This window comes from Canis lupus, chromosome 20 (genome assembly GCF_011100685.1).
Source record: "Canis lupus familiaris isolate Mischka breed German Shepherd chromosome 20, alternate assembly UU_Cfam_GSD_1.0, whole genome shotgun sequence".
In the NCBI taxonomy this organism is placed as follows: Eukaryota; Metazoa; Chordata; class Mammalia; order Carnivora; family Canidae; genus Canis; species Canis lupus.
The window spans coordinates 5,946,127-6,207,487 of NC_049241.1; the positions used below are offsets into that span (position 1 = coordinate 5,946,127).

General features: G+C 42.8%; 5 protein-coding genes, 1 long non-coding RNA gene and 1 pseudogene across 17 annotated transcripts; 3 read left to right on the top strand and 4 right to left on the bottom strand.

The window, feature by feature from the left end:
- The first annotated feature begins 20,752 nt into the window (after positions 1-20,752).
- Positions 20,753-99,874, top strand: RAF1 (Raf-1 proto-oncogene, serine/threonine kinase). 5 transcript variants are annotated; one of them, XM_038565606.1, is made up of 18 exons: positions 20,753-21,118; positions 70,635-70,867; positions 75,345-75,457; positions 77,450-77,552; positions 77,912-78,069; positions 79,354-79,452; positions 81,849-82,002; positions 82,599-82,658; positions 85,075-85,102; positions 85,211-85,338; positions 85,717-85,834; positions 93,903-93,987; positions 94,759-94,935; positions 96,310-96,356; positions 97,815-97,933; positions 98,280-98,411; positions 98,547-98,681; positions 98,853-99,874. In XM_038565606.1, the coding sequence occupies exons 2-18, from the start codon at positions 70,661-70,663 to the stop codon at positions 98,994-98,996; spliced, it is 2,007 nt and encodes a 668-aa protein (XP_038421534.1). In that variant the 5' UTR covers positions 20,753-21,118; positions 70,635-70,660; the 3' UTR covers positions 98,997-99,874. The 5 variants fall into 5 exon arrangements, with proteins under 5 accessions (XP_038421534.1, XP_038421536.1, XP_038421535.1 ...); XM_038565607.1 differs by lacking the exon at positions 20,753-21,118 and adding an exon at positions 22,926-23,133; XM_038565608.1 differs by lacking the exon at positions 82,599-82,658.
- MKRN2 (makorin ring finger protein 2) lies at positions 99,769-129,646 on the bottom strand. Of its 3 annotated transcripts, XM_038565612.1 has the most exons (9): positions 129,497-129,634; positions 128,598-128,828; positions 114,512-114,640; positions 112,875-113,056; positions 111,397-111,701; positions 109,566-109,780; positions 107,376-107,486; positions 101,461-101,605; positions 99,769-101,284 (listed from the first exon to the last, which is right to left on the bottom strand). In XM_038565612.1, the coding sequence occupies exons 2-9, from the start codon at positions 128,609-128,611 to the stop codon at positions 101,147-101,149; spliced, it is 1,239 nt and encodes a 412-aa protein (XP_038421540.1). In that variant the 5' UTR covers positions 128,612-128,828; positions 129,497-129,634; the 3' UTR covers positions 99,769-101,146. The 3 variants fall into 3 exon arrangements, with proteins under 3 accessions (XP_038421540.1, XP_038421539.1, XP_038421541.1); XM_038565611.1 differs by lacking the exon at positions 128,598-128,828 and having other exon boundaries at positions 129,497-129,646; XM_038565613.1 differs by lacking the exons at positions 128,598-128,828; positions 129,497-129,634 and adding an exon at positions 122,530-122,553.
- Positions 129,647-130,065: 419 nt separating this feature from the next.
- On the top strand, positions 130,066-148,825 carry LOC119877312. Its single transcript, XR_005374569.1, has 3 exons — positions 130,066-130,148; positions 135,734-135,853; positions 148,697-148,825. It is a non-coding gene; the product is annotated as an uncharacterized LOC119877312 (long non-coding RNA).
- On the bottom strand, positions 144,060-144,684 carry LOC102156038 (thymosin beta-4-like). Its single transcript, XM_038565618.1, has one exon. The coding sequence runs from the start codon at positions 144,614-144,616 to the stop codon at positions 144,482-144,484; it is 135 nt and encodes a 44-aa protein (XP_038421546.1). The 5' UTR covers positions 144,617-144,684; the 3' UTR covers positions 144,060-144,481.
- A 410-nt stretch (positions 148,826-149,235) lies between the features above and the next one.
- Positions 149,236-150,357, bottom strand: LOC100684343 (annotated as a pseudogene).
- A 4,333-nt stretch (positions 150,358-154,690) lies between these two features.
- On the top strand, positions 154,691-161,422 carry MKRN2OS (MKRN2 opposite strand). Its single transcript, XM_038565617.1, has 4 exons — positions 154,691-154,980; positions 158,497-158,546; positions 159,998-160,160; positions 160,959-161,422. Exons 1-4 carry the CDS (start codon positions 154,763-154,765, stop codon positions 161,197-161,199), a joined length of 672 nt encoding a protein of 223 aa, XP_038421545.1. The 5' UTR covers positions 154,691-154,762; the 3' UTR covers positions 161,200-161,422.
- TSEN2 (tRNA splicing endonuclease subunit 2) lies at positions 160,147-218,522 on the bottom strand. 6 transcript variants are annotated; one of them, XR_005374566.1, is made up of 13 exons: positions 217,291-217,436; positions 212,706-212,907; positions 211,328-211,409; positions 204,876-204,912; positions 198,659-199,196; positions 197,249-197,326; positions 191,197-191,247; positions 188,832-188,970; positions 181,053-181,089; positions 180,404-180,515; positions 178,960-179,049; positions 177,649-177,782; positions 160,147-160,281 (listed from the first exon to the last, which is right to left on the bottom strand). XR_005374566.1 is itself a non-coding variant. In XM_038565615.1 (12 exons), the coding sequence occupies exons 2-12, from the start codon at positions 212,892-212,894 to the stop codon at positions 177,723-177,725; spliced, it is 1,413 nt and encodes a 470-aa protein (XP_038421543.1). In that variant the 5' UTR covers positions 212,895-212,907; positions 218,414-218,522; the 3' UTR covers positions 176,950-177,722. The 6 variants fall into 6 exon arrangements, 3 of the variants coding, with proteins under 3 accessions (XP_038421543.1, XP_038421542.1, XP_038421544.1); XR_005374567.1 differs by lacking the exon at positions 160,147-160,281 and adding an exon at positions 170,085-170,219; XR_005374568.1 differs by lacking the exon at positions 160,147-160,281 and adding an exon at positions 172,583-173,815.
- Positions 218,523-261,361: the final 42,839 nt, after the last annotated feature.

Sequence of the window (261,361 nt, forward strand, 5' to 3'; positions counted from 1 at the left end):
CTTTTTTTTTTAGAGATGAAGTGGGGGAGGGGCAAAGGGTGAGGGAGAGAGAATCTCAAGCCGACTCCACTCCAGTATGGAGCCCGACTTGGGGCTCGATCTCACAACCCTGAGATCATAACCTGAGTTGAGATCAAGAGTTGGGACATTTAACTGACTAAGCCACCCAGATGCCCTTCTGATCAGTTTCTTTCTTTTTTGTTTTTTCATTTTCATTTTCAATTTTGTATTACCTTCTGATCAGTTTCTTAACAGCACAGTCCTTCCTGTAGTGGTGGGCATTGTATTGCCCAATGAGGAGCAGGCATTGCATTGCCCACTAAAAAACTATTGCTGAATTGTTCAGAGATGCTGAGTAGAAGCATGTGACTGCAAACCAGTGCCAGGATTGTGTGGCCAGCCACACCTTTAACTTAACCATTTGTGTGCCATGCAGAGAAAAACCTTTTAGATAAGATGTGGTAGTCAACAGTTTTTATTTCAAGACAAAAAAGAGATTGAGAAAGACCATGGGAGGACTTTTTTTTTCTTACTTAGCAGTCTCACCATGCTGAGGTTGAAAGAACTGAGGGAAAGTACTAGACTCATAGCCCTAGAAGCAATATGTTTGGAATTAGAAATTCCTGAGTTTGGGGAAGTCCGAGTAGCTCAGTGGTTTTAGCACCGCCTTTGGTCCGGGGTGTGATCCTGGGGACCCAGGATCGAGTCCCACGTCAGGCTCCCTGGTTGAAGCCTCCTTCTCCCTCTGCCTATGTCTCTGCCTCTCCCTCTCCCTCTGTGTCAATAAAATATTAAAAGAAAAAAAATTCCTGAGTTTAAATCCTGACTCCATCAGTCAGTATGCTGTATGACCTTGGGCAAATCACCACCTCGCTTTGAGCCTCAGTTACCTCACCTGTAAAATGAAGAGGATGATCCCTATCTGGTTCCTAGTGCCACTTCCCTCCAAAACAGGCATCTGTGACTCCTGACTTTCACCAGTCAGCTGCTGGATGTCAGGGTTCTTCTGGGGGAGCAGGCCACTGTGGCAGGAGGCCAGAGGGAGTCAGGCTGCAGGCTGGCAGCCTGGGGCCAAAGGGCTCTGCATCTTTTGTTGTTCAATTTGAGCCAACATTAAACCTTAAGGGACTTTTTTTTTTTTTTAGATTTTATTTATTTATTCGTGAGAGACACACAGAGGCAGGGACACAGGCAGTGGGAGAAGCAGGCTCCCCACAGGGACTCGATCCCAGGACCCAGGAATCACAACCTGAGCCGAAGGCAGACGCTCAACACTAAGCCACCAGATGTCCCACCTTAAGGGACTTCTACCATCCTAGAACAACAGCTCCTGCATTGGATCTAAAAATATTGCCACCAAAAAAAATAATAATAAAAAAATAAAAACATTGCCACCCCTTCCAGCCACAATTTTACAGTCTCCAGTTTGCTACAAGCCTTACTTATCCTTTCGAGTACGGACAGCTGTGGCTGCTCTACTGCCTGCCCACGCCTGCCTTTCCTCTACAGTCTGAGGTATCAGATGGTGGCAGATTCTCATGCAGTCCTGACTGTGAGTTAGGCATTGCCAAGAACACTTTTTACATGATAATCCTCATGCCCATGGGCTGAGGTAGATGCTATTATTAGCCTCCATTCCATGAGTGAGGAACAGAGGAGCAGAGATGCTAAATAAACCACCCAAGATCACACAGCTAGGAAGTGACAGTGCTAGGACTTAAATTCAGACAGCCTGCCTTCCAAGTAAGTGTGTGTGTTAACCACTACCCCACACTGCCTCTGCCAGAGCAGTTGAGTGCTTGCTTCAATTTATTTTTCTCAACTAGCATTTGTTTTTGTTGCTAATAAAACAGATATGTGTTCATAAAAATATACAGGAAGCTTTTAAAGAAGCAAGTGAGAAGAAAGGATCAAACTTTCACTCCCCATCCCTCCCCAGAACTGGCATTTGGAGGGCATCTCTGCAGATGTACATAAATATATGTTAAACAAAATTGGATGATATCCCTACAAAGCAAAAACTTATAATGATGAGATAATGATCCAGAACTCACACTTGGGACCCATTCAGCCACTGTTCAGCTGTCCCAGGTCATCCTCTGCCTGTGTGACCCTGGGCAGTTCATCTAAATTTCATTTTTCCTTCTGTAAAATGGGGCTGACCATAGTCCAATCTCATAGAACAATCCTTCAAATTCAATGATAATACACGAGAAATACTTAGCATGGTTCCTAAAATTCAGTGAGTGCTCAATTAAAATTTAGCTTCAATTATGATTATTCATGGCTGATGTAAGCTCCTTAGGTCAGGGAGCCTCCAGCCCAAGGAAGATCTAGATTCTGGTTACAGAGGGAAGCAAAAAGGGAAGGCTGGCTGCTGGCCTGGGGGCTAAGGTGAGGCATCAGCATGAAAGCCTGTGGTCAGGACCTGAAGGTCCAGGAGCAGTTTAGAAAGTGAGGTGCATGGGGGGAGGGGGGCGGTCAAGATAGGGATTATGTACTGCAAGTAGGAAGAAGGGCTGGAGATGCTTCTGGAGTAAAGGCCATAGCTGGACCCGCTCTCCCGGGTCTGGAATAATCACTCAGCACTGAAACTCGCCTGCAGCCTCTCCCTACAAGTAAATAGGTGTTGCTATTCCAGGCCAAGCCTGTGATAAAAATACTTGCTTTGCTTTGGAGGGATTTTTTTTTTTTTTTTTTTTTTTTTAAGCCATGAAAATAACAGGGCAGTAGGCTGTCTATTTTAGGTTGAGGCCTTTGGCTCGCTTTCAAAGTCATGGCCCAAATGAGATCTATTTAGAAACAGGTCACTGCACACTCTGCACGCGTTGATCGTCCGGTAGAACAAGCCTGGATGGATGCACCTAAGAGACTCTGGGGCCTGTACCCGAGGGGCAGAGTTGGAGCGAATTGCATTGCGAGCCATTGTTTCTGCCCCAGCGTAACAGCGAGGCCAGGCGTCTCCCCTGGGGGCCCCAGAGCGGTCCCCACGCCCGCCCCCGACTGGTCAGGAGGCGGAGCCGCCAGTCAGCCTCTCCTCCGCGGCAGACTCCTGGGTCAGGGTGCGGCTGGGATGTGGGAATGCTCTCCACCTTCTCTATAAATCTGCGGGGCATGCAGCAGCGCCCGAGCCAGGCAGGCTCTCCACTTGGGCCCGGCCATCTGGAAAGGGACTGAAAATTTTCCATCCTTTGTGGACCAAAGGGTGCCTTTGGGGACTGAGAAAGACACTCTGGAGGGGATGGCCTGAGGTGGGAGTGGAAAGACCTTGGGCAGATTTAAGTTTGAATCTTGGTCCTGGCCCTCACAAGCTGTGTGACTTTGGGGGGGGGGGGTAGAGTCACCTCTCTGATCCCTTGTTTTCTTAATAGTGAAACAGAGGTGATAAAGCAAACCTTACAAGACTGTTGGGAGGATTAAAAAAGATTAACGTATTTTAAGGCATGTAGTATGTATGGAGTGGCCATCAAGTCCGACAGCACAGAGGAATTTTCAGAATAACTGGTTTATTGGCACTACATAACAAAATTATCTGTATTTCCAGATTTTAGGGTTCCTTTTTGGCAATAATAATAATTGCTGGCACTGATACTGTACTTGTCATGTGCCAGGTACTGTACTAAATGCTTTCATATATCAACTAATAATGCTTTTTTATTTTTATTTATTTTTAAATTTTTATTTATTTATTCATGAGAGACACACAGAGAGAGGCAGAGACACAGGCAGAGGGAGAAGCAGGCTCCACGCAGGAAGCCCGATGTGGGACTCAATCCTAGGACTCCAGGATCACGCCCTGAGCCGAAGACAGAGGCTTAACTGCTGAGCCACTCAGGTGTCCCTAATTAATGTTTTTTTAATTAAAATTAAATTTAAACTCAAGTTAGCATCAACTCATTAATTCTTTTTTTTTTTTTAAGATTTATTTATTTGGAGGGAGAAGCAGAGGGAGAGGGAGAGAGAGTCTTAAGCAGACTCATTGAGGAGCCTCAGGCAGGGCTTGATCTCAAGACTCTGAGATCATGACCTGAGCCCAAATCAAGAGTCGGGTGCTGTACCACCCAGGTGCCCAACTCACTAATTCTTAATAGCCCTAGGAAATAGGCACTCATCTCCATTTTACAGGTGAGGAAACTGAGGCTCAACAGTCAAATGACTTACCCAAGGCCACACAACTAGCAAATGGCATAACCAAGAATCAAACCTGGGCAGTCAGCCATTGCACTACAGCTAACCATTATGCTGTACTTGCTTTTTCTACATCGATTAATGTCTTGACACTTAGATGATGCTAATAGGTAAAAATAATAACAGCAAGTTATGGGTTGCAGAGAGTTCGAGCAAAGAATCTTAAGAGGGGGGATCCCTGGGTGGCGCAGCGGTTTAGCGCCTGCCTTTGGCCCAGGGCGCGATCCTGGAGACACGGGATCGAGTCCCACATCGGGCTCCCGGTGCATGGAGCCTGCTTCTCCCTCTGCCTGTGTCTCTGCCTCTCTCTCTCTCTGTGTGTGACTATCATAAAAAAAAAAAAAAAAATCTTAAGAGGTCACCCAGTGGGGATGCCTGGGTAGCTCGGTCAGATGTGTGCCTGGCTCTTGGTTTTGGCTTTGGTAGTGGTCTCAGAGTCCTAGGATTGAACCCCATGGTCGGCTCCCTGGGGGTTCTGATTGAGGATTCTCTTCCTCTCTCTCTGCCTCTCTTCCTGCCACACTGGTGTGCCTACTCTCTCTCTTTCTCGAAGATGAATGGATAAATCTTAAAAAAAAAAAAAAAAAAAAGAGGGGTGCCTGGGTGGCTCAGTCTGTTGAGCCTCTACCTTTGGCTCAGGTGGTGACCCCGGAGTCCTGGGATGGAACCTTGCTCAGTAAGGAGTCTGCTTCTCCCTCTCTCTCTGCCCCTTCCCCCTACTTGTGCTCCCTCTTGCTCTCTCTCCCAAATAAATAAATAAAATATTTTTAAAAAGGGACGCCTGGGTGGCTCAGTGGTTGAGCATCTGCCTTTGGCCCTACGTGTGATCCTAGAGTTCTGGGATCGAGTCCTGCATCAGGCTCCCTGCGAGGAGCCTGCTTCTCCCTCTGCCTGTGTCTCTGCCTCTCTCTGAGGCTCTCATGAATAAATAAATAAAATCTTAAAAAAAAAATCTTAAAAAAAGAGGTCACCCAGTGATTGTGGTTTTAGCCTTCTGCTTTTCCAGTCAAAAATACACTGAAAATATTTGGGAGGTAATTAATAAATGATTTTTGGCTTTGCCCAATCTGATAGGTGAGAAATGATCTTTCAGTGTAGTTTCTCTTAGGGATGCCTGGGTGGCTCAGTGGTTGAGCATCTGCCTTTTGCTCAGGGCCTTATCCCGGATTCCTGGAATCAAGTCCCATATCAGGCTCCTTGCATGGAGCCTGCTTCTCCTTCTGCCTTTGTCTCTGCCTCTTTTTCTGTGTCTCTCATGAATAAATTTAAAAAAATCTTTTTTAAAAATGTAGTTTCTCTCATTATGATGGTCGCTATCTTTCTATGTTTGATTTATTTGCATGTTCCTTTTTGTGAATTGTCTGTTCATATCTTCTATTTTTCTTTTGGGTACTTGGCCTTTTCTTATTGATTTTTGGAAGCTCTTTTTATGGTAGAGAAACCAATTCGTTGTGAATTGAATTGCAAGTATTTTTTTCCCCAGTGTGCCGCTTGACCTTTGATCTTGCTTAAGTTATTTATTACCATGCAGAAAGTTGACTTTATTGTGGTTGGATTTATTAATCTTCTCCTTTACAGCTTCTGGCATCTGTATCATCCTTAGAAATATGTCTCCCCTATGCTGAAAAAAAATTGTGTGGTTTTTTTTTTTTTTTTAACTTACACATGTTTTCCTCTGGAATGTCTATGGTTTCATTTTTATATTTAAATCTTTCAGTCATTTTGAGTTTCATTTTGGTCTTTTTGTATTTTCCTAAGTTTGAGGAAAACAGCACTTTGGGTACCATTCTTCTCTACGCCTGGCACTTCCCTGTTCCGTGTGAGATCATTTCTATCCAATTCTCCTTGGTTCCAATTTTGATAGGAAAATTTGGCCTTAACTTGTTGTCTGTATTAGTTTCTAGGGTTGCCATAACAAAGTCCCACAAACTGGGTGGCTTAAACAATTAGACATTTATTCTCTCCCGGTTCTAGAGGCCAGAAGTATGTAATCAAGGTGTTGGCTGGCTTGTGCACCCTCTGGGACTCTCCGTGCAATCCATCCCTGCTTTTCTCTTAGCTCCTGGTGGTATTCAGCAGGACTGGGTGTTCCGTGGCTTGCTGCCTCCTCACTCCAGTGTCTGCCTCTGTCATCAGGTGGCCTTCTCCCTGTGTGTCTGTCTTCTTCTCTCCTAATGAGGACACCAGTCCTATTTGTCTAGTGCGCACCCTAGTGAAGTATGACTTCATTTCCCCTTGGTCACATCTGCAAAGACTCTATTTCCAAATAAGCCCACATTACCAGGTGCTGGGAATTAGGACCTCAACCTAGCCTTTGGGAGGACACAATTCAACCTATATACCATTTGTTTTTTTTTTTTTTTTTTTAAAGATTTTATTTATTTATTCATGATAGTCACAGAGAGAGAGAGAGGCAGAGAGACACAGGCAGAGGGAGAAGCAGGCTCCATGCACCGGGAGCCCGACGTGGGATTCGATCCCGGGTCTCCAGGATCGCGCCCTGGGCCAAAGGCAGGCGCCAAACCGCTGCGCCACCCAGGGATCCCAACCTATATACCATTTGGTTCCTCGATATAATCTAGCCTCCAGAAAGACAGCTTAAAAGTTATAGAATATTTTGTAAAGAAAAACATCAAAATAGAGATGAAAGACACCCATTGCTTAAAACCCTCCCAAACTGGCACAACAGTAATAACTATAACTACATAATCACTACAAATAAATGAAATAGCTCCAAAATAAAAAGGAAAGAAAAATAAAGACTAGGAACAAACATTTGCCATCAATAATTAAGATGTGAATAATTTACAGACGTTGATAAGAAAAAAAATGCCAATACCTCCACAGTCAAGGGTCATGAACATATAAGTCATATACATATATGTGGGAAAATATTCACCTGCATGATTAATGGAAGAGATGAAACTTAAAGCAGTGGTAAAGTACTTTTCTTTCTCTAATACCCAACAGAAAAAAATTATATTTTTGTGCTGGCAATGTGATGGTGAACCTGGCAATCTCACATGCTGCTAGTGGCAGCACCCTTTTAGAAAACAAGCTGGCAATATAGATCAAGGGCCATAAAAATGTTTATTCCAGTTGATCCAGTAATTCTACTTCTGGGACTCTATTCTAGAGAAATAATCTGAAGTGTGGAAGCTATTTGAAAAGGCAGAGCAAAGGGATGTTTATTGGATCACTGCTTGATGCCAAGCTCTTTACATATCTTATCTCAATTCTTTCAATAACTTTGTGAGGTCAGTATTATTTGCTCCATTTATAGATAAGGAAACTAAGTTTCTGTGAGGTTAGGCCCCTGTCCAAGGTCACACAGCTTTTTTTTTTTTTTTTTTTTTTTTTTTTAAGATTTATTTTAGAGAGAGACAGAGAATGAGAGCTTGCACTGGAGGGAGGAGCAGAAGGAGAGGGAGAGAGAATCTCAAGCAGACATCCCCGTTGAGCATGGAGCCTAAAGTGTGGCTTGATGTCATGACCCTGAGATCACGACCTGAGCTGAAATCAAGAGAGTAAGACACTTAACTGAGCCATCCAGGAGCCCCAGGGTCACACAGCTTTTAAGTGACACAGCCAGGCTTTGATTTGAATTCTTTTATTTTATTTTTTTAAGATTTTATTTTTAAGTGATCTCTGCACTCAACGTGGGGCTTGAGTTCACAATTCAAAAATCAAAGTCACATGTTCCATTGACTGAGCCAGCTGTGCTCCCCTGATTTGTTTTCTCTCTCTCTCTCTCTCTCTCTCTCTCTTTTTAAGATTTATTTATTCATGAGAGACAGAGAGAAGCAGAGGGGCAGGGCATGGGCAGAGGGAGAAGCAGGCGCCTCGTAGGGAGCCTGATGTGGGACTTGACATCAGGACTCCAGGATTACGCCCTGGGCCAAAGGCAGACGCTCAGCCACTGAGCAACCAGGCGTCCCCTGATTTGAGTTCTAAAGCCCCTCCAGGCTGATTGGGAGGAAGAGCACCTTGCTCCTCCTTCAGGTCAGCTCACTCACTCACCTGCCAAATAGAAGAGTCATGGAGGTTCAGAGGTTCATGCTGAGGGTCTCTAAGATTTCTCTGGGCTCTGAGGTTTTATGAATGTATTTATTGCTGTAAGAAAACCTCAGGAAGGATAAATACAGAAATGAGTAAGAATTATGCAGAAAATACTAGACACACTTTGTTTCCCCTTTCAGCTTTGGGACTTTCAGTCAAGATTGATCTTCATCTTGGATTTTCATCTTGGATATATTGATTTTTTTTTCATAATGAAGATTAATTACTTACTATCTTTGGGTGCCTGTTTTTTGAACAAATCTATTCTAGTGATTAGAAGTACAGATGCTATATATGTGAGTTCATTATAGTACTAATACAAATTTTCTTCCTTTTTTTTTTTTTTTTTAAGATTTTTTATTCCTGAGAGACAAAGAGAGAGAGAGGCAGAGACACAGGCAGAGGGAGAAGCTGGCTCCAATGCTGGGAACCCGACGTGGGACTTGATCCCAGGTCTCCAGGATCACACCCCAGGCTAAAGGCGACGCTAAACCGCTGAGCCACCTGGGCTGCCCCCTGAAATTATTTCTTAAAAAAAACCTTAATCTCTCTCTCTCAGATAAATAAATAAATAAGTAAGTAATTTTTTTTTTTAAAAAAGCTGGCTTTTTAAAGGCTGGCTTAGACTGAGTGGCTTAGTCAGTTATGTGTCTGACTCTTTTTTTTTTTAAAATATTTTGAGATTTATCCATGTTGTACCATGGTATCAGTAGTTTGGTTTTTTTTTTTTTACTTTATTTATTTACTTATTTTTTTAACTTATGATAGTCACAGATAGTCACAGAGAGAGAGAGAGAGAGAGAGAGGCAGAGACAAAGGCAGATGGAGAAGCAGGCTCCATGCACCGGGAGCCCGACATGGGATTCGATCCCGGGTCTCCAGGATCGCGCCCTGGGCCAAAGGCAGGCACCAAACCGCTGCGCCACCCAGGGATCCCTGTGTCTGACTCTTGATGTCAGGTCAGGTCATGATCTCAGAGTCTCAGGATCAGGCCCTGCATTGGGCTCCAAGTTGTGCTCCATGCTCAGCATGGAGTCTGCTTGGGATTCTCTCTCTCCAATAAATAAATGAATAAATAAAATAAATAAAATAAAATAAAAAGAAAAAAAGGGGATCCCTGGGTGGCTCAGAGGTTTAGTAACTGCCTTTGGCTCAGGGTGTGATCCTGGAGTTCTGGGATGGAGTCCCACATCAGGGTCCCTGCATGGAGCCTGCTTCTCCCTCTGCCTGTGTGTGTGTGTGTGTGTGTGTGTGTGTGTGTGTGTGTCTCATGAATAAATAAATAAAATCTTAAAAAAAAAAAGAAAACAATGACTTTCCTGATAGAGCGAATGTGGATAGTAGGACACCAACATTACTGAAAGGAATCTGAGGAGGAAGATAAAAACCAAAGTTACTCAGAACCATAATGAGGAAATGAACTAAGAGAAAACAATGTAGAATTTTAAATGTGCAATTCATATCCAAGGCTGAGAAAAAGGCTGTACAGATGGGCCTAATTTCTTTTAAACTGGTATCAGCAGACTGACCTCTTATATCATTCCTCTAAATTCTTCCCTTCTAGAGAGGTAGGTGAAGGGGTACAAATTTAAGCTGGTTACCAGAGGATCCACCCACACCTCCTGAACAAACAAAACTCCTCAGTTCTCATCCATTCAAAGCAATGGGGACTAATGTCTACTTGTAAAGGATGCAAATATTGCTAATAATATAATACCCAAATTCTCACAATGTGCTTATCCTAGTGTGGTGAAGGTGGAGAAGCCAATACCCAAAACTCTGAATCCACAGGAGCCTCAGAGTCTGGCAGGGTGAAGCAGGCCATTTGAGGGCACAGAGCAGCAGAAGGAAGGCTGCAAGGTGCAAGGTCCTTCAGTGGTCTTTGGGGCCTGGAACACTCGTCAGTTCAAAGATGTTCTTCTCTCTGGAAATGTGTGCAGAGCACCCCCACCCCCACCCCTAGTAATTTCCATGGTTTAGGAGCTCGCTTTTCAGAAGAAAAAGAAATGATCCTAACTAAATGTCACTATTGTCAGCAGAAATCAACAGGTAATCACTGGAGCATCTATGAGGACTCTGTTACAAGGGATAGAAAAACTAATTCAATGGTTTTAAGTTCAGAAAAGGGGAATGAATGTCATGCGCACAGTTTCTCTTTTCCCTCAGGGAATAGTAAAGTAAGTGTATATTAAGCACCAACTGTATGCTCAGTGGTACATGCCAGGGGATCAGGGTGGTAAAATATTACTAAAATGAATAATACGGCCCTCATTCCAGAGGCTGGGAGAGGCCTGAACCACTTCCATCTTTTGACGATCCTGGTATATTTTTTTTCACGTGCAAGTGCTAAAGCCGATATTACAAAGTGGTCATGGTGTATTTTAAATGCTTATATTCAACAATGTGTTTCAACCATAACCCCCCATTTCCATCATGACACAAGTTAATAATGCTCTTTACAAGGTAATGTCAACATTTATTTTGGAAACTTAATTCATAGTTGTGGCTGAAGGTACTTTTCACAGAAGGCTGTATCCCACATGAGTTTCTGTATCCTTGCCAGTCCCCAGGCAGTCCATCAAGAGATAGAGTCCATGTTCCCTGTACTCAAATCTGGGCAAGATTGTGACTGCTTCAACCAGCAGGATACACTGGCAAGTGACACTAGGTGACTGAGTCATAAGGGACTGTGCAGCTTCTGCATTGTTTACTGGTTCTCTGCAACGCCATGTAGGAATTCTGACTGCCCCGAGGCCACCATGCTGGAAAGGCCAGCTGGAGGTGCGTTGGCAGACGGGCTTGGCTAACCACTCCTCATTCCCCCACACATACCTTCCAGCCATCTCCACGGAGGTGCCAGACTCAGGAGTGAAAAACTGTCTTGGAAGTGGACCCTCCAGCCCTAGCTCTTTGGGTCACCTCTAGCCATCAGAGTCCTGACACCTGACACCAGAGTCCTGATGGCCCCAGACATCAGGGAGCAAGTCATCCCTGCCAGGCCCTGTCTGCATTCCTGACCCACAGGATCTGTGAGCATAACACAATGGTTACTGTTTTACATCCCTACGTTCAGAGTGGCTTGTTACGCAAGGGGCGACTGGAATCATAGTCTACCACAGACAATGTGGTCCACTGATCAGACTTCAGGCTCAGTTGCAGTGCTGTCTTTTGTTCTTGTCAGTGCAACTCTATGACTTTATTTAGGGGGGAGAACTGGCAAATTTTAACAAGCTTCCAGGGCTCTATGGCCCTCCTGGCCCCTCTCCAGTGTCATCTGGATAATTTGTGGGACCCAGCACAAAAATGAAAGTGCAGGGCACTTTGATCATAAAGTAGGAAAAAGTGACTTTAAAGGTATTAAAATGTAGAACTTTTTCCTTTCTCTGTCTCACTTTGTGCTATTTAATGTGGGGTTCCCTGGGCTCAGGGATACTCACAGGGTGAGTGTGGACTCAGAGAGCTGTGTGTGTTTTCTGGCTGCTGGACTGCTCTGGGCTGGCTGCCAGACTCAAAGGCTGGATCTGGGCTAGAGGCAGGAAAGTCAATCTCCCCTTCCCGTGGACCAACCATCTCAACTCCTAAGTGGATAGTGACCCTCAAGGGATTGCAACCTCTGTGCCAGGTTGGGCTCAGCACCTGGATCAGAGGTGAATGTGAGGCCCCCATGACGATGCCTGTCAAATGTACAGTGGTAACTGCCACACTGCAGCGAGCACATCAAAATCCAACATACCCTCTCCCTCACCTGCACCTAGGCCTCCCCAGGGCCACAGGACAGCAAAGGTTGCTGGGTGGAAGTAGAGTCAGTGAGGCTTGGTAGGACCTGGCTTAGGTTAGAGGTGGAGGGAAGTGCCAGAAAGAAAGGCAAACAAGCAACTGAAACACCCTCCCACCCCAGGCAGGAGGCAGGACCACTTGTGAGCAGAACTTCCAAGCCTCTGGGGTATATGTTCCATTGTCCCATCAGACTTCACTTAATAAAACACAATTTTAGGGCACCTGGGTGGCTCAGTGGTTGAGCATCTGCCTTTGGCTCACATCGTGATCCTTGGGTCCTGGGATCGAGTTCCAAATCAGGCTCCCCGTGGGGACCCTGCTTCTCCCTCTGCCTGTGTTTCTGCCTCTCTCTGTGTGACTCTCATGAATAAACAAATAAAAATTTAAACACACACACACACACACACACACACACACACACACACACACACAAATTCGAAGATAAAATTATGCATCCAAAACAGAGACCACAGAGCATAAACCCCAAGAGCTGGGCTGAGTGCAGGGACCCTGTGTGACTGCATTGATCTCATGCCCAGAAGCCCACTCTGGCTCTCCCCAACACAAGATGCTTTTTTATTTTTTTATTTTTATTTATTTTTATTTTTAAAGATTTTATATATTTATTCATGAGAGACACACAGAGAGAGAGGCAGAGACACAGGCAGAGGGAGAAGCAGGCTCCCTGCAGGGAGCCCAATGTGGGACTCCATCCTGGAACTCCAGGATCACACCTAGGGTTGAAGGCAGACACTCAACCGCTGAGCCACCCAGGCATCCCTCAAGATGCTTTTTTAAAAAAGATCTTTATTTTTAAGTAATTCCAAATCCAGTGTGGGGCTCAAACTCACAACCCTGAGATCAAGTGTCATGTATTTCACTGACTGAGCCAGCCAGGTGCTCCTCCCCAAACATGAAAGGATTGCTCTATGGTAGGGATGGGGAGGGAGGGAGGTAGGGAGGGAGGGAGGGAGGGAGGGAGGGAGGGAGGGAGAGGAGGGAGGGGAGGGAGGGAGGAGGGGGAGGGAGAGGACAGGGAGGGAGGGAGGGAGGGAGAGGGAGGGAGGGAGGGAGGAGGGAGGGAGGGGTGAGTACGGACAGGATTCAGTCCTGACTGGAATTACTGTAATTTCTTTCCTTCTTCGTTCCTTTCTTTCTTCCTTCCTTCCTTCCTTCCTTCCTTCCTTCCTTCCTTCCTTCCTTCCTTCCTTCTTTCCTTCCTTCCAAGATTTTATTTATTTACTCATGAGAGACACAGAGAGAGAGGCAGAGACACAGGCAGAGGGAGAACCAGGCTCCCCTCAGGGAGCCCGATGCAAGACTCGATCCCTGAACCCCAGGATCATACCCTGAGCTGAAAGCAGAGCTCAACTGCTGAGCCATCCAGGCGTCCCACGAAATGCTTTCATAAAGATCTCAGCTTCACCAAAGTCTTGTGAGGTGGGCGTATTATCCCCATGTCACAGATATGAAAGCCTCTCAGACAAATGTAGTAGCTTATTTGTCTGGCCTGGGGTTGCACAGCTAATAGAACCAGGAGATGGAAATTCAATGTCTGCTTCCAAAGATTGTACCTTGCCTGCCAGCTGAAGCAATGAGAGGCCAAGTAAAGGCTGCATAATAAGGTGTGGGTTAGAGCAGGAGATACATGGAAATTCAGAGAAAGGTCAGAACCCTGTAGGTTGCAGCTGCCAGAGGATACTCTGTGGAGACATAGCCGTTGGGCTGGAATTAAAAATAGGGAAGAGCATTTCCAGCAGAGGGAATAGCACGAGCTGCCTCACCTTGTGTGCCGGGTTCCACAGGCCTGAGAGGAGAATGGGTATCATTCCCGGGATGGGAGGAGTGAGACCAGTGAGATAGGAGAGAATTTCCACAGGAAGAAGATGCCCTTTACCAAATATCACGAAGGGCACTCAGTCCTGGGCTTGAGAAACTCTCCTGGAGGGATGTTTCAGGGAGGAGGGAGGCATTTTGAAGGCAGCTGTGGAAGGCAAGTGTTGGGGCTTAGTGGAGGGATGGGTGAGAGAATTGAGCCTGAGTCTAGACCATTTTTGGACAAATTTGGCCCTAAAAATTTAGAGGGGAAGGGAAGAAAGATTTAAGGTCATCACTGGAAGGAGGAAAAGGACATTTGAAAGTGCTGGTTTCTCTTCATCAAGATTGGCAGACTTGCCAAGTTAGAGCAGAAAGTAGGAAGTCAGGGAGAGGCACGGGAGAGGGAAAGGAGGAGAAGGAGTGCTCCCTCCCTGAGCACCTACCGCGTGCCAGGGCCTGTACTTTCCTGTTTCATTTCCTTCCAATAAGCTCTTATGGAGAGTCTTCCTACTCCTGCACCACCTGAGGAAGAGGCCAAGAACCCACCCCATGAGGGCAGGGCTGGGATATGATCTCCTACTTGCCTGACTTCAGAGCCCCGGCCCACCCCTCTGTGCAGGGGAGAGATGAAGGGTTGGGTTTATCAAGGAAAAAGTGTGTGTTCTCAGCAACTCTACAGTGGGAATCTGATGGAAGGAAGGCAGAAAACAGGGGCTCCTGTTGGGGGTGGGTGGTCAGCCCTGAGGTGTGCAGTCTGACACCAGGAGAAGGCCGGCAGAGGTTAGCCAAGGAAGTGGTGGGAAGGGCTGTGCACTGGGCATGCCCCAAGGCAGGTGGACCACCTCAGTTGCTGCATGTGAGGCTGCCTAGGCAGGGGCAGGGCGCCTTTTATTTCGGGGCTCTGTAGCTGAGGAGCTGGCCTAGGAAAGGGATGTGGTTCTGGACAGTGGGAAGAGGTGGTCCAGGTACCGGAGGCCATTGCCTGAGGCCTAGCCCTTAGAGTCCTGGGTGGCTAGTGTCCTGGTGAAGGTCACACTGAGTTGGGGACTGGGGTAGGTAAGTATATGTGGAGTGTGAAGGATGGAGAAGGTGGGAGGGCTGTGGGACAGAATGTTGAGCCTCCTCTCCTTCTGTCTTTTTTTTTTTTTTAATTTACTTGACAGAGTGATTGAGCACAGCAGGGGGAGAAGCAGGCTCCCCACTGAGTAGGGAGCCCCACGCCGGGATCGATGCTAGGACCTTGGGATTACAACCGAAACCAAAGGCAGATGCTTAACTGACTGAGCCACCCAGGCACCCCTCCTTTCTGTCTCTTATTTCCCCAGTCTGTCTGTCTGTCTCTCTCTCTCTTTTTTTTTTAAGATTTTATTTATTTATTCATGAGAGACACAGACAGAGAGAGAGAGAGAGAGAGAGAGAGGCAGAGACACAGGCAGAGGAAAAGCAAGCTCCCTGTGGGGAGCCTGATGCGGGACTTGATCCCAAGACTCCAGGATCACGACTGGTGCCAAAGGCAGACGCTCAACCACTGAGCCACCCGGGTGCCCCTATTCCCCATTCTCTTATTTATTTATTTCATTTAAATTCAATTTGCCAACCCAGTGCTCATGTCATCACTTGCCCTCCTTGGTTGCCTGTCACTTGGTTACCCTATCCCCCCTTCCACTTCTGCAACCCTTTGTTTCCTAGAGTTAGGAGTCTCTCATGGTTTGTCTCAACCTCCATTTCCAGTGTGGACCATTTCATTCCTCCTCCAGGCTTGTTTTTGTTTTGTTTTAATTAAATTTTTGGGGATGGCCAGGTAGCTCAGTGGTTGAGTGTCTGCCTTTGGTTCAGGTCATGATCCCAGGGTCCTGGGATTGAGTCCTGAATCTGGCTCCCTGCAGGGTGCCTGTTTCTCCCTCTGCCTGTGTCTCTACCTCTCTCTTGGTATCTCTCCTGAATAAATAAAATCTTTTAAAAAAAATAAAAATAAATTAAATCTTTGAGTGGGTAAGGCCTTCACATGGTTCTGCAACTAAAAATTATTAAATGTTTAGGAAAAGGAAAAAAGAAAAAAGCTAAATGAATACAAATAAGATATAAAAATGTTTAAAAATTAAAAAGGAAAGAAAACAAAAGAAACAGAAAAGAAAAAAGTAAATAAAAATTATAAAAGGTAAGGCAATGCAAACTATTTTCCCCTCCTATACTCCATATGCCCAGCTTCCACCTTCCCCTTTTCCTGTGATCACCATTAGTAACATTTTGTGTGTCCTTCAGACTTAATTTAAGCAAATGTTTTTCTTCCTTTTCCCAAAAAGTAGCATACTGTTCACACTGTTTTGTCCCTTGGTTGGTTTTCTTTTTTCCTTCAACAGTATTTCTTGGCTATCTTTCTGTATCAGTACAGAGAGAGTTCAGAAGAGTTCAGAGTACAGTAAGAGAGTTCATCTTTCACCTAACTGCATGACATTTCTTTGTTTAGATTGCAAGCAATGCAGCAAGGAATAACCTTGTACATACATCATCTCACACACAAGTGTATCTGGAGGATACATTCCCAGGAGACTTTCTTTGACAAAAAGTATACACATTTATAATTTTGATATTACGAACTTGACTTCCATAGAGATTGTTCCAGTGTGTAAGCCTTAAGTAATTTTTGAGAGAGCCCAGGTATTAATTTTGACTTAGTTTCCAAGATGACTGCACTAGTCTTTCCTGTATATGACACAACATGTATTCTGGTTGACACCCCACTAGCTAGCCCCTTAATCACTTCCCCACCTCCATTAAGGACTGCCTCATTATGGCTTAAGAGAGACTGACCCTACGGGAGGTGTCTTTTACCCCTCCAAACCTCCCCTTTACCATTCTCTTCTGCCTCCAACTGAGAACTGCTTGCTGTTTCCCAACTTTTCTGCAAAGTCACATCTCGATGCCTTTGCCCATGTTGTTCCCACCTCCTTCCCACCTTTCTCAGTCTGGAAAATTCTGACTCTTCCTTTAAGACTTAGCTGAAGTGTTGCCTCTGGGGAGGCCTCTGACAGACCAGTCACTCCCTCCCTTCTCTGGTGTGGTACCACATAACTCCGGTCAGCTTGCCCTTAGAGCACATTTGGATCACCAGGTGGGGTAACTGTTTGTTTACAAGGCTCTGTCTCTCCAAGCACCCAGCCCAGGTCAGGCCCACACTTCAAACTCCTCTGTAACTAAAATTAAACTCACTGGAGAGGCAGGGTGGCATGGAAAGACATGGAAGTTGTGGGAGTCAGACTGGGTATGACTCTGTCCTTTGTCCTCTTCCCACCTCGCCCTCCCTCATTCTCTGTGCTCTGACCACACTGGCCCACACTCCTTTCCCACTTGATGGTCTTTCACGTGCTCTTCCTCTGGTTTTCTCATCCTTTATTGCCTAGCTTAAGTCTTACTCCCTAAGAGAGGCCTTCCATGGCTGCTGAGCCTAAAAGCACACCCTTTTCCTATTCTATCATTCTCTAATCATTTCCTGTTTTATTTATGTATGTATTTATTTATTTATTTATTTATTTATTTATTTATTTATTTATTTATTATTATAGACACAGAGAGAGGCAGAGACACAGGCGGAGGGAGAAGCAGGCTCCATGCAGGGAGGCCGACATGGGACTCAATCCCGGGTCTCCAGGATCAGGTCCTGGGCTGAAGGTGGCGCTAAACCGCTGAGCCACCAGGGCTGCTCTGATCCTAGTTCTTAAGTCAGTTTATCAGTTTGCCACATGTCCTCTCCCTCTAGACCTTCAAGTCATTGAGGGCAAAGACCTTGGATTATTCACTGCCATAGGTCCAGGGCTAATACAGGACCTGGCACATGTTAGGCACAACAGAAATCTTTATCAACTGAATGATGAATGAATGAACCAACGAACAAGTCCAAATCCCTTCTCCATCACTTCCCAGCTTTGTCCTTGGATTAATTACTCTCTCAGAAGGGTTCCTCATTTGAAGATCAGACATTTCAGGTAGTAATGTTTACTGGCAATTGTATAAAATGCCTGATAAATGAAAAGCCTCCATAAATGGTAGCTATCACTTTTTTTTTTCTTCACCTGAAAAATTAATCTTTTTTTTGTCAGGTTTAAAGACTTATTATACATCTTTTGTTGTTGCTGTTTTTGTTTATTTTTTAAATGCATCTTTACAAAGAATTTTTTATTGAGGTGTAACAAATGTATAGAAAGAACACATATCAATTTCTACACACACACACACACACACACACATATACACACCCAGGTAACCACCTCCTAAATTAAGTAGAACATTCCAACACCCAGGTAAGTTTCCATATTAGCCTCCCCCAACCAATGACTCCTATTCTTTCCTCTTCTGTTTGAGATCACGGCATGACCATTCTTCCTTCAAACTATTTCCTCTTTCTTTTCTAAAAATCTAGCTCTTTTGATCTTTCCTACCACCAAACCAGAGGTTTTTAGAAGACATAAAAGCCAGTGGGGTGCAAGATGATGCCTGCAATTCTACTCTTAGGTATATGCCTGAAAGAAAATGGGTACTCCAACAGTCTATGTATATGCACGCTCTCAGCAATACTATTATTCACAATAGTCTAAAGATGGAAACAGCCCAAATGCCCATCAACCAATTGTGGTATATACTTATGGTGGAATATTATTTAGTCATAAAAATGAAGTACTGATACATGCTGCCACATGGATGAACCTTGAAGACCTAAGTAAAAAGAACTAGACACAAATGGTCATATCTTGTATGATTCCATTTATATCAAATATCCAGAAAAGATAAATCCTCAGTTATAGAATGCATCTTCATGGTTCTCAGGGACTGGGTGGGAATGGGATGGGAAGAAACTGCTTAATGGGTAGTCGGTTTTACTTCAGAGTGATGGAAATATTTTGTAATTGGAAGCGATTAAATGCTACTGATTTGTTCACTTTAAAATGGTTATGTTTGTGTTTTGCCTTGACAAACTATTTTTGAAAAAATTGAAATAGCTACTCTTGTCAGCTGAGAGGTGTGAATGAAGCACAGGCTCCCTAAGCTTTCTCAGCTGTGAAGTGTTGGGCAAACACCAGCTGGGGGCTACTGAAGGAAAAAATGGCCCCAGGGGTCAGCAAGTGTGTGTGGTTTTGCTGCTCTACTCTACATAGTAATATTATGAGAAGAGATAGCTATAATAATTACAGCTAACACTTCTATGTTTAATATAAGCCAGGCACTGTTCCAAATGCCTTATATCTTAAACTCACAAAATCCTTGTAACTCTTAAGAGGTGGATACTATTATACTTTCTTTACAGATGTGAAAACTGAGGAACCAAGGTTTATTTTTCTAAAAATTTTTAAAAGATTCTATTTATTCATTCATGAGAGACACACAGAGAGAGAGGCAGAGACACAGGCAGAGGGAGAAGCAGGCTCCATGCAGGGAGCCGGATGCAGGACTCGATCCCAGGACTCCAGGATCATGTCCTGAGCCAAAGGCAGAGGGTCAACCACTGAGTGCCGCAGGCGCCCCAGGAACCGAGGTTTAAATCTATCTGAGTCACAGATGGGGGAAGCAGCAGTCCAAATTCGAAACTAGGCAATCAGACTCCAGGTACTCAAGGTCTCATCCCCGTGGCTCTGGGCTCAGTGCTTTCCAAATTTTATTTCACTTAATCCTGTGAGGTAGACATATTACTCTTAAAAAAACAAAAAAAAAACAACCAACCAACCACTCTCATGGACCTTCTATATTCAATGCCCTCTGCTCTTTCCTCTGTATTTATTCTCCTGTCGGTCCTCACGGAGTTGTCTTTATCTCACATCGCTTCACCTTCATTTTTCTATACACTGCACGTTATTACTATTTGAATTTATTATTTTTACTTTCGGTCTCTGTTATAAACTAGAAGGTAGGGCTTCTGATTGTGGCTTTCCCAATACCCAGAACAATGTGTGGTATACAACAGGCTCTCATAGAACATTTAAACAAATGAACGTTGCACACGGCATTGGGTAGTTTCGTGTGCCTGTGTTGGAACGAGTAAGAACGTAGCATACAAAACGTTCTACTCACCAAAAAAAAAAAAAAAAAAGTAATGTTTTGGATTAAAAAAAAAAATCCGTGCATAGATCCTGCTCCTTCCTTTCTTTCATTTCTTTCTTTTTTCAGAGATTCATTTGAGAGAGAGCACAAGCTGGGGGAAGAGTCAGACTCCCGGCGGCGCAGGGCGCCCCAGGCGAGGCTCCATTCCGGGACTCCGGGATCCCGACCTGAGCCCGGGGCGGAGGGGGAGCGCCCCGCCCCACCCCACCCCCCGCCCCTGCCCCCCGCGCTGCGGACGTAGCGCTGCTTAGTTATTCCACTCAATTAACTCACATCTTTTCCAGTGTCGTGTCTAATGCAAACAATAGGGCAACACACATCTTAGCACATGCCTGCGTGTGCCATGGGTACACAGGTCTCTAAAATTAGCATCTTAGAAAAGCGAAGTTGCTAGAAACTGAGGCTCAGACAACTCCTCTGGTCGGGAGGCCTGGCGGGCTCCGAGCATGGGACTCCGGATCGCGGAGACTCGCGTTCGCCTCCCACGCAGGCTGTCGGGATTACTTACTTATATAAAGAAACTTAAAAAAAAAAAAAAAAAAAAAAAAAAAAAGGGGAGACGTTCCTCTCGCCACGACGCCTCTCGCCCTCCGGGGAGTCCAAACCCCGGCTCTTCCCGGCCTCCTACCCCCTCTCCCGGGCGCCGGCCACCACCGCTCCCACCGCCCCCACGGCCCCGAAATGGCGACGGGCGACAGCGCGAGGCCACGCCCCCCGGGAGGCGGGGCCCGCGTTCAGGCTAGAGTGATAGATGCCCGAGCCAAGTGTGCCGTCCGCGGCCAGGCCGGCTCGCGCAGAAGCAGAAAGCCGGTGGCGCCGCAGGTCGGGAGGAGGAGCGCCGAATGCAGGGCTTCTTTGCCGGGGCCGCCCGAGAGGCTCTTCGTCGCGGGCGTTGGGGCCGCCATCTTAGATGGCGGGAGTGAGACGAGGGCGAGCGTGAGACGGGAAGGCTCTCCTGCCGCTCTCCTTGGGCCCGGAAGAGGGCCAGCTGGCCCGGCTTTGGGGCGTGTGCCCCGAGGCGCGGAGCGCGAGTGCGACGATGCGGGGACTGCCCGGGGCCCCGTCCCCTGGGCTGGGGACGCGCCGAATGTGACCGCCTCCCGCTCCCTCACCCGCCGCGGGGAGGAGGAGCGGACCAGACGCCGCCGCCGGACGACGGGACACGGAGGCGGCTCGGCTCCTTCAGGTGGGCGGCAGGGCCGGGCCCTGGGTGCCGGGGGAGCCAGGCGGCGGGGCCGAGGGGGCAGAGTTCCGCGGCGTCCAGGCCTGGGCCGCGCTGATGGAGCTTCCCCGCGGCTGCCGGGGGAGCGCCGGGCCAGGCCGCTGTCACCCCGGGTGGCGCTGGGCGGGCGGGCGCCCTGGGGCCCGGTGTCATGGCCGGCGAGCCGACTTTCCACATCCCCACTCCAATTTCCTTGTGTTTCGGGGAGACGTGCTAGCGCCACCCTGTACTCGGTGCACATTCCTTATATTTTGGCCATGGGAGAAGTCCGCCCCAGAATTGCCCTGTTCTAGGTGTTGTCATTCGGAGGGACTAATTCCTTTTTCTTCTGGGCGCGGAGGGGGTCGCGGTCGCGCATCTGGTCCGAGGCCGTCCCTCAAGTGACACCCTTGCAGGGGGGACGAGAAGAATCGGGGACGAGAGGAGGTGGGTCAGTGCCCCACCAACAAAGGCATAGGGGGCTTTGCCCTGGGTTTGGGGACTCTGTGGGTCACTGATGAAAGGTTTGGAATGCGTATCTTGAGGTTTGGCCCTGGGATGCTTTGGAACGAAGATCCAGCGCTGTCTTTTGTGTAAAGTGAGATCCGCCAGGGCGCTTCGGTTCTGCAGCTGCAGAGGTTTTGCAGAGCTAGTCGATGCCCAGAAAGAGTTTGGACATCAGGAGCGGAGAGGCGGCTGTGTTCATTCATTGTTCTCCTTCCAGGGCCCTGGGTGTGCCCTCTGGTATTCATTTCTCCGGTGGGAAGCGTGTTAGAAGCCCCTCTGTCTGCTTGGGATGTGACCGGGTTCTAGAGGGTCTAATCCAAGGGACGAATTCAGCTCACGTTCATGGAGTATTTCTGCTTGCCTCGTCCTCTGTGGGCTGAGTGGAGGGAACCTGCTCGTCTTTCTTTCCCAAGGCGTGAAAACAATGCACTGTGATAAGGATGGACTTACCGAGCGTAGTGGGAATTTGGAACTGCTAGTTTTGCCTGGGGGAGTCGAGGAAGCCTGAACACTGGAGGGAACTTTTGCGGCCAGTTTTGGACTGACTGATGAGTAAATGCTTACCAGGTGAGGAGGCGGGGAGCGCAGTCTAAGGTGAGGGAGCCGCTGGTACAGAGGCACAGACACGCAAGAGTTGGGATGACTTTGGGGCGCAGCAAGTCATCTAGGGCTCAGGAAGGAAGCGGTGAGGGAGGAGGGTCTAAAAGAAAGGTTGTAAAGGGTCTTTGTTGGAGAGAGTGAACTAGTTGATTTAATTTGGATTATTTTAAATGAATATTCTAATTTTTTCATGGTGATGACTCATTTTCCTCTTGTCTTGATGATGTTGAAGCTGGTAGAAATTGAAAAGATTTACTTTGTTAAACTCATTTAAGAACATTTTTGATAAGCGCTTTATGTCAGATGTTTTGCGCTTACACAGCGGTGAATCAACTGATCTTCATATTCTTAGGTGTTCTAGTAAAAGATTTTTCTAAGGTTTTACTTGCTCACCAAAATGTTGACTTTATGCATGTAGTGCACGCTGCTAATACTGTATTTTAAATGGCCGTTGGCAATAAAAACCACACTCCCCAGTCATGTAGGAATTGGGAGATTATGTGAAACAGTCGAAAGTATTTTTAATTTATTAAGTATGTTGTATATAGTAAACTTGCTTTGCAATGATTCCGTGGTTTCCAATTTTGTTATAAAGTCATTAGCTCTATAAGCATAATTTACCCCAAATCGTTGTATTGTTGTGATTAATGCATATGCTAAAGTGCATTTATTTTGGTCTTAACAGACTTCAGTTAGCAGTTCCTGAGTTTTTCTTGGGTTGTGATGATTATATGCCACTGAAGAACGCTAAAATACTTTTGGCTTGTCTTCATCCTTATCACTTCATGGGCTGTGCTGTTTAAAATGCAACAGAAACATTTGACCCAATTGAACACTGGATACTTGGGAAAATAAACCTGTTAGTGTTTCTGCTGGAAAAGCTTATCTTTTAGGTATGTGGTGTTTGTGATTAAAAATTGTAATGGGGTTGCTTAGCCTTGTTAAAACTTTTGTCAGTAGTTGAAAAGTGTAAGCTTTCAAAGTAGGCTTGAGTGAAATACGTTTGAATATATTTTGTGGGATTTGGTTTAGCAGAAGAAAACAGGAAAACAGACTAAGCTGGTTATTTATGATGAAAAGTATCTAAAAGATGAAATGGAGAATGGAACATCACGTATTGTATTACAACTGCTCTGAAACTAGTTGTGTTTAGTTTAAAACATGCCATTTGTGAAATCCAAAGTAGATGGTTTGCTCAGAACATTAAACATCAACTTCTTGGAAGTTAAATTTGACTTTTCCAGAAGTACTAGGTTACTTATTAAATGGAAAATACAGTTAATAACTCTAAATTACTATTTCAGGTATTTTGTTAGTAGTAGATTATAGTATATTTTAATTTCAGATAAAACTGTTAGTAACCTGCCTAAAAATAGAAAAATGTTACATGAGGGAGGGCTTTTGTTTGCATGTTAGGAACATAATAGGCCATACATAATAATCCTGGTCTTGGGAGGAGCTTGTTAGCCAAACAGCATGCCTTAATGTTGACTTGCAGAAGAGAATTTTAAATATTGCTTTTGAAAGGCAGTGGACTGTGTGACAGTAGGGGGTTTATGAAACCACAAAATCAAGCTTGCAAAGGTTTTTTATTTTTCAGATTGTATAGGTCATGGAAGTCATTTCTTTAAAACTATAGTTGGAAAATTGTTCACCTTGACTAAATTAATTGGAAAACTAAGGAACAGTAGGTTTATTTAGGATAAAGTTATATAGAGTTTGAAGTTGTCATACTTTGTGTGTATGTGTTTATGTGTATGGACGGTTAAGAATTCCTATTTGCTAAACTGATTAGGTGCTAAATGTAACGCTGGATTTTTTTTTTTTTTTTAAAGATTTTATTTATTTATTCATGAGAGACACAGAGACAGAGACATAGGTAAAGACCTGCAGGGAACCTGATGTGGGACTGGATCCCAGGACCTGGGAGCCAAAGGCAGATGCTCAACCACTGAGCCACCCAGGTGTCCCAATACTAGATGTTTGTGTTACACTTTAGTTGGTATTTCTGGTGTAGGGCTTAACTACCTTGCCTGTCATCTCTCATTATGGTAATGGCTGGGTATTTTATCCTTGCCTTAAAAGGTGGAATAAAAATACCTTACTTTCATATTAAGATTTTCATCTTTTATTTTTCAATGGTTGAATCATTTCATCCCTCCATTTCTCCCAGAATACTTGTGTAGCTTTCAATGATTTTAGTGGGTAGCTTCAGATCTTTTAGCCTTTTTTCTAAAATTGCTTCTAAAATCTCAGTTTAACGGAGGAAAATGTCAAGTGGGTGTTGTTTCTTTGTTATTGGTTTTGGCCCAGGCTATCTGAAGTCTCTTTGGCAAATCACTCACAAAGTGTGTTAATTGCTTCACATTCCAATCAGTGTACATAGTTTTTCTTGAGGAACACTTGACACATAGTTTTATTTTTAGATCAGATTCTAAGGGATCTTAAGGGGTGAGGATTAACAATCCTAAAGCTAGTTTCGAATTTGAAAATCCTTGTGATTTTGAAATTGTTGGCATTTTTGGTTAATGAATGGGAAGCAGTAGGCAACAATAATCAATGTTTTAAGGGACCCAGTGTGTTTAAATGCTGGTGAGACCTTGTGGACTTTACTGGTGGACTTGCCTCACTTTTATCTGTTCCTCTTCTTTCTACCTGTTGGATTCCATTTATTGTCATATAGTAACAAGCATAAGTACATTTTTACTGTTGGAATCAAGGTCTTCTATTTTCTTCCATCCTGCTACAGAAAGCAAAAGTAGAAAAAAAAAAAAAAAGAAAGCAAAAATAGTCTGATTTCTTTGAAGCTACTAGGCAACACATTTGGACAGTTTAGTTTTTTCCATCCGTGTACATTGCTGATGGAAGAGTCAGGCTAGTTAACATTTAACTATGTTAATATGTCTGTAAAATTATGAGTTTTTATTTCTCATTTCTTTCTTTTTTTTTTTTTTTAAGATTTTATTTATTCATGAGAGACACAGAGAGAGAGAGAGAGGCAGAGACACAGGCAGAGGGAGAAGCAGGCTGCATGCAGGGAGCCCGATGTGGGACTCGATTCCAGAACTCCAGATCACGCCCTGAGCCAAAGACAAATCCTCAACCACTGAGCCACCCAGGTGTCCCGTGAGCAGGTTACTTAAAGACACTAGCTGTGTATCTTTCAGTAAAGTCTTAGATGGCAAGTAGGTTCAGGCTAGTATGCTTGGTACAGGGTGAACGAAGCAAGTTCCTGCCTTCAAAGACCTTATCTAATGAGGAGAAATTGACACAATTTCCTTACTTTTATCTGTTCCTCTTTTAAGAGCTGTTTTGAACACTATCTTCTAAATATCATCTGATCTTTTTCTCCTTTTCTCATTATTTTGTTTCCTCCCTCGAGCCCCACCTTAAAGCTTCACTTTGCATTTATTTTTCGTATAGCCTTTATCATGTAATCATTTGTGAGTTTACCATCCTGTTGATTGTAAACTGAAATTAATGCTTTCTACTCCATATGCAGTTCCTTCCTATTTATTGATATTTGTAAAATACTTTCCCTTTGAGAGGCTGAGGGACCAGGCTTGTGTGCGTCAGTGAAAGTGTTGAGTCTATATTCCAACACTTAGTATTAAGACTAAGTTTTATAAGACCTTTTATTTAAACTTAAATGTTTTCTTTTTTGGTACTATGCACTATAGATTTTATATGTATATATTGTGATGCCTATTAAAGTATTTGTTTACTCCTTTTCCTAGAAGATTGTATCTTAGTCACTTTTGACTACCCAGAGTTTAGCATAATGGCTTACACCTGATTGCAGCCAAGCTGTTGAATGTAAGATGCTAAAGAGTATTTATTGAATTTAATTTTTTGTGTAGGTACCCTACAATTCTGGCTAGTTCCTTAAAAGTAGGGCATATCTTATTCTTGTTTATAAATCTCCAATTCTTAAAACTTTGTCTTGATTATATAACAATTATTAACTAACTGAATGAGTGGAGATTCAGAGGTTAATCACCTGTGGACTTAGTTCCTTCCTACTGTTCATCACAAATACACAGATGCTTACTATTAAGAGGATATGCTTACTAACTTAGCACTTTGTTGTGTGTGTTTTTTAAAGATTTTATTTATTTATTCATGATAGACACACACAGAGGCAGAGACACAGGCAGAGGGAGAAGCAGGGTCCATGCAGGGAGCCTGATGCGGGACCCGATCCCGGGACCCCAGAATCATGCCCTGGGCCGAAGGCAGGTGTTAAACTGCTGAGCTACCCAGGGATACCCCAACTTAGAAGAACTTTGTAACTTAGGATATCTTTTGAACAAGTTATCTTGCTTAGCTTCCCCTTCTTTTTTTTTTTTTTTTTAAGATTTATTTATTCATTCATTCAGAGAGCAAAGAGAGAGGCAGAGACACAGGCAGAGGGAGAAGCAGGCTCCATGCAGGGAGCCCGATGCGGGACTCGATCCTGGGTCTCCAGGATCACACCCCGGGCTGCAGGTGGCGCTAAACTGCTGCGCCACCGGGGCTGCCCTTAGCTTCCCCTTCTATAGGGCATTATTTGTAGACTGCTCTGGGTTCTCACTGCTAGCTCCTTGAGGACTTTTGCCTTCTTTAACAGCTCCCTGCTTCATTGGCTCAAGCACTCTTGTCATGCTGGCTATTTCCTTCTGCATTCATAGGCTTTATACATGGAAGAGAATTTTAACCAGAGAGAATGTGAGGGGATATGTGATATTCTACCTTCCTTCAAGTTAGTCTGGACTGGAATTAGAGTGCAATTGTGAATTCTGAATCGTGAGAGTAGAGATCATGACCTTCATGATTCGTATTTAGCTGACCATATGAAATGGGCCCCTTAGGCTTTTTGGGGGGAGTGTGGGCAGGTAAACTATACATAAAATTTACCATTTTAACAATATTTGAGTATACTGTTCATTGGCAGTAAGTACATTCACGGCATTGTGCAACCATCACCACTCTATTTCCGTAATATTTTCATCATCCCAGGCAGAATCCTGTACCCCTTGAATGGAACTCCAATCCTTCTCATTTATTTCTGGTAAATTGGGATCCCTGGGTGGCGCAGCGGTTTGGCGCCTGCCTTTGGCCCAGGGCGCGATCCTGGAGACCCAGGATCGAATCCCACATCAGGCTCCCGGTGCATGGAGCCTGCTTCTCCCTCTGCCTATGTCTCTGCCTCTCTCTCTCTCTCTGTGACTATCATAAATAAATAAAAATTAAAAAAAAAATTTATTTCTGGTAAATTCTACTTTCTCTCTATGAATTTGCCTATTCCAAGTACCTCACATAAGGGAAAATCATACAGAATTTGTGATATTGCATCGGGCTTATTTTACTTAATGTGTTTCCAAGGTCCATCCATTTTGTAACATATATCAAAACTTAATTCCTTTTTATGAATGAATAATATTCCTGTGGGTGTGAGTGTGTGTAAAATATTTTGTTTATCCATTCATCTGATGGATTTTTGGGTTGCTTCTACCTTTGGCTGTTGTGAATAGTTCTATGAATATTGGTTTACAAGTATCTTTTTGAGTCTCTACATTCAATTCTTGAGTGTATGCCTTGGCGTAGAATTGGTGTATCATATAATAAATTGGTTTTAACTCTTTGAGGAACTGCCAAACTATTTTCCACAGCAACTGCATCATTTTACATTTCCACCAATAATACATGAGGGTTCTAGTTTTTTCACATTCTTTTTTTTTTTAATTTTTATTTATTTATGATAGTCACAGAGAGAGAGAGAGAGAAAGAGAGAGAGAGGCAGAGACACAGGCAGAGGGAGAAGCAGGCTCCATGATCCCGGGTCTCTAGGATCGTGCCCTGGGCCACGCCAAACCGCTGCGCCACCCAGGGATCCCGTTTTTTCACATTCTTGTCAACACTTGCTATTTTCCATATTTTGATAACTATCCTAATGGATGTGAAGTGGTGCTAGGCTTTTTTCTTACTGCTAATTAAATCTAATGAGCAAACAAGAGACTTAAAAGTTGGCTATATTTGCATCTTTTTTTTTTTACCCTTATAAATGTATTTGTACATAATGTTCTTTAAATAGATATCACACAACTAGTGACTCATCTTTTTTTGAAAAGAATAAACCTTTTTTTAAAGATTTTATTTATTTATTCACGAGAGACACAAGAGAGAAGCAGAGACATAGGCAGAGGGAGAAGCAGACTCCCTGTGGGTAGCCTGATGGAGGACTCACAATCCCAGGACCCTGAGATCCTGCCCTGAGCCGAATACAGACGTTTAACTGCTGAGCCAACCAGGCGTCCTAGTGCAGTTACCTTCTTAATACCTTATATCCTTTAATCTAAAATGTTTTCTGTGAATCAGTGAAAGATGATTTCAGTTAATCCTGTGTGAAAAGATCTATTAAGTGGAAGAAAAGAATGGATACATATGTCCACAAATGTTGGCAAGGGCCATCTATAGGTTGTTATTTTTTGTATTTTTTCATATTTTTCAGACCCTCCCCCCCATGAACATGTATTATGTAAATAGTGAGGGTTTTTTTTTTAATTTTTTTTTAGATTTATATATTTTTTAGAGCACTTATGTGTGAGCACAGGGTGGGAGGGGTAGAGGGAGAGAGAGAATCAGCAGCAGACTGCTTGCTGAGTACAGGGCCCCACGTGGCGCTCAATTCCAGGACTCTGAGATCATGACAGCCAAAAATCAGGGGTTGGCTGCTTAACAGACTGAGCCACGAGATGCCACTGTGATTAGTGTATCTTTTAAGAAACTAATTGGAAAATATAAATTGTCATTAAAAGAGTATGTATTATGTACATATGACATCTGTACAGGATTATAAGCATGAAGAAAATACCAATAATAATAGATTGTTAACATAGGTTACTTGGTGGGGTTAGATGGGGGAAGATAGGGAAGGGTAAAGCAAAGACGGGATTTTAAAAACATGTAGGTGCTATAGAAAAAAAAAAGAGTAAGAGTTTTAGAGGGTATTGAGAATGGGGAGGAGTGCTATTTATATAGTGTTTGCAAATCATTAAATATGAAGATTTAAAATAAAAAGAAAAGTTGTATAAAAAGTAAAAGACTAGGGGATCCCTGGGTGGCTCAGCGGTTTAGCACCTGCCTTTTTGGCCCAGGGTGTGATCCTGGAGTCCCGGGTTCAAGTCCCACGTCGGGCTCCTGGCATGGAGCCTGCTTCTCTCTCTCCTCCTGTGTCTCTGCCTCTCTCTCTCTCTCTCTCTCTCTCTCTATGTCTATCATAAATAAATAAATTAATTAAAAAAAAAAAAGTAAAAGACTACACTATTCTTCATCAGACTTGTTTCCAAGCTTTTCCTGTACTCTTATTCCCTGGATATGCTTTGGCTTTTGTTTTACCTCTGTATCCTCTGTTAAAATGTTACCCCTTCTAGTTCAAGTACTATAATGAAGTCATCCTTGACTGTCCACCTCTTTCTTCACTCAAGCTAGAAGTGACCTTTCCACACTTCAATTTCAGAATTTTCTTAAGGGGCACCTGGATAGCACAGTGGCTTGAGTGATCTGCTGTTGGTTTTGGCTTAGGTTGTGATCCTCAGGATCCTGAAATTGAGTTCAGAGAGGAGTCTGCTTCACATTCCCTCTCCCTCAGCCCCTCCTGCTCATGCTATCAAAGAAATCTTAAAAAAACAAAACAAAACAAGCTCACCCCCCTCCCAAAAGGCTGCCACATTTTGTTGTAGAGGAGTGCCTGTTACCCTGAAAGTTCTTAGCACAATGCCTAGCATATAGTCAGTCTTTGGTAAATGATGGTTCTTTTCTTCTACATTAAAAACTTCTGGAAGGCAAGGGGCAATGTCTTTCTGAATTTTATATTCTTCAAAGCTGCTAATAGTTGAAAGTAGATTCTTAGAAATTGTTGAATGAATAGTGCTCCTTATTCTTTTTTTTCTCTCAGTTCTGTACCTGGTTGCAGTATATAGAAGCATCTGATTCCTTCGATTATATATTAATATTTTTATTTGGTAGATGGTGATTTAGTAATCATGAAAAAGGGTTAGGATAAATATTGTAATTATATCTTTTCTCCATTAGTATTTTATTCAGATATTTGAACACCTAATTTTATGTAAGATGTACTATACTGGATGATGGAGTATGACAAGATGTAGCAAATACACATAGTTCTTTTCCTTAAGGCATTCATACTTTGGTATATAATTACATAGGTTACATTTTCACATTTTGTTTTTTTAATCCTTGTTTTCCAAGTAGTTGGGTATAATTTAGAGCTTTAATGAATTAATGGTCTAATTACGGGGGAAACTTGTGCGCATGTCCTTTTTTTTTTTTTTAAGATTTTGTTTATTTTTTCATAAGAGACACACACAGAGAGAGGCACAGACACAAGCAGAGGGAGAAGCAGCAGGACTCGATCCTGGGTCCCCAGGACCACACCCTGGGCTGAAGGTGGCGCTAAACCCCTGGGCCACCCGGACTGCCCACATATCCTTGTTTTAAGAAAATTATTCTTGAAAAGTTGGTTTAAAATATACTGAAAAAAAAATACTATCAATTTTTACAGGTGCCGCCTTATAATTCTTTTTTTTTTTAATTTTTTAAATTTTTTAATTTATTTATGACAGTCACACACACAGAGAGAGAGAGAGAGAGGCAGAGACACAGGCAGAGGGAGAAGCAGACTCCATGCACCGGGAGCCCGACATGGGATTCAATCCCGGGTCTCTAGGATCGCGCCCTGGGCCAAAGGCAGGCGCCAAACCGCTGCGCCACCCAGGGATCCCCCACCTTATAATTCTTAAAAGCTCTTCAAGCAAGGAAGGTGGATACCTTTGGCAGTACCACTGAAGACTAAGGAAATCTTTATTATATGAGAGCCATTGACTCTGGAAGGAATTATAGGAGATTTGACTGACTCAGATGGTTACTTCTTGAAATTGTTCTGCCAAGTTGTAAACCTAAAGGAATACCTCCCATCTCCAGGACAAATTCCAGTGTCTGCCTGTGCCAGTTTGCAGAATAGTGGATTTATTTATTTTTTGTTTCATGTCTCTTTTTGAAAGATTTTATTTATTCATGAGAGAGAGAGGCAGAGACATAGGCAGAGGTAGAAGGAGGCTTCCTGCAGGGAGCCTGATGCAGGACTTGATTCCATGACCCGGGGATCACGACCTGAGCCAAAGGCAGATGCTCAACCACTGAGCCACTGATGCGTCCCTATATTTTATATCTTTATTCTTGAGGAAGGCAAAATGCTATCTTTTCAGTTACCTGTTGATTATGCAAGATTTGCCACTAAAATTCATGCTTTTTATGTGGACTATAGGGTTGCCTGGCTGGCTTGGTTGGTAGAGCATGCAACACTTGACCTTGGGGTTGTGCGTTAAGCCCCACATTGGGCATAGAGCTTCAATTTCAAAAAAATTATAAATAAATAATTTAGTGGTACAAGGTTAATTAAGTCTGTGTGTCCAGGTATTAGGGTAAAATATCTGGGTGCTTTTTGTTTCCCTTCCTTTCCCTTTGACTATGCAGCCATCTTATTACCTCATTATTACATGGCCATCAGAATGATCATCCTTAAACCAGATTTTATTTGTGCATTGTATATTTTGGTACTTTTGTTAATGGTGTACTTTGTAAATGAGTGTGTTCATTTTAGAATTAGCAGTCACTGTCTAAAGAAAGTGACAGGTTTGGAGATGAGAAGTAAAACTTGGGCTTAAAAAGTGTTAAATACAAAGTGACTTAAATAAAAAATAATGAAAAACTGATTTGTAGCAAGAGTTAAAAATGAAATTGTTCCCAGAGGTCTTTTACTGTGGGGCTGATTGCTTTAACATATTGTTTTGAGCTAGCTGATTTTTAACTTGTATTTTTATCCCAATTACTTTTTAAAAAGTTAGAGTCCTTTCTAAATTTGGGCAGCCCTGGCTTGCTAACTTTTAGAAGGGTAAAGTGTCACATTTCCTCATGTGCCTTTATGCTGCCCAGTCATCTGATGAAGTTGCCAGTTTGTGGTCAGAAATTGAGAAAGAGGAGTGAGGAAACTCAAAATATTGACACACACACCACCTTGCAGTGCATCAAAGTGCCCTTTTGGACTGGTTGGAAAACTGTAACCTAAGCCTTTTCCAAACTAGACATATGATTATTTCCTAGCTTGGATGAGATGACATTTGAGTTTTTAAGTGTTTGAGCATGTCTGTCAGCAGAAACTTTGTGTGAGGGTGATTTTTTTTCAGCGTTGTGTGACCAATTGAATTAAAACAACACTCAAGGAAGCTTGGGGAAATCGTGAAAAAAAATTGATCACCTGATCTCTCAGGTGGAGCAAGACTGGACTGAAGAAAGGAGTGAACTTAAGGGAAAATGAATAGTGAAGTTGCGTTATAAGCACTTTAAAATATGAGTATTCAATTATGTTTTCACTCTGCCAAAAAAATTAAAAGTTTTTTTAATACTGCAGGCAATTTCAGCCACCATTACTCATACTGAGTATATGTTGTGAGATTTTGATTGCATTTGAAAAAAGTGTTCTATTCTTTTGTTATTTTCAATTCTCACAATCTTTTAGTTTGTGGTGCAGTAACTTTCTAAAGATACATTAAAAAAAAAAGCTATTATAAATAATAGCTTACCTTAGTAGGCTACTACCTGCTGTGTTCTTTTAAGAGCTGACCTTAATTCATTTAATCTTCCAACAGTCTGATGATATAGGTAAAATATGATCTTTATTTTAAAGAGGAAGAAAGACATGGAGTAAATACTCTAAATATAGGCCATCTACTTAAGGAGAGATTAAAGGGATTTTCTAGGGTAATTTTGATTCTATCCTAAACCCTCTTTTCACTCTAGAAATTAACCCCTATGTATGATGCAGACTTAGTGTTTTTGTTAGAATTCTGGGAATGCCTTCAACTTCATAATTTCCTTTATGATCCATGGTAGTTTTATTTCCTTCTTACAGGCCTTATACTATTGACCCCGCCTAATCCCCATATTTCTTTCTAAACTAAATTCTGAAGGTAACTGAAGGCAGGGATCCAAGTTTTTTGTTTTTTGTTTTTTTAATTTAAAGATCTTATTTATTTATTCATGAGAGACCTAGACAGAGACACACCCAGGCAGAGAGAGAACCAGGCTCCAGGCAGGGAGCCCGACAACAAGGCGGGACTCGATCCCAGGACTCCAGGACCACGCCCTGGGCTGAAGGCAGGCGCCAAACCGCTGAGCCACCCAGGGATCCCCTGGGATCCAAGTTTTAAACTGATTTGCCTCTCCCAAGCCCTCATTTTTCATAGAACCCTCAGAGATAGCCCCTTTGAAGAGTTTTTTTTTGATCAACTTTCAGTGACTTAAGTGGAAATACTTACTTCCATTATTTTTTTTTTCTCTGTAAGATGATAGTCATTTGGTGTAATACTTTATATGTGAGAACTTTTCTTCAATATTTGATTTAGGGATTTAGTTTAATACTAAATCAAAAAATTCTTTCTAAAATGTTTTCACTAATCAATGTTTCATAAACTTTTAAGAAACATCGTTATCACTTGTTTATGTGTAAAGTGTATCCAGTATATGCAAGCACTTCAGGTGAGGATTGTGAGCCTACATGGAAGCCTTTAAAACTTGGAGTGATTAGAGGTACTCCCTTGATGTTTTATCTTAAACATTTAACATTTAATGGAGGGACTTCTCTTTTTGAAAGTTTTCTCTGCAAATTTTGCTAATTCTTATGAGAGTGTTTAGAATGCTTGGAATTTTAGAAGTGTCTGGGTGGCTCAGTCAGTTGAGTTTCTGACTCTTGATTTTAGCTCAGGTCATGATCTGAGGGTCAGGAGATGAAGATTGAGCCCCAGGTCAGCTTCCATGCTGGATGTGCAGACTGCTTCAGATTCTTCTCTCTCTCCTCCTGCCCTTCCCCCTGCTCGTACTCTCTTTCTCTCAATAAATAAATAAATGTATAAAATCTTAAAAAAAAAAGATGCTTGGAATTTTATATGATAGATAATGCTATTAGTCTTTAAAAATTATGAACTACTTTATTTCTTTGTTACCGTTTTTCCTACTTTAAATTCCCAGTCTATTTTCTTTCTTTTTTTTTTTTTTAAAGATTTTATTTATTTATTCATAGACAGAGAGAGGCAGAGACACAGGCAGAGGGAGAAGCAGGCTCCATGCAGGAAGCCGGATGTGGGACTCCATCCCTGGTCTCCAGGATCACACCCCAGGCTGTAGGCGGCGCCAAACCGCTGCACCACTGGGGCTGCCCCCCCCAGTCTATTTTCTAATTTTATGATTTATCAGAAATGATACTTAAGTGTTAGATACTTGAATTAGTTTACTAGTTAAAATATAAACTGACACATAGTGTTAATAGAGCTACTGTTACCCATATTTTACTTAAAGAGCAGTGAGTTAGGATATTTTATATTTTTCTTAAGCATTAAGTCACTATAAGTTATGCATGGCATTTGGCTTATTTTCTCTTTGATATTAAATCTTATTTGTCGTATCCTGGCAAAGAAAAAATAACCTTTTGAGGAAATGATAAATCGAAGCAGAGACTATTTTCCAATAAGTGGTATTGGTTAATTGTAAGTAATTTAGCAGTGTGTTGATGTCATGTACAAGTCCAAGATAGACTAATGGGTAAAGTATCCAGAATTGCCCCATGCAAGCTCTACATAGGATTTCTGGGAATATAGAGACATGTTGCAAAGCACAAATGAATAAGATAGTGTATAGTTAATGTTTTTTTTTTTTTTTTAAGATTTTATTTATTTGAGAGAGTGATAGAGCAAGCATGAACAAGGTGTTTGGGGGATGGGCAGAGGGAGAGGGAGAAGCAGACTCCTCTTTGAGCAGGGAGGTGATGCAGGGCTTGATCCCAGGACCCTGGGATCATGACCTGAGCCAAAGGCAGATGCTTAACCACCTGAGCCACCCAGGCACCCCTATAGTTAATGTTATTCTAGTAACGTGAAAGCTAAACAAACCTTTCATAGTTAGTTGATCTGTACTTTGGACCTTGGGGTTTAATATTTGAGTACAGTATACCATAGTGGTTAAGAGCTTTAGGTTTTCAATTTAGAAAAACCTAGGCTGGAGGTTTAAAGGCTATTGGGCAGAGTTCTTGATTATTATAATCAGTAGAACCGCCATTGCTTGTATAATGAGTGATAATGGATAACATTTTCTATCTCAGGCTAACACTATGTGCTTCTCATATATTATTTAACATTAGCATGTTATAAAACATGCCAAGTAGAGGGGAAAGAAATACAAGTAAATCTTAAATTTAGATGTCAGTGAGTAACAGGCTATTTAAAAATATAGACATCTCAAAAAATAAATAAATAAATAAATAAATAAATAAATAAATAAATAAATAAATAAATAAAGGTGGGACGCCTGGGTGGCTTGGTGTTTGAGCATCTGCCTTTGGCTCAGGGCGTTAAATTCTTTCAAAAAACCAATAAATAAATTGTGTTATATAAGGCATGGTATGTATTTTCCTGTCTTCCACATACAGATCTGATGTATTCTTTTTTATTTATGTATTTAAAGATTTCATTTATTTATTCATGAGAGACACAGAGAGAGAGGGAGAGTGAGAAGCAGGCTCCATGCAAGGAGCCTGATGTGGGACTTGATCCCGGAACTCCGGGATCATGCCCTGAGCCGAAGGCAGGCACTCAACTGCTGAGCCACCCACGCGTCCCTGATGCGTTCTTTATAAACAATATTTATTTCAAAGTAGTAGTATAGTAACATCAAGTATTTTTTTGATTTTATTTTTTTAATTTTTTAGAGATTTTATTTATTTGAGGGGGGCGGGGTCTGCGTCAAGGGTGTGTGCACCAAGAGTGTGTGCACATGAGTCGAGGAGGGGCGGAGGGAGAAGAAGGAGAAGGAGAAGCAGACTCCCTGCTGAGCAGGGAGCCCAACACAACACAGGGCTCAATCCCAGGACCTTGAGATAATGACCTGAGCTGAAGGTGGACACTTAACAGACTGAGAGCCACCCAGGCACCCCTAAGTATTTTTTATTTTTTAAGTCAGTGTATTGTAATAGAGATGTAATTTACAATCTGAGGATTTGCAGTTTTGTTTTGCTTCTTTTAATTGTGACTAAACCTTTTGAATTTCACATTTTCTTCATCTAAAAAAGAGATAGGAATAGTACCTGCCTTAGCCTAATTCGAACAATCCTGTGAGGTAATGGAGAGGAGAGCTGAATAAACCGTGAAGCTTATAAAATTTTAAGTTCTCTTTACTGAAAGAGACTTTCTGAAATCAGTCTCAACCATGTAGAATGCATTGCTGTATTCTCAGAAATTAGCTTTTAGATAAATTGCTAAGTTCTTAAAACCTTATTTAACACCAGCATGCTGGCTGCCTTGAGTATATTTGCTTTACCAATTTAATATTTTTAAGTGAAATGTAAGATAGTATTTGAAGAACTCAAAAATGAGATTTTTTCAGAGTGTCTGATTATGGAAGAATATTTAAAAACCGGTGAAGTTTTTACATTGTTTGGGGGTGTGTATGTGTTCTTAGAAAGGCAATAGTAAGATTTATTTGTCACATTGTCTTGGCTGAGGTAGGGAAAAGGTAAAACAAAGTCAGCCTTAACCCCAAGTTTGCCCAACTGCTTCTTGACCCTTAGGGAGAAGTTTAGGACTTTTTGACTTTTTTTAAAAAAAGATTTTATTTGGGCAGCCCCGGTGGCTCAGAGATAGCTCAGAGGTTTAGCGTGCCTTCAGTCCAGGGTGTGATCCTGGAGACCTGGGATCAAGTCCCATGTCGGGCTCCCTGCACCTGCATGGAGCCTGCTTCTCCCTCTGCCTGTGTCTCTGCACCCCCCCCCCCTTTTCTCTCATGAATAAATAAATAAAATCTTTAAAAAAAAAAAAAAGATTTGAGATAGAGCAAGAAAGAGTGAGCTGGGGGAGGGGCAGTGGGAGAGGGAGAAGCGGACTCCCCGCTGAGCAGAGCCCTACTGGATCTCAGGACCCTGGAATCCTGATTTGAGCCAAAGGCAGATGCTTAACCACCTGAGCCACCCAGGCACCCTGTCTTTTTGATTCTTGTATGCTGAATTCCTCAAAAGCTTCCTGGTTTAATCAGGATTGTTAAAATTTATTTTTCTTAACCATGGTTCGAAGGAATGTAACCCAATCTTTCAGGAGAGGAATTGTGATAAGATAATCAATGAGAGGTGTTCAGTGAGTGCTCTAGTTTCTATCTCCAGAAGTTGGTAGAGTAGCATTTCCAGACAAACATTTATGCCTCAGATTAAGCTTTAAGGTGGGAGATGGACCTTGAAGCAGAAGACTCAAAACACAATTATACCTGAAGTACTGGTAGTTGCATTTTCATAATTGTAGTCTTTTCATACTTGACTGTCCTGAGGCTACTTAAAAGTACTTAGTATGTGTGCTGCTTTCTGATAATCTTGTGCCTTAAACATAGTCTTGTTTTCAGAACATTTTTTATACCATTTGCTATACTCAAAATGCAAAAATGAGACTTCCCAGGGCTTTTGAACAGTTTATTTTGTTTTCTAACTTATGTTTTATTAATCTTTCACAATTTATTCATTTTTGGAAAAGCCTCTGAATGCAGCAATTCACTGAAATTATTGCTGGAGCTGGGCCACAGGGTGAGAAAGCTGAAATGAATGTGTTGAGTTTAAAATGCCTTTATCACAACCTGGTGTTCTCCTGAATTATGAGCATCAGAATGTATTATACAAATAGTTTTTCTAAGATCACTTCTCAACAGCTTATTAGGAGTTGTACTAGGAAATAATTTGATGTCTTTAACATTTTTCACATAGGTGGCCCTTAGATTTACTACTCTCTTATATTTTGTTTGATCCTTAACATGTTTACATATCCAGAATGTTTGTTACCTGCTGTAACCGGTTTCTCAGCTACATGGTGCTTTGATAGATTGAGGCATGAGGATTGTGGGAACGTTTCTCAGAATTCTGCAGACTCTCGGGACGCCTGGGTGCCTCAGTGGTTGAGTGTCTGCCTTCAGCTCAGGTCGTGATCCCGGGGTCCTAGGATCAAGTCCTGCATCAGGCTCCCTTTTGGGAGACTGCTTCTCCCTCTGCCTGTGTCTCTGCCTCTCTCTGTGTATCTCTCATGAATAAATAAGTAAAATCTAAAAAAACAAACAAACAAACTTAAAAAAACTCTGCCGACTCTCTGGAAATATAGTACTGCTTTTTGCCTTCCCCAACAAAACTGAAGAAGAGTGGGGGTTGAGTGGTATGTACTATGCTCTTAGTACCCATTTGATTTGTTGCTTGAGGACAGAAGTGCATGGGGAGAATTTATACCTCACCTTACCATTTAGATATTTAAAAAGTTAATCTTACTTTTGGAAAGTGTCAAGATAAAAATCATTGGGCAACCAAGAGAGGTTTCTGCTTGGCATATAGTAGAAAACCTATTGGCTGTACTGGTGTGTGTTCATGGAAATCCTCAGGAATGTATTCCTGATTAAAAAAAAAAATATGAATTTATTGTAAGAGTTGAGTTGTTCTTAATATTCCTGTATTTTTTTTTAACCATTCAGGAAGGAGTTTGAGAAAGTTATGTTGAGCCATAGAAATCAACTAGTTAGTTCTGGCTGATCAAACTGTTGATATTCAACAGTCCCTTGTTTTTATTCATTGAAAAATTGGTTTATCCTTTTACTAAAATGGAGAAGAATTATTCTTAGGGCTCCTATTATGGCCTATGGTATTTGAGCCATAGCAAATACAGAGAAAATAATGACTACTATCCAATTATAGAATCATTTGCAAGCATAATGTGAAAATGTAGCAGCTTCCTCAAACTTTAGCTTTTGCATGTTTTGGAAATTGTTTTTTTCTCCTTAATTTTACTGACCATCTAGGGGGATCCCTGGGTGGCTCAGCGGTTTAGCACCTGCCTTTGGCCCAGGGCATGGTCCTGGAGTCTTGGGATCAAGTCCCATATCAGGCTCCCTGCATGGAGCCTGCTTCTCCCTCTGCCTGTGTCTCTGCCTCTCTCCCTCGCTTTCTGAATAAATAAATAAAATCTTAAAAAAAAAAAATGTTTTTTTACTGACCATCTGGTTGGATTTGTGGTTGATAACATATATGAAGAACATGTTAACATCCAAGAATGTAAACTTTAACTAGTATTGTATGATTATGCTTAAGAAAGCATTCTTGTTTTGGGATATATACTCGGTATACTTGGGGATTGTCATATTTTTTTTTTAAGCTGAACTCTTCCCATTCCCTCATATGAAACCCTTCTCTTTCTAGACATTGTTGCATTCTACGTGATCTTATGCATGTTTAAAAACACATTTCTACATTTCTTTAGTAGGGGCACTGTGGTTTAACACCACTTTTTATTTTCAGTGGTGTATATTTAGGACAAATTGGATATGTGTGTAGGTGGAAAATGTTTATAGTTTGTGTGACGGAGCAGGTGAACAAGAATGGTACTTGGTTTAATTTTTAAAATAAAACAGCTGTGAAGGGAAATGCCAAACAACACTAGTAAATCAAACTTTGTAAATAACTCCAGCATTGTAGAATTCCATAATGGCTTCCATTGGGTGTTAACAGCTGGTTTGTCTATTTGGAATCTGTATGCTGAACTCTTATATGACTTTAGCTGACTGCCAGTCAGCGGTTGTACTGCGCATATCCTGCAGTTGAAGAATTCCACAATTGCCAGTGTTCTAGTCCTAGAGTGTAGCCCCTCAGCATAGTGTGGTTCATAAATGACTGCACTGATGATTTCTTTGAGAACTCTGTACTTGGTTGGACTCAGTTGCCAGCATTTGTTACTCAGGAATTGAGGCCAGCAAAGTCTGTATAGGTCATCTCATTGTAGATGTAGAAACTTATTTATGGGCTGGGTTGCATAGTTTAGATTTAAACTCTGGTAAGGCAAAATTATGTAACTTATTTTATGGTTTTATCCTTAATTGAAACAAAGAACATCTTCCTTAGAACTATGTGGATTAAATGAAATAGTGGACACTTGTATACATGCTCGGGGCCTAATTCATAGTAGTTGCCTGGAGGATGCTGGATTTTGTTTTTCTTTATCAGCTCTTTTTTATGTCTCATATTACACTTTTTGGAAATTTTGTTTCCCTGGTCCTCATGACAGATGTGTTCCAGAGAAGCAGCTGAACAAGAAAACTTCTGGTATTATGTCCCCTGCCTGGTCATGAGGCTTTAGTCTTCCATATATCATCCCCTGAGATTTGCTAGAGTACAGAGCCAACAAGGATTTAAGAAGATCCATGTTGCTTGCTTGTTTGTCATGGGTGGATGTTATATGAACAGTGGCAATATTTGAGAAGCTTGAAGTTAAATGTATTACCTGAATTTTGATTGTACCTTTTTTGTTTTTAAGATTTTGTTCATTTATTTGAGAGAGAGAGCGCGTCGGTGCACGAGTGAGCTTGTGCAGGCTCATGCCAGAGCATCAGCAGGGGGAGCGGCAGGAGGAGAGGGAGAAGCAGACTCCCTGCTGAGTAGGGAGCCTGATGTGGGGCTCAATCCCAGGACCCTGAGATCACAACCTGAGCCGAAGACAGATGCTTAACTGGCTGAGCCACCCAGGTGCCTCTTGGTTGTACCATTTAAGAGTATGCCCAGTAGGCTAATTTAAGGATTATTTCTCTAAGTTCCCTCCTTTAATCCCTTGATTTCAGTAATTGTCACCTGTAAACTACAGAAGTAGACACCTATTCGTCTCTATCCCCCTCCCCCTTCATGGTAACTGTATCTCATATTTTTCTGTGAGGAAACCCTAATTCCTTGTTACATAGCCATTCAGTTTGTTTTTATTTATTTTTTATTTATTTATGATAGAGAGAGAGAGAGAGAGAGAGAGAGAGAGAGAGAGGCAGAGACATAGGCAGAGGGAGAAGCAGGCTCCATGCACCGGGAGCCCGACGTGGGATTCGATCCCGGGTCTCCAGGATCGCGCCCTGGGCCAAAGGCAGGCACTAAACCACTGCGCCACCCAGGGATCCCAGTTAGTTTGTTTTTAAAGATTTATTTATTCATTTGAGAAAGAGAGCACACTCATTGCAAGAGTGTGCAAGTGGGGGGGAGGAGCAGAGGGGAGAGAATCTTGAGCAGACTCTGTGGAGTCTGATGCAGGACTCATCACCAGATACCATGACCTGAGCTGAAACCAAGAGTCCGATGGATGCTTTAACTGACTGAGGCACTCAGGTGTCCCACAGCCATTCAGTTTTAATGACATTGACCTTATCCTTTGCTTTTTAGAGGAGAGTTTGATTAGCTTAAAGCAATCAGTAAAGCCCCGCTATTTGGACATAATGATTTGCTCACAGTGACTCACTGAAGGTCAGTGAGATGTGAAGTCACGTTTGGGGGTTGCTTAATCCTAAGGGTTTCCCTTTTTTTTTTTTTTTTTAAAGATTTTATTTATTCATGAGAGACACACAGAGAGGGAGAGAGAGAGAGAGAGAGAGAGGGGTGCAGAGACACAGGCAGAGGGAGAAGCAAGCTCCATGCAGAGAGCCTGACGTGAGACTCTATCCTGGATCTCCAGGATCACACTCTGGGCTGAAGGTGGCGCTAAACTGCTGAGCCACCTGGGCTGCTCCCCTAAGGGCTTCCTTGAGAAATGCTGTTTACCTCCCAGACTTAGATGAGAATGCATGTAGCTCTTAGAATCTGCTTGAAGTTACTAATACTTATGGCTTGGGTTGGGGGATTGCTAGCCTTAGAACAAAACAAACACCAAAGAAGGCAGAGAAGAGAAAGCAGAGGAAATCAGATCTTTAGTGTTATCATTGGGTCATTGGACCAAGCTTTCCTGAAGCCATTATACCTTTGGTCTTGTTATGTTAGTTAAATGACCCAGTAAGTTATTTTTATGTATCCAGTTTGAGTTAGTTTTCTATTACTTACAGCCTCAAAACTTTTATTTATTTTTTAAAGATTTTATTTATTCATGAGAGACAGAGAGAGAAAGAGAGGGAGAGGCAGAGACACAGGCAGAGGGAGAAGCAGGCTGATGTGGGACTTGATCCTGGGTCTCCAGGATCACACCCCGGGCTGAAGGCGGCGCTAAACTGCTAAGCCACCGGGGCTGCCCCCGCATCAAAACTTTTAAATAATAGCACCCAGCTTACTCCTAAACCACCTGTAATTCATTTCAAGTATCTGGGAGCCCATACTTAGGAAGGAGCATGGTGCCAGGTGAGTTAAATTTGTCAGCACATACTGGTTGAGCTGCTCATCCATTCATTCTGTTGTAAGTTTGAGTCCTACTCTGTGTCAGACCTCATGCAAGTTGAGGGAGCTGAAGATTCCCTGCCCTTAGGGAACTGGCAGTTTAGAAGAGGCAAGCCCTATAGGACATTCAGGTAATAAATGTCTTTTTCTTGAAATAAGCTTCTCCCAACCATTGTTTTAATTTTCTTTGTTTTAGATTATGCTACTTGGTCTCTTTTGTATCTCTTTATTGTAATATTTCTACCTTATAGTAGAGTGTATAGTTTTACTCCAGTTACTTAATAAATATGTATCCCCCATCTCATTTGTTAGTCTCCATAAAAATATAATGGGTAAATATACAAATGTACTTGAACTGTTAACGTGTTTACTGGCATATAAAACAGCAAATCAGAAATGAGCAAAGGAAGAGCTGGTCAGAGGGTTTCTAAATTGCTGCTAATCCTTATTCTGGTGATAACTCAGTTCCTTATGGATCATGCATTGCTTTCAAATGTCGATAGAAGCTAAGGATACTCCCTAGAAAGATGTAAATGCACACATGCACAAGATTCCGTATTCAGTTTTTGGGAGTTCTTGAATTCAATAAAACTCTCAGAAGTTGAAGGTCTCAGGTTAACCTCCATACCTGCCACTAAATGATGCTCTAGTTTTTTTGTTTTTTATTAAAGATTTTATTTATTCATTCGAGAGAGAGCGAGACAGAGAGGCTCCATGCAGGGAGCCCGATGTGGTACTCGATCCTGGGTCTCCAGGATCACACCCTGGGCCAAAGGCGGCGCTAAACTACTGAGCTGCCCGGGCTGCCCAGATGCTCTAGGTTTTTTTTTTGTTTTTTTTTTTAAAGATTTCACTTATTTATTCATGACAGGCAGAGAGGCAGAGACACAGGCAGAGGGAGAGAAGCAGGCTCCACCCAGGGAGCCTGACACGGGACTTGATCCCAGGTCCCCAGGATCACACCCCGGGCCAAAGGTGGCGCCAAACCGCTGGGTTACCAGGGCTGCCCAATGCTCTAGTTTTTAAGCTTGCTAGTGAGTATAATACATGAACTCCTTCCACCCCAACTAAGTTCAGCTTCCTACCTAAAAAATTTGTAATAGGAGAGTTCCACAATTTTTGCTCACTTTCAGAATTCTCTGTACTAGACACTAAGCTAGGTACTTTGCATACATTATCTTATTTATTCGTCACTGTGATTTGGTACTGTCTGTACTATTACTGTTTTAATTTTATAGCTGAGGAACTTGAGACCCAGGTAGTTTAAAAGTAAGTCGCTTAAGTTTAGACAAGCCTGTTAAGTAGTGAAGTTGGATTTCAAACCCAGTACCTTTCTTCTTTCCACTAACTGTACTGGTTCTTAAGTAATTGTTAGAAAGTGCTTAGTTTGGTCCCCAGAATGTAGTAAGCAATCAGGTGGTTGCTGCTGCTGCTGTTCATTTATTTAGCAAATATTTTTTTGGGTGACTGCTCTTCATATCTTTACTTCTTAAGGATAGAAATGGTTTTTTCTCAGGACTCTTAGATGCAAGGAACAGAAACCTTTTCAAATTAGATTAAATATAATAGTGAATCTTGTTGTGGGTGGATACTGATGTTTGGGGCAAGAAAAGTTGCAGGATGTGAGAGAGTGGAGTCAGGAAATAGAAAGTTCAGAAACCCATATGGTCCTTACTGAATTACTACAGACCTGCTTTTTTTGCTTTTTAGGTAACGGTTTTATTGAGGTATCATTCACTTACCATGTATTTCACCCATCTAAAGTATAAAATTGAGTGTTTTGGGGGGGTATATTAACAGAGTTGTACACTAATACCACAGTCAAATTTAGAACATTTCCATCACCCCCCAAAAAGAAAGTCCTTAGGTATAACCCTCCAAACCTTTCTATCTCAGCCAGCCCTAGACAACCACTAATCTACTTGGTATCTCTATAGGTTTACTTCTTCTGGGCATTCATAGGAGTGGAATTATGTATTATGGATTTTTGTGATTAGCGTATTTCATCATCCATGTTGAGACATGTATCAGTACTTCATTCCTTTTTATGACTAAGTGATATTGCATCATTTGGATATTCATTCCTCAGTTGATTGGGTGTTTTTGATATTAGGAATAATGCTTCTAATGAACGTTCTAGTATTCTAAGGTTCTAATAACCTACAAGTACAACCTAAAGGCCTGTAATACTAATCTGTAGAAAAGAGAGAAGCCTGATGTTTTTTATTGCTTTGGACAGTTTGGAAAGAATTTTATTAGGTTTTATTTGGAAATACTGAAAGTAACAGGATACTTTTTTTTTTTTTTTCTTTAAACATTGGAGTCCCCAGGGGTTGCGAGACTCTAAGCTAGGAGTAGAATTTACCTCATCTTAATATAAGATGAAATCACAAAGTCCAGGAAGTGTATGGGCTTCCCCAGTGCTTCCAGATTTAGTATCAGTGACTTTAATAGTTTTTTGATCTGTAATAATTAACATGCTATTTTTTTTTAAATGACAGTAGATTTAGGTAACTATAGACATTCTTTTCTTAAAAACAGTTTATCGTGAGGCACCTGGCTGGCTCAGTGGTTGAGCATCTGCCTTCGGTTCAGATCGTGATCCCACGGCTTTGGGATTGAGTAATGCATCAGACTCCTTGAGGAGAGCCTGCGTCTCCCTCTGCCTATGTCTCTGCTTCTCTCTGTCTCTTTCATGAATAAATAAAATCATAAAAAAACAAAAAACCTTTCTGTGGTAAAATATACGTTATGTAAATTTATTCCTTTAACCATTTTATGGCATTAAGTACTGTTTTGGACCTGCATGAACCAACATCATATCTTTTAGCTTCTGAGTTTACGTGTTTTCAGTTCAGAGGACCATTCATTCTATCTAGTCTCTCGATTTCATATCAACTCCCTAGCCTGGATTCTTGCTGCATTCAGTTGTAGTGTGGGATCTAGAGGGACAGGGTCATGAATATGAACATAGAAACATTGCTGCTCTGGGCTTATTCCTGTGGATGAAGGAAGTTCTCAAAAGAGGAGTGTGGGATTGTGAAACAACATGGAGTTGTCCAGCATGCTTTTCACTAATGGAGGCAGTAATTCAGGGTAGAAAAGCTGTGGAACACTTGTAAAATACAGTGAAATAGAGCCTTGCAGTATATCCATGGTTGAGGTAGGAGGAAGAATAGAAGCCAGCAAAACAGATGGAAGAGGTACAGTTGGAGACAGAAGAAATCCCTGGAAGTGCAGTATAATGGAAGTCTGTCTCTGCCTTTAAATTTTCTTTTTTTTATTGAAGTATAGTTGACATACAATCTTACCTTATTTTCAGGTGTACAGCATAGTGATTATATGTTTTGCTATGTTCAACACAAGTGTAGCTACCATCTGTCACCATACAATGCTATTAAAACACCATTGAGCATATTCCTGTGTTGTACCTTTTATCCTCATGACTTACTCATTTCACAACTGGAATGAAAGTCTCTTCAGGAGGAAGGCAGAAGGAGCATTAGGCTGAGAAAAACCTCCAGATGTGATTGCTAGGACTTTATTGATGATTAGACTTACTTAAAAGCCTGACAAAGGGGCACCTGAGTGGCTCAGTGGTTGAGCATCTGCCTTTGTCTCAGGTCTTGATCCCCAGGTTCTAGGATCGAGTCCCGTATCGGTCTCCCCGCAGGCAGCCTGCTTCTCCCTCTGCCTGTGTCTCCGCCTCTCTCTCTGTGTCTTTCATGAATAAATAAATAAAATCACTAAAAAAGCATGACAGATAAGTAATGGCAAAGTAAAGACTTGTTTATTTACAGAACACATTGCCTGTTTTAGACAAAGATGTTCAACAAAACTAATCAGAGAAATGTGAATCAAAACCACAATGAGATTATCACCCCACTGGCAGAATGGCTATTATCAAAAAGACATGAATTAACAAGTGTAGGTGAGGATCTGGAGAGAAGGGAGCCCTCATATATTGTTGGTGGGAATGTAAATTAGTACAGCCACTATGGAAACTAGTATGGAAGTTCTTTAAAAAAATTAAGATGGGGTGCCTGAGTGGCTCAGTCGATTGAGCATCTGCTTTTGGCTCAGGTCATGATCCTGGGGTCTTGGGATGAGTCCCTACCATAGAGTTCTCTGCTCAGTAGGGAGCTTTCTTTCTCTCTTCCTCTGCCCCTACCCACCTCCTCCCCTCCGTCGTTCTCTTTTGCTATCTCTCTCTCTCAAATAAGATCTTTAAAAAATTTTTTTAAAGTAAAGATAGAACTGCCAAATGATTCAGCAATACCTCTTCTGGGTATTTATCTGAAGAAAATGAAAACACTAATTTGAAAAGACCTGCTCTCCAATGTTTTAGCATTATTTACATAGTAGCTAAGATACGGAAGCAGTGTAAGTGTCCATCAGATTAATAGATAAAGATGTGGCAAATAGATGGAGGGGATTAAAAGGTACAAACTTCCAGTTATACATAAGACATGGGATATAATGTATGGCATAGGAAATATAGTTAGTGATATTGTAGAAACTATGGATGGTGACAGACTGTAAGTAGACTTACACAGTGATCATTTCATAATGTATATAAATAATTACTATGGTGTATACCTGAAATTAATATAATATTGTATGTCAAATATATTTCAATAAACAAAAAATGTATTGCCTTTGCTATTAGTGTTTTCACTGACTTCACTCAGGTACTACCTTCCTTTACTAGGACAGAGAATCACCTATTACTTAATATTTAAAAATATATATTTATTTATTCATGAGAGACAGAGGCTGAGGCAGAGACACAGGCAGAGGGAGAAGTAGGCTCCATGCAGGGAGCCCAATGTGGGACTGGATCCTGGGACCCTGGGCATATGCCCTGAGTAGAAGGCAGATGCTCAACTGCTGAGCCACCCAGGCGTCCCACTTATTTAATATTTTATTTTAAATAGTTTATGTTTAAAAATTAAGTACATTTATTTACTTATTTATTTTAAGAAGATTTAATTTATTTATTCATGAGAGAAAGAGAGTGGCAGACATAGGCAGAGGGAGAAGCAGGCTCCCTGCAGGGAGCCTGATGTGGGACTTGATCCCAGAGACCTGAGCAAAAGCAGACACTCAACCACTGAGCCACTCAGGCGTCCCAGTATATTTATTTTTTAAAGGAAACTTTATTTTTTTTTTAAGATTTTAAAATTTATTCATTTGAGAAAGAGAGACGAGAGCACAGGGAGAGGGAGAAACAGACCCTGCTAAGCAGGGAGCCCCATGTGAGGCTTGATCCTAGGATCTGGAGATCATGACCTGAGCCGAAGACAGATGCTGGCCACCTGAGCCACCCAGGTGCTGCATTAAAGGAAACTTTAAAACATTATCATATGTAGAAAACCTGTATAGGTATTTCTGTCACAATGCGATAAATGTTCCTGAAAATCCACACATTTTGTTGAATCATACAACAAAAATAACAGGGCTCATGAGTAAAATGAGGACAGACTACTTATACTTAACATCTGTTCAGTTTAAGACTCCTAATATAATGTAATATAAATTCTAACATAAATATTAGTATAGTTCAAAAGAGTTTAAATTCTTAATAAATATATAACATAGTAAATATAGAACTTTGAATTTTTTTAAAGATTTTATTAATTTATTCATGAGAGACACAGAGAGAGAAAGGCAGAGATGCAGGCAGAGCCGAGAAGCAGGCTCCAAGCAGGGAGCCTGACGCGATCCCGGGTCTCCAGGATCAGGCCATGGGCTGAAGGTGGCACTAAACCGCTGAGCCCCCCAGGCTGCCCTGAAAGTATTTTTAAAAGAACTTTAACTTTTAAAAAGGTGAAAGTAGTTTGATACTGTTGAGTTACAGAGTTAAGGGCAGAATAATAATGTTATCCTGAAATGCGGAAGAAAAGCAGGTGCCAGCTTCTTTGCTGGAAATGTAGCGATGTATTGAGGGTGGATGGATGTGACTCAGTATGGCATGTTATTTCTTTTTTGCAAAAATGGAGAGAACCATGCTAAAATTCATGATTCAGGGGCTCCTGGGTGGCTCAGTTGATTAAGCCTCTGCCTTCGGCTCAGGTCATGATGGCTCAGGTCATGATCCTGGGGTTCTGGGACCCATCCAGCCTAGCCTTGCTGGCTTCCTCAACAGGGAGTCTGCTGCTCCCTCTGCCCCTCCCCACTGCGCACACTCGCACTTCTCTTTCTCTCCTCCCTTTCTCTTGCTGTCTCAAATACAAACATACATAAATAAAATCTTAAAAAAAAATACACGGTTCAAAATACATAGTTAAGATGAACCCAGAAGGAGCTGCCTGGAGAATAGGAATTACATGTAGTACTAGATTGCTTTGCTGCTGTTTTCGTGAGACAACACTATTAATTTTTAGTTAGATATTATGGTCTGTCAATGGCTTTGAGTTGAAAATCTTCTTTTTTAAATTCCTTTTTATTAAAAAAAAAGATTAGGAAGAAGTATTAAAGATAGCAAACTGAGACTTCTCCCTTAACATGATCTTTATCTGTGTTATTTTATGTCCTGTCCACAAATTTCCTAAAATTATTTTGTAAGCCAAGAATAATATATAGGCCATGCCTTGGGAAACCCTATGCTGTTAAGACCTTTTCATTGATATTGTTTAACTATATAGAGTATCGCAAGATCCAGCACAGGTCTCACTACTTTCTCTATAAGAGTATACTTAAAGGGGCATAGGATCATGTAAAACTTTAAAAATGTGAGCTTTCCTGCTACCTTCTCTATAAATTCTCCAAAGAAAAGAAAAAGCCATCCTATGGATAAGTGCTGTTGGTGGTAGTTAGAGGTTGCTAATCATGTAGTTATGGCTTTTTTGTCTTTGATGCAAAATTGTTATCTAGGGATTTCCCTCTGGTGGCCTCCTGGCAATTCTGTTTGCTTCTTTCCTGTGTGGATGCCATTTCCTAAGATCTCAACTTTTTCTCTTTGTTGGTTTACTTTTATTCATCTAACATTCCTTTTTTTTTTTTTTAAACTTTATTTATTCATGAGAGACACACACAGAGAGAGAGAGGCAGAGACACAGCCAGAGGGAGAAGCAGGCTCCATGCAGGGAGCCTGATGTGGGACTGGATCCCCATCCTGGGTCTCCAGGATCAGGCCCTGGGCTGAAGGCGGTGCTAAACCGCTGAGCCACCTGGGCTGCGCCGCCCCCCCCCCCCCCCCCCCCCCCGCTTTTTTAAAAGTCATCTAACAAATTCCTTGAGAAAAAGATTGTGAAGAGTAAACATTTTGTAATTTTGAATGTCTGAAAATAGCTCTCTTCTACCTTTTATTGGTAGTTTGCTGATTATTCTATGTTGGAAATCATTTTCCTTTAGAATTTAGAAGACTTTGCTATGTTATGTCTAATAGTGTTGGGAAATTTGAAGCCATTCTTTTTTTTTTTTTTTTTTTTTTTTTTGAAAGATTTTATTTTTAGGGTGCTTTGGGTGGCTTTTTCTGTTAAGCATCTGCCTTCGGCTCAGGTCATGATCTTAGGGTCCTAGGATCCTGGGATTGGGGCCCCACATCAGGGAGCTTGCTTCTCCCTCTCCCTCTGCTGTTGCCCCTTCCTTTGCTGTCACACACTCTCTCTAGTAAATAAAGAAAATCTTTAAAAAAAAAAAAAAAGTTTTATTTTTAAGTCTGCACTCAATGTGGGGGTCGAACCCACGATCCAAAAGATCATGAGTCACAGGCTCCACTGACTGAGCCAGCCAGGTGCTCCTGAAGTCATTCTTACTCCTGGTTCTTTGTATTTTTTTTCTCTAGAAGTTTATAGAATTCTCTGGTCTCCTATTGTAAAATTTAATGTAGTAGGCATTTAATAGGCTCTCTTCTGATAGCTCAAGTCATTCAGTTGTGTTTTTTTTTCTCTGTTTTGGTCCTTTTCATCAGTGGTAGAGGCTTTCCTGAAATGTCTGGTAATCCTTAGTAGTCCGTATTTTTACTTTTAAAAGGATAGGATTAAAGAGCTGATTGGAATCTTTGAGTACAATGGGTGGGCTCAAGGCTTTTTGACTTTGGGCTTTATTGTAAGGTAGGGAAACTCCTATCACTTTCATTGAGCCTGGTTGCCCAGCTCTGAAGAAGCTGTTGGTCTCTGCATTCAGTTAGCATTGTTTTTAGAATGGTGTGCATGCTTTTTCACCTGCACCTGGCTTTCTGTTTTACCTTTTCCAGGAATGAAGACCTGGGCCATCTTATTAGAAGGGTTTCAGAGAGCTCTTTGGGGACTAGGCTTTTGAGTTCTACTTCTCTTTGAAGGAGTATAAAAATCACAAAATAATCTCACTCAAAACTTAACTTGTTGATGGAAAGCTGACCTAGAATGAAATTCTTACAAATTGTACGCCTACTGATGTTGGCCTTTATCAGTCTGGATCTTTACCCTTTCTAAACTTTTAGAAGCTATTGTCACTTCTAAGAACTTGAAGTAGCATCACAACCCCCCTTTTCTGGGTTAAACCTCCCCCTACCAAAAATAAAAAAGAAAACAGAGTGGCCAGTTACTTCAGAAAATGAACCTATCTTAAAAACAAAGTCACTCAAGGCCAATTTTAAAATATTAAAAATATAACAGTAGCACCCTCATACGTAATTTTTTTTTACTGAGTAATTCCATGCCTAGGGTGTTAGGCAAGATGCCTCTTATCTGAAGGTGTTTATTTCATGTTCTCTGTTAGGACAAATCACACTGTTGTTTGTAATTTTGTAAGATGGGTTCTGATTTCAGAGATTTTAAAATTTGAAAAAATATGTGACTTAATAATAGTAAGAATTACATCCACAATGGAGTATCATTACAGAAATAATGATGGAATATTTAAAATTAAGTTGGAAAGAGAATAATGTAGCACAGAATTTGGATCGAAAATGCAGTTGTGCATATGGATGGATGAGGATTAAGACCCAACTAGCGAAGGCAACATTGCTAAATAGCAAAAGGTTCATAGCTCAGATAGCAGGGCTGCTGCCTTCATATGAATTAGGAGAATCCCCTTCCTCTAGATTGATGCTGAGTATTGGGCACATTGCTTATCAAATGAAGCATGCGCAGAATTTCTACTTTCATTTCCTATGCTGGGTGTGCTTGTGTAAGGCAGAAGCTATAAACAGTTATCACTTACTATCTGTAAGGTACAATGCTTAGTGCTTACAAACATTGGACAATTTTCATAACAACTCTGTGAAGTAAGTGTTGTTATCTTCTTTCGCAGTTAATTCTTCAGGTCAGGCATCTTCTGAACTCCATAATTATGTACCTGCTGCTTGTGTAGCTAATTTGCAGTATAGCAGCTAGAGTTAGTCCTTTTATTAACATCTAAGACAGATTGTGTGTCTTCTCTGCTCCGAAGGCTTCCCATTTCACTCAGGAAAAGGTAAAGTCTTGACAGTGACACACAAGGCAATATGTTATCTGCTTTGTCCCCCTCCCCTCAACTGTACTTTGACTTCACTGAATTTTATGATCTCTTTGCTGTTCTTTGTGCACAGGACACTCCTGCATTAGAGTTTTCTCTGGCTGTTCCTTGTGTCTTGAATGTTCTCTGAGCTATCTGCAAGTCAAACTCCCTGACTTCCAAGTCTTGGCTCAGCTGTTACCTCCTCATTGAGGCCGCTCTGACAATATAAATTGCAACTTCCCTTTATTCCCCCAGCAGCGATTATAACCCATTATCATATAATTTACCATGTGTGTTTCTGCTGGAAGATGTACTTCTAATACCAGGGATCTTTGTCTCTCATTCATGAGGTAACCTAAGCATCTAGAACAGCACTCTAGTTAGTAGTGAGTGTTCAGTAATGTTTATTGCATGAATGATTGAGTGAAAATGGTGTGGGAGAAGTTAAGCATTTTGGCAAAAGTCTGCATAGCTAATAAAGGTGGAGGTAGATTTTTAAAAAATTATTTATTTGAGAGAGTGAGCATGAGAGAGCACAAGCCTGGGGGAGGGGCAGAAAAGGAGAAGGGGAAGCCAGCATGGGGCTTGATCCCAGGACTCTGGGACCATGACCTGAGCTGAAGGCAGACACCCAACTGACTGAGCCACCCAGGCACCCCAGTGGAGGTAGATTTTGAAGTGGTATTTGTGTGTTGTGTTTCTACTGTTAGAAGATAATATCCAGGGCAGCCCCGGTGGCGCAGCGGTTTAGCGCCGCCTGCAGCCCTGGGTGTGATCCTGGAGACCCAGGATCGAGTCCCATGTTGGGCTCCCTGCGTGCAGCCTGCTTCTCTCTCTGCCTGTGTCTCTGCCTCTCTTTCGCTCTCTCTGAATAAATAAATAAATAAATCTTAAAAAAAAATAGAAGATAATATCCAAAGAGTGTGTGTTAAGATGAATAAGATTATGGATAACTTTTTTCTTTTATCCTCCCTCCCCAAATTTAATTTCTATTATGTCCTATTTTAAATGAAAGTATAATTAAAAAATAAGTTACCTGAGTAGAAGGAAAAAGCCAGCTATCAGGAAGCTAAGAGCAGGCAGCCACAAAGTTGAAATCTGGTACCACATCTGAGGAAGAGCTTGTCTCACAAATCCACTGATCTTATCTGCCTTAAGAATAAAGAATGATGGTGTGATAAAGTCCTGGTAAAAGTTGTGAGTGCTTTTGACCTTAGATATTTTGTGAGTAACCATAGACAATTTCATTTAACCTTTTTGGCCCTTCAAAATCAGGATAATAGTCTTGCTTAGAAGAGTTGTTGGGAGGATTAAATATGGTATGTGAAGAACTGATACTTATGTACATATTGATATGTAAAGAGCTCAATATTATTATACATAATTTCTCAGTAGTGTTGTACACACTGAAATGTAAAGAACTCAATAGCTATTAGCCAGTGTCATTATTATTTCTATTGCTGCTACTTATTTGGTACAGGATTTTTAGAAATTTTAGAAATATTTGATGTGTGTATCTTGTTGTCTAGTGAGTTTTGGCACATGGTAGAGAGCAAACTAATATTGTTCAGACAGCTATACAGGCTTTGTTAAACTTGCTTTTTGTGGATACTTGTTTGGGGTTCTAATTCTATATCTTAAAATTAGCCATTGTTTCCTTAATAATTTACATAAATTTTAGATTCTATAACTACCATCCATTGGTTTTGAAGTCTTGGTTGAGTAACTCCAGTGGGTCAGGTGTCCTACTAAGTTCTAGGAGAGCAAAGTAGAATTAAGAAGGCATGTACTGTATCTTTAAGGAGCTTACAGGTAGGGAGCTTGGGTGGCTTAGGGTTTGAGCCTCTGCCTTCACGCTCGGGGCGTGATCCTGGGGTCCTGGGATTGAGTCCCGCATCGGGCTCCCTGCATGGAGCCTGCTTTTTCTTCTGCCTGTGTCTCTGCCTCTCTCTCTGTGTCTCTCATGAATAAATAAATAAAATCGTTTTTTTTTTTTTTTAAAGGAGCTTACAGGTAGATATGTAGGCAGATAATGTAAGTAAGTATGATACAAGGTGGGAAGTGCTCTTAATACATATGTACATAATATGACTATGAAAAAGTAGAGAGTAGTAAATGCTTTATGAATAGGGAGCCAAGAAGGGAGGCTTTATGAGGGAGAATTTCAGGTGCTTTGCCTAAAGAACATTATAGAGGACCCAAAGCCTCAATAGGAGCATACACAATTCTACTGAGGACTGCCTTCAAAGAGACCTCTGGAAACCAAGCAGGGAGCCTGATGTGGGGCTCGATCCCAGGACCCTGAGATCATGACCTGTGTTGTGTCAAAGGCAGATGGCTTAACCCACTGAGCCACCCAGGTGCCTCAAGACTGCAATCTCTGAAACCATCCAGAAGAGACTTTTTTTTTAATTAAACTTGCAAGACTAAATGAGTATAATCTTTTGTTGTGTGCACTTTGGAGAAGGATATAAACTGGGGAAGGAATCTAAGTAAGTTCATTGAAATAGTTAACACCACACTCTCATTTGGTATTTTCTTTGAAAGCAGAAAAGAACATCATCTCAGCAGGCAGGAAATAGAAGGCCTCGTGGCAACAAAGATCGTTATAAGAAATGATCAGCGAGAAAGAGGAAGGCCTATTTTTAGAGAGAGATGAATATTAGAAATTTAATACTTAATTTAGTAAATAAGACTATATATAGTGTAAGAACCATGGGTATATACTTTCCATGCCTTAAAGATGGTGTATTATTGGGGGGCCTGAGTGGCTCAGTTGGTTAAATGCCTGAGTTGGTTTCCACTCAGATCATGATCCTAGGGTTGTGAAATTGAAGCCTGCATTGGGCTCCACTCTCAGCATGGAATCTGTTTGAGATTCTCTCTCCCTCTGCCCCTCTCCCCTCTAAAAAATGGCATATTAATTAAAATCTAGTAAACCATGTAACCCAGTTAGCATTGGAGAAGTCTCAGATTATTCAGTGTATACATTATTAAAGTAGATATCTTCATAGTAAATTTGAATGATAAATAATGACACAAAATAACTGTACCTGAGGAAAGATTGAGAGTTACATTACATAGCAATGTAATACAGGAATATGGGAAGAATTACATAAAGTAGGAGATACTACTATTTCTAAATGTAATGAAAGGTAGAATTAGCACACATAGAGAGTTCATTGGAAGGGCTAAGAAAGACACTTTAGGACTAGATGGATCCTTAAAAAAGTGATCATTCAAGTGTAAGAAGATGTATTTTGTATGGGTTACTGCATTTGGAAAGATTGATGTAAGGTCTCCTAGGGATTCTGAACTTTCAGACTTAGTGGTTTACACTAAACAGTACTTAAATTTTTTTTATTAAAGTAATTGCTGCACCCCACATGGAGCTTGAATGCACAACCCTGAGATCAAGAGTCACCCACTCCTCCGACTGAGCCAGCCAGGCACCCCAAAATGTACATTTTTAGAATGTGTGTGTATCTGAATCAAAGATTCTCAAAAATGTAAAAAAAAATGTAATACATTCTGTTCTATCTTATTTTTGAAGAAAGCTGGTTAAACTCACCAAAATGATTTCCTGACAACTAATGGAATATATCCCATAGTTTGAAAAAGTACTAAGTTATACTCTTGAAAGAAACGGACTTGAGTTTATGAGGTCTCTTTTCTGAACAGTCTGGCTGTTAAAGTGCTGATTTTTGGGGTGCCTGTCTGGGTCAGTCAGAGCATGTGACTTTTGATCTTGGGGTTGTGAGTTGGCTGTAGAGATTAGAGATTACTTAAAAAGTTAAAAAAAAAACACGATACTGATTCTGTCCCTTTTTGAAACCATATTGGCACTATATTAGTTATACCCCAAAAGGGGCTCAGCCTGCTTCACTAAACAAGTGTTTAAGGTCAGGGAACTTTTGTGATAAAAAAACTTCTATTTTGGGGATCCCTGGGTGGCTCAGTGGTCTAGCGCCTGCCTTTGTTCCAGACGTGGTCCTGGAGTCCTGGGATCAAGTCCCACATGGAGCCTGCTTCTCCCTCTGTCTCTGTCTCTGTCTCTCTGTCTCTCATGAATGAATAAATAAAATATTTAAAAAAAGAAAAAAGCTTCTATTTTGTACATATGAAGAGAGTTATCTAAAAAAACTTATTTTAAAATTAGATTCCATATAAACTTGTTACCAAATGATCTTCAAATCGTGTACTTAACAACCCTCTTTTAAACAATATACTTTTATATAAGAGTTGAAAAGACTGGATAAATACCAAGAAATACATTATGAGCAATTTTAATTTATCTTTTTTTTTAAAAAAGATTTATTTATGTATTCATGATAGAGAAAGAGAGAGAGGCAGAGACACAGGAGGAGGAGAAGCAGGCTCCATGCTGGGAGCCTGACGTGGGACTTGATCCCGGGACTCCAGGACTGCGCCCTGGGCCAAAGGCAGGCGCCAAACTGCTGAGCCACCCAGGGATCCCCAATTTATCTTTTTTTTTTGATGTTTACTTTTGACACTACACAACATGTGTAGTCTTTTATTATTTTTTTAGTTAATTTATTTTAGAGGGAGGGAGGGAGAGAGAGGGAGAGAGAAGGAATCTCCCCAGACTCCCTGGTGAGTGAGGAGCCAGATGTGGAGCTTGATCTCACAACCCCGAGATCACGACCTAAGGCAAAATCAAGAGTCAGATGCTCAACCGACTGAACCTTCCAGGTGCCCTTATAGTTCTTTTTTTTTTTTTTTTTTCTTATCGTTCTTTAAAGTATTTTTTAAAAGATTTTATTCATTTATTCATGAGAGACACACAGAGAGAGAGGGGCAAAGAGGGAGAAGCAGACTCCTCATGGGGAGCCCGATGTGGGACTCGATCCCTGGACCTGGGATCATGCCCTGAGTCAAAAGCAGAGGTTCAACCACTGAGTGACCCAGGCGTCCCTTTTTAAAGTATTTAAAAAATTTATTGCTGGCAGACACATGACATTGGCTCTGTTCTTATTATGGAAAATAATTTACCATTTTAGCAGTGAAACCCAATAGTTTTTTCCCCCCTTTACGTGTGAAAGTGTATAAAATACTCCCTATTTAAAACTTCAAAAATTTCTTTTTAAAAAGTCTTCTCAGACAAAACAAAGTAGGATTTTTTAATAACTTTTTAAAAAATATTTATTTATTCATGAGAGACACAGAGGCAGAGACACAGGCAGAGGGAGAAGTAGGCTCCATGCAGGAAGCCCAATGTGGGATTCGATCCCTGGACTCCAGGATCACACCCTGAGCTGAAGGCAGACGCCCAACCGCTGAGCCACCCAGGCATCCCTTTTATAACTTTTCATAGTGTTTTTTCTTAGGGAAAAATAAGTCTGGTTAAATATTCTTTATTTTTAAAATTTAAAATTTTTTAGTTGACGTGTAATTGACTAATAGTTTCAGCTGTACAACATACTGAATGGGCATTTATATACATTACAAAATGTTTACCATGGTAAGTGTAGTTCTAATCTGTCACCATACAGTTATTACAGTATTATTGACTATATTCCCTAGTGCTGTACTTTTCATCCCTGTGACTTGTTTTATAACTGGAAGTTTGTACTTAATCTCTTTCACGTATTTGGCCCATTCTACCACTCCCCTCTCCTTTGGAAACCACCAGGTTGTTTTCTGTATGTAGAGTCTGTTTCTGTGTTTTGTTTTTTAGATTACACATTTAAGTGAAATCATACGGTATTTGTCTTTCTTTGATTTATTTCATTTAACCTACTACCCTCTAGGTCCATCCATGCATCCATGTTGTCATAAATGGCTGAGTGTAGTATTCATGTAGGGTGTGTGTGTGTTTGTACACCACATCTTGATCCTTTCATCTGTCGGTGGACACTTAGGTTGCTTCCATATCTTGGCTGCTGTAAATAATGCTACAGTGAATATAGGGGTGCAATATCTTTTTATATTCATCTTTTTGTTTTCTTTGGATAAATACCCAGAAGTGAAATTACTGGATCATGTGGATCATCATCTATTTTTACTTTTTTTAGGAACTCCCATATTGTTTTACATCGTGGCTGCACCAGTTTACATTTCCAACAACAGTTGCACAAGGGTTCTCTTTCCTCACAGTCTCACCAATATATGTAGATTTCCTCACAGTCTCACCTATATATATATAAATAATTAGAAATGTCTTCAAGTCCTCTGCCCATTTTTAAATCAGATTATTTGAGGCTTTTTTTTTTTTTTTTTTTGAGGCTTTTTTTGGTGTTGAGTTCTTTGAATTCTTTATGTATTTTGGGTATTGACCGCTTATTGGATATGTTATTTGCAAATATCTTCTCCCATTTAGTAGGTTGCCTTTCATTTTGTTGATAGTTTCCTTCGCTATGCAAACACTTTTTAGTTTTTTTTTTTTTATGGTGAAAAAATTTATATTTAGATTTATAGCCGGCTGGACTCAGTTTAGGTGATCCCAGTTTTGTTGGCAACATCCAAAGCATCATAGTCAGGAGCCAGTCGAACATATGCTTTCTTCTCTCCCTCAGGCCTGATCAAGGTGTTGACCTTGGCCACATCAGTGTTATAGAGCTTCTTCACAGCCTGTTTGATCTCGTGCTTATTGGCCTTGACGTCCACAATGAACACAAGTGTGTTGTTGTCTTCTATTTTCTTCATGGCTGACTCAGTAGTTAAGGGGAACTTGATGATGGCATAGTGATCAAGCTTGTTTCTTCTGGGGGCGCTCTTTCGAGGATATTTGGGCTGCCTTTGGAGACACAGGGTCTTGGGTCTTGGGTCCTTGGAATGTAGGTGACTGTGCACGCCTTTCAGCACCGCTTTCTTAGATTTCAAAGCCTTTGCTTTGGCTTCTGCTTTGGGAGGGGCAGGGGCTTCCTTCTACGCCTTCGGTGCTATCTTTGTGAAAGGGCAAACACTTTTTAGTTTGACGTGATCCCAATTGTTTAATTTTGCTTTTGTTGCCCTTGCCTAAGAAGACAGATCCAAAAAATATTGCTAAGACCAATGTCCAAGAATTTACTGCCTATGTTTTCTTTTAAGAATTTTATAGTTTCAGGGCTTATATTTAGGTCTTTAATCCAATTTGGGTTTGTGTGTGTGTGTTGTAAGAAAATTTCACTCCAGTTTTCCCACCACTACTTATTGAAAAGACTCTTCACTATTGTATATTCTTGCCTCCTTTGTCGTAGATTGATTGCCGGTATAACTGGGGGTTTATTTCTGGGTGTTCTATTCTGTTCCATTGGTGTCTGTTTTTGTGTTAGTTTCATACTGTTTTGATTATTATAGCTTTGTAGTATGATTTAAAATCCATCTTTTTCTTTCTCAAGATTGCTTTGGCTATTTGGAATCTTTTGTGGTTTTATATAAATTATAGGATTATTTGTTTTATTCTGTGAGAAATGCTGTTGATACTTTGTTAGGAATTGCATTGAATCTTTAGATTGTTTTGGGGAATATGGGCATTTTAACAATATTCTTCCAATTTATGAGCATGGTATATTTTTTCATTTATTAATTGGCTTCATTTTCTTTCTTCAGTGTCTTACAGTTTTTAGGGTACAGATCTTTCACCACCTTGATTAAATTTATTCCTTGATATTTTGTTCTTAAATTTTTTTTTTTTTTTTTTTTTTTAAGATTTATTCATTAGAGAGAGAGCAAGGGAGGGAGGGCGAGAATTCTATGGAGTCTCCCCTCTGGACATGGAGCCCAATGCAGGGCTTGATCCCAGTACCCTGAGACCATGATCTAATCTGAAACCAGAAATCAGATGCTCAGCCGACTGAACTACCTAGGTGCAACACTGGATATTTTATTCTTTTTAATGCAATTGTAAATGGGATTATTTTCCTAATTTCTCTTTCTGCTAGCTTGTTATTAACGTATTGAACAGCAGATTTTTGTATAATGATTTTGTACTGAATTCATTTTAAGTTTTTTTTTTTTTTGAGGGGGGGAGTGGTCTTCAGGGTTTTCTATATATAGTATCATGTCATTTGCAAATAGTGATAATTTCACTTCTTCCTTGACAATTTTGTCACTTTTATTTCTTGTCTGATTGGTGTGGCTAGGACTTGCAGTGCTATGTTGAATAAAAAGTGGTTATAGTGGACATCCTTGTCTTGTTCCTCATCTTACAGGAAAAACTTTTAGCTTTTTGCTGTTGAGTATCATCTTAGTGGTGGGTGTTATATATGGTCTTATTATGTTAAGGTTTATTTCCTCTGTATCCACTTTATCGAGAGTTTTTATTTTTAATCATGAATGGATGCTGAGTTTTGTTAAATGCCTTTTCTGTATATATTGACATGATTATATGATTTTTTCTTTTAAAGATTTTATTTATTCATGAGAGACACAGAGAGTAGAGAGAGAGAGACACAGGCAGAGGGAGAAGCAGGCTCCATGCAGGGAGCCCAACATGGAACTTGATTCCGGGTCTCCAAGATCACACCCTGGGCTGAAGGGGGCGCTAAACCACTGAGCCACCCAGGCTGCCCTGATTATATGATTTTTATCATTGACTTACTAATGTGGTGTATCAGATAGTTGCAGATATTGAACCATCCTTGTATCCCTAAAGTAAATTCCACTTGATCACTTGAATGATCCTTTTAATGTCTTGTTCAATTTGATTTGCTAATATTTTATTATTTTATAGCCATGTTTATTGGGGATATTGGCCTGTAGTTATCTTTTTTTTTTTTTTTTTTTTTTTTTTTTTTGGTAGTGACTTTGGTTTTGGTATCAGGGTATGCTGGCTTCATAGAATGAATTTCTTAAAAGCATTCCTTTCTCTTCAGTTTTTTGAAATAGTTTGAAAGGGATAGGTATTAAGCCTTCTTTAAATGTTTGGTAGAATCTGAGGCACCTGGGTGGTGCGGTTTGAGTGACTCTTGATTTTGGCTCAGGTTGTTATCTCAGGATTGTGAGACTAAGCTCTGCGTTGGGCTCGGAGCTGAACACAGAATCTGCTTTAGATTCTCTGTCCCTTTCCGTTTGCTCCTCTTTCTCATGTGTGCGAGCTCTCTCTCCCTCAAATAAATATATCTTTTTTTTTTTTTAAGAAAAAGATATATAGTAGAATTTACCTGTGAAGGCCTGGGTCCTGAACTTTTTGTTTTTTAGGAGTTTTTTAAATTATTGATTTCATTACTAGAAATGGTCTATTCAGATTTTCTGCTTCTTCCTGATTTGGTTTTCTAAGTTCATGTATTTCTAGGAATTTATCCATTTCTTCTAGGTTGTCAAATTTATTGGTATATAATTTTTCATAGTCTCTACATCTTTTCTATTTTTGGGGGGGAGTCTCAGTTTATTTCTGCTCTTTATTATTTCCTTCTTTCTACTAACTTTGGACTCTTATTTTTCTAGTTTCCTTAGGTGTGTGTAAGATAGGATTGTGATTTTTCTTGTTTCTTGAGATAAGCCTGTATTGCTATAAACATCCTGCTAGCACTGCTTTTGCTGTGTCCCATAGATTTTGGAACATTGGCTTTCTACTTTCATTTGTCAATTTTTTTTGTTGATTCATTGGTTTGTTGTGCCCAAGATTGTGAATCCGAGAAACCACCAAGGAGCCCGCACCGATGCAAGCGCACAAGGGTTTATTAGCAAGCTCGAGCTTGGGTCCAAGTATACCCGACACAGCGGAGCAGGGACTTGAACTCCAAAGTGGGTTACAGCTGGGTTTTTTATAGTCTGGTCTAGGGGATTTTCAGAAGGGGTGGAGGAATTTCTCAAGTTCTGTTTACATTCTGATATGGGGCTTAAGGGCATTGAGCTCTGTTCTCATTCTAATATGGGACTTTCTACCAGGGGCGTGGGCTCTGTTGTCTTTCTGATATGGGATTCTCTGCCCAGGGCAATTCTGAGCTCTGTTGTCTTTCTGATATGGGATTCCCTGCCAAGGACATTGAGGACATTCTGCAGTTTTTCCTGTAAAGTTCAGCTCTTATTCACAGGGGCCTAAGATGGCTGTACTTGTGCTAATGCTAAACTTTAGGTGGGATGGCCTTAATTTTTCTCGGCCTCCACAGGTTGTTTAGTAGCATATTGTGTAGCCTCCACATGTTTGTGTGTTTTTTCCTGTAAATGATTGCTAGTTTCATTCCTTTGTGGTCAGAAAAGATGTTTGATAGGATTTCAGTCTTCTTAAATTTATTGATACTTGTTTTGTGGCCTACCGTGGGATCTATCCTGGAGAATGTTCCATGTGCATTTGAAAAGAATGTACACTCTGCTGTTGGATGGAATTTTCTGTATATACACATGTTAAGTCCATCTGGTAATGTGTCATTTAAAGCTACTGTTTCCTTATTGATTTTTGGTCTGTATGCTCTATAATTGATGTAAATGGGATGTTAAAGTCCCTTACTATTATTGGATTACTGTCAATCCTCCCTCCCTCCTTTCCATAAACTCTGTGCCCAACATGGAGTCTGAACTCACAACCCTGAGATCAGCAGTTGCATGCTCTGCTAACTGAGCTAGCCAGGTACCCCTGTCAACTTCTTTCTTTATGTTTGTTAATATTTGCTTTAAGTATTTAGGTGCTCCTATGTTGGGTGCATAAATATTTACAATTGTTATGTCCTCTTGTTGGATTGATCCCTTTATCATTATGTAATGCCATTCTTTTTTTTTTTTTTAAGACTTTATTTATTCACGAGAGACACACACAGAGAGAGAGAGGCAGAGACAAAGGCAGAGGGAGAAGCAGGCTCCATGCAGGGGGCCTGAAGCGGGACTCGATCCTGGGTTCCCAGGATCAGGCCCTGGGCTGAAGGCAGTGCAGAACCGCTGAGCCACCCAGCCTGCCCTGTAATGCCCTTCTTTGTCTTGTTACAGTCTTTTGTTTCAAAGATTATTTTGTCTGATACATGTTGCTGCTCCTCCCTTTTTTCATTTCTATTTGCATAAAATATCCATTTTTACCATTCACTTTCAGTCTGTATTTTTAGGTCTGAAGTGAGTGTCTTCTAGGCATTATATAGCTGGTTTTTTGTTTTTTGTTATTTTAATCCATCCATTCATTCATTCATTCATTCACCTTATGTCTTTTGACTAGGGTGTTTAGGTCATTTACATTTATAATTATTGGTATGTATATACTTACTGCCATTTTGTTCATTGTTTTCCTGTTGTGTAGTTCTGTTCCTTTTTCCTTCTCTTCCTCTCTCGTGACTTGGCGACTTTTTTAGTGTTATGCTTGAAACCCTTTCTCTTAATTTTTTTGTATCAGAGGTTTTGGCTTGTGGTTATCATAAGGTCCATATATAATGTCTTTTGTATATAGCAGTTTCTTTTAAGTTGATGGTCACTTAAGTTCATACGTTCTAAAAACACTGCCATTTGTATTCTTTCCATTTTTTTTTTTTTAAGATTTTATTTATTATGAGAGACAGAGAGAGAGAGAGAGGAGGAGAGAGAGAGGCAGAAACACAGGCAGAGGGAGAAGCAGGCTCCATGCAGGGAGCCCAACACGGTACTTGATCCTAGGTCTCCAGGATCAGGCTCTGGGCCAAAGGCGGGCGCTAAACCACTGAGCCACCCGGGCTGCCCTGTTTTTTGTTTTTTGTTTTTTTTTTTTTATTAATGTATTTATTTATTTGAGAATGAACGAAAACAATTGGGAAGGGCAACGGGAGAAGGAGAGAGAATCTCTAGCAGACTCCGTGTTAAGCACAGATCCTGGCATGGGGCTTGATCTCACAAATCTGAGATCAGAACCTGAGCTGACACACCAGGAGTTGGATGCTTAACCAACTGGGCCACCCAGGCACCCCCTCCCTCCATGTTTTATGAATATTATGTCATACTTTACATCTTTTTATTTTGTCTATCCTTTAACTGATTATTGTAGATATAAATGATTTTTTTTGTCTTTTAATCTTTATACTAGCTTTATAAGTGATTGATTTATCTTTATCTTTACTATGTTGACTTTTAGTGAAAATTTTCTTTCTTTCTTTTTAAAAAGTTTTGTTTATTCATAAGAGACACAGAGAGAGAGAGGCAGAGAGACATAGGCAGAGTGAGAAGCAGGGTCCCTGTGGGGATCCTGATGTGGGACTCAATCCCAGGGCCCTGGGACCATGACCTGAGCCAAAGGTAGATGCTCAACCACTGAGCCACCCAGGTGCCCCAGGATAGGAAAGTTTTTATTGTAGGCTCCACACCCAGCATGGAGCCCAATGTAGGGCTTGAATTCACAACCCTGAGATTGAGACCTGAACCAAGATTAAGAGAGTCAGAGACTTAACCAACTGAGCCAGCCACCCAGGCACTCCCGGGATGGGGAAATTTTTAGTTGTTACTTCTTCAGATAAGTTTTCTGCTCCCTTCCCTCTCTCTTCTCCTCTGGGACCCCTAATGTTATTACAGTTGAAATTGTTTCAGAGTTCTTTTAACCTATCTTCATTAAGAAAATTTTTCCTCTTTTTTTGCTATTTAGTTTAGTGATCCTGCTACTCTGTCTCCAGATTAATGATCTGTATTTCTGCATCCTCTGATCTGCTGTTGATCTCCTCTAGTGTATTTTTCATTTATTGTATTCTTCAGCTCTGATTGGTTCTTTTTATATATTTTCTCTTTGTTGAAGTTCTCACTGAGTTCATCCACTCTTCTCTCAAGTCTTTATAACCATTACTTTGTTTCATTTAGTTTTTTTTTTTTCCTGAGGTTTTATCTTATTCTTTGATTTGGAACATTTTCTTCCATCCCCTTATTTTGTCTGAGTCTCTGTGTTTCTGTGTATTAGAGAGGTCAGCTGTATCTCTTGGTCTTCAAAATAGTGGCTTTAAGTAAAAGGTGACTTGTGGATCCTAGTAGCTCAGTCTTGCCTGGTTACTGCAACCAGGTGTTTCATGGGTGTCTCATGTGTGGCCTTCATGTTACAACTGGGCTGTGACTGCTCTAGGCATGTTAATGGTTGGTTCTAGTCCCCAGCTCGGCTGGCTGCAGTGACTGGGTGTGATAACTGTGTCCTACCCTGGTTGGTAGGACTGGCCCCTGGCACAGCTGGCTGTTGCAGGCATGCTGGTAGGAGGGGCACTAGTCCTGTCTGGAGCTGCCCCACTGGGTGTGGTAGGCCAGTAATTGTTTTAGGGTATTGCTGGTCTCCACTGAGGGTGTCCACTGGGTGTGGCAGGGTGGGAGCAGCTTTGGAGTGATGGGGCAGGTCCATTGGGAAGTGCTGGAGCAGGTGACTGTTGGTAACAAGATGGAAAGAGAGTGTCAGGACTAGTTCCCACCAGTTAGGCTGAAGGAAGGCAAAAAAAAAAAAAAAAAAAAAATGCCCACCAGCCCTTTCCTTCCTGAAGAAAGTTCCTACAGATCCTGCCCCTTTAGCACACACCCTAAAATTAGTCAATAAATCTCCTTCACATATAATCCAGATGCTTTTCAAACTGCTGCCTTTGTGTTGGGTCTTGGAGTGACTGATAAAGTATGCTGGCCATTTAAGCCAAATGTCATGGGGGCTTGTCTTGTTGATAAAGATCTGGGGTAAGAGTTGCCTTATGTAGGGCTAGTTTGGTTTGCTCCCCAGGGAAGACCTGTGTGCCTGTGAAATCCATCCTATTTGTGAGTCAACGACACTGGGGGTTTCAGAGGTTCGCAGGGTCTCTGCCTCTCTTAACCTTTTCAATATGGCCCTTTAAAATATATCTTTAACTGAAAATACTACTTTGCTAGTCTTTGGGTGGTTTTCAGAGGGAGTTGCACTTACGTAGTTGTAGCCTTGATGTGTCTTTAGGAGCAGGTGAGCTCAGAATCCTCTTGGAGCAGGTGAGCTCAGAATCCTCTTACCTCACTGTTTTCCTGAGCTTCCCTGGATAAATATTCTTTAAATTATACCTTTAACCAGTGTGTTTGGGTAGCCATCCTTTCCTGGGAGGTCTTGTTTTTGTAAACTAGTCTTACTTTAAATGGTTTCTAGTTTTATGGCTTTGGCTCTGAAGTGGTTTGGTTTATTGACATTACAAATAATGCTGCAGTAAGTATTCCTTAATAGTGCTAGGTATTTCTGTAGTGCTGGCTGTTCTGTTCCCCCTGTAGGATAGATTGTCAGATGGTATAGAAATTCAATATTTAAACAGCTCAGAGACACTATTAGATAGACTGTTGCGGTTTACATTCTTATCAGCAAGTAGGAGAGGTAGATTTCCTCAAATGCCTGTGATGGGTATTTTCATTTTCAGTCTTCTAAATTTTATGAATCTGATGCTAAAAATATTATTTTGCTTTTCAAAATTTGCAGTTCTCTACTAGGTATGTATATATACACATAAACACATATGTGTTTCTATTCTGTGAATAGATAAACACATACATAAACACATGTGTTTCTATTCTGTGAATTTAATTCTCAGTTTTTCCTGTGACACTGTTCATGTTTTTTGTTAATTTTTAGGAGTTCTTTGTATATTAGGAGTAGTAATCCTTTATATATAGAGAGAGGTAGCTTTTGAAAAATGGATTTCTTCCAACATAGTGAATTTCTCCATTCATCAGAGAAAGCATTTGTTTTGAAACTTTTCTTTGGAATAGTGAAAGATTTCACATTTAGAATCTCATTTCTTTGGGCTCTCTAGTTTTAGTATGTCTCTAGGTATGTATTATGAGTGTATATGGTTTTTTTTTTTTTTTTTTAAGATTTTATTCATGAGAGACAGAGAGAGAGAGAGAGAGAGAGAGGCTGAGACACAGGCAGAGGGAGAAGTAGGCTCCATGCAGGGAGCCTGACTTGGGGCTGGATCGCGGGACTCCAGGATCAGGCCCTGGGCTGAAGGCAGCACTAAACCACTGAACCACCTGGGCTGCCCCGTGAGTGTATGTGTTTTTTTAGCTGAGATTTGGTCAACATATCAGAAGGAGAGATCAGAATATTAGCTAGGTTTGCATTTATGTTACAGTTGTATATTTTTTCAAAGATTTTGAGAGTGAGAGCACAAGCAGGGAGACGTGATAGAGGGAGAAGCAGGCTTCCTGCTGAGCAGGGAGCTGGAAGTGGGGCTTGATCCAGGGCCCTGAAATCATGACATGAGCCAAAGGCAGACATTTAACTGACTGAGCCACCCAGGTGCCCCATTTATATTTATTTGAGAGTAGAATCAATGGGATTTCTGAATGTCTCCAGTTAAGACAAGTGTGTTGATGCTGAATGGCTTTTAGAAACTGACTTTTTCTTGTTTTCAGATGTGTGCCCTTTAGTAAATTGATTAAGGAAAACCTTAGAATAGAACTTCTATAATGAACAGATTAATGGTATATCCATCATCCTTGGGGCAGTTGGTAGGGCCCTTGGTCTTCCTAGCCTGTCTGCTGATCTCAGCATTCCTTACAAATATGGTTCATCATTGTGTATGAGTGACATGATAAAGGTTGGAAAACATTGACTTAACATGCTTCTTAGCCTAGTAAGTGGTCTTAGAAAAATAAAATAATGAAAGAATTTAAGTGGGTTTGCTTTGATCACTTTTAATGAAGTTATTGTAGTATGTTCTATACTAAGCACCAGCACTATTTTGTAAGTGCCTTCAAGACTTAAAATTCATCATTAAATAAGTATGCTCTTGGATTTAGGCCGCATTTAAGCCTTGTAAGTGGGTTCTTTAGCTAGTAGTTTATAGTACAGTCTCTACACCCCCTCCCCCAATTAAATACAGTACGCTGCTTACTGCAGTTCGTCATCTGCTGAATGGTAGATATTTTTTAAAGATGTACCACTAAATGGAGATTTAACTAACATTTACTAGTTCTGACAGGTCTATTCTATTAAAAAATTAAAATCAATCAAGCAGTTTATCTTTTAAAAAGTAAGAGTGGTGGGGGGCACCTGGGTGGGTCAGTTGGTTGAGTGTCTAGCTCTTGATTTTTGGTTCAGGTCAAGATCTCAGGGTCCTGGGAATTGAGCTCTGTGTCCAGCCCCACACTTTGTGGGGAGTCTGCTTGAGGACTCTCTCCCTCTCCCTCTGTCCCTCTTCCTGCTCATGGATGTGTGTGTGCTCTTTCTCAGTAAAGCTTTAAAAAAATTGTTTTGCAGCAGTATTCTGGTTTCTAACCTAATTCATTTAATAAGTATTTGAGTGCCCTCAGGTTCTAAGTACTATATTAAGGACTAAGAATACAGTAGTTAACAGGATTCGGCAGTGTCAAAATCAAAAGCATCTCTAAAGTGATCTTTTAGGTGAAGGCCTTAATAATGGGAAAGGCCTTCCAGGTGGAGGGAACAAGAAGTTCAAAAGTCCTGAAACTTTCAGCTTGACATGTTTGTTCAGAAAGGAGTAGTTTAGCTTATATTCTGAGTCTTAATTGGGGAAGAATATGTTGAGCTGCATCTTTAAGATAGATTGCTCTGGTTGCTCTGTATCTCTAGATGAAGGGAATCATATCATTTCAGGCTAATGGGATGCTCAGATGAGCCCTCTTCATCTTTTTCTGTCATCTGGTTCTAAACTTCATCTCTTCCTTCTTTTAGTTGGGGGAAAAAAGATCTAGGGAAATGAGGTGCCCCTAAAAAGTGACCTTATGGTAGTGAAAGGATGCCTCTAAAAAGTGACCTGATGGTAACGAATGAATAGAATTAGGAGTGTGAAGGGCCTCGGGTTTAGGTGCCAGAGGAGGTAGAAGGCAGTATGCCATGGTCCTGCCACTTGAAAGCTATGGTATCTTGTCCTACCTCTGTCCCTTACACAAATAAAAGACTTTATAGACGTTACTGTTGTAATAGTAAAACACGAACAGAAAGTAGGATTTAATATATAGAAAATAAAAATTCCTCACAATCCTGCTGAATTAATCACTGATCTAATCTAATCTAATTCTAATCTAATTCTAGATTTTCTCACCTCTTTATGATTCTGCATTTTTCTTTTTCCTAGATTAATACGAAAGAGGTTAAAACTATATTTTTCATTTTTTGTTTTGTCTTGGATAGCTTTTTTCCATCTGCACATATAGAGTACTTCATTTATCACATAGACATTAGTATTTAATTCCCTATTAGGTATTTGGTCTTCCCCCAGTTTTTCAAGGATATGAACCGTGCTATAATGAAGATGCTTGTACATGTAGCTTTTCTCTTTTTTAAGTTTTTATTTAAATTCCAGTTTTTATTTAACTTACAGTGTAATACTAGTTTCAGGTGTACAATTTAGTAGTTCAAGATGTATATACATCACGAGGTACTCAAAACAATAAGTATACTCCTTACTCCCCATCACCTATTTCACCCATCCCCCTGCCCACCTGTCCTCTGGTGACACTGACTGGGCCAATCACTTTGTTCTCTGTAGTTACTCCCCATCACCTATTTCACCCATCCCCCTGCCCACCTGTCCTCTGGTGACACTGACTGGGCCAATCACTTTATTCTCTGTATTTAAGAGTCTCTGTCTTGGTTTGCACCCTACCCTTTTTTTCCTCTATATTTGTTTGTATATATCATTATACACTTGCCTTATACTTCTGTAGGTTAAATTCATAGAGTGCAATTGAATTACGAGGTCAGTCTTTAAATTTTCTCATCTATAAAGTGGAGATGTAAGTCTTACCTAGAGTGTTTTTCTCTAAGGATTATTTTGGATAATATGAGTGGGTTGTATGCAGTATATACTTCCTCATAATATTAGGCACATAGTAAATGGTAGGTACTATTAATAAGACAAAGCAAGTTTCTAAGGGAAGAAGGTATGAGAAGGATGGGATTTCCTGTCAACCTTACCATTTTCTAAAGAAGGAGAATAAACCTCACTTCTGCATGATTACTGACTCCCAGTCAATACCAGAGTATGGTGTGTCCTGACTGTACAGTATCTGACTTTATCATCATTGTGTGACTGTTGTGGACTTCTATTGCAGTTTTCTTGTTCCCCACTTAAAACATTTGATTATTTTTTGGCTAGGTGTCTCTGCTTACTCCTGTTTATAAGTTCATTTTTGTACCAAAACTGAACTGTGAATGTTATGGAAAACTCATGGACTTTAAATTTAAATATACATAGAATCTGGTTATTTTATGTATGTATATTTAAATATACATAGAATCTGGTTATTTTACGTATTTTATGTATTTTGAGTTCTTGGACAAGTGTGATTTCTTTGTACCTTATTTGTTTAAAGGGTGAGTGGAGGATGGGATTTAAACTCTAGTTAAAAAAAAATAAACTCTAGTTATACACATTAAATGAGATCATTTATATATCAAGTTGTTTAATACACATCCTAGAAATAATTTACCTTCCTTTAAGCAGAAAATTGTGGCTTACAGTTCTTTTTTTCTTTTAATTTCACTTCTCATCGTACTTAACATGTTACTCATACCCAAGGGTAGTCACTTGCACTTAATATACAGTAACTAAAGAAGAAGAGAAATGTAATTTAAAAAATATTAGACTAGAAGTCAGGAGACCTGGGCCCATGTTCCAGGTTGGCTTTTAAATGGTAGTATAACCCTTGATGAATCTTGATTTCTAGTCCCTATTTTGCTCATTTTTGAGTTGTCTATGAAATATTTTTATAGAAATATATGAATATAGAAGTTTTCTGACTTAAGCAGAGAATGTCACTTAAGAGAAAGTCCACATACTATTTTCTAATTATATATTATATCGTTGAATTGGTTGCTTTTGTTCTAGATTAAGTTTTTTTTCTTTTTTTGAACAGGTTTAAGTGTTGTGTAAGCTGCATCAATGGAGCACATACAGGGGGCCTGGAAGACGATCAGCAATGGTTTTGGATTCAAAGACACAGTGTTTGATGGCCCCAGCTGCATCTCCCCTACAATAGTTCAGCCGTTTGGCTTTCAGCGCCGGGCGTCAGATGATGGCAAACTTACGGACTCGTCTAAGACAAGCAACACTATCCGTGTTTTCTTGCCAAACAAGCAAAGAACAGTGGTATGTAAACATTCCTCTCAGAAAATTTTGCTGTCCATCTGCCTATAAAAAACATTTTGGATAATTTTATTCACCTTGTAGATGGGCAAAATCTTCACTGTCACTTAGGTCTTTATTAATTGGATTTCCAGTTGCAGATTTTATTGCTTTATATTGCTGTATTCCTTTTTTTTTTTTTTTTTAAAGATTTTATTTATTTATTCATGATAGTCACACAGAGAGAGAGAGGCAGAGACACAGGCAGAGGGAGAAGCAGGCTCCATGCAGGGAGCCCAACGTGGGACTCGATCCCGGGTCTCCAGGATCGTGCCCCGGGCCAAAGGCAGGTGCCAAACCGCTGCGCCACCCAGGAATCCCTATATTGCTGTATTCCTTTCACACTCCCAACTTTCGTCTCACTCCTTGGCCTTTTATTATTATTCCTGCTTGGAAGTCATCTTATCTGCCACTTCATTCAAACAATTTGTACATTTTTATGAGGGTTTTCTTGATTTTTCTTTTGAAAAGCTCCCTTAAACCTTTCCAGCTAATTTTATGTATGCATGTATTATGGATATTAAAATGCCCACTAAATTTTTTTTGATGTTATAGTCAAGTATACAGAAGAAAATAAAATTACCTAGAAAAAATGTTGGTAAATTTTGTAGGCCCCAGGCAAAGCTGGAGTGCAGGTAGCTTAGAAAGTACAGCACCTTAGAAACTGCCACTTGGTTTTCTGACACAGAATCCCAACTTTTCCAAGAAATTACTGCTCAAAATAGTTTCTTACTATCCCAGTGGAAAAAAACTCACCTGGTTAAAACAGGAAAGTAAAGTTGTGCTAACTTTGTTTGGTGGGACATTTCAGAAAACCTTAGTTCAAAACTTTCATGCCTCCTCCTTTCCAGCCCCTATTTGAGTAAAATCAGCGTATTGTGTTTTTTTCTTTGTACCTGGATGAGACAAAGTTCTGAGGTTGGGAAGTCCAGTCCAGAATTTTTTCTTTGTTTCTGACAGTTCTACTCTCTCCCCAGTTTACTTAATAAAATCCTTTATACTACTTTTTTGAACTTCAGGACCCTGCCAGTTGTAGTGTTGTATAGTCATGTGCATTTTGAACTGAAGGCAAACATAAGAGGTATTTAAAGTTTGAGTACATTTATTTTTGTTTCCCTTCCTAAAAAAAAGTTTAATGGCAAAATAAACAGTAATCTCCTTATTTCAACAGTGGCCTTTCATTTGCAAGGTGATTTTGCCTATTGTTACTCATTAATTTTCTTTAACCTTAAATGGAGCCCAGATGGGAAGTGTGAATGTAACGGGAAGCTGAAGGCAGGCTGAAGACCACAGGAAGTTAGTGTACCTGTCTCTCTGATTCTTTACTACCACGTTGCCTAGAAGAATGAAAAACTTTGTTTGGCATAATGATTATGTGTATGGACCTCTAATACAACCAGACCCCAATTTAAATCCCTATATTGCCTTCTATTAGCTGTATCATCTAGACAAGTTACATAATATTTTGAGCCTCTTTTTGCTGACCTTAATGAAATGAGGCTCATGCTAAGTACAATAGCTAATTTATAAGTAAAATGGTAGCTATGATTATTTGAGTTTTTTCTACATCTGTGTAGCTTTCGACAGCTTTCAGTTGAGCACAGCTGGTAGTTTGGAACCAGTGATTTAGAGGCTTGACTCCTCTTACAGCTTATGAGAAGGCTCTAGCAGATAAAGTTAGTTTCTCCTATTCCTTTGATCAGAGATGGACCATTGCTCTCTGGAAGAACCATATTCTTTCAGCAGGCATCCATCTTTAGGGAAGCATAGGAGGTAGGAGTCCCTTGCTGGCCAGCAGGTTGAGTTAGTATTTTCTAATCATCCTTAGGTTGCTTCACTGCTTGGAACCCAGAATGACTCATAATCACTTAGTGGGTTCCAGAAATTAGTCAGATTTAACTGAATTCAACATGTGTCCACGGAGAGTTGTAGAGAGGAAAGTGACCAAAAGGATATGTATATTATTTAAATAGTTGTAGATGTATAATTGGTAGTTGATTGAAAAACCTTGTCATTTATTTTGTACATATGTGTACAAATATGTACACTGCCTACTTATTGGGTGGGTGCTTAGACCACAGCTGAGGACCATTAATGACCATTAGAATCAGGGGATCCCTGGGTGGCGCAGCGGTTTGGCGCCTGCCTTTGGCCCAGGGCGCGATCCTGGAGACCCGGGATCGAATCCCACGTCGGGCTCCCGGTGCATGGAGCCTGCTTCTCCCTCTGCCTGTGTCTCTGCCTCTCTCTCTCTCTCTCTCTCTCACTCTCTGACTATCATAAATAAATAAAAATTAAAAAAAATGACCATTAGAATCACCTGACACAGGTTAAAATATAGATTCTTGGGCTTCATTCAAAATCAGGTGAAGCAGAATCCTTGGATGTATTGGAGTGGGGAGGCTGGGAATCTATATTTTCATAAGCTCCTTGGATGATTCTAATGCCAGCCACATTTGTGAACCCCACTGAATTAGAGGATATTTATTTAAAGAACTGTCTAACTCTTAGAGTCTGTGACTTTTTTTTTTTTTGGTACAGATTTTATGTATTTATTCATGAGACACACAGTGAGGGGCAGAAACACAGGCAGAGGGAGAAGTAGGCTCCTCGCAGGGAGCCTGATTTGGGACTCCGTCCCTGGAGTGGGATCACGCTGTGAGCCAAAGGCAGACACTCAACCACTTGAGCCATCTGGGCGTCCTTAGAGTCTGTGACTTTTAATGAAGATTAATGGTATAACACAGCACTATAGTTTTCAAGGCCCTGTTGCACAGTATTTGATGCAAGTAATGATTTGGTTAGTGTGTATGTATTCCTTTTCATTGTCCTCATTCTTGATGTCTTGTCTTCATAGTTCAGATTCATATATCTCACTTAGTTTTGTTTCTGAAAAGCAAGAAGTTAATGGATCTGAGAGTATAACTGCTTCAAGAAATCTAAAATAAAGTTGCCATGGAACATTTTAAATACTTCAGACTTTTAAAATGGATCCAAACATACACTCACCTCCTCTGGATTGGCCACTGTCAGCTGTCACACTTTCACTGAGCACAGGAACTCTACTGTGGGCAATTCACAAGCCCTGCAAATCTATATTCTGTTCTCCTACTGGCCGTACTGACTCTAGTTGCCTCACTTTTAATTAACTTTATTGCCTTTGAAAACAAAATGTATGAGGGGCTCCTGGGTGGTTGAGTTGGTTGAGAGGCCAACTCTTGATTTTGGCTCAGGTCAAAATGATGTTGATGTTGTGGGATCGAGTCCTGTGTTGGGCTCTGTGCAAGGTGTGGAGCCTGCTTGGGATTTTCTTTCTCCCTCTTCCTTTTCCCCTCCGTTTCCACCCCCCCCCCCTTTTGCGTGCTCTCTCTCTCTCTCTCCAAAAAATAAAAGAAAAACAAAATGAATGGGGCTTTTATAAAAACTTTTAAAGTCTTAGTCGAAATTTTATATAGCTGCTATTATTAGCACCCTGACTACTCACACTTACACTGGGTCTCTGAGTACCTGCCTAGCTTTTGAAGATTGGGTATGGAAGAGTGTGGAAGGACATACACTGAGGCTACCTGGAATGGTGTGCACATTTATTTAAATTAGTAGTGTTTGTTTTTGTAGCAGGGCAGAAGCTCTGTTTCCTCTCCTTGCTTGCCCTTACAGTTGTGAAGTGTGTATGAAATGGAATTTTTGTCAGGAAGATAAATCATCTTGTTTCAAACAGGTTGAAATACAAGTTTTCGTCAGAAAAACTCTTGTTTGCTTATAGATTAGATTGGTTTATTTTCCTTTCTGGTGGATGTTCATGCTTGCATGTACATTTCAGCAAGTTTTTTTTTTTTTTAAAGAGATTTTATTTATTTATTTATTAATGAGAGACACAGAGAGGCAGAAACATAGGCAGAGGGAGAAGCAGGCTCCCCTCAGGGAGCCCGATGTGGGACTTGATCTGAGCTGAAAGCAGAGCTTAATTGCTGAGCCATCCAGGTGTCCCTCAGCAAATTAAAATAGAGTTGTGTGAAGGGAAGTTTGATCATTTTATCTCTCTCAGCCACTCTCTTGATGTTAATAGCTAGAGATATATCTTTTCAGACTCATACAACATATATAAATATATATAGGTTTCCTGCCCTTTGAATAATCTCTTTGTATTATTCTGAAAAATATTTTCTCATAATTAACATATGGGCACCCCTCCCTCTAGGTCATTGTAAATAATATAGTAGTGACATACACACATATTCTAGGCTTTATCCAAGCCTATTGGACATTAGGCTTTTACCTATTATTGGACATTCCAGCTATTTTCTGTGTGCATTTATATTTACCATTACAAATAATGCTGTCATAAATCTGCATATATCTTTATAGACTGGTACATTTATTTCTTTGCTCACCAAGGGATGTGCAGCTGTTGTTGGTTCTAAAGATGGTCTTTTGTTTGTAGGTCAATGTGCGAAATGGAATGAGTTTGCATGATTGCCTTATGAAAGCACTCAAGGTGAGAGGCCTGCAGCCAGAGTGCTGTGCTGTGTTCAGACTTCTCCATGAACATAAAGGGTAAGAAATTAAAAGTCAACTCTTTTTTCATACAAGTAAGGAAGCTGATGACTTCAAATAATAATAGTTCTTTTTTTAAAAAGTATACTAGTTTCCTATAGAATATTATGTATTTATATTCCCTTGTGCATAGACAACTCAGAAAATTAAAATATTAAGAACTTGAAATTATTGTTTAAACATTGCATTGAGAAAAAGAATACATATTAGGTGTTGATAATATTCCATAAATGGAAGCAGTAGTGTCAGGTAATGTTTTCTTTAGAGTAAAAAATTTTTCTGTTTCCTGGAATGCAGTGGACAGAATGGGTACTCAGAAAGTGTTTGCATTATTATTTATAGTTAAAGAATCTTATCCTCAAGAGAGTAATAACTCTTATATAATTCATTTATTTAAAAGTTTTTACCTAAGTTATCTCTCCATTCATTGTGGGGCCTTGATCTCAGGACCTTGAGATCAAGAGTTGCATGCTTTTCTGACTGAGCCAGCCAGGTGCACCTCATTCATTCATTTATTTATTATATGGTTAATGCTTACTGAGTCCCTGCAATTTGGCAGACATAGGACTAAAAGATGCAGGAGAATTTCTGCTTCAAGGAAGATCCATAGTTAATCTTAGTTCTAATGGTGGTGGCAAGATAGAAGCATCCCATCAAAGGCTAGGAGCAATATTCCATAGCTTCTATTATCCATTATTATCCCCCTGAATTTGGGGGGAGTAATCTCTTGGAAAATGCTAGTTTCTTCTTTCTTCTTGGAAAATGCTAGTTCTGCTACTGATCTCCAGCTTGCATTTTTTCTGTTTCAAGGAGTTCTCCAGTTTGAGGGAATAGTCTAGGAAATGAGTCAACTCAAAGGGGCCAATTTAGATTCCGCTATACTACTCCCTCTATCTTAGGAAGCAGTTTGTTGAAGTGTAGATCTTTGAAGCAGCAGATGTCAGCATTATCTGGGTTTAGGCCCCAGGTTGGTCCCAAGCTAATCTCTAGTGCCTATTAAAGACTAGAGGGATTCTGGGACAGTGAGGGGCTGTCCACTCTCCTCTAAGGCCACACTGGTGTAGAGCTGCCTTAGCTTTTCTCTTAGACAGATGGAACCTGAAGACTGATGGAAACACAGAGCTGCCCCTCTCTCTCTTCATTAGGGCAAAACATGATCTTGGAGTCCTTGTATAGGGAATTATATTAAGGAATGAGTTATTTGCTATGGATAACCAAAAAAATGGCTGGAATAGGCTTCTGGTAGGCAAGGGAGAAGTTTGAATGTGTATGTTTGTGTTCTCTCCCTACCTGAGGATATTCTTCCTTCATTCAGGAAGTGGGCCTGATGAATTAACTACATAAGACATGAGAAAAGAGCATTTTTTTTGAAGCTAATTTTTAATTCATTGTATCTTTTTCTATGTTGTTTAGGCACAGATTGCTAGGTTGAAGTCTATTGAAGAGTAAATATTGCTATTACAGCAGTATTTATACCCCCTTTAGGATTTTAGAATTTTTATAGGATTTCAGTGTCACAAAGCCCAACTTACTGCATATTTACTTTATCATGAGATTGTTATTGTTCATCTTTTTATACTTTTTTTTTAAGAGAAAAAGAGCATGACACATCATACCAAAATCAAGAGTCAAGACACATAATGGACTGAGCCACTTAGGGGCCCCATTATAGTTCATTATTTTAAAAGAAACTTTATTCTGAGAGCATAAGCTTTGAAGTCCACCTGAGCTGGGTTCCAGCCTTTACACTCACTGTATGGTCTTAAGCAAGTTATTTTCTTAGGGTCCCCATTCTCTCATTTTTAAATAAGATGGGGATAATCGTACTTTGTAGGTTTGTCATATGAATTAAATAAGATAGTGTTGTATGGGATTTTTATGTTTATGTAGTATGAGGTAAATGGTAGCCATCATTACTATTGGCCTTGAACTCTTACCTTGTTTAAACATTTCCTTTTTATTTTACGTTTAAAAAAAAAAAATCCCCTTCAGTAAGAAAGCACGCTTAGATTGGAATACTGATGCCGCTTCGTTGATTGGAGAAGAACTTCAAGTAGATTTCCTGGATCATGTTCCCCTTACAACACACAACTTTGTAAGTAGCAGAGCTCTTTTTGTGGCATGTTGGATGCTTTGGCTGGTATAGTAGCACTTTCTTGGGGGTACTAGGCATATGTATTGTTGGATTGTTTAAAGCTGTCATTATGCCATTGTTTACAGTGAGACAATTTAGGTTTAATTAGGCATGAATTTTACAAATGTCAGACATTAACTACCTTCCTTCCTTCCTTCCTCTTTATTTATTTATTTATTTATTTATTTATTTATTTATTTATTTATTTATTTATTACAATTCTTCACATAAGACCTCTTGGAAACCAAGAAGGAAATTACTTTGTCTTTTGTAGTCTTTCCTTTTTTTCAACAGAATTTATACCTGTGTTCCTGTTCCAGGCTCGGAAGACCTTCCTGAAGCTTGCCTTCTGTGACATCTGTCAGAAGTTCCTGCTAAATGGATTTCGTTGTCAGACTTGTGGCTACAAATTTCATGAGCACTGTAGCACCAAAGTACCTACTATGTGTGTGGACTGGAGTAATATCAGACAACTCTTGTAAGGCACCATTCTTATTTCAAGGAATATAAATAGTATAAACTCTTTTGAAGGTGCTTATTGTATATTTGGCTGACAAGTGTGGGTTTTAGACTTACTAAATGAATTATCGTGAACTGGCAACCATCAACTTTAGAAACATGACAGTTCTGAAACTAATGAGTTTTAGTGTGGTATCACTTCTAAAACAAGCAGGTAGGACTGTTAACAAATAGAGATTGACTACTGTGATTCAATAAGCAAAGAACGAAAGGATATGAAAACCAAGACTTTTGGCTTTTCTCTCTCAGTATCATCTATTAGATTGTTAGTAGACACTACTCTTTATTTTGTTGAATATGTTAAACAGACCTTTGTTATTGAGAAGGAGCAGAAAGCATAGTTGGTGCTATTTTCTTCACCTCAAATTGGAGAAAACATTAGTTTTAAAGTGATATAAATGTAAAACCTCAAAAGATACTTGTTTTTAGTAAGGTTTAAATTGAAAATACATGTTCCAAATTGCCTTTTAAGGACTGTTAATGGGGGTATGAAAAGTCAGTTTTATCTCTTTTTGAGAGTACTAGAAAAATAAAGGGAGTGTTGTCATTAAATTGCAGTGGGAATGCCTTTTCTGCTTTCATGTTTGTCACATTGCTTTTGTTCCTCTGACCTAAGTGGCACAAACTAGGAATTAGCAGGCATGAGTGAGAATCTCAGCCTTACCATTAATAAACTGTAACCACCACTAAGCCTCAGTCCACCCATCTGGAGAAAAAGAGTATTAGCTTCCTTGCAGGGTTCCCTTGAGGATTAACTGGGGTAGCTAACCTGTGAAATTTCTGAGCACAAGTGCTCATGTCATGGAAAAAAGATGCCCGTTGATGCTAATATCATTTTTCCTCTTATTTATGATGTTTGGTTCTGAATGACACTTATTTTCCATATTCAGTCTTCTCATTGTGTGTTTCCAAGAAAGAATATTTCCAGAAAAGTTCAATGTGATTTACGTTATCATGTGCCCTATAGTAGTATTGTTAAAACACATTATTTGATATAACTGGATATTGGCCCAGTGCTTTTTAGAAATGCTCACTGGATCCTATATGTTCATTGGCAGGTCAGTGTTGTTAACATTTTGTACTCATTCAAACCCAGATATTTGGGTAGTCTAAAATGGCTGAGGAAGATGAGACTAGAAAATGTTCACTTTGAGTAACTGTTAGCAAAAGTTGCAAGGCAAGCCAGTCTGACTCTAAAATTACTGTAATTCTAATAAACCTACTTTCCTCTGATTTCATGTAGATTGTTTCCAAATTCTACTATTGGTGATAGTGGGGTCCCAGCACTGCCTTCTTTGACAATGCGTCGGATGCGAGAGTCGGTTTCCCGGATGCCTGTTAGGTAATTTTTTTGGTTACAGCTTTTCTTTGGAAAAAACTATGTTGGGGTGGGTGGGACTGAAAGTCTGAATCCAAAAGACCAGAGTGCCTTTGTATCCCCTTCTCTTCCCTTGTGAGCCCCTCATTACTTCTCTGGAACTTAATATTGGTGCTAGAGCAAAATGTGGTCCTGTAGCCTTTACGTTCTGGAAAGTGACTCTGACTGCAGTTTTCTTCTGTTATCATAGCCTGTCCTTTAGTAGCTCATCCCATTTTAAAACCTTCAGATTTTGCCTCCTTCAGGATGGTAGCAAATTGAGCGTCAAGGGAAGGGTCCCAAAACTATCTACAGTGATCCAATAAAAATGAAACTTCTGACTGAAATGCTAATCATGGCCTTGCATTGCCAAAACCATGGTATTTAATAGACTGTGATCCCTAAGAAGAGTCTAATTAGATCTTTAATATAAATATCCTTTCTAACGTGCCTGTGAGTTTATGAGAGACATATTTTCCCCTCCCTTCCCCTCCCCTCCCTCCCCTCCCTCCCTCCCCTCCCCTCCCCTCCCCTCCCCTCCCCTCTTTTATTTATTTATTTATGAGAGAGGGCAAAGACATGGGCAGAGGCAGAAGCAGGCTCTCTGCAGGGAGCCTGATGTGGGACTTGATTCCAGGACCCTGGAATCACGACCTGAGCCAAAGGCAGACACTCACCACTGAGCCAGCCAGGTGCCCCCATGGCTTTATTCTGTTCTCCACTTTTTTTTTTTTTTTTTAATTTTATTTATTTATGATAGTCACAGAGAGAGAGAGAGAGAGAGAGGCAGAGACATAGGCAGAGGGAGAAGCAGGCTCCATGCACCGGGAGCCCGACGTGGGATTCGATCCCGGGTCTCCAGGATCGCGCCCTGGGCCAAAGGCAGGCGCCAAACCGCTGCGCCACCCAGGGATCCCATGTTCTCCACTTTTAAAGTCAGAGCTTTGTTGAGTTCACTTGTCTTGTTCAGTGTTACACATGAATTTGGAACCCAGAATAAAATCTACATTTTTGTCAAAATATCTGTCTTTACTGTATTTGAATAACATATAATAACCTTTTAAAAACTACCATGGAGGGATGCCTGGATGCCTCAGTGGTTGAGGATCTGCCTGTGGCTCAGGGCAGATCCTGGAGTACCAGGATTGAGTTCCATGTCGGGCTCCCTGCATGAAGCCTGCCTCTGCCTCTCTCTCTCTCTCTCTCTCTCTCTCATTCATTCATACATACATACATACATAAATAAGTAAATAAATAAGTATCTTAAAAAAATAACTACCATGGAAATTGCTAAAGGCAGCATATCTTAGAACAAGGACTGGGTATACATTTGTGTAGGACTTATTTTTCTTGATAATTTGAAAAGCAAGTCTGACCAAAAATTGTACATGCTTCTGAAGATTTCATACTAGAAGACAAGCTTCTGAAGGCTTCAACATTCAGTTACCTGAAAAGGCAATTTTTCAAGGCAGTAGAACAATTTCTCATAGAAAAACTAGCATTTTATTCCTTAAATTTGTGTATGGTGTTACTTGAATCTGAACAAAACTCAAAATAATCTGTAGAGTCAATAATGAAAATGTTTTACTCACTGCATGTTCCCAGTGTGGTTGATGGTGGAATGGGGTTGGCTGGAAGAGACCAGTGATTATTTCACAGTTGGGCATTAGCATCCTGAAAACTGAAGTCACATTACCTGACTTTGAGAGCCTGTTGAGTAGGGAGATGGTGCATAGTGGCTAAAATGCTGACATTTTTGCAGAGATGCTCAGTAGTCTGTCTTAAATCTAAGACTCTTCCTTCAAGCTCTCTAAATCAGTCTGTAAACTGGGCAGGTGCTAACTAGCTTGGGAGATGGTGGCATGGTTGGCATATATTAACCTGTTCTTCCTAGAGATGGTCTAAAAATTTGGTGTATTCTGTAGAGGGGATTTATTAAAAAGAAGGCATCTTAAAAATGTATTGTTTTCATGTGAATTCCCAGCGGATGTATTATTTCCTTTTCAAAAATTGGCATGCAGGGGCGTCTGGGTGGCTCAGTCGGTTAAGCATCTGCCTTTGGCTCAGGTTGTGATCTCAGGGTCCTGGGATTGAGCCCCAGGTTGGGCTCCATGGGGAGTTTGCTTTTCCCTCTGCTCCTCCTCCCACTCTCTCAAATAATACATAAAATCTTTAAAAAGCAAAACAAAAAATGGCATGCAAAAGCACCTAGATATAAGAAAATTTTAAATGGTGCCTGTTGAAAGAAAGGAACATTTTGTCCAAGGTTTTAGTACAAGTAGAATTTGCCCCTGAGTGTCTTACTGAAGTAAGTAGCTGAAAGACTTTACCAGTGGGGAGGCCAGAGTGTCATTCACAGAGTTTTCTTTCTCCTCATCTAGTTCCCAGCACAGATACTCCACACCCCATGCCTTCACATTCAACTCCTCCAGCCCCTCCTCTGAAGGTTCCCTCTCCCAGAGGCAGAGGTCGACATCCACACCTAATGTCCACATGGTCAGCACCACTCTGCCTGTGGATAGCAGGATGATCGAGGTAATGGGGCCCCTTGCGGGTGGTGAGGAGTATCAATCGGTTATTGAGGTGGGGTTGACTGTTGTGTCAGAGTTTTGGGTTTCAAACCTGATAAAGAATGTAGCTATACTTTCTCAGGACCCTGGGCTTTGTGAATTTATCTTTTAACCACTACTTATGTAGACAGGCTAAATAATCCAATTGTGAGGTATATATCATTCAAGTGGAAAACTAAGATTTTCTGAAGAAATGTTAACATTTGAACTCATTCTTCCCATTTTAGATTTGAATAGGACTTGAGTAAACTAGTGAATTAGCTATATAAAGAGTAGTTTCATTTTGATGTGGGAAAGAAAATAATAGTGATAGAGAACTACAAACACTGTGAGAGACTCTTTATTTAAAAGGGCGGAGTCATTGGATTACTAAACCGGTTATTTAGGGAGATGTAAAAGTCTCCAAAGCTACTGTTTTCAAACTGCTTTTTCTTTTCTTGGCTTTTTGGTGTGTTCTATTTGTTTGGTTTGCTTTCTAATTCATCTTTAATAACAACTGAATACACTTAAAATACTTCCTTTGTTCTTTATTCTTCTTTATTTCTCATTGCTTTGGACTAGAATAACAGCCTGAATGCTTCTCCCAGGGCGTGGTCCAGACGATTTTGTTTGAGGGGAAGAGTAGGTATTCTTCTTCATGCCTTTGCTTTCTTGTAAATTAACAGGATTGCTAAGACTGTCAGACAGTAGCCTATCAAAATTGAAACAGTCACTAAGTTAAATTTTATATTTCTTGCCAAACTTGTTTTCCTGTTTCTTTTTTGACAATAGAGTATATAGGAGTTTTTGGGGTTTTTTTTTAATACTGTATGTGGGATTGCTGACAGGTGAAATGAGTTTCTCGACATTTTGAGGCCAAGTGCATTAAAATAAAAAAAAATTAATTCCAGCTAAAGACTAATGCTAGATTTATTTAGTTGATGCTCAGAGCATCACTATTGTATTTATACCTCATTTAGAAACCTGGTGTGTCCATTTGGTTGATATGCCCTGAAAAATCTTTTACTAAAAGCATATCAGAGACCAGTGTGTTCTCTCTGCATTATGAATTGTTCCTTGAAAAACCTTAGGGACACCTGCCACTTTGGGTACAACTGTACCTAACTTAGACCTTGAATTACTTTCCATATGCTTGTCCTACAGCTCAGAAGTGGCAGGGACTCAATAAAAATGTTGGCTTCTGAATGTGGGGCCTGAACTGGCCCATTTGGAGGGCACTTTTAATATCACAAGATTATTGTGAGGAGATCGTGTGTATGCAAGCTATGAATTTTGTTATTTCTATTCTATCACGATTAGCCCCAATAATAAAATGATATACTAGTGACTTCTGTTATAACAATGATTTCTGTGTAAACACTCTAATTAAAAGTGAAAATTCTTGAATTTTTGTTAAAAAATAGCATTATTGTGTTAATTCTCTCTATACGTCAGAGGCAGAGCAAATTTTGATTCCTTTTTTTAAATCACCTGATTCAGGCTTTTTAAAGTATACATTCTTTATTTAAACCATTTGTAGTTCTCTCTAATATTTAGATTCCAAGATGTTTGAAAATTTCCTTTTGGATAAATCCAGCTGTAGAAATTAGCACAAAATAAAATATGAGGTATATAATGGATACAGGGAAGAAAATTACTGTGACATTAAAAAAAAATCTAGTGCATGGGAATATGATTCTGGTCAGTAAAAATATATTGTGACATTCTTTGACTAAAAACAAAAAAGTAGATTAGTTGAATAATAAAGCTTTAGCTGGTGAATATTCTTTTGAAGTTCAGGTTACTTTTGGCCAGTGTTTTGCACACCTGGCAGTCATCTGTCTACTTAAAATCAGATTCCTGGGCTTCCCTCTTCTGTCCCAGAAATACATAATCCTGGTTGAGGGGAGGAGGAGACTGTATTCTTAAACACCTCTCCAAGTGATTCTGAAAGACTGGTCAGGTTTGGGAACCCCAGATCCAGGCTCTATTGCTTGGGTGGGGCTGCCAGAGATTGGGGGAGGGGTAGCTTCATTTATGATTCCTTTTATCTTGTAAAAATGTTAATTGAGTAGAAACATTCCATTAATAGTTGGGTGAAAAACTTTTCTTGTCTTTCCTGTGGCTACACAAAGAAAAAAGAGTTGGGGTTCCCAGAAAAATACCCTTTTGACAATATGGAGGAGGCCAAATGGTTTTATATAATAATTATTTATATATTCCAAGTGAGGATTTATAAAATGAGTATTTAGGTCTATGGAAGGCCTTGTGATTTGAACTGCTCTACCCAAACAGTTTTAATAAGTTCTAAAGGTAGCCTTGGACTTTTCACCTAAGTAGAATTTAACTAATTTCAGAGCTTACCCATGTGGTAAATGAGCTCAGGGCTGAGGTCCATGGGTGATGGTTTCTGGTTCTGCCACTTACTGGCTGTGTGATCCTGGCCAAGTCTCTTTATCTGTTTATATGTGTTTTCTTATATATAAAACATAGGTTTTGGACTAAGGGATTTATGGTTCTTCCAGTGTTTCCTGATTTTAGGCTTGGATACAGTTACGTTGTCATGGTACTTATTACCCTTATCAAATCCAGCTTCTGGTCAGTGTGCCCTGAACTCCTAGATAGAAGAATAAGAGTGAACTTGCCACCTAATCCCCAGGTTTTGTTTTGTTGTGTTTTTTTTTTTTTTTTTTTTTTTTTTGCCTCAGTAGAGCAAGGTCCCCTAATCATTGGAAAGATCTCAGCTGATAGTAACTTTGCTAACATTCCTGCATGAATATCACTTTGCTATATGCATTGCTTTCTTCTGAGAAAAAGAATGTGGTATATGAAAAGCTAACATCAATTCTAATAATTGATGATAATCTTGGAGATAATTGGCCACTGACATTTGGTAAATTTAATCAAAGGAAAGTTAGAGTATATACTTAGACCTTTTGTATTTTAGAGTTTTTATAATTTACTTTGTTCCTGCAAGTTCTCCCCCCACCCCCTTTCCTTCCCCCGGAGGACATCTTTTCTGGTGCAGAAATTGACCAGCTTTCCTTTTTTGTTTCAGGATGCAATTCGAAGCCACAGTGAATCAGGTACTTGTCCGAAGTTACTTAGCAAATAATAATGAGCCTTTTCTCTTTATGCTGTGTATCTTCTGTTGGCTTATCCACGTGTGGATTCTGTTTGTCTTGTCTATTAAGCCTCACCTTCAGCCTTGTCCAGCAGCCCTAACAATCTGAGCCCAACCGGCTGGTCACAGCCCAAAACCCCTGTGCCAGCACAGAGAGAGCGGGCACCAGGATCTGGGACCCAGGAGAAAAACAAAATTGTGAGTATGGCTTACAGTATCTCCTGCCTGGAGGTTTTACTAAGGATTTTACTAGGATTTACTAAGAAAAACCTGGTTAGAAACGAGAATACTTTTAATTGGGGGGGGGGGGTGCTCTAATAAAAAAACATTTAATGAAGGATATTATAAATGTCAGCACCGTTTTTGGCATGCTTGCATTGGAGAATTTGTTGGCTTGCTGTAAGGCAGAGCACAACTAAAAAAATTTTTTTTCTTCGAAATATCGGAAATACAGTTAGTGTCCATCTTTAAAAGATGGAGGAATGGGTGGATTTGGGTTGCTCTTTTCTTTGACACCCTTCCTAAACAGAGCTTTACCATTCCATGGAGTATGTTAATGATCTCTGCTGGTTTCAGAGGCCTCGTGGACAGAGAGATTCAAGCTATTACTGGGAAATTGAAGCCAGTGAAGTGATGCTCTCCACTCGGATTGGGTCAGGCTCCTTTGGAACAGTGTATAAGGGCAAGTGGCACGGTACGTTTGGGGCACTCCCTCTACCACAAGGCCCAGAGAGGGCGAAGAAGGGGATACAATTCACTGTGGGTGCAGCTCACTGTGGCGCTCTCCAGGGACACTTGATTGCATCTGAAGATTGAACTCTTAGTATCTCAGTGATATTTCATAGCATTCTTTTTAGATTCAGTGATGCTATAATTGATATGATAGGGTTTCTAGGATAATTAGAAATTGATGAACAAGAGTTGAGCCTTAGAGTCAAGTTTCAGGAACTGATTAAATACAGGCTACATGATGGACATGCTTTCAGGTTCCTTAGTTGAGCAAGATTCTGCTGCTGTGAGGCGGGCATGGATTCTAGAAACAAAATTGGAAAGAACCTTAGAGATTTGCATGCAGAAAACTGAGGTTCCAAAAGGGGAACTAACATACATGCCTATGGTCAAAAAGCTGGGCTCAGGAAGGCCAGGAGTCTCCTGAAGCAGGGTTTCTTTGCCCTGCTCTGGGTTGGAGGGGGGGATCCCCATCAAGCAGGGAACCCATATACTTCATTCTTGAATCTATGTGGAGTGTTAGTGTTCTTATTGTAATGGAAACATTTTGTCACTTGGAAGAAATGTACTATTTTAATATCCATGGCCATAGCTTGTATATTTTGGCAACACACTTAACATTTCTTCCTCAGATTTTTAATGCCTCTGGCTTTAGGATGTTAGCAAATATAGGGAGTATTTTTTTGAAAATACTACGTTTCCCAAAAGGCATCCTTCTAAATTCACATTTTAATGAAGAAAAAAAAAAAAAAAAACCCTAAAGTGCCTACATACTATGTTTCTAGTTTGGATGGTATCATGCTTATCTTTATACATACAGGGGCAGAGATTGAGAGAAGTTAAGATCATCACATGAACAGAGCATTAAAATCAAGGTGTTGAAAACTGAGAAACACCTCCAGTCTTCTGAGTACCTTAATGTTAATTAATATATATGGTTTACAAATTTAATTAATCATCTCATAAACTTGTTCTTTAAGGAGACTGGCATGGGACTTTTTGATTCCTTTTCCTTTGAAAATTGCATCCGGTATACTACTGGCCTTCCTCCTGGGTCAGAGAGAATTTATGCTATTGCAGAATATTTCCCAAATAGATAATTAGGGATGCCTGGGTGTTTCAGCAGTTGAGTGTCTGCCTTACTTAGGCTCAGGGTGTGATCCTGGAGTCCCAGGATCAAGTCCCACATCGGGCTCCCTGCATGGAGCCCACTTCTCCCATGTGTCTCTGTCCTCTGCCCCCCGCCTTGTGTCTCTCATGAATAAATAAATAAATAATCTTTATATATTTTACTACTGAAGTATAGTTGACCTACAATGTTCTGTAGTTTCATGTGTACAACATAGTGATTTGACAATCCTATACATAATGCTCACCACACTAAGTATAGCTATCATCTCTCTGTCACCATATAGTGTTACCATGATCTTATTGACTATATTCCCAATGCTGTGGCTTACTTATTTTATAACTGGAGTTTGTACCTCTTAATATCCATCCCCTGTTAGGCTGTTCTCCTACTCCCCTCTGGCACTGCCAGTTCTCTGTATTAATGCCTTTTTGTTGTTCACTTCTTTTTATTTTTTTAGATGCCACATGTAAGTGAAATCATGTGGTATTGGTCTTTCTCAGATTTATTTCACTTAGCATAATACCTTCTCGGTCCATACATGTCATTTAAAATGGCAAGACCCCCCCCTTTTTATGGCTGAATAATATTCCTCTCTCTCTCTCTGTGTGTGTGTGTGTGTGTGTGTGTGTGTGTGTATGTATATCTCAATCTCACATCTTCACTCATCTATGGATGAACACTTAAGTTGCTTCCATATCTTGGTTATTGTAAAAAATGTTGCTATGAATGTGTGGGTGTAGATATCTTTTCTGAATTAGTGTTTTTGTCTTCTTTGGGTAAATACCTAGTAGTTATAATTACTGGATCTTATGATAGTTCTATTTTTAATCTTTTAAGGAACTTCTGTACTGTTTTCCACAGTGGCCACACCAATTTACATTCCTATAAACAGGGCACAAGGGTTCCTTTTATTCCATATCTTTTCCAACTCTTGTTATTTGTCTTTTTAATTTTAGCCATTCTGACGAGTGTGAGGTGATATTCCATTGTAGTTTTGATCTACGTTTCCCTGATAATTAGTGATAGAGCACCTTTTCATGTATCTGTTGGCCTTCTATGTATCTTTGGAGAAATGCTTCTGTATAGCCTCTGTCCGTTTTAAAATCAGATTGTCTTTTTGGTGTTGAGTTGTGTGAGTTCTTCATATTATTTTGGATATTAACCCCTTATCATATAAACCATTTGCAAATACCTTCTTCCATTTGGTAGATTTTCTTTTTGTTTTGTGGATAGTTTCTTTTGCCTTGCAAAAGCTTTTATTTTGGTATAGTCCCATGGAAGAACAGAATTTTATGGGATAGAGTGCTTGTATCTGAGACAAGGCTATTAGTCATTGTAGGAGGTAGAGGAGTGAATATTGCTTTTAATGCTTTCATTAGGAGTACTTAAGCATTTTTTTAAAAGATACATTTTAGAGGGGGGGAGGAGCAGAGGAAGAGGGAAAGAGAATCTCCAGCTGACTCCCTGCTCAGTGCAGAGCCTCACATAGGGCTTGATCCCAAGACCCTGAAGTCATGACCTGAGTCAGATGCTTAACCAGCTGAGCCACCCAGGCTCCCCTGCACTTAGTAATTTTTATACTACGTTTTTAAAGCATCAGCTGAAAGCCAATAGATATAATTAAGTTGTACTCTCAACTTGAAGCTGCTGCTTCTTGAGGAATTCATAATTTTTCAAAGCATTGGTTATGTTTGCCACAGTACTACCTATGAGCTTATGTTTTCTCTCAATTCTGTAAGCTTTTGTTGGACTATTGTAAGGGGATGTATTTGTTATAGTGTTACTTCCATAAAGACTTGTTAGAATGTAGATCACATGTCTAATACCTTTAAGATTCTAGTTTCTTCTAAGTTAAATGTTTCAAAAGTCAGAGGAGCAAGAAGCAATGGACTTTTGTGTCTGCCCCTCAGAAAGCAAGCCAGTGGTCTGTCTATAAATGAATAAAACAAGAGGTCCAGGGAAACCATAATTTCTGGATTGTTTGTGCTATACTACTTTGTGTGTTGGGGGTATGTGTGTGTGTGTAGTTGCTGCTTTTCTGGTTCCTGTATACAATATAATATTCAGTTTCTTAAAAGTTACAGTTGTTATTTTTCAAAATTTTGGTTCTGCCTGGGAGCTGTGAAAGTAGAATCTCAGAGCAGTCAAGATGGGGACCTCAGATCCATGAACTAAAGCTCACTTACTTGGTGTAAGGAAACTGACCTTGGGCTCACACACAGAGCATAAGTTTGGGATCTGATTTGCCAACCTCTGCAAATGATAGACAGCACATTACAAGGGATGCAGACAGCAGTACTGATGGTAGCCAGGACTGTGACTGATGGCATGAGGAGAAGGTAGTGAACCCCTTGGTCTTGAGCCACTTAGTGTTGAGGCCCCCAGCCTGGTGGAACCCACATCTAAGTCCCCATCCCAGCCTAATGCTGAGGTTTATAACTTTTGAGTCAGAAGAGTGAGAGGTGTTCATTCTGTTCTCTTCTAGGAAGCAAGGATATACCTAACAGGTTTTAAATAACCCTAAATGTTTAAAACAGGAAATGGGTGTTTAAAAAAAGGTAAAACATTCCAAATTTACCAACTGATAAAGCTCTTTCTTCTCCAGTGGTAGCTGACTGAGATATCAACTTAAAATCTTATTAAAAACATGATAATCCATAGGAATGTGTCTTTAGTTATTTGTACTACATTTGCCTCTGACTTTACAATCAAGGGAAAATAAGAAGTTCTGGTGTCATGAAAAGTAACTACTTCTGGGGCACCTAGGTGGCTCAGTGGTTGAGTGTCTGCCCTCAGCTTAGGTCATGATCCTGGGGTCCTGAGATTGAGTCCCTCATCGGGCTTCCTTGAGGGAGCCTGCTTCTCCCTCTGCCTATGTCTCTTTCTCTGATGTCTCATAAATAAAAATCTTAAAAGCAACTACTTCCTGCAGTTTTTACCTATCCTCTATAACATGTTTCCTGGCCATTTACATCTGTCATTATATTACTTGCTAAAAGAAGTAAGTACCATCCCTCTTATGTTGTAAGATTGCTAGCCATAAAGGTGTGTGGATAATTCCAGAAGGAAAAGAAATGTTAATACTGGACAATTTTCTGGTCATCTTAGAAACATGCCCAAAAGAAGAGATTAGCAATAAGCAGTATTACTGGATGGAGTGCTGGAGAGGTGAACTTGAATGGTGTACTTGGCCCTGAGGACTGCCAGGGCAGGTTGGAGAGCAGCCTTTGTGTGAGGCCCAGACCTGATTGTGTACGCTTGGGGGCCTTCTGTTGGGCACTGTGTCTCAGCTTCCCTGCCAGAAACTGACTCCTGACCTGTGCTGCGAGCAACTGGGGCCCTAGTATTGCGTGTCGGCAGCAGTCCCCGTTGCCTACTCCAGAGCTCCAAAAGAGCTTGTCAGTTCATAATATGCCTTGCTGACTGTTGCACCTTAGGATTCATTCGTTTCTTTATCTGGTGTTTCCTGAACATTCTTCTAATACCAAGCATTCTTATAGGGGCTACAAGTGAAGCAGTGAACAAAACAGATAAAAATTCTTTCTCTTAATGGAGTTTCTGTTCTGGTGGGAACAGTAACCAAGCAAAGTAAAGTAAAAACTGTGTTATAAGTGCTAAAGAGGAAAAAAAAATGGAGGAAAGCAGGTAGGGAGTGGCAGGCTCTGTGCACCGTTTCTGGTAGAAGTTAGTAGGGAGGGACTCTGCTGAGGAAGTAGCACTTGCATGATGCTCAGGTGTGGGCACATACCCAGGGAAGCAGCAACGGGGCTATGAATTGGGCTACTCACCTGACCTGTTTGAGGACCTCAAGGAGGCTAATAGTGAGGTCCAGGAATGGAGAGTTGTAGGGTTCCTTAAAGACTTTGGATATCAGTGGGTCTCAGACTGTGCAAGACCTTCAAGAGTCTTGGTGAGCCTTGGCCTGAAATTCAGAATATTGGGGAGCTTGTTACCCAAGAACTCGTTCTTCTTTGAGGCAGTCCTACCAGTACAAAACTGTTCTTTTTTTTTTTTTAATTTTTAATTTTTATTTTATTTATTCATAGAGACAGAGAGAGGGAGAGAGAGAGAGAGAGGCAGAGACACAGACACAGGCAGAGGGAGAAGCAGGCTCCATGCAGGGAGCCCGACATGGGACTCGATCCTGGGTCTCCAGGATCACGCCCTGGGCTGCAGGCGGCGCTAAACCGCTGCGCCACCGGGGCTGCCCCTACAAAACTGTTCTTTACAGGTATTGAAATCCATTTTCCTAGCAGATTGAATCCCTATTAATGCAGTGCTTGGACTATTTGCATGAAAGTGAAGGAATGCTATAGTTTACAGTCTCTGGGTTTCAGTCAGAAATTGCATATAATCTGTTCTTTTAACTCTTCACTGTGAGCTGTCAGGCAGGATGGGGCCTTGTAGGTGCCATAGGGGCCCTGTCTTTGGTTCGACCCTGTTGAGTCTTCTCACCAGTGACCTGCATGAAGGCATAGGTGTAGCAGAGACTTCTGCAGAGCCATAGTGCAGATTTGAGTAACAGGGTTTAGAAAGATGAGAGGATTTGAACTGGCTTTGGTGATGGAACAGACTGTATGAACTCTGAACAGGGATAAGAAGTCCTGCTCACTGTGCCAAAAAGTAGAGGCTGGAGGTGGAGGATGTTCATCTGACTGCAAGGTCAGAGTGAGTCACTATAAGTGGGCTTTGGCTGCTGGTGAACCTTCTGAGCTCTGAGGTTACATTATGATCAGGTCTAAAATGGGTGAAACAGAAGGCAAGTTCAGTGACAACTGGAGAGCGCCCCAGGGAGAGCTGTAAAAAAGAGGGAGACCTTGCAAAACTAGGCTTGTGAACTAGGAAGGTCCCAAGGAGCAACCCCCTCCTGAGGGCCTATCCAGCATCTCTCCAAGCCTTCCTCTACCCACCCTGGCCTATCCCTTTAAAGCCCTGCCTAGTGCCTGGGGCACCACTATTGTCATCTCCTGGCCCCGCCACTCAGTTGACTGCCATGGCAGATCAGCCTACCTTCCTGGGGTTTCTTTTTTTCTTTTTTAAAGATTTTATTTATTCATGAGAGGGACAGAGAGAGAGAGAGGTAGAGACACAGAGGGGAGAAGCAGGCTCCATGCAGGGAGCCCGACATGGGACTCGATCCCAGGTCTCCAGGATCACACCCTGGGCTGAAGGCAGTGCTAAACCGCTGGACCACCGGGACTGCCCCTACCTGGGGTTTCTTGCCTACTACCCCCCTCACTGTTGCCTGTATGTTGTCTGCAGATGCAGGGCTCTTGGGGCAAGACTTTTCCCTGGCCTTTGTCCTAGTCTGCAGGGGCCCGGGTCGCAAACTAGAGTTCCCCCAACCTAGCTCATGTTTCTTTCATCCCCTTTACCTTACCTTTGTTCCTGGTGTATCTAGTTTGGAACAGCTTGTCCCATTTAGTTAAGTCCTTCCCTTGGCTTCTATCCCATTTGTTTCAGAAAACCTTTCTACGTCCTCCCTCAGACACATCTACTGTCCTCTGTCCCTTGCCCCCAGCATTCTACCTTGGCTCAGACTGCTCCAGAATGAGCAATTCTGCAGAAGACTCTTACCCTCTTCCTCAGTCATCAGGAACCTTGGGCCGGGGTGGGGGGGTGGGGGGGTGGCAAATGGTTTACCAGCTCCATCTTCCTGGATAGTAGGCAGCCCTGACCGTAGCATGTATCTCTTCCATCCAAAGTCAGCAGCACCTTCAGAGGCAGCCCTGGGCCCTCAGTAAATCCGTGTGCTGGTGAATTGCATGAACTCCTGCTATTAAGTGGGGACTTTAGCTTGCGATGATAAAACCAGAGATCCCAGGGCAGCAGTTTGGGACCTGTCATAAGAACCATCTCTTTACCAGTTGGCACTCAAGGGCACTGCCGAAGGGACGTGTTTGATGAGTGGAAGAATTCCGTTACCTCCAAGTTGTCATCAGCTAGCTCCTACTTTGTTTGATCCTCAGAAGTCTGTGTTTTAGTAAAATTCATTTCCCTAGAGAATTTGAGGTCCTTATAGAGCTTCATGTAATTTATTATAATTACTATTATAAATTTAGCATAGAAACACTTCGGAAAGTGGCTTCTAAATCTAGTGGCTTCTAGCACCATAGAGTAGAATCCATCTCTGGATGTTTCTAAGGCTATGTAATAGGCTAACAGTGTGCAATCTGTTGTCAGTATGGAAGTTAGAAGGGCAGCCGTTGGAGTTAGACTGGGGTTCTGATCCAGGCTCTAGCACTTCTGGTTTTTGGCTGCATGACCTTGGACGTGACTGAGCTTCTGTGTTGCCTGTGAAATTAGGGTAACAGTATTTACATCATAGGGCAGCTATGAGGACTGAAGGTGATAATGCCTGTGAGGGCACCCGCTGTGCCAGGGCACAGTAGGCAAGCAGTGTGAATCACGAGGATTACTTCTTTGTAGTATTAAAGGCAAAGAAGCTTAATTTCAATATTATCTTTGAATTTGCACAAGGCATGGCCTCAGGTCTCATTAAAATGTGGTTGCTGAGTTTGGCATCAGCTACTTGCTAAATGGCCTGTCTCCTGGCCCCGAAGACCAAGTGTTTGCTGGCCCACTCCACACCTGCCTGCCAGCGCCACACTGTCACAGTCCTGCGTTTGACCCGTCACACGTGACTTCACGGCTGGGGAGGCCAGGCTTGATAGGAAGAGTTGAAACCAAACCTGTTCAAGGCTTGTGTGGTGGTATTTAAAGGATAGTAGTAGTGGCTTTTCTCAGCCACTTGTGTAATTTAGAAATTTGCGTGTTCCATTTGTGTGGTACATGTTATCTGAATAAGTGATTCACTCTGTCTTTTTCAAAACTAGGGTATATGAAAAATAACAAAGTAAGGTCATTCAACTGATTGCACTGACTACAAACTAATTTGCAGGAGATGTCGCGGTAAAAATCCTAAAGGTTGTTGACCCCACACCAGAGCAGTTCCAGGCCTTCAGGAACGAGGTGGCTGTCCTTCGGTAAGTAGGAAGCTGGCCTTTCCAGCCTCCCTGGAGCGGCAGGGGATGGGTGTGGGTGCTGGTCTGTGAGCCAGAGGAAGTGGGCTGCACAACCTGTGGACTGGTCTCTGTGGGCCCGTGGCTGGGGACTGGTGCTTAGCAAATGTTTGCTGCAGAGTCCTATGGTTGAAACTCCTTCCTCAGGAGGGAAAGGGAGTGGGAGGTTTCTTTCCAGCTTACATGGTTGTCCCACCTCTAGAAGAGCCACCTTTGAGGAGCACCTACTCTTCCACTCCTGCAGGTATCTGGGCTCACTATACTCAACAGCCCAGGGTCTTCTTGGGGTTTTGGTTTGAGATAGGGAGAAATGGGTTCTATTTTCACATTTATTCCTAAGAGTTCTTTTTATGGCTAGTTTCCCTTACTCTGGACTTCAAAACCTTCAGCTTTTAAGTCCTTGAGTTGTTATTTAGACTTGTAGGAATAAGGTGAATAATGATGGATTTCACAGATGAAGGGACCTGTGGCTCCCATGGGAGGAATCGTAGTGTTCATTGGAGAGAATGTCTTCTCTCTAATGGCCAGCACTGTGGTGAATAATGGTAGGGCCCTTTGTCGTAACACCAACTCGATTATCAGCAGTCTTGCGCATTTGCTTTGCCATCCACCCAGATCATAAGCATGGTGGCGTGTCAAGGACACAACGGGATCCTGCATCAGTGGGAAAGCAGAGTAGATCTGTCTTCTGCAGCAACTGAAGATTCACAGCCCTTTTTCTCCTCCCTCCTCCAGCAAAACACGGCACGTGAACATCCTGCTCTTCATGGGATACATGACGAAGGACAACCTGGCAATTGTGACCCAGTGGTGCGAGGGCAGCAGCCTCTATAAACACTTGCATGTCCAGGAGACTAAGTTCCAGATGTTCCAGTTGATTGACATCGCCCGCCAGACTGCTCAGGGAATGGAGTGAGTAGATAGATGGCTTGTGGACTAGAGAGTCTGGGGTTCAGGTATCAACCTGCCCTATATTGGGACCTGGGCTAAGTGGTTTCTGTGCTATTGTTTCACATCTGGAAAGTAAGCCTCTGGGGTGGGCCAAAGGAGTGAGAACTCCAGGTTCCTCACCCAAGCTGAGGCCACCTGCCTTGGGGCTCAGATTCAGGTTCAAGCCACTGCCCTCAGAATTCACCCAGACACCCAAGAGCATAGTTGTGGGCTCAGAACCCTCTGCTTGGACAGCCGTGGCACTGCCCTCTGCAGGTGGGTGTGCTCTGAGGCATGGCCCCCAGCAGGTGTGCTTGTTCCACAGGAGGGTCTGAGCAGATGTTTTTGGAGAATTCATTTTCCTTTTGGAGAATGCTTAAAAGTCATCCCTAGTAGCTGTAGGTAACACTACCTCTTTTGAGTCTTTTGCTTGAACACATTTCTCTGTGTAGGGGTGTGGTGGTGGTGTGTGTATGTGTGTGTCAAGGTCCTTTTTACATGGAACAGCGGCAACTCCTCATAGCCCCAGATGTCTGGAGGCATAAGCTAAAGCTGCGCTTGCCAGTACTATGTAAAATCTCACATTCTACTTAAAAATTCATATGAGATTTATGTACTACACATTTTAAGAAATAACTAGTCAGAATTACTTTTTAAAAAATGGATATAATCCACATATTGTAAAATTCACCCCTCAAATGTGTACAAGTCAGTGGTTTTTAGTACATCACAGAGTTGTACAGATGTTCCCACTATCTAATTTTAGAAGATTAGTCAAGATGAGGTTGGGACATATGGGTGGCTCAGTCGGTTGAGCATCTGACTCTTGGTTTTAGCTCAGGTCATGACCTCAGGGTCACGGGATTGAGCCCTGCATCAGGCTCTGTGCTCAGCATGGAGTGTTTATTCCCCGTTTCCCTCCCTCCATCCCCACTTGCTCACTCTCTTAAATAAATAGATGGAAAGAACCATGAGGTCTTTTGTGTCTGGCTTGATTTAGCATAACGGTGTTGAGCAGCTCATCCGTGCTGTATGTAGCACGGGTCAGTACCTCACTCTCTTCTCTAGCCGAGTAATACTGTTATATGGGTAGGCCACCCTTCATCTCTGCATTCATTAGCTGATGGACATTTGGGTTGTCAATTACTTTGAGTAGAAGTGATGTTTAAATCACTGTGGACTCACCTCCAGATAAGGTGCGATGTGGCCTAGCCTGCTTCAGTGCCCACCTGGTCCCCACCTTTAGTTCCTCGCCAGGTGACAGGCTTTCAGGTGGCTTCCTTCCTAGCTGTAATTTGAAGCACTTTCTAACCATGTCCCTCAGACTGTTTTTAATAGATTTATTTTCCTTCACAGCTATTTGCATGCAAAGAACATCATCCACAGAGACATGAAATCCAACAGTATCCTTTGATGGTTGTTTCATTGGACTGCTCAGTTCTAAATATAGAAAAACAGAAGGGAGACTTTAAAGTTTATCCCAGCAAAAAAGTGACTTTCGAAAGATTTCCACAAGAGTAGGGTTGAGATACATGTTTGGGTCATGCTAGAAAGTTTTATTATACTACTCCTTACTAAATTTAACTTAGAGGGATGGGGCTTTTGTCTTCCATGTTTATTTCTAGCACATAGATACTGTGTATCTGGTCAGAAGGTAGCTGCAGGCCAGATGTTGCGATTGTCAAAGCAACTACTAAAAACTGTCTTTTTTGAATGTACAGAAATGGTTTCTTTGGTCACTGTCAGAACCAGCCCGTCGCCTTTCTGAGACTTACTGTGTTCCTATAGAAGGGGAATGAACACTGGAGTTTTCATGCTGTAGGGCAGGAAGCATAACCTGGGAACATCTGCCTCCCCCCTGCAGCCTTTCTCTTGTAGAGGAGTGTAAGTGGCATTATAGCCTCACTCTGCTGCTTGGCCAGTGAGAGGGCAGCAGCCTCTGAGTCGGATTGTACGATGTGGCTATTTGGGCAACGTGTCTGAGGCACGGGGTACCTTTTAGTGATAAGTTTTTGGGAGCGACACGTAAGCCATCATGAGAGCAGACCCCGCAGATTTTGAAGGAGGTATTGGGCATTGGCAGATCCCAAGTCGGCCTTAAACTGCCTGACTTCTTTATCCAGAAATGAGGTGAGTTTGGTCCTGGTTGGAAGTCCCCAAGTGGTACCTATTAGGACAGCATGCAGTGCTCAGTGAGGGACTTGCTGTTTTGTTCTTCACGTTTCAGTCATTTGAGGGCACAAAGCAGGCAGAAACAAATATAAGCAAGCCATCACAGGCCAGGCCTGGCTCCAAGGTGCAGCAGATGGCAGCCCATGCTCTTAGAAATCTTGGGGTTTGGGGATCCCTGGGTGGCTCAGCGGTTTGGCGCCTGCCTTCGGCCTGGGGCGTGATCCTGGAGTCCCGGGATCGAGTCCCACGTCGGGCTCCCTGCATGGAGCCTGCTTCTCCCTCTGCCTGTGTCTCTGCTTCTCTCTATATATATCTCTCATGAATAAGTAAATCTTTAAAAAAAAAAAAAAAGAAAGAAATCTTGGGAGTTTAAGGCACCTAGGTCCTATGGGAAGGTCAGGCCAGCAATTTAGCACCTAGATATGGAAACAGGGAGAAGCAGCACAGGGAAACTGCCTTATTTTTGCCTGGAGCCAAATAATCTGGTGCCCTGAAACAATTGCTGTGTGCTTCCTAGAAGGACTATTTCAGAGGCATTTTCTAAAACTAGAAATTCAAGCAAATCAGTGCAGAAAAGGCTGGAGACTGATGGGGGACAGAGAGATGCTGTGCTCTTTAACACCTTTGGGAAGTGTTTCAAAATTAACTTGACCATTCTTTTGAAACCAGAGTCCTTAACAAGCATTGAGATATATTTCTCCATGAAGGCCTGACGGTGAAAATCGGAGATTTTGGTTTGGCAACAGTAAAGTCGCGCTGGAGCGGTTCTCAGCAGGTTGAACAACCCACTGGCTCTATCCTGTGGATGGTAAGGAGGCGACACTCATACTAGCAGGGTGCAGGGCCAAAGGGGTGCCCTGGATGGAGGTCTATGTGCAAACTTACCGAATTCCTTGCTATTTCCCCGAAGTCCAGATACCTCAGGGAGGCCTTCAGTGACATCAGACAGCCTGAGGCAAATTTGGGTTTCCCAGAAGCTAGTGATCAGAACCATGCAGAGGCATAGGTGCTGAGTCCCCGTGACGAGGCTTCCTGAGCTTGTGTTAATCTGACCTGAGGGGGGAAGGACTCTCCTACCCAGGGGGAGGGACAGCTTGGTGCCTAGATGTTTGTGGGGCTCAGATGGTGAGGACTGAATGTGTTTTGTTGCGTAGGCCCCCGAGGTGATCCGAATGCAGGATAATAATCCATTCAGCTTCCAGTCCGACGTCTACTCCTACGGCATTGTGCTCTATGAGCTCATGACGGGGGAGCTCCCTTACTCCCACATCAATAACCGTGATCAGGTATGGGCCCTGGTGCTGGCCGGTGGGACCGGGCTGCGGGAGCCCCTGGGCCTCCTGCCGGCTTGAGCAGCAGGAGGGTTAGAAATTGCTGCTGTCACTCTTGTCCTCCTCCCCGCCCTGTTTCCTTCCTCCCAGATCATCTTCATGGTGGGCCGAGGGTACGCCTCCCCAGACCTCAGTAAGCTATATAAGAACTGCCCCAAAGCAATGAAGAGGCTGGTAGCCGACTGTGTGAAAAAGGTGAAGGAAGAGAGGCCGCTTTTTCCCCAGGTAAGACTTGGCTCAGGCGCCCAGCAACAGATTCGAGTAGGACTTCCTAATGAGAGGAACGTAGGGGTGGGCTCGCCAGCTCGGCCAGGCGGTGCAGGTGGGGTGGGCAGGGCCTTTGTTTGGGCTCCTCCCTCTGTGACACCAAGGCCACCTCCTGACACTGCATTTCAGATCCTGTCTTCCATCGAGCTGCTCCAGCACTCTCTGCCGAAGATCAACAGGAGCGCTTCTGAGCCGTCCCTGCATCGGGCGGCCCACACTGAGGACATCAACGCCTGCACGCTGACCACGTCCCCCAGACTGCCTGTCTTCTAGCTGACTTTGCACCTGCACTCAGGCCACCAGGGGAGGAAGGGCAGTCGGCAGGCACCACCTTTCTGCTCCCTTTCCATGGAGGCAGAGAGCTCATTTTCAGAGAAGCTGCTGCTAAGGACCTTCTAGACTACTCACAGGGCCTTAACTTCATGTTGCCTTCTTTTCTACCCTTCCTGGCCCTGGGAGAAGGAAGCCATTCGAAACGCCGGTTTGTCCTGCTCCCTTTCCCTGCATCCCCCGTTCTCTTGAGCCGATGCACCCATAGCTGCCAGATGGCAGTATGTGATCTGGGGCCCCAGCTGTTGGCTGAGTATTTTTAGGGCAAGGAAAAGCACTCAGAGGGGAAACGAAGGTAGCAGACAGACCAGCCCTGATATGGACACGTGGACCGTGGGTATCAGCCCTCGGAGGAAGGCTTATCATGGGAAGGACGGTTCTTCAGAGATAGCGGTGTGGCGTCAAACAGGTAGTTTTGCACATAACACACCAAACGGCCCAGTACAGGACTGTCGAGAGACCACGGCCGCCTGAAGGAGCCTGTGTTGGTACTAATGGACCTTGAATTTGGGGACACTCCTTGGAGGTCTCCAGCGCAGTGGGACGGTTTTCCAGAAGAGGCGAGTGGCCCGCCCCTCCCAGTCTCCGCCCTCAGGGAGCAGTCCTCCATCGTGCTGAATCTGTCTTCCAGGAGCTGCCCCTGTGGGGCGGGGTTGCCGGGCCAGCCTTTCTCTTCAGCCACATCTTGTGTATGCAAGGAAGCCAGGAATACAGGTTTTCTTGATGATTTGGGTTTTAATTTTGTTTTTATTGCGCCGGACAAAATACAGTTATCTGATGGTTCTTCAATTATGTTATTTTAATAAAATAAATTAAATGTAGGTTTAATGGCTGTTTCTTCCTTTTACTGAGCTCATAGCTTGAGCTCTCCCATTTGCTCATCCCTCCTGGAGCAAGAACTCAAGCAGCAGGAAATGGGCCCAGAGCCTCTGCTGGGAAGGAATCTAAGCCTTTGTGCTGTCACCCTCACTAAAGACTTAACTATAAAAATTACGCAAGCACTCTAAACTCAGGTAAGAATAGACCTTTTTCTACCCACACTTTAATGCATTTTATAAAATATTTGGTATCTATAACTGTTTATAAAAATAGATTAATTCAGGCTTGGGGTGGGTTTGTTTTGATTCACAAAGTTATTATGTTCCTTCAGTTAAAGTCACAAGACAGATGACTTGTTTTCAGGAGCACTGCCACCAGGTCATAGAAACTTTGTTGGGTGCTGTTAACTTTTTACAGAATTTCAAATCAAAGCCAAGCTTTACAGGTCGAATACATGGCTTTGAGTAGGGGCCACACATTGAGAGCACGTGTGCGCCGAACCCAGTAAAATGACCCTTGGGGCCTGAGCCCCAGGAAAGCCCACAGGTGACAGTCGGGGATGTGTTTCTTTTTGTGGAGCATGCGGCCCCACGACACCAACCAGAAATGAGGGGCTAGGCCTCTGCTTTGCTGCCCTACACTTGCTGCTACTCCAAGCACCCCCACCCTTGCAGGGAAGGTTTTTACTAGTTTATTGAACACACAGACGACAAGACTCCTGCTCTGATTTGGGACACAAGAACACGCTACAGGTTTTATGCTAAGGTGTGCAGTGCCCACATTAAGTTGATTTATACAGAGCTTTTCGAGAAACAGATTTTGACTACACACTATTTAGGTACAGGAGGGAAATCCACTATAGAGGAATCGTCTTACAGGGGTGAAGAATCCTTTGTTGTCAAGAAAAATCTGCTTTAAGGGCAGTTACAAGGTGACTGTTTCTAGGGAGCTAAAGCTCACGAAGGACAGGAGCCAGGCTGCTTTTAAAAGCAATCAATCAAAACTCTGGCTGGTTAGCTGGTCCCCTCGAGGAGCTTGGGGTGCACTAAAGAGATCAACTATAAAAGTAGCAATTCCATATACGTGTTGGGTTATTTTATATCCTCACTCCTCCCACGGCTGTAGTAATGGAGAGGGGATGAGACCGAGTAAGTACAACTCCCTCCAACCCAAGCATCGCGCCACCTCAGGTTGCAGTAAAGGAAGCTCTGCACGCTCTAGCTTGGGGAATGCTCGGCCGGCAGAGCCAAGGTGCAGGGGAACCCATCTACTCCTTAGGGTTCTGACGACTCCACTCCAGAGAGGTGCATGAAGAGGTCCCCGAGCTCTGTCATGTCGACATCTTCAGTGCTGGGCACATGCTGGCTTTCTCGATTCTCGATGAAATCCCAGAGCCGCACTGAATTAAAGAACTGCGGAAACAGCCAGCAAACATGCCTGATGTTACTAATGGCGACACGAAGGCCGGACAGTTTATTTTTCATTGGCTTGCCCCATTCCTGCTGCCCAGGCAATCAGAAGGAGCTAGGAGCAGCACCTGGACATGCCACCAGGTAAGTGTCCTTGACCGAGATGTCAGAGTCCTTACCCTCACGGTGCCCTCAGAACTGAGCTGCTTCCGGGGCTTCTCAGGCTCTGCCAGCCGCCCGTCAGGGTAAGCGTGGCGGTAAAGGCATTTGCTTCCAAATGGGCAGGTCCCCTTGCCTTGCTCAAAGTATTTACAAGCTTTTTTTCTGAAAAACAGAAAGGAAACGTCAAAAGGATATTGGGAGAACCTGGGGCCCGGGAGAACCAAGGCCGCCTTCCATCCCTGCCTGCGATGCTGGAGCTAGATGAGCCTTATTTTATTGGTGGGGAAGTTGAGGCTCAGTGAAGTTGGGACGCTGATTCCCAATCTGCCACTGTGATAGGCAGCCGCACACAGAACATAACCTGCACAGGGACCCCAGTATTTTGAGCTCCCAGTGCTCCTCCACAAAGGCCTTCAGGGGAGTACAGGCCTGACGGCTCCTCTGGGCCAGCTGTCTGGGCTCTATGCTCCTAAAGCCTCAGCTAGAAGTCGCAGCAGGAGCCCCACCCAGGGACATTTCCCTTCCTCCTGGCCAGCAGTGATGTCAGGGGTGAGGGAGACTTGACTTAGGCACAGAAAAGCCAGGACTATTAGCTGCCCAAAGTTACATGTCTCATTCCAATTTTATTTGGTCTTCACCTTCTAGATCTAGAGCAGGGCTTCTTAACTCCGTATGTTGACTATGGGCCCCTTTCTTGGAACAGTGTTTTTAAATGGATAAAATAAAACACACGGTAAAAAAAATTAACTTTCTGCTGTTTTATAGACCGATCTTCACATTCCATTCATAGATCTCTATGTTAAGAGCCCCTGCTCCTGAGGAAAAATACAACCAACTAGAAAATTACCATTTCTTGCTTAAATGAAATTTGACTTCTACGATCATACATGATCCCATGGTGGAGACACCCAAGTAGGCAAGAGGGCATCTGGGAGTGCCAAGGAAGGGAAGTGGCGCAGCAGAAAGGGCAGACCGCTACCAGGGGTAGCTGGGGTACGTGACCATGGCAGACAAGGATGGGGATCTTCAGTGTTGGTCTATCTTCTCAGACAAGGGGATGGCAGAGACCGGTGACGAGGACCTCTGAGACCCCAGAGCAGCATAGAGAAAGCTCCCCAACAACCATCCACTGAGGGAAACAGCACGGTGCTAGCTGGGGGCCCGTACCTGCCACGGCCCCCACCCTAGCGGCTCAGAGTAAACCTTCAAATGACTGCTCAAGCAGCCAGTTCTCACCAGGTCGCTAGACACTGGCTTTAATAAACCCAACAGGTTGAAAAAAATCACTCTCTAGTCCTGCCCCCCTCCAAATAACTCTTCCTCCTTCCCCAGCCTTACCTGGTCACCAAGGATAAAAGCCTCTAGTGCACGCAGACTGCCTCTTTGTTCTCAGTTCTCCTATCCAATTGTTACCCCTGCTTACAGAGCCCGTTCCCAGTCACCCCGTCCCTCCTGTTCCCACTGCCACAGTCTTTTTTTTAAGATTTTATTTATTTATTCATGAGAGACACAGAGATAGAGGCAGAAACACAGGCAGAGGGAGAAGCAGGCTCCATGCAGGGAGCCTGACGTGGGAATCAATCCTGGGTCTCCAGGATCACACCCTAGGCCGAAGGCGGCACTAAACCGCTGAGCCACCCAGGCTGCCCTGCCACAGTCATTTCTTAACTGGCCTCCTTCCCATCAGGTTCTGGTCTTCACACTACGACTGAGGAGTGTGCCAGTGTGTCACTTGGTCTGTCCCCTTAGATCTCACTCCAGTCTGTCTCTGGACATCCTTCCACACACACCTCTTTTAACCCCAGGGCCACTTGCACTGCTCCCCAAATGCAGCATTTGTATCCCTCCCTCTCACATAGATCGTTGTTCATGCTTCATGGCTCAGCTTCCCATACTGCTTTCTCTGATGCTCCCAGAGGGATCCAAGTGCTCTCTCTGTTGTGACGTGTGGCTTGGGCCTCTCATAAAGAATTGTCACCAGAAAACATGTATCACAATTGCCATTTTGCAATTTCCCATGAAATTATCTTACTAATCTATACTCTATGTCCCCCACTGTGCTTAGCTTGAGGGTGCCTAGCCTCTACTAGGTGCCCATTAAATGTGTGAAATTCATAACACCATCATCAATGAAAACTAAGGCCAGGAAAGACCTAAACAGAAATAACAAGAATTTCCAGACCATTCCAGCATAGCTGCTTCCTACAGGTTGGCCCGGCTGCCTTGCCACTCCTGCCCTCTGGTGGACAGATAACTTCACATGGGCAGGGACACTGGTAAACCAGGAAAGTATTAAGCCTTTAGTTAATAGGCAATCTGAAAGTGACATATGGTATCCTTTAGTAGTACTGCCAAGCACCCTTCTACCAGCCCCGACCCTCCTGCAGATAACTAGCAACAGAAATTTTTAAAAGACCTGAAGGCACTGGAGAATGAACAATAGCAGAAGGGCTGGAAGAACAGGATGGCAAGAAGGGAGTTCTAGCTTTTGGCCCACAGCAAGCCGAAGTCAGGTGTCTAAACTAGAGGAGCAAATCTAGTCTCCCTGGCCCGAAGGACCAACAGAGGTGGGAGGAAATCACCCACTGGAAAGCGAGGAAGCAATCCTGCTCAGAGAAGGGCGGGAGTGGGAGGACTCCAGATACTATGTATTATTAATTCAGCCCAATGGCTGACTGGGACATCAGTACAGCAGAGGCTCATAGCAACTTAGTGGAGGATAAGAAACCAAACAGATTAGAACTGCTGCCCAAGACCTGGAACTTAAACACTTTTACCTGCATATAAAAACATCAATGCTTTATTGTTTAAAAGAATCCAGGATTTCTACCATCCAGGTTAACATTGGCAGTGTTTAGGCTATGATCCCAATCATTCAACATATGAATAATCAGGAAAACATGACCTAGAAATGAACTTCTAGATGACAAGGAGTTCAGCTACTCTTGGAGAAGATGAACAGTGAGGTGGAAAAAATTTGAAAGAAATTAACAGGGCCCAATGCCTGTGGGGCAGTAGCAAAAAGTCTAGTACATGTTATTAAGAGTCCCAGCAGAGGAGTACCTGGGCAGCTCAGTCGGTTAAACCTCTGCCTTGGCTCGGGTCATGATCCCAGGGTCCTGGGATGGAGACCAGCAGCAGTCAGACTTTCTGCTCAGCAGGGAGTCTGCTTCTCTGCCTCTGCCATGCCTTGTGCTCTGGGTCAAATGCTCTCTGCCTCTGCCATGCCTTGTGCTCTGGGTCAAATGAATAAATAAAGTGGGGGTGGGGGAGCAAGAGAAGAAAAAACAGGGCAGGAGAAAAATTTGATGGTCAAAATGATAAAATCTTATGGATTCAGAGAAAACCACTCCCAGGCAAAAGAGCAAACTGCTGATAACCAAGATAAAGAGACAATCTTGAAAGCAACCCCAGAAAAATGACATATTACAATCTGAATTACCACTAACTTCTCAGAAACTAGAGGCCAGAATATAGTGGAACAACATTTGCAAAATACTAAAAGAAAATAAAGAAACAAACTATTAACCCAGAATTGTACTCACTGAAAAAGGAGACAAAGATGTAAACAGGACCAATCTGACCAAAATATTCAATGAAAATATCCTTTAAGGATGAAAAGAAAAGCTCTTTCTGCTAAAAAGAAAACTACGACTTCATCACCACATCAACAAATGCTGAAGGCAGTTCTTGAGGCTGAAAGTAAAATTATATACCAAATCAAAGAGCACTGGAAATAGTATCTCAGTAAATATAAAAAACTTTTATTTTTCTCTTAAATACATAAGCTTTCAAAGGCAAAAATCATAGTAATACCTTGCTGGGTTCTAATGTATGTAAATATTACATCCATACCTTATAATAGTAAAGTTGCAAGATACAAGATCAATATATAAAAAATCAGTTGCCACTATAGACTAACAATGAACTACCAGAAAGAGAAATTAAGAAAACAACCTCATCTATAATTGCACGAAAAAGAATAAAATACTTAGGACTAAATTAAGCAGAAGTGAAACTGACTTGTATGCTTAAGACAAGATGAAAGAAATGAAAGGCATAAGTAAATGGTAAGTATCCCATGCTTAAGGACTAGAAGAATGCTGTTAAGATGTCTACACTCCCCAATGCAATCTCCAGATTGAAAACAATCCTATCAAAATTCCAAAGGCATTTTTCTCAGAAATAGGACAAACAACTCCAAAATTTGTATAGTGCCACAAAAGACCCCAAACAGCCAAAGCTGTTTCTGTTGTTTTCCTGAGAAACAACAACAAAGCTGGAGACAGCCCATTTCCTGATTTCAAGCTGTACTACAAAGCTATAGTAATCCAAACAATTACAGTACTAGCAGAAAAACAGACACACATATCAGTGGAACAGAACAGAGGGCCCAGAAATAAGCCCACGCAGATAAGGTCAATTTATCTTGACCCTGACAAAGGAGCCAGGGACATTGAATGAGGAAGAAACAACCTGTCCAATAAAGGATGTTGGGGAAACTGGACCACTGTCTTCTACTATACACAAAAATCAGCTCAAAATTGATTGAAGACTTGAATGTAAGCCCCGAAACAATAAAAACTCCTAGAAGACAACAAAGACGGTAAGCTCCTGGACATTGGTCTTGGTGATGCTTTGTGGATTTGCCACTAAATACAAAGGCAACAAAAGCAAAAATAAACAATTGGGACTACATCAAACTAAGAAGTTTCTGCACAGCAAAGGAAACCAAACAAAATGAAAAAGCAATCTGCTAAATGGGAGAAAATATTTGCAAATCATCTATCTGGATAAGGGGGTAATATCCAATATATTTAAAGAACTCATATAAGAGCAAAAAACAGGGACGCCTGGGTGGCTCAGCGGTTGGGCACGTCTGCCTTTAGCCCAGGGCATGATCCTGGAGTCCTGGGATTGAGTCCCACATCGGGATCCCTGTGAGGAGCCTGCTTCTCCCTCTGCCTATGTCTCTGCCTCTGTGTCTCTCATGAAAAAATACATTAAAAAATCTAAAAAAAAAAAAAAAAAAAAAAAAAAAACCCACCACCACATTCCACCTAAAGATGGGCAGAGGAACCAAACAGACATTTTCCCAAAGAAGACATCAAAATGTCTAACAGACACATGACAATGTGCTCAACATCACAAAAAATCATGGAAATGCAAATCACAACCACAATGAGCTAACACTTCATGCCTGTTAGATATCTACACTTCCATATTTGCTGTAACATTAATCATAACAGCCAAGACATGGAAACGACCCAAGTGTCTGTCAACAGATGAATGGATAAAGAAGATATGGAATATACATGCAATGGAATAGTATTCAGCCTTGGCAAAGAAGGAAATCTTGTCACTTGTGACAACATGGATGGACTTTGAGGGCATTATGCTAAGTGAAATAAGCCAGACAGAGAAAAACAAATGCTGTATGAGATCACTTACATGTGGAATCTAAAAACAAACCCAAACACACACAGTCAAACTCACGTAGTAAAAAAGGAGTTCCCGGAGAGGCCAAGAGGTGGGGTTAATAAGGAAAAAGTTGATAAAAGGATACAAACTTTCACCTATATGAATAAAGATCTCATGTGAAACATGGTGACTATAGTTAACACTGTTTATAAAACTGAAATTTGCTAATAAGGGAGTAGAACTTGGAAGGTTTTCTACACACACACACACACACACACACACACACACACACACAGTAATGGATGTGTTAATTAACTAGATGGGAGTATCCTCCCACAATGTTGATCAAATCACCATGACACTTTAAATATCTTACAATTTTATTTGTTAGTTAGAACTCAAAGCTGAAATTTCAAAAATTACATTATTACCTTGTGGGGTTCAAAGGTATGTAAATATAATGCATCTGCCAGGCAGGCACCGGGATCATGTCTAAAGTCAAAGTACTTACCCCATTCCCTGTTTGAAAGCTTCAATCAACTCATTCTTTTTATTCTGATCTTCTACCCAATACACACTTGGAATTACAAACTCTGATATCACACGGCATTCTGGACAAGACCTGAAATTACAATCAAGGTTAGTATGGGAGAGATGAAGTTACAAATCCTGTGTACACTGAACCAGCAAACTCCTTGCTCAAATACATGACCACTCCAGATGTTTCCTAACCAAAAATTCCAAAAGGTGCAATCATAATCACCTAAGAACCTTCTTTACTGTTTTCTTTTTCAAGTTTTATTTAAATTCCACTTAGTTAACATATAGTATAATATTAGTTTAGGTGTAGAACCTTATTTACTGCTAAAAACATGTTCTTCTCAACAATAAGAGGACAACCCAATTTGGGGCACCTGGCTGGCTCAGTCAGTGGAAGAAGCAACTCCCGATCTCAGGGTTGTGAGTTTAAGCCCCACCTTTTGTAAAGTGATTACTTAAAAATAAAATCTTTAGGGGCACCTGGTTGGCTTAGTTGGTTAAATGTCTGCCTTTGGCTCAGGTCATGATCCCAAGGTTCTGGGATCAAGCCCCACATTGGGTTCCCTATTCAGCGGGGAGCCTGCTTCTCCCTCTCCCTCTGCTGCTCCCCCTGCTTGTGCTTATTCTCTCTCTGTCAAATAAATCTTTTTAAAAAATTAAAAAAAATCTTTAAAACAAACCCAATTGTAAAATGGGCAGGAGATTTAAGTAGGCCATTTCTCCAAAATGGCCAAAAAATATAGAAAAAGATGCTCAAGATCATTAGTTAGCAGGGAAATCCAAGATACCACTTCAAACCTGACAGGATGGCTAAAATCAGAAATAGAGTAACAAGAGTTGCTGAGTGTGGGGAGCAGCAGGTCCCTTCCTGTGTTGATGGTGTGGCCGCTGTGGAAAGCAGCCCAGCACTTCCTTAAAATGCTGAATAGTTACCGTATGGCCCAACAATCCCACTCCTAGGTATCTACCCAAAAGAAATAAAAACCGTCCACACAACAACTTGTCCATGAGTATTCACAGTAGCATTATTCACAATAACCAAAAGAAGGAAACAATCCAAATGCCTGTCAACTGATGACAAAATAAAATATGGGTATCTACACGAGGCCATGTTATTTGGCTAGGACCAGGAACAAGGCACCAGCACACACATGGCAGATGAGTGAACTCCAAGAGTAGTATGCCAAGGGAAAGAAGCTGGACAAAGAAAGGCTACATACTATATGACTCCATTTCCAATCAGCATCCAAACAGGCAAAGCTGGAGGGCAGAAAGTAGAGGAGGGGCTGCCAGGGGCTGGAAGCAGCAGGGAGGAAATGGGCAGTGAAGGCAAACAGAGGTTTCTTTTTGGGAGGATAAAAATGTAAAATGAGACTGAAGTAATGGTTGCACAACTGTGAAAATACTAAAAACCACTGAACTACACACTTTTATCTCAATAAAGCTATTTTACCACACAAACATGTGACTCTGGGCACATTACTTGACTTCACTCTACCACAGTTTCCTTATCTGTAAATGAGAATGATCACTGGGTCTGAGAGAATTAGAAGCTAATTTACGTGAAGAGTTTCTAACAGTACACAGCACACATTAACTCTTCAGTATGAGTAAGCTCTTCCCCTGTCCCCTCTGCAAAATTTAAGACTCCTGTGTTGTTATATGTCAGATATCTCAATAAAGCCAGGGGAAAAAAGAAGCTTGTGCTGGCTCCATGGAGCACATCCTATGTATCATACACTACGTAAAATGTGTTAGATGCATTATTCCATTTAATCCTCAAACAATCCTATTTTATAGATGAAAAAAAAAAATAAAGGCTGAAAATATAAAAGGCAATCAGCCTAAGGGACAGCCACTAGTAACTGTTGGTGTTGGAGCCAAAAGGCCAGTGCCATTAACACTTTCTCACACAGATGATCCCTGCCGAGTGGCCCCAATCACCCTGACAGTTGGCAGGAGCTGTTACCCATATTTTAAAGGAAAAGGCACATATTTTAAAAAAGAAGGCTACTTGACATGCCTAGGCTCCTGCAGTTAGGGGCTAGGACTCACTAGTTATTTTCACACTGGAGGCCAAGGGAGAAATTAAAAGTAGATAGAAGAAGGCCCCAAATCTAACTCCCCAGCTCCCACACCTAAGACCCCTAGCTGGACTTACTTAATGATTGGGTTCTCAAACTGCTTGGCACATCTCCACTGCCGGATGCAGGACAAGCAGTACGTGTGATTGCAGTTGGAGAGAATCCCAAATCTCCTCTCAGAAGCAGATGCCTTCTCAAGGACCACTTCCATGCAGATACTGCATACTTTATCCTGACTTGCTTGGAAGGCAAAGGCCTTTTCCATCTCGTGTTCAAATGTCGACATGCAGATCTGAAGTACAGAGAGAAAGGAGGGCAACGCTATTAGGCTGCTGGGGAGAGGCAAGAGCCAGGGAGCAACGGTGGCCACACTGCCACACCCAAGATCAGGAAGGCACGCACACCATGAATGCCTGAGGTGGAGCCCAGCAGCCCCTGGCTTCAAGACACAAAGCTCTCTCAGACCACAAAAAGAACTTCAAAAATCACCTGCCCAGCCTCTTGTTTTCCTAGCATGCTATGGTCACCGCCAGTTTAGAGGACCAGCCTGGGATCACAGAGTTCACAGAGCCTAGGACCCCCATTTCCAGGCTTTTCTGGGGCATTGTCTTCCCACTCTGATTTATACCAGTATCAGAAATGCTGAACAATCCTTAACTTAAAACACTAGGATGGTCGTTCAGAGTCAGAGGTAAGCAGCACCACTTCTCAAGAGAACAAGTCATTGGGCAGCCCGGGTGGCTCAGCGGTTTAGCACCGCCTTCAGCCCAGGGCATGATCCTGGAGACCCGGGATGGAGTCCCACATCGGGCTCCCTGTATGGAGCCTGCTTCTCCCTCTGCCTGTGTCTCTGCCTCTCTCTGTGTGTGTCTCTCTTGAATAGATAAATAAAATCTTAAAAAAAAAAAAAAAAGAACAAGCCATTTAATGAATGTATTCATTCAGTAAGTAGTTGCTGAATACCCCCCATGTGAGGCACTGTGTATCAGGCATGAGAGTCAATGCAGAGTCTGAAGCCCCAGGTTCTGCCCTGGGAAGCTCATGGTGGACACGGATGGGAGATAAACCAATACGTGCAGCACAAAAACCTCAGCACACCTGGGCGCAGAGGAAAGCTCTAATTTCGTGCTCTCCTGAACACCCCTAGGAAGGCAGTGGGAAGGAACAGACTCAGCCCTCAACACCCCATGGCCTGCTCACCGTCATAAGCTCTAACACTGTAGCTATGGGCTCCTTTCCATCTCTCTTACCCATCTTCACACTGAGCCTAGTGTGAGGCAGAGCCTCCAGAAATATTGCGGACCTGATGACCTGAAAGGTCCCTTCCAATACTTGGCTCCTCAAATTCTCCAGAACTCAGCCAGGCTGGACCTCAAGCATGAGGATATGTAAACATACGGAGGATGTGTATGTAATGCATCTCTCCTCTTTTATACACATACCCACCCATCCATCCATACTCTTGAGTTAGATTTGTTCTCTGAACTTTGCATTGCTTTGTTTCTGGTGCCTCTTCCCTTTTCCTTCATTCTAAATAATTAAAAACGGTCAAAATGACAACAGGGAAAAGGACTTGAAAATAGGGTTATGGGGTGCATGGGTGGTTCAGTTGGTTAAGCATCTGCCTTTGGCTCAGATCACGATCCTGGGGTCCTGGAATCAAACCCCACATGGGGCTCCCTGCTCAGTGGGGAGTTTGCTTCTTCCTCCTCCCCTGCCCTCCCCCTGGCTTGTGGTCTCTCACTCTGTCAAATAAAATCTTTAAAAAAAAATAGGATTATAAATATGCCAGGTACATATTGCAGGTATTATTGGCAGAGGGATGCTTATAGGAACACCAACAATTTTGTCACTTAGTGCGTTTCAAATTTCTTAAAAATAAGTTCATGCAAAGGCTTGCAATTTTACCTTCTCATGAGCTTTCCTTTGCTCTGGGTCGAAGGGATGCAGGACTCGTAACCTACAGATTTCACACACTTCCCCATGCAGGTAGACACAAGCATCCCCAAACCGGCACTCCCCAGCAGCTGCATAGGGGCACAGCTGCTGTTCACTGCTGTAGGAGCTGCTGGCTTCTAAATCATCAAGGCCACTCCTGATCGCATCGAGGTAGGAATGCGGCTTCATTTCTGGGCTGTTCTGGAGATCACTGCAGCCTCCTGAATTACTCACCACACTTGGGCAAGTCTTTTCTTCAGCCATGCCAGAGAGATCTTAATACAAAACATAATAACACACACACAAGTGAAAACTGGCCCAAACTTTCTGGTAAGCAGTTAGTCAAAACCTAACAAATTAAGTAACCCTGACCTTGGGAATTCCACTCTTTGGATCATACAGAAAAAAAAATAGGCCAAGAGGGAAAAATAGAAGGAACAGTATAAATGTTTATAATGATATTATTATGATTTTTTTTTTTAAAAAAAGGAAAAAACATAATTGGCAATACAGGAAATTAGCAAAATGGACCACGATCTATTTAAATGAAAGAACTATAAAGTTTCTATTTAAAAATGACAAATACGGAAATGTCAACCCATGGACCAGTTAACACTAAAAAATTAGTAATAATTTTTTTTAAACACCAAAATATACGTCAATGGGGATTTAGAATGAAGTCAATAAAATACAGCATTTTCCTTTATATTAGAAGTTATCTATCATTTTACAGTAAACTAGAATGAAAATTTAGTGAGTCTTTGGGTCCTGAGGCCAGTGTGGAACTCCTCTATGGCATTCCCACCTCACACACTTCTGGCCTTTTTAGAAAGGACATTGGACTAGAACAATTACTTGTTTGCTTAGGATGGAATCTACCTATCTTATGTCACACAATTCCAAGAACCAGAAATCCTTTTACTCGTTGAGGACTAGCCAATAAAAATAACTTTTATGATTTGTAGTCCTACCACCTCCTCCCCAAACCCCGGTCCAAGGTACAAACCACTCCCGAAACCCCAATATTATCAGAGTTGCAACCTAAAATACCAAATACTGGCTAAGCATAATAACTAAGACTCTGAACTGACCTAGAAATAAAACAGTGAAACATGTACTTTATCAAAATATGTAGCTTTGAAATGAGCAGCCGGGTGCTTCTCAGAATTGGGGAAGCACCCCATGGCAGCCACACACTGACAAAAAGTCACTCTGTAGCTCTTGCCAGGCCAAATTTGGCAGTGACCCAGCCTGTAGGCCCAACGCATCACCTGCATGCTCAGCAGCCAAATGAAGCTGTTCTCAGGACAGTTCTGGGGTCTACACTTGAACAGCTGGGAGGGAGACTAGGTTAGGAGCCCTCTGACAAGGGAGGGCCAGAAAGAAGCATCACGAGCAAACAACACTGCTTTTCAAAAAGAGGCAATGAAATGACTCTGCTCACTCACTTCGGTCTCTAAGTATTAATGTTCTCTTCTCACGTTTCCCAGGCTCGTGTAAGTTAGTTTTCACAATAGATGCAGTGAGGTCGGAAGCAGAGTGAGGACTATGGAAACCCGGGGAGGACACACCGTGAGGCATGGTGCCCACAGCACCACCAGCTGCAGCAGAAGGCCTCGTGTGATCATATCTAAACAAAACACACAGAAAATGCATTATGGACACAGCACCTGCGCATGCCTCCCACACTTCTAGACGTGGACCATCTTTTCTTCTGTTCCATTTGTGGAGGTGGAAAATGAGAATCTTTTCCCACATGTTAAATGATAAAAGGCTTATCAATTGGTAAGAAATGCCTGGTGATTCTAAGAGAGTAGTAGGTACACTGCTGTCTATCATGTACACTTAAGTGTCCTAGGGGGATGTGAGTGGGACAGGCAAAATATCCCAGAACACAGAGAAATCCTGAGAATTCCAGCCAGATGTTGAAGTGAAATCTCTCCAAGCCAGTGTTCTTCTGGCAGAAGTCCCTGAAAAGTTAATGATGGCCAATGTAATAGCTGGAGACCAGTCTTCCTGGACTCTCCGGGGTACCCACTGGCATGGCAGGGCCAACTTCTACACCCTCCAGTCAGCACAGGAAAGAACATATAAGCTCTTCAGTATAAAAGCACCTGATCAGGTTTCTGGAATGTTTTCCTGTTTAGAATTTACAAAATTTCCCTACAGACACTGAGTGGGAAAAAGGCAGACTCTGTATGCATATAAATGTTCACTGCAGGGGTACTCACAGCAAAAAAAAAAAAGAAAAAAAAAACCTGGAAACCACTTAACTTTCTTTCTTTCTTTCTTTCTTTTCTTTTTTTTTTTTTTTTTTAAAGATTTTATTTATTTATTCATGAGAGACGGGGTGGGGGACACACGACATAGGCAGAGGGAGAAACAGGCTCCATGCAGGGAACTTGATGTGGGACTTGATCCCTGAACTCCAGGACCACGCCCTGAGCTGAAAGCAGAGCTTAACTGCTGAGCTATCCAGGCATCCCTATCACTTAACTTTCTGAGAGAGGAATAGTTAATAAGATGATGGCATGTTAACATCATGAAACATAAAATTACAAGTAGGAAATAAAGTAGCAGCTTAGGTAAAAGCTTGTGACATGTTAAGTGGGGAAAAAGGCAAGATATATATACTGTGGGTGCAATTTTTAAAAGTCTCATTAAGAAAAAAAGAAAATCTCATAAGAATAAGGCCTGAAAAGTGATTTTGAAAAATTAAAATTATGGTAATGAAACTTATATTTCAAAATGATCTGCTGTACTTTTTATTGTTAAATTACTTTCAAATTAAAATTTGCCTGGATGGCTCAGTTGGTTATGCAACTGACTCTTGATTTTGGCTCAGGTCATGATATCAGGGTCATGAGATTGAGCCCGAGTCAGGCTCTACGCTGGACATGGAGGCTGTTTAGGAATCTCTTCCTCCCCCTCTGCCCCTTACCCCTCTACACTCTCTCTCTAAAAAAAAAATCTTAAAAAAAAAAAAAAAAATTCCCCTCATCGACACCCATGCTCCAAATGAAGGATCTGAGTTTCTGATAATATTTAATTTGATAGGACAGTTGGAAGCAGCTGTAGATCTTGCCTGCATCGAGTCCCATAGGCGCAGTAGCCCTTCTGATAGTATTTGCAGATGGTGGATGGCTTGCTGTTTGCCAAGTCATGTGAAAACAGGCACTGGTTTCCTTCCCGACAGACACCATGCATAAAATACCTGGAGAGGCAAGCGGAGGCATAAAACTTTTAGAGACATTTTGCTTTACAAAATTACCATATTCTTGAATCTAGCATACAAATGCTTATTATATATGTATTATGTATCAAGGCTCTATTAGGCCCTGGAGATAAACATATTTCCTTGATTCTAAAACAGTGATGGGTGGCTCAGTGCTTTAGCGCCACCTTCGGCCCAGGACCTGATCCTGGGGACCCGGGATCGAGTCCCACGTCGGGCTCCCTACATGGAGCCTGCTTCTCCCTCTGCCTGGGTCTCTGCCTCTCTCCCTCTGTGTCTCTCATGAATAAATAAATAAAATCTTTAAAAAATAAAAATAAAACATAATAGTGATTTTTGATGCACCACAACTAATTCAATGACCGTTTTCTGGAAGAAAAATAATGCCATAAATTTGTTTTAAGATATACCCTCTTGATTTGAGATGTTACATATGTAAATGTGAGACTCAAAACTGAGAGAATACTCTGAAAAACTGTTCTCTCTGTTCTCATGGAGTTTAAAGGGTATGGCTGTATATGGATCAGAGACCTGGGCCCAAGATCCAGCAAGTCACAAAACAAACCTCACTACCTTCATCCATAAAATGAAAATAACACTATCTACTTTACTGGGTTGTAGCAAGGATCAAATTAGAAAATGCAGCACAAAAGATACATATATAAGAATGTTCCACTGCAATGTCTAGTACAGGTTCTCATGAAATAACTGGGAGGTTTTATAATTCTGTCCAGCGAGAGTACAGAGACCTGGCTGAAAACTCAGAGCAAACAGTAGAGTGATCTCAAAGGCACATGCCTTGGTACTAGGTGTAAAGAGACCGAACGAGGATTTTAGACCCGCCCTAACAAAGCTTAAAAGCAAGTTTCAAAAGGACAGAGCTGATAGCGAATAACTGTCAGCCAAAACATACTTTAACATCTTTGAAGGAAGACAATAAAATACAAATGCTCAAAAACATTCACACTGGCATCCAGTAAAAAAATAAGCAGCTATGCCAAAAGCAGACAAATGTGACCCATGACCAGGAGAAAAATTAGTCAGTTATAGGAATGACAGATGATGGAATCAGTAGATAGGACTTTAAAAACAGCTACTATAAATATGTTCAATTATGCTGAGTATGAAGAGAATTAGAAAATATAAACCAAATGGAACTTTCAGAAATGAAAAGTGCAATATCTGAAATGAAGATTTCACTAGACACACTTACTGTAAATTAGACAGGATGAAAGAAAATCTCAGAAGACCTGAAGACACAGCAATAGAAACTATTCAAACTGAAGAGGAGAGGAAAAAAAAAGAACAGATTTTTGCTTCTAGCTGTGAAGGAGCATAGAACCTGCCCTCCAATGTAAAAAAGCTAGCTAACAGAACAAAATATATGAAACAAGTGCAACAAGGGAAAGCCTGGCTTTCTTCTGGGAGGCGTACCCTGGATCTCAGTGCAAGGAGGTGAGTCCTGAGCAGAGCACAGCAGTCTTGCTGGGCTGAAGAGACAGAGAATAGAGTTCAAGGAGTTGGAGGGAAGCTCTTTAAAGAGCTTGTAAATAGTGATACACACATGAAGCTGACTTTTGATAAGCCTGTCTGGGTAATTCAATGGGGGAAAAGAATAATATTTTCAAATACAAAAGATGGACATAGTACCTACATGGAAAAAAAAAAAAAAAAGGAAGTTCAAATATTATGTGTCTGCTGATGTGACCCAATATGAATTAAGTATACAACATAGCCTGTGATACATTCTAGCCAAAAACATTGAACTCGAATCCAACAAAACTCCAGATCTAACTCCTACAAAACTCCAGATCTAACTCCTACTTTATAGGAAATACAGGTGATTGGGAACAAGCTCAAAGCCATAAGGAGAAAGCAACCAGATAAATATAAAAACAAGAGGTGGTATGGACCAGGGGTTTCTTTAACAAGTGTCATGGAAGGTAGGCAAGGGGAACAGGACTCTGAAAAAAAGATTGGTGTTTTTTTAGACTTAAATTTACCATTATGACTCAACAATTTCACTCCTATTTACTCAAGAAAAATAAAAACATACATTCCTACAAATACTTGTAAATGGATGTTCATAGAAGTATCATTCATAATGGCCAGAAAGTGACAAGTTACATAATTCCTTCAACTGGTGAATGGGTAAGTAAAACATAATATATCCATAAAATGGGGTATTATTTGGCAATAGAAAGGAATGAAGTACTGATGTGTGCTGTAACACAGACAAACCTCAAACACATTAAGCGAAACGACCCAGACACAAAATACCACATTTTGAGTGATTCCATTTAAATACAGGATCAAAAAAAGGGGCAGAGGCACCTGGCTGGCTCAGTCAGTAGAGCACACGACTCTTGATCTTGGGGTCATGGGTTCAAGCCCCAAGGTGGGTATAGAGCTTACACTAAAAAGGCAGGGGTGGGGGTGGGGGGACAAATCCGTAGGAACAAAAAGTAGATAAATGGTTCCCTAGGTTGGGAGAAGGGGTAATGAGGAATGAATGACTGCGAATGAGCACAAGAGGTCATTTTGGGGGTGATGAAAATGTTCTTAAATTTAATTATGGTATTGTACAACTTTAACTTGACGAAAAATCTTTGGCTTGTATGCTTAAAATGAGCAAATTTTGTAGTATGTAAATTCTACTTTTATAAAGCTGTTGAGAAAAATTTAGGGGTGCCTGGGTGGCTCACTCGTTAAGTGTCCAACTTGATTTCAGCTCAGGTCATGATCTCAGGGTTGTGAGATCAAGCCCCACTGGCTCCGAGCTCATCAGGGAGTCTTTTTCTCTCTCTCTCTCTCTGCCCTCCTCTTGCTAGTGTGAGCTCTCTCTTTAATGAATAAATCTTAAAAAAAAAAAAAAAAAAATTAAAAAGGAAGGAGCTGGGATCCCTGGGTGGCGCAGTGGTTTGGCGCCTGCCTTTGGCCCAGGGCGCGATCCTGGAGACCCGGGGTCGAATCCCACGTCGGGCTCCCGGTGCATGGAGCCTGCTTCTCCCTCTGCCTGTGTCTCTGCCTCTCTCTCTCTCTCTCTGTGTGACTATCATGAATAAATAAATTTAAAAAGAAAAAAATTTAAAAAAAAAAAAGGAAGGAGCTGTGCTAGGTTAGTAGAAATTACATAAGGTATGTAATAACCAGATGCAATATTTAGTCTAGGATTATGATTTTTTTTAAGATTTTATTTATTTATTCATAAGAGACAGAGAGAGAGAGAGAGAGAAAAAGAGAGGCAGAGACAAAGGCAGAGGGAGAAGCAGGCTCCATGCAGGGAGCCCAAGGTGGGACTCCATCCCAAGACTCCAGGATCACACCCTGAGCTGAAGGCAGATGCACCCAACTACTGAGCTATCCAGGTGTCCCTTAGTCTAGGATTATATCTTGGTTTGAACAAACCAGATATAAAGGCATTTTTGGGGATCCCTGGGTGGCGCAGCGGTTTGGCACCTGCCTTTGGTCCAGGGCGTGATCCTGGAGACCCAGGATCGAATCCCACATTGGGCTCCCGGTGCATGGAGCCTGCTTCTCCTTCTGCCTATGTCTCTCTCTCTCTCTCTCTCTCTCTGTGACTATCATAAATAAATAAAAAATTAAAAAAAAAATAAAGGCATTTTTGGAACAAATCAGGGTGAACTGGGTATTAGGTAAAATGACATGGGAAGTTGAAGATTAACTGGAAGAAGGAGATTATAAAACACCATTTACAGTAAAATGGTGCAGTCACTATGGAAAACAGTATAGTGGTTCCTCAAAGAATTAAAAATAGAATTATCATATGACCCAGCAATTCCACTTTCGGATACAAAAAAAAAACCCCAAAAGCAAGGACTCAAGTATTTGTATACCCATATTCCTAGCAGCATTATTCCAGTAGCCAGAAGGAAGGAACAATCCAAGTGTCTATCGATGGATTAATGGAGAAATAAAATGTAGCACATACATACAATGAATTATTATTCTGCTTTATAAAGGAAGGAAACTGACACATTCTACAGCATGATGAATTTTGAGGACACTGTGCTAAGTAAAATAAGTCAGACACCAAAGGACATATACTGTATGATCCCACTTACATGAGATGAGGTTCCTATAATAGTTAGATTCCCAGAGACAGAAGCAGCATGGTGGCTGCCAGGGGCTGGGATGAGGAGGGATGGGGAGTGGGGAGTTAGTGTTTAATGGGGACAGAGTTTCAGCTTGAAAAGATGAAAAAGTTCTGGAGACGGATGGTAGTGATGGTTCCACAACAGTGTGAATATATTTAATACTCCTGAATTGTACACTTAAAAATGGTTAAGATGATAAACTCATGTATATTTTACCACAATTAAAAATTTTGAAAATAACACACAGTACATTCTCATTTTGGAAAAATCAATTTTTAAAAATACACATACATACATGAGTTTTAAAAATCTACAAATATATAATTGCACATTATGAGAGGCAATCCTTATGAGTAAGGTATATAGTAATTTTATTTTTGCAGAGCTGTATTTTTTAAAGAACTTATTTTTTAAAATTAATTATTTATTTATTTATTTATTTATTTATTTATTTATTTATTTATTTAACAGACAGACAGAGCATAAGTGGGGACAGAGGGAGAAGCAGACTCCCTGCTGAGCAGGGAGCCCAATGTGGGGATTGGATCTCAAAACCCTGGGATCATGACTTGAGCCACAGGCAGATGCTTAACCAACTGAGCTACTCAGGCGCCCCGCTGATGTGTACATTTCTAACATTTCCACCATGAACGTACACTGCTTTTATAATAAATGGTTATTTTAGTTTAAAAAAAATAAATACATACTGGTGAGGGTAAAAAGGTAAATAAAAATGCATAGTTCAGTATCTATCTCACAATAGGTACCCCCAAAAGTTCGGCTGTTATTAAGGTGCAGTAAAGCACAATGACAATTAAGCTGACAGTTACAAAAGTGACCTGTGCCTTATCACAAAGCATGCAGATTGCTGAGGAAACACATACCATGAACTGAGACAGGGCAACATCCCAGAGGATGTCAGGCTGAAGCACAGTCTGCAAAGTAGTGGGGGTACCAATGGGAGAGAGGAAAGAGAAGATAGCAAGAAAAATGCACAGAAGGGAGGCTGTGAGGGGCTGCAAACAGGCCTGTCGAGAGACAAGGCTGGAATATCATTTAATTGTGCTTCAAGTTACCCTGGTGTCAGGGGAAATACTGATGAGTGCATCTGAAAATGAGAGATAACAAAAGGGCCTGGAGTCAAGTCAACTTAGGAAATGGCACAGTCTAATCTTCTCAGAGATTTACACAGACAGTAGCAGAGGAAAGGTTCTAAGCATCCTGTCGTACAGAAAACTGTCCACAAGCTTTATTTATTGTGCTTTACAGATACTGCATTTTATAAACTGAAGGTTTGTTGCAACACACATGTTTACACACATGTCTCTGTGTCACATTTTGGTAATTCTTGCAATACTTTAAGCTTTTTCATTATTATTATATTTGTTATGGTGATCTGTAATCCATTATCTTTGATGTTACTATTGTAATTGTTTTGGGGTACCATGAACCATGTCCATATAAGATGGAGAATTTAATCAATAAATGTATGTGTTCTGACTGCTACACCACTCTCTCCCTCTCCTTGGGTGGCTCCCCATTCCCTGACACACAATATTGAAATCAGGCCAATAATCCTACAGTGGCCTCTAACTGTTTGAGTGAAACAAAGAGTCACACGTCTCTCACTTTACATTAAAAGCCAAGTATGTATGATTCATATTAGTGAGGAAGGTATGTCAAAAACTGAGACCAAAAGCTAAGCCTCTTGCACCAAACAGTTAGCCAAGTGGTGGATGCAAAGGAAAAGTTCTTGAAGGAAATTAAAAGTGCTACTTCAGTGAAAATACAAATGATAAGAAAGTGTGACAACCTGGGCAGCCTGGGTGGCTCAGCAATTTAGCGCTGCCTTCAGCCCAGGGTGTGATCCTGGAGACCTGGGATGGAGTCCCACATCAGGTTTCCAGCATGGAGCCTGCTTCTCCCTCTGCCTGTGTCTCTGCCTCTGTGTGTGTGTGTGTGTGTGTGTGTGTCTCATGAATAAATAAATAAAATCTTTAAAAAAAAAAAAAGAAAAGTGTGACAACCTAAATGCTAATTTGGAGAAGGTTTTAGTGGTCTGGAGAGAAGACACCACCACCCACCAGCACTTAACGCCAAAGCCTAATGGAGAGCAAGGTCCAAACTCTCTTTAATTCTGTAAAGACTGAGACAGGTGAGCAAGCTGCAGAAAAGAAGTCTGAAGCTAGTAGACATGGTTCATGAGGGTTAAGGAAGAAGCCATCTTCATAACATAAAAGTGCAAAGCGAAGTACCAAGTGCTGATATAGAAGCTGCAGCAAATCATCCAGATCTAGCTGAGATCATTAAATGAAGGTGTCTATACTACTTCCAATGCAGATGAAACAGCCAGCCTTCTGTTGGAAGACGACGACATCTAGGACTTTCATAGCTACAGAAGAGAAGTCAATGCCTAGCTTCAAAGCTTCAAAGGACAGGCTGACTCTTGTTAGAACCTAATACAGCTGGTGACTTTAAGTTGAAGCCAGTGCTCAATTTACTATTTGAAAGTCCCAGTGCCCTTAGGAATTATGCTAAATCTCCTCTGCCTGTGCTCTATAAATGAAACAGCAAAGCCCGAATGACAACACATCTGTTTACTATGTGGTCTATGGTTTCAGTCTATTGTTGAGACCTACTGCTCAGAAAAAAACAATTCCTTTCAAAATACTATTGCTTACTGACAAAGAACCTGGTCACCCAAGAATTTTAGTGGGAGATGTGTAAGATTAATGTTGTTTTCATGCCTGCTACAACATCCATTCTGCAGCCCAGGGGTCAGGGAGTGATTTCAACTTTCAATTCTAAGAAATACATTATGTAAATCTGTAACGGCCATCTGCCATAGACAGTGACTCCTCTGATGAATCTGAGCAGAGTCCATTGAGAACCTTCCAGTAATGATGCCCCATTCTAGATTCCATTAACAACATTTGTGATTTATGAGAAGTCAAAGTATCAACATTAATAGGAATCTGGAAGAAGCTGATTCTGACTCTCACGGAGAACTTCAAGGGGCTCAGGACTTCCCTGGAGGGAACAACTGCAGACGTGACAAGAGCAAAAGACCTATAATCAGAGGTAGACCATGAAGACGTGACTGAACTGCTGTGACCTCATGATAAAACTAGAATGGATGAGGAGTTGCTTCTTATGGATGAGCAAAGAAAGTGGTTTTGTGACATCTCCTTGGTGAAGATGCTTAAAAACTGCTGAAATGACAAAAAAGATTTACAATATGACATAAAGTTAGTTGATAAAGTAGCAGAGTTTGAGAGGATGGACTCCAATTTTTAAAGAAGTTCTACTGCAGGTGAAATGCTATCAAACAGCATCACATGCTACAGAAAAATTGTTTATGAAAAAGAGGTCAGTGTGGCAGACCTCGTTGTCTTCTTTTAAGAAACTGCTGCAGCCACGCCAGCCTTCAGCAACTACTATGGCGATCAGTCAGTAGTCATCAGCATTGAGGCAACACTGTCCACTAGCAAAAAGATTACAACTTGCTGAATGCTCAGATGATGGTTAGAATTTAGCAAGAAAGTATTTTCAAATTAAGTTATGTGCATGGTTTTAGATATAATGCTATTGCACACTTAACAGACTACAGTATAAACATAACTTTTATAAGGCACTGGGAAACCAAAAAGTTCATTTGATTCACTTTATTGCAAAATTTGCTATATTGCATTGGCCTGGTACTGAACATGCACTATTTCTGATGCATGCCTACATGGTTATTACACATACCCTTCCCCAGGCTTTTTTCAGAAAAAGCCACTTGAGTTGCAGGGTGGAAGACAGATTTGGAGAGGGCTGAAAATGAAGGGGAGGAGACTGTTAGGAGGTGGCTTTGTAAAGGAGCTTTATCTATGAACCCATGTTTTAACTTATTTTCAAAAGACTTTTATGGAAAATTTCAAACATATACAGAAATAAACTAAAGGGCAGAATGAACTCTCAAGACGTCCCAGGCTGAGGCTCAAAGAGGAGAGATGACTTACATACAGAAGGTCAAACTGCTAGGGAAGGGACCCCAACTCTGGTCTTCCCAGATAGCTCTGAGCTTCTCCCACCACAGCTGACTTCCCTGTCACTCTGCCTTTGCCCTTAGTGTGGCTCCTGTCAAAACACTGTACCCCATCTTTCACTGCACTGAACTGTTATAAGCCGCCTTCCTTCATGGACCAGACTTCTCACCCTCCAGGCTACTGTGCACTTTCCCTTCTTCAATGCAGAAGACTGACTAGTGGCAGCCATACACTATGGTGCTTCCCAGTTGGAGGCCTTTGACCCAAGAGGGCTAGTGCTCTTAAACACACAGTTGGGAACATCTGGTCTCTAATGAAGAAACCTGGGAACAACTTCAGAAAGGCATATCTGGAACATAACTAAATGCAAATGAACATAGAAAGCCTAAACCTAACCAATTACATGGCTCTGCCTGGAATTGGAAATAGGCTTGGCAACAGAAGGCAGGCAATGGTCTCTAAGGTAAGTCAGAAAGGCTCAAGAGGCCCAGACTGCCCTTTCCAGAGGAAGGATGCCAGAGAACACAAATGACAATTCATGCTGCACATCAGCTTCTGTGATGGCCCTGGAGGCTGCCTCAGCTGGAGGCCACAAGATTTGAAGACCTTCAAACCCTCCTTACTCATTAAACATAATTCCAATTTTCCTCACCTGTTCATCTGCCCAAAAGCAGAGAAAGTATTGACAAGGTCCACCTAACAGTTTCTTTTCTCTAAGGAAAATTAGAAAAGGGTATCTAGTTTTTAGGTTTCTCTTGAGTTAAGCTAGCAGAGCCACCTCTAAGTACATTAAGAGAATCAAATTTCTGAACCTACAAAGATGAGAACAGGACCCTGCAACTTAGTGACTATACAGAGGTGCCATCCCATGGCGTTCTTCCTAGGTGATCAGCTAGGTTTTTCTCAGCAACACTCCGTCAGGGTCTTCCACGAGATCAGAGGCTATACAGTAACTTGTTTTAAGGCAGCTGCAGGTGAACTTGGAAAAAAAAAAAAAAAAAAAACCACACAGCATAGAACCTGACAAATTATACAAAAGAGTATTTTTTTATTAGAAAGGAACTTAAAAAAATAAGGCCTATATCAAAAGGATTTTTTATTCACAGTACCGACTTTAGTGCACAGGAAAGAGTTAACCAGCAGGTCTGAGCCTGCTATCCTTAGAAAAGCCTATTTACAAACTGGCCTCTGCCTAGTATCTGCAACTTGACTGGTAAAATGTCTGCTACATGGTTAGAAAATTTCCCTAAGTGATAAGAATGGCTCACTGTGCTTAAACTCTACAATGTGGTTTATGCTGAACATCTGCTTTCCTTCTGGGAATCTGGAATTTTGGTAGATCCTAGGCAGAGAGTGACCAGCCTAGGCACTGAATCTCTGCACATGTTGCTGCATTTTTGTTGTTGGGGGAAGAGTATGTTGGGTGACCTTTTATGGGAAGGAGTGAAGGCAGGATGTTTGAGCACAGGTTCCTCCAGATGCTTGCTACCTGTGCCTTTTTCCCATATGATCTAGCCCTGACTTCTTGCGATATCACTGTAGTAAATCTAAGCGTTCAGTACAATTATATGTGCTGAGTCCTGTGGAGTCTTTCTAGCCAATCTCTGGATGGAGGGGTGGTCTTGTGGAACCTGGACACAAAAGTACATTACACTTTAAAGAGTTTAACAATTCTTTTGAGAAATGCTATAAAACTGCATTATTTCAGTAGTCCTTAAATATGGCAATTTGTGAAGCTATAGAAGTTAAAAAAAATTCAGCACCAAGAGCCAACTCTGAATGACAAAGAGGGATCAGGATTAGTAAACTTATAAATACTGGAAGAGAACAGGCTCAAAGTGGCTATATGAACAGCTCCACAAAAGTAAGATCTAATAAATACTTCATTATAGTTTATTTTAGGGAAACTAAACAAGAAGAGTTCCTTAAAAAGGGGGGGGGGGGTGAGTGGAGGTAGGAGACAACTAGAGGTTCTTTACCAAATACTATTTGTTAACCAGGCATGAAAGAGGACAGATTCTTAGCGGTGATCCTACAAGGGTGCCTGTTATAATTCTACGGCCTCCCAGAAGTCCTTTTCAGACAACCTGCCTTTCAAACTCTACTATCTTTCTCATTAAGAAAACAAATATATATATATATATAAAAGAAAAGAAAACAAATATATAACCATCAACTAGAGCTTCTAGTTAGTTTTGTCACCTATAAACTGGTGACTTCATGCAAGTGATTAATCACTTCTGTAAGTGATTAAGCTGAGATTTAAACAGCTTCAAAAATAACCTCTAGACCACCATCAGTGCCTTCAAGAAAGGGGAGCATGAAACAAGCGTTATGTAAGAGATGAAGCCAGCCCAGTCCTATTTTTGTAGCATATGTCATCATTTCCACTCCCCAGTGACAAACACAAAACTAGCTTGAACATATCCTGCTTGTCCTTTGGGGCAGCTTGTCAACTGCTTAGAGCTATCCCTCCCCATCTATGTTATATTAAGCTTAATCCAGGCCTATTTCATATTGTACCCTGTAATGAACTTCTTAACAGCTCAATCTTCCTGATGGTCAAGCCATCCCTTATATCTTTCTAGAAGACAGAGACATGAATTGGGGTGGGGAGTGGGGGGCAGGTAGTATGAGGGGAAGTGTATTGCAGAGTAGGAAGATTTCTGGGGGACATTCCAAAAGGGTGTGTTATACTGGGTGACCCCAAAGGGCCGTTTCAGACAGTGTGGCTATTATATGTTGCAAAGGACACTGGGTTCACTTTAAGCCACAGAACCACTAGCAGCTCAAACTGCAGCTGAGGGCTGAGTCAAACAAAATCAATCTAGTTTCTTACACACCTTTCAACAGTGCTTAACTCTAGCAAAAACGCTTCTGCAAATTGTATCTGACTATATGGGTAATTTGCATTCTCATTCTCAGTGTCACTTTTCTTTACATATTTTCAGACTTAAATTCTATGGCTGTACTGCATGCAGATCTACTGAGGGGGAAAAGGGTTAATGCTGGGCCCAGTGGTAGACCTGAAATAAATATGAGAGGTAAGGCTGAGGTACAGTGTAGTGGTTAACACTCTGAAATCAGAGAACTTGCTATGTGACCTCAAGCAAGTTATTTAAATTTTCAATTTTCCCATCCATAATATAATAATTGTACTTCATAGACTGCTGTCACAGACTACTCTAAAGTTTGGCTGAGACAATGCATGCAAGTGCTTAGCCTACTACACCAAAAGTATGCTCATCTGTTGTTACTGTCTAATCGGTTAACCAACCCTGCTCGTTAGGTATTACCTTGTTCATTTTACAGATGAGGAAGTTGTGGCACAGGTGGTACCAGGATCAGAATCCAGAACTGCCCAACTCCAGAACTCAAGCTCTTCTACCACTTACTAGCTGATAGGGTCCTTTATGTCTTGTGACTTCCAAAGAATTAAAAGCTCTAAGCTTGATGCTCCTAAGGAAACAAATCCTACATCTTCACCTAGTGATGATAAGACAAAAGGACCTCTAGCACAAGAGGAAGAAAAGAAAGTGTTACTAAGCTATCATAAAGGCCTGCATCAGGGCTTTGAAAACAGATTGGAAGACTCGGGGAAGTAGTCAGCAAGAAGAACCAGCAAAAAATAATCGCCAACTTGAGATCTGGGTTAGAATGACATGCTGAGAAATCGAGAGAACAGACTGACAGCACAACTGTGTAAGCAGCCACTCTTGCCATTCCACGCAATAAACATATGAAATGTCTTTGTCATTAAACTTGCAAAACCTAGCGTTTCATATCTAACTATTGGAGAGACATCTGTGTATCAGAATAGAAGCAAAACTATAACATTTTGTGCTGCTATTAATATTAAGTATGTACATCACATCCCGCAGCCAGGAAAACAAAGCAAAAAACACTGCACCCTCAGATAAATCAGAAACATCTGAGCACCCCATTAAAATCCAGTCCCCAAAATAAACTGTATCTTGAACATTTCCTTTGAGTTATCAATGTCTGGAGATAAGACTTTAGTGAAAAAGATCATAGAGTGAGAAGCTTTTCCACCATGAAATACTAATATAAACTTGATATTCTAGGTAATATTGCTGTTTTTTTCATTTAAATGTGTTCTGTGGGGACGCCTGGGTGGCTCAGCGTTGAGCACCTGCCTCTGGCCCACAGTGGGATCCTGGAATCCCGGGATCAAGTTCCATATCAGGCTCCCTGCATGGAGCCTGCTTCTCTCTCTGCCTATGTCTCTGCCTCTCTCTCTGTCTCTCATGAATAAGTAAGTAAAATCTTAAAAAAAAAAAAAAAAAAGTGTTTTTCAGCTCAGGTCGTGATCGCGGCATCCAGGGATCCAGCGCCATGTTGGATCTCAGCAAGGAGTCTGCTCCAGATTCTCTCCCTCAGCCCTTGCCCCAGCTTGTGCACATGGGTACTCTCTTTCAAATAAATCAGTCTTAAAAAAAAAAAAAAAAAAAAGTGTTCTGTTTTTTATTTAGTGAGGCAATCCTTGTGAAATTTGACTCCTTCACACCCTTTTGCAAGTAAACTTCTTTTACTTTCTATGGTTTTGCACACATTTTCCTTTCATATGCACATGTGAAGAGCTTTAAAAATTCCTGCAGTGAAGAAACTTTGGCAACTCCCAAGTTTATTTGGAGGCCATCCAGTCAAAGTATAGACACTGATGCCACACGTTGGCCACTTAGAAGCTGAATGACCTGGAGCAATCACTTCAGTGCTGAGCCTCAGTTTCACAATCTGTGGAACAGTGAGGATTACTGGGTTACACCTGAAATGGCTGGAGCACTCAGTACATTGTACGGGCCCCACCAAACAACAGTACTTAAACAGAAGTAATGATCCCTTTGCAACATTCCAACCCAATCTTGACTTTATGTGCAACAACATCCTGCAGGAGTCCCCCTTTTTGGGAACCACTGATTTAAAAGTCTTCAGGTTACGCCATCTCCCAATGCAGAAAGAGAAAGCCAAAATGATCCTGATTTAAGTTTTTGTTTCTGCATTTAGATATGAAGTCTCAAGTCCTTCTGAACATAAGATTTATTGTCTGTAAAACTAGATAGCACACAAGAGTTGAGATTCACTTATAAAGCATCACCAAAATGTGTGCTCTTCTTTTGTGGACACATTTTAAGAGGAGTAACCAGAATTTACTATACAATTACTCAGAACACTTGCTTCATACAAATAAAAATGATCACACACACACACACAAAGATCACACGTAGGTCTTCACAAAAGATCTTCTAGCACAAAAATAACCTAGTGAGGGGGATCCCTGGGTGGCTCAGCGGTTGCGCTGCCGTCGGCTCAGGGCATGATCCTGGAGACCCGGGATCGAGTCCCACATCGGGCTCCCTGCATGGAGCCTGCTTCTTCCCTCTGCCTGTGTCTCTGCCTCTGTGTGTGTCTCTCATGAACAAATAATTTTTTAAAAATTTTCAACCCCCCCCTAAATAAAGTATTAAAAAAAAAAAACCTAGTGAAATTACTTTCTATAGACACTAAGTGCAAATTCCTGACAACTGCTTCCTATAGGCCACCAGGGCTTTGGATAAACTGAACAGTTAATATATGCTAATACTAACAGAGAACTTTCTACATAGTCCCTTCTCAATTATTCATGCTAATCAAGAGAAGTAACCACATAGATGATAAACTGTTTATTACATAATCAAACCATACGACTGGGGTTTGGGGGGGGGGAGGGGCAATGTTTCCCACACAGGTTTTACCGAAACCGATTAATTATTAAAATAAAACGTGTACTCTCCAAGTAGCATCAGTTCCGTAAGACTAGGAACCCAGTAGGGAGGAGCCACAGGTTCGCGAGGGACGAGGGTGTTACACAACCAGGCTCTTATTGCCTCGCAGCAGTCACGGTGCGGCCTCCGGCTCTGGATTTTCTACCGCCTGCATCCGTCGTCGCGGTATTTCTCCTCGTCAATGGCTGTCTCGCTAAGAGTATCGCTTAATTTCTTTCCGTCTGGACGTCCTGCACTGTAAAGGGGCATCCTATCTGCCCGGACAGCCGTGCCAAGTGCGGCGACAACGCGTACCGAGCACCTAGAAACAGGCTCGCAACGAACGCCACCCGCCATGATCATCTCCCGCACCGAATCCTCGCTTGCCGACTCCCCGCACGAGCAGGCGGCACCGGAGTTCCAAAACCTCCCGGGGAACAAGCCCACCTCGGGCCCCAGCTCCTTCGGGGCCCTTGGTCATCGGTCGACGACCACTCCCTGCGCGGCGTCCCCGTCTGCAAACGGCCACTGAGCTTCCCCTTCCCCGGCCCCCATCTCCCCTTCCCGCTGAACTCCAAGCCCCGGAGCCCCGCCCCCGCGCCCCGCCCCCGCCCCCGCCGCGGGCCCCAGCGCCGCGCACGCCCCGCCGGCCCCCCGGCCCCCAGGCCCCCGCGCCCGCGCCGCCCGCGGATCTCCGCCCCAACACGCCGCCCCTCGCAGGCCGGCCGCCCGGGTCCCGCCGCAGCGCGCCGCGACCCGCTGGGCAACTTGGCGAGAATCCGCTCCAGCCTCAGTTTCCCTGGCGGGGAAGCGGGGTGCGCTGGCTGCCCAAGGCCGCCCAAGGCCCGGCGCGGAGCGGGGGGCTGTGCCGAGCGGGCGAGGGGAAGCCAAGGGGCCCGGCCGCCCCCGGCGCCGCGCACTGACCTGCAAGTGACCTGCTTGGTGCTCATGGTGGTCGGGCGTGAGGGCCCCCGCGTCCCAGCCTCGTCCAGCGCTCGCCGCCGTCGCCGCCTCGGCGTCGGCCCTGCCCATCCCGCGCGGCCGCGTCACGCCGGCGCGCGCCGCCCCTCCCGTGTGGCACCGTGTAGCGCCGGCGGGAAACCTGGTCGCCGTCATAATTGGTTCCGCCTGGGGGGCTGAGGCCCGGCCGGCCCCGCAGCCCCGCGCTCGGGGTCAGGCGTTTCCGAGGCCCCCGGGCGGCGCCTGCCTGGCGGGCACCCGAGTCCCCGCAGTCTTTATCCCTGTGGGGGTCCCTACGCGCCGCCCCGGTCGGGTCCTCACGGACGCCTCACTCCTCTCCCGCCTCTCCCAGACCTGCGAATCCAAACTTGCAGCCTTGAGCCCGTTTCTCAGGCTCGCCCCCGCTGCTCCCCGCAGACCTCGCCTCCCCCTTAAGGAATTCCGTGGCTCGCTCGCAGTTTGATCTTTTCCAAGGTCTCCCACTCCCAAGTTTTAGTTCATTTTACGCACCCGCCCCCCCGCCCCCGGCATTCCTCTGCTGTTCGTCTTCCATTTCCTATGGTGGATACCCAAAAAGCTACGTGGGACCTTCCCTCTGCTCCTCTACATCCTTTAGGTCTGCTCCACCCCTCCCTCCGGTGCGCCAGCTCGGCGTCCCCCGTCTCCCGGTTCCACCGCAAGCAGCCATCCCTTCTAGCCTAGGCCCAGGAGGTCACACAGCCTCTTACCTGGTTGTCCTGCTTCTGCTCCCGCCCTCTTCCAATAGGTTTTTGCTCAAGACGTATTTATATTTTTCTTGTAACAAGACGTATTTTTAAAATAAATTAATCATGAGAGACACACACACACACACACACACAGAGAAGCAGAAACACAGGCAGAGGGAGAAGCAGGCTCCCTGCAAGAAGCCTGGTGCAGGCCTCGATCCCAGGACCCCGGGATCAGGACCTGAGCTGAAGGCAGATGCGCAACGACTGAGCCACCCAGACGTCCCCAAAACGTATTTTTAAAACATTAAATAGGATCGTGTCACTGAGCTCCTTTAACCCTTTCAATGGTTTCCCATTGCTTTAAAAAAAATTCCTTTAAAAATTTTTAAACGTTGAGATAGAACAGTATAAAATGCGCAAAACACACGTATGCCTAGATTTTTTCACATGTGTATACACTCATAAATTCATCAGATCAAAATGAAGAACATTGTCTATACCGCAGAGGGCTCACTTACGTGCTTTCTCAGTCAATACCTCCCAAAGGTAACTGCTTGTTTTCACCTTTGTCAACACCACTAGTTTCAATTGATCTTGATCTTGATATAAATGGTATCATTCAATATGCAGTCTTTTGTCTTTTTATTTATTTATTTATTTGAGAAAGAGTGAGTGAGAGAAACCATGTGAGCAAACAAGCCAGAGAAGAGGCAGAGGAGAGGGAGAGGTCTCCCCGCTGAGCTGCGAGCCCCATGTGGAGCTTAATCCCAAGACCCTGGGATCTTGACCTGAGCCAAAGGCGATGTGTAACCAACTGAACCACCTAGACACCCCTTTTGCCTGTCTACTTTTTGGCCAACATCATGTCTATGAGATCTGTGTTGTTGTATATAGTTGTATATTATTCTTTCTTTCACTTTGCTGTAAAAATATTAAATCTTCCAATGAATGAGCATGATATATACTTCCACTTACTTAAAACTTGAAATTGTCTTAGAAATTTAGGAAGCATATTGCAAAATTCAGTGTGCAGGTCTTCAATGACTTTTATTAGATTTATTCCTAGGTATCTGGATGAGTTTTTTGATGCTATTTTATTAAAAGATTTTATTTAGGGCAGCCCTGGTGGCGCAGCGGTTTAGCGCCGCCTGCAGCCCAGGGCGTGATCCTGGAGACCCTGGATCAAGTCCCACGTCAGGCTCCCTGCATGGAGCCTGCTTCTCCCTCTGCCTGTGTCTCTGCCTCTCTCTCTCTGTCTCTATGAATAAATTTTTTAAAAAATCTAAAAAATAAAAAATAAATAAAAGATTTTACTTATTTGAGAGAGAGAGAGAGATAGGAAGAGAGAGAGCAGGAGCCAGGAGAAAAGGGAGAAAAGGGAGCAGTAGCAGGCTTTCCTCAGTGGGGAGCCTGCTACTGGCTTGATCCCAGGAGACCTGGATCATGACTTGAGCTGAAGGGAGACACTTAACCAACTAAGCCACCCAGGCAACCCTTTTGTGCTATTTTAAATGCTTTTTAAAAAAATGTCCTAATTGTTTGTTGCTTGCCCCATGCCAAATTCATTTATTAATTCTAGCATGTTGTTTGTTCATTGTTTTGGATTTTCTACACACACAATCATGCCATCAGCAAAGAATGACAGTTTTCAATCTTTATATCTTGTATTTTTTTTCTTGCCTTAGGGCACTATTGAGAACCTTCGGTGTAACCTTAAATAGAAGTGGTAATAGTCGATATCGTTCTCTTGTTCCTGAATTCTGGGAAAGTTTTTAATATTTCACCATTAATTAAAATGGTAGCCCAAGAGTTTTTGAAGTCATTTTCAAATTAAGGAAGTTATTTCTCTTTCAAGTTTTCTTAGAGTTTTTTTTTTTTTTTAATTATGAATGTGTCTTTCTTTTAAATCAAAATCGTTTTTTTTTCGGGCAGCCCCGGTGGCCCAGTGGTTTAGCACCACCTTAACCCCGGGGGTGTGATCCTGGGGACCAGGGATCGAGTCCCACGTCGGGCTCCCTGCATGGAGCCTGCTTCTTCCTCTGCCTGTATCTCTGCTTCTCTCTTCTCTGTGTCTGTCGTGAATAAATAAATAAAATATTTTTAAAAATTTTTTAATCTTTTTTCCCCATCTATTGAGAAAACCATATTGTTTTATCATTTCTTCTGTGTTAAATTATATTGACCAATATTTAAATATTAAACCAACCTTGAATTCCTAGACAAACCCCACTTGCCATATTATTCTTTCTATAAATCATGAGATGTTATTTGTTAATATTGTGTTTAGGAGGTTTTTTTTTAAGATTTTATTCATTTATTCATGAGAGGCAGAGTTATAGTTAGAGGGAGAAGCAGACTCCCCTGGGGAGCCTGATGGACTCAATCCCAGGACCCTGGAATCACAGCCTGAGCCAAAGGCAGATGCTCAACCACAGAGCCACCCAGGTGCCACCAATACTGTGTTTAGGAGTTCTGCATCCTTTTTTTGAGAGATATTGGTCTGTAGTGTTCCTTTCTAGTAATGTCCATGTCAGGTCTCAGTATTTGAAATATGCATAAAATGAATTCAGTGGCCTCTCTCTTCTCTTATCTCTGGAAAAGTCTGTGTAATATAGGTATTAATTTTTTCCTTAAATATTTGGAAGAGGGATGCCTGGTGGCTCAGTGGTTGAGTATCTGCCTTGGGCTCAGGGTGTGATCCTGGAGTCCCAGATCGAGTCCCACATTGGGCTCCCTGCGAGGAGTCTGCTTCTCCCTCTGCCTATGTCTCTGCCTTCTCTGTGTCTCTCATGAATAAATAAATAAAATCTTTTAAAAAAATAAAATGGAGAATTAAAAAAAAGTATTTGGAAGAATTTACCACTGAAACCATCTCAACCCGCAGTTTATAGGACAATATTTGATTAAAGATTTAATTGCTGTATTACATATAGGACTCCAGATTTTCTCTCTGTGTGACAGGTTTGGAAAGCTCCTCTGCCCAAACCATAATCAGTCCATTTCATCTAAGTTGTTGAATTTATTTTCATGGAGTTGTTCATATCTTTTTAAAAAAATGTCCATTAGATCTATAATAATGTCTCCTTTTCACTATTGATACTAATATTAATGTTTTATCTCTTTTTAAAAATCAGACTAGATGTTTATCAATTTTTATTAATCTTTTCAATGAACATCTTTTAGCCTTGCTCATTTTCACTACTGTAAATGTGTCTTCTATTTCACTGATTTCTGCTTATATCTTTACTATTTCCTTTTCCCGTGTTCTTTGCAGCCAAATTGCTCATTTTAGTATACGTGCTGCCGAAGCAAGCACAAATTGCTCATTTTCTATCTTCTTGAGATGGAAGCTTAGATTACAAATTTTCTTTTTTTTTTTTAAGATTTATTTGTTTATTAGAGAGAGAGAGAGAGAGCACACAGAGGGAGAGAGGAAAAAGCAGATTCCTCACTGAGCAGGGAGCCAGATGTGGGGCTTGATCCCAGGACCCTGCAATCATGACCTGAGCTGAAGGTAGATGCTGAACGAACTGAGCCACCCAGGTGCCCCTAGATTACAAATTTTCAAAAGTTCTTTTTTATGTATTTAAAGCTATACTATTCCCTCTAAGCAGCTTTTAGTTGTATTCCACGAGTTTTTATGTCATATTTTCCTTACCATTTAGTTCAAAATATCTCCTTATTCCCATTGTTATTTATTCTTTGACCTATAAGTTATTTAGAAGTGTGTTGCTTAATTTCTAAACTACTGAGGATTTTCTAGTCATCTTCTTCTTATTGATTAATTTTCACTTCTAGTATAATCCCACTGTAGAATTGTCTATTCTTTTAGTTTAGCTGACATTTGATTTATATATTTTGAAGCTTTGTTTTTAGGTTCAAACAAATGTAAGATTGCTAAATTTTCTGTTTGCCAACACATATGACTAAGAAATGTCCCTCTTTGTGCTAGTTGCATATGCGAATCACGATGGTGCTACATCAGTATTTACTACACTACTGTATGTGTAAGACACGTGTATGAAAGGTACTTCTTTCTTTCTTTTTTTTTTGAAAGGTATTTCTAAGAATGCTAGTAATTTCTTTCATCAGGATGGTGTTTTCAGTGAAAGAATGTGTAGATCACACTGTAATGTATGTAATACACTGTGTAAAGACATATATAAAAGATGTTCCTGAGAATGCTAGTTTAAAAAGGAAATGTCTAGAAGTGTACTTTGTCTGATATTAACACAATCGTATCAACTTTCTTTCAGACACTGTTTGTGTGGTATACCTTTTTCCATACTTTTATTTTCAACTTACTGGGTGTTTTTATATCTACACTGTATTTCTTATAAATGGCATATAGTTGATTAATTTTCCAGTATTTGTTTTTGAATTAGATTATTTAGCCCACGTACATTATATCTAATAGAGTTGGATTTAAATCTACCATCTTGTTATTAATTTTCCATTTATATGATTTGTTTTTTGTTCCTTATTCTTCCTTTCTTGTATTCCTTTGGATTAGTTTTTCCATTATTCTACACTTTTCTTCATTGGTTACACACTTTTAAGTACACATTTAAAAAATTATCTATAGGGGATCTCTGATGGCTCAGCGGTTGAGCGACTGCCTTTGGCTCAGAGTGTGGTCCTGGAGTTCTGGGATCGAGTCCCGCATCGGGCTCCCTGCATGGAGCCTGCTTCTCCCTCTGTCTGTGTCTCTGCCTCTCTCTCTCTCTCTCTCTGTCTCTTATGAATAAATAAATTAAATTAAAATTAAAAATTATCTATATTTAAGTATATATTAAAAAATGCCTGGCTGGTTCAGTCGGTAGAGCATGTGACTCTTGATCTTTGAGTAGTGAGTTTGAACCCCACATTGGGTATGGAGATTACTTAAATAAATAAGTGAACTTTAAAAAATTATTCTTTAGTGATTACCCTGGACATCACAATATGTATCTAAGACTTACTAGAGTCCACTTTAAATTAGTACTATTACCAGTTCCTAAACAATGCAAAAACCCTACAACAGCTTGTCTGCATTTACTCTCCTCCCCACTTTTGTGCTACTGTTGTCATAATGTTTTATGTCTGCATATGTTTGAACACAACAACATATTGTAATAAATGTTTTAAAATTTGGTATTCTTCATTCCTTTCAATCATTTTATGTTTCCATTTAGATTCGGTTCTTTTTTTTTAGCCAGAAGAACTCTTTTAGTATTTCTTATACTGAAGATCTCCCAAGAATTAATTTTCTTAGCTTTTATTACTTGAGAAAATATTCTCCAAACTTTAAAATATTCTTTTAATTTAAAAAATTTTAGATTTACAGAAAGTTGTGAAGATAGTATAGACTTCCCATATACTTCACAACGTTTCTCCTATTATTAGTGTCTTAGTATATATGTCATCATTAATGAAACCATATTAATACATTATTAACTAAAGTCCTACACTTTATGCAAATGTCCTTACTTTACACCTTTTTCTATTCCAGGATCCCATCCAGGATACTACATTGCCTCTAGTAGTAACGTCTCCTTAGGCTCCTCTTGGCTGTGACAATTTCTGAAGTTCTCCTAGTGTTTGATGACCATGACAGTTTTGAAGAGTTCTGGTAAGATATTTTATATAATATCTCTCCAGTGGGATTTGTCTGATACTTTTCTCATGATTAGACTGGAATTACAGGTTTTGGAATGAAGAAGCTGGACCTAAAATGCCATTCTTAACACATCATATAAAGGGTATATACTGGGGCACCTGGGTGGCACAGTTAGTTAAACATCCAACTCTTGGTTTTGGCTTGGGTCATGATCTCAGGGTCCTGGGATTGAGCCCCACATCAGGCTCCATGCTCATTGTGGAGTTTGCTTGAGATTCTCTCTCTCCCTCTGACCCTCCCACTTATGCTCTCTTTCTCTAAAATAAATAAACAAAATCATTTTTTAATATTTTGTTTATTTATTCATGACAGACAAAGAGAGAGAGAGGCAGAGACACAGGCAGAGGAGCCCGATGTGGGACTCGATCCCAGGACTCCGGGATCATGACCTGACCAAAGGTAGATGTTCAACTGCTGAACTACTCATGTGTCCCTAAATAAACAAAATCTTAAAAAATATATAGAGTACATATGACCAAGATGATTATCACTACTGATGTCAACCTTGGTCACCTGGATGAGGTAGTATTTGTCAGGTTTTTAACTAAAGTTTCCTTATTTCCATACTGTCCTCTTTCAAAGGAAGTCACTACGCACAGCCCACATTTAGGCAGTGGGGGTGTTATACTCCACCTCCTTGACAGTGGAGTAAATTCATAGATTATGTGGAGTTTTTCTGCATGGAAGATCTGCCTATTACTCCCATATTTATTTAGTAATTTATGTATGTACAATATGGACTGTGGATATTTATCTTAAATTTTGGCTTATAACCTAATACTAATTTATTTACTTTATTGTTCAAATTGTCCTGTTTCTGTCCACTGGGAGCTTTTTCACTTGGCTCCTGAAAATACTACCTTAATTGTAAGCTTATTCTCTTTTGAGGACTTTAGCACTATCTGGGACTATAAAAAGATGTTCTGGGCTCATCTTGTATATTACTTACTTCAATTCTAGAATTAGCCATTGCTTCAAGGAAGCCAAGTTACTTCTTTTGGAGAATGTTATTAGAAACCAAGATCCAGATGCTATCATTGTTTCTCAGTCATCTTAGCTGACAAAGCAAACAAATATATGTATGTGTGTGTACTAATTCATGTACCCATTTTTAAAAAAGATTTTATTTATTTATTCATGAGAGACACACACAGAGAGAGGCAGAGACATAGGCAGAAAGAGAAGTAGGCTCCATGCAGAAAGCCTGATGCAGGACTCAATCTCGGACCCCGGGGATCACGCCCTGAGCTGAAGGCAGATGCTTAACCACTGAGCCAGCTAGGCATCCCTCCATTTTGTTTTTGAAGGATATTTTTCCTGGATATATAGCTTTAGGGTGATACTTTCTCCCCTAAACACTTTAAAATGCCATTTCCTGGTCTTCTGGCTTCAATTTTTTTCTGTTATAAGCCATTCATCAATCTTATATTTACATCCCTGAATGTAAAGTGTTCCTTTTCTCTGGATGCTTTTCAGAAATGTTAAGAAATTCTAGAATAGCAAATAGCAACAAATAGGGAATGGGGAGAATTTAACTTCCAGAGTTGTCACGTTATATTATTTAAAATGTCCAGTTTTGGGCAGCCCCAGTGGCTCAGTGGTTTAGCGTGGCCTGCAGCCTGGGGCATGATCCTGGAGACCCTGGATGGAGTCCCGTGTCGGGCTCCTGAATGGAGCCTGCTTCTCTCTCTGCCTGTGTCTCTGCCTCTCTCTCTCTCTCTCTCTCTCTCTCGCTGTGTCTCTCATGAATAAATAAATAAAATCTTTAAAAGATGTCCAGTTGTCAGGTACCTGGGTGACTCAGTAGGTTAAGCATCTGCCTTTGGCTTAGGGTCCTGGGATCAAATCCCACATTGGGCTCCCTGCTCAGCAGGAAGTCTGCTTCTCCCTCTCCCCCTCACCACTGCTCAATCTCTTTCTGTCTCTCAAATAAGTTAAAATCTTAAAATTTTTTTTATAAATTTAAATGTCCAGTTGTCAACAAAAATTACAAAACATTCAAAGAAACGAGAAAATATGGAAATCAACGGAAACTATCCCTGGGTAGCCTGGGTGGCTCAGTGGTTTAGTTCCGCCTTCAGCCCAGGGTGTGATCCTGGAGACCCCAGATCAAGTCCCATGGCGGGCTCCCTGTGTGGAGCCTGCTTCTCCCTCTGCCTGTGTCTCTGCTTCTCTCTGTGTGTGTCTCTCATGAGTAAATAAATAAAATCTTAAAGAAAAGAAAATATTTAAAAAAAAGAAACTATCCCTGAAGAAGCCCAGATCTTGCATTTACTTAACAGAGATTTAAAAGTCAGCTATTTTAAATATATTCAAAGAACTATAAAGGAATCATGTCTAAGGAACTACAGGGAAGTATGAGAATGATTTCTCATCAAATAGAAAATTTCAATAAAAAGACAGAAAGTATAAAAAAGAACTAAGAAATTTTGAAGTTGTAAAGTACAATTACTGAAAAGGAAATTTTACTACAGGAGCTTAACAGTAAATATGGGCAAACAGAAAAAGAATCAGTGAACCTGGAATATGAGTGAATTGAGTTTATCTAGTCTGAGGAACATAATGAAAAAAAAGTAAATAATAATGAATAGATTCAATGGGTATAAATGTTCATACACCTATAAAATAGGTGTATGATAAAATTTATACAAGATGAATAAGTTTTAGATATCTGTAGTACAGCACAGTGATGATAGTTAACAATAATGTATTGTACACTTAAAATTTGTTTAAGGTAGCAAATATCATAGTAAGTATTCTAAACACAAAACAACACAACAACCAACAACCAAAAAGGAACAAGGAAACTTGTCAGTGATGGCTATAACTATTACCTTGATTGTGGTGATGGTTTCATGGGCATATACATATGTTCAAATTAATCAAATTATATATATTAGATGTGTGCACGTTTTGTGTTTCAACCATACCTCAATAAAGCTGTTAAAAAAAAAAGCAAAGACTCAGAGAGCTCTGGAACATTCAAGCATACCAACATATGGGAGTCCCAAAGAGAGAAGAAAGAGAGAAAGAGGCATGGAGAATATTTGAAGAAATAATGGCAAGAAAACTTCCCCCATTTAATGAAAAATATTAATCTACACATCCAAGAAGCTCAATAAACTCCAAATAGGAAAAACTCAAAGAGATCCACATGTAGACACATCATAGTAAAACTGATGAAAGACAAAGAATTTTGAAAGTAGCAAAAAAGAAGTAACTAATCATGTACAAGGGATTCTTTTTTTTTTTTTTTTTGTACAAGGGATTCTTAACAAAATTAACAGCTGATTTCTCATCAGAAAGCAGAGAAGCCATATGGCATGGAAAGACATATTCAAAGATCTGAAGGAGAAAGATTATCAACAAAGAATTCTATATCCAGCAAAACTATCCTTCAAAAATGAAAGAGAACATAAGAACTTCCCAGATAAACAAAACTGCAAGAATTCCTTCACTTGAAAACATGCCCTACAAGAAATACTAAGAAGAGTCTTTCAGGCTTAAGTGAAAAGATACTACATAGTAACTTCAATTCACATGAATAAATAAAGAGAAGAAATAAAGATAACTACATAGAAAAAAGTAAAAGCTAACATAAATGCATTCTTTGTAACTTAAAAAAATATCCTCTCTGTTTTGAAAGACAACTGCATAAAGAATTATAAATCTGTGTTGATGGGCACATATATATAAAGATATAACTTGTATGACAACAAAGGATGGGGAAGGGAATGGTGCAATACAGAAGCAACGTTTTTGTATGCTACTGAAATTAAGTTGGTATTAACCTGACCTATATTGTTATAATTTGTTAATTGTAATTTCCAGAGAAACCAACTGAGAAAATAAATTTCAAAATATACAGTAAAAGAAATAACAAGGGAAATAAAATGGCACACTAGAAAATATATACATTCCACACAAAAGACAATAGTAATGGAGGAACAGAGGAACAAAAAAAGACACAAGACATATTGAACACAAAGAACAGACATAAATCTTATCTCATCAGTAACTAGATTAAATGTAAATGGATTAAAGTCTTCAATGGAAAGGTAGAAGTTGGCAGAATGGCAGATAACAACTATGATCTGAGTACATGCTGTTTACAAGAAACCTGCCTTATATTTAAGAGTACAAATATATTGAAAACAAAAGGATGGTGCAGATAGACAATATAGAGATATCAAAAGAGAAATGGCATGGCTAGACTAATATTAGATAAAATAGGTGTATGATAAAATTTTTACTAGAGAGAAAAAAAGGTTTTAGAATGATAAAGTGTCAATGGGTTAATTAATATAACAATTATAAATATATATGTTCCCAAAACAAAAGCAGCAAAAAATTCACAGAATGGAGGGAAAAATAGTTCAACAATATTTAAAGACTTCAAATGTTCCATCTTCAATAATTGATAGAAAAACTATATGAAAGATAAATAGAATATAGGAATAACACTATAAACCAACTAGCCTTAATGAATAATCTATAGAACCTCCAACCAACAAAAATAGAATACACATTCTTTTGAAGCGCTCAAGGAACAGTTTCCAGGATGGGCCATATATTAGGCTATAAGACAACTCTCAATAAATGTGAAAGGACTGAAATCATACAAAGCATTTTCTCAGATGGCCATGAGATAAAATTACAAATCAATTATAGAAGAAAATTTGGAAAGTTCACAGGAATATGGAAACTAAACAACACACTCCAAAATAATCAATGGTTCAAGTAAGAAATTGCATGGGGAATTAGAAAATATTTTGAGATGAATGAAAATAAAAATGCAACATATCAAAACATAGAACATGCATTGAAAGCAGTGCTTAGAGGGAAATTTGTAGCTGCAAATGCCTATGTTAAAGATAAAAAAGGAAACATGAAAAGACTCTCAACATCACTTATCATCAGGGAAATGCAAATCAAAATTACAATGAGATATCACCTCACACCTGTCAGAATGGCTAAAATCAACAACATAAGAAGCAATACATGTTGGCGAGGGTGTGGAGAAAGGGGAAACCTCTTGTCCTATTGGTGGGAATGCAAACTGGTGTAGCGACTCTGGATAACAGGATGGACATTCCTCAAAAAGTTAAAAAAAACTACCGTATAACCAGCAATTGCACTACTAGGTATTTACCCAAAGAGCACAAAAATACTAATTCTAAGGGATATATGCATGTTTATAGCAGCATTATCTACAATAGGCTAATTATGGGCAGTATGGGCAGCCCAAGAGTCCATCGATTGATGAAGGATAAAGAAGATGTGGTATGTATATATACAATGGAATATTACTCAGCCATAAAAAGGAATGAAATCTTGCCATTTGCAACGAGGTGGATGGAGCCAGACAGTTTTATGCTAAGCAAAATAAGTCAGCCAGGAAAAGACAAATACCATATGATTTCATTCCAATGTGGAATTTAAGAAACAAGACAAATGAACAAAAGGAAGAGAGAGAGATACAAAGAGACTCTTTTATTTTTTTAAGATTTTATTTATTGAAAGAGACTCTTAACTATAGAAAACAAACTGAGGGTTATTAGAAGGGAGGTGGGTGAGGAGATGAGTTAAATAAGTGATGGGGATTAAGGACTGCAGTTGTGATAAGCACTGGTGATGTATGGAAGTGTTGAATCACTATATTGTATACCTGAAACTAATATTGTACAGTATGTTAACTACCTAGAATTTTTTAAAGTTTTTTTTATTTATTCATAGAGACAGAGAGAAAGAGAGAGAGAGAGAGAGAGAGAGAGAGGGAGGGAGAGAGAGAGAGAAAGGCAGAGACACGATAAGCAGGCATCATACAGAGAGCCTGAAGTGGGACTCCATCCAGGGTCTCCAGGATCACGCCCTGAGCTTCAGGCGGCACTAAACCGCTGCGCCACCGGGGCTGCCCACTACCTAGAATTTAAATAAAAACTTAAAAAAGAGAAATAATTCAAGTCAATAATGTAATGTTATAATGTAAGATACTAGAAGAGGAAACTAAACATAAAAAAGCAGAAGTAAGAAAATAATAAAGATCTGTGCATAAAGAAATAGAGTATAAAGACACAATAGAGAAAATTGATCAAACAAAAACTTAATTCTTTGAAGAAATCAACAAAATTAACAAACTAGTTAGAATGACAAAGAAAGAATTAGAGAAAAGATTGGTCCAAGATGGCAGAGGAGTAGATCTTAGTTCTGTCTGGTCCCAGGAACTCAGCGAGATAGCTATCAAATCATTCCGAACACACCTACAAACTCAACCAAAGACCTAAGGAAAAAAACTGTTGCAACTATACAAATAGAAAAGCGACCACTTTCTGGTGGAAGGTGTGCAGAAGTGAATCCAAGGTGATATATGGGAAAATAAACCAGAGTGGAGGGGAGCCTCTGGCAGCCAGCACTAAAAAATGACATAGCAGCAGAGCACAAAATCAGAACTTTTAAAAGTCTGCTCCAATGGGGGATGTCTCTGCCTGAAAAGGTGCTCAGGTGGCAAAGCGGGGCAGGATCCTAGGTATGACAGGATGGTCTCAAGATCCCCCGGGTCACAGGAACACCAGGGGTGCCTGAAAGTGGCAGGGTTCCCAGGCACCGGATTGAGGAAGCTGGCTGCAATCAGTGTTGCCATATACCAAGAATCATGGCACAGTCGGGCAACAGCCCAGCAAGTGGCAGAACTGCCATGAGTCCCCCTTCCTTCCACTCGGAGGAGCAGTATGGGTGTGCGCTGTTGGGCTGGAGAGACTGGGGACCTCAAAACAGCCGACCCCAGGCCAGCAACCTCCCAATAAGGCCGCCTTGCCGCCCTACCCTAACTTAGCACACAAAGACCTGTAACCCTTGCCCCAACTGGAATGCCGCCCTACCCCCATCTTCCCCGCCAACACCACCTTACCTCCCTACCCTAACTTAGCTTACAAAGACCTGTAACCCTTACCCTAATCGGAATGCCATCCTGCCCCCATCTTCCCGCGGAAAACTCTATAGACCCCCCCTGCGGTTTGCCTGGGCGCGACTTCCCTGACTCAACCCCCTCCGAGTCACGAGTCATGGAACCTCACCCGGGAGCGCTGCCCATTAAAGCATTCTGGAACCTACTGCCTGGCCCTGCCTTTTTTTTTTTTTTTTTTTTTTTTAATTTCTCCGCCGTTCATTTGGGAAAAACCTAACATGCGCCACATGATTTTGCTGGGTTTGAAGACTTGAAATGGAATCGCATGCCTGAGATAGGAACGCTCAGTCTGGGTAAGTACAGAGTGCAGACGGATAAGTACTGAGTGCAGACGGATACCAGGGAGACAGAAGTGATTGACTGCTTTTCCCCAAAGGCGCACTGAGGAGTGGGGACCCAAACCTTCAGCTTCGTTGCTGGAGATTGGGAGGCCACCATTTTCATTCTCATCCTCTAAAGCAGCACTGAAAATGCTCAGGGAACAAAAGCCACATGGAGCAATATTTGGAGGTTAAAGAGCATCCTATTAAGGAATGAATGGATCAGCCAGAAGATTAAAGGATAATTTTTAAAAATCACGGAAACAAATGAAAATGAAAACACAACTGTTCAAAACCTTTAGAATGAAACAAAGGCAGTCCTAAGAGGGAAATATATAGCAATACAAGCCTTTCTCAAAAAACAAGAAAGGTCTCAAATACACACCCTAAACTTACATCTAAAGGAGCTGGAGAAAGAACAGCAAATAAATCCTAAACCCAGCAGAAGAGAATTAATAAAGATTAGAGCAGAAATCAATGGAATAGAAACCAAAAGAACAGTAGAACAGATCAATGAAACTAGGAACTAGTTCTTTGAAGGAATTACGATTGATTAACCCCTGTCCAGATTTATCAAAAAGAAAAGAGAAAGGACCCAAATAAATAAAATCATTAGTGAAAAAGGAGAGGTCACCACCAACACCGGAGATATACAATCATAAGAACTTATTATGAGCAACTGTATGCCAACAAATTAGGCAGTCTGAAAGAAATGGATATGCTCTTAGAGATGTATAAACTATCAGAACTGAGAGAAGAAATAGAAAACCTGAACAGAATCATAACCAGCGTGGAAATTGAAGCAAGTAATCAAAAATCTCCTAACAAACAAAAGTCCAGAGTTGGATGGCTTCCCAGGGGATTTCTACCAAACTTTTTTTTTCACGTTTTAAAACTTTATTTGCATATTAAAAATTGTGCATTCCAATAATTAAAATCATTTGAACAAAAAAATGGCACTCTGATTAAACTGCATTTTAACAGCCTGCAAGATACCTTGGGCCAGCTTGGTTTTTTACTCTAGATCTCACTGTCCTCCCACCCAGCTTCTTCCTTCACCAACATGCAAGTTCTTTTCCTTCCCTGCCAGCCAGCCAGTCAGGCAGATGGGAAAGGCAGGTGCCTTCGTTGTCAGTAGTTCTCCATTCTTTGATGTGAAAAGGGGCAGCACAGTCATTTAAACTTGATCCAACCGCTTTGCATCTTACAAAGTTAAACAGCTAAAAGAAGTAAAATAAGAAGGCAATGCTTGTGGAATGTACAATATGCTTGTGCATATTGGCGGCGCACGCCTCATTACGATTCACCTGCTTGCTTCTCCTGTTCAATTGTTTCTTTCGAAGGCAGTGGATTTTTCTCTTGCGTTTCTGTCTTCTTCAATTTCGACTTATTGAATTTCTCAATCTCAGCCATATCGGGTTTGTCAGACATGGTTGCAGAGGAAGCAGAGCGAGGCGCACGAGCAAGCTGGAGAGAGGAAAGGGATCCGGTCTGTGCTGTGGCCGCTGCCAAATTCTACCAAAAATTTAAAGAAGAATTAATACGTATTCTTCTGAAGCTGTTCCCAAAAAAATGGAAATGGAAGGAAAACTTCCAAACTCATTCTATGAGGCCAGCATTACCTCGGTCTAAAAACTAGCGAAAGACCCCACCAAAAAGGAGAATTACAGAGCAGTATCCATGATGAACATGGATGCAAAAATTCTCCACCAAGATACTAGCCAATATATTTCCAACAGTACATTGAAAGGATTATTCGCTATAACCAAGTGGGATTTATATCTGGGATGCAAAGGTGGTTCAACATCTGCAACATCTAATATGATACACTATATTAATAAAAGAAAGGACAAGAACCATGTGATCCTCTCAATAGACGTAGAAAAAAGCATTTGATAAAGTATAGCATCTTTTCTTGATTAAAATTCTTCACACTGTAGGGATAGAGGGAACATACCTCAATATCATAAAAGCCATATGTGAAAAACCCATAGCAAATATCATTCTCGGGATGCCAGGGTGGCTCAGCGGTTGCGCGTCTGCCTTTGGCTCAAGTTGTGATCCCGGAGTCTCTGGATGAGTCCCACATCAGGCTTTGTGTGTGGAGCCTGCTTCTCCCTCTGTCTGTGTCTCTGCCTCTCTGTGTGTGTGTCTCTTATGAATAAATGAATAAAATCTTTTTAAAAATATCATTCTCAATGGGGAAAAACAGATCTTTTCCCCTAAAGTCAGGAACACAGCGAGGATGTCTACTATCACCTCTGTTGTTCAACATAGTACTAGTAGTCCTAGCCTCAGCCATCAGACAACAAAAATAAAAAGCATCCAAATCAGCAATGAAGAAGTCAAACTCTCACTCTTTGCAGATGACATGATACTCTATGTGGGAAACCCAAAAGACTCCACCCCCAAAATTGCTAGAACTCATACATGGCTGAAAAAAGAGAAATTAAGGAATTGATTCCATTTACAATTGCACCAAAAGCCATAAGATACCTAGGAATAAACCTAACCAAAGAGGGAAAGGATCTGTACGCAGAAAACTATAGAACACTCATGAAATAAATTGAGGAAGATACAAAGAAAAGGAAAACCATTCCATGCTCATGGATTGGAAGAACAAATATTGTTAAAATGTCTATGCTACCTAAAGCAATATATACATTCAATGCAATCCCTATCAAAATACCAGCATCTTTGTTCACAGAGCTAGAACAAAGAATCCTAAAATTTGTATGGAACCATAAAAGACCCAGAAGAGCCAAAGGAATATTGAAAAAGAAAACCAAAAGTCTGGTGGCATTACAATCCCAGACTTCGAGATCTATTACAAAGTGCTAATCATCAAGATAGTATGGTACTGGCACAAAAATAGACATATAGATCAATGGAACTGAATAGGAAACCCAGAAATGGACCCTCAACTCTATGGAAAAATCCATATCCAATGAAAAAAGTCTCTTAAACAAATGGTGTTGGGAAAATTGGACAACCACATGCAGAAGAATGAAACTGGATCACTTTCTTTCCTTTTTTTTTTTTTTAAAGATTTTATTTATTTATTCATGAGACACACACACACACACACACACAGAGGGGCAGAGACACAGGCAGAGGGAGAAGCAGGCTCCATGCAGCGAGCCTGATGTGAGACTCGATCCCGGGACTCCAGGACCACGCCTTGGGCCAATGGCAGGCGCTAAATCAATGAGCCACCCAGGGAATCCCTGGATTACTTTATTACACAAGTAAATAAACTCAAAATGGATGTAATAAACAAAAACAAACTAAAAATGGATGAAACACCTAAATGTGAGACAGGAATCCATCAAAATCCTAGAAGAGAACACAGGCAACAACCCTTTGACCTTGGCTGCAGCAACTTCTTGCTAGACATGTCTCCAAAGGCAAGGGAAACAAAGGCAAAATGAACTATTGGGACTTCATCAAGATAAAAGGCTTTTGCACAGTGAAGGAAACAGTTGACAAAATCAAAAGACAGCCAACAGAATGGGAGAAGATATGTGCAAAAGTCTTATTAGATAAAAGGCTAGTATCCAAAACCTAAAAAGAATTTATCAAACTCAGCACCCAAAGAACAAATAATTCAATCAAGAAATGGGCAGAAGACATGAACAGACATTTCTTCAAAGAAGACACGAACGGCCAACAGATACATGAAAAAATGCTCAACATCTACTAGGCATCAGGGAAATATAAATTAAAACCACAATGAGATACTATCACACACTGGTCAGAATGGCAAAAATTAACCACTCAGGAAATGACAGATGTTAGTGAGGATGTGGAAGAAGGGGAACTCACTTACCCTGTTGGTGAGAATGCAAGCTGGTACAGTCACTTTGGAAAAGAGTGTGGAGATTCCTCAAAAAGTTGAAAATAGAGCTCTCCTACAACCCAGCAATGGCACTATTAGGGATTTATCCCAAAGTTACAAATGTAGTAATCAGAAGGGGAATCTGCACCCCAATGTTTATAGCAGCAATGCCCACAATAGCCAAACTATGGAAAGAGCCCAGATCTCCATTGACAGATGAATGGATAAATAAGTGGTTTATATGTACAATGGAATACTACTCAGCCACCAAAGAAATGAAATCTCACCATTTGCAACGATGTGGATGGAACTAGAGGGTATTATGCTAAATGAAATAAGTTAATCAGAGAAAGACAGTTATCATGTGATCTCACTCATACATGGAATTTAAGAAACAAAACAGAGGATCATAGAGGAAGAAAGGAAAAAATAAAACAAGATGAAATCAGAGAGGGAGACAAACCACAGGAGGCTCTTAATCATAGGAAACAAAACTGAGGGCTGCTGGAGGGGATGGGGGTGGGGAATAGGGTAACTGAGTGATGGACAGTAAGGAGGGCATGGGATGTAATGAGCACTGGGTGTTAATAGAAGATTGATGAATCACTGATCTCTACCTCTGAAACTAGTAATAACTATATGTTAATTGAATTGAAAGAAAGAAAAAAAGCAAGAAAGCAAGAGAAGGAATGAAAGAAAAAGAAAAACATAGAGAAGAGCCACTCAGGCACCCCTTTACTGAACATTTAAATAAGAATTAACATTAATCTTTTACAAATAAAACAAAATGGAAAAAGAAATACTTCCCAACTCATTCTTTGAGGCCAGTACTACCATGGTATTAAGCCAGACAAAGAAAACTATAGATTAATGTACTTTTTATTTTATTTTTAAATATTTTATTTATTTATTTATGAGAGACACAGAGAGAGAGGCAGAGACACAGGCAGAGGGCGAAGCAGGTTCCCTGTGGGGAGCCCCATGTAGAACTCGATATCAGGACCCTGGGGTCACGCCCTGAGCCAAAGGCAGACACTTAACTGCTGAGCCACCCAAGTGTCCCAAGATTAATATACTTTAATAATAAAAACATAAAAATTCTCAACAAAATACCAGCAAACCAAATCCAGCAGCATAAATAAAGGATTATACACCATGATCATGCGGGACTTATCTCAGGAATGCAAGATTGGTTCAACATACGAAAATATATACATGTAGGGGTGCCTCCTGAGCCACCCAGGTGCCCCTAAGTGGATAAAGTCTTTTTTTTTTAATTTTTATTTATTTATGATAGTCACAGAGAGAGAGAGAGAGGCACAGAGACACAGGCAGAAAGAAGCAGGCTCCATGCACCGGGAGCCCGACGTGGGATTGGATCCCGGGTCTCCAGGATCGCGCCCTGGGCCAAAGGCAGGCGCCAAACCGCTGCGCCACCCAGGGATCCCGAATAAAGTCTTTTAAAAAATCTATCAGGGTGCCAGGGTGGCCCAGTTGATTAAGCATCTGCCTTCAGCTCATGTCTTGATCCCAGGGTCCTGGGATCAAGCCCTGGGTTGGGCTCCTTGGGAGCCTGCTTTTTTTTTTTTTTTTTTCTGCAATAGAACTTTTATTAAACATATGGATTTTGTATGAAATCGAAATAACCTCTTTCTCCCCTTTGCCCTCATGAGGTCACGACTCTAGAACTTCATGTTCATAAAAGGACACTTTTGGCAGCAGTCATGACAAGGTGAAGGAAAGTGCGATTCTGAAAATAACACCATATAGCCAACCAAAGGGGGGAACAAAACCAGGCAAAGGTTAGTGGGTTTTTTGGCTAGCTCCCTGCTGAAGGCCCTAGTTCTGCTCATCTTCTTTCAACAGGGAATGGTACAGGAGTAGAAACTCCTGAGTATTCTTTAAGTAATACCGCCCAACTCTCTTGGTAGCATGTCTCTCCCTCCCACTTCCATCTGTCCTGATGTTGTAAATGGCTGATTCGTAACTTTAAGAAAGTCCACCTAGGTTTATATTCTTGTCAACTGCCCAAAACTGAGCTTCATAAAAACAAAAATAAAACAAACAAAGAGCCAGAGCACTAAGTTTCAAAAGGATGTTAAATGAGACCCTTTCTAGATGAAACCTACTCCCTAGAAGTCAACTGACCAAACATATGCACAGTTGGAGACAACAGATTATGAAATCTGGTCCAGCACTCAATTAGACCCGGTTAGTCTGCATCTGTGGATTTAAGATGATCATTGTCCACAGTGGAATAGATGTGGCCCTCGTTGCTAAGAAAATCCACAGCTTGCTTTATTGAGACTACAGACATGTGTTGAAGCTGGTTCTTGAGATCCTGAAAGTTTAATCCTTCAGGTCTTGGACAAGCCTTAATCAAATTCAGCACCTGGCTTTGGGCCACAGTGAGGCCATTTGCTGGCATGGAGCTATTCCCACCAAAGTTCCCTGTTTCACCCATTCCTGGATTGCTGATAGGTGCTCTCCCTGCTGGGGGCTGGCTGTTAGATTTGCTCAGGATCATGTGTGCATTGACAACTTCCAGAATATGTGTGGTAAACTCATCATATCCTCCAGAGGCATGATCTAAAGGCTACAAGGCTTTTTTTTTGTTCTGAAAAGATCACAGATGGCCAGCCAGTTTCACATACGTCTCTGGAGGAACCACTGTGTTTTCACTGCTGGCATCATCTGTGTCAACCCACTGGCGGACATCCATGGGTGCAGCTGTCCTGTCATCTATTTTGTATACAATGTTGGTTGGGGTCTTCTCTGCATGTCTGATTATACCCACAATAGTGACTTGTGAAATCTCAACATTCCCAATTTTGAACATTTCATCAACCACAACCACTTTCTCTACTCTTTGTTTCTATGAGTTTGACTTTTTTTTTTTTTTAAGATTTCATATATAAGTGATAACATGTAGTATTTGTCTTTTTCTGTCTGGCTTATTTTACTTAGCATAATGCCTTCGAGGTCCATCCATGTTATTACAAATGAGATGTCCTTCTTTCTCTTTCTCATGGCTGAAAAATATTCCACTGTATATCTATACACCACATCTTCTGTATCCATTTATCTGTTGATTGACACTTCAGATGTCTCTATAACTTGCCTATTGTAAATAATGCTGCAATGAACATGGCAGTGAAGATAATACTTTGATATCCTGTTTTTATTTCCTTTGACTATATATCTAGAAGTGGGATTCCTTGATCATATGGTAGTTGTATTTTTAATTTCTGGAGGAACCTCCATACTGTTTTTCATGGTTGCTGTACCAACCTACACAAGGATTCCCTTTTTCTACATCTTTTTGAACACTCATCTCTTGTCTTTCTGATCACAGCCATTCTAACAGGTGTGAAGTGATATCTCACTGTGGTTTTGATTTGCATTTCCCTGATGATTAGTTATGTTAAGGGACTTATCAAGTATCTATTGGCCATTTGCATGTCTTCTTGTGGGAGCATGTCTATTGAGTTCTTCAGCCTGTTTTTAAATTGGATTGTTTGGTGGTTTTTTTGTTTGTTTGTTTTTGTTTTCTATTGAGTTGTAGGAGTTCTTATATACTCTGGATATTAACCTCTTATTAGATATATGATTTGCAAATACTCTCTCCCATTCTGTATGTTGCTTTTCAATTGATTTTTGGAAAGGGTGCCAAGACTGTTCAGCAGAGAAACTCCTAAACATATTAGCTGGATTTCAACCCAATGCAGTTTTTATTCTAGTCAAAGCTTATATTGTCACATTTTGGCCTCTTCAGTTGGCTTCTGAGTCCTTTTCACATGAATCTACTAGTCTCTGATGATTTTCTTGCTACCTAGTCCGTGAAGATGTTCCAGGTTCATCTCAAACCTTTCCTGAACCCAGGCCTGGAATCAACCATTTCTCTAAGAAGCTCTGATTTCTTTCTTTCAGTGGGAAATGGTATTTCAAGAGTACAGTCTGCCCACTAAGGATATTTACTGGTTATTTATCCACCTTTTCAGTGAGCAGAGCAGGGTAAAAAAAAGTACACACTCGCATGTACACATGTGTACACATGAAGATAAAAGTACACACTCGCATGTACACATGTGTACACATGAAGATAAAATACGTCATGAGTTCATACTGTTATTCCTAATTCAAATTCAGGACTACAGGGTTTTTATTTATCCTCTTCTACATTACATTTGCACCTTTTTCACACTTAAAATTTTCCTTCTGAGCTTCAACTAGAATAAAAAGTGCAAGTGGGTTGAAATCCAGCTAATATGTCTAGGAGTTCATTAAGTGACATTAGGCTAAAACAGATATGAAACCAACTGGGCACTTTCTGAGTATGTCAGAGATGTCCTCATTATCTTGACATGTGCATAAAGAGTCAGGCATATAGCCAATCCTTCCAGTATGCCTGTGCCACAGTGTAAGAGTTGAGGGGAAGTGTCTCCATATACTATTATTCCAGATAATGTATGAAAACAACATGATAGACTTAGAATATCATCACTGTACCCATGCCAGTGAATGAATGGATCTCTAAGCACTGAGAATAATGGGGCCTAACATAAAAAAAGAGTGAGGAGCAGATCTGATGTACCTCTGATGAGAGAACATGTTACCACTCACAGTCTTGCCAAGAGGATTGGATCTAAGTCTGATCCAGACTTAGATCGGATCTAAGTCTCTGGGTCCAGCTGCAAATTTAAAGGATGTACAGAGGGCACAGCAGTGTGTTGAACTGAACCCCGAGTAAGCAGATAGCAACAGACTGTGGGAGATGCTACAGGTCCAATGATTTGGATGCTTCATAGATATAAGAAAAATTAAGGGAAGGAAAAGGAGACAGAACTTAAAATACACAACAAAAGTGTTTAAATGAGCAAGATTAAACCATAGTATCTACGGATGCACACTTGGATGATGAAACCAAAATAAAGCACAAGGAATGATTACTCGAGTGGGATAGGGGTCACTTTTGGAGGAAGAAGAGGGATGAACATAAGAGGGGCCTCTGAGATGGCTAGGAAAATTTTCGTTCTTGACTTGAGTGATACTTACAAGGGGTTCACAGTAAAATAATTCACTAAACCATACATTTGTTTTATGTAATCATCTGTATCTATGTTTTATTTTTACCATAAGAAGATTTTTAGGAATAGAGAAAATAAGGTTAAAAAAAGGATTTAAGATGCCTGTGTTTTATTTTTTTTATTTACTTAAGATTTTATTTATTTATTCATGGGAAACACAGAGAGAGGCAGAGACATAGGCAGAGGAAGAAGCAAGCTTCCCGTGGGGAGCCTGTTGTGGGACTCGATCCCAGGACCCTGGAATCATGCCCTGAACCAAAGGCAGATGCTCAACCACTGAGCCACCCAGGTGCCCCTTTTAAATGTTTTTAAATTTAGTTTTAAGTAATCTCTACACCCAACACAGGGCTCAAACTCACAACCCCAAGATCAAGGGTCATAGGCTGTACCAACTGAGCCAGCTAGGTGGCTGAAGATGCCTGTGTGTGTGTGTGTGTGTGTGTGTGTGTTTTAATAAAAGAGAATGCTAGTGTATTAAAAATGTTTATCAAGGCATGATGCCTCACTTCCTTTTCATAAGATTAAAAATGCCTCTGGGGCGCACCTAGTGGCTCAGTGGTTGAGCATCTGCCTTTGGCTCAGGTCGTGATCCCAGGACCCTGGGATCAAGTCCCACATCAGACTCCCTGCGGGGAGCCTGCTTCTCCTTCTGCCTGTGTCTCTGCCTCTCTCTCTGTGTTTCTCATGAATAGATCAATAAAATCTTAAAAAACAAAACAAAACCCATACCTCTTGGTATTGGTGTCACGAAGATGAATATATTCTCAGTTGAAAATAACTTGGGTCACTCAAATAATCAAACAATAGCTGCGTGGTTTATATTAATAATGAACAATCTCAGACCTTGGTTACCCAGGCTGGGCATTTAGCTATAGCCTGTCTGCCTTTACTGTAACAGAAGAAGGTGGTTGAAATGATTTCTAAGGTTTTTTCTAGTTCTATGAGTCTGATGATCATTTTCTTTTCTTTTCTTTTTTAAAGATTTTATTTATCAATTCACAAGAGACACACACAGAGAGAGGCAGAGACACAGGCAGAGGGAGAAGCAGGCTCCACGTAGTGGGACCGACGTGGGACTCAATCCAGGGACTCCAGGATGACGCCCTAAGCTGAAGGCAGCACTAAACCACTGAGCCACCTGGGCTGCCCTGATGATCATTTTCATATTAATACTTAACACACATTTTTCTATATTTCACCACACTGTAATTTATTTAAATGCATGCTGTGAAACACTTTTCTGAAGTAATTATACCTGCCATGATACCCACAGGTCTTCCCGTTACTCTTGGCTTTCTCTGGAACTATAGGCATCAATAGGGGATTAGTTAAATAAAGCATGCATGGTACAGGGGTGCCTGTCTGGCTCAGTCAAAAGCACATATAAGGGACGCAGTGGTTGAGTGTTTGCCTTTGGCTCAGGGCGTGATCCCAGGGTCCTGGGATTAAGTCCCACATCAGGCTCCCCATGGGGAATCTGCTTCTCCCTCTGCCTATGTCTCTGCCTCTTTCTGTGTCTCTCTCATGAATAAATAAATAAAATCTTAAAAAGAAACGTATACAACTCTTGATTTCAGGGTTGTGAGTTTGAGCCCCATGTTGAGTGTCGTGATTACTTAAAAAAAAAAAAAAAGTGTGGTGCAACCAAACTGTGGATTCCTAGGCAATCATCTGAAAGGATGAGCTGGACCTATAGTCCTAATATTGTAGAAAAATTTCCAAGATGAGAGAAATAAACACATTTCAAACCAGTAAATGGTGATTTCAGTTTACTGATACCACGACACTGGGATTTGAAAAATTATGTGGAAATATTCATTTACCTTACCATTAGTTTTCTCAGGGAACAGGATTTGGTGAGTGGGAAAATTTTATGGAGGAACTGGGGACATGACTTTTTTTTCTGACCTTTTTTGCAGTTTCTGAAAATTATTTTAAAATTGAGCATGTAGTGAAAAGTCCAGTTTGATGAATTTCCACAAACTGAATACTCTAATACACTCAACCCCTTGATAATAAATCAGAGCAGCCCCAGACCACAGAAACTGCCTCCTGCGCTCTCCCTCCCACCCTCACCTAGAGCAACCACTATCCTTATTTCTAACTGTGTTGTTAATTTTTTATGAGCAACATTACTTCTGCAATATGAAACATCAAAAGAAAATAGCCTCCAAGGATTTCATGTATTTATCCAACAACAAAACAACATTACCTATTCTAGAAACACAGAAATAAATGTGGGTCCTAACTTCAAGAAGTTCACAGACTAATGACTAATCAAATATCAGAACCCTAGTAAAAGCAGGAATCCACTCCTGCCAGTACAAGGCAACACTCAAGGAAGCGAAGGAAGGTTTCATAGAAAAGTAGTGCTTAAAGGATGAGTAGGAGCTGTGTGTTGGTGGTTGCAAAGTGTGGAAGGCTGGGAAGAAACTTTGTAAGGGAGCACAGATGAAAACTAGCTCTTTAAAACACCAGTTTATGGGGCGGTCTGGTTACTGGTTAATCCTCTTGGGTTTGGCTTCTGAAGCCTGTCAATCAGAATGACATCATTGTTGATCAGGTTACTCGGGAGGTGTACATTTGCTAGCCAGGGAAAGAGGAAAAGGAAGTCTTGGGAAACGGCTCCTGGTTGCCCAGGATAGGAAAACCATGCAGCGTATAGAGGCTGGAAAGCCATTAATTAAATTCAACCACTGTAAGAAATACATCTACAGCTTCAGTGTGCCCCAGTGCTGCCCCCTTTGCCAGCAGGTCATGGGCTCGAGGAAGCTGGAGGAAGCACCTGTCAGCATCTGCAATCCGTTTACCAACGGGCATCAAGAAAAATGTTCATTCCTCCTTAGACCAACTCAAGGGACGTTTCTTAGGTACAGTGTTTTTCTGAGTGTTATATTAAGTGATTCTGTAAACTTTTCCTTCTGTGTTGTAGCCACTAAAACTTTTTCTTTAAAGATTTATTTATTTTAGAGAGAGAGAGAGAGAGAGAGTGCGCGAGCGCAGGTTGGGGGGTGGACGGCTGCGGGGAGGGACAGAGGGAGAAGGAAAGAGAGAATTTCCAGCAGACTCCCTGCCGAGCCGCAGAGCCCATTGCGGGGCAGACCGGCAGACACAGCCCCATGAGATCCCATGACTCTGAGTGGAAACCAAGAATTGGACGCTTAGCCCATCAAGCTACCCAGACACCCCGAAAACTTTTTCTAATGTGTGCTACACAGTGTGAGGTTTGGTGGATAATCTTGCCAGTGTTTGGGCATTAAATCCTAAAATGTAGGTCTCTTTATTTCATAAAGATAGATGGTGTACGTACTTTCCTAGAGTGAGAAGTGCAAGACTATATGAATAAGGGAAGGTCAAACCTGCTTATACAATCTTAAGAGAGGAAAACTGATAGCTTGGAGATTTTTTTTACCTATAAATTTTGTGCTAAGAGGCTAACTGGGAAAATGACCCAGTAGTTACTCTAATCAAAATAATTTCTTTACTGCGAGTTAGTCTGTAACTTCTGTGACAAAGAGGTACAATGTACAAAGCCTGAAGAAAGACTATGTATAGACTATTCTGCATGGGGATGAATTAAATTGCAGACCAGAGGGGGTCTACCTCAGTTGTGGATACCACCTGACTTTAAGAAAGATTTCAGTAATCAAAAGAAAGGACTGTGCCTCCTGTGGAGTTTACAAATGGAATTAGAAGTGGCCCAGTGTGAGCCAGGTGTGAGAGCATGGGACACTACGGAATGATGGCATGTGCTTTAGGAAGTATGGTCATAAGCATCATTGTGACCTAGTGCTGAGACCTCCTGGCCTCTTTGAAATCTACCCTCTCAATTCCCATGTACCCTCAAGAGCACTGGTTTGGAATAAGACAATTGGAGTTGTCTATTCACTTCTCTGCTTACTAACTTCCTTAATTGATTTTCTTCCTGTCTTTACATGGGTGAAATGAACCAAAGTGTGCAGGGTACCTCATGCCTGACCCTCCCTGGATGACGCAGGGTGCAGAGAGAACAGTGCCACAAAGCCCCCAATTCCTCTCCCAGTTCAGCTCCAGCCCATCCAGAGTCTCTGTTCCTCATCTGCAAAATGAGGGTACTGCTGACCTTGCAGTGTGGTGAGGTTCAGTGGTAAGGGAGAAAAACCTGGCCCAGGCACCAGTCATGATGTTGAGCCAACATTGTCCTTTCCATCCTATTCTTATACTCAGTTCAGAACGTAACTGGCAGAAACTTTATTTCTCTCATATGAATGATGAAGCCCAAAATGTTTGGTAAGAGCCCTTCATTCATACTGACTTGGAGTATTACCTGCTGGATCCCAAAAGCTTTTGAATGAAGTGATTAAAATTCAGAATTTATTCCCCATAACTTTGGTTCATTCAACAATCCTTACTTAGCAGCTCTGTGTGAGAAATGCTAGGGATGTCACTGTGATGGAGCCACAGCCCTGCTCTCTAGAACATGATAGGCTTTCAGGTTGTCCCCTAATAAGCATTTATTTATTCTATGATGTGGTAGCAATACTGATGGGCCTGGCCTTGTGTGGTGATGTTGAAACAGGTTGTATGCCCTGGCATCCTCCCATCCCCTTAGGCCGGGATCTGCAGAACCCTAAGTAGTCCCCTGCCCACCAGACCTTCTGAGGCCAAATTCCAGACTGTTCCTTTCCCTTTCATCCAAATTCCAAAACCTCAGGACGGACTCCCACAACTCACCTTGAGACAGTTTCACCTACTTTGTAAGAGAGAACCTGCAATAACCCAAAGGAATCACTGAGGTTCTCATCAAACTGGGTTAAGATCTCTTAGGGCTGCCACATAGGGTTGTGTAGGTTGTGGACTGCATAAAGCTGCCTGGCCAAGGTGGTTTTGGGGTCTTGAAACTCAGTCTGCACTACACTTGCCAAGCCAAACACTCTGGGCAGAACTGCATCTGCAGGAAGAAGGGGCACTTTTTCTTAACTTATACAAAGGTGTTGTATGGGACAGGAATGGCCCTGATGCTATGACATGTTTCTGTGACATTCTATATTTTGCTCCCTAGGAGCACTTAGCTATTAAAAACTTGTTAAACTAAGTCTTCTGCGGAAATGAGCAAACTCCAAGAGGGTACAGACTCGTCAGTCTTATTTCCTGTTGTGCCACTAGCCCTTCACTTCAAAGGCCCACAGTTTATACCCCAGTAAACATCTGTGCAGGACTGGGAAACCAATGAAGGACAGGGGGAGGGAAGGAACACCTGGGATTCAGGCAGGAGACAAAGTGCAGTGTTGTGCTCAGCAGTGATCTTTGGGTAGATCACACAGTAAGTGCAGTGTTGCACAGTCAGACCCGTAGTTTTGCTCAGTTTCATTCTCAGCCTCTGAACCCATGGGGTCTCAAAACACTCAGAGTGGCTGCAACAAGATGGCCAGGGGGATCACACTGAAGGTGGGACTGCTGTTTGTGTTCTTGGTCATTTTAAAGCTTGGAACTGCTTGCTTTCATGAGGAACCTGCAGTATGATGAAGGAGCTTCATCCTTTAATGATTACCTCTGATTTATTCGACATCTGTATGTGGCAGGCACTCAACAGGCATTTTATTCGTCCAACCAGCTTGCTGGTGGGGGTGGGGGTGGGGGTGGTGTTTATGATGTTCCCATTTTACAGATGAGGAAACTGAGATTAGAGAGAAAAAATGACTCGCTAGGAAGTGATGGCCTGGAATTGTATATGAAGGTTAAATCATATGGAGTCACAGATTTATTTATTTTATTTTTTATTTTTAAAAGATTTTATTTATTTATTCATGAGAGACACAGAAAGAGAGGCAGAGACACAGGCAGAGGGAGAAGCAGGCTCCTATGCGGGGAACCCTAGGACGTAGGACTCCATCCCAGGTCTCCAGGATCACGCCCTGGGCTGAAGGTGGCGCTAAACCGCTGAGCCACCCAGGCTGCCCAAGGAGTCACAGATTTAATGAACGGTCTCAGGTAAAGAGTAATTTCAGGAAACAAGGGCTGTCTAGGAAAAGTGGGTGTGGCAGCGGGCTACAAAGACCAAAAGACACAACTTTAGTTTTGATGGTAGAGGTCCACTGAGATGCACTCAGGATCCTTTCCCCAGTCAGCCTGATGAACAGGCTGTAACCTCACCTATAAGAAGGAAAGAATGAGGAGCTCCTTCAACAACTGACCTTCAGGTGTGCCCCTCTGCTGGGGAGCCGAGAGTTAAGCTGACTCTATGCTCCAGCAAGGCTGGCCTCCCAGCACACACGACTTTTTGAAATGGCAGGGGACGGAGAAGGGGGGCAAGAAAATCCAGGTAGGGGATCAGGGGAGTATTTTCTACCTCAAAGGTACTCTTGGCTCAACCAGTTTTTGGTTTGGACTCTTCACGTTTCTTTCAGGGAGTATGATGGAAGGTCTGATCTTCACGTTGGAATAACCAACACAAATGGTGAGTGCACTGTCACTGCCTTTTCTCTCTCTCTCTCTTTTTTTTTTTTTTTTAAGTGAAAAAGTCCCCACAATACCTAGTTAGGGGAGAGTGGTGTTTCCAGAGAAAAAGTGATGATGACAACATTTATTTAGGGAATTCCTCTTTTCCCTGGGTTCTCCTACCACACTAAATGGTGGGCAATGCTACTCTGCAAAAGAGAAATACTTGACAGCAACTTAGCACTGATAATACTAAGTATTTCAAAGCTCTTTAATGTTTTCTCAGCCAAGAGTATCGCAGGTCTGATTTCTTTTCTTTTTTTTTTTTTTAAGGTTTTATTTATTTATTCATGAGAGATACAGAAAGAGAGGCAGAGACACAGGCAGAGGGAGAAGCAGGCTTCCCTGCAGGGAGCCCGATGAGCGACTCAATCCCAGGACCCCGGGATCATGCCCTGAGTCTAAAGGTAGACTCTCAACTACTGAGCTACCCAGGCGTCCTGTTTTGTTGGGTTTTTAAGAAATGAACAAACAGAAGTCTGGAGAGGTTGTAGTATCCATGATTTCTTGTGTTGGAACCAGAATCTGGACCCAGCCCACTGCCACTGGGGTCTCTAGGGACTGCGCAGGGGTCTCAGGAGATATATCAGAGGATAGAGCACCTGAGCATGTGGTGGGGCCCACTGTTGTACACTTTAAAAAAAAGTGTACATTTAAACAAAGCAGTTCCTTTAGCCACAGTTAGCTCTGAGGGTACAGCCTGGAAGCCCCGAAACCAGAACATTTGGTCTGCAGGCAGAGGGCCTGGCACCCCAGTCACAGGGAGGTGTGGGCCTGGGGGTTAGAGCAAGGCTGGGCAGGGGGAGGCTGTGATCACAGGCCTCCCAGGTGAAGTCTGAATTCGGCCTTTCTGTATCCACTCAAGGCAGGAGAAACTGACTAGTGAACAGAAACCCAGGACTAGGTTTTTGGACTCACATTTACCCACATGAGTTGTCAAATTTATGACCCATTATCTCAGTGGAAATTACTGCTGATTTAAGGAAACAAGATAGACCCACTTGTACCCAGAAAACTTTTGGAGAGGATGATCCTTGGCTCAATTATTGTCTCCATTTCCCGGGGGCAACTTCATGGTGCTAAAGAGCAGGGGGAGCAAGAACTGGGCTTCCCTGAAAGAAATGATTTACTGAGGGCAGGGAAGGCAGGGGCTCCAATACCCCTGACCCTTCCAGACTCTAGGCAAGACTCCATCTAAATCTGTCAGGTGAGTGGCTGCCTCCCCTGCTTGATCCTGGAGGGGAGTCCAGGGCCTCTCGTGATCTCTTAATGTTTGACAGTAATCAGAACGTACAATCTGGAGAACTTTATGTAAAGTTACTACAGTGGCTACTCTCATTTTCTGACCTCCTCTTATCACAGAGGTGCATTTTCCATTAAACTTCAGCATGACTCTAGTTTTCGTTGCAGGAATTGTGTATAATTACACCATGTACGGTGTCCAGCGAGATGAAGCAGGATGGGAGCAGAGTGTGAGCATCCCATTACTGCAGCCTGGCATGTTTGGACTGATGGATCAGTGGGACAAGTACCTGGAAGACTTCTCCAGCACCGGGGCCTGGCTGCCCCAGAGGTATGGGGCTGCAGAGACTACCTGTTCCTTGGCCTTCGTTCACCACACGGGTGTGACCCCAGCTCAGAGCACTCTTAAGCCGTGTTTAGTTCATATTGATCCTGTACCAAGATGGTAGTACCTGTAACAAAGTTGAAACAGGGGTTGAATTACTTTGGGTTTTCTGCAGAGGTGAGCCAGAAAATATTTACACAACAGAGTCACAGTATTTTAAGAACTGAACTGAAAGGACAGCTTACTACTCTAGCTATTTGATTAGATATTTTTACATACTTAACATTTAATATGTACAGCAAAGGCCATATTATATTCCCTTAAAATTTTTAAAAGATGTTTAAAATGTAAAAATACCTAACATTTTTTTTTGATTTAGCAATTTTGAAATTTCTCAATTTCTTGCTTCCTCAACACTTTTGATATATAGTATACTTGTGGACCTAATCATTTTGAGGCTTCCTTACAATAGGTTTAGACACTGGGATACCCTAAAACTTAGAAATGGAATTCCATTTCTAGAATGTCAGTTCCCCCTGTTGGCAGTTTCTGTACAACTTGTCACGGCTCTGAATGTCTAGGCGAGTCCACTCCTATCCTACTTAAGTCGCAGATAGAAATAGCCCAAGCTGCCAAGTATCCCTTAGAACCTGCACCCCTGGGAGATCCGTCGTCAAGGGGGCCGGCATAGCCAATGTGCTAAGAGCCCGATTTCAACTCTGCAAGTCCCTTGGCAGCTTGATGGCCTGTGCTCGAGCAGTTTTAAGCATAAGCCTTCCCTTCTCAACATCCTTGTTTTGTAAGGTATCAAGAAGACCATCACAACTGCTACAGTTACACCCTCACATTCATTAACTGCATTCTGACCACAGAAGGCAAGCAGCAACTGGACAAAGGTGAGTTCACAGAGAAGTATGTAGTTCCAAGGACCAGGAAGGCCTCCAAGTACATCACACTCTACCGGGCGATAGAGGAGCGTGGCTTCTACGTGACCGACCACCCTGATGAAGAGACCAACTCTCCTGAGGGGAGTGGTTTGTGTTGAGTGAAGGACAGCATCTTTAGTGGCTACAAGGGATTTCTACGTGTGTTCAGTTGTGGTTAAACACAGTGTTAACAGCTTTCTTTTAAGCATATTTCTATTTACTGCAGCATAAGTATTTATGGAATTAATAAAAATTGCCCTGGGTTTTAAAACTTATATGCATTACAACTAAATTATCCTCATAATGGTTTAGTTTTTAAAAACTGAGGTTCCTTGTTACAGCATAAAGTGGCAGCATCAAAAAAAAAAAAAGTGGCAGCATCTTTTATTCACAGAACAATGAAAATTATTCCTATAATTAAAGTCGAACAAATTCACCTTTCCATGTGAACCCAGAAAGTGGGGATTTGTAGAAAGGTGAGAGAAACACTATTTATTTAGATTTTATTTATTTATTTGAGAGAGAAAGGAGAGAGACAGGGAGGGAGAGGGAGAAGCTGACTCCCTGCTGAGCACAGAGCCAGATGTGGGGCTGGAGCCCAGGACCCTGAGATCAGGACCTGAGCCCAAGGCAGACATTCAACCTACTGAGCCACCTAGGCGCCCCACCATGTGCTTTTTAAATAAAAACAATCAGGGGAATTCATAAATTGTGTCTCAAGGGTGCCTGAGTGGCTCATTCGGTTAAGTGTCTGCCTTGGGCTCGGGTCATGCTCTCAGGGTCCTGGGCTCTAGCCCTACATCAGGCTCCCTGGTCAGTGAGGAGCTGGCTTCTCCCACTGCCTCTGCCTCTGCCCCTGCCCCTGCCCCCATCTTGTATGCTCTCTCTCAAATAAATATCTAAAAAAATCTAAAAAATAAAAGGCACATTGTAACCTTTTGACAGTAATAGTGAAAGAAGGAAAAAAGAAAAGATGTGAGGGAGGGAGGAAGGGAAAGAAAAAGAAAAAGAAAGAAAGAAAGTCAGTAAGTTTCAGAATCTAAGTTAGGAAATGGGCTCCACTTCCTTTCTGAGACTATATGCAAAGTGGATGGCAATTCCTTAAGTTAATCTGCTTCCATCTCATTTTACCTGACCTGACTTGAGGAGCCTGGGGTGTTGAGTTGACCAAGGCTAAGTACATCCCCTGCCTACTGTATTTGTTTATTTTTTAAACTATTTATTTAATTTCTACAGCCAGCACGGGGCTCAAACTCATAACTCTGAGATCAAGAGCTGCATGCTCTTCTGACTGAGCCAGCCTGCGCCCCTGCCCTGGATACTTTATTTATTTATTTATTTATTTTTATGAAACAAAGTATTCTTATTGGTGTTCAATTTATCAACATACAGAATAACACCCAGTGCTCATCCCGTCAAGTGCCCCCCTCAGTGCCCATCACCCATTCACCGCCACCCCCCTCCCTCCTCCCCTTCCACCACCCCTAGTTCGTTTCCCAGTTAGGAGTCTTTATGTTCTGTCTCCCTTTCTGATATTTCCCACACATTTCTTCTCCCTTCCCTTATATTCCCTTTCACTATTATTTATATTCCCCAAATGAATAAGAACATATGTTTGTCCTCCGATTGACTTCACTCAGCATAATACCTTCCAGTTCCATCTATGTTGAAGCAAATGGTGGGTATTTGTCATTTCTAATGGCTGAGTAATATTCCATTGTATACATAAACCACATCTTCTTTATCCATTCATCTTTCGATGGACACCGAGGCTCCTTCCACAATTTGGCTATTGTGGACATTGCTGCTAGAAACATCGGGGTGCAGGTGTCCCGGCGTTTCATTGCATCTGTATCTTTGGGGTAAATCCCCAACAGTGCAACTGCTGGGTCGTAGGGCAGGTCTATTTTTAACTCTTTGAGGAACCTCCACAGTTTTCCAGAGTGGCTGCACCAGTTCACATTCCCACCAACAGTGTAAGAGGGTTCCCTTTTCTCCGCATCATTTTCCCCATTCTCACTGGTGTGAGGTGGTATCTCATTGTGGTTTTGATTTGTATTTCCCTGATGGCAAGTGATGCAGAGCATTTTCTTATGTGCATGTTGGCCATGTCTATGTCTTCCTCTGTGAGATTTCTCTTCATGTCTTTTGCCCATTTCATGATTGGATTGTTTGTTTCTTTGCTGTTGAGTTTAATAAGTTCTTTATAGATCTTGGAAACTAGCCCTTTATCTGATATGTCATTTGCAAATATCTTCTCCCATTCTGTAGGTTGTCTTTTAGTTTTGTTGACTGTATCCTTTGCTGTGCAAAAGCTTCTTATCCTGATGAAGTCCCAATAGTTCATTTTTGCTTTTGTTTCTTTTGCCTTCGTGGATGTATCTTGCAAGAAGTTACTGTGGCTGAGTTCACAAAGGGTGTTGCCTGTGTTCTCCTCTAGGATTTTGATGGACTCTTGTCTCACATTTAGATCTTTCATCCATTTTGAGTTTATCTTTGTGTATGGTGAAAGAGAGCGGTCTAGTTTCATTCTTCTGCATGTGGATGTCCAATTTTCCCAGCACCATCTATTGAAGAGACTGTCTTTCTTCCAGTGGATAGTCTTTCCTCCTTTATCGAATATTAGTTGGCCATAAAGTTCAGGGTCCACTTCTGAGCACAGAGTGCTCTGGGCTCTCTATTCTGTTCCATTGATCTATGTGTCTGTTTTTGTGCCAGTACCACACTGTCTTGATGACCACAGCTTTGTAGTACAACCTGAAATCTGGCATTGTGATGCCCCCAGATATGGTTTTCTTTTTTAAAATTCCCCTGGCTATTCGGGGTCTTTTCTGATTCCACAGAAATCTTAAAATAATTTGTTCTAACTCTCTGAAGAAAGTCCATGGTATTTTGATAGGGATTGCATTAAACGTGTAAATTGCCCTGGGTAACATTGACATTTTCACAATATTAATTCTGCCAATCCATGAGCATGGCAATATTTTTCCATCTCTTTGTGTCATCCTCAGTTTCTTTTAGAAGTGTTCTATAGTTTTTAGGGTATAGATCCTTTACCTCTTTGGTTAGGTTTATTCCTAGGTATCTTATGCTTTTGGGTGCGATTGTAAATGGGATTGACTCCTTAATTTCTCTTTCTTCAGTCTCATTGTTAGTGTATAGAAATGCCACTGATTTCTGGGCATTGATTTTGTATCCTGCCACGCTACCAAATTGCTGTATGAGTTCTAGCAATCTTGGGGTGGAGGCTTTTGGGTTTTCTATGTAGAGTATCATGTCATCGGCAAAGAGGGAGAGTTTGACTTCTCCTTTGCCAATTTGAATAACTTTAATGTCTTTTTGTTGTCTGATTGCTGAGGCTAGGACTTCCAGTACTATGTTGAATAGCAGTGGTGAGAGTGGACATCCCTGTCTTGTTCCTGATCTTAGGGGAAAGGCTCCCAGTGCTTCCCCATTGAGAATGATATTTGCTGTGGGCTTTTCGTAGATGGCTTTTAAGATGTCGAGGAATGTTCCCTCTATCCCTACACTCTGAAGAGTTTTGATCAGGAATGGATGCTGTATTTTGTCAAATGCTTTCTCTGCATCTAATGAGAGGATCATATGGTTCTTGGTTTTTCTCTTTCTGATATGATGAATCACACTGATTGTTTTACGAGTGTTGAACCAGCCTTGTGTCCCGGGGATAAATCCTACTTGGTTATGGTGAATAATTTTCTTAAAGTGCTGTTGGATCCTATTGGCTAGTATCTTGTTGAGAATTTTTGCATCCATGTTCATCAGGGATATTGGTCTGTAATTCTCCTTTTTGGTGGGGTCTTTGTCTGGTTTTGGAATTAAGGTGATGCTGGCCTCATAGAACGAATTTGAAAGTACTCCATCTCTTTCTATCTTTCCAAACAGCTTTAGTAGAATAGGTATGGTTTCTTCTTTAAATGTTTGATAGAATTCCCCTGGGAAGCCATCTGGCCCTGGACTCTTGTGTCTTGGGAGGTTTTTGATGACTGCTTCAATTTCCTCCCTGGTTATTGGCCTGTTCAGGTTTTCTGTTTCTTCCTGTTCCAGTTTTGGTAGTTTGTGGCTTTCCAGGAATGCATCCATTTCTTCTAGATTGCCTAATTTATTGGCGTATAGCTGTTCATAATATGTTTTTAAAATCGTTTGTATTTCCTTGGTGTTGGTAGTGATCTCTCCTTTCTCATTCATGATTTTATTAATGTGAGTCTTCTCTCTCTTCTTTTTAATAAGGCTGGCTAATGGCTGACTTATTAATTCTTTCAAAGAACCAACTCCTGGTTCTGTTGATCTGTTCCACAGTTCTTCTGGTCTCGATTTCGTTGAGTTCTGCTCGAATCTTTATTAACTCTCTTCTTCTGCTGGGTATAGGATCTATTTGCTGTTTTTTCTCTAGCTCCTTTATGTGTAAGGTTAGCTTTTGTATTTGAGTTCTTTCCAGTTTTTGAATGGATGCTTGTATTGTATTTCCCCCTCAGGACTGCTTTTGCTGCATCCCAAAGATTTTGAATGGTTGTATCTTCATTCTCATTAGTTTCCATGAATCTTTTTAATTCTTCCTTAATTTCCTGGTTGACCCTTTCATCTTTTAGCAGGATGGTCCTTAACCTCCACATGTTTGAGGTCCTTCCAAACTTCTTGTTGTGATTTAGTTCTAATTTCAAGGCATTATGGTCTGAGAATATGCAGGGGACGATCCCAATCTTTTGGTATCGGTTCAGACCCGATTTGTGACCCAGTATGTGGTCTATTCTGGAGAAAGTTCCATGTGCACTTGAGAAGAATGTGTATTCAGTTGAGTTTGGATGTAAAGTTCTGTAGATATCTGTGAAATCCATCTGGTCCAGTGTATCATTTAAAGCTCTCGTTTCTTTGGAGATGTTGTGCTTAGAAGACCTACCGACTATAGAAAGAGCTAGATTGAAGTCACCAAGTATAAGTGTATTAATATCTAAGTATTTCTTCACTTTGGTTATTAATTGATATATTTGGCAGCTCCCACATTCGGGGCATATATATTGAGGATTGTTAAGTCCTCTTGTTGGATAGATCCTTTAAGTATGATATAGTGTCCCTCTTCATCTCTCACTACAGTCTTCGGGGTAAATTTTAGTTTATCTGATATAAGGATGGCTACCCCTGCTTTCTTTTGAGGACCATTAGAATGATAAATGGTTCTCCAACCTTTTATTTTCAGGCTGTAGGTGTCCTTCTGTCTAAAATGAGTCTCTTGTAGACAGCAAATAGATGGGTCCTGCTTTTTTATCCAGTCTGAAACCCTGCGCCTTTTGATGGGGTCACTAAGCCCGTTCACGTTCAGAGTTACTAGAAAGATCTGAGTTTAGTGTCATCATATCTATTCAGTACTTGTTTTTGTGGATTGTTCCACTGAACTTCTTCTTAAAGGGGAATTTTAAGAGTCCCCCTTAAAATTTCTTGCAGAGCTGGTTTGGAGGTCACCTATTCTTTTAGTTGCTGCCTGTCTTGGAAGCTCTTTATCTCTCCTTCCATTTTGAATGAGAGCCTTGCTGGATAAAGTATTCTTGGTTGCATGTTCTTCTCATTTAGGACCCTGAATATATCCTGCCAGCCCTTTCTGGCCTGCCAGGTCTCTGTGGAGAGGTCTGCTGTTACCCTAATATTCCTCCCCATAAAAGTCAGGGATTTCTTGTCTCTTGCTGCTTTAAGGATCTTCTCTTTATCTTTGGAATTTGCAAGCTTAACTATTAAATGTCGAGGTGTTGAACGGTTTTTATTGATTTTAGGGGGGGATCTCTCTATTTCCTGGATCTGAATGCCTGTTTCCCTTCCCAGGTTAGGAAAGTTTTCAGCTATGATTTGTTCAAATACATATTCTGGCCCTCTGTCCCTTTCAGTGCCCTCAGGAACCCCAATTAAATGTAGGTTTTTCTTCCTCAGGCTGTCGTTTATTTCCCTTAATCTATCTTCATGGTCTTTTGTCTCTTTTTTCCTCAGTTTCCCTCTTTGCCATCAACTTGTCTTCTATGTCACTCACTCGTTCTTCCACCTCGTTAACCCTCGTCGTTAGGACTTCTAGTTTGGATTGCATCTCATTCAATTGATTTTTATTTCTGCCTGATTGGATCTAAATTCTGCAGTCATGAAGTCTCTTGAGTCCTTTATGCTTTTTTCTAGAGCCACCAGTAGCTGTATAATAGTGCTTCTGAATTGGCTTTCTGACATTGAATTGTAATCCAGATTTTGTAACTGTGTGGGAGAGAGGACTGTTTCTGATTCTTTCTTTTGAGGTGAGGTTTTCCTTCTAGTCATTTTGCTCAGTGCAGAGTGGCCAAAAACAAGTTGTATTGGGAAAAGGAGAAAAAGAGAGAGAGAAAAAAGGAAAGAAAAGAGAAAAAAAGAAAAAAGGAAGAAAAAAGGAAAAAAGAGAAGAAAAAAAGAAAAAGAAAGAAAGGAAAAAAAGGGGTGGGGGAAGCAAACAAATCAAAAAGCAAAAACAAATAAACACAAACAAACAAACAAACAAAAAAACCACGGGGGGGTATCTTCTGATTCTGTGTACTTTAAGTCCCTTGGCTTCCCCTGGAAGTTGTCAGTCAGTCTAGCTGGTCTTCTGGGGGAGGGGCCGGTTGTGCTGATTTTCAGGTGTTAGCACTTGGGGGAGCTGCTGTGCCCCTGCCTGGTGCAGGGCTCAGTGGGGGTTGTTTACCCCGTGAGGCCGCAGGAGGAACAACCGCAGTGGCGGGGCCAGCTCTGGAGCCCTGGAGTCAGCCCCCGCAGTAGCTCCGGAGCTCTCCGTCTGCAGGGCCTGGAGGCTCCGGGGCGGGGCCGCTGATCTGCCTCAGCTCGGGGCAGGAGCGTCCTCGCTGTCCTGGGCCCTCCCGGCCTCTGCCTGTCCCGGGGGAGGCCGGATCCTGGGCTGTGTCCCGGCGCCCTGTGCTCCGGGGCCTGCGCTGTTGGATTCGCGCTCCCGGCCCCCTCCGCGGAGCCGCCCCCGAGCCCCCCCGAGCTGCTCCGGGTCCCGCCGTGCGCGCTGCAGCCCTTAGGGAGCTCGGCGCACTCTCCCGGGGCGCAGGTGTCTGTTAGTGTCCCCCGGAGCCCGAGGGCATCCCCGCCCTCCTGGGTCCTGCTCCCACTCCCCACGAGCCCCTTTCCGCCCGGGAAGGTCGGTGCAGCTCCTGCTCCTCCGGGACGGGGCTCTCCTGTCCTGGGGACACTCGCCCCGGCCTCAGCCCGGCTCCTCGCGGGGCCCCTCCCCCTTGGAGGCCTTTCGTTTCTTTATTTCTTTTTCCCCGTCTTCCTACCTTGATAGAAGCGCGAACTCTTCTCACTGTAGCGTTCCAGCTGTTCTCTCTTTAAATCTCAGGCCGAATTCGTAGATTTTCAGGATGATTTGAAGGTTATCTAGGTAATTTGGTGGGGACAGGTGATTTGGGGACCCTACTCTTCAGCCATCTTGCCCCCGTGGCTACTTTAAATGCAGAATTCAGTAAGAACACAATGAAAGGTCGACTTCTTTCTTTAATATCTTCAGGGGGAGGAAGGGGACAACTGGGATGAGTAATTATAAAGAAATGAGGTGGCTTTTAACAACCACATCAGAATTTGTATATCCAAATGATCACTGAGCTTTAAATAGCCAAAGAGCAAAACATTTCATCATTCCTCTCTGGAAACTGCCTCCAGAATTCACTTTGTTTTTGCCCAAATGTGATATACTAGCATACCTAATCTTACTCCCCAGCTATGGCACCACATAAATGAGGTCTAATTTCAAAAACCGAATCCATCTTGAAGGAACCAATAATTCATTAATTTATTCATAAAAGACACTTAGAAGACTTGCTACAGACTCTTAAAGCCTGTTTCCAAAGAAACATTTGGGTAACATTTCAGCACTTGGTAACTTCAGTGGAAAAAAAGATACATGGCATCTAATCTGTTTGCATCTATAAGTTCAGGTACTTTAAAGAAAAAGGAAACTTCCCACCCAGACTATGATACCACTCTAAACAGAATCATGACTACTATTCTGTGGTGTTCAAGAAATCATAAAGATATCACAGGGTAAAGATGAAAAAATGCTGAGTTTGGGGAATATTCCAATTTGTCCCTATTCTCTTAACACACTATTTTAGGACTCTACTTTTCCTGTCTAGTTTAAAAAAAATTATTTAAATTCAATTTGCCAACATATATATACAACATCCAGTGCTCATCTCAACCTAATTGTTTACCCCATTATTGATAATCAGAGCAGCTGCATTTAATGAGTATCATCAAGGATTCCACACTTGAATAAACTTCTTAATCTTTCTTCCCTTTTAATCCTTAAGACCACCTTGTGAGGTAGGTACTAGCAATGTGCCCATTTTACAGAAGAAAAGGGACACTGAGGAAATGACTTGCCCAAAGTCACACAGTGGGAACATCAGAGATCAGACCTAGGTTTGACAGCAGGGGCCCTGCCCTTAACCCCTGGGCCACCTGGCAACCTGAAAGCAACCAATGGTACCTGGGATGTGCTGCAAGTGGGTCACTGATTTGCCATCATCAGAGAAGATAAAGGAGAAAATAAAGATTTTGCTTGCATTGCCATTCAAATATGGAAAGGAAATAATGTCATAAAACTCAGATAAAATAAAACTGGTTAATATCAGAAACGTCAATTTCATGCTTTCTCAGGGTTATACCCCTTGATTTTCAAACAAACCTTTGATGGTCCCCAGCCCCTAAGGCTGGGGGTGACAACAGCAGTATTCAGGCTATTTCTTCTTTCACATCAGGAGGCTACAGATTTCCCTCTCCTAAAATTCACAGTACCACCCTACAAACTCTAACCCACACTGAAATAACACCAATAGATGGCAATGTTGCTCAGTTTTGCAGAATTATGACCCTAGCAGCCTCCCATTAAGTTTCTTTCATCATACCAGCTAAATGCTAACTGAAGGATGAGGAGATTCAGCATTGGCACCAGCTTGTGAGGTAGAAGGGTTCTCCCTGCAACCCCCAGAACGCGCCTCTTCAGCTCATCTTCTGGTGTAGCCCACGTGCCTCTTCAGCTCATCTTCTGGTGTAGCCCTGGGCACCGTCTAGTCCTTACCAACACTCACGCAATGACAGCCTGCTGGGCTCCTTTGCACTGCAAGGTCACAAAGTTTGCCTCAATGTTACCACTTTGAAAGTCTATAATGATCCACCCAAAGCATCTTCCCAAAGCCTTTAGAGCATGCATGAAATACTCTTACCACCAGGAAAAACCAGTAAACATTACTTACACACACACACAGACACACACACACAATGGCCTATCTGGCTCCCTTTGCACAGGAGGTACTTTACTACCTCAACTCTCCCCATCTCTAGGGCGGTCTTCACTACTTCACCTCAAACTATTTTTCTGTCACCTCCCTTTCCTCCACTGTGTCACCAACCAGGGCATAAACGTTGGCTTTGCGTTTCCTAGAGAAAACAATTATGGCAGTGCTTACACTTTTGGTTTCTCTGAAAGAAAAAAAGTATACCTGCTGTGTGCCAGACTTTCATGGGTCATTTCATTTGCAAAACACACTCAGCAGGTAGTATTTATCCCCATTCCACAGGTGAGCAAACTAAGATTCAGAGGCAGGGCTCCCCAGGTCACCACTGTTTCCCTAGTGAGGACTTGAAATTTGGACTCAGGTTTTTCTGATTCTACTTTTTCTACTTTATCAGATTCTACTTTTGCCACTTTAAAGTTAGAAGAGGGGCAATGGGGTTGCTGTCAGTTAAGCATCTGACTCTTGATTGTGGTTCAGGTCATCATCTCAGGGTTGTGGGATTGAGCCCCATGTTGAGCTCTGTGCTCAGCAGGGGGTTTGCTTCTCTCTCACCACCACCACCCACTTCTAAAATAAATTTTTTAAGAAGGATTTTATTTATTTGACAGTGAGAGAGAGAGAGAGAGCACAAGTAGGGGGAGCAGCAGAGGGAGAGGGAGAAGCAGGCTCTCTGCTAAGCAGGGAGCCCAACACAGGACTCCATCCCAGGATCCTGGGATCATGACCTGAGCCCAAGGCAGACACTCAACCAGCTGAGCCACCCAGGTGCTCAATAAATAAATCTTAAAAAATAAATAAGTTAGGAATAAGAATATCTACCTGTGTAATATTCTTTCTGAAAATGTAAAGATTCTAAAATCTTAAATCTGGGCAGCCCGGGTGGCTCAGCTGTTTAGTGCCACCTTCAATCCAGGACATGATTCTGGAGACCCGGGATCTGGCCCCGCTGCATGGAGCCTGCTTCTCCCTCTGCCTGTGTCTCTACCTGTGTGTGTGTATGTGTGTCTCATGAATAAATAAAATCTGTAAAAAAATAAAATAAAATAAAAAATAAAATCTTAAATCCTTGCAACCTTTCACCTAAAAAAATAGTGAATTATTTTTTTAATGAATTACTTTGAAATAAAATATACTTAGTTTTAAGTATATATATATATATATATATATATATATATTAGTTTAACAGTTTTACAAGTGTGCTTTTTCATATGTATTCCTAAGGCATCTCTGTATCTCATAAAATAGCAGAAAGACTAAGTTTTTTTCAGCTCATATATAAGAAAGCAAAGATGTAAAATAAACTGAGGGGTTTATTTTTTATTTTTAAAGATTTATTTTAGAGAGACACACAGTGATAGCACAAGTGGGGGATGGGCATAGGGAGAGAAACTCAAGCAGACTCCCTGCTGAGTGCAGAGCCCCATAAGGGGCTAGATCCCACAACCCATGAGATCACAACCTGAGCCAAAATCAAGAGTTGGACGCCTAACAGACTGAGCTACCCAGGTGCCCCAAATTGAGGGGTTTAAATATCTCTCCATTTTAGAAATGGACTATAGAAGCTAACATTCATGTAATCATATTTTTTAAAATTCTGAATTCAGTTGGTAAAATCATAAATGGGAGGGGGGTAGTAGGGAAAAGATACCTCATTTCTTTTTAACCCAAGTACTCTATGAGAAGGGGAAAACTAAGTTAAAAATCACATTCAAGTAAATAGTAACTTAAAGTGAAAATACTTTAATAATAAGGGCAAAAAAAACCCCAACCAAAATAAAAATTTTATTCCACAAATAACAATGATTTTTCAGACTTGTAGACTATGCTCAAAAATGAAGCAAAGCCTAACCAGTCCCACCCTGGTAAACCTGCTTAAAACCATTTCCCATTCTTGTTGGTTTAATCCCTGTCAGATGTAACATTATTAATTGATTACTTTCTAGAACTGAATCTCCTTATAGGAGAATTTAGTATAGTAGAGGCACAGATGTCACTATTTCTCCTGTTTGGGAACGAGAGAAAACATCAGCCTCTATGAAGCTCAGAGAATCAACATAAAATAATCAATTGTACAAATAACTATTTAAACAGATGAGAGTAGGTATGGTGATTTTTTTTTAAAGACTTTATTTATTCATGAGAAACACAGAGAAGAGAGAGAAGCAGAGAGACAGGCAGAGGGAGAAGCAGGCTCCACGCAGGGAGCCTGATGCGGAACTCGATCCTGGGTCTCCAGGATCACACCCTGGGCTGAAGGCGGCACTAAACTGCTGAGCCACCTGGGCTGCCCGGTATGGTGGTTTTTATGACATGAATGCTTCCTCTTGCCCCCTGAGATGAATCAGAATAGCTGGAAAGGACTGAAAAGTCTATCACAAGCCAGGCACTGTGCTAATAAGCATCCTGTAAGGGCCAAACCACTTAATCCTCCAGCAAACCTCTGGGCACCATATTATTTTTTACTTTTGTTTCCATCGAGGTGAGATTCTTACTACATAAACCCATCTTAAAGCAAAATATTCAGGGGCATTTAGTATATTCAGAATTGTGCAACCACCACCGCTCTGAAACATTACCCCTAAAGGAGACTCTGTACCCACTCAGCAGTTGCTTCCGAGTCTTCCTTCCCCCTGGCTCCTGGTACCCACCAATCTGTGTTCTCTATGGATTTACCTATTCTGGATATATGCCTGGAATCAAACAATATGTGGCATTTTATGTCTGGCTTCTTTTGCTTGGCATGTAGCCGGGATTCATCCATGCTGCATGTGCCAGCACTTCCTTCCTTTTTATAGCTGAATGGTATTCCATTGTATATGTATGCTGATAACATTAATTCCATTTTCTAGATGAGGAAACAGGTTAAGATACCACAGCTAGTAAGTGGGAGTTGGGATGCAAACCTGTGTCTGACTCTAAACCAAGGAGGCCTTAGCCATCCTGTCCTCCAGCCAAGGCCAATGAAAGAGACCAAGCAATTGCTGAAACTTGATTCCAAAACCAGAGTCTCACTGACAGTTTAAAAATCCTGAAAACTATAAGCCACCTGAGGAGGTGGTGCCTTAAAGGCTGTGCACGTGTGCAATGCAGAACCATCTATCGGTGCCCCACTGCGGCCAGAGCTGGGCCCACACCTCCCAAGGGTGACTGTCCAGTTCTAGCCTCGGTTCTTCAGAAGGTAGGATGAAGGTAATGCAGCTCTGTGATGACAGAAAAGCCCCTCCGGCACACAGAAGACCCTTGGTGAAGGTCCTCTCAGCTCTCCTACTTTCTGTGCACAAACAATGCCTGCATGTTATTGGATGGGCCTAACTTCCACAAACGCATTTCATTCTCAGCCCAGACTTAGCTCTGAGTATAAATAAATTGACACTGTGTCTTCTTGGTCTTTTGCCAGTCTGGTGGGTTTGAGTCACTCCTGGGAAGAGAGGGGAAACTCCGTCACATGTCAAGTGCTTTTTGAGTTCTACTCCTTTATCCACACAATGATGTAATTATTATCAGTAACCCAATTTTAGAGATAGGAAAATTGAAGCTTAAACGGACAATTGCCCAAGGTCACGTAACCACTGAAAGGCAGAGCTGAGATTTGACTGGTTCCTTTCTAGAAGGCTCATTCCATTACCTAGACTTTAATAAAATTATCTCTGGGGAGACCAATTAAAAGTTAAGAACCACACAATGCTCCCAGGTTTGCAAGTGGGATCCACAGATGGTCCTCACAGAATCTGTGAACCTACTGAAGACCTATGTAAGAATCATATACATGAACATGTTCCTGGTGGGGACCTCAGGTTGCACCCCAAACCTGAGGCGGGGGGAGCACCACCCAGGTGTACCAGCAAATACCTGGCCCTGCCTGGTGTCCTGGTCTTTTTTTTAAAGTTTACTTTTATAGAGTGAATGGCATGGGGTAGGGGGATGGGAGGTAGGGTGAGGGGTGGGCAGAGGGAGAGGGATCCTTAAGCAGACTCCACACTGAGTGCAGGGCTTGATCCCATGACCCTGAGATCATGGCCTGAGCCAAAACCAAGAGTCTGATGCTTAATGGACTGTGCCACCATGGTGCTCCCAGCCTTCCTAACCTTTACTCAGACAGGCCCTAACAGGGCTGTATTTCTGATTTCACATGCTTTTCTAGGCTGGTGTCACTTTAGCTGTGGAGATCATGTAAAGGCTGAACACAGGATCAAGAGCTCTCGAGTCAAGTCTTCCACTTGCACTTTGTGGTGGTGCTGTGTTGGCCACGTCTGAGACTCAAACCTTTGTCCTGTGGAGGGGTCCCATTATTTGAAGTCAAAAGTCTATTGTAGGATAAGTAAGAACACAGGTGTCTGCCCCATCTTAACCCCCACTATCTGAATATATACTCTAAGAATTTGCAAAAAAAGTGGTACTCCGTATTGGCTATCTAAAATAAAAAATAAGGAGTCTGTGAAGTCTGCAGCAAAATCACCTAAGTTATGTCTGGACCACACAACATGCCATGGTTTAAGCTGACTGCCTAATGCTTGTGCTAGATGTGTTGCACACTGTCACGACATTTCCCCCACTTTATTATGTAAAAGTGTCTCCCATAGGAGTGGAAAAGCCCATGAAGAAAGTAGGGGAGTTTTAAAGTTCTAGGAAATTCCTTAAAAAAAAAAAAAAGTGATAATGTATTGAGAAAGGTGATCATATAAAAGATACAATCTTGGCTAAGCATATGTTCCCTTTTTGTGTGTATGGTTTTTTGCACTGGTGACAAAATATAACCTGCAAAAAAGTGCTGGTTCCACAGTTTCATGGTATTCTTGAGTGTGGCATGCTACTTTATAAAGCCAGTGAAATTCTTGTATGATGGGTGCATAGCCAGTCCACGTGATGCCACTAAGCACAGGATGGTATAGTGTGCAGCTTAGATGCCTTTGGAAAGCTGGAAAATGATGGAGGGAGGAGGATGTGGTGAAGAATTCCAGTTTTAAAGTAAGCTTGGAAGGTTCAGGATTTAAGACCCATGTAAAACACTTTGAAGAAAGAGTGAAACAACTTCTGTTCTCACTGAAGTGGCAGCAGCTTCCCCATTGAACCACAGCCTGAGGTGGTTTTATCACAGACCAAACTTCTAGTCTTGCTGAACCTGAGCATTTTTTTTTTTTAAGATTTATATTTATTTGAGAGAGAAAGAGAAATAGAGCAAGCAAGCACACAGAGGGAGAAGCAGCAGATTCCTGCTGAGCAGGGAGCCCAACACGGGGCTTGATCCCAGGACCCCGGGATCATGACCTAAGCCAAAGGCAGCCAATTAACTGACCGAGCCACCCAGGCACCCCGAACCTGAGCTTTAAAAAAAACCCCAAACACACACACACACACACACACACACACACACACACACACCCATCTGTTACCTTTATTTCAGAAGGTAAGAAAAAAGTTCTAGGACATAATGCATCTAAAGCTAAGCTAATACTGCTTTTAGTTGGTAACTGAGGCTTATGTCAACCAAAACCTTTGGCGATACATCATTCTAGAACCCCAGGGCCCTTGGGTAATGCTGAAGAGTGCATGGCTTGCTACATGATGCTCAGACTGTGTATATGAAGGAAAATATTTCATACAAGGCCTTTCTAAAGATGATGCTTTTGGACATCCTTCTAGAGCTTTCAGTTAGCAATAATATCTGTGCAGTCTTATGGCTTTTCTACATCTTTATTTTAGCCTTTACATGAAGGAAGTCACCATAACCTTGAAGGCACATTAGCTGATGATAAGGTATGTGATGTGAAGGGCTCCAAGGAGGACGGTACTTTGATGAAGGATTCATGGAAGAATTTTTTTTTTTTTTTTTTTTTTAACCATCAAGGTATATATGCACTGATCAGGCTTGGGGAGAGAAGTGTAACCACCAATGACAAATGAAACGGGGAAAAGATACGGCTCCTGAAATTTTTGTTGACTTTCAGGGTTTTAAGAAAGTGATGCTTCAAAGCAAAGTCTTTTACTTTGCTAAGGAGCCTGGAGAAAGCAAAGCCTGGTAGTAAAAACATTGAACTAAAGAGCAAAAGGAGTTAGTACTAAGAAGCAGTAATGGATGGTCATTATTGGTCTGGGGCAGGGGTACGACCTCCCCTATTTGAATGCCAAATCTTTAAAATGTAGACCATGCAGGTATATGAGGATTCTGTTGCGAGAGCAGGATCATGGTGTGAACAGAGGCACCGCATGAACACACACAACTATAAGCAGAATCTCGGGCTGCTGGGAGCCACAGGACCACGTGTCAGAGGAATGCACACAGATACCCGTCTCCTAGTCATCTCTTAGCTTCCAGCTCTTACCTTCCACTTTTGGGGTATTCAGTACCAAGGAGAAGACTGTCTGCCAGTGTCCTGAATTTGGACACTGGATGAATCTCAGACATTTGTCTCCCTCACACCATCACTGGCATCCCCCCTACTTATCTGCCCCTCCATCACTGCCACTTCCCAAACCTTCACTGGTATGCAAGCAAATTGAAAAAGGCTTGGTTAATTGTGTTTTACTAAATGCTAATTGAATTATGTATCTTCATACATTATTTCACTACATTTTTTTATTTTGTAACAAGTTCAGTGAGGCAAGATGCAATTTTTATCTAATACTGTACAATATTGTTGTGTACAATACACAAACATGTCCATCAGTGAGTTTACTGAAAGTTAAAGATTAGGTTTTAAAGGCTTTCTGACATGGAAATCCTTGATAGACATTAAACGAATTTTTAAGTGTTTGAGTAATTGGTTCAAGTTCTTAGATACGAGGAGACACATTATTTGTTCCATTTAACATAATGGATCGATGGGGTCTTACAAATCCCCAAGTCTCCTCTCTGACACACTCTCAGGAACAGACTGGAGGTGAGTAACAAAAGATGCATGCACATAAAAGTGTTTGGGAAACTGTACCGTGCCACACGAATGTAAACTACTGCCATTTTCAGGTAAAATTGGAGAGTAACAGGATTTCCCTGTTGCTGGAAGAATCCTCTTGTGACTCATCTAGTCCAACCTTCATACTGGAATGGATGAGGACAGAGGTCCATAGACGAGAAGCTCGGGATCAGTCAGAGTCAGTGACTGACCCAAGGACGGATTCTGAAGGCCAGCACAGGGCTTTTTTGTCTCCTGGGTAATTTTATCTTATAAAATACTAATCACTTTTTGGTGCTGGGAGTGGCATGCCCTTTAAAAGTTTTCAATTATCAGACAGCTATAGAAGAGGACTCTTTACCTCACACTGAACTTGGCTTACTGTAGGAGACTCAATAGTATTTGCTGGTAAATCATAGTTCTGAGGTTGGACTGTTAAAGTTCATCTTGGTCACTCCTCTCTCTTGAAGAAACCCAGCGGCTTAGAATCACCTCCTGTAACCAACGAAAATAAAAAGGTGATTAAAAGTTTCAAAAACAGAAATGAAAGAACATGCTAGGCATGTGAGATCACAGCAATGTTTCACAGAGAATTGTCTATATAATGAGGACACCTGCTCCCATTCCTTGTCACTGAAACACCAGGGGGAAAGGTGAAGGCAGCAATAGACACCTCACATGCAAATACTGTCTACCATAATCACACCAGATTTTATTTTTAAAGATTTTTTAAGATTTTATTTATTTATTCATGAGAGACACAGATAGAGAGAAAGAGAGAGGCAGAGACATAGGCAGAGGGAGAAACAGGCTCCACACAGGAAACCTGACCCGGGACTAGATCCCAGGTCTCCAGGATCACGCCCTGGGCTGAAGGCGGCGCTAAACCACTGACTCACCTGGGCTGCCCTGACACCAGATTTTAAAATCTAAACGTGCCTTTGCATTGGTATTCCACTAGCAGGTTTCAGGAACAGGAGTACCAGTGTGAAAGCTAGCATTTAACATCAGATCCAGGTCTGAGATGGCGCTGGTATATCTGGGCCAGTGCTGAGAAGGGAGAAGTGCGTCTGGGCAGGCATCCTATGAACAGCTAACCTAGTGGGCACAAGCAGGACAAACTGCATGGATGAGGCACTGGGGCCGGGGAGGCCAACAGGCAAGGCTACAGTGGGACAGAGCAGTGGGAACAAGGAGGGAGGGTACAGTGTCAGAGACAACATCGATGACCTGCTGAATATGGGGGAAGAGTCACAGATGGGGCCAGGGGTAGAAACAGTAATTGATGCTGGGAGACAGTGTGGCAGTCCTGCCAGAGAAAGACCCGCCAGGAAGATTCCCCAAAAGCCAGACAAGTTCAAGGAGGGACTGAGCAGTGACACCTGAGTTTCTGGGAATGAGACCTGGGAGAGGCCTGGCCAGGAGGTGCCAGTGTCTGTGAGAGCAGTGTCACCTGAAGGGTGGGGACTGAGGCCAGAGGACATGGCAGGCAGAGCAGCAGCAGGAATTAAGGGGGCGTGAGAGTGGGCTCAGCAGGGAGAGGGCCTGAGGGGCTCCCTGTTATCAAGGCTACATGGTTTTCATTTCTTTTCTTGGGACCACATATTCCAGAGGACCCAATGTGGTGGACAGATCTTTGCAATACCATGAGTTTGTTTCTGAGTTCACCTACCTGAACTTTGATTTGTTTCATACATTCTGGTGACTCCATCTCTTTGTCAGTCATGGTAGAGGGTTTAATCAAATAGCACAGCATGAGTTCCTATTGAGAAATGAAGAATAAGCTCCACATCCTATACAATATAAATTTGGGTGTGTCAGTAGGAAATGCAGACAGACTCCATTTCCTCCCACCATGTGCTCCTGGTAACTCACAAACCACCTTGGTTTCCTCCTAGAAACATGACTGGGCCTGAGATATAGACTAAGGACCTGTCATTTAGTTACTGTTAACATGGCAAGAGAATGTAAATAAAACAAATATATGGATTATAAACACAGTATTTAACATATTAAATATATGCATAAGTCCCAGCAAATGGGTATAAAAATACTAGAAACAGTTTAGACTCCCTATTTCTAAAAGACAGAGGTGCTTTTTACAGGCCAAACCTAAGCAACTTAATCTGTACTCAAGGCAGCTGCCACCTGGCCTCTGCTGGACCTTCTGGCCTCCCCTCCTACAGCGCCTCCAGCAGCACTGGAGCAGAGTCAGAGGGGGTTCGCAATCTGTGTTCAGTTAGCAAATTACTGAGTAAAAGAGAACACACAAAGCTTTCATCCTTAGTAGTCCTGGTATGAGATGAAATTTCTCTCCTATCTCGATGGCAGCAGAATATAGCGGAACACAAATCAGGCAGTCAGATGACTCTGGGTTTGAATCCCAATTCTGTATATAAGCTGCAAGATCTTGGGTTCATCACTCAACATCTCTGATTCCTCACCCTCAGGGATGAAGATAACAACAGGGTGGTGAGAAAACATGCACTGTTTTTTTTTTTTTTTTTTTTTAAGATTTTCATTTATTTATTTATTCATTCGAGACATAGAGAGGGAGAGAGAGGCAGAGACACAGGCAGAGGGAGAAGCAGGCTCCTTGAAGGGAGCCCGATGTGGGACTCGATCCCGGGTCTCCAGGATCAGGCCCTGGGCTGAAGGAGGCACTAAACCGCTGAGCCACCCAGGCTGCCCACATGTACTGTTTTTAGTTATAAATATTAATATTCTTCCTTTTTCTTCAAGAAATCTGCTAGCTTTGAAAAGAAACTTATCAATGCTCTGACTCCCCTGCGAATGTGTGTGACTGAATTTTTAGCATGTGCTGATGGCACCCCTGGCAGGCAGGCAATGCCCCCCTACATCAATCACTATAGGAAATTCTGAAGTTTAAGTCCTGGAGCTCAGCACCAGTGAGTGGTGGCAGGGAATACGAGAGGAGGCCAGCTTCTCACCTCATCTTTTAGAACCTTACTGGCAGGAACACTGAAGTTCCAACAGATGACTTTTATGATTTTACTATATTTATATTTTTTATATTTTACTATATTTACTATATTTAAGAAAAAATAAATCCAACCATTTAAGTGACACATGAATGTCAAAGCTGATGTTGTTACCTTGGAGACGTTAACTGAAACCCTGCTCAAGGCAGCCAGGGACCTCCAACTGAAGGGTCTGCGAAGAGAGCCCTCAAAATGGTCGTCGACTAACTCGATGATGACAGAGTAACTGGAAGACACATAGGGGGCATTGTAAAAGCAAAAGGCATGAAATCAACCTCTTTAAAAAGAGTAATGCTTGTTCTATCAAGAATGAAGATACAGAAAATAAAAATGCAACATCTAATCTTAAATTCCCCTGCAGTGTTATTGTGGAAAAGTATTAATGAAAAACTCTCACTTTACATTACAAACTTTCAGGCTCATCTCAGCACTGACAAGGAAAGAATACAAATATTTCTCCCAATAAGAAAGCCGTGAATTCATTCAACTATTTAGATAACACTCACTGATATTAAGATGAACAATCAACTGCATAGATGAACTCAATGTATAACACTACAACACATGTTATCGTAACCTATTTATTATTTTACATATAGTACAACAGTGTTAGTGTCGAAGGCACAGATATAGAGCATTTACTCCTAAGAGGTGAAGAACAACATGATTATAACTATTTCTATGGCAGTGAAAATTACATTGGAGGTCAGAAGTTTCCTCCTGTCCCTTTAAGCTATTAACTTATTTAAAAATCATTCCAAACCTTGCATGGTAAAATGGAGGGCCTTTTCGATACAACACTGTAAAGAAAAATAAAGAAAATGTATAACCATTTGAAATCAAAATCTTATTACTGACATTTTCTCTTCTCCAAAGAGACATAAATACCCAATTATCTGTATATGGGTAGTTTGCAATATATCTTGTAGTCTATCTTAAAACTCAAACTGTTTTTTTTTCCTCCTGGAACAAAATGCAATTAACAAAGCAACTCTATGATTGGGGCCCTGGCATTCTCATCTCACCCTTACCCCACAAATGAAATCCAAATTTGAATATAAGCAATTTTGGTCTCACCTCTTGTCTTATACTCTACAGAGTGAGAATGTGAAATTATGTCAAACATGTTAAGTTCGTATAACATGGACCAGCGTTTTGCTATTACTTTTTTTTTTTTTTTTGCTATTAATTTCAAATCGACCTAATTCTAAGTGTCTGAGGTACTCTGGCCAGGTACAAGTTGATTGAGTCTTGGTGCTAGAGAGGAATAAGAATCATGACTATTTTTAAGAAATAGTCAAAGTCAAGTGGAGAAGACAGTCACATAACCATACATACGAGTTGGAGATCAGTCTGCCCTACTAATTCATTCTACGGACGTCAAAAGCCAGTGTCCATGAGAGTCTGAGGCAGGGACTCTGTCATGCGGACTCTGGAACTTCATAGGGAACCTTTCAGAGGCACAAAGTCCGTGGCGAGGAGTGGCTGTTTATCAAACCTACTCCCTCTCTTTCTAGGCACATGGCTAGATTGTGTCTCTCAAGCAGCCAGGTTGGCCCATAAAACCCTGCCACATACCAAGGCTATATTTACTTCTTTTTGAAGATGACCTTGAAAACCACTTGGTGAAGACCACAGAGCCATAAGGAAGAGCCTGGGCTCCTGAGGCACCTTGGAAGTTGATCTGCTCACCACTCAGAAACACCAGTTTTGGCTTTCACATGAAAAATTAACTTCTGTGGTTAAGACTCTGAGGTATGGGGCTTATATGTAACTATGGCTATAAAAATTACTTTTACTAATGCACAATTACATCTGTAAGCTTATAGCTGTCCCCAGTGCAAAATCCGTGCAAATAAGCTTCTTATCCTTTGAGGAATTGACAGAATTTTCCTTTTGGGCCATATCAGTACTGTAGCTAATCACATTTTCCTTAGGTTCAGCAAGCTCAGAGCTACCTTGATAGCATGAGTTAGTAACTCTGTAGGATCCCATGGACAATAGAGCAACCCTTCACCTAGACTACACTTTCTAGAGTCACGTTTCCTTCTTATTATTCTATTTCCTATTTAAATTATATTTAAAGGATTTGGCAAGTCAGCTCAAATTCACTGTGCCAGGGCACAAATTTTAGTAAATACCCCAACATACAATCCTCAACTTTCTGAGATATGGTATAGTGGAAGGAAACCACGTACTGGAATGAACTTGAATTCAGGAATTTTGTTTTCTGGCTGGTTTCTGCCACTCATGGTTGTGTGACTTCAAGTAAGTTACTAACATCTCTGAGCCTCAGTTTCCAACAGTACAAAATGAAAAACGAGGGGGAAATTGAGATCTTTTCTAGCACTAAATACCATTATTTGTGACCAGGCACACATGTCTAATGTGCATCTGGAACACTGGAACATTACATAATTTGAAAGCAGCTCCTCCCAAGTTGGGTCCTTTTGGATGATTGATGATGGTGGTATAGCTTAGAAGTTAAAAGCACCAGACAGACCCAAGTTCAAGTATTATCAGTATCAAGACCACATGAAGATGCCCTATGTTTCAATCTCCTTATTAGGAAATCTGGGGGTAGTCATTGAAGGGAGAGGGGCTGACACAGTGACTGGCATAAAATGAAGGTTCAACATGTTACCTAGGATAGTAATCATAACGATGAGAGTGTATTCAGAGGGGAAAATAAAATCGTTTTACAAGAGTGCCTCTCAAGCAGAAAGATGAAAACTTCAGAAGTCTAAGAAATCCTGGGCTTTCAGAAATAAAGTCTGGAAGAATGGGGAAGAGAAGAGAAAGCTCCTTCTTATAAATGAATGCCAGCTATGGCATGTAGAAGGAATGAAAGAATTAGTAAATGATTACTGCAATAATTAATTCGGGCAGCCATTATAATTACTGGGGACCCAGGTATGCAGTCTCATCCTGCGTATTACTTGTTAATTACAAAAGAAAATATGCAATTTTATAACAGACATGTGACACTGGTCACTTTAGCCAAGTGATCAAACTTAGTGTCATTAAGAGTGGGACAGCCTGACATTAAGCACCTCCTGATGGGGCATGATACATACAACTATGTGAGCCAAAGAATGTGAGCTGGAGTCTAATCATGAGGAAACAACTGAACATATCTAGAATGTGGGATATCCTCCAGGAATCTTCAAAAAAATTTGATGCCCTGAAAAACAAGGTAGAGAAACTGTTTTCAATTAAAAAAAAAAAAAAAAAAAAGCTAAAAAGGCTATAGTGAGCCACAATCTGTGAATGTGGCCTTATTTGGAAGAGGCTCTTTAGGGTAGCCTGGGTGGCTCAGCAGTTTGGTGCCACCTTCAGCCCAGGGCATGATCCTGGAGACCCAGGATCGAGTCCCACATCGGGCTCCTTGCATGGAGCCTGCCTCTCCCTCTGCCTGTGTCTCTGCCTCTCTCTCTCCTCTCTCTCTCATGAATAAATAAAAATCTTAAAAAAAAAAAAAAAAAGGAAAAGGCTTTTTGCAGAGACTGGAATGATGCAACCATAAGCCAAAGGACATCCAGTGCCACTCGCAGCTGAGGAGACAAGGGATTGATGTCCCCTACTGCCTCTGGAGGGAGCACAGCCCAGTGGAATTCTGGCACCCTGAGCTGTGATAAAACGAATTTCCCATGTTTTAAGCCCACTAAGCTTGTGGTAATTTCTTATGGCAGCCCTAGGAAAGTAAAAGAGAAACCTACAATGCCAGATGTGATAAATCAATAGTGACTAGAGTCTGTATTGAAAAAACCACCACAAAACTCCCATAGCTGCAAAAGACATTTTGGGGACAATAGATGGAAATTTAAATTTTCTGGCATTTTAATGATATTGAAAGTTCTGATTTCTCTCAGGGATTATATGGTTTTATAGTGATGTAGAAGAATGTCCCTATTCTTATGAGTTGCATGCAAAAGCTGCGCGTGCAGATGTGGAAAATGTTAACAAAAACATTTAAGAAGTTTGACTGGAAAAATAAGCCAAGCGAGTGAACTAGTTGTCAGCCTCTGGGGCTGGGTGCCACTGCTGGCGATGACTCCTTTGGGCTCCAGGAACCCTGTACCCTGTTGGCTTCTAATGGCCCCCATCACTCCACTTGTCTTTCAACTTCTAATTCGCAGGCAGCTGTGAAATTACACGACCAAACTCAGTCAATGCAAATCCAAAATTGGGATTGTGTGGGAAGGAGGCTTAGGAGTAATTAGATCTTAAGTCACATCAACCAGTAGCTGCATGTGTCAGAACAAAATATACAGCTGGAGTTGGTCTTTAGCTTTCAGGCTGGCAATGGTGGTTTGGTGTGGTGGAAGTACATCGAGCTTGGACTCAGAGCTAACCTCTGCACTTACTTGCTGTGGGACCCTCGGCAGCTTCCTTGACCCTTCTAAACCATAATTTCCCCAACATACTATAAAAGGAAGTGAATACCATGTGACTCACAGGAGTATTAAGATTAAACAAGATGAGGGAAAAAAAGCACCAAGGCTAGGTGCCAGGGCAACATAAAAGCCAGCAGATGAAGGAGCTTTTGGGTGGGGAATATAAGGAAAGGCTCCCACTTGGTTTTTAATCTGGTTTTCACTAGTGGGTGATCAAGGTCAAGTAGCTTGACAGCTGCACTCAATTTGAGATCCATATCACTTGTTCCAAGCACTGCTCCTGCAAATGAAATGTGATTGACAAGATTTATTCAAGGGAAGAGTTTCCCTGATAAGATGTGAATTTCATAATGGCCCTTTGTCATAAGTCATTACTTCTATAAGCAGAAACAATGGTTAAGAGAGGATGTCCTGGGCTTAACCTGTGTTGGCAGTTCTAGGGTATGTGTGATTAGGTCACCAACCTTCAAAATTAAAATAATATTGTTAAAAAATTGCAGGCACCAAGCAGCTGTGCCCAGAGAACAGGAAAATTTAGGGAAGCTATTCCTTTTTTTTTTTTTTTTAAAGATTTTATTTTTAAGTAATCTCTATGCCTAGTGTGGAGCTTCAACTCCCAATCCCGAGATCAAGAGTTGCATGCTCTACCAACTGAGCCAGCCAGGTGCCCCAGGAAGCTGTTCGTTTTATCCCAGGCTTGTGAACCCCTGCTAAAGCAGGAAATGTGAAGACACCCTTCGTGTTGCTGCTGGGCCAGAGATCTGGTCCCACATTAATTATACAAGCAGGGCAGCCCCGGTGGCTCAGCGGTTTAGCGCCGCCTGCAGACCAGGGTGTGACCCTGGAGACCCAGGATCGAGTCCGGGATCGAGTCCCACGTCAGGCTCCCTGCATGGAGCCTGCTTCTCCCTCTGCCTGTGTCTCTGCCTCTCTGTCTCTCTCATGAATAAATAAATAAAATCTTTAAAAAAAAAAAAAAAAAAATAATTATACAAGCAGCCTGAAGTACATGATATGATCCAGCTGTGGGCAAAGGCCTCCAGGGAGTTGGGCAATAACACTTGCTTTTTTTCTTTTAAAAAAAAAAAAAAATCTGTCCTTTCAACCTTCCCTATAAGGCAGTTGTCTTTTTTTTTTAAATAAATATTTTATTTATTTGAAAGAGAGCGAGAACATGAGCAGGGGAGGGACAGAGGAGGAGGGAGAAACAGCCTCCCCTCAGAGCAGAGTCCGCTACAGTGCTCCATCCCAGGACCCTGAGATCATGACCTGAGCTGAAGGCAGATGCTTAGTGGACTGAGCCACCCAGGTGGCCCAGACGGTTTGTTTTAAAACGACTCTTCATCAACAATATGGGATATATTGAAAATACCTGAGATAAGTTATGCTTAGAAGGTACTCCACAAAGGCCCCTTTCCCTTGCAACTTTTATTTTTTTGTAAAGAAGATGGTGTTACTCATGATAAGCAAATGGAAACTTAGAGAGATGATGTAACTTGCCTGAGGTCACACAGTAAAGAGGTAGAGTTGGCCATGAACTTAAAGAGCTCTCTTCACTAGCCCCATGCCACCTCTGAAAGTATCCCTACAGCCTTGTTGACTGGAAAATTCTAACTCAAGTTTCACCCATACAATGAGAAAGCTGAAGACGACCTGCCAAGTGTTTGCACCAAGTGGCTATTCTTACAGGAGTATGAAAAGGAGAACACGGCAGGAAGCCAATGAAGGAAAATGAAACAGGCACATAACTTATTTAAACATGGTGAACTGTGGCCAACACAATTCTGTATAAACCTAACAAACTAATTTCAAGCTAATCCTGATCATTTGTGTGCTAACCCTGAGTTAGGATATCTGAACCTGAAATCCAGGCATGGAAGAAACAAAAGAAACCATTTATCTCAGAGGGATAGGAAACCCTTAACCTTTATTTTGGATTCCTGGCACCCTTCCCACTGGAGAATCTAATGAAAGGCATGGACTCTTGACCCAGAAAAACACACCAATCTACAAACACCATATTTTATGGGGTCTCCTGAAGACTATCCTAAGATTCCAGGATAAGTGCAATTTTAGAGCATTTAGATTTAAAATATTGAATTGGCTTTCTTTGGGTATTAAAAAGGCTCAAAACACATGAAACAATCACATGATACAGCTCACAAGACCTCAAGGGCCATGACTCCTTAGAGGACTTCTCAAATATCTTGACATTTTTGAGCCTCACAAACAATTCTGAAAACATCCAGGAAGCACCTTCACTTAGCAGATGTGGAAAATGAGTTTGAGGGACTTAGTAGTGACACTAGTGCTGGAAGGGACCCCAGGGTCTCTGTCCACTCACCCGGGCCTGTGGCTTTGAGAGTTCCTTACATAATGACTACTCCACATTTATATGTGAAGACTCTCCTGTGCTCTAGAATCATCTATCTTCATAATATCTCCACTGGACCTACTTAGTATGTCCCAAATACGAATCCTAAGTATGTAGGCATTATTCCCAATTCCTCTTAAATGAAATTCTCACATCCATTCTGTCTCCAGGGCTGGTTTGACTCATTTTTCCTAACTAAGTCTCTCTGCTTCCATTTTTGTCTCCTGCCCCACCCTGTAGTCTATTAGTAACAGAGCAGACAGAGGGTCCTATTCATTTTAAGTCACTTCTTTGCTCAAAATCCTCAAGACTTCCAATCACCAGAATAATAAACAGGTCCTACACAATCTGCATCAGCCTAAGTTGCAGACATCACCTCATGTTACTCTCCCTCTGGGATTTAAAAGTTCTCGACATACCATCTTTATGCAGTTCCTGAGATTTCCTTACTTCAGGGCTTCTATGCTTGCTGTTCTCTTTGTGCCTCCTCTGTTCTTCACTCTTCCTTGGGATCTCCAAGTTCTGGATCCCTGTCTTCATGTTGTTCCTGCCTCAGGGCTTTTGCACTTACTGTTCACTTTGTGCCTACCCTGGTCTTCCCCAGATTCTCAAGTGACCTATTCCCTCACTGTGGTCACATTTTTGCTTGTGGTCACATCTTTTCAAAGTCTTTTCCTAACTTTCTTCACTCTCTATCCCTTTCCTGTTTTATTTTTCTCAGTATTTAATAGTCCCTGAAATTACATTATGTATTTACTTGTTTGCTTACTCATCTTCCCAGCCAGAATGTAAGCAGCTGCACTGAGGCAGCTTTGTATTTGTCTCATTCACCTCTGTATTACTGGCACCTAAGAAGACCTGGCCCGCAGAAGACTCTCAGTAATTATCTGTTGAATGAAGTGCTCGTCTGGTCCAGAATTCTCTCTTTACGATAAGAATAGGCAGTTTCCAAGAGTTTCCAGAATTCAAACCTCAGCTCTCTTAAGTTGCTGGCCCTGGAAACTATTAGGGGAAAATGACCCATTCTCCAAAAACTGCAATCTTCCCATCAGAAAACTAGGAATAATAAAGAGTATCCTTTGCACAGGACTGCTTTAGGGATTAAATGATATAATGAATTTTATTTTTTTTTTAAATTATTATTATTTTTTTTATTTATTTATGATAGGCACACAGTGAGAGAGAGGGAGGCAGAGACACAGGCAGAGGGAGAAGCAGGCTCCATGCACCGGGAGCCCGATGTGGGATTCGATCCCGGGTCTCCAGGATCGCGCCCTGGGCCAAAGGCAGGCGCCAAACCGCTGCGCCACCCAGGGATCCCCGATATAATGAATTTTAAAATGCTTGACACATAGTAAGTGCTCAACAAAGGATAGCAGTGATTATCATATTATTATAGGATTATTCTCATTTTCAGATGAGACAATTGAGTCCTAGCAGGTAAGGGACTGCCTTATATCACATGATAACATGGCTAATGAGAGGAGGGGGGGTGGGGGCCATAAAACTCTTTTCTCAGATTACAGAGCAGATGAGAGGAAAAACCTTAATATGTAGAGCTACAGGCTTCTGTCTCTGGGCTTTCTCCTCAGATTTCCTTTTCACTCTTTCTGGACAAACCCTCTAGCCCAACCCAAATATTTTTATTTAAGCCAAAAGGAAGACATCTTAGAAAAAAATCAGCAACAGCACATATTACCAATTCAAGTTTTCACCCTGGGATCTGTTGCAGATGCTGGTTCTCACACCTACCGTGTCAAGAACTACTTACGTAAATCTGTCCCATACTTAAGTCCCACTTTGGGCACCCAGCCCTTGCTTCGGAAGTAATGGTATGCCATGTATGTAGTCCTGAATGTGGGCTGAACTACAGTGAAAGCTTTCCAGAGCTTCATGATTGTTAAGGGCTCCTAATGTTAGTGAAAGGAAAAAAAGGCATTATTATGCATGCATTCGCTCATCATTCAGCCTGTGACCTGACATCCATACTAAGTGTGGAGCCGAAGCAGTAAACATACACAGTACTATGACAGAGGGACTTAACAGAGGATCTAAACCTGTGCTGTCTGGTGTGGCAGCATCAGACACGGGCCAGAAGGGAGATGTGCTCCAGGTGGAAAATACACACTGAATTTCAAAGACTTGGCAGGAAAACAGGAATGATACGTTGAAATAAATAAACTATGTAAATAATATGACTTTTTCTTTTAACCCCTTTCATGTAGCTACCAGAAAATTTAAAATGATACCCATGGTTCCTGTCTGAGGCTTATCTATCAGACAGCATGACTCTGGACAAGGCTGCCCTGTAACAGTAACATCGGAGATGAGGAGGAAGTAGCCAAGTGGAAGGGGGTGGTGGAGGGAACTGGAAGCAGTGGGGTGAGGCAGAGAAATGAGTGCATGCCAGGGTGCTCAAGTGTGACAAGTCCACCAAAGTCGGAGGGCAGTGCGTTTCAAACATTTCACAGACCCAAGAGAGTAGCTACTGTATGGCAGGTCACATTCAGAAAAACCAAAACATAATTTTGTAAAAGCTTTAAAAAAAAAAGCCCCATTTTAGTCTTTGAAACTGGAAAATTTATCTCATGGCACAAATGAATAGTCCAACTCCATATGTTTCTAATGGAGGAAGTGAAGAGATTGAGAGTGGCCTGGTTCAGAGAACATTCGATTCGATTCTCTGGTTGGGTTAGGGCTCAGTCAATGAGACTTGCTCAGTTTGTCGCAGCCCAAGATTTTAACCCATAAATATGAGCTAGAGGTTTGTTTGTTTCTTTCTTTCTTCTTCTTTTTTTTTTTGGTTGTTCCTAAAATAGAAACTCCATACACATGTGGCCTTTAAATCCCAAACTAAGGTAACACTCTCCGCCCCTGTAATAAGCAATAGTCTTGTGGGAAAGGCCAAACTTCCACTTTGGAGAGCCCATCATGTTTCAGAGGCTCAGGAGTCTAGGTGGCAGTGAAATATTCTGATGAATTTCAGCTAAGGCCTAAGAGAAGAGACAAGGAGAGCTAAGAATGGCCATCATCTGGGAAAATGAGTCACCCATCAGCCGACAGCTATTTTCAAACCACTGGAATACTCATGAAAATAATTTATATAATTAGAATTTGATGAATGATAGATAAAATTATGTACTCACAAGAACAGAACAAAATATCCTTTCTCTGTTCTATTTATTGTTCTGCTTAACTTTTTCTTTTTAATTTCATTTCAGTTATTTTGAATAGGTATTATATTCACATGATCCAAGTTCACAAAGCATAAAAATGTACAGTGAAGTTTCCCCTTCCACCTGTGTGCCCAGCCCCCTTGATGCCTCTACGAGAAGGTAACCAATGATATTGGCTTCTTGTGGGACTTTGTTCTAAGGGCAGCAGGCTACAGTACAGAATCACAGGCTTTGGAGATACCCTGACACCAGACTAGCTGTGTGACCTCGGGTGAGTTACTTACTTCCCCTGAGCCTCAGTTACCTTAACTGTAGAATTCTTACCAGGCAGAGTTAAGGTTTAGAAGTATTGCTTGTAAGGTACCCAATCACAACCTTTACCAAAGTAGGTGCTGAACATGGCAGTTTTAATTTTTAGTACTGTCCTAACACAGATTTCCTGATCATTCTCTAAGATACTACTCTTCTCCTAGTCTCCGGGAATGAAATAAATCTGAAAGAGTCAAAGCTGGCTTCTGCCTTAATGATCCCAATTAGGGAGCACCTGGGTGGCTTAGTTGTTTAAGTGTCATGACTTGATTTTGGACTCAGGTCACAATCTCAGGGTCATGAGATTGAGCCCTGCATCAGGCTCTGCACTCAGAAAGGAGTCTGCTTGGATTCTCTCTGCCTTTCCTTTTCCCCTTCCCCCACTTGTGCATGCTCTCATAAATAAATAAATAAATAAATAAATAAATAAATAATAAATAAATAAATAAATAAATAAAAGATTTTACAAAAAAAAAAAAAAAGCCTAAATTTGGGGATCTTACCCAAAGCCTAAACCCAGAGAAAAAATTCAATTCAGTTTTATTCAGTGAAAGTAGGTGCATCTGTATTACAGTAATAGGAAAATTACTACAACCTGCTTTTAATACCAGGAAACTTTTAAGTGGATTATATCTAAATATAACATCTTACCTTCTCATAATAAATACTCAGACATCCTAGAGCATAGACCAGGAAAAAGGCCTAAAAACAGAGCAAGCAGAAATGTGCATTAGAAACTGTCCCACGTTCTTGAGAAGTTATTTTACATATTGATTTCTTTTTGCCTTAAGTACAAATTAAATCATCTTCAAAATGGCCACAAATTTTTAATATAAATGGTTCATGCAAATTTCAAGGATTAGAAAAAATCTAAGAAAATATGAAAGTCACAAATTGGTTAAAAATCAGTAAAAAACAAAGCATTTGTACGATATTTTCCATGTATTTTCCTCCTTAAAAACCATCTACCTAAACTGAAAAATGATTAAACAGCTGTAATAATAGAAAGCTTACCTCATTAGATTTTCCTCTGTAAAATTAAATAATCTATTAAACGGAGAAAAAAAACTTACAGAAAGAAATATACAGAAATCTGCAAAAAAGTAGGCCTTGCAGATTTGGCTTGTAAAACAGGAGTTTCTCAGTCACCCTTGCTGTAAAGTGACTTCCTATTAAGTAATCCCTATCTTCCCATGAACTTCACCACACAGTAATGTGTTTTACTTGCATGGTGGAAGCAGGAGGAAAAGCAAGGAAAGTCAGCTATAGTTGAGTAAAATGAAAATAAAAATTGCTTTTCCCTCCAAAAAGTTTATTTATTTAGTAATCTCTACACACACTGTGAGGTTCGAATTCCTGACCCTGAGATCAAGAGTCACATACTCTACCAACTGAGCAAGCCAGGTGCCCCAAATGCTGTCTGATAAAAGACAGACAATGCTAAACATTGATACCACTAAACAGACCCTGTTCTTCATTCTACTTGTAGAGGGGGACAGGGTTGTTTACACCTGACTAGACTTATGCAAGATTGGTGTGCCAGTGGCTAAACCATGGCTATTAGTAAAACTGGAGTACTTACTTTACAAATAGGACAAAAGATTATAACCAAATGAAAAACATTCTGCTGCTCTTGCCGCCTGGCACAGATGAGGTGACAGAGATGTAGTCCCCTGTTCTGCGCTTGCACGTTTCTGTTCAACAGCACGGTACTGACAGTGTTTAGCTTGCACTGTTTACTTAGCTTGCTTCCTCACTGCCCCAGCACACATAGGAACAAACAACAAGAAGATTTAAGAGAGCACAGGCTATGGAGCTGTAGGTGGTTTCAAGCAGCGACAAGGTTCACTAAGGAAACATTCTCATGATCCCCAGGAATTGCCTGAATCCACCCACTGTTACTTTCTCCTGGCTAGCTGATGGCACTTCTCTTCACAGGAGCAGTTCTCAAAGAAAGGTCTGGGGATCCTGGAGTTCCCAACACTCTTTCAGAAGATCTCCAGGTCAAAACTACTTTGTGATAATAATGCATTATTTGCCTTGTTCCTGCTCGTTCTCTCGAGGTTTGAAGACATGTGGTATCACAACAGAATGAATACAGAAGTAGATGTGGGCAGCCAGCTGACTTCTAGAAAGCCAGACCTTAAAGTGACTGGCAGAAATGAAAAACAGTGCCATTCTTCTCACTGAATTTATTCTGTTTTGAAAGAATATAGTTTTCATAAAATTTTATTTATGTTAACGTATAATGGATTTCACGTCATTATCTTAAAATGAATTAACGAACAAATATTTAAAATTTTGTTTTAATTGACAATTTGGTAAACAGTGACAGATATACTCCACATAAAGAGGTTCCTTGGGGTCTTTTTAATCATTCTTAAGAGAGTAAAGTGGTTCAAGAACTACAACTTTAGTTTCACTCAGATCTAATCCTAGAGTTTCTCTGAAGATACAGGTGGTCACCTGAAGGTCCCGCTTCTCTGGGTCCCAGCCACCACCCCCTGCCTGGACTTCTCGAAAGCTTTTCTGCTCCATGCATTCTCACAGCAGCCAGAGCCATCTTTTTCACATGTGAAGGTCATGTGGCTCCCATGATTAAAACCCTCCAAAAGGCTTTACTACACTTTGCTTCCTACCGCCTCCCACTCCGTGAGATCTGACCACCACTCTTGCTGGCCATGTTGGCTCCATGTCTGCTCCTGAACACACGAAGCTCATTCATCTTCCTTCACCCTTGTAATGGCTATGCCCGTATCTGGCAAGGTCTTCCCTTCCACCCTCTTAAAGCAACCCCCAACCCAATCATCTTCTTTAGAACAGTTTTGTCTGAAAAGATCTTTCTTACATGTGTCTCTCCAACTCAAATGTAAACTCTGTGAGAGCAGACACTCTGTCTGCAGTTTTGCTGGCCTGGGAGGGGATCCAGCACATGGTGATTGCTCAGTGCTTGTGCCGAATCAACTCTGAGTTTAGGAAACTGCCAGAGTCACTGAGAGTAGGTTTCTGCCGGTCTGGCTCTCCAGCTCCTTTCTCCTCACATGGATGCTCTATGCCCCCATGGCCCCTTTTACCTACTGGTAACCGCTTTCCCAGGTGCCCTACAATCTTATTTTGCTTTTGTCTTCCTGTGGCACACTACTTATTAATGCAGAGTACCACTGTTTCTTGGATGCACACAGTGGCCAGAAGGTGCCACGGAGGAGGAAAACTTGGGTCCTCAAGGAGCCAAGTGATTCCCCTGTCGGCTCTCCCAGCTGTCACTTCTTGGTTCAGAATGGTGCGACAGTGAGAATTCTGGGATGTGGTAGAGCTGGGCTGAAATCTTCACTAACAGGCCCGTAGAAGTGTCACTTAAGCTCTCCTACCTCATCTACAAAATGAGGATGAAAATGCCTTATTAAAGATTTAATGGGATTAAATCTCATAAAAAATTTAAAGGCTATGTGAAGCACCTAACTGCTCCATTCATTTTAGTTTTCCCTCCTTTTTAAAAAATCATTTAGATATTATAGCCTGGAAAAGTTCAATCCTCTCCTTGCCAAACAAAAGACTCCTTCCTGTTGTCTGTTAGAATTTAAGTTCTTTAAAAACTTTCCATTATCAGTAAATGAATGCTTCTCTAAAAACTGATGAAACCAATGCCTCATTAATATATATTGGCCTAAAATAAATGCCTTTTATGAATGCACACAAACTGCTCTTAGGCATTTATTACAGATGGAATGGATCTTAACTGAGTTGGCTGTATTTAGAATTAAATCATCAGAAGACAGGGGAAGTCTGGGAAGGTGGGTGATTATGTCCCTTGAGATCTCATTAGTAAGTTTTTACTATCAAAGCAAAAAAGAGGGAAGAGTTTAATGATGGTTTTAATGTCATGTCACTAAATCTAGTTTGGTCCCAAAGCATTATAATGGAAAAACAGTTCTCAGTAACAGATCTCTAAGTCAGCTGTGGTTATTATCATTCCCAAGCACCCGAGAGAACTGCTCTGAATCACCACAGAAGGGCCGTCCATGTTCCTGATGGACATTTATGGAAAAACACTAAATTGTACAACTGGTACACCAAACATGGGTGATTGAGAGGAAATCTGCCAAAACAGACCTGAGAGGCAGAGGTAGGTTTAATCACACACTCCCTGAAAACTGCAACACCTCTCTGGAATAACCTCAAGAACAAGCAGCTTCCAAGAATGCAGAGCAATCTCACCTACCTCCCATTACTCTTGTCTTTCTTCAGGGAGTGTTTGGGAGAGAGCAGCAGACAGCAGCACCTTTTCTTGTTGGTAAAAAGCATCACATGGAACACAACTGGTCACCTACTGTAACAGTAAGGTTGATACCCAATGCTCGTTCTCTGCCCATGGCTGCTGCCTCCCAGAGTTGAGACAATGGCCAGCTCCTCCTGGCGTCAGCCCTCCATCCCACCCTCCTACTGGTGTAGCTCCGGCACCTGCCCTTCCCTGACACAGCTTCCTGCAGTGCCGCAGTGCCTCCATGACCAGGTCAGACCCCTGGTAGATACCAGTAGACATGCCTTCCATGATCTAGTCCTCCTGTGTTGCCATCCAGGACCAACCTACATGAAAGATCCTATGCTGCCCAGAGATAGCCAACTGGCTATCTCCTATTTATCTTTGACCATTCACAGATATCACCGACTCTGTAAAGTCTTTTCTGTTAGCTTGTAACCCTTTGGACCACCCGCCCCAACAGTTTCTGTGCAAATCCCACATCTTGTATGCATCCATTTAATAAATATTATTATTTGTTAAGCACCTGATAGATGTCAGGCGTTGGGTACAAGGATACTAGAGGAGAATACTGGCACAATCCACAGACCGCATTGGATGTAATTATTTCTGGGCTATCTTTAGGACCGGAGCCATATTCTGTTTATTTCGGTATTGTTAGTACCTAGCCCAGTGCCCGGCACATAGTAAGTACCCAGGGAACACTGGTGTAAATACTGATTGCAAAAGAAAATGTTCCAATTGGCTACTAAATAGCTTTTACAAGTAATTTAATAATGATGATAACGACAAGAAAAGCAGGCACTAACACTTATTGAACATTTACTATACATCAGGCACTGTGCTGAGCCCATTACACATAAGTTCCCAGAACATCTTTGAGCAAGGTATGACATAACTCTCATTTAGAGAGAAGAAATCAAGGGCCGGAGAGCCCAAGCACCTAGAGAATGGGTATCTACCGTGCTGTCCAGCATAACTTCCTGTGATGTCAGTGCTCTACACCTGTGCTGTCCAGTACAGCCACCACTGTCCATATGCGGCTGCTGAGTGTTTGAAATGCGGCTGCTACAACTGAGAAACAGAATTTTGAGTTTTGCTCAATTGTATTTTAAATTAAATAGTCACATGTGGCTACCGGCTACTATCTTTGATGACAGATTCAGCTGTCTCATTTGTAAAATGAGGTAAAGTAAATAATTCCAGACATCCTTTCCTAGTCCAACAGTCTGTTCTTTGTACATGTGGCCTCATGGCAAGGAAGGAGGTACAGGCAAGGAAATCCAGAGACACAACTACTTTTCTGTGGACACGTCCAAAATATTGCCAATGTGGATGCAGTCAACAAGCACTTCCTGGGACCCACATGTACATTGGGAATGGTGCTAAACACTGCAGGAGCCACCCATGACAGGCAGGAGCACCTCTGGAGAAGGAGCATGAGGAAGGGGTGCAATTCTCAAGGGCAGAAAGGACATTTCTGTGTATCATATAAACATAAGCAAAGGAGGAGGGGCTGACACATGAACACGGGACAGAAGAACTCTAAATCAGAGGGAAAATTTATGATGCAGTTTTAGAAAGTCACTTTTAGCCAACTTTTGGGAACGCTGCTGTTGCACTGAGAGAACATGTATGAGTAATTTGGCAGAAGGAAATATCTGGAATCCACTTATGTAATTAGCAGTCATGACATGACTTGAAGCATGCATCATAGCTTTAAAAGCTGGTGACAGGGAGCCCTGGTGGCTCAGTGGTTTAGCGCCGCCTTCAGCCCAGGCCTGATCCTGGAGACCCGGGATCGAGTCCCACATCGGGCTCCCTGCATGGAGCCTGCTTCTCCCTCTGCCTGTGTCTCTGCCTCTCTCTCTGTGTGTCTCTCATGAATAAATAGATAAAATCTTAAAAAAAAAAAAAAAAAAAAGCTGGTGACATCCATGAATATACTAAAAACCATGAACTATATACTTTAAATGGGTGAGTGGGGGATCCCTGGGTGGCGCAGCGGTTTAGCGCCTGCCTTTGGCCCAGGGCGCGATCCTGGAGACCCGGGATCGAATCCCACGTCGGGCTCCCCGTGCATGGAGCCTGCTTCTCCCTCTGCCTATGTCTCTGCCTCTCTCTCTCTCTCTCTCTCTGTTACTATCATAAATAAAAAAAAAAAAATAAAATAAAATAAATGGGTGAGTGGTATGGTATATAAACCATGATACAGGAAGGCTCCCCCTAAAATCTTAGGCTTGATGAAATGAAGGCTAAGAAGTGTAATTTAGGCAGGCCTGCTTTGGAAGTTGCCTATGGTCATTTCAATACCAATTTGTAATGTTCAGTTACTAAATACTCACTTACTAAAATACATAGAGAACTCATTTACAACTGGACCGCCTTATAGGTTGCCTGGGCCCTGAGACCACAGGCTGAGAAGGTAACATGCAGGAAACATACCTCTTCTAGGCTGAGTTGCAAATACTCCAAGATCCTATATGGATTTCTTCTGCATACTAATCTCTTTTTGGGTGCCAACTGCAAAGAAATAAAATACATACAGAACCAATGGAAGCGCTACACGTTACACAGAGCAGACTGCATTTTAAAACACACATTTTTCTTATAAATTTCCCAGATTCACATTTATTGGATTAATACTGTTAAAAACGTATTTTTTTATAATTATGTGGAAACAGAAGTTTTAGTTTCTACTATCAACATTTTCTTTCTGTTCCCCATGAATTTTTCCCCACAGTTGTGATCCTTTTGTTGGTGGAATTTATATACTTCTTTTCACCCTCTTGCATCTAACAAGTGTGGGCCTAGGTTCTTCATTAGGGCTTCATAAACCCCAATCTAAAGGCTAGACACTATTTCTTCAAACTCATGTTTCACATACTACTTGACCACTAGATTTTCTCATTTTTAGCTATTGCAGATAATTCTAGGGCAACTGTCTCTGACTGAACATCCCTCAGTGGAGTGGCTCCTGATCCTGCCTGTGCTCCCGTGCTGACTTTCATATTGGAGACCTTTCCACTACAGCTCTATTTAAGACTATGTGCAATTACCACAGCATTTCTTTTTCTCCCACCCAAGGGAAAGAATATTATTTCTTAAATATTTTATTTGAGAGAAAGGGGGGGGGGCACACACATGTATGCATAACCAGGGAACCTGATCGTGAGGCTCAATCCCAGGACCCTGAGATCGTGACCTGAGGCAAAGGCAGATGCTTAAGTGACTGAATCACCCAGATGCTGCGGGAAAGAATACCATTGTACCTGCTTTAATTTACACATTTTTAAAAAGTTAAGTTATTCACAAACTTAGAGGTTTTAGTAGAAATAGACCTCACAACTATGGAGCTGGGAGCCAGCATCCACTGGTTCCCTCTGAGGGTCTCACCACCTCTCACATACCCTGGGCACTTAATATGAGCCTGTTACCAGTTCTGAGTAAGGAACATCCTGGTTAGGCCACATCTGCTAGGGGCCAGAAACAGATGGCTCTGGAGGAAGCGACTAATTTTCTTCAGTTTATCCTTGAACGATGCAAAGATCAGGGGCACCACAGAAAATCTGTGTATAACTTTTGACTCCCCCAAAACTTTACTAATAAGCCTACTGTTGACCAGAAGCCTTACCAATAATAGAAACACCTAATTATCACGTATTTTATATAAGTATTAAATGCTATATTCTTACAATAAAGCTAGAGAAAAAATACTAAGAAAATCATACGGCAGAGAAAACACATTTACAGTATTGTACTATTTGCTAAAAAAAAAAAAAAAAAAGACAAATTCATGTATAAGTGGACCCATTCAGCTTGAACTCATGTTGTTCAAGGGTTGGCTATACTTACTTCTTCATTTGGGGCACATTCCTGCTCGCTCACATCATACACATCTTCCTCCACCAGCACGTACTCATCACCAGGCCCTCTCTTTCTGGCACAGAGATCTGCTTGCTGGCTCCCGTCCCCAGGCTGAGTGTCCCCAGGTGTGGGGAGGAGACCATCATCTTTGCCACAGTGAATTTGAGGCAGAGGGCAGTGTTGCAGTGTGGCACCCTCTACCACAGATTCATCCAGGCCATCTGGAGTGAGTGGGTCAGGCCCAGAGCCCTGCTGCTGGTGGTCTGATGGCTTGCTGGGACCCTCCATGCCAACAGACTTACCCGAGTCCCCATTCATCATGGAAAGTTCCTCTCTATCTGTGGTACCTTCCATTTTGGAAACTGTTCCAGAGTTCAGCTCGTCATGCCGCTGACCTTCTTCATTCCTTTTTATACCAGAATGCTCAAGTGGTTTTGTGTAATCCTGGAGGATTTTACGCACTGTACTCTCATCCTGCCCCTGTCTTTGCATGAGCTTTGTGGCCCATTCTACACTATGCTGATACCTGCAAAATGAAAATACTGTCAGCAACACTTGACTTTTAATATTCAAAAGAAAACAGAGCTTGCAGAAAAGATGGGTAGGTAGTATGCCAAAATGTTTATAGCAGTTTTTCTCAGTAGTGGGCTATATGTATATGCTTTTGTTATACTTTTATGTGTTTTCTGACTGTTCTACAATAAGCATGTTTGTTACTTTTGTGTTTGTTATTAGAGCTTCACTTAACCTTAATTTGAAAAAAAAAAAACAAAAAAACCAACTTTGACCCTGGTTTGACAAAGTACGAATATTTATATAATTTAAAACAGGTGGGCCAAATGATTTAGGTAAACACAAAGATAATATGGCCATCCTTTGTCAGGACTTCTTTTACATTATTCTCAATTTTGGATATCACATTTTCAAAAAAATATCCCATTCATAACATAAAGAGCCTTTGTTCAGTATTGGAATGAAAAATGAGAATTTCAGCCAACATTTTTCACAGTAACTACTAAGGTCTCCACTGCATATGGCAAGAAATGATTATGTGCTATAATATTGCCAAGCATCCGAGCAGAAAGGGCCTTTTCTCATAATAATTTTCAAAATATAGTTTGATGAGGAATATTTGCTTTGCTCTTCAAATACAAAGGCATGACTTCTCAAGTTACAAAAAGTCACAAGACAATAGATGTCACCATGTGACAATGCCACTGGAACACGCCTCCACGCAGTGTCAGGCTACCATACTGGAAATCTCTTCAGTGCAAGAGCTAAAGGCAATGTGAAACTCAAGCACTTTTTGCCTCTACCTACAGCTGTTAGCTTTGACAGCATGGTTTGTGGGAAGACAGATAATTTTACTCCTCATCTTGAGTATTTTGCTTTGTATGTGGGTGACTGAATATGTCATAGTTTATAAACTGCAACATCTCACATGCAATTGAATGAGGCGGCTGGCCTCTGCTATATTTAAGATTTGTGATTGCTTAACCCTGATTCCTCAGAAGAATCTCCAAGCTGGCCACACCCTGTCTATCCTACATAAGGATGAGCACACCTTCCTATATATTTGGAATTGTATCTTAGATTTAAAGAGTAAAACCTAGCAAGGCTACTCTCACACCTGACTGTATGCATGAATGTGTATTGCACATTTCAGGTTCAGCCTGACTCTGTCACTTGTGATGTGACAAAGCCAATGATTTAACTTCTTTGTGCTTTCCCCCAACCATAAGATGAGTACATTAAGATTATTACTGCATGAAGGGGTTATTACCTTAATAATCACAATAAAAAATGGAGCTGCTCAGAATGGCAGGGTGTCTCCCAGCCTGTATGAAAAGTATGGCCACTGTTGCATACATTTAAAAGAACTTTCATTTGAGGGTGACTGGGTGGCTCAGGGGTTGAGCATCTGCCTTTGGCTCAGGTTGTGATCCTTGGGGTCCTAGGATCAAGTCCTGCGTCAGGTTCCCCGCAAGGAGCCTGCTTCTCCCTCTGCTTATGTCTCTGCCTCTCTGTGTCTCTCATAAATAAATAAAATCTTGAAAAAGAAAAAAACTTTTATTTGAGAGATTGAAAAACAATCTTTGCTCTTCATACCACCTACACACTGGTTTTCCAGGCTTCATGGATCTATGAATCTCCTTTATTTGAACACAAATTTTTATGTCAATATGTACCTTTCCAGAGAAGGGATCCACAACTTTCATCAAATTCCTTGACTCAGGATGCCTGGGTGGCTCAGCGGTTTGGCGCCTGCCTTCAGCCCAGGGCATGATCCTGGAGTCCCAGGATTGAGTACCGTATCGGGCTCCCTGCATAGAGCCTGCTTCTCCCTCTGCCTGTGTCTCTGCCTCTCTCTCTGTGTGTCTTTCATGAATAAATAAATAAAATCTTTAAAAAAAAATTCCTTGACTCAAAATATGTGAAAGAACCACTGAATGAAAGGTTCAACAATTATCCCTTTAAGCAAAAGATCTGAGAGAGAGAAAGAGCCCACACAGGCCACTGCTTTACTCTGCAACAGGGCAGTCAAGGCAGATAGGAAGTTCAAACTCTCATTTCACCAGGTTATTATATTAGCTACACAACCCTTGTTAAGGCTCAGTTCCTCATCTGTAAACCAGGAGTAACCATACTAACTTCAAGGAGTTGTTATAAGGATTAAAGGAGACAATACGTGGACAATGCTCAGCACATAGAAAGTACTCGATAAATATTTGTCACTTATATGATTATGGGCTTTTTAGGTGGAGACTTAAAAGATCATTTTGACTTATACATATTACATTAAAAAATACAAATAACATTTTTAATGAATGGAAATGTACACTTTAATTAACTGCTCTTCGAGAACGGGGGCAGCCTTGTGGGGATGAGTGCTGCACCAGATCTGGGTTCTGGAGTTGGCTCTTCTGTGAGATTCTGAGCTAAATCACTTAGCATCACCATCTCTTTTTGCTCTTCTGCAAGAGGCCAGATGTTCATTTTATGGAAGCTCAAACCATGGCTGCAAAAGCATGTGAAGAAAGCCTCTGAGCAGGACTCATAATGAAAACAGCCAGATACACAAATGACTGAGACATATGGCATATGAGTCACAGAGCAGGTGTCTTCTCATTGGCTGGCAATGCCTTAAAAGGCCAAGTCCTGCTGCGATTAACCACAGACACTGCTGGAGAAGCAGCAGGAAGAGAAAAGTGAAAAGTAAAAGTCAGGAAACATAAGGCAGAGAGTGGCAGGAGGAAAAGGTGGTGGCTATGATTAGAAGCAGCAGTGAGACTGGTGAAAAGAAGACCCACTTCAGGGCCACCAGATTACAGAACGGTGTACCATCTGAATACGCCTGTTTCTTCTGTTTCTATGCCCCTGAACATACCTCCTCCCCTTGCATGGTGAACACCTTTCTCTATCACCTACTGATTAATGCCTATTTATCATTGGAAACTCACAGCAAAACAGTTTTGGGTCAGTTGGCTTTGGTCCAAGTACTGCTCTTGTGCAAGTTACATAACCTCTCGGGCTGCATTTTCTCACCTGTCAACTAACCACCTTTAGGGGTGAGATGAGGACTTTAGGAGATAATCCTGTTATTAGTACAGGACCTTGTACATGGGATATGTCCAATAAATGCCAGCATGTACAACCATGTTATTGTTCTCACTATGTGTCAATTCCTTGGAGGCTCTGGAGCTGAACTGCCTGGTCTGAGAGGAAATAATTTTGGACAAGCCACTTCTAGGTTCCTCATGTATGAGATAGAAATGACTACACCTACCTCAAAGGGTTCTTGAGAAGATGAACTGAGATGATCAGGTAAAGAACATAGACTAGTAACTAGTACTGTTGGACCAACCAGTACTGTTGGCTATGATGATGATATCAGCAATATCTCACTATAATATTTATTACCAAAGGGTGCAATTATTTACTCCTCTTCCTCCTCCATTAGACTGTAAATCCCTCGAGAAAAGAGATGAAATCTTTTCCTCTTCTTGTATCTGCAGCATGTACCCAATGCTTGACACACAGGCACCTGCAGTAGATGTTGGCTGAATAAAGGACTACAAATAGGAGGGGAGACTACCTCCCTCATGGGTGGCCCTTCAAGGACACAACCTACATGCATCACATAGGGCGTCACTTGAAGGTCCTGATGCTCACCCCCAGAAAATATTACATGGAAATTTCTCATCATCTAAGGACAACTACTGTTGGAATAAGGCCAGAGTGAATTCACTTAAGAAAGGGATCAGAGTTTCAGAGGGAATAGTAGAGAAATAATTATAACATGTACTTAAGCTGGAGAATTAACCTGAAAAATGAGCCCATTTCTTTCAACATTTAACAATTTAGATTGTGACTGCAATTATTATGGCCAAATAATTAATCAAGTATTGACTAGGGGGGCATAATTTTCTGACAGAACTGTCAGGTATGGTTACATCCTAACCCCTGGCACCTTTGAATGTAAACTTCTCTGGAAACAGGGTCTTTGCAGATGTAACTAAATTAAGATGAAATCATACTGATTCGTTTCCTTGTTGGAAGAAGAGGGAAATGTGGACAGAGGCACACAGGTATGCACAAGGGGGACCTCCATGTGATGACAGGAAGAGCCAGGAAAGATGCAGCTACAAGCCAAGGAAGGCCAAAGATTGTTGGCTACCACCAGAAGCTAAGACAGGGAAGATGGAAGGATCCTCTCCTAGAACCTTCTGAGGGAGCACCGCCCTGCTGACACCTTGATTTTGGACTTCTAGTCTCCAGAAGTATGAGAATAAATTTCTGCTCTTTTAAGCTATGGTATCCCTGGGGAACTAATAACAAAGATCAATAAAATGCTTGCAATATTATTACTGTAGAACTTACAAAGGGATAACCGCAAGCAGGTGATAATCTTCCCCTATCCAGAACCTCACATACTCAAGACTGGCTTGACATCAAGTCATGTCCACTGCCAGCTGGATCAGGGTTCAGTTCTGAGGGGCAGGCTTCTGTGGTTTCTGAGTCCTGGTGTAGACTGCAGCTTTACTTCAGCTCCTCCTGGGATGTGGGCTTAGCAGGTCCCCCCCACACCCCCACATCCAGCCTGCAGGTATAGCCAGAGCAGCCACTGAGATCTCCCTGGTGTCACTGCCCCTGGCAACTTCTCTGGCCACGGGAGCAAAGAGGAGCTGTCAGATTCTGCCAGTATGTGCTAGAAACAAGATGAAAAACCATGTGGGCTTCAATATTTTTAGAAGGTTTAGAGAAGAGTTGCAACTTGAGCTGCCCCTCAGGACAAGGAGGATTTTATTTATTTATTTAAAAGATTTAAATTCTTTATTCATGAGAGACACACAGAAAGAGGCAGAGGCACAGGCAGAGGGAGAAGCAGGCTCCATTCAGGGAGCCCAACGTGGGACTCGATCCTGGGTCTCCAGGATAATGCCCTGGGCTGAAGGCAGATGCTCAACCACTGAGCCACCCAGGTGTCCCGACAATGAGGATTTAAATGCATGAATGTTTAGTCCACAAAATCCTACCAAGGGACCACTAAGTGTTGGGGCTGCAGAGAAGAATCAGGCATGGTCCCTGCTCTCCAGGAACTGACAGTCTAGTATGATGGGCGGCACGGTGAGGGGCGCCAAGGCAGACTGTGTGGGAACCAGAAGAACGACCCCAACCAAGGGAGGGTAATGGTAATGAGAAAACCTCCAGGAGAGTGACATGTAAGCTGGATCGTGGGATGGGCAGCAACAGCCAGGCAGTGTGTGTGCTTCAGGAGAGAGGGAGAAAAGTTCTGGGAAATAGGAAGAATGCAAAGAAAGGAAGGATTTGTGACTGTATGAGTGGATGAGGAAGAGCCTCTGCAAAAGCCTTTCTCTCACCCTTCAAGTGTAGAGGGAGGAAAGAAGACTGGGCAGGAGGCCAGTTTTAGATCTATGCGTAAGCACTTTAGCACTTAAAGACATACACATTACAGGGTAATTGTATTTTGGAAGGAATTCAAGTGGCAAAGGATTTGACCTAGGATTATTTAAAAAATAAACAGTACATTTCAAATGATTTGATCCACATAAAATTCAGACATAATTTTCAAGGACAAATCTACTATCAAAAAAAAAAAAGGTGTGCATTATCACATTGGAAAAGGTTATCTACAAACAGATCTGATTTAAGCCATAATTAAGCCAAGGTCACCATGACTTACTTTGTTGACGTGATTATAGGCATGTCTGTCTTCATATCTGTAACAATAAAGAAGTTCTGTTCAGACAAATTTTCCTTAAAGGGAAAAAACCCACTGAAAATCCAGAAAAGACAAAGAAATTTCAAGAATCACAAAATCACACATCTTAGAAGGCTGACTGATCCTGCCCAACTAGCAAGGGCGTGCTTTATATGCCATTACTTCACGAACCTACCCCCTGAACCCATCAGAAGGCAATGTTGACTGATCTCAGTACTCTTGCTATGCCCAGATGTGACCCTGAAATCGTTCTCAATCTAACACCTGTAGCATGGCAGCAATGGCATGCAAGAGGAAACCCCTCTGCCACCTCTGAATGTATATGCCCTCCACTTTCAGATGAGAATGTTGAGGCATTTTATCCCCATTTTTCCGTGCTCCATAAGGCATCTTTTTTTTTTTTTAAAGATTTTATTTATTTATTCATGAGAGACACACACAGAGAGGCAGAGACATAGGCAGAGGGAGAAGCAGACTCCCTGGACAGCCCAATGTGGGACTCGATCCCAGGACTCTGGGGTCACAACCTGAGCCACCCAGGTGTCCCTTCTTAAGACATCGTTAGTGAAAGCACCCCACATGTACCCACAATTTCATGGCAGTGTTGGTTCTGGGTGTGGACCTGGGAGGTCTGGGCATCTGGCTGGTTGAACCTTTCCACCTACAATGTTATTTATTTACTGATCATTTGATTGTGTAGGTTCATCCTCTCTGACTCTGCCTTTGGGCAACTCCTTTCTCCTTACCCAAACTCAGCTTTCTTCCCAGCACATTAAAGGCTTAGAATAGATGATCATCAGCTTTAAAAACCCTAAAAGTTCAAAGATTTCTACCTCCTCAGGAATTTGTCAGTTTTCTCTGTCATGACCTCCCTCCCTCTGGTAATTTAACAAAAATGATAATTTAGCTAGTTTTACTGACAGCTGTCTTTGTGCCAAGCACTGGATACAGAAGTAATAAAGTAAATCCCTTCTTCTAGAGACACTCAGTCTAGTTGGGCAGATAGATCAGAAATGACTGATTCTAACCCAAGCTGATATATGACCAAGTAAAGGGTTATGAAAGGACTAGCTAGCTTTGCCTGAAAGGCTTAGTAAAAAACATCATGGAAGAGGAGAAGTTGAGCAGGGCTCTGAAGAATGAATGAGTTCACCAGGCAGACCAGGGGAAAACAGGCAGGGGAAGCCATGGAGAGGCTGAGAGAGAGTAAATCCATGGCAGGTTCATGGAATGGCAAGCAGCCCAAGGTGGCTATAGTGCCAATAAGTAGAAGAAAGTGGATAGAGAAGGTGGAAGATGAGGCTGAAGCCAGAATTTTGAAGAACATCCTAAAATGGACATTTGAGATTTACTTCTTCAGGGCAGTCCACAAGTTAAATTTCTATTTCCTTGGCATAAATTCATTTCCTTCAAATTTTTGTTATTCTCCAAAATTTAGTTACTATACAGATAAGGAAAAGATTCTCAATTGTTAAGATCAATATACTATTTGAAATCTTTCTGTTTCTGACCAAATATTAGTAACTGATAAAGCTGGTGGTAGGGGTCAGCATGCTATTTTTTTTCCACTCTTTTTGAAACATGCATTACAAAAAAATTTTCAGACATACAAAAGTAAAGAGAATAGTATAATAAATTCCCATGTTGCCATCCCTCAACTTTAACAACTCATGGCCAATCTTGCTTTCTCTGTTCTTCTGCTCACTCCCCTCGTCCCCAGATGATTTTGAAAAAGATCCCTCACATTCTATCACAGCATCGCTAAGTAGTTAATTATGTATTTCTTTAAAGACTCTTCTTTAAAAATATAAAAAACAGTTGTCTAAAAAATGGGGCGGGGGAGTGCCTGGTTGGCTCAGTTGGTAGAGCATGCAACTCTTCATCTTGGGGTTGTGAGTTTAAGTTTCACATTGGACATAGAGCTTACCTAAAAGAAATTATTAACCCCCCAAAAAAGAAATTGTGATACCCTTATCACTTTTAAAAATTAATTCCTTAGCCTCATCCAAACCTATGCATTGTCTGAATTTTTTTCTTTTTTGGAAAGTCTGACTCAAAATCTATATAAGGCTCTTATATTACAACTGATTGATACATCTGAAGTTGATTAATATTTGTTTCCCCACCATGATTTTCTTCCCTGTAATTCATTTATTGAAGCAACGGGTTTCTGTCCTATACAACTGCCTCCTGGTCTGCCCTCAGAACTGCTTGTGGATGGTCCAAGAAGGGCTTGTACCAAGTACTGTCTCACACTATGTTACTCTATGAGTCTCACCTAGCACACTGCTTAGTTCAGCTCACCTTATTTTCACAGCCATATTTTCATGGAGAAGAAAGCCAGAGATAAATAGCTAAGAAGTATGGGATCTATTTCCATTCTGGTACAAAGGACTTATCTTGTAAGTCCTCACTACTTTTAAGCAGCACTGGCTTAATACATTCTTTGACCTGGTTTCCTGTAAATTGGTGCAACTATAGGCTTGATCAGATTCAGGCTCAATATTCTGGGCAGCCTACTTCATGGGTGGTACTGTGTGTTTCCAAGACAAAAAAAATGTTGTCTCTTTGTATGTTATCAACACCATTGGTGAACAATGCTTTATCAGAGGACTCAAGATGGTGACATTCTTATTATTCCTTCTTAGTTTATTAGCAGGAATCTATAAAGAGGAGTCCCTCACTATTCAGTTTACCCCGAGAACCAGTTCATGTTTACCAATTTCCAAAATGGTGATCCTCCACAGGTAAACCAGGAATTTCTTCTGGCATATATCAGCATGAACCAGGATAAATATCCCTTTCAGGGATATTATTACCAATGACTGGATTTTTATTTTTTTTATTTTTTTTTATTTTAAGGGAGAGAGAATCAGAGTTGGACACTTAACTGACTGAGCCGTCTGGGCGCCCCTATATTATTATTCTTATTGATGCTCAAATGTTTCCATCTTTGGCCTGCATATCTTCTTTTGAAATAAGCCTAGCAGTTTTTGATAAGCTCCTTTGCTTTCTGATATAGATGTTTCATATGAAAATCTTGGCTCTCAACCATACCAACATAATTAATCATTTGTTTTTCACACAATATACATACCACAGTCTCAGAATAACAGTACCAATGGTAACACCTATAAAATAATGGCTGAAAGCAATGTGAAGATTATTTTGCCATTCTTCCTTTGAGTATAGGGCAGATTGCACTGATGGCCCCAATTCTTCAGATCTTCCATCTGCCAAACACCTTGATGTTAGACCAGTTGGAATAATAGCAAACCCTGTAATCAGAGGCCTGAAAAGCAGTGGCACACTGGGGCTTGCTTGTGACCCTCCACCAAAACCATGAGAACATAACTGGGCTAGCCTGCCAAAGATAAAACACATGGTGCCCTCCCACCCCTCATCCCAGTTGATACACATGATGCCCCCCATCCCTCACCCCAGTTGATAAACATTGTGTCCCCTGCCCCTCATCCCAGCTGAGACCATCCTAGACCAGCCATTTGACAACCAGACAGTAGTGAGTCCAGTGAGTCCAGCTAGACCCATTATTGGACTAGTTCCATTAGAGCAGTCAGCTGATCTCCATAACTAACCAGATGGATGAGCACATCCAGCCAAGATCAGCAGACCTACCTAGCAAACTTGTGAACAATTTGGTTGCTGCTGAAAGCCACTGGTTGGTTAAACAACACTGCGCCAGGAGATAACTGACACAGTCTATTCTATTAGGATTGAATCTGAAGCCCACCTGGGTGGCTCAGTGGATGAGCATCTGCCTTTGGCTCAGGTCATGATCCCAGAGTCCTGGGGTCAAGTGCTGCTTTGGGCCCCCCCCCCCAGAGAGTCTACTTCTTCCTCTCCCTCCGTCTCTGCCTCTGTGTGTCTCTCATCAATAAATAAAATCTTTAAAAAAATAAAAAGGACAGATTACCTCAATTTACCATGTTTACAGTCATTCAAAATAGTTTTCCTCTGTGGCTATACTGCCAACCTGATACGTAAGTTCCGTTTTTTAAATTACTTTTTAAAATTTAACTTTGTTTTGCAATCATGTAATATATTTACAAGGTTCCAAAGTCAAATCTATAAAGTCTTACCTCTTTCTCCATCCTGTTCCGCCCTCCCCCATAGGCATTAAAAAGAATCTATGGTTTATCCTAAAGTTTCAAAAATATATTTATATCCCCCCACCTTCAGATAAACCATGGCACACTACATAGATTCTGCCTTACTGTGCTTTCTTTCGCTTAGAAATACATCCCAGTGATCCCTCATTCTTAGCTCAGCTCCATGGTACTTCATTATATGAATGCAGTACAGTTTAATCGACTAATCCTCTCCTAATGGACATTTGGGTTGTTTCCAGTCTTTTATTTTTTTTTTTTTAATTTTTTTAAATTTATTTATGATAGTCACACACACAGAGAGAGAGAGAGAGAGGGGCAGAGACACAGGCAGAGGGAGAAGCAGGCTCCATGCACTGGGAGCCCGACGTGGGATTCGATCCCGGGTCTCCAGGATTGCGCCCTGGGCCAAAGGCAGGCGCCAAACCGCTGCGCCACCCAGGGATCCCCCTTTTCCAGTCTTTTAATATAAGAAACAGTGTTGCAATGAATAGCTATTCTTTTCATATTTTTGCCAGTGTATCTGAAAGATAAATTTCTAGAAATGGAACTGCTGGGTTGAAAGTAAATGCATGTACTGGGACAACTGAATATCCATGGACAAAACACTGAAGCTAGACCCCTACCTTATATCACATACAAAAATTAACTTAAAATGGATCAGAGATCTAAATTTAAGAGTTGAAACTGTAAAACTCTTAGAAGAAAACACAGGGGTAAATCTGTATCAGCTTGGATTTGGCAATGGCTTCCTAAATATGATACTAAAACCATAGATAACAAAAGAAAAAAATAGATAAACTGGACTTGATTAATATTAAAAACTTTTACCACTTCACACTAAGATGGCTATCATAAACAAATGAATAAATCCAAAAGCAGAAACCAGCAAGTGGAGAAATTGGAAACTTTGTGCACTACTGGTAGGAATGTAACACGGGGCCGCCGGAGTTGTGGAAAACAGTTTGACATTTCCTAAAGAAATTAAAACAGAATTATCGTATGATCCAGCAAGTCCACTCGTAGGTAAATACCTAAGAGAAATGAAAATATACGTCCACACAATTACTTGTATATGAACGTTCACAGCAGCACTCTTCATAACAGCCCCAAAATGGGAACAACCCAAATGTCCATCGTTGGATGAATGGATAAAAAAAACATGGTATATCCATAAAACGGGATATTACTCAGGATGAAATTTGGATGCATGCCACAACACGGATGACCCTTGAAAACGTCCGAAGTGGAAGACACAAAAGGCTTCACAATGTATGATTCCACTTACATGAAATATCTAGAATGGGCAACCTTATAAGCACAGAAAACATATTAAAGTGACCAGGGGTTGGCGGGGGAGGAGGATTGATGGGGGAAAAAAAGCAAATCTATACATAATTTTGCTCGGCATTGCTAAATTCCCCTCTGTAACAGTTGTACCATCTGCATTCCCATCCGTAGTATATGGAGAGTATTTCTCTGGACCTCCCCAAGGAGACTACTGTCAAACTTTTGGATTCTTGCCAATCTGATTGCTAAAATAGTATCTTAGTGCAGTTTTAATTTGTATTTTTTTCTTACAAAAATCCTAAGGATGTTTTAGTCTGCTGGCATTGGTTATGCAATCACCATGAGACTTCCACAGACTAATACATGAAGGTAAAATATTTTTAAGTTAAATATGGCAAGTCAAGCAAGTAAGAACTACACACATTAGCTAATGTTTTAACAAATTCATTATTACGGTTATCGTTATAAATTCTAATTCTAGGGCAGCCCCAGTGGCTCAGTGGTTTAGCGCCGCCTTCAGCCCAGGGTGTGATCCTGGAGACCCGGGATCGAGTCCCACGTTGGGCTCCCTGCATGGAGCCTGCTTCTCCCTCTGCCTGTGTCTCTGCCTCTCTCTGTGTGTCTCTTATGAATAAACAAAATCTTTAAAAAAAATAAAAATAAATAAATTCTAATTCTAGAAATAAAAAATGTAAAACTTATTTGCATATGGTACCTTCTGCATGCATAGTACTCTGCTAGTCAACGTTCAACAACAGAAAAGCCTGAATAATACTTTTGATGACTCCAGAAATTAGATAGAACGTGTTTTCACCAAACATCAGAACCCTATTCTGGTTGCTAGTTTTAGGAGTAAAATCGTCATTGTGCATGTTACTTCAAGTCTAGAGAATTTTCCTATAACATTTTCAAGAATTTTCCTATGTAATCTGAAATGTAAGATCAAAGATGAAAGAATATAATTTGCCAAAAGGACAGAATGAGGTACAAGGTTACCTTTCCACTTAGCAACGAGCTTAGGATCTGAAATTGTGAAGTTTGGACGGCTTCTAGACAGGATACCTTTTCCAAAATAACCCTTCCAGGAAAAGAGAAAACAAAGTTAGTTCATGTTTAGTTCGCCAATTTTTTAGCTGAGGGAAAACAACTATTTGAGTTAACAACAGATTTGTTCTATTTTTCATAGGTTTACATTTTCCCTCTGATTACTTAATGATTACTAACGAAGATCTTAGCATTCATCTCTGATTGTTTGAAGAGTTCTAGTAAGTTTTCAGTATACCTTAAGTGCCTTATAACTAAGCTCAAGGCAATGGGACAGGTAGAGGCAGGGCCTTAGCCTAGACCCCCATCACCAGGAATCAATGCCACATGCTGTATTCCACCTTGAGAAACTGGCTACAACATATATATTTTATATAAAGTGTCTAGAAAGGCACATTTTAGAGAGGAAGTGGATCAGTGGGTGACATGGGCTGGAAGTGGGAACAGGGATTAAGTGCAATGGTACTTGCATTCCCTGCTGGGAATCCCCCATACTGGACCATGATGGTGTTGCACAACTCTATGAATTTATTACAATCACTGAATTGCACATTTACAATGGGTGAATTTTATGACGCTAAATTATACATCAATAAAGCTATTTAAAAAATGCCCCAGTTGGAGCACTTGGCTGGCTCAGTTGATATAGCATGTGACTCTTGATCTCGAGGTTGTGAGTTCGAGCCCCATGCTGGGGGTAGAGATTACTTTAAAAAAAAAAAAAAAAAATATATATATATATATATATAATAAAGTAATGAACTGGCTATGGACCAAAAAATAAAATAAAATAAAATAAAAAAAGCAAGCTATCAATCTCAACCTGAATCTATCATTGGTGGAAAACAGCAAAAACTGGAAATTGTCCTTATCTAAGAAGAGGTCGCCAAACAGATGAGAGCACAGATAACAAGTCAGAGTACATGCTGAAGCCTCATCTGTCCCTGAGCCAGAACAATATGCCATTCTGTGTTTATCTCTGGAGATGGAATGGGAGTGGGGAGTTTTTACCCATTACATTTCTGTAAATTGCTTGGCATATTTATGAATATGCATGGTTTCTGTAACTTAAAAACAAGAAAGGCCAATGCACTGATTGCAGTTTATTGTTGAAATGTGGGTTCATGGGTTGGGGAGCCTTCCTCATCAGTATATGGCTTCAGGGCACCTGATTCAAATTGTGTAGTTCCTCTCCTACATGGGATTGAATGGCAATAAAAGAATATGGGTCAATTATGGTCTGATTTTGGGAGTGAATGGGAGGAAACAAAAAGGATACCCTGGCTCAGGACTGTCAGGAAGTAGCCATGCCAAAGCCGCCAGTACTTACTTTCCCATAGAGCTGCTCCATATCTTCTGTGTTCCTCACAATTACATTGTTGTTTATCATCTCTGCTGTGAACACTTTGAAATCTTGCTTAGGCCCACAGTCTTGACCAAAAGGGATGGGCAGTGGAGACTCAAAACTCTCATATACTCTTCTTTTCCGCTTTGGGGCACGGAAAACTGCTTCTGCCATTTCTCAGGGGTAACTGTTTTTTAAAGAGTATAATAAGGAGAAAGAAACAGATAGCCAATCCATAACTATATTGATCAAAAACAGGGGTGCATTTATCTCTAGGCTCAGAAAATTTTGTGGTCTGTGGGAAAAATAAAATATTTAAAAGCAGTGAACTAGAAGAAAGAGTAATGAGAACATTTTGTACAAGCACTACTAATCCATCACCTAAAATATCTCAATTCTCACAACCATGCCCAAGAAGTCAGTGGCAATATTTCTAACTAGAGTGGACAAGACTGAGGCCTAGTGTCATGCCCAAAGTCATCATGCCATGCAAAAGTCTATGGACAGCAAGCACAATAGGATTCCTATTAGGATTACTCCCATTCTTTCACTCAAACAACAGGCATTTACTGAGTACCTACTAGGACCTTCTGATAATCAGAGATGCTGGGGATATAAAGATAAGGCCAAAAGAGACACTGTCCTCATAGAATTAAATCTATTCAGTATTTCCTTTTCCAAAAAAGGACCTTAATATATATTCTAAAGGCCATTCATCTCTCCATGTTTAAGGTAAATTAATAACAACAATGACAGAAACAGTTACCATTTCAGGTCTGTTATGTACCACCACATACTAGTGGTGAAGAGCAGGAACTCTAAAGCCAGAGTGCCAGGACTGGAATTAGTTTTACTATGTCCTGTGTGATGCTGGGCAAAAGCTGCTTAATCTCTCTATGCTTTGGTTTCCTTATCTACAAAATAAGGATAAAAACAGACTCTACCTTAGAGTTAAGACCCCCCATAAAGGGCCTAGAAGAGTACCTGGTACATAATGAGCATCATGTGTGTATTTGCTTTAATTATTATTATGGGGTGAGCACTACCAACTCTGGTTTACAGGTGAGGAAAATAGGTTCAAGTTAGAGAGACTTTGTAAAAGGCCCCTTGGGATGATCCCAGGTCTGCTGAATTCCAAAGCCTCCACTCTTCTCCCTGGGTTCTGCTGCAAGGCAGCATCTGACCCACTTTGTCTGAAGGCCCACTATTTCTCAAGGTTAGGAGCTAAAGGATTCTGGATAATTATGGGATTACTTAGCGTGCACTCAGCACCCTGAGGAAGTAAAGGAAGCCAAAGCCAGTACCTCTCCCTTCCAGGCCTTATATTCAATCTGAGGAGACAAAACAAGCACATAACACATACGAAAGCAAACTGAAGGTACCACAACAGGCTGCAATTCCATAATGGCTAAAGGAAGGAAATGAAGTTGAGTGCATTGTGCGATAAAGAAACAAAGCCCCAGCAGATACATCTAACTTAGGAAAACTCAACCACATGCAAGGGGGAGAAAGTGTACACAGTGCAAGAGTCTGGGCCAGGCACTCCACTCTTCCAACAGACACCCCAGGATGAGAAGGGAGGCTTGAATCTGCTGCTCCTTCGTCCCGGGTTCAATTTAAGCTGACAGCAGATCTGGTGTTTGAAGATACAGTGGAGCCATATTACACGTTTCATCTACATGGATCCAGAAAATGAAGTAAGACTGCTTATTAAAATGCCTCCTGCACTTAATACCAGCATCTATTGGGCAATGGATGTCACCAAGCCTGAAACAGCCAGTGACAATGGCCAAATCCTGAGGAAGGTAAGTGGTTGTATGGGTTTATGACCATTAAAAAGAAATAAAATATCTTGCCTTGCCCATTGTGTGATACCTTTATCTGCCCTCTCAAAGAAACGGAGGAATTAGATGAGGACAAAGGAAAACACAGACCAAGGAAGAGTTATAGAAATTGATAAATCAAGTACAAAGATAACTATGAAAAAGAAGAATCAGCAAGTTGGAACCTTCATAGACTTGACTAAGTATGCTAAGCAGCAAAACACTAGAATTTAATTTTTAAGTAAGATCCCTCAAGGGAATTACATACTGAGCATGACTCATATATACATTATATATACACACACACACTGCTGTAAAGCATTCCTAACAAAACCACGTATGTTGCACATTAACGAACAATTAAGAGATTTTCTTCCAAGAGCATTTTAGCTAAACTGTCATTTGCCAACTTATCCTTCAATCTAAGCCAATGATTGCATTTAGTATTCAACAGAAGAAACAGCAATTTATTCTAACACTTGATGCCGTGTCAGCTTTTTTGAGGCAGATGATGCAATCTAGTGAAAAACTTTCTAGGCATTTCCAGGAACAAGTTGGACTTTTATGAGATTTTTCACTTTTATAACTTAACTTCTGGTTAGGATTTAACTTGTATATGCTACATTTGGAATTTTAAGAAAAGAGAAAATGTTAAATGGCTAACTTCAAGAACTTCCAATTAAATTATCTCAAACAAGTGACAATGAAGTTATATTTTAATTTGCCTAGTTTGGAATTTTCCCTCAGACTGATGCTATACTCTTAAAAATACCAAGAATGAGCTAGGACACTTGATGTCAAGAACTTTGTACTTCAACCTGTATGTGTGTGACAGAAAGGTTCCTGCCACAAAACATTGTTTTCCATTAAACCTCAAAGTCTGTGATCTGGTGTTACTTTTGCCCATGTGGCAGAACAGGCTTCAAGAATTTGGCTGATAGGTGGGGCAAGATGGCGGAAGAGTAGGGTCCCCAAGTCACCTGTCCCCACCAAATTACCAAGAATTTGGCTGATAGGCCTCCAATATATGCAAACCTGCCATCATTATCATGTGACCTTGCACAACCCACTTAAGCTCTCTGAGCCCTGTTTCTTCATCTTCAAATTGAACAGCACTGGAAAAGTCTGGAAGTCATTCAGATGTTAAATGCAAAATACCCATATAATTCCAGTCCTTGGTACAGATACAAGAAAACTGAAAACATGTTCATGCAAAAATCTGTACCTGAATGTTTACAGTAGTATGATTTATAATAGTTAAAAAAAGCAGTAACAAACCAAATGTCCATCAACAGATGAATGGATTAAAAAAATTGTGATGTATCCATATAGAATGGATTATCAGCAACAAAGGAAGTGTTGATATATGCTACAGTGTGTATGAAGCTTGAAAGCATTAAGTGAAAGCAGTCACAAAAGACCACATATTGTATAAGACCGTTAATATGAAAAGTCCACAACAGCAAATCCATAGAGACACAAAGTAGATTAGTGACTGCCAGCTGCTGAATGAAGGGAGAAATGCGGAGTGACTGCTAATAGGTATGGATTTTTTTTTTTTTTTGAGGGTGATGAAAATGTTTTAAAACCAGAGTGCAGTGATGATGTGATGGCTGACCAACTCTGTGAATATACTAACATTACTGAATTGTACATTTTACAAGGGTGAGCTTTTTTTAGATTGATTTCATTCATTCATTCATTCATTCATTCATTCATTCATTCATTCATGAGAGACACAGAGAGAGAGAAAAGCAGGGACATAAGCAGAGGGAGAAGCAGGCTCCATGCAGGAAGCCTGATGTGGGACTTGATCCCAGGACACTGGGATCATGCCCTGAGCCAAAGGCAGACTCTCAACCACTGAGCCACCCAGGGGTCCCCTACAAGGGTGAGTTTTATGTATGTGTAACGGTCTCTCAATAAAGCTGTTATTTTAAAAATTCAGTAGGACAAACCAAACGATCTTGTTTCATGGTTTTGTGAAGGAGTTGTCTTGTACTAGACTTGAAAGGCAAAGAGGGGAGAAAGGAATGAATTCACTATTCTCCATATCTGCAGTAGGCATTTACGACACGTTTCTTTAGTGCCATGATAGGAGAACAGCATAATGTCAAGGTATGGCATGAGTAAATTGAGAAGAGGTAATCATCATCCATGGGTACAACATGCTAGGCACTGACTGTGCTATATGGTACACAGATGGGTACTGGCATCCTCTTTCACAAACAAGGAAGAGAGGGCCAGTTATTTGCCCAAAGCTCCACTGTACAGAGACACAGCATTGCAAGAAGTCTGGCCTAAAAGACCACCCATGTCTGAAGCACACACACAGATGTGTAGGTATGACTGAGCCAGTTGTCAAGGGGTTTGGAACATGAAAGCTGGTTTAGACTTGGAGTTGATGCAGAGACTCTCAAGCAGGGAACACGACTGAAATAAGATTAATTAACCTGGGGTGGTATACAACAGTGGCTCTCAAGCTTGGCTGCCCTTAGAATCACCTGGGGGAAATCTCAAAACTCCTAACGCTCAGAACTTACCTGCAATTACATCAGAAATTCTGGGGTGGGACCCAGGTGATCTTAACATGTAGTCACACAGCTGCCAACTACTGGTGACAGAATAGCCGATTCAAACTCACTCCCAACAGCTCCCTAGGGGCCGAGTGCTATGCACCTGTAAAGGATGTAGCTTTTCCTTTCCCAAACGCTGGGGGCGGGGGCGGGGGCCGGCGGCATACTTGCCTCCAAATACAAGTAGCATTAGGTCCATTTACTTTACTATGAAAAATAGGGCTTGGGCAGCCGGGTGGCTCAGCGGTTTAGCGCCGCCTTCAGCCCAGGGCGTGATCCTGGAGACCCGGGATCGAGTCCCACGTCGGGCTTCCTGCGTGGAACCTGCTTCTCCCTCTGCCTGTGTCTCTCTCTCTCTCTGTGCCTCTCATGAATAAATACAATCTTAAAAAAGAAAAAAAAAAAGGGCTTATGTTTCCCTTGAACACACAAGCTAACACCGTTCAGGTGCTCAGCAAACGTTTATTCCAAGCAAAACAAAAACGGGAGAGGGAACTCCATTTAATTTTCCGACCCCCTGGAAGGACCTTGCCAAACAAACCTGGTTAACACCTCCTACTCAGTAAAGCTCACCTTCTCCCAATTAAAAAATGTTTGAAGCTCCAACCGTGTACCTCCTGGGCTATGGGAGGCAAGGATGAAAGGGACAAGGCGAACAATCCAGCCCCTGGGGAGTTTTCAAGTTAGGACGTGAGACTAAGCCACATAAACAAAACCTAAACCCCTTGAAGGCTGTTGTGAGGATGAAGGGGGTAACTGCGAAGGCGCCTCGTACCGGGCCTGCCGTGTGCAAGGTGTTGGCCAGACGGGGGCTGCGACCGCCACGCATGACCGCACGCAAGCCAGAGTGTGCAGGGCCCACCCAAGTGCCGACTCCCCGTCTTAATTCACCCCTCTGCAGACTTCCTCGAGGGCCCCCCGCCCCCCAGCAACCGCACCAGCGGCTGAGGCTCCCCTGGGGCAGAGAGGGTGTCCGATACACCTGGACGTCCCCGGCCCCCAGTACTGGACGTGGCCACGTCCAGTTCCTCAGAAAGAATGAAAAGCAGCACAAAGGGCTACAGGTGCTCGCAGAAGAGGGGGTTGATTCGGGCGCGACCAGGAAGCCTGGCTCCCCGCCCGGCCCACTCTGGGGCGGCTGTGCCACGCGGGGGAAGGCTACACGCCTTTCTCGCTTCCGGGGGGGGGGTTCCGAGAAGGCGACGACTCTTCTCGCAGCAGAACCCCCACCTCGAGCCGCCGCCACGGCGCTCAGCGCCTCGGGACGCCGCGGGCAGCCCAGCCCGCGCCTTACCTTTCTCGGCCCCACGCGCTTGTCGTTACTTCGGCAACGCCGGCCGGAGGGCGGAGACCGCTGCCGTCAAGCAGTGCGGCCGCAAAGCCGGGCCGAATGCGCAGCCGCGGAGCCCGCGGGAGCGCCCGCCGGGTGTTTGCGGAGAGCGCCTGCGCAGGCCCTGGAGGCGCGTTTTCTGTTCCTCCATTTCACCCTTCTCCGCGTGTAAGCGAGTTCGCTTTCCTGTCCTCCCCTGGAATAGACAGATGCTGCTTTCGTTTAATCCCCACAGCGGCCTCGCAAGATTCGTTTAACATGTGACATCCTCAGTTATTGTCCGATGTCAGCTAGTTGGGAGGTGGTGGAAATGGGACTAGCCCAGGCACGGAGACCCCCGCGGTGGGGGTGGGGCGGGATGGGACCCGGAGGGCACCGGATCTCACTGAAGAGAGCGGGCGTGTGCGCGGCCCTGACGGCGCCCTCGGCTTTCGCGGTGTGGATGCCTCGGCCGCCCCGCGCCCGGAACCTGCCCGCCAGCGCCCCCTCGCAGACGCCTGAGTAAAAGCCACTGTGCGCCCTGGCTGCCCCGCGGGGGTGAAGGACGACCGCCGGGAGTCAGGCTGCGTTGAAGTCCCCAGCCCCTGTCCCTGCCCTTTTTGAGCTTTGGTTTCCTCTGTGGAGAAGTGGGTCCTTAGAACTACGCCGGATGCGCAAAATAAAAGGGTGTGGGAAAGCGTTACAAGTTAATCCTGACCTGGTTATTCTAAAGGAGGTCTACTAGGGGGTTCGATGTATACTTTTCCCATTATGAGTCCCAGGGTCCCCAGCACACATACCACACGTGCTGGGCAGGTGGGGAAGGTGGGTGACAGGGAAGGGTGGCAAATAGTGCCAGAGAGATTCATGGGGCTTGATGGGATGGCTTTGAAATCTTTGAAATCCGAGCCTTTTTCAAATTTCTCTGGTCTCCAGGACTTCAGGCACACTTGCCTTGGCCCGGGCCATCCTCCTCTCCTTGGTTTGCAGCAGTAATTCCTGCCCCCCCCTCGCCCCTGGGCCTCAGCTCATATAGCTCTTCCTTCAAGAGACTTCCTCTTGCCTCCCTAGGCAGTCTTGGGTGGCTTTCCTCTGTTTCTGCAATAGTTGGGTGTACCCTGTGTTGTCCCCTGTTTCCTGGTCCCTTCTTTTTTTTTTTTTTTAAGATTTTATTTATTTATTCATAAGAGAGAGAGAGAGAGAGGCAGAGACACAGGCAGAGGGAGAAGCAGGCTCCATGCAGGGACTCGATCCCAGGACCCCGGGGTCACAACCAGGTCTCCAGGATCAGGCCCAGGGCCGAAGGCGGTAGTACACCGCTGAGCCACCCCGGCTGCCCTCCTGGTCCCTTCTTAACCTGAGGGCTTCAGTGGATGGTCTACCTGCACAGGCCTTAACTGCTGGGCTTAGAGTTCAGACTTTGATTTAGATAAATCAAAATGAGTATATTTCCCTGGTTAGAGTGTTGCAAAAAAAAAAAAAATTTCAGCAAGGTTCACAGACTAGTGGCATCAGGATGAATGGGGCAGGGAAGAGAGAGCTGGCAGGAGGCTGCAATATTGTAGCAGAACATGCCAATTTAGGAAATACTGGTTTTAGAATGAGAGGGTTTTAACAATGAAGGGGAACCCAGAGGCTGTCCAATTCAATTTCCTTATTTAACTGATAAGAAAAAAGGTTCAGAGGCACTGTGGGTTACCAGAAGTAGCAGAGCAAGTCTGAGGTGAGGCAGAGACTACAGCCAGGGCTCCCAAACCGCTCAGCTTGGTTCTCTACTTTCAAGGGTTTGGGATTCCCCCATAATGAGATCTCAGGTGGTATCTTTGGGAGCCCTATCCCCACAGAGGGTCCAGAGTGAAAACTACCAAGTAAGATATTCTTCCCCCAAGATTTTATCCTCAATCTGTTTTTTAAACCTCCTGTCACCATCATTTTCAAACACAAAAGTAGAATATTCTAATAAATTACCACTTCCACAGTCTTTAACCTTTGCTATCTTATTTCTTTTATACTCTCCATATGTATACCTTTATCCCACTGCTGGAATATTTTAAAGTAATCCTAGGGATCCCTGGGTGGCGCAGCGGTTTAGCGCCTGCCTTTGGCCCGGGGCGCGATCCTGGAGATCCAGGATCCGGTCCCACGTCGGGCTCCGGGTGCATGGAGCCTGCTTCTCCCTCTGCCTATGTCTCTGCCCCTCTCTCTCTCTCTCTCTCTCTCTCTCTCTCTCTGTGACTATCATAAATAAAAATTAAAAAAAAAAATAAAGCAATCCTAAACATCATTTGATTTCACTCATATTTCAGTGTGTATCTCTAATAGATAAATATTTAAATTTTATAGTGAAAATGTTATTTAAATTTTACAGTGCTATAGTGAAACCCTGAACACCATACTACTGAATACTAAATCATCACTCATGGAAAATACAGGGCTAGGTTCCTGCCAGACTCTGGTCACAATATGTTTTATCAACTGATGAGTACATAACCTTACTTTCTGTTTAAAGACACTTTATTTAATATCTCTTGTTGATTCATTAATATTGAACTAGTGGCCAACAGCCCTGTAACTCATGCCTAATGAAGCTTATCTAACATGGGTATTTTCTCTAAGTCACATCACAGCCTTCTTGGCTTAGAAACGCTAGACAGCACTACAGCACTCTGCTTGGTGTCCATTTTAAGCAGTGACATCAGCAAAAAGCACAAAAATGAGAAAAACGTGGTACTAAGGAAACCACCCAAAGCAAATTTGTTTAAAGTATGAAAGCTGGAATAGGAAGAGCTCAACTGTTGACTTCAGCTGGGAACTTGCATACTGGGAGACTCAAATTTTTCTCCACTCTATGCATGTGCATGTCTGTGAATGACTAAGTGCTGTCAATATTGATTTTGGCATGACAAATAAGTGTTAGCCAGTAGGTGAATTTGCAAACGTGGAATCTGCCAATTTGTATGTGTGTATATATTTATATATATACATATCCCCAATATCATTAGCACATCTAACAAATGAACAATAATGCTTAATATCATTTATCTGTGAAATATTATACAGAACCTCTATGTAATATTTGGAATATAAAATCACTTATCTAAATTCAAGTTCAGGCAGGTGTCCTGTATGTAATCTGACCAAGCAAACAATGATTTATTGGGTGTTTATATGTGCTGGTCACTTTGCCTTTGCCTCCTGTTTTATTTAATTCTCACCACAGTCCTGTGAGGTAGGTGTTCTCACCTCTATTTCACAGTTGAGTTTCCCTCTCTCTTCCAAGTTCTCAGAGCTGGGCAGTAGTGGAGGCCAGATAAGGATTCAGATCCACGGGACTGCAGGGCTTGGGATCATTTTAATTAATTTATACGACATGAAGAGGGCAGTACATTGACAACACACAGCTTTAAATATGGAAATACAAAAATAACGGCAAGTGTTTGTTGGTAGGAGGTCCGTGGAGACCAGGATGGGTTGAAGGGCCCGCAGAGCCTGGAAAGAGAGTTAGCTTCAGGAGAGTGGCGAGGAGAAGGGAGACAGTAGGCTGGGGCACAGGGCAGGCCTGTGTACCAGGCAGGTGTGGGTTTTGAGGTTCTGGTGGGGAGGAGCTGGGCCGGGCCGGGCAGGAGGTCGCCGCCAACGATAAGGCCCGATAGGCAGGGCGGGCCCGATCGTGCCGGGCGCTCGAATTCCAGGCTTGGCATTTGGACTTTACCCTGCAGACAATGGGGAGCCACCGGCGTTTCTGAGCAGGGCAGGGCAGCCCCAGCTGTCGCCCCATTGTTTTTCCCAGACGGGGCTGAACTCTGCAGTATTTCAGTGAACCCACTAGATGGAGATATTTTAGCAAATTTAAACCACCCAGTCTTTCCTGGACACCAATTTCCAAGGAGAAAAAGCAAACATTGGGACCCTGCAAAACTTCCACATGTTGACACACAGCATCCTCGAGGTAAAATGCAAGGGATGTGAAGCAAAAATCAAACCAGGGACAGTCCTACTGTGAAGGCCTGCTAGTGAGATGAGACCTCAGGCCATCTCACAGCTTTGAAGGAGAAAGGGTCCTGGATGAACGGGAGGGGGCACAGCATAACAAGTGCCCTCCATTTATTATCTAGCACTTGAGGCATGTGTTATGTCATTGCACAGGCAGGGAAACCAAGATGCTGTGAGGTACATCTGCTCAATTATTTAAGGAGCCAACACCAGGCCAGGCCAAGCCCAGGGATAAGAGTTGACAGCCTATGGTACTGTGGATTGTGCAAGCCTCTTAGGTGCTAGATCACTGGGCCCAGGGTCCCTTGTGCAAAGGGTTGGACATTGCCTTTGATTCTTCTTTGGTTGCTAGAAAAATCTTTAACATGAACGATGATACCGTTTTGCACGATTCCAGCTGCTTTTTAGGAGAGTCTCAATTCTCTCACAACAAGCCACTGAGTTAGGGATTATCACAGTATATTATCACAGTATAATATCACAGTGATATTAAAGTATCACCTACTTTATAGGTAAGAAAACAGATTCAGAGAGGTGATTTGTCCAAGGTCACACAGGGAGGAAGCACCAGAGAGGGAAATGGATCCCAAGTATGTCCATTCCTGTCCTGTTTTTAGCAGTCAAGCACATTCCACATCTGGGGAAATTTCTTAGAGAATCTGGGGCACCTGTGTTCTTTTTTTTTTTTTTTTTTTTAAATCAAGACATGATGGTTTGCAATTTAAAAAGGGAGGGGTAGGGAATATCTGAAATGACCATCCTTAGAGGAAAGGACATGTAAAGTGTGGTGGAATACTATGCAGCAGTTCAAAGGAATGTTGAACTAGCTCTTTTTTTTTTTTTTGAACAAGCTCTTATATACATATCAACATGGATAGATTTCAAAAACGTGTTTGGCGATAAAAGGCAAGATGCAGAACAATGTGAGTCCTATGATACCGTTTACTTAAAACACACCCCAAACAATATCAAGTACTGGATGTACGTATAGGTACACTGAACTATTTTAAAATAAAAGGAGGGGGTGCCTGGTGCCTACCAGTTAAGTGTCTGCCTTCGGCTCAGGTCATGATCTCAGGGTCCTGGGATTGAGCCCTACATGTGGGGCTCCATGCTCAACAGGGAGTCTGCTTCTCCCTCTCCCTCTGCCCCACCCCCCACCCCTGGCTCATATTCTCTCTTTCTCAAATAAATAAATAAAATATTTAAAATAACAGGGAGGATGTGCACCAAATTCATTAGTTATCTGTGGGACTTGAGTAGTAGATAAAGAGACATTAGCTTTATGTTTTGTTTCTTAAAAAAAAAAAAAAAAACTAGAAGCAAATATAGGGGTGGAAATATAGGTGATTTTTAAATTATTTGTTGTATTCCTTCATCGATTTTAGTTTTTGCAGAAAGAGATGCTTCAGGTAAATAAATAAATACAAATTTAGAAAACCACAAAATCAGAGTAATTTTCCTATTTAGCATCAACAATTTGATGATGGCAGTTGCCAGCACTCTGGGTCTGAGAGGAACATAGGAGAAAGGGATCCGAGGAAGTTGCAGACAGGCTCTGACCCTGGGATGAACAGGCCTAGGCTCTGTTACAGGAATGTGGCTGGTGGGGTCCAATGCAGCAGCATTTTCAGTATAAGAGCCCATCCTGGCATCCTATAAGTGGCCCCACCATGCTGTGACTGCTGTCCCTGCCAAGGAGAAGCTAGTGCCATGTGAGCTGGTGGGAACTACACAAGGAGGACAGAGAGGAGCAGGAGGGGGTGCAGGGGCCTTGACTGGAAATGGCCACACCCTCTGCATTCTCTCTCTCCTTCCTTTTCCTTTGGTTATTTTCTGTGACTTCATGGTTACAGACCATTTCTTAATGTGTGTCCTTGAGGGGGTCACACCCACTCTCCAGCACCAGGTGCTCCAACCACAAATGAAGGGTAATTCTCTCTTTGCCCATCTGCTGGGGCTGAGGTGACAGGCATGTAGAGTCATGAGTGGCAATGTTCTTTGCAAACTATCCATCACTACAAACAAATAGAATTCTCTTTTTTCATCTTCCTTTACATTTGTATGTTGCACAAAATAATATGAGATATATTTATGGAGCCTAGCTAGTACTTTCCTTACATTGGTTCATTTCCCCATTCATTTATTCCTCTTAACATGCCTATTAGGAAACACTCCTCCCCATTTTGAAGATAAGGAAAGTGAGTCAGAGAGGTTAAGTAATTTATCCAAGGTAACTCAGCTAAGTGACAAAGGTAGGATTTAAATCCAGGTCTACCTGACTGCAGGGCCTCTGTGCTATATTGATATTACATGCTTTATGGTTTCATAAAAGGTCTCTTATCCTAAAAAGGAGGTACAGGCAACATTTGGTGATTTTCTTCTTTTTCATAAAACCCATCTTTGTTTCAGGTTGCTTTTGTCTTGTGTGTGACCCCTTACAGGTGCCCACTCTGAGCTCAGGATCATCATTTCTGTGGTGGCTAAAAAACTCTCTACTCTGCTCATAGGAGACAGGGGAGAAGAGGCCCACTATGGCCCAAACCTGGCTTCCCTGCTCTCCTGGGTATGTCAGCCTCAGATGTCAAAAGGCCTGAATTCCAGGCAAACCAGGAATAATGCCCCAGTCATCAAGTTTGAAACCAAAATTCAGCAAAGACATGTATTTGCTGCCAGAAAGCAAATTACTTTTTCTTTTCTTTCTCATTTTTTTGCCCAAACAAAACATCCTCTTATGAAATATGTCCAATTTGCAATATTTACTTTCCCTTTATTTAATAACAGGAAAGGGTTTGCAGGACTTTTGTTGATTTTTGCATTTCTTATTAAAATTCTTAAGGGGGTTTTGGGGGAACTTAATCAGCAAAAAAGGAGGAGGAAAAAAAAATCTCATCTGCATTCCACAGGCCTTATTAATGGAGGAAACTTGCTGTTTGTTTAAGAGCACTTTCTGATGGGAGAAGGCAAATTGTCACGTGTTCCACAGCCTTCCTGTGAATCTTTTTCTTGACTGTGCTTCCTTCTCAGCTGTTTCCAAGGCTCTGAATACCTTGTTTCAAGCTTTCTGCCCAAGAAAACGGAGCTGGGTTAATGCCCCACACTGCCAGGCTGGGAGGGAAGCTAATCAAACACCCCTGCAGCCCAGTTGGCTGCACCCACAGTCTCATTTCACCTTGAATCAGCCTTCCTGGCAGCCCTTAGCTGGCAGATGAGGAAACTAAGGCTAAGAAGGATTGAGTCTCTTGTCCAAGCTCCCTTTCCATGTAGCTTACATTCCTTGGGAGTAAAGCAGGACGTCTAGTATTCACGGAGTCCTTTGTCCAACTGAGTCCTCACAGCAACTCTCTGGGATAGCTGAACAATCTTCAACTTCCAAAGCTCAGAGAGGTGAAGTGACTTGTGAAAGGTCACACAGCTGGAGGGTTGCAGAGCTGAGATCTCAACTGTTCTCTGCCAGACTCTCGCATCCATGTTTATTTCACTTAACTACATCGCTTCTTTGGGGCCAAGGCAGCATAATGTTTCTTGTAAGGAAATACAATGCTCCCCCAAAGTTAAAACTCCCTCCCCCGGAGAGGTTTTAGTGCTGCCTTCCTTGGTTGCAGAACTAGACTTTAAGGACTTTGTTCTTTTATTTTCATTCTACTAGAAATACTTACATACATTATATATTACGTACAATATATACAATGTATATTATACAATGTATGTATATTACATACATTATATAATTATGTTTATTTCTAAAATAGTGCCTGTACAGAGGTAGTCTTCATAAAATACTTGTAGCTATAGACAAGTTCCAGTGCTCTCCTTCCTCAGAGAAAGGAAGTGAGGACTAGAAGAAGAAGGAATTTGCCCAAGGCCCCACAGGGTAGGAACCAGAGCTGGGACCTCCCGATTCTCTCTGCACGGTCTACACAGAACACAAATGAGTCTACGAGATCTTCTTGTTCATTCAACCCTACTATGTGGGACACCATGCTGGAGGTTAGGACACCCAGACGAACCAAGCTTGATATTTGCTGTCAGGCTCCTCCTCATGGTCTGGCAGGGGAGGACGCTTGGAAAAGTTACACTTTTGTGAATGTGGTAAATGCCACAATTAAGGATTTCAAGAAGGAAGCGGTTCAGGAAAGACTCTAGGGAGGAGTGGATATTTGTGCTGGGCCTTAAACAGGGAGGAGTTGGCCAAGTCGGGGAGGGCATCCCAGGTAGAAGGCCCTGCCCAAGCAAAGGCCTGGAGGTGTGAACACACATGGCATATTCAGGAGCCATCCAGCAGTCTGCTGGGGAAAAGCAGCAAGCCTAGAAGGGAAAGTTGGGGCCAGGCTCTGAAGGACTTTGAATGCCATCCTTAGGAATTTGGAGTTTATCCCACAAGTGGTGGGCACATGGAAGGGTAGAAGGAGGGGAGTGGCTCTGTCAGATTTATTTCAGGAGGGTCACTCCTGAGGCCTGGGGTCGAGGAGGGGAAAGAGGGTGGGGGCCACCAGGAAGGAGACTAGTGTGCCTCTAAGGTCAGAGAAACCCAGGCCTTGCCCACCTAAAATCCTCTGTCTCCTTTCCCCCTCAAACAACATCTCTCCTGTCCTTCCTGCTCTAGGCATCCTCCAGACCATACACCTAGCTGGAGCCCCTCTCTCTCTAGGGCTTCCAGTTTTTATTATTTGGGCTATGCTATTCTCCCCTTCCCTTCCACTCTGAGCCCTCTAGCAGTGAACCTTAACTTTGCGGAAGTCAGAGAACTCCAGGAGAGTCTAAGGAAGAGCTTGAAAGAGGCACAAGTATATAAATGTTCCACACGTAGAAGGAGTAGACTCATCAAAGCTGCTTTCACTTATAGAAGGGGGGCGGCAGTTCTAAAACAACAAGACGGGGGGAGGACACCCCAAAAGCCATCAGCTACACTTTGTAAATCCCCAGGAAATGAAAAGATGGTCCAAGGAGGTAAAAGGATTAGGGATGAAGGTTGCCTTGAGAGTTCAAGCATACGACCAAGGAGGGATCCTGGGCCAGAGGAAACCTTAAATGAATGTAGTAACATTACTAAAGAAAGGAATGTCCATCTGCAGAAGAGCTGGGCAGCCAGGGAGGCAGAGGGAAGAGAAAGAGAGAGGATGCTGTGGTCAGGGATCCCTTGGACCCCAGCAGTAGGTCTAGTTTGCTCTGATGCCTTAAATCCTGGAATTCCATAACCAACCCCTCCCTCTTTCTCATTCTGTGCTCACCAAGCATCTTCTGATTAGAATTTGGCATCCTGAGGAGTGTGCCTACAGGGAGCTGGTGTGATGGCTAGAGGACACGTGTATCCGGTCCCCTTGGCAGTTACATTTCTCGTTGTAAATTAGTAAATTGGGAACAGACAATTCACAGAAGAAGCAATACAAATGACTAATAAGCACATGAAAAAAATGTTCATCCTCACCAGTATTCAAAGAAATGTAAATTCAAACCAAAACCGAGATTGTTTTCTACCCATTAAATTAGAAAGGATTTCTTTTTTTTTTTTTTTTTTTTTTTTTAGTGAATACATATTGCTGGGAAAGAGGAGCACCCTCGTGCGCTACCTGCTGGGGTGGGCGAGTCTTCTTGCATATGTTCAATCTCATCTGCCTGGAAAGCATGACCGGAGGGGTCTCTTTGTGATCTGTTCACCACATGTTTACTGAGCACCTATTATGTGCCAGGCTAATGAGGTACTGTGTGGGGCAGGAGTCACATAGAAGTCTCATCCCAAATGCTAAATTATCTCAAAACAGGAGAGAGGCTGGAGGCCATTCCCCAGGTGGGCTGGAAAAGGAGGAGATGGAAGGGAAGGTGAGAGGAAGAATCAGCTAACCTTCACTTCTCTTCCTCCCACCATCCAACTCTCTCTGAAGTTCCAGGTCAGGCTGAGGCTCTTGGTAGAACACCAGGCAAGTCCTGGAGCCACGGTTTTCAACCTGTGTCCATTTCCAGAGACTGATTTGGTTGGGCTGGGATGGGCCTAGCCACAGTATTCTAAAAAGTATCCCCAGTATTTCAAATGTGCAGCCCTGGTTGAGAACCACTCGAGAGAACAGGGAATGAGAAATACACACAAGTCCTGGTAAAGAGGGTAGGTTTTAGGGTCTGTGTCACAACCTGGGTCACCTCCAGAAGGACGCTTCCTCTCTTCAAGCCTCAGTTCTCTTCTCTGTAAACCTGAGATCGAATGTCTGCCACGTGTTGACATGAGAATGCAACGAGGCGGTACGTATGAAGTGCTTGCCAGGGCTTACTGATATGCATGCTCATGATTATTTGTGATCAGCCATATACCATCAGAGGCTGAGATAAAGCAGGAACAAGGACACAGGGCTCCCAAGGCTTCTGAAAATGGCACAGGAAAAAAACCTTCCAACTGAAACAGCTCTGACTGTCCACTTGAGTTCTGTCTGGTGATTTGGGAGATGATCCCCACGGCTTTCCCTGAACTGCAGGAATTATGTCTGGTTCAAGCTGACTGTGCAGATGGGGCAACAATGCGCCATTCTAGCCCAAGAATTATAACATGGAAGGATGGCGCTCAGCGGTGTCAGGACTGAGCTGATTAGACAAAGCCAAGTTTGCTGGTCCGCCTTCTGTGAAGATAGCAATTGAGAGCCCCAGGCCACCAGACCTAACTCTGCCACCACTTACATTCACTCGGGTGAATGACTTTACCTCCCTGAGCCTCCGTTTCCTCTTTAACCTGGGGATAATTCTAGTCTTTGCCCCAACTGGCCATGAGGGGGATGAAATGGGTTAATGTGGGTAAAGCTCTGAGCCTGAGATCTGGTATATGTTAAGGTCTTGATGAATGGCCACCATATGGGCCTCTCCCCAGCCAAGAACAGTCCTTCCCACAATAGTCTGATTCCCTTGTGGCCCTTACCTCCCCCCACCACCTCCCTGCACATAGGGCTTGGGGGTATAATTGCTTATGTGTGTGTCTTATCGAGGGCCTGGCCTGATTCACCCTCTTCCTTCGGTTCTTTGGTTCACTGTTACATTCAACCACTGTTCAGGGAACATGTGTGCAACTGAACTAACCTCTCTGCTTTCCCAGATGAGAAAGCTGGGGCTCACAGAGGGTGGGGTGCGGAGGGGAGAGGCCGGGGGTCGCTGAGGTCACACACTGGGTGCAGGGACCTGAGGCTTGGCTCACTGGGAAAGGATACTCAAAGGGGGTACCCATGGGCAGAGGGGGTGAGACCTTCCATGATCTCACTGGGCAGTGAACTTTAGCGGGGGGTAGTAGAGGGAAAGATGACCATAGACACCCCTGGGGACTCTCACCAGAGGTCAGTGAGGCTTTGCAGGTGGCAGGAGAACCAGGGCAAGCAAGGGGAGGGGGAGGGGCCGAGTAAGTAAAATTCACACTGTTACGGGTAGGGTGACTCATTTGTGCCAATAGGCTGGTGAGACATAGAGAAACTCCCGGTACAGGAAGATCAGATGGGATAACGAATTTGAAAGTTCTTTGAAAATGGTAAATCAATCTAAGAGCAGGGGCTCTGGCTTCAAATAGACCTGGATTCAAAGCCTGCTTCTGGAATTTACCTATGACCTTGGGCAAGTGGCTTAACCTCTTGGAGCTTCAGTGTGCTCAGCCACAAGGAGGGGGTGAGAGTAGTGACTGCCTCAGTGGGCTGCTCTGAGGATTCAGTGACAGAATGTGGATAATGCCTGGCACAGAGTCTGGCATGTGGCCATCCATGGGCAGCTGCAGTAATGGTGAGGAAGAAGCTGGGCCCTTTCCTGGGGTGTCCTGAGAGTGTCCTACCTCACGGTGTCTTCCTGTCTGGTTCCTACCCACCTTCCAGCCTTGCTGGTTCCCTGAGACAGAAAGACCATCTTCCTTCTCCACATTCTCATGACTTTTTTTTTTATCTAAGCCTTCCTTGTAGCATTCCTCAGAGTAGGCCCCACATTCATTGCTACCTAATGAGCATGCCTGATAAGGCTCAGTGGCTAGGGTCTTACTTGTTCCTGCCCACTGTGCCAGCACACAGCCTCCACCCTGTCCTAGAGAGGCATCAGTGAGCAGTGGGATGGCCAGGAAGCAAGAACAGCAGCTGGGTGGCAACTGTCCTGGTCCTGATACCAGAACAGTGTATGTCATTTGCACTAATGAAGTACAGAGGAGAAAGGAATTTGTAAATACATTTTTAACAATTCTGCAGACTTCTTTTGATTGATCCAATTGAGTTTTTTTTTTTTTTTTTTTATGAATACAGTTTCTTGTTTGTTTTGTTTTTAGGCCCTGATAGATTAAATGAATGAGAACTTCCCATCTAACCTACAGTTTGATAAATCCACCTAGAGTCATACAAGGAAAGTTGGCCCAATTGTAGAAAGCCCTATTGCTGGGCATCAGCAAAGGCCAAAAGAGATAAAAAGAAGCATCCACTCTCAAAAGATTGGAGAATTCAAGAGCTGGCACTTGTGAGTCATGATCCCCCTGACCCCTACTCCCCCACCCCCCGCCACATTTTATAGGTGAGGCACAGGTTGCTCACCTATAAAATGGGGAAAGCAGAGCTCACTTTGCAAGGACATGGAGAGGTTTGATTTTGATGATAATGTGCACAGATCTCTCTCAGTACCTGGCAGGTAGTGGGTGCCCAGTGACGCCAGCTACTTTTACTCTTATTACTTGGCAATGACATGAACTTATTTTTTGGGCTTCTTACCTGACATTTAAAACTAATTGTATGTGGGCATCCCGGGTAGCTCAGTGGTTTAGAGCCTGCCTTCAGCCCAGGGTGTGGTCCTGGGGACCCGGGATTGAGTCCCACATGGGGCTCCCTGCATGGAGCCTGCTTCTCCCTCTGCCTGTGTCTGCCTCTTTCTCTCTGTCTCTCATGAATAAATAAATAAAATCTTTTAAAAACAAAAACAAAAACTACTTGTATGTAAGAAAATGAACTGTATCTATCACTAAGAGAGTGAGCCCAGCCCGATACCTCTTAACTGGATAAACCTTTCGAGATTTTGATCTTGAGTCTCTGTTAAATGGGCATAGAGCAGAGGGAAGATGCTGTGGGAGATCAGAGAAGAATTGGGCAGGGCAGGATCTCCGGGACCTCAATGCATGGCTGCCAGGGTTTTCTTTGGTAAGAAAGTCCAGGGATTACTTTGACAACTGAACCTATGCTTTGTCCATTACTGATGACCTTGGAAACCAACCAACCAACCAAGAAATAAAATCATTCATCTTCGCAATATTCATTGAGCTGAGAAGACCTTCCTTCCTTCCTCCCTCCCTCCTTCTGCTGAGCCTCCCTTTCTCCCTCACATCCTCTCCATCGGTGTGAAGCCCCTCTTCTGCCCAGCAATTTCCCCCATCTAACTCTTCAGGACAGAAATGCCTGTGGGGTTTCTCTGCCCTTCCTCTTGCCTGTCGCTCCCTCATGCCCCTGCTCTGCAGCCAGTGTGGCTGGCTCCAGTGTCACAGGGCTGAATAGCCTGGCTCTGACTCCCTGGGCCCGCCCCACGCTCTGCCTTCTCCAGATGCAGGCACAGTAGGAGTAGGTAACACTTCAGGCCCTTCCTGCTTTGCCACTGTAATCCCAATGAGGTCACCTGTGGGTCTGGGGCCTGACCCACCGGGGTTCCATTCCCCACTCCTGCCACTTACTGCTGGGTGGCCTTGAGCAAGGTATGCAGTCACCAGTGGCTACACAGAGGGCTAATACTGGACATCCCCTTTAGGGTCAGGATTAAAGGTGTTACATACTAAAGGTTTATACTTGTGCCAGCAGAGAGTAAGCAACTTCACAAGTGCTTCCTACTATTGCTATTATGCAAAAGAGGGAACAGCAGCCCTTCAGACCCATCTCACACTGACTGTGGGGCCCTGTCCTAGAGTTCACTCTCTGCCAGTTCATAAATGCAGCAACCCTATTATCCAGCATCGTGGCATCTCATGGTGAAACACATTAGTGAAAGGGTGAGGTACAGTGGCTTCTAGAGGAGCTCAGTTGAGGTCAGGGCCATGTCCCTCCCCCGCTGGATATCCAAGGGTCTCCTGACCTGGTGTAGAGATGAACGCATCAAGCCAAACAGATTGTGTAGTCAGTAAACCCTGTGCGCCTAAGAGAGGACTGGCGAGCACGTGTCCAGCCTACAGGCAAAGAGATCCAATGAGGTTTTCGATGGTGCCAGCCAAACAAGATCCCACAGCTGGATCCAATCTGCAGGTCTAATTATGGCACTCCTCCCACTGAGTGACTGCTTGCTTTGGGCTTGAGTCATGGTTCTCATCATCACGTGTATGTATGTGTGCATGGAACAGCTTTATGGAGATAAAATTCACATACTGTGCAATCTGTCCTTTTAAAGTATGCAATTGCTTTTTTCCTACTATAGTCACAGAGTTGTACAGGCATCACCACAGTCAATTTTAGGACATCTTCAGCACCCCCAAAACAAATGCCCTACCCATTAGTAGTCGTTCCTCTTTTCTTTCTCTGTCTAGCCCCTGGCAACCACTAGTCTACTTTCTCTATAGATTTGCCTATTCTGGACATTTCCTATAAATGAAATCTTACAATATGTGGTCTTCACTCTCTTCTTTCACTTGGCATAATGTTTTCAAGGTTGATCCATGTTATAACACCTATCAGTAGTCATTCCTTTTTTTTTATGGCCAAATAATATTCCACAATATGGCCAGAACACATTTTGTTGAACCATTTATCTGTTGATGGACTTTTTGGTGGTTTCCACCTTTTGGCTTACATGAATAATGCTTCTCTGAACATTCATGTACAGGTAGGTGCTTGAGTAGATACAAGTTTTCATTTCACTTTTGAAAGCACCCAGGGGGTGCCTGGGTCAGTTAAGCCACTGACTCTTGATTTCACCTTGGGTCATGATCTCTGGGTCCTGAAATTGAGCCCTGTATTGGGCGAGCCCAGAGTTGGGCTCCACACCCTGTAACCCATGTATGCTCCATGCTCAGTATGGAGTTTGCTTGAGATTCTCTCTCTCCCTCTCCTTCTGCCCCTCCCTCTGCTCACACAGGCTCTCTCTCTCTCTCTCTCTCTCAATTAATAAATAAAATCTTAAAAAAAAAAAAGGAAAGTCCCTAGGAGTGGATGGCTGGCTTACATGGTAAAGTGTATATTTACCCTTATTGTAATTAGGTGCTGTACTACATCATTTTGCATTCCCATGAGAAGTGCAGGAGAGTTCTAGCTGTTCCACAGTCTCTCCAACATTTGCTAAGGTCAGTCTTTTTAGTTTTAGTCATTCTCATGGAGGAATAGGAGTTTTGATTTGCATCTCCCTGTCCTCACTCTGAACCGCTGCAGTTAGCTCCCTGGCCTGCCATGTTCTCCCTTGGGGTGAACAAAGACAAATAGGTATTGGTAGGAGAAAAAACTGGGCGAAGAAAAGAAAGAATATTTGAGCAGGTGGGAGGGGAGCCGGACAGGGGCAGAGCAGAGCGCTGACTTAGCTGTTTGCAGGTTGCCTGTCTTTGTTTTCCTAACACATTGGAATCTCCTGGCTACTGGTCTTTGATTTCCTTTAATTAGCCTTCCCCACTGACAGAGACAGGTCAAGATTTCTAGGAAGTGCTCCAGACAACTCTGCCTGACAGACCTACATCCCTAGGCATTCATTCCTTAGGGCTGAAATGCATCCTATTTCTCATCATCTGAGCTGACTTAGGGGCTGGCAAAGCGATTGTACTTCTGGTGAGTTGAATTTTCATTCCCTGCTTTGCCTCCAACACAAAAGAAGTGTATTATTTACAAAATATCTCTGTCACCTAGAAAATATCTCCCTGGGAAGAATTAAACAGTTACACATTAAAACCTTTTAGAAATGCAGGCACGCATCAGCTGCCATGAGTACACCAGCACTGCAGACCTGTTTGGCATCTATGTGGTAGAAAAACAAGCTACGAAAGCTTCTAGGCAAAGTTGGCTCACTTGAAGGACATTTTATTGTAAATCTCAGCACTCTCAGAGATTCCTTAAATAGCAATAGCCATACTGGAGAAGGAAATTTCTTAAATGTGGTGAGGAAATTTTAAGAGTTGGGGAAAAAAGTACTCAGAAATAAATTCCTAACCTACTAAGCTTGTGCTCCAAACAAGCAGGACAGAGATTTATAAAGAAGTAAATTATAAGACGGCATGATGGCTATTATGACAGAGAGATGGACAGGGCACAGAGAGCAACTGTTTGGAAGATGGGTTAAGACTATCTGACAGGATAGGGACATTGAAGTTGGGCTTTGAAGGATGAATAGAAGTTTGTTAGAAGATAACAGGAAGGACAACCTACCAGTGAGAAGAGCATGCATAAGACACTAAGATATGAAACCATGGTAGGATCAGGAAACTGTAGGTCCTTAAGTGAGTCTAAGGCATAGGGTGGGTAAGAGAAATGGTAGGAGAGAAGCTGGTAAGCTCAGCAGAGAAACTTGAGGGCCAAAATAAGGAGTTTGGACCTCATCCATTGCTGGGTTTTGGTCGTAATATGTTCTTGAAAGAGCACCTGGTCATGACAAGGGGGAATGGATGGAGAGAGCAGGGCTAGGAGTGATCTCACCAGGGCCTCAGTATCAGGTGATGTGATGTGCTAACACCATGCTGTGTCCCTGGGATTGGAAGTCATCTGGCAGTATTCCCAGGGGAGGCTAGGGACGGTCAGGGCCTGAAAGGAGGGTACAAACCCTTCCCAGTGGTCACCCAACTCATTCCCCACAACCAGAGGGGGATGTTGATCCTCTTCTCCCTCAGGGCAGATCTTGGACACCACGTGTCGTTCTTAATCTAGGATGGGAAGATCGCCAAGGCCCAGCTGGGACTGGAACAACCCAGACGCTCGAGGTTCCATCTCCTTGGTACTTGAACCTATCACGATCCCTTGTCCTAAGCCTTGTTGTCAACCCAGCTCCCCTCACAGCTATGTCATACCCTGGGAGTCAGGCGGGTCAGGACTGGTCAGACCCTTGGCTTTTCCAGAGTTAGAAATTGAGGTACGTGTGAGGCCCAGGCTTGTGAAGGCTCCCAGGACTAGGAAAGGGTAGGGTCAAGACTTGAATGAGGGTATTCAGATTCCCCAGTCACTTTTCTAGGCTAGCTTCTCACAGAGGGTCAGGAAAGCAAACACCATGCCATGTGGCAAACATGTATTTTCTTACTTTAATTCTCAGGACTCTTCCCATTTTGCAGATGAGAAACTGAAGCTCCAAACAAGCAAGAGACCTGTCCATCTGATGTCTCAAAGATACACCAAGCTGCCTTCTCCAATCTGAAAACAGAGTTGGATCAAGGTCTCTTTCTACACTGGCGACAGTCAAGCCTGCTTTGCTAAGCAAGGTCTGATGAAGACACAGGCCTCTGGAGACCCCAGTGTTTTCTTCCTTGGCATGGTAAATGACTTGCAAAATAGCGCGACATTAAGAGAGGTTTTTGCAACAGAGCTCTTGTGACAAGGTGAAGAGGCCATAATGCTCCGGGACTTGTGCTTCTTTTTTAAAAAAAAATAACCATTTTTCTCTTTCTGACAAATAATTCAGATCCCAGGCAGCAGAGCAGCCAGGGGAAGTTGCCCCTCCCCCCAGCAGCACCCACTTCCTCCGGGGCCCAGGAGAGAGTGGGCCTGCTTTCTCCCGCCGCTGCTCTCTGAGCCGGCCCCAGGTACAGGAGTTTGTTTTATGGATGGGTCTGTCGTGAGTCAGTATGATAATGTTTCCTGTGAGAACTTTATTTCCCTGCATTGTTTGCAAAGTCTGTGTGTGTGTCTGAGCACGTACTCCAGTCCCTGCCTTGGTTGTAAGACACCCCTGCGGGGGGTGGTAGGGGCCCAAGGAGACCAGACATGGGTTGTCCCCATCCCCTCTGGTGACAGGGAGAGGTGGGGGTGACTCACATGCTTAGGTCTTGCCAACAGCCTGTGATGGTCTGGCTTCTCTGCCGAAAGCCACTTCAATCAGTCGGCTCTTGCTGGCACCCAGTGTGGGCCCGGGCCACACTGGCGGCACCCACCCATGGCTGTCTGGGATGCTTCTGAATTAGGGCAGGAGATGACCCTCTCACTCAGATTTTAGCTCGTTGGTTTGCAGGTGGGGAAACCCAGGGAAGTTACATGATGTGTCTAAGCTGAACCGACCACTGGGGAGGCACGTGGTACAGCAGTAAGGCAGGGTCCTTGCAGCTCCCTGGTCCTAGGTTCAAATCCTGATTCTGCCACTGGTCACTGGGCAGGTCACTTCATCAATCTCAGTTGCTTTGACTGGCAAATGGTGTTAATCATGCTCAGCTTGTAGACCAGCTGCAAGCATTAAGTCAGAAAACAGAAACAGAGCAGGTGCCACAGAAGGAGTTTGGAGAGTAGTCTTTCTTTCCCCATTTCCTCTGAAATACAAGAGGGAGCTGGTTGCCGTAGCAAGTGCTACACAGCAAATGCCCCCGGGGAAGACACCAAGGAGGCATCAAGGCACCTGGTTTGTAACAGTGATCCTCAGACCACTTTGTCAAAGCCACTGAACTCCTGAGCTTTCCAGAACAGAGAGGAAATGGCCCTGGTGCTAAGAGATGGCTATCAGCAGTAGTCAGTAGCTTAGCCAAGAGTGTTAATAGAAGAAAAAAGAAGAAACTATAAGTTGTTCCAACTCTCTTTAATATCTTAGCCCACTGCCCACTGGCTTCTCTGACCCCTGCCCACCATGGCATTCAGGAGTAGCCCCACATCTGTGGTTCTGTGCTCACCTGCCTTGGTGGCATATCTATTAATTCCTTCAACTCTCATTTCCATCTTTTCCTGTTATGGAACTTTCTGGTGGACATTTTTTTTCCTACAGATTTTATTTTTAAGTAATCTCTACATCTAACATGGGGCTCAAACCCACAACCCTGAGATCAAGAGTTGCACACCCTACCGACTGAGCCAGCCAGGTGCTCCAGAGACTGTTGTTTTGATCTGCCCAGCATTTACCTCCTCTTCTTCTATTTTTAAAAATACCTTATTTATTCATGAGAGACACAGAGACAGAGACATAGGCAGAGGGAGAAGCAGACTCCCTTTGGGGAGCCTGATGTGAGACTCGATCCCAGGACCCTGGGATCATGACCTGAGCCATAGGCTCAACCACTGAGCCACCCAGGTGCCCCATACCCCCTCTTCTAGAATCAGAACGCAAGATTGGTTTTGAGCCCCTCCCACAGCCCTCTCACTAAACACAGTCTTTATGGACTGTTAATACCAGTGCCCAACAATTTTTGGCTAAAGGAGGACATCTGATCCCAGCCAAGCCAATCACATGTCCTTCTCCTGGGTTCTGAATCTCAAGGGAGGATAACACAGGGACTGAACATGGTTAGAGTTGCCTCATCCCACAGAGGTTTCCTAAAGAGATGAGCCAGGTTTGCTGCCTGGACCCAGGGAATTGCTTTTGACCCATCCTTTCCATGGTGTGATCTGTGGACTCTCATCCCCATACCTTCCCAGTCAATTTCGTTTGCCCTAAAGTTACAGCTGTAACTTGCAACTGATGCATCCTCAGTAATACACAGAGTGCATACAGTAGCCCCCTTACCCCGGGGTGGGGGTATGTTCCAAGACCCTCCATGGACGCCTGAAACTGCAGGTGGTACCAAACCCTACACATGTAATGTTTTTCTCCTAAGTATACCTACCTATGAGAAAGTTTCATTTATAAATTAGGCACAGTGAGAGATTAACAGCAACAATAATAAAATAGAACAAATATAACAATATACTGTAGTTAAGGTTATGTGATGGTGTCTCTCAAAAGACCTCACTGTACTGTCCTCACCCTTGTTCTTGTGATGATGTGAGATGATAAAAGGCCCACGTGATGAGACGAAGCCAGGGGAATGACGTAGGCACCATGATACAGCGCTAGGCCACTTCTGATCTGATGATATATGTCAGAAGCAGCATTGTCTGCTTCAGGAGCATGCTTGACCGTGGGTAGCTGAAATCATGGAAAATGAAACTGCGGATAAGGGGGGATGACTGTATATATACATTGATATCTCACCTTCTCGGCTTGTCTCACGAGCAGGGACTGAGCCATTTATTCATTCACTCATTTATTTATTCAGCGAACCATGACCAGATTCCTACTTTGTTCGAGGTCTGGCAGGAAATTGGGTGTTTGGAAATGAAAACACAGTTCCTGCCTCCAAGAAGCTTGAAGTCTGAAAATGTACAAGTTACTCCTCAGCCCACCATTCATGGAATAATGCTTGTTGGGCACCTATGGTGGGCCAGGTGCTGTGCTGCAGCCTGGGTGACAATGGAGAGGATGGGATCCCTGTCCACACATCACCATGGCAATCTGCACAAATCAGGTGCTCCAAATAAACTCAGGATTCCAGAAGGTCAGAGTCTGAGGTCATCCAGAATCCACACAGCCTACCAGTTTTTGAACAATCTTGTTGGGTACTGGGGACTGAGTATTGCAGGTTTCATAAAATATTTTAATTTTTTTTACAGCTTTATTGAGGTATAATTTACATGCTGTAAAATTCACCCATGGAAAGTGTACAATTCAAGGCTTTTTAGAGAATCTATGTTGTGCAACCATCACCACAATCCAGTTTTAGAATGTTCCCATCACCCTGTCAAGTTCTTTCATGCCTGTTTGCAGTCAATCCTGGCTTGAAGAATTCTATTTTTTAAAAAAGCCGCAGGAAACTTTGAGAACCAGTCATCTATTCTATCCCACTTTCTCTACTGATGGTTAAACCAAGGCCCAGAGAAGAGAAAGGACCCTGTTGAGGACATGTAGTGAGCCAGCAGCATTGCTGAGATTCGACTCCAGAGTGACTTGACTTCAAAGCCAGGGGAGGCACTGTCAATAGTGGTTAAAGGTCCCGGAACCGTGCAGTTTTAGCTCACATCCTGGCGCCACCATTTATCTGCTGTGTGACTATGGGCAAGTTGCTCAACCTCTCTGGGCCTCAGCTTCTTCACTGGCTCCTGTGCTGCAGAACAGTACCTACCTGAGAGGGGTGTGTGGATTCCACGAGATCGTGTCTATGAAGGCACTTAGCGCAGTGCAGGATGTACACAGTTCTTGGGGAAAGTTGGCTAATAATGATCATTTCACCACATCACTGTCTCCCAATTTCCCCTCAGAAATTTGGAAGTGAAAAAGACAGTGATGAAACAAAACCAGTCCAAGCCCCAAATGGAAATGCATGTACAGAGGCAGCTTTCTAAGAACGTGGTGCAACACCCCACCCTGGGGCATCATCACCCTGCTTGGTGGATGGAGCAACTGCTGGGGGGCGTTGCTCAAGCTGCCCGGGACCCTGCGGGGAGACGCAGCGGTGGCCGTTCCTTCCTCCCCAGTTTCAGCATTGCCCAACAGGCCCACAACAGACACATTTCATCAGCGTCCAGGGAGCCTGGCTCCCTTCCCGCTCCCACCCTGAGGGCCCAGATGTGTGATTCTGGCGCCGGTTCAGGAGGGGCCAGGCCCCGCCCACGCCCCGCCCACGCCCCGCCCCAGCCGCGCCGCCGCCCTGCAGCAGGCTTCGAGCTGCGCGGGGCCGGGGCAGGGCACCCAGGAAGGAAGGGGACTCAGCACGGCGCCGCAGGCTTTGTGTGTGTTATCTCTGTCAGCCCAAGAAGGAAGCTATGAATATCATACCCCATGACAGCTGAGGAAACCGAAATTCGGAGAATGGGTGGGGGTGGTTCGCCCAGGTAGGGCGCTTCCCACAAACACTGGGTCCCCCGAGAGGTGGGATTAGGTCCAGGTAATGCTGCTTCTACGAAGCCCAGTGGGGCGTTTTGTTTTGCTTTTTTGTTTTGTTTTTGTTTTTAGCACACAAACATTAGACATACTTCAGACACCGGGGAAAGAGTTCTGCCTTTGAAACTGAGCATATCTGACTTTGGGCGAGTTGCTTAACCTAAGACTTCATTTGGGGGAAAACACCGCCTAGTTTGCTAGGTTGCCATGGTGATTAGACAGCCTGTATGTAAAAAGCACCTAGCATGGTTTACTGAGCTGCTCCTGAGTACAGGGCCTGGAGGACACCAACCCTAAGAAGTTCCCGTGTATGTGACAGGAGACAAAATCCTATGGTAATCGAAGTCCTATTTTGGGGGGAATATTTTATTTATTTGCTATTTTAGAGAGAGAGACAGAATGGGAGTATGCCAGTGGGAGGAGGAACAGAAAGGGCAGGCGATGGAGGGGGAAAGAATCTCCAGCAGACTGTGCACTGAGCATGAAACCAAGGCAGGGAGGGCTCCATCCCACCACCCTGAGATCATGACCTGAGTGAGCTGAAACCGAGAGTCAGATGCTTAACTGACTGAGCCACCCAGGAGCCCCATCCGAGCTCCATTTTGATGACGATTAGAATGAAAGAACTATGGCATAAACTAAGGATGGAGCCAGGAAGCATTCTGGCTTTGAATGGTGGATAGATTGTTGACAGCTGGGGAAGGCTGGAAGTCAAGATGGGGGAAGAGGAGGTGGGAGGTGAGGCTGGAAGAGCTCACTAAAGTCAGACCCTGAGGATCTTGAATGGTGGAGATTTTCAACTTTATCATGTAGGTCATAGGGAGCCATTGAAGGTGTTTGAGCAAGGGCATGTCCTGACCAGGGACCCTGATCTGCTGGCAGCTGAACTAGTGTTGACAGGAAAAGGGCTCTCTTTGGGGGCCCTTCCCTGGGCTCCCTAACTCAATGAGTGTGAATGCCGACTGCCTGCCATGTGTGAGGCACCTGTTGAATTTAGAAATGACCTCAATATATGTACCACTTTCATAAAGTAGTGACTCAGCCACCAGAGAGCAGGTGATAATTTGGTGAGCAGGGAGCATTGCTGAAACCTGATGTGAATGAGAGGCACCAGCCCCCAGCAAAGAACAAAGTACCGCAGGACAGTCAGGTAAACAGTGGAGGTCACCAGTTGGGCCATTGGTTTGGGGCAAATAGCTCCAGAGTAGCTAGCTGCTCTGCTGGCGTTCATGATGATGGCATTGGCAGTGAGAGCAAGTCACTGATGGTCTGGACACCTGTTTGCCAAGGCACAGAATTGCTCGTGTTAGTACTGCCATGAATAAATAAGCAATGAGCACGCACATAAAATAAGGTGATAGAAACAGTTCCTCCCTCTGGGTCCTCCTCGGCTCTCCAGCACAGCCTGAATCATGCTCCAGCCAAGCCAGACCAATTGGGGGAAGCCACAGGCGAGGCTGGGGGCAACAATGGTCACTCTTTTGCCATTGGGGTCACTGGGTTAGCCATCATCCACCCACCCATTGTCCACTTTTATTTCCAGACACTCCAAGAACCCCCTCCTCTTTCTGCCTGCTCTTGGGCCACCTTGATATTGTTGCCACTAACCAGGAAAGTGGCCACCAGCCTGGGGCTTCCCTAGCCTCCAGATGATCCTGAAGCTTCTGCTGGGTTTCCCTATTGTTCCGTTGCAGCCATAAATACCAGGTTTACCCCTAAGCTTGGGCTAACTTGCTGCTTTGGGTCTACAAACCCCTCCTAGGAGGAGCCTCTGTGTTGCACTGGTGGAGATCAGGTTTGGAGATAGATGTCTTCTGCTCAGCTTCATACCTCTCAGGCAAGAGCCACTCCTGCTTGGCCCCAGGTACCCCCAAGGCACAGATGCAGACCTCAACCTTGTGGTACTTGAAGACCAGCCACATCTGGCTGGCTACACAGCGGTGGCCTGAGTCACCCCATCCAGGGTGATGATCCAGGGTCCTGAAGCTTCAGGAGTTCAAAAGAAGGTGAGGCCACGGAGGGCTGGGATGACCAGGGAAGGGAACCGAGAAGGAGAAAGAGAAGTGCTTGAAAATAAGATGAAGAGAGGGAAAGGAAAAGATGACAATAGCCTGCACTTGCTTTTTTGTTTGATGTAGGCGTACACTTTGGACAGGAGAGCTTGTTGGCACGTTAACTTCTGACTTGTTCTTATTGATGCCAGAGTCTCCAGGAAAAAGAGAGGTAGCATCTCCATTCCTCCACATTGGCTTTCTTGCCGAGAATTAACCAGCCGTTTCCCCACCGAGGCCAGTGCTCTCAGAGTCAATGGCGTTGGATGGTTCTGGATGAGGAGGGGTTCAAGGGTCAGAGGGAACAGAAGTGGGAAGGAGAGGGCTGTGTCCACTGAAACTGGGGCGGTGGGCCAAGGGGTGGCCTGGACATAGCTGAGCTGCGGGTGGAGGTGCAGGCACGGAGGCCATGGGGGCAGATGCTGGAGTCGTGTCCAAGGGACCCTGGCTTGGCCTGCAGGGATGGAGCTGCCTTGTCTCTGAGAGGCCAGGGAGGACTGCAGATGCAACCACGAGAGATTGGGATTGAGAGGCCCTTCCTTGACTTTCCAGGTTGCCCTACCCAGAAAACATACTCATTCAATTTAGAAAGAAAATATATTTACTTTTAAACTCAAATGCTGTGGAATGATTTCTTTCTCTTTTTTTTAATTTAAAGATTTTTATTTCTTTATTTGAGAAAGAGTGAGAGAGAGAAATCAGGAGTAAGGGGAGTCACAGAGGGAGTGGGAGAAGCAGGCTCCCTGCTGAGCATGGAGCCCGATGTGGGACTCTACCCCAGGACCCTGGGATCATGACCTGAGCCCAAGGAAGACGCTCAGCCGACTGAACCACCCAGATGCTCACTACGGAACAATTTCATACCTCATTCTACAGGGACAGAAAAATTGATTGAGAGGAAACCAAATATTGGCAGTGGTGGGTTCAGTTCACTTTTGTCCTTGTGCCGTTCTTGATTTGTACTTTGTCTGCGATAGATAGGAACTGTTTTTGTCATAACACCATTTTTAAGACAATGGAGCAGGTTTCCAAACAGCATTTTGGTTAAAAAAGAAAAAAAAAAGTACATAAACGTACATACGTGTGTGTCTACTTAGACTGGAAGCCCAGGGGTTTGGTAATGGCACTTTTCCATTGTCTCTCAATGGTCAGGTTGCAGCTAATTCTTAGCTTCCCGTTTTTCATTTGGAAATGAATATTTGAAATAAGAATTTCACTCTCTATTGACTATTTTTTCCATGATAAAATGAACCATATAGTAAAGAAAAAGAAATATTTTCTAAAAGGGAGATAGGAAGTCCCACCCCCAAGCCCCTAGTTCCTGTGGGACAAATGAAAAGGACACTGGGCTGGGGGACGTGATGCGGAGGCGGCTGAGGCTGAGTTGAGGACAGTCCCCACAGGAGCCTGTGTTGAGCAATGAGGCTGGGCTGGGCAGGGAGGGAGGGAGGGGCTGGATTCCAAAGGCTGTCCATCAAATCCTTGTCCATCCTCACAGCAGCATTTGCATCATACTTTGGTAAAAGTGCCCTGATCTACCCCTGCAGAGCATAGCCCCCGCTTCTAAATGGCAGGCATTGGGTCCCAGTTGTGCTGGGCCCTGGGAGGCAGAGATGAATGTCAGAGGTTTGGTGGAAGGAGCATGAGCTCTGAGTTATCAGTTCCACCGCTGAGTCTGTGTAGCCTTCAGCAAGTTACTTAGCAGCTCTGGGCTTCAGCTCATTTCTCCGTAAGGATAAGGAGAAAGCCACCTCCCCTAAAGGGGTCAAATGGGGTAACAGCCTAGGCAAAGCCCCCGGCATGGAGACTGGCATATCATAGATGCTCGATACAAGTTCTGCTCCTCTGTCCTTTTCTTGGGTGTCCTGCAACTTCCCTACTCAGAGCCAGAGAAGCAGGCAGACAGACAGAGCCAGAGAAGCAGGCAGACACAACAGTAATCATGAAGGCCAACACTAATGATGATGGTGCTGCCATTCGTCAAGCATATATTTTGTGTCAACCTGTGTGCTAAGAACATTAACAGCATTCTCATAATAACCTTGAGAAGACATTCCTGTTTTACAGAGAAGGATGTTGAGGGTCAAGGACACTGAGTAATTTGTCCAAGGCCGTGTGTGCAGTTAGAAAGTGACAGACGTAGACTTGACTTTAGATCTATCCTGCTCTTGACCACAAACCTGTATTCTTTTCCAAACTGATAAATGCCAACCCGGAGGTCCGTCCAGGGCATTAAAGGAATACAGAAATGAGAACATGGTGATGGGGACCAGCAAAACCCAGGGTGGCTTCTCAGAGGGGGAGACATTTGTACAGTTGGGAGCTCATCAGGCTCCCTGTTTGGCAGATGCAAAGGTTAAGAAGAAGGTGACTATCCCTGAATGGGGTTTCCAGGCTTGTGTGGAACTCAAGGTCTTGGTTTTGGGGTCCCTGATTCCCCATCTGCCTTTTAGGACAGTGGCCCAAATTGATTTAAAAACACCCAGCGGGTTGAGTATTTCCCGAGTGCTTATAGGGTACTCCAGAGTCACCAGCTCCTCGAACTGAGCAACTTGGAGCACAGAGATTCCTACTCCATGCTAGGTTCTGGAAAATGGAGACTCACACAGGCCAAGGGATTTTCCCCAAAGCCATAGACCTTGAAGTGGCAGATCAGGACTTGGATGCAGGTCTGGTCAGTCACCTAAAGCCCCAGCTTTAACCCCTGGTCGACCCTGCAAATCCAGACGCTCCCTGCAACAGAGATCCTGTGGTGAACACACAGAACTGGCCTCCCACTGGCCATGAGCCTCGGTGCAGAGAGTCCAGCCTTAGAATGGGGGTGCCAGACCAGGCTGGGGGCTCAGAGAGTCATACAGACCTGAGTTCAAGTTCTGACATGAGCACTTAATGACTCTGTGACTTTGGGTGCCGTTGCCTCTCTCTGGGCCTCAGTTTCCTGATTTATAAAAGGGAGTGATGATACTGCCCCCAGCCCGGGAATGCTGTGAAAATAAGAAATAATGTTTACCCAGTGCCCTGGCCTGTGGCTGCCACTCGAGAGATACCCAAGAAAAGCTTGTTGTCTTTGTATCTATGGAGTCCAGCATTGTTTATCGGGGCTTCTGACTGGCAAACCCTTGACCCACACCATTGCATAACACTGGTCCTGATCATATGAGCCTTTGCACCAGAGCTCAGATCCCCTGAGTCCCCATGGCCTTATCCTAAGATGCCGAGCTCCTTGCGTGTGGCAATAATCGTCTCACGTGGCAGCCGCCCTTCCTGCAATGAGTGTGGAGGCAGCCAAAAGCCCGGTGGTGTCGCCACCCTGTGCTCCATCCCCGAGTAGGGGCCGCTTTGCTTGGGGATTGCTAAACATGACCCCATGTCCCGGGCACCATCCAGAGAGCTCATGCCATGGCTGGAGGGGCCGGAGATAGACCCGGACTCGGGAGCCCACCGGTGGTAGGGGCACAGATGTCCAACTCCACCGTCTCTTCCATTTGCCCATTTTCTACCCTGCAAGACCACCACCTGAAGGTCAGAGAGACTGGGGTTTGAATCCAGGCTCTGCTGTTTCTTAGCTACGTGACTGTATATAGCGTACTTTCCTTCCCCAACCCCATCTGTAAAATGGGATTCATCATTCCTATAGTTCAGGGTTGCTGTAAAGATGTAATGGGGGTCAAAGTCCCAGCAGAAGGCCTGGCCCCAAATGGATGCTGAATATGACTACCAGTGGCTTCAGAATCAGCCCAAGGTCACTCAGCCTTTCAGCTAGAGGCTCAGGGCAAGCTGCAGAGAGTGGGGTCTTCCTGCCTCAAACTTCCAACTAACAAGGAACTTCACTTGTAGGGTCAGAATAGGGACTCGGCTGGCTCTCTGCTTGCCAGTGAGGTGTCTGGACACTCCTGGGCCATTCTTTGCCATCTGAGCCTATTCAGTTTATGGTTCTCTTCAGCCCTAGCTTGGGCTGGCTTCTCCTTATTCAATCTGTATTTTAACTTTCTAAAAACAATATAAGCTCTCCAGGGGCAGGGCAGGCCTTGCACAGGGTTAAGGCACAGTCAATACTCACCAATCACTAACCAAGTTACCTGTATGTGTCAGGCTCTGTACAAACATCGGGGTGGTAACCAGCCTCCAGGATGCCTCCCAGGATTCTAGCCTCTTAGTACCCACACCTTTGTGTAGTCCCCTCCCACAGTGAACACAGCTGAGTTGTATGACCAATAGGGTCTTGTAAGAAATGACAAAATTGACTTCCAAGCCTAGGTCATAAAAGTGCAGTGTGGATTCCACATTTCACTCTGGAGGAACCAACTGTCTTGTTGTGAGGACACTCAAGTGGGGGTTGTGGGGCTACTTGTCAAGGAACTGAGGCCTCCTGCCAATGTCATGTGAGTGGGCCATCTTGGAAGCAGATTCCACGGCCCCAGTGAAGCCTTTGGATGATACAGCTCCAGCTGACATCTCATGCAACCCCATGAAACACTCTGAGCCAAAACCTTTCAGCTAAAGTGGCCTCCAAATTTCTGACTCACAGACACTGTATGAGATAACCAATGATTATCATTGTTTTGGGCCATGAGATTTTGGGATAATTTGTTATGCAGCAGTAGATAACTGATACAGAGTATAAAATGACATATTCTCTATATAAAATGATTATACTGAGGTATAATCAACCACTCATTCCCTTTTCTGAGGGCTTCTGACTTACCCACAGCCCCTAGTGCCCAAAACATGGCGTATTGTCCTGCATGGATGTTTTCCCAACTATGGTTTACTGACCCTCTCTTTCAGGAACACCTGTCATGTTTGCCCATAATGTAGATTGTTGAGCTCCACACGAGACCTATTTGGCAGGTGCATGTGCCTCTGGTGCCCAAGCCACATGGCAGGCCCACTTCTGATGTCATCCACAGATGTGGTGGTGATGGTTTTGTGCATGCTCAGCTTCACTTTGGGCTGTCAAGAGTCACATGTCTGGTATGGGCAGCACATCTTTTCACATCCTGTCCAGGACTTTCTGCAAAGTTGTGGAAGCCCACACATAAACAAAGTCAGGATGCCCCTGGGGGCAATCCTTGACTAGTGGGGATGGGAACTGTCTTTCTGGCATGTATTCTTGGAGTATTTATTCATAGAGAGAGCAGTGACCTCAGCAATGCACACCTATATTGGTTTTTCCTCCTTCCCTCCTTCTTGTTCTCATTTTCTCACTACTGCTTCCTGCAGTCCCCTCCCCCAGTTACCACCAGCACTGGCACTCATGCTCCTGTCTTGGGCTCAGGTGAATGTATTTTGAGACATAATGAGAGTCTGTGAAGTGGATCCCAGGAAACTGCATTTATGAAGGTTTTCTGGGTGATTCTCAAGTACGTTTAGTGTTCAGGACACTGTTTGAAGTAGATTTTCCTAGTGTGGCGACCAAGTGCTCTGTTTCCAAGAGTTATTGAATTGTCAGATGTGCTGGACACCTTCCATCTACCCCTCTAGGTCCATGCCCACCTTTGTCCTGGATACCTGGCACCCTGAATGGCTGGCATCAACAGGCATCCTCACAGGTTCCTAGCCGGTTTCAGTTTAAGGGGACACATTCAGGAGCCCCAAAGGGAAAGAGACAGAAAGAGAAAGAGAGAGTTAGGGCGTATTCCCTGATTCCCTCTCTGTGCGGTCTCCATGAGCTGGCTACCTTTTTGGACCAAGGTCACCATTTCTGTGAGGCTGTCTCTTTCAGCTTGCTCTCCCTCCAGGTTTTGGTGACAGCTCTTTGTCACTGTGGCTAGCCCCAGGTTCTGCTCTATCCCTGTAGTTTCTTTACACTCTGCCTACTTCTTTGTAAACAATCCTTTTATTAAACTCTCATCAAATTTCCCAATCTGAGTGTGCCAGCTATTTCCTGGTGGGATCCTGACACAATTGTCATGCACCACGCCTTGTGGAGGTGGAATAAATTACGTTTTCCTCCCAAAACCGTAGAGGTTGCAAAGCATCTGCTCCTCCAGGATCCATTTCCTTTTCCCTGACTTCTGTTTGGAAATAGTCTCACCTCCCAACAGCTTCTGGGATGGGTGGGCCACAGAGATACGTTCATTGGCTTTCTGCATCTCCCTGGACTCAGTGTTTGGGCAGATGGCATGTCATGTGACCTGGACTGGTCCAATCAGGCTGAAGTTCTGGCAGGTGCTACCTGAGAAGACCAGGAGTTCCTGATCCCGGGGGCTGCCACCTGAGTGCCCCGGGCTTCAGATGTCAGCGCCTCACCCTGGGCAGAGGTGCAGTGTGGGAAATTGGCTCCCTCCTTTCTCTGCCAGCTTAAAAACTCTGTGCTCTGGGTCAAATGACTTAGCAATTCCGTGCTTTGGTTGCCTTTTAAAAGGGGGCATAGGAGTTTAACAAGTGTCTAGTGGATTCTTTTAAGACAAACCCAGAGGACTCATGAAAATAAAATAAGATAAAAACAGAGAGTGAGACAAACCATAAGAGACTCTTAACTCTGGGGAACAAACTGAGGGTGGCTGGAGGGGGAGGGGGAGGGGAATGGGGTATCTGGGTGATGGGCATTAAGGAGGGCACCTTCTGTGATGAGCACTGGGTGTTATGTGCAACTGATGAATCCCTATATTCTACCCTGAAATTAATAATATACATATGTTAACTAACTAGAATTTAAATAACCACCCCACCCCACCCCCAATTGATGAAAAGAACTTGGAACAGAGATTTTATTAAAGCAGCTTTTAGGCTTTACCCAGAGGCCTTTTCTTTCCTAGAACTTCTTTCCTGGGGTAGGTCAATGGAGCTGGAGAGATTTACCTGACAGCCTGCTGCTGTGCTCAGAATTGCCCCCCGCTGAAGGCTCTGTTATTCAATCAGGCTCCTCCACACCAATTCGGGCTTCTTTCCCTTGCTGGCAAGGAGTGGCTTTCTATGACTTCCTTCCCCTAGCTCACCTGAAGTGCTCAGGAATGTCTGAATCACCCACATAAATTATAACCCAAACCCAATTCTCCCCTATTTCCAAGAAGAGAGGGAGCTGGGTCCTGGGAGGCATCCCGCGGGGAGGTGGCTTTAATGGCTGGCTTGCTGGCTGGAGTGGAGGAGCTCTGCGCTGCCCTGCTGCTGTCCTTCTGGCCTAATCTGTCCTCCAAAGCCTGTGAGTCCTTGCTGCAGAGATGCCCTCAGCACCCTTTGCAAACAACCATCTGGTCATAGCCAGGCCTGAAACATCAGGGAAGCAGGACAAGGAAAGGTGAAGGACCGTGCCCAGCACAACATTCCCCTGGTGTCTGAAACATGCCCTCATCAGTGCTGCACTTTCTGGGGCTCACCACAGCTCTGTTCAGATTTCCCTTGAAAAAATGCGAATGCTGGAAAAATAAAAGGCCCTTAGGATCTGGATTCTGCCTCATTTCCCACTCTCCTTTCCTAGAGCCATGTCCCATCCCCAAGGACAACTTGGGGTTTCCAGAACCAGGCCCGGCTCTCTTGTATCTATGTACCTGTACCTATACCTTCATCTGGACTACTTGCGTGCTTTCTCCACCTGATGTACTCCTTTGCACTTCTACGATTCAGCGTAGCTGCCTCCTCCATCCCTCACGCCGAGTGAGGGGCTCTCACTGTGTTCCCCTAGCATCCTGAGCCATATCTGTCATTGTCCTCATCACTCTGACTGGTCACCCTTGGTTTACTTGTCTGCCTCTCTCACTAGCCAGTGTCCTGGATGTGGGGCCCAGGACTACATCACTCCCAGCATCCTCAGCACCCAGGTCTAGCAGACAGCAGGGGCTCAGGGTGTTATGATGGGTAAATGCCACTGACCCAAGTGGCTACTGTCATTACGAACCAGGTGTCCTAGTTTGGGCTTCCCTACAAGCAGTGCCTAAGCGAGGATCTGAGTGTGAGCGGCTTATTGGGGAGGTGATGAGAACACCATCAGGAACCTGGGAGAGAAGTCAATCAAGAGGAGTGTGTTTATAAGCTGGATCCTAATCCCGCTGGACACCTCTGGCGGTATAGACTATATGTGACCTGGGGCGTGAGGGAGCTGGGGTGTTTGTCCCCAGTTGCTGTCGGCCCTAGAGTGGGGCTGCTGTTGGAGAACACTGGGACCATGGCAGATCCAATCAGGCAAAGAAGGCAGAGGCTGGTGGCTGGAGCTGACTTCTTGCACTCAAGCGGGAAGGGCGAGGGGAGGGGAGGATGTCCACCCTTGCATCCTGCCACCGCAGTGCTCCCCCTTCCACCCCTCACCCCACACACTGCTTGAGGCCAGTGACTATCCCGTTCGTCTTGATGTCCCCAGTGTTCAATGGTGCGTGGCTCACAGAAGAATGCTTGGTGGTGTTGAATGAATGAATGCATGAATGAGTGAGTGATTAAAAACGGTGGCTATCAGGTTAGCAGATTTCTTCCTCCCTGGAAGGAGAAACGAGGGGTCTGAAGGTGCCTGGGAGCCCAGAGAGATTGGGTTCGGCAGGAGCGGAAGGGGGGCGGTCACTGGGGATGGGGGGACTGCCCCACAGCACTGAGGCCAGGAGGCCAGGTGGGAGAAAGCCCATCTCACGTGTTTTATGGGGTTGGGAAGCTCCCCTGGCTTGGGCCTTGCTGCTGTGGGGATCGTTTCCGCCCCGGGCCTGTGGGGTTGCGTGACTCCAGGAATGCTGGGCCCAGGGCGTGGAGGCGAGCAAACGCCATTAGCCCTATCAGTGATCTCCCGGTACAGATATGGAAGTTTGAGGAGGCCCGGCTGGCTCTGCCCGACTGTAAAGAGACCTGATTGAGGCGGGTCACGGGGAGGTGGCGGTGATTAAGGGGGGTTGAGTCCTATGGACTTCCTGCCCAGCAGGTAGTGGCGACCCAGGGAGTGCGAGGATGGGATATTAGTCATCGTGTAAACCCTCTCTGAGCTCATAAAACCTGGGCAGAGCGTTGGCGCAGGAACCTCCGCCAGCCCCAGCGGAGAAAGGCCGCGTCCCTAGGGTGGAACCGGTGCGCTGGGCTTATCTTCCTAGTGTGGGGCCGAAGCTGTGGCTTCAGTCTTGGGAGTCCTGCCCTGGGGCCTGCCTGGCGGGGGGGGGGGGGGGGGGGGGGGGGGGGGGCGGCGGTGCACACAACAGCTCTTTCAAGGTCACCACAACTCAGCCGCCCCAGGATTTCTAGCTTATAGTGTTTGCGAAGCACCTTCTCCCACTGTCTCATCCATCCTCCAAACAGCCTCGCCGCGTCTGTAAAAGCGGTTATAACCTCCATTTCATTGATGAGAATACTGAGGTCCCAAGGTTTCAGGCCTGAAAAATACAGGACTGGAAAGGAAGAAAACCCAGGGAGTCAGACTGGGGAGCGCTGAAATTCAAACACAGCAAGTCTGCCTCTTGGCTCTGGCTAAGGCCCAGGGGTGCGGGTTGGGGTGAGGCAAGGGTGGGGGCGGGGTGTTTCCTAGGCTGGGAGCTGGAGGCAGGCACCTGCAGGGAGAAAATCAAAGAGTGAAAGGACTCTGGCCCTGAGCCCTGCCATCTGTCTGGGCCACTGCTTCCTGATAACAAAACTCTCTCTAGAAGCAGAGACAGGAGCTCAGGAGAATTTTTTGCTGAGTTACTGGAGAGAATAACGTCCCAGGAAGGAGTCAGAACAAGGCACATGTCTTCAATGGTATGTGTGCTTCTGTGTGTGGAGCGATGGGCCCGAAACACCCACCGAGGCCCCGTTGATGTGGGTCTCTAAGCCCCAATTCCTGGTGGTGACAGTGAAATGGAGAGGACAGTATTCATGTCTAATGGTCACTGTGTAGGAGAGATAAGATGACATATGTCCTTGCCCGTGGGAGGCCCTTAAGAACTGGGAGCTGGGGATCCCTGGGTGGTGCAGCGGTTTGGCGCCTGCCTTTGGCCCAGGGCGCGATCCTGGAGACCTGGGATCGAATCCCACATCAGGCTCCCTGCATGGAGCCTGCTTCTCCCTCTGCCTGTGTCTCTGTATCTCTCTCTCTCTCTCTGTGACTATCATGAATAAATAAATAAAATCTTTAAAAAAGAAAAAAAGAACTGGGAGCTGAATGGGATCCTATTTCTCCAACAGCCCCTAGCATGTAGGACGCACTCAGCATTTAGGGAGCCAATGGATAAAAAGAAAATAGAGAAAGTGAAACCTCCTTTTGACCTCTGTGGGGAAACAGGGCTTAGAGAGGCAATTTCTGGAATACTTGTTGGTCTTCTCCTTGATGGTCGCTGTCCTGTGACTGTCCTCACCCTCTTGTGCTGCCCTCCCAGTGCTCCTCCAGCCCACCTCACCTCTCAGCAGCAGATGCCCATCTATCTAACAGCTAACTAGACCCCCTCCTGGACGTCCATTGGTTTCCCACCCTGAGTATTTCTATATTCCTTCAGATAAACCCCCACCTCAATAAAGAGAATGTCACGTCACCCAGGTCAAGCCCTGAGAACCACCCTGGAGTGCTCCCCTCCTCCCCCAACATTAAGCAGGCCCTGGACTATTCCTCCAACCCCCTTGATGCCTTCTCCTTGCTCAAGGCACCTTCACCTCTTGCCCGCAAGACAGCCAGAGCCTCCTAGAGGTCTTCCCACCTCCGCATCAAGTCCTATCTCCTTGCTGGCTAACAAAGCAAATATATCTGATTTGCCAACTTCCCTGCTTAAAATCTTCCATGGCTCTCTACTCCCCCCAGGATAAAGTTCTAACCCTTTCGTCCATTAGTATAGGCCCCAGCCTAATTTGATTCCATCCAGTTCAGCCATCTCTCAACTCCCCAACTCCCCGGCACCCTTCTGTTCCAGCCACACCAAAATACTCATCCTGCCTAACATGCCATGTGCCTTTAAACATTAGCCCCTTGCCTGGACACCCTTCCATGTCTGCCTGGCCAACCCTTATAAACTTCTCAGTCCATCTCAAATGTCACCTCCTCCATGAAGCCTACCCTTACCCCCACCCAGGGTTAAACCTCTCTTGTACTTCCACATAGAGCTCAGATTCTCTGGGAAATTTATGATAACCTATTTTGACGTTGGATGGCAAGTGCAACATTTGGTCAGAAGAGCATGGCTGTCCCATTTAGCCCTGGCACACACAGTCCTCTATCCCAGCCTTTATCACAGTACAAAGATGGCAATGAATTTTTATTTGCTACGTCAAAGTGCCACATGAATTCAAATGTCACCTCTTTTTCCTCACAGTAACTTTATGATGTAAGTATGACCTTGCCCAGTTATAACAGAGGAATTAGAAAACCTTTCTAGTTCAAGGTCATGCTAATCCAAGGTCATATGCCCAGAAAGTGGCAGAGAAGGGCCTTTGAACCCACCTGCCTGCCTCTGAACCTTCTTCCTTCCACTTGTCAGGTGGCGTTGATTTTGCCAGCTTATATGCCTGTCTCTAGGAGAGAGTGAGTTCTTCGATGACTCGAATCATACCAGGTATATCTGAGTATCCCCAGAGCCGGAGACAGAGAATGTCAGTGAATGTTTGCTGACACTGAGCTCAAACCCGTTCCTCCTGCACTCCTCCCAGGCCGACCACTAATGACCTTCTCCCCTTTATTTTGGCAGATTTCCTTTCTCTCAACCTGTGCAGGGAGCAGGATTATGGGACTCCAAGTTTGATTATCAGCTATGAGATGTTGGGCAGGTAAATTCTTACCCTAAAGATACTGGGGCCTGGTCCCCTCAGAGTAGGGTACATGGCCTATTCTCAGGGGTACTTAAAGCCATGGAAAAACATATAACACCCCTCTGTGGAGAGCCTTTTTCTCCTTTAATTTTTCAGGTAGGAGAAATAAATTAAGTCATTTAACTTCTAAGCAATATTTTAAACATTAACTCAAAATTTTTAAAAATTTGGCATAAACTACAAAGTTTATGTTAACTTTTAGGATAAAACTTACATGGGCTGCTTTAGGCATGTAGCCTAAATATGAGGGAAAGATGTGTTAAGTACCTAATAAAATCGTGCAGGTTCCCCGCTACTAGGGCCCACGTGGGCTAGGGGCATAAAGAGATGCTGATATCAACCCTCCTTCTTGCCCTGCTCCCTTAGGTCTTCCATAGCTGGTTGAACACAATGAAAAGACTGTCTCGGGAGTGAGACGGAGCTGATTCTGAATCCTCGAGTGGAGAGTTACTGCTCTGTGAAGTCAGACTTAAAGTTCTGTTTCCCTTCAGTATCATGGGCTTCGAGATACCACCTACCGCTCCCTGCTGGCTATACTGCTTGCCCAGATTTGCCTTCCACCCATCTCTACCCTGCTCTGTGCCCTGGGATGGTGTCCATTGATTCTTTTGTTCCCTGGCTTCCAGTAGGATTGGGCCAAGGACTGGGAGGAGAGAGAGGAAGGGTATTTATCTTCCAGTTTGCTCTCTGCCGTGAGAATGTTCCTCACTTCCTTGGGCCACGGTTCTTGCGAGTTAGCCCTCTCCTGTGGCCACAGCTCTGTTGGGTTGGGGTGCCTGGGGGGCTCAGCCGTTTAGCGCCGCCTGCAGCCCATCCCAGGGCGTGACCCTGGAGACCCGGGATCGAGTCCCACATCAGGTTCCCTGCCTGGAGCCTGCTTCTCCCTCTGCCTGTGTCTCTGCCTCGCTCTGTGTGTCTCTCATGAATAAATAAATAAAATCTTAAAACAAAACAAAACAGAAAAAACCCTTTTCCTCCCCTGGCCTCGGGGCCGTGGCTAGCCTGGGGTGGCCGGAGGCTCGCACCTCCCCATATTGGTTCCCATAGCCCTCCCCAAGGTTTGTGGATCGCCCCCCGCCCCCTGCACTAAACTCTCCCCGGGGTCCCTTCGGAGTGTGCCATGTGCTCTGTGGGACCTTGCCCCGTAAACCACCTCCCTGGGTTTGCGGAGGACTAAGGGCCATGAGGCAGTTTCTAAGTCAGGCTTGTATGATGTTTGAGAGGAGCGACCGACCGAGTGGGGAGCCTGGGAGGGTGGAGGCCGCCCTGGGGAGGGCCTTGCCAGAAGGCGCAGCTCCCGCAGCCCGGCTTCCTGCCCCGGCAGCCGCTCCCCGCCCCCCACGCCGAGCCCCGGGAGGCCTGGCGGCCGGCTTGGCCCGCGCTTCCCGGGCTCCGGGAGGCCGTCCTGGCTGCCTCCCCCCGGCTCGGAGCGCCAGCTCGCTGACTCGGCACAACGCCCCTCGGCGGCCGGTGGGAACCAGCAGCCCCGGGGCCCCTCCCTGCGCCCGGAGGCAGCACCCCTCCGGCTGGCGCGGCTCCAGGCTCCGGGCGCTAGCGGCGCTGGCTGCGGTGGGCGGCCGCGGGGGGGGCGGGGGGTGCAGGGGCAGCAGGGACCACAGGGGCCTCGCCCTCCTTCCAGCCCCCCAGAGCTGACGCGCGGGGCAGAGCCTCTGCCGTGCAGATGAGGAACCCGAGGCCCCCAGAGCGGTTTCCCAAGGGCCGCCGCAGGCCGCCGGCGGAACCCAGGCCCACGCGGGACCACCCCGCACAGGCCGGCGCCTTACGGTCTCCTCTCTGGGTGACGACACGGGTGACCAACATCCCCAGGCCCGAGCGAGGGCCCAGCAGATGCTGCAAGGGGCTCCAGGACCTACCTCTGGTCCTCACAGCGACCCTACAAGGCAGGACCATCACAGACTAGAGGAAGAAGCTGAGGCCCGGAGTCGGAAGGGGCCTGCCCAAGGTTGCACAGCTAGTATGGGGCAGAGCCAAAATTCCAACTGAAGTCTTGTATGCCATCAGCTGCAGCTCTGCCAACCAGCAACACTGTCTTTGCACCCAGCGGGTAGTAGAAAACAACCCTAAATAGGGTGGGCCTCGGGGCACCTGGGTGCCTCCTCAGTGGTTGAGCACCTGCCTTCCACTCAGGTCATGATGCCAGGGTCCTGGGATTGAGTCCCACATCAGGCTCCCCGTGGGACTCCCCGTCTCCCTCTGCCTGTGTCTCTGCCTCTCATGAATAAATAAATAAAATCTTTAAATAAATAAATAAATAAATAAATAAATAAATAAATAAATAAATAAATAAATAAGGTGGGCCTCAGCAGGCCTGAGATCTAGGCTTAGCTTTGCCTCTACCTTTTATTTGTGTAAGCTTGGGCTAGCTTCTGTACCTCAACTGGGGCTCTCTTTCTTGTCTGAGAATAGCGGTGACCCAGCCTGCCCTGCTTGCTTCATGTGATATTTTGTAAGACATGCAGGGTGGGTGCAGTTATTCCCATTTTACAGAGAGAGAAACTGAGACGCGTTCCTTCATTCATGATGAATGAATCAGATGCCATTTGCTGAAGGATTTCTTTCTCTAGGCCAGGTTCTTTGTCCCCAGAGGGGAAGTGTGACTTGCTCAGGGCCACACACCTAGAAAGTAGCAGAGCCAAGCCTCGAGCTGACAGTGGATACTCTATTCTACACGCCACAGCCTCTAGGATTATGTAAAAGTGGCCACAGGATCACAGTTTTCCAAATCTTGCAGAAAGCCACTTGGATCCTCCTTGAGCACAGCCCATGGCACTAAATAGATCCCAGGAATGCTATTCTCCTGGGAACTTCTGGCCTGGAACATATTTACAAAACTCTAGAGGGGATGGAAATATCCCAACCCACTCCCTACAGACCCAAATTAGCAATTTTCTTATTCTTTATAACCCCTCCGGAGATGCAAACTATGTAATATTAGTCTAAAATTAGGACCATAAGTCACAAGAGAAAAGTCCCACTACTTTGGAGAAATGTTTTCTTAGCCTCATCCTGGCATTTTTTTTTTTTTTTCTAAATCAGAACATGGCAGTTGTCTTTCATATAATTATTTTCTCCTAGTGCTTATGGACTGGAAGCAAAATGCTTTTGAGAGAATGTATTTTTTATTGTACTGCCAAATGTTGAAATCCAATCCCTTTACCTGGTTTCCCGTCTATTCAGGGAAGGCGCGGAATACTTGAACAGGAAGAGACTGTTCTATGAGGCCAGGATGCCTTCTTGAGTGAGGGACACTTTAATAATAACAGTGGCCACGACGTTATCTGTAGCCAACACAGACTGACTGGTTAAGAGGTGCCAAGGAGCTGTGTGAAGTGTTTTATAGGCCCTATTACATTTAATCCTCACAATTACCTGTAAGATGGGTATTATTGTTCCATTTTACAGATGAGGGTAATTAAGAACTAAAGAGGTTCAGAGAGTGGCCAAAATTCATATGGTTATAGGGCAAGTAGTGGTAGGGTTAGGAATTTAATTCAAACCCAGGCATCTCTAAAGTCCAAATTGAGATATTGTCTTCCATAACAGTGTCACATACTATGTGCCAGACACATACTGAATGACTCACATAATAATCTTTTGATCATTACAATAATCCAAGAACTTTGCCCCATTCTTTTTCCTTGTTCCACAGTGCAGAGACTCACACTAGCTCCAAGTTCGTCATGCACTTCGAGATTCTCATGTTAACCTGCTGATCCCACTAGTGGCCATGTCAGGGTTGATAAGAGTATGTATGAAATATAACACCTTTGAATAAATTAATCCTAGTAGACTCCTAGGGTCTTGGGCTTATCACTTAACTTCTTTGATTCTCAAGGTTCTCATCTGTCATTTGAATGGCTTAGCTCCTTTGAGCTTGAATTTTCTAGAATTCTATGACAAATGCAGGGCTGGCCTGGAAATGAGTGTAGGGCCTGAAAGTTTTGTTACATGGGGGTAGCGTTGACTTTGCCATCAAAGCAGAGGAACATTGTGGGTGAGGGGGATGTGAGGCCCCAGCTCCTAGGAGCATTAGGAAATGGACAGCAAGGAGGGAGGGAGCTGGGGACCTTGAGATGGAGCCAAAAGATTGAAGAGGACGAGGGGAGTCGGAACCTCTAGGGTGCAGGAACAAGCATGTGGTATGTGTGACCCCAGGGGCAGCAGATGGAAATCATCAAGGGGCTTGGAAGGGAGAGAGCCCCCCAACTCGTAAGGTAGTTGTTCAGGGGTTAGACAGCTGTTAGAAGCATTGCAGAGGGGATCTGACCTTTTAGAGAGCTGACTTCCCAACATGCAAACTTGATCATGTCCCTCTTCCACCTGGCAGTATCCACTGGATCCCAGTTGCTTACAAATACAGTCCAAGGTAGCTCCCTTGTTAAAATCTGACGCTGACCTGGCCACATTCACTTCTCACCACCTCGGCTATGGTAGGCATATCTAACTTCTTGCTGCTTTCTGAACACATGATGTGCTTTTACTCTTCTGAGTCCACCCACATCCCCCATGAATTCTTTTTTCACACCTCTAGGCGATTCATCACTTTGGCTGAGCTTAATAATGCATCTGACTTCATCAACAGACTATGAGCCCCTTGAGGGCAGGGCCTAGTTCCCCTCCTCCTCATATGGTGGCATGGGGTCTGGAGCATGAGCTGAATACATGTTCACAAATGAGGTGGGATGAGATGACATCTGACAGTCTCAGTGCTAAAGATACTGCTATTTTAGTTCATTTCAATAAGCATTAAAATGGTTGGCCTTCCATATACAATCGCCTGGTGAGGACTGATACGCAGATAATAACAGTGCTAATAATGTGAATAGAGACAACAGCAGCCAGGGCTGGGAACCAGGATGTGGAGAGGACAGAGACAAATAGGGAGGCGGCTACCTAGTGAGGGACAGGCATCTTGGTCTGTCTCACAGCCCCAAACTGTTCCAGCGAGTGGGTGGGAAAGAGGGAAGAGAAGCAATGGGGGATGATCCTGCTGGCAACACACTTTGGTTCTTTTGGGATTTAGGACTGAAGTTGGCTTTCTTTAGAAGCCTCCACCCCTGCTCCCCAGTGGGTATTTTGAAGGGAATAGTATCTAGGGGCCAATTTCCAACTCTTTCTCACCCTTGGCCCGCTATATCAGCACCACACAGTTAGTAGTGGATATCCAGCAAGTAGGGCCTGCCCATAATAAGGGTTTGCCTTCGTTAGCCTCTAGGGAGATGAGGAAAGTCACTGGAATCCAGTAGCAACCAAGTAGGCCTACCACAGAAGCCTAGTTCCCCCTCCTCCCTTCTTTCTTCAGTGGCACAGATGTGGCCATCCTCCTGGGTTCCAGAATTTGCAGTAGTGGCACTGGCTAGTGCATCCCAATTCTGTGAGTTCTTACTGCAGACCCCCTCCTCTTGTTCCTCACCCAAATTTTTAAAAAGAAGCCAGATACTCAAATCTGCCCAGTTTTTGATGGTAGCTACAGAACAACGGGGTGTGCAGATATGTGCTCCATGGACAGCGGGGAGCTGCAGATGGGGGTGGGCTTGGGGTGGGGGTGAGGAGCCAGGCCAGAGTCAAGGGCAGTGCTAGGGGTAGGGCTCTCACGGGAGCCCTGAATCACCCCCCTCTCTCTTTTTGGACTCTTGACCAAAGTTACTTTTCTTCCTATTTTTATTAACACAAATCCCTAAGTGTGTTTATGTCCGGAGAAAGCACTATGAATAACCGATGATACATTTGTTGATGAATTTGTGAATCATCCTGCGGGGGAAGGGAGACCAGAGAGAGGAGCAGGAGCTTTGGAGGCTGTATAAGATGTGTTGTAAAGTATTTAACAAATGACAGTCCAAACCACAGGGAAGAAGTCGGAGAGATGGGAACTTGCGAGCTGCCAGGGTTTAAAAGCTATTCAATGCTAACCATCGGTGCCAAAGAGCGGAGAAGGGCTCCCTCGTCCTGCGTTGGCAGCCACAGCGCGGAGAATGTGGGGAGGGTTTGGACGCTGGTGGGAGCAGAGCGCAGCAGCAGCGTGCTGAAAGACTTTTTGTTTGAGAAATCTTGTAAACAAGGGATCTCCTCTGAGGTGGAATCCTCACCTCGTCTACTGCTCACACACGTTCTTTCTTTTCTTTTTTTCCTTCAAGATCTCCTGGATGATAAACTCTCCACATGGAACAGTGGTGAGCCTCTAGTCAGTCATGGGGATGTTTCAGGATATCCTGATGTTTGGCATCAAGGGAAAAATTGCCATGTGATGGACCGAGTTTGTCACTCTCCCTCCTGGTGTTCTGTTAACACTTTGACAAGGACTTCAGTCGCTGGTCCCAAAAAGCTGTGGTTGCCGCTACTAAAGTTTTGAGCTGGGAAGTCGTGGCTCTTCAAGGGTTAGGGATCTTACATTTTTAGGGTTGTGGTCAGGACTCGCTTCTGTAACAGACTCTTTGGAGATGTTTATTTTTAGGTGAAGGATGAAAAGGTCTTTCCTGATGTTTTGGCCTGAAAGCCTCAAATGTGAAGTTATGTTCTTCTAAGTATCAGTGCCTTATTTATTTTTAAAGGTTTTATTTATTCATGAGTGAGAGAGAGAGAGAGAGAGAGAGAGAGAGAGAAAGGCAGAGACATAGGCAGAGGGAGAAGCAGGCTCCCCGCGGAACTCGATTCTAGGACCCTGGGACCATGACCCGAGCCAAAGGCAGACGCTCAACCACTGAGCCACCCAAATGCCCCAGTATCAGTGCGTTATTATAAAGAAAGATAAACTAAGGGAGGAGTACCAGGGAAATAATTTTGGTCAGTGGACATAACCATCCTGGAGGAGAAAGACTGCAGGAGAGTTTGTTTGTAAAGTACCCTTCGAAGTCATAGTATCATGAGTTCACGGATAGGCAACGCTAGTGAACTGGTGGTTCTGATCAGTGAATCTATTCACGTGCCAAGAAGGAAGGCCCTTTTAGTCAACATACCGTCTGCATGCTGGGGAGGCATGCCATCACCTAAATGATACAGATAATTAGCCTTTGAGGTTAGAAAAGCAAAAGATCTCTGGGCAACGGGGTCCCAAGGAGGATTATAGGAGTAATGATAGCAAAACTCATCCATGTCCATCAGAATCAGAATGTGGCTCTTCTCCCTCATTCATGTTTGGTTTTTGGTTTCTCTTGTTGGTGTTCTGTTTTGCTTTCCTGGAATGTCTTTTCTCCTACTATCTACCTATCCCAAATCCAGCACATTCTCTCAGGCCCACTTCAATGAATTTAGAGTCACACTCAACTAATCCAATCTTCATCAATCCTTACTTCCTTTGAACTCTTACACTACTTATGGAGTGTGAGCCATTTATTGGGCACATGATTATACTATTATAATCTGTTTTTAAGAAAGAGGAATCTTTTCTCCTCAATTTAACTATAACTTCTTTTTGGCAGGTGCCAAATCTTCAAACACT

What these genes read in the sequence shown, in the direction of transcription:
- MKRN2OS (XM_038565617.1), top strand. Translation starts at nt 154,763, where the DNA reads ATGCAGCGTATAGAGGCTGGAAAGCCATTAATTAAATTCAACCACTGT. An exon ending in ACTCAAGGGACGTTTCTTAG is followed by an intron (nt 154,981 to 158,496) that starts GTACAGTGTTTT and finishes CGTTTCTTTCAG; the next exon opens with GGAGTATGATGGAAGGTCTG. An exon ending in TGGAATAACCAACACAAATG is followed by an intron (nt 158,547 to 159,997) that starts GTGAGTGCACTG and finishes TTTTCGTTGCAG; the next exon opens with GAATTGTGTATAATTACACC.
- LOC102156038 (XM_038565618.1), bottom strand. Translation starts at nt 144,616, where the DNA reads ATGTCTGACAAACCCGATATGGCTGAGATTGAGAAATTCAATAAGTCG.
- MKRN2 (XM_038565611.1), bottom strand. Translation starts at nt 129,522, where the DNA reads ATGAGCACCAAGCAGGTCACTTGCAG. An exon ending in ACCAAGCAGGTCACTTGCAG is followed by an intron (nt 114,641 to 129,496) that starts GTCAGTGCGCGG and finishes TTGCCTCTCCAG; the next exon opens with GTATTTTATGCATGGTGTCT. An exon ending in GCTTTCAAACAGGGAATGGG is followed by an intron (nt 101,606 to 107,375) that starts GTAAGTACTTTG and finishes TCTGTTTTTCAG; the next exon opens with AAAAAAAGCTTGTAAATACT.
- RAF1 (XM_038565606.1), top strand. Translation starts at nt 70,661, where the DNA reads ATGGAGCACATACAGGGGGCCTGGAAGACGATCAGCAATGGTTTTGGA. An exon ending in TCGAAGCCACAGTGAATCAG is followed by an intron (nt 85,103 to 85,210) that starts GTACTTGTCCGA and finishes TTGTCTATTAAG; the next exon opens with CCTCACCTTCAGCCTTGTCC. An exon ending in CAGACTGCTCAGGGAATGGA is followed by an intron (nt 94,936 to 96,309) that starts GTGAGTAGATAG and finishes TTTCCTTCACAG; the next exon opens with CTATTTGCATGCAAAGAACA.
- TSEN2 (XM_038565615.1), bottom strand. Translation starts at nt 212,894, where the DNA reads ATGGCAGAAGCAGTTTTCCGTGCCCCAAAGCGGAAAAGAAGAGTATAT. An exon ending in CCTATAATCACGTCAACAAA is followed by an intron (nt 199,197 to 204,875) that starts GTAAGTCATGGT and finishes TTCATTTTGCAG; the next exon opens with GTATCAGCATAGTGTAGAAT. An exon ending in CCTCCATTTTACCATGCAAG is followed by an intron (nt 180,516 to 181,052) that starts GTTTGGAATGAT and finishes TGTGTCTTCCAG; the next exon opens with TTACTCTGTCATCATCGAGT.